Source organism: Chionomys nivalis, chromosome 14 (genome assembly GCF_950005125.1).
Source record: "Chionomys nivalis chromosome 14, mChiNiv1.1, whole genome shotgun sequence".
Classification (NCBI taxonomy): Eukaryota; Metazoa; Chordata; class Mammalia; order Rodentia; family Cricetidae; genus Chionomys; species Chionomys nivalis.
The window spans coordinates 5777458-6043270 of NC_080099.1; the positions used below are offsets into that span (position 1 = coordinate 5777458).

Genomic DNA, 265813 nt, shown 5'->3' on the forward strand with positions numbered 1-265813 from the left:
CTTGAGGTGAGATCAGAAAAGTTCTCCCTCTGTTTATTTTGCTATTTTGGGTTACCTGCCTAGGCCTAGGTACCCTCTCCTCCTATATCCATACTAACTTACTAAAGTATCTTTTTCAAAGAACAGGGTATGACGGTCTACATTTGATCTGTGAGATATGCCCTGATTGGGGGTAGGCTCACTCTTCTAGGAAATTGAGCTCAACCGAAAGGGAGACATTAAACCCTGTCTAGAAAAACCAAAAAAATAAAATAAAATAAAATTCCCAGTCGCATTGTGTCCTCAGGGGATCACAGCACCCCTTTTACATTAGACTAAGATGACTAAGGTTGTCAGTTGTCTAAGGTGGTTCTTTCTGTTTTGTTTTGTTTTTAATTTTAATGTGTTTTGTTTTGATTTTGACATCATTTTTACATGATGCATTTACAGGCTTCTAAGGAGAACCTGAGGTTTTCTCAGCCCAAGCCTCCATGCTAACACATGCATGCTAACACATGCATGCTAACACAGGCATGCTAACACAGGCATGCTAACACAGGCACTAAGGCTTTGAGATTCACAGATCACAGCAGAGACTCAGGATAAAGCAAGCGCCAAGTGCTAGACAGGCTGCTCCCAGTAAGGAGCTGTTTCATGGGCTCTGCTGGGTCCCAATGCCCACTTCTGCCTGGTTTCCCCAGGCCCCTTCTCAGAGATGAACTGCACCCTCCCCCATACTCTTTTGTTCCACAGGTGTCTGCCTTTGTTTCCCTCTGAATAAGAATATGGAGACTAGAGATCTCTATGTTAAGTTTTCCTTTTGCAATGACAGTCATAAAAATCTTAATCCCCCCAAACAAGGATGAAGCCTTGGTTTACTTCAGCATTGCTGTCTCTCCCACAGCTGGGAGAAATGAACCTATCTTCATGAATACTGAGGCCAACTCTCAAAGCTGCTTTTACCAGCTGTAGCAGTATGAATGTAATTGGTCTCCCATAAGCTCACAGGAAGTGGCACTGTTAGGAGGTGTGGCCTTGTTGGAGGAAATGTGTCACCGTGGAGGTGGGCTTTGAGGTCTCATATATGCTCAAGCCATGCCCAGTATCTCAGTTTACTTCCTGCTGCCTGTGGCTCAGGATGTAGCTCCCTCTTCAGCACCATATCTGCTGCACGCCACCACGTCACACCATAATGAGAATGAACTAAACCTCTGAAGATGTACGCCAGCCCAGAATGCTTTTCCTTATAAGAATTGCTATGGTCATGGGGTCTCTTCACAGCAACAGAAACCCTAAGACAGCAGCTGTAGAACACCAGCTCTTTCTGGAAGAGAGTTTCCCATGGGTGTAATGTAGCATTCTGCACCCTTACCTCCATGTTCCCTGATTAAAGGAGGTTGCCAGATACCCTTCCATCAAACTCACAGGTTTGGGAAATTATACTGGATACCCAAATGGTGTTCTTCGACCTTTAATAGAAAATACCATGAAAATGACCCAACAGGATTCTATTTCTCTCTCAAACTGTCGAATAGATGCTGACTTTAACTGACTTCCCTTGCACTTACTCAGGGGCTTTCCATTCGAGACATACCCTGTGCTGAGAATGAAGGAGATGCAGAAACTGGCTGGAACAGCCCCTATTACTCACAGCCTAGGGACTTCATGGCTGTGTGAAGTTCTCACTGGACCTGGGACCCTAACTGAACATCACAGTGTCCACCTGAAAAGCACCCTGGGGTGGGCAGCATAGCTTCTTGCCTTGCCACCAACCACTCCACTCTGACCCACTGGGGAATTGGGATGCCTGTTCCTCCTGCCTCAGGGTCCCAGGTCACAAAGTCCCTTATCAAGGTTACTAGGTGACTCTTCCATGCCCCCGCAAACTCCCAAGTGTCCAGAGTCACAATGGCGTTGATGGGGACCCCCAGGGTGACTCTAGTTACAAGCATTGACTGAGCCCAAGTCTGAAGTCTGGACTAAGTGTGCTCAGAGCTCAGATGTTTTCTTATGACCTGAAAGTGTTTGCCCTGACGCCAGGGGAGCAGCAAGGCAGAAGATGGCATTTGAATCACCATTATACATCAACTCTAGAGAGGGTGATTTTCTGGACGGTTGAACCAGTTACTCCCTTCACGAGTGCTTGAGGCTGTGTGTCCTGTGGTTGGGATTAGGATACTCCCAGGTAAGCTCAGAGGCATGGGCCTTGTGTGTTGTGTACCCTTCATTTAGGAGTCTATCATGGGGTCAGATCCTGGGAGGAAGGCATCAGATTGACCAAGGCCAGAACCTAAAGCTGAGAAAATGAACTCCAAGGAAATTCCTGAATTTGAAATGATATCCAAGATCTGAACATGCAGTGGAAACTGGAAAGACAAACAAACAACAAACAAAAAAACAAAAATAAGATTTACAAGAACAAAGAAAGCGTGAAGTGGCCTGTGAGTATACTTAGCATTCAAAGTGGAGGGCCAAGTTTTCAGATGGTCTGTGGAGTGGGCCACGCACACACCCTTGTTCCTTTCTTCCTTTTGAGTAGGGTCCCAGGGAGGAAATGTTTCTGATCCAGGAGAGGTCCTATCCTCATGGCTGTCCATTTTATCTTCAAAGACCTCGAAAGAATGGTACTCAACTTCATATGGAAAAGCAAAAAACCCAGGATAGCCAAAACAATCCTGTACAATACAAGAACTTCTGGAGGTATCACAATCCCTGACTTCAAACTCTACTACAGGGCTACAGTACTGAAAACAGCCTGGTACTGGCATAAGAACAGACAGGAGGACCAATGGAACTGAATAGAAGACCCAGATATCAATCCACACACCTTCGAACACCTGATCTTTGATAAAGAAGCAAAAAATATCAAATAGAAAAAAGAAAGCATATTTCACAAATGGTGCTGGTATAACTGGATATCAACATGTAGAAAAATGAAAATAGACCCATATCTATTACCATGCCCAAAATTCAAGTCCAAATGGATCAAAGACCTCAACATAAAGCCAGCCACACAGAACCTTGTAGAAGAGAAAGTGGAAAGTACACTTGAACGCATTGGCACAGGGAACCACTTCCTAAATATAACCCCAGCAGCACAGACATTGAGAGAAACAATTAATAAATGGGACCTCCTGAAACTGAAAAGCTTCTGTAAAGCAAAGGACATGGTCAACAAGACAAAATGTCACCCTACAGAATGGGAAAAGATCTTCACTAACCCCACATCAGACAGAGATCTGACCTTCAAAATATATAAAGAACTCAAGAAATTGGACACCAAAAGATCACATAATCTAATTTTTTAAAAAAAAATGGAGTACAGACCTAAATAGAGAACTCTCAACAGAGGAATCTAAAATGGCTGAAAGACACTTAAGGAAATGCTCAACATCCTTAGTCATCAGAGAAATGCAAATCAAAACAACTCTGAGATTCCATCTTACACCTGTAAGAATGGCCAAACTCAAAAACACTGATGACAACTTATGCTGGAGAGGTTGTGGGGAAAGGGGAGCACTTCTGCATTGCTGGTGGGAATGCAAACTGGTACAGCCCCTTTGGATGTCAGTGTGGCAATTTCTCAGAAAATTAGGAAACAACCTTCCTCAAGACCCAGTAATACCACTTTTGGGTATATATCCAAAGGATGCTCAATCATGCCACAAGGACATGTGCTCAACTATGTTCATAGCAGCTTTGTTTCTTATAGCCAGAACCTGGAAACAACCTAAATGCCCCTCAACCAAAGAATGGATAAGGAAAATGTGGTACATTTACACAATGGAGTACTACACAGCAGAAAAAATAACGACAGTTTGAATTTTGCAGGAAAATGATGAAGCTAAAAAACATTATTTTGAGTGAGGTAACCCAGACACAGAAAGACAATTATCACATGTACTCACTTATAGGTTTTTGTTTTGTTTTTTGTTTTTGTTTTTTTTGGTTTTTTCAGACAGGGTTTCTCTGTGGTTTTGGAGCCTGTCCTGGAACTAGCTCTTGTAGACCAGGCTGGTCTCGAACTCCCAGAGATCCGCCTGCCTCTGCCTCCCAAGTGCTGGGATTAAAGGCATACGCCACCACTGCCCGGCTTTATAGGTGTTTTTTAAACATAAAGCAAAGAAAGCCAGCCTACAAACCACAATCCCAGAGAACTTAGACAACAATGAGGACACTAAGAGAGACTTACATAGATCTAATCTACATGGGAAGTATAAAGTAGAAAAAGACAAGATCTCCTGAGTAAATTGGAAGCATGGGGACCTTAGGGGAGTCTTGAAGGGGAGTGGAGAGGCAGGGAGGGGAGCAGAGAAAGATGTAGAGCTCAATAAATATCAATAAAAAAAAGAATCAGTGTAGAAAATGCAAATATACTTCTTACTGGTGCAAATGATTTTTGTTCTTCTCTATACTCCTTGCTACAGTCAGCGACTTTTTTTTTTTTTGCTACACAAATGCCAGTTTTCTGGCTTAAGGAAGATTAATTTTTGCACCATTAAATTATTTTAATTTTTTTCAGGACAAAGAAGGTCTTGCTCAAGATGATATGGGATGTCAATCTCTACTTTATTTCATATTTTTTTAAAAAAAACTTTTCTAATTTAATTTACTCATTAGAGGACATCATGTGTTTATATGAAATACAAAAAAAAGAAAAGAAAAGAAAAAGGAAAAGGAAAAAAAAAACACCAAGCACAAAACATCCAAGAAATCTGGGACACTATGAGAAAACCAGATCTGTAAATAATAGGAACAGAGGAAGGAAAAGAAGTTTGGGTCAAAGGCAGAGAAAATATTTTCATTAAAATCATAGAAGAAGCCGGGCGGTGGTGGTGCATGCCTTTAATCCCAGCACTTGGGAGGCAGAGGCAGGCGGATCTCTGGGAGTTCGAGGCCAGCCTGGTCTACAAGAGCTAGTTCCAGGACAGGCTCCAAAGCTACAGAGAAACCCTGTCTCGAAAACAAAACAAAACAAAAAAAAAGAATAAATAAAAATTAAAAAAAAATAAAATAAAATCATAGAAGAAAATTTCTTTAACCTAAAAAGGAGGTGCCCGTCAGAGTACAAGAAGCATAAAGTACACCAAGTAAACAGGACCAGAAAAGAAATTCTCCTTGACACACAATATCCAAAACACTAAAAGTGTAGACCAAGGAAAGATTAATAAAAATTGGAAGAAAAAAAAGACCAAATAACTGATGTGGGGTTTTCCTCTGTATGCTGTGATTGTCATTAATGAATTAAAAAAACTGCCTTGGCCTGTTGATAGGGCAGAACTTAGGAAGGTGGGGAGGACTGGACTGAATGCTGGGAGAAGGAAGGCAGAGAGATGCCATGTAGCCACCAGAGACAGGTGTGCTGAAACATATAGAGGCAGACCCGTTAGAATAACCCCTGACTTCTCAGTGGAGACTATGAAAGTCAAAAGGGCCTAGACTGATGCTTCACAAACTCTAGGAGACCACAAATGCCAGCCAGACCACTGTATCAAGCAAAATTATCAAACACAATAAATAGAAAAAGAAAAATATTCCACAACAAAACCAAATTTAAGCAGCATCTATGTACAAATCCAGCTCCACAGAAGGCACTAGAAAGAAAACTCCAGTCTGAAGATATTAACCATATCTGAGAAGACACAGGAGTAAGCAATCCCAGTAAATCAAAGGAGGGGAGAAAACCCACACCACGACAGCAAAGCAACAGGAACCAGTGGGCACCGCTCACCAGTGGTCTCAGTTCCCCAAGAAAAAGACGACTAACAGATTGGTTTAGAAGACAGGATCCATCCAATAAACATGCATCAACATCAAGCCATTACCTCAGGGGAAAAGGATGGAGAAGATGTTCCAAGCAAATGGAGTCAAGAAGCTAGCAGGTACAGCCATTTTAATACCCGACGAAATAGTCTTCAAAACAAACCTAATCAGAATAGAAAGAAATACATTACATGCTCATCAAAGGAAAAAAATCTACCAATTCGAAACATCTGTGCACCAAACACGGGGGCCCTCAAGTTCATAAAAGAGAACATTACTGCTGCTAAAATCACACACCGACCCTCACACAGTGACCGTGTAACTCCAGTACCCCACTCTCCCCATAGAAGGCTCATTCAGACAAAAACTAAAACAGAGCTCATTTAGAGCGAGCTAGGGAGAAAGGCCTTAAGAGTTCTTTTCTGGCAGCTATAGCCAGCTGAAGGAAGTGAGAGAAGGTTTTCTTTAAGGGTGTGTCCCATGCTAAGTTGACCGCACTCAGTGAAGGGCCCCACACCCAGCAAATTCAGTGGGCTATAAAGAAGGAAAAAAGAATGTTAAGGATGAGGCTGGATCTTAGGTGAGTCAAGAGGCATAGCATGATGTGAATATAATCAAACCATGCTGCATGCATGTATCAGATTCTCCAAACATTAATTATTTAAAAAGACCTCCCTCCAGTGGAAAGGAAGACAAGAAGATGAAAGGGCTGGACATCCCTGACAAGATGAACCAAGGTTTTCCCGGGGAGACGGGAGCGAAAACACAATTGCTGGGACATTTGAAAAGAAAGGGCAGATGTCAAAGAGGCAGACATCAGAATCAGAAAGAGCAAAGGGACACTTAGGGTCATTTGGAGAGGAAGTAAGAACACTTGAAAGGAATTGGCCTTCTCCAAAGCTTAGCCTGCGAGGGTGGTGCACGTCCTGGGGTCATAATGCGTCCAATAAGCGGTGTCCTGGCCTGGATTTAAGGCCACAGAATGGACCATTGCCAGCCAGCACTGCAGCAGTACACAGTGCACAGTCACAGTACACAGTCACAGTGCACAGTCACAGTGCACAGCGGCAGAAACCAGAAACCCTTTTAATCCTCCTTCATGCTGGACATGAAACAAGGGACAGCTTGTCAGGAAAGTCTGTGTGGGGACCGTGAACATTGCAGGGTGGTTGGGTGGTTGGCTTGGCATTTCTGTTCATGCATTGCAGGCATTTTGGAAGGGTAAAAAGGGCACAGCCAGGAGACCATGGAGTCCCTGTCCAAGGCATGCAGTACCCCTAGGAGAGGAACACTCTGTGGTCCAGAGCGTGGTCAGCATTCCAGGCAGCAAAGACAAGCAACTCAAGCCTGAGTAGGTGGCCAGCACCACCCTAGCCTCTGAGCTGGCTTCCTCCCTGACAGTGCAATGCCTTCCCTACAGAAGGCAGTGGGAAGGACTGGGGAAAGGGTGGGGGATCCCGATGACTCCGAAGTTGTGGCTCCTGGATGCACTCCAGTGAAGCAGTGCCTCCTGTTACTTTGCTTTCAGAAGTCACAGTGCAGGGGAGGAGGATGGGCTGTTAAAGAGATCTGGGGTCTTTCCTTAGAGGGCTTTGTGAAAAATTCCAGGAGGGGACTGTAGGTCTGGGGTCAGTTGGAGGGAGTGTTAGGAGATGACATTTCTTCATGCCTGGATTTCAAACCCAGCTGCACTTGCAGGCCTCAGGACACAATCAGCCTTTCCAGTTTCTCATTCTGTGGTGAACTGGTAGGTCCCGCCATGTAGATGGGGAAGGGAATACTTCTTCCAGAACATTAGGAGGCTGTTGGAGTATGCTGGCTATCCCACACATAGGAGGTTCAAGGGTGAGCTTGCTGAGGCGAGAGTGTGTTGCTCCATGGAACAGGAGTTACTTTCTGATTATGTGGGCCTGGCATTACTGTCTTATCTTCCTGCCGTTCCCAGGGACATACTTACAGGCATGGTGTCCTGGCCTCACTGAAGATGGAACCAGCACTGTTGCATCAATTGTATAACGTGACCTGGTACATTTGCCCTGAAGATTCAGTTAGTTTCTCCCTCTCTGCCAAAGCCTTGGAAAGAAAAGGCAACAGAAATCACACTAAATATTGAAGGAGAAAGTAAATAAGCCATATTGATGATCTCTGACCTCCTGCTGTATTAAGACCCCAGGGGTATTGAGGTCTCAGGCTTAGCTTATGACCCCACTCTGTGTCTAACCAAAAAGAGTCCCTTCGTTTTAAGTTTCTATTGCTGTGATGAAATGCCATGTCCAAGGTAACTCACCAAAGAAAGAATTTAATTTCAGTTTACAGCTTCAGAGCATTAGAACCACAAGGGCAGAGCAAAGGCATGATGGCAGGAAGAGCTGAGAGCTCACATACTTATCGGTTAGTGGGAGGCGGGGGGCATATATGAGAACTGGAAATAACATGGGCTTTTGAAACTTTAAAACCAGCCCCCAAGTTACATAGCTCCTCCAACACACACACACACACACACACACACACACACACACACACACCAGTGCTTCTCCAGGAATTCTGCCAACTGCCAAGTATCCAAATCTATGCGCCTATGAGGGCCATCCCTATTCTAACCAGCACACCCTCTGTGACCAGGTCAGCAGTCAATGCCAGCAATCTTCTGAAATGTTGGGGCATTCAAGTTTGTTCTACAGGCCTAGTATATCTGACAGACATTTTTGAGAAGCAACAAATTTTTAAGGTCTGTCCTACCTTGTCTTGGCAAAGTTTGGCAGTCACTTTCTTTTACACCCTGCTGGTCCAGTTTGGACAGAATACTGTCAGCAATTGAGGCAAGGGAACTTTCTTTGCCTAAATGGCTAACATTTCCCATAAAGAAAGCAAACTCCATAGGGAGGTTTTTAAATGCCTATCATTGCCTCTGTAGATTGGTGCTGTCAGGAACAGATGTGCCTCATTGCCATAAAAAACTTATATTATTAAAACATCTTATATTCTAGAGATCTCTGAAGTGTTCAAAGACCACCTGTCTATCTAAAATATATCTCTGTTTGACCTTGTAAACATACCTAACTTGACTACAAGTTTGATTGTAATAGGTGATGATCTACTAACCTGCATTTCTTTATTATCATAAATAGTTTGTAATAATAACTTTCAAGGACTAGAAATTCACATTACATTGTTAAATGAGCTGTATAGGTGCAATACCTTGAGCAAGAGTAGAAATGTATGTATAGTATGTTCTAACAAAAATAACCTTAAATTTATATCAATGTAAAAAAATCTTAAACGAGTAGAAACATACATATAGTATAACAAAATAACCTCAAATATGTGTCAATATACAAAAATCCATACCAATGTAAAATATTTAAAACTAGTAGTTGTTTTTTTTGTTTAAGAGTAGATTCAATAATCAACCCTTTTTTCCTATCATTTCTATAGCCCTCCTTTTTCTTTTCAGAATAAGAAATAAGAAATCCCTGAATCTAATCTCCTTTGCTCAGCTTTTTTTCTTGACCATTACCAAAAACAACTTGTAATAAACTCCCCTAAACAATGACAAATATCTATAACCCACTGAATGACCAAAAACTTCTCACTCACCTCCTTGTTTTGATAGATCTTGTCTGAACAAAATTAGCAGAGATAAAAAAGAAAATCACTTTATTTAATTGTTCAGCTGAGGACCCCTTCCTGACCCCTAGCCCAACCTCCTCAGGATGATTTTCTCTTTTTTTTAAATTGATTTTTATTGAATTCTACATTTTTCTCTGCTCCCCTCCTTGCCTCTCCCTTCCTTCCTTCAACCCTTCCCCAAGGTCCCCATGTTCCCAATTTACTCAGGAGATCTTGTCTTTTTCTACCTCCCAAGTAGATTAGGTCTATGTATGTCTCTCTTAGTGTCCACATTGTTGTCTAGGTTCTCTGGGATTGTGGTTTGTAGGCTGATTTTCTTTGCTTTATGTTTAAAAACCACCTATGAGTGAGTACATGTGATAATTGTCTTTCTGTGTCTGGGTTACCTCATTCAAAATAATGTTTTCTAGCTTCATCATTTTCCTGTAAAATTCAAGATGTCATTTTTTTCTTTTGTGTAGTACTCCATTGTGTAAATGTACCACATTTTCCTTATCCATTTTTCAGTTGAGGGGCATTTAGGTTGTTTCCAGGTTCTGGCTATGACAAACAAAGTTGCTATGAACATAGTTGAGCACATGTCCTTGCAGCATGATTGAGCATCCTTTGGATATATACCCAAAAGTAGTATTGCTGGGTCTTGAGGAAGGTTGTTTCCTAATTTTATGAGAAATCGCCACACTGACATCCAGAGAGGCTGTACCAGCTTGCATTCCCACCAGCAATGCAGAAGTGTTCCCTTTTCCCCACAACCTCTCCAGCATAAGTTGTCATCAGTGTTTTTGATCTTGGCCATTCTTACAGGTATAAGATGGAATCTCAAAGTTGTTTTGATTTGCATTTCTCTGATGACTAAGGATACTGAACATTTCCTTAAGTGTCTTTCAGCCATTTTAGATTCCTCTGTTGAGAGTTCTCTGTTTAGGTCTGTACTCCATTTTTTTTTTATTGGATTATTTGTTCTTTTTTTCTTTCTTTTTTTTTTTGGTTTTTCGAGACAGGGTTTCTCTGTAGCTCTGGATTATTTGTTCTTTTGATAACCAATTTCTTGAGTTCCTCCACTTTCCTAAACAGCACCACCAATTGGACCAAGCATTCAAATGCCCGAGGCTATAGAGGACCCCTCTCATTCACCCACTGCAAAAGTCACTGATACTGGCATTCCCCTTTCTTGGCTTCCTGATCATCTCAGATGTGAGCAAGCTCCTATGTCAGACCTACATAAGAAACTGTACCTTTTAAGTGTAAGCCAAAACAAATCCTTCCTGCCCTAAGTGTTTCAAAATTCATTTCATTTCTAAATTATAATTAGAACAGAAAATCTTTCTAGAGATGAGATTAAAGTTCAGTGATAGAGAACTTGCCTTGCTTGCCCAGTCTCTGGCTTCAATTCCCAGCACTGAAAGAGAGTGTGGGAAGCGCTTTAAAAAGATTTTGACTGGCCGGGCTGGTGGCGCACACCTTTAATCCTAGCACTTGGGAGGCAGAGGTAGGAAGATCTTTGTGAGTTCTAGGCCAGCCTGGTCTACAAGAGCAAGTTCCAGGACAGGCTCCAAAGCTACAGAGAAATCCTGTCTCGAAAAACTAAAAAAAAAAAAAAAAAAAAAAAAAAAATTAATGCTATGTTTAGAGCTAGCAGGCAGCTAGTGACATCTGAGGGCTGTTGGTGTGGCAATGTTTAAGGGACCTGAGAATAGCCAACCCACGTCTTCGCCAGGAGCAGACCCCGGTGGTCCCATGGGGACTTTTAAAATGCAATACTGGGCAGGGGTGCTTGCCTAGTACGCATGAAGCATGGCATGAAACACATTTCCTTTCTTTTTTCCTGGCAAATCGATCCATACAAGAATTTCTTCTTGTAGGAAGTTGGAGAGATAGCTCAGTGGTTAAGAATATTGACTGCTCTTCTAGGAGACCCAGATTCACCTTCCAGTACCCACAGGTTGTCGCACAACTGTCTATAATAACAGTTCTAGGGCATACGAGGCCTTTCATCTTCTGACTTTCCTAGGAACCAGACATGTGTGGCGCACAAACTTACATGCAGGAAAACACACTTAAGTATAATGTAAAATAAAGTTTACAAAAAGAAGAAAAAGTCAGCCAGTGGTACCTGCCTATAAAGCCAGCATTTGGGAGGCTACGGCAGCAGGAGTCTCAGGCTACATACGGGTCAGCCAAAGCTACATAGCGTGAGCGTATCTACAAGATGTAAATAATCAAAGTCGGACATATAGTTTGGTCTCTTGGTACTGGCGGACAAAGCAGACTCAGGCACCCCTCAAAGCCAACAAACACACCCTCTGCTGCTTTCTCTCCCATTGTGAGTACGAGGGTCCCTTCTTCCTGGGTATTCGTTAGCTATGCAAAGCGTCTTTTGATAAATACGCTTTGGAGGTAACGAACATTTTAACCTACTATCTTTCTAATGCATGTTATAAAAGCAATTTGAGTGGGAATGAAAATTGATGGCTTCTCTTTAAGAGGGCTCATGCTGCTGACCTCTGAGGAGGGCGAGGTGCTTCACTTAATCCCGTAAATGCTCTTCTCTTTCCTGTCCTAGAGGGCTCCGTCCACCGCGCTCTCTGTGTTCAGCCCCGGTGAGATTATTAACACATGCAAACTCCAGTTCCGTAATCCTCGGGGGCAGAAATCTTTAAAGATCCTCTCTGCAGGCACTAAGCATGATTTAAGGTGGAGTGATCATTGGTTGATGTGATTGCCAGGCACAAACTATTCATTCCAGGGTGGACAACTAAAACATGCTGTCTTCAAACTGCAAACGGAAATCGCTCGCGATATATAGATGAAAACGAAACATGGGCTCTTAAGCAGGGCGTTATGAATGCCTGGGATGAATTTGAATTTGAACACAGTAGAACCCTTTCACACTTGAGGGCAACTGAAATGTCAAGTAATTCCCCAAGTATAACACGCAGCTTGTTAGTCCCCCCCCCCCCCAGAGAGTCCTAATGCTCTCTGTGTGAGGGGGCAGATGGAGTTGGAACAAAGGGATGTTGAGAAGAGAAAACTTGCCCAGAAACATATCCTCTCCTGGGGGTCCTGCCCACACTGCTGCCTCAGCAGCAGAGTTCAAGGAAGGCACACGATCAATTCACTAATGAATTTCAGGGGTAATGGGGACTAATGAAGGAGCAAGGTCAGAGACGATGACATATTTAGAATGAGTTCCTAATTAATCATATTGGTAATGATACTGCTCATGGATCAATTTTTAAGAGGCAATTCCATCATTCTGTACCAAGGGGGAAAAAATGAAAGAAAAAAAAACCATCAAGTATTCTCCAAAGAGAAAGCTTACAAGGAGAGACTCCAATATCCCAAATGACTGATGACACACAGAAGAGCTGGGTGTGGTGGCGCACGCCTTTAATCACAGCATTGGAGATGCAGAGGCGGGCAGATCTCTGAGTTCGAGGGCAGCCTGGTCTATAGAGCTAGTTTCTACACAGAGAAACCCTGTCTCAAGAAACCACAAAACAACAACAAAAATACAAAGTAGTAAAATAAACTTTCCTTGTCCATACAACATGATAAACCTCAGCCACAGTGAGAACACTTAGTTTTTGCAAAGACTCTGGAGATGTGTAAATTTACATGCTATTGGTGTGAATAGATGGTGTTCACCACAGAGGAAAGGAACAGAAAAGCAATTTAAAAGAGGAAATTTGATTTGTGGTTGCAGTCAATGGTCTCTTGGAGCCATCACTCGCCCTGTGGAAAGAAGGCAGGACCTGACGGTGGGGAATGTGTGATGGGACAACAGTGAAGCTGCTGACTCATGGTGGCAAGAAAGAGACAGACAGACAGACAGACAGAGAGCAGACGGGTAGACAGGTATGTAGGTAGGTAGATAGATAGATAGATAGATAGATAGATAGATAGATAGATGGATGGATGATAGATGAATGGTAGATGACAGATAGATGAAAGATCAATAGATGACAGATGATAGATAGGTGGATGGATAGATGGACAGACAGAGAATGCATAGACCGCATCCTGAAAAGGAATGCCTATGTCCTAATCCTTTCAACTCCACCTCCTTTAGGAACCATCACCTCCCAAAAAGTTGATTCAGTTACAGACCCATCTATACATTGATTCATTGACGAGGTCAGAGGCCCCATTAACCTTGGAATACAGATACTGTTTCCTTTCTGTTGGAGGTGCCTACATGGGCATGGACTGTATAAGAAAGAAAGCTGCCCATGGGTCTGGAAAGCAAGTCAGTCAGCAGCTTTCCTCCTTGGTTTCTGCTTCAGCTCCAGCCTCTGGAGGTCCTGCCTTGATTTCTTGTCCTGGCTTCCCTTGCTGACCTGTAAGCTGAAAGAAACCCTTTCCTCTTCAAGTTCGTTTTGGTCAGCATTTTCCCACAATAACAGAAGCCGACTAGGAAGTAAAAGGTGTGTTTAGCTGGGTGGTGGTGGCACACACCTTTAATCCCAGCATTTGAGAGGCAGAGGCAGACTGATCTCTGAGTTTGTGGCCAACCTGATGGACAAGATTTAGTTCCAGGATAGGCTCCAAAGCAACAGAGAAACCAGGTTTCAAAAAACAAAACAAAACCAAAAAAAAAAAAAAAAAAAAAAGGTGTGTCCTGTCCTGCACACAATTGTTTGTGCACCATGGAGAACAGAAAGTGTGCCCTGCACACCACTGTCTGTGTACCATGGAGAAGAACAGATGCATCCTAAGAGTCCATGCTTCTCCTGGGTGCAGAGGATCACCTCACCAACCTCACTGCCATTAGTAATGGAAAACTTCTGTCCCTCCCTCCATCCCTTTCTTCCTTCCTTTTTTATTTTTTGGAGCATGGTCTCACTGTAGCTCGGACTAGCCTCAATTCTGTAGTCAAGGATAATCTTGAACTTTGGACCCACCTGCCTATGTCTCCTGACCACCGGGATTTCAGGTGAGCACCATCAAGCCCGGTTGATGTTGGACATAGAGCCGAGGGCGTCATGCATGCTAGGCAAGCACTTATACCCAGATCCATGTTTCCTTTCTCTTTTCTAAAATGCCAGATCTCAAGTAATCCAAACTGGCCTTGAATCACTGCCTAGTGAAATACGGCCTTGAACTCCTGATGCTCCTGCCTTCATCTTCTAAATCCTGAGGTTTATAGATATATGCCACCACTCAGATGAGGTTTTTCTGGTTATAAAAATAAGATACTGTCACCTATTGGGAAAGAGGAAACCCAGCAAAAAGCATGAGGCTGCAAATTAAATAGACTCATGGTCCTGTCTTTGCTTTTCTGTATTTATTCGCTCCCTGAGTCCACACAGCTCTCTACCATTCTAGGGTCAGGGAAACAACAACAACAAACCAAACAAACAAACAAAATCCCCTCTTACTTCGGATAGCCGTTAGAAAAGAAAAGACACATTTGTTTACCTCCTTGTTGTTTATATCTTTGGGGAAGAATTACTTTCCATAATTACTAAGTAACAAGTCAGTAAACACATAAGCATATATAAGCACTCCTTTGCCCTCCACAGGGAGTGCTTTGTAAAGTGGTGGTTGATGAGCTTAGGGATGAAAACTGTCCTTGGGACGCAGTGCATGCTCTTCTAACCCACTGTGAGTCTCTTCCTTATGTGTCTGATTAATGGTATGATGAGGCTTGGTGCTGTCTCAGATCCAGCTACGCAAAAGGACTGCAGCCAATCCAGATGAGGACTCCGTCAGTTCCCCGGAGACCAGACAGCTTCTATAGAGATATATACATCCACAAAATTCAGAGATGAGACATATTATTATTTTTGCCAATGGAAAGAGAAGCAGTGCCAACATAGACAGAGACGTCAGCACAGCCTGTTTACTACATCCTTGCGTTATTACTGTTCACAGTAGCTAAGTTGTAGAATCGCCTATGTGCCCATCAGCAGAAGACTGATGAAGAAAATGTGATATACAACAGTACAGTTGTATTCAATCATAGATAATTTGTATGGTGTACAGTAGGGGTGAGATGGGGTGAATTAAAACAAAGTACAGTGACACACACGCTCCTAGCCCTCTAGAGGCAGAGGCAGGGAGATCTTTCCGAGTTCTAGGTGTGCGTGCGTGTGTGTGTGTGTGTGTGTGTGTGTGTGTGTGTGTGTGTGTGGTTTTAAAATAATAAAGTCCGGGGCTGGAGAGATGGCTCAGAGGTTAAGAGCATTGCCTGCTCTTCCAAGGGTCCTGAGTTCAATCCCCAGCAACCACATGGTGGCTCACAACCATCTGTAATGAGGTCTGGTGCCCTCTTCTGGCCTGCAGGCATACACAGACAGAATACTGTATACATAATAAATAAATAAATATTTAAAAAAAATAAAATAATAAAGTCCTTAAAAAGGGAGTAAAATAATATAAGAGAAAAAAGTCACATAAAGATGGAATACACAGGGCTGGAGAGATGGCTCAGAGGTTGGGAGCATTGCCTGCTCTTCCGAAGGTCCTGAGTTCGATTCCCAGCAACCACATGGTGGCTCACAGCCTCTCTGTAATGAGGTCTGGTGCCCTCTTCTGGCCTGCAGGCATACACACAGACAGAATATTGTATACATAATAAATAAATATTAAAAAAAAAAAGATGGAATACACAGAGAGTCTGGATTCTGTATGTGATTGTGTTGTCTTTAGATTTTTCTGATTGCTAATAAATGACAGCTGCTAAGAAACATTGGATTGTGGAAATTTCTAGATTAAAACAACCTATGTATTTTAAAAATATCTTGGCTTCAAATTGGAAGTCAAAAGGTGTGTTGCTTTGGGAGAGAGGTTATGTTTTTATTTTCACAGGATATGAGAGGCTGTGGATTCACTCTAGGTTAGGAAGGGCAGTTCTTCAAAATTCCCTGCCTCTCAAAAAGTCTGTCAGATATACAAAAATGGATGCCCCAACATTACAGAAGAACTTTGGGTGACTGTCCAGACAGTCAGATGTCCCTGTCCTTAGAGAACATTTTCACCCTTCTGGGATTTTTGAAGGAGTTGAACCCTAGATAATATAAAGTTTTCTTTAGTTACTATAAAAGGTGGATTAAGTATAAATATTTAGACTCACAAAAATAAGATAAATAATAGAGTATTTTCTCTAAATTTTCCAAATACAAATGGACTGGCTATTGTAACTGTAATTCTTATGTAATAACTGTTTTTGCTGTATATAATTTTGCTATGTTAAAATTAAAACCTTTTTTTCTAATTAGACAAAAAGGGAGAAATGTGGAATATTCCATTACACTGTGCGAATATATGTTGCTGTGATTGGTTTAATAGAGTTGACTGAACAATTGCTACATAGAATAAGGTTAGGCGGGAGAATAAGACTAAGGACTGTAGAAAAAAAGAAGGGTGGATCAAAGAAGTAGCTAGCGAGACACAGAGAGGAAATAGGAGGTACAAGATAAAAGAGAGGTAACACCAAGTGGCAGAATGTAGATGAACAGAAATGGATTAATTTATCTTGTAAGAGCTAGTTAGTAATAAGCCTAAGCTATTGGTCAAGCATTTATAACTAATATTGAGTCTCCATGTCTGTTGCTTGGGAACTGACAGGAGGGAATGAAAAGTCTGCCTACCAAATCCAAGGCATAGTGAGATTGGCTACGTTGCTTTCTTGAAGGCAGGTTAAACTTAAACCAGCTGAGTAAATAGCAGGACAGTAGATTAAATTTACAGTCTGTTTTGTTGTTGTTTCTGACAGGGTCTTATTATGTATCCCTGGCCATTCTGAAACTCACTATATAGAGCAGGGTGGCCTTAAACACACAAAGATGTGCCTGTTTTTGCCTCTCAAGTAATGAAATTAAAGGCATGAAGCACACTCCTGGTAAGTACATAGTCTTAAATAATCTCAAGGACATTATTAATTCGACTGCCAGATCTGGAAAATTTCATTCTCCAGCCTGGAAAGACGGCTCAGCAGCCTCAGCACCTCACTAGCTGCTCTTCCATAGGACCCAGGTTTGATTCCCAGCACCTACATGGAGGCTCACAAATATCTGTAATTCTAATTCCAGGGGATCTGACAACCTCTTCTGACCTTTGTGGGCCCCAGTCACACACATGATAAACAAATATGTATATATATACAAGCAAAATATTCATACACATTTAAAAAATCTTCAAAGACATAAAAAATTAGCTGGGGCCGGGCGGTGGTGGCACACGCCTTTAATCCCAGCACTTGGGAGGCAGAGGCAGGCGGTTCTCTGTGAGTTCGAGACCAGCCTGGTCTACAAGAACTAGTTCCAGGACAGGCTCCAAAAACCACAGAGAAACCCTGTCTCGAAAAACCAAAAAAAAAAAAAAAAAAAAAAAAATAGCTGGGCATGTAGAATATGCCTTTAAATCGGGCATTCAGGAGGCAAAGGCAGGTGGATCTCTGTGTTAGAGGCCAGCCTGGTCTACATATCAAAAGGAAAAAGAAAACCCAAAATACAGAAAGATCTTCCTTTTAAAAGGTTCAGTCTCTAAAGGCAAGAGATGTTTTCACACAGCTGCCATTTTGCCCGAGTCCACAGAGTTGCTGAGTGGCTGAGCGGTGCACAGATTACAAACTAGACCTACGGTGAGGACGCAGTCCCTGGCAGCTCTTCTGTTGCTCTGTGAGGCCATTACTGTTCCAACAGTCCCTGTCACTGCGGAGGGCAGAGGCGCAGCTTCCCTAGCCTGTTGTGGCTCTCTACAGTGAGCACCAGTGACTGCTCCCATCCTTCTGTGACTTCCTGCTTACATGGCCTGGGAGAGACAGCCCCTGGGTCTCTGCATCACTTGAGGAACAGCTGCTTGAGCGTTGGCAGTGACGGTCAGAGATTCCTCCTCTTATTATCAGGTTATGTCAGGCTGAGGTCAAGTCTCACATGACCTTCATCCACAGGACCCAAGCTGAGCTCACTCCTTGTTAATGCACAGCCAAGTATTACTCTGATAACATAAAATAGTCTTTGGCATCGAGTCTTCTGTGGATAGAACTAGCCTCTTTTTTTTCCTTACAGCATCCCCAGGCCTCTAACAAGGCCACTGTAGCAATCTCTAGTATTTCCTTCTTCCAGAGCACAAGTCACACCTAGAAGCTTCTGACCAAGAACACTGCTGGATGTAGAGTTCAGCATCCCTTCATCTTGACCTCTGTCCTCCCAAGGCACCTTGGGAAGAAACAGAGAGAGGAATGTTGAAAATCCTTCTGTGTTGTGCTCCAGAGGAAAGCACATCTTTGTCCAGGGTAGCTTTCTGCAACAGAGTCTCACTACGTAGTCCTGCGTGGCCTCCAACTGTGAGACTCACTGAGAACCCTGTCTTTCGAGTACCAAGACTAAAGGCATATACTACCGTGTTCAGCTCGACTCTTATCCATTTGAAAGTCTACAAAACATGAAGTGTCTCCTCTTCTTTCTTAGTCTTCTCCTAGACCTTAAGGAAGGTTATTTAGCCCTGGGTAACTGGTTAGAGTGGAGGCTTGGGAAGAAAGCAAAGGGGCTAAAGAATGCCCAGCATTGGAGAGGGGAGGGAGGACTGAAGGTGTGCTTGTGTGTGCGTGTGTGTGCACGTGCATGTGTGTGTGTGTGTGAGTGTGTGTAGCTCACTCAGTACTGACTCAGTACCTCAGCAGTCACAGCTATAAATGTGTGCTTGAGGCATGCCTCCTCCCTGTCCCCTACCCTTTACCCCACCCCACCCTCATTGAAAGTAGCAATAGAAACCCAAAATAAAACAGCTACCATGTATTTTCAGGAAAAAAAAAAGTGTCTGGGCTAATAGTGTAATTTCATTTTAAGTAAGAAATCTCCGAATTCCTATTGGCTGACTATGTAATTATAACATATTAAGGATCCAAAAGTAGAAGCTACACACTAACTACTGTGCTGTTTAGAAGAGATTCCCAGATAACTTGCTTGTTTGCTTGCCTTTTGAGTTAGGATTTCAAATTGCCCTGGTTGGTCTCAAACTCACCATGTAGCTGAGAATGACCTAGAATCCTTGATCTTTCTGTCTCTACCTTCAGAGTTCTGAGATTATAGGTTTATGCCACCATGACCAGTCTCTGTGGTAGTGAGGATTGAACCCAGGGCCTTGTGTAGCCTAGGCAAATACAGATATTTTTTTTTTGCCTCTTCTTTGTGTATGTGTGTAAGTTGTGGGTGTGTTTGTGTGTACCATGTGTGCACTTGTTATAATGCCAAATGTGTTTAACTGGTCATGAGAGTACACTTGTACTCTGCTTGTTGTCATGGTGATCTGAAGGGCCAGCTCTGGGTCTACCTACTATTTGTCTGTCTCAGGTCTCCATGGAGATAGAGCAAATGCTTTCTTTCTGGGCGGCTGACGTCGGAGGAATCCTGCTGCTTTTGTAGTTTTCTGAGAAACAGTTTTCTGTGAATCAAAGCAAAGACTCAATAATTCTAGAATTACAGAAGCGTCACAACTACAGAGATGGCCAGTGTTTGCTCTGAAGAGATCAGGAAATGGGTGTCAGGGAAGTGAAGTGGCTTAACATGCAAGACTGAGTAACAGCTGGCCACAGGGACCCTGCTTCCTGACTGACTTTTCTGGTGTCGCTGTAGAACTGATCCTAGACCCTCCCGGCTGGAGAGAGTCACCAGTGTTTGCGCACGTGGTAGAGAGCAGGGTAGACTATAAACACTAAAGTCTATTCCCTTTTTTAAAGCCTCAATCAGGACTGGGTTATTCAAAGCTCCCGCTTTGCCATCCACCACTGGAGGTCAGGCCTGGGTAGGAATTGGCAGCTCTGAGATTTCAGCTGCAATGTGTTACCACTAGGTGGCACTATCCTGATCCCCACCCCCACTCTGTCCCTTTTCCAACCTTTCCCTTAACTTCTAACTGTGCCTGATTCAGCCCTGTTATTCTCGGCCTAGCCTACATGTGTAGAAAGCACGGTTTCCGATTGGCTCACATCAAACACACTGACAGGGTCAGTGAGAGAGCTCGGTGGGTAAGACGCTAGCCACAAAAGCTTGGTGACCTCAGGACCATCCTTGGAGCCCACCTGCAGGGAAAAGAAAATGACTCCACACGGTTCTCCTCTGACCTCCACATTTGCACCCAGGTAGAAGTGAAAAACTGTACAGCTGTGTGAGTGTGTGTGTGTGTGTGTGTGTGTGTACTGTGCAGATGCACAGCTGTAACCCCTGGACTCAGGGTGTGGAGGCAGGAGAGTCAGAAGTTCAAGTCATCCCCAGCTATACTGAGAGTTCAAGACCAGTCTGGGTTACCTATCTTGAAAAAAACTATTCGTCAACCTAATTTTAAACGGGCAAAACTAAAAACAGGGACATCAGTGGGAAAGGAAAACCTCCCAGGCTATCACAAATTAAGAGGTCGGCGGTGAGAATTGTGATGAAAACGTGGATGGTACAGAGTGACAGGAAAATTGTGTGTAACAAGCACATGGGGGGGGATGGTAAGAAACCATAGCAACGGGGGGCGGGGCAACTGCAAGACGCTGGGTGGCGTCATCTACAACAGCCCGAACAACAAAACAGCAAAAATAATAATTAGAAAGAGCCTTTTTTTGCAAGAGAAAAAAATTATAGTTACTGGAATACTTACTTCTGTGTTACTATGACCAAAACATCTGGTCATAGAAACAACTCAAGGAAGGAGAAAGATTTCTTTCGTTCTAGTTTTAGGAGCAACATTTCAAGTCCACCACAGGGAAGGAATGGAGGCTGGACAGCTCTGTGGCGGCACGGACCTGCGACAGTGGATGTTCCTGTGGCTGCAGCCGGGAAAGCTGGTCTGACCAGAGCCCGAGCTGGGCTACAGACTTCAGAGGCGTGCCTCCCTCTAGTGGTGACCTACTTCCTCCAGCCAGGCTCTGCCTCAGAAAGGTTCCAGTCACCCAAGATGGTGCCGGCAGCTGGAGACCAAGTGCTCCGACTGGAAACCCGTAGAGAACATTCTAGATATAAAACTGAACTTGTGCAGCACTGAAAGTGAGTGAAATGCAATTTACATAACAGTAAAAAAGTGTCGAAATGTACGCAGCTGGGTGCTCACGGGAGGTGGGAACGATGTTCCGCAGAGCTTTGAGATTCGAACACAGGCGGATGATGGTGACCTAGTCTCTTTCCCTGTTGTTACCATAAAATACTCCGACAAGAGCAACCGGGAGAAAATAAGTAAACAACTCTTTCTAGGCAAAAGGGTTTATTTGGGCTCACAGTTCAAGCCACAGCCGCTCATGTTGGGGAGGTAAGCCAGGGAGAACTTGAAGCAGCTGGTCACATTACAGGGTCTTCAGTCGGAAGAGAGCAATGGGTGCGGGTGTGTCCCAAGTGTAACCATCAGGTTCCACCTACAATTCAGATGATCTTCCCACATCGATGAACACAATCGAGTCAATTCACCCCTGGGCGTGCTCAGAGACATCTCTCCCAGGCGAGTGCTTTGACTCTGAGAATCCTTCTGGGGGGAGGGGGTGTCACCGGGAAGGTGAAACTCTCAGCTCCTCTCCCCACTGTGGGCCCTTCGTATCTACCCAGAAATGAGCAGCAGCATCTTGAGGTTACACTTACTGTGTACACACGGGGCTCCCATCAGCCCTCTCGGAACTGTGCATGCCAGTAGCTTTACGGTGCACCTCGACGGCAGCGTGACCTCTTCTCGGTTCCGCAGTGTGGGAATCGGCAAAACAGAATTCTTTGCGTGTAGGAATGAAAAGGACAGACTGAAACTCCAAAACTCTGCCAGCAGAAGAGAAGAGGCAGCAGGGACAGTAATGGAGGTGAAACCCTGTGTCTCTGGAGACCTCCTGAAGGGAGCGTTAACGGGGTCACAGGCAGGGAAAGCACTGATCAGTTCAGACCAGCGATCATAGCCACCATAGGGAACACCACCATAATAAAGGAGGGCTGTGAGCCTCACAGGTGATTGAAAGCCTGGGTTCCAGCTGTGCTAGGACTAGAACTAGAGTTCCCAACAGACCCACAAGAAGTCTCTCTGGGGAGGATGGAGCAGACAGGTGACTAGGAGAGTTGCCACCCCTAGGAGGCAGCAGTCCAGGGAGGGTCTTGAGGAAGTCAAGATTCTGGGAGGGCTGTCAGCAGGGGAGGAAGCCTAGCTACTGAGAAAACAGGGAGACCCTGAGAGTAAATAAGCAATCGAGAACAATCCTGGGAGCTGGGCGGTGAGACAGTCCCTGCCAGAGCCTGCCGGGATGACACACACGGTACCCCAGGAGGCTGGTTACTCGCAGCTCTCAGATCAAAAGTTCAAGGTCATGGGCAGAGAGCTGACTCACCAGAAGTACGCTACCTAAGTTTGAACTCTAGAACCCACATGATGGAGGTAGAGAATTGACTCCAAGTTGTCCTCTTTTCTCTCCAGGCTTGCTTTAGCATATGCACGCTAGTAGATGCTATGCACAGATCACAGAGTGTCCCACAAACCAACCAGGAGACCGAGTCCTGTATGTAAAAACAAAGAGCCTTTATTCTTGTTCAAGTTCAAACTCAGACTCTGTGAGTCCAATGCACAATTGGAGAGCCCTGAGCTCAGTTGGGGTGGTTTTTTTTCTAATAGCAGAAGTTGGGGTGAGGGATTTCCCAGGGTTCAGAACGCCTGGTTGGCTGACATTTGTCTAGGGGTGTCCCAGTGAAACACGATGGGTGTGTGCTGGCAGATGATCCTATCTACAATGGTTGGAATGTTAGGAATTTCCTTTGGATGGTCTGTTCCTGGGTGGTGCTGGGTGGTCTCAGTTTGTGGCCCTTCTTGGAATCAGGTATTGCTTTAGGGAGAACTACTGAGACTCAGGCTTCTATTGAGCTTGTCCATGGCTGGGTCCCACATGCACACACCTATCACTACCCCCACCCCACTAAATACATGTGCAAGTCATGTTCTCAGTCATTCTTAGCCATTTAGCAAGTTTGTGGCCAGCCTGAGCTACATAAGTTCTTGTCTCAAAAGAGGGAGGGTGAGTACGCCTGTGTCGGTAGAGACAGGCAAATAAGTTGTCACTGGGCATCTTTCCTGCTTCCTGCCTTCCTGGCTCCAGGCTAAGCAGAAGGCGCTGCTGGGCTTGAGTACCCAGGGCTTAGAGAGGAGAGTGGGAGGGTGCCCTAGTGTGCCCCACCTCACCTGTGAGGGGCTATTCCATGGTATCAGGAAGCTGGTGTGGCAGGAAAGATGCATGGTGATGATAAACTTCGTTATAATGAAGAGTAACTCCTGTCTGTGATCGGGCCGGTGAGCAGGCAGGGCCTGGCCCTGCAGGATGCCTGCTGACTCTTAACACCCCCATCCAGCCCACTTCCGGGAGAAAGGGAGTGATGGATGTTTCGCATTAGTGCCTGGAGTCCTTGAGGAGTGACAGGATGGTGGTTCCTTAGTAGTCTGACACCCGGAAAAGTGAAGTGATCGCCTGGGGTGATCCTGCTTCACACGTGTTTTATGTCGTGAAACTATGTTGTTTTTCAGCTTCACAGCCTGTCACTCCCGAATGCTCACATTTCCTGAGATTTGAGGGAATGGAGGTCTGAAGCATCCTTTTTGTCCTACCTGGACAGGTGAACAAACTTGATGGTAGAGAAGCTGAGAGAGGAATTTCACACAGGAGAGTAGCCTCCTACAAACAGGAAAGTATGTCCATGTCTGTTCAGGAGAAAAATCACCAGACTGTCACAGCCGGAAAGTAAAGTAGCTTTCCAAACTGACATGGCCAGACAAGGGCGAGCAGCCAGGAACCTGTGGCAGGGGCCAGTCCGTGCAATGCTCCAGCATGCCACGCGTTTGCTCATGGAACACACGCATTCACCCTGCTTTCAAAATGATAGCTGTCACTGAGGTTCATAATGCGCACTGCCCAGAACGGCTTACAGAAATGGAAACACTAAGATTTATGTCATAATCACACAGAGTAAACCTACATTTGATTTCCCTGAGGTGGGAGGCTAGTCATGGGGTCTGGGAAAACCGTGTCCTCCTATCAGAGGGACAAGTGTAATCATCCCTTCCGAGGAAGGTTTGTGTCCTCTGCCCAGGAGTCAGTTGTTGAGAAGTGTGCAGGGTCAGGGAACACACATGCTGTGCTTCTGTTATAGCCCAGTACTGCTTCCCACCACAGAGAAGTCCTTAGTGATAAAAACGGGAGCATGACTGCATGTGTGCACACTGTCTGCGCATCCCCAGTGTGGGTGGAGAGGAAAGAGTTCATTACTTTTGTCTAAAGGCTAGGTTGGTGCAGAAAAAAAAAATTGTCAAGAACTAAAGAGAGCTCCAGGTTGGAGGTAAAGATAAACATGAAAATTGAAATTGAGCAGAAAATATCAAATATCACATGGAGAAAGCACTGGCCAGGAAATCTGAAGAATGGCTCTGCCGCACATTTTCCATGAACTAGACAAAGGATGTTACTTGACACTTGTAGGTCTCAGCATACTCGTGGATAAAGCCGGGTGACTCACAAGGATCAACGGGTACACTGCAAAATGCCTCCGAATTGGATTTCAGGTCACTGTATCCTTTTGTTAGTAAGATAACATAGATGGGCTTGAGGATATAGCTCAGTCAGTGGAGTGCTTGCCTAGCACACAGAAAGTCCTGAGTTCGATTCCTAGCACCAGGCCAGCAGGGTATGGGGTCTGAACTCCAGCCTTTAGGAGGCAGAGCAGTGTGTGTTAGCAGGGTGTGGGGTCTGTGCTCCAGCCTTTAGGAGGCAGAGCAGTGTGTGTTAGCAGGGTGTGGGGTCTGTGCTCCAGCCTTTAGGAGGCAGAGCAGTGTGTGTTAACAGGGTGTGGGGTCTGTGCTCCAGCCTTTAGGAGGCAGAGCAGTGTGTGTTAGCAGGGTGTGGGGTCTGCATTCCAGCACTGGCACATACTTCTTCCAGCAAGGCCATATCTCCTAAACATACTCAAACAGTGCCACCAATGAGGGCCAAATGTTCTGAACCTATGGGGGACATTCTCATTTAAATCACCACAGACAGTTACATAAAAACACAAGAGGACAAACCAAAATGATTTTATTCAGAATTCCAATGCTTTGCCTGTCCTTTCTTTAGCCGTTTCCAGGGCCAAATCTGTTTTTACTTAAAATTAGAAAAAAAATATTTACATGTTTTGTCTGCATGTATGTCTGAGTACCATGTACATGCCTGATACATGAGACCAGAGAGGGTATCAGAGCCCCTGGACCTGGAGTTCAGTTCTAGACAGTTGCGAGCTGCCATGTCCCCAGGTGTTGGGACTTGAAGCCAAGTGCTCTGGAAGAGCAGCTAGTGCTCTTGGCTGCTCAGCCATCTCTTCAGCAGCTGCTGTCATTTGAATCTTAAGGAAGCTACTATTGTATTTCTGCAAGTTTTCACACGAGAAGCTTTGTAAAACTACACCGGTTCTGTTCAGCGCTCTACTTGCTACAGGAACTAGGCTGAAAATTTAAAAACACACAAACACAGAGACAGACAAATAGACAGGCCACGGGGTCGTCCTTGAGACAAAAATGCCAACTTTATTGTACTCAGGGGCAGCTTATATAGGGCTCTGTCCATGCCCCAGCTCTCTGGATCTTTCAGCTGCAGACCCATCAGAACCCACTCCCCTGCCATCAGGGTCTCGTGCTCAGAGCAGCTGCAGGCTGCTCAGAGTAGAGGAAAACAGTTTTTTGGTTTTTTTTGTTTTTTAAACAAGAAATTCAGGGTCTGGTGGCCCGCAGTCCCCAACAAAGCTTGACTCGCATTCTGTCCCAACATCCTATTAGAGGCGATCGTCAGAGTGCTTGCTTCTCTCTGGTCCTAACAGAAAGGTTTGGGTTTGGGGTTCCAGGGGAACACTGTAGTAGAATATGTTTTTGGATAAACGATCCAAGTGTTACTAACTTCATAGGCAGGTGGACGGCAGCATGATAGGGGCCCTGAGGAGGGTTCAGAACATTAGGAAGAATGAGGGTCCCTTCTCATGTTTCAGAGGGAGAGGTTCTATGTCATGTGATTAATAAGTAGTCCACAGTATGATTGCAGTCAAGCTGCCTCTGATTCCTGGCTGGTAGGGAGAGGGAAGAAGCCTGTTAGCCTGGGGCCTGCATGTATGTGTCTTAGTTTAGGGTTTCTAGTGTTGTGAAGAGACGAGACATCATGAGCAGGGCAACTCTTAAAACAAAAACATTTTATTGGGGTGGCTTGCTTATGGTTTCAGAGGTTCAGTCCACTATCGTCATGGTGGGGAGCAGGCAGACACTGTATTGGAGAAGCAACTGACAGTCCTCCATCTTGCAGGCAACAGCTGATCTCTGACACTGGGAGTAGCTTCCACAGAGAACTCAAAGCCCACCTACACAGTGACACACTTCACCTACTCCAACAAGGCCACACCTCCTGATAGTACCACTCCCTTTGGGGGCCATTTTCTTTTTAAACTACCACAGTAAAATAACTTTTGAAGGCGGGGAGAGCAGGTTCTACAAAAGCATACTAACAGAGGAACTTTACAGAATGGCACATGGCCTTGGCTAACAGTGATGGCCTGCAAGCATGGGATTCTGCCTTTGAAGTCTTACCAGGTGCTTGGGGCACAGGGGAGTCACATGTTGACTGGCAGCCATTCCTGTGATACCCGAAGGCCCCCTCACAGGGGACAAGGTCTATTCTCACTTCCTGCCTCTTTCTCACCCTCCATGTGCTTGAAGACATGAATCGGAATGAAATATCATAGCAAATTCTAATTTGTACGTGGCTGTCATTTTATCTATTTTTTTAAAAAATCATAACTTGGGGGCTGGAGAGGTGGCTTAGTGGTTAACAGCATTGTCTGCTCTTCTGGAGGACCTGGCTTCAATTTCCAGCAACGACTGGGTGGCTCACAGGATATTCTAAAATTTTAAAAGGTTGTGGTACATGTCTTTAATTTCAGTACTCAGGAGGTCAGAGGCAGGTAGATCTCTAACGTCAGGTTGGTCTACATAGTGAAACCCTTTTCCAAAAGCAAACAAGCAAACAAAATTTAAATTAGACATAAACTCTCACTCAATCCTAATTAAAAAGTAAGAAAATAAGACATTTTCGGGACAAATGGAAAAATATGAATGTGGGCTAGATATTGTTAGGAGTTAGCTGTTTTCAAATACATAAAAAATTAACCATGGCTCTGTGACTGCTGAAGAAAATTTCTACGGAATTATTTATGGGTAAGATGCTGCATGCAATTTATTTTAAACAGTTCAACAAAATCTGTAGAAAAAATGATAAGGCAAAAAATATCAAGAACAGTTGGATCAAGGTGTTTATTTTGTTTTCCAAACTTTTTGTATGCTTGGTAACTTGATAATTACAGTTGGAAAAATTGAAATTATTCCTCTTATTGCAATTTGGGAGGCCGAGACAGAAAGATTACTGTAAATTTAAAGCTTGGGCTGCCTGGTGAGAGCCAAGTCACTCAGGGCTAAGTGAGATCTAAGTAAACAAATAGTAAGCAAACAAGCTTTGATTTGAGGACCCTCCCTGGGACTTTAGCCACTTCTACTGGGACTGCCTTTCTATTCTTTAATAAGCTGCTTGTTTTTACCACTAAAGATAATAAATGAATGTCAGAAACTGAAAAAATTTCATTGAAGAAGCACGTTTTAAAAGTAATCAAAATACAAAAGATAGAGAAAACTGAGCCACCAGTTTGAGTGGGTAGGCTAATTGGCTACAAGGATAAAATTAGTTGCAGAAAAATTAAGAACTTAGCTAGAGTGGAGAGACAGGGAATGTGAAAGAGACAAGGTATGAAATAATTTTAGCAAGGCTGTCAAAAATGGATAATTCCTAAAAAGAGGCTGAAATCATATTATTAAAACAATTTCTAAAATCAATTCCTGAGACTAAAGAATTTCTGGGAGCCGGGCGGTGGTGGCGCACGCCTTTAATCCCAGCACTTGGGAGGCAGAGGCAAGCGGATCTCTGTGAGTTCGAGACCAGCCTGGTCTACAAGAGCTAGTTCCGGGACAGGCTCCAAAACCACAGAGAAACCCTGTCTCGAAAAACCAAAAAAAAAAAAAAAAAAAATTTCTGGGAATGTAGGCGGGGAGATACACACACAGGGACCCCATCATGAATCTGCGAGACACCACACACAGCAGTCAGAGAGGAGGAGAGACATTCAGGGAACTAGGGTTGACTTTCCCTGTCTGGATGGGGAGTTGCCCGGCATTTGGAGGTGGTCATCCATGTCTTTCCAGAGGCAGCACAAGCAGGGGGCAGCTGCTCCTATTGAGCCTGTTGGATTCCCAGCCAGAAGAGTGGAACAGCGTTGTTTGTTGAAACCCTGGAGAGATGGCTCAGAGGTTAAGGGCACAGCCTGCTCTTTCAGATGTCTTGAGTTCAATTCCCAGCAACCACGTGATGGCTCACAACCACCTATAATGAGATCTGGTGCCCTCTTCTGGTCTGCAGACATACAAGCAGACAGAACACTGTATCCATAACAATTAATAAAGAGCAAAGACAAAATATTTCAGGGGAGGGGTGTAGTTGAATGTTTTTCTTTCCTGCTCGTGGGTCCCTGTAGCCACTTACAAAATAACCACTCAGAGCCTCAATATCAGTTATAACTGTTTGGGCAATGACTCAGGCATATTACTGACTAGCTCCCACAATTAAATTAATCCATTTCTATTAATCTGTACATTATCACGAGGTTATGGCTTACTGTGATGCTCCAGGATGTTACTCCTTTAGCAGCTACATGGCATCTCCCTAACTCCGATTTTTTACTCTTTGTACCTTTGTTTGGATTTCCCACCTTTCTCTATTCCTTCCTGGCCACTGGCCAAAAACAGCTTTATTCACCAACCAATGAGAGACACATTCACAGCATACAGAAAGATATCCTACATCATCTCCCCTTTTCTGTCTAATTAAAAAGGAAAGTTTTAACTTTAACATTGTAAAATTACATATAACAAAGCAGGTAATAAGCAAGAATTATAATTACAATATTTAGCCTATATCTATATCTATATATATCTATATATATCTATTTTTTGTTTTTTGTTTTTTTTTTGTTTTTCGAGACAGGGTTTCTCTGTGGTTTTGGAGCCTGTCCTGGAACTAGCTCTTGTAGACCAGGCTGGTCTCGAACTCACAGAGATCCGCCTGCCTCTGCCTCCCGAGTGCTGGGATTAAAGGCGTGCGCCACCACCACCCGGCTAGCCTATTTATATTTGGCAAAGTTAAAGAAAATACTTTATCACCTACTTTGCCAATCTAAATGTTTCATATATAATTTATCTTTGATCATAACTGAAGAAAACTATAACTATCTAGACTTCAACTCCATCAAAGACCCTAGAAGTATATAATATTACCTAAGTAAACAGGAAATGCACTGTAAGCAACTTCCAAAAATCTAGAAATGACAGAGATATCTGACTGTCTGAACAGTCACCCAAAGTTTTCCTATAATGTTGGGGCATTCATATTTAGCCCACAGGCCCATAGCATATGGCAGATTTCTCAGTGAAACAGGAAATCTGAAGGACTGTGCTGCCTATTTTGGCAAAATTCATCAGTTGCTTTTTTCTGTGCCCCACAGAATGTCTGGAAGACTCTTCCATGAAGCAGAAATCCTGAAGGACCATCCCATCTTTAAGTATAACAGTCACTTTCTGTAGGTTCTACATGTCATGGTAAGACCATGAGAAAGTCGTCCACTGTGTGTTGTTGAGACCCTTGCTTCCCCTAAGTTTTCCTAACACGAGGTAACTGTTTTCTAGGAGAGATGCAGTGAAGAATCAGCTGTAGAGAACGATGGTAGGGATCCTGCTGCCTGATAATGCACCTAGCACGGCAACTTTACTATGTGAACTGTAGTAACTACACAAAGGAGTAATTGGAGAAGTCCACTTCAGCTCCATTAGAGAGACTGCGTATCATCCAAACCACAGGTTGATCTCTGTGAGTTTGAGACCAGCCTGGTCTACAAGAGCTAGTTCCAGGACAGGCTCCAAAACCACAGAGAAACCCTGTCTCGAAAAACAAAACAAAACAAAAACACAACCAAACCACAGGTTGGTGTGATTGTGACTGTGAGCGAATCTTTTCTGCTTGGACCAAGGAGCCTGGAGCCCAACTTTTAATTCACTTGTATTACTGTATGACTTATTGGGTTGGTATCATACTTACTGTCTCTGATTCCCTCCTTCCCCCCTTTATCATAATTCATTCATTTATTTCTTCACCTTACATACATTTCTTACAAAATTGTTTCAAATCCTTCTTACAACCAAACAGGATATACATTCATATATATGTACAATTCAAGTAGATTCATAAATGCCAAAAAAAATCTTAAAATAAAAAATTAACTTATGTCTATGTGGATTTGTACATGAGTGCACTGCCTTCAGAAGCCAAAAGAGGCTGTTAGATTCTTTGGAGCTGAAGTTATAGATGGTTGTAACCCAAGTCAGAATGTGTGCTGGGAACTGAATTTGGTCCCCTGTAAGAAATGGAAAGACTAGAGGCATTTTCTGTGAAGGACTACTGATTTACTTAAAAACTTGTTAGGTGTCCTATCTACCTACCTACCTACCTACCTACCTACCTACCTACCTACCTACCTACCTACCTATCTATCTATCTATCTATCTATCTATCTATCTATCTATCTATCTATCTATCCTGGAACTAGCTGTGTAGATCAGGCTGGTCTCAAACTCACAGAGATCTGCCTGCCTCTCCATCCTGAGTGCTGGGATTAAAGGCGTGCACTTCAAAAGACTCTTTCCAACTTTTCTAGTCGTAACCAATCTTGTTCTCAAAAATTACTCTGGTACGTTGTTTTAAAAGAATATATTGTTGTTGTGTGGGGCTTGAGTGCGGTGAGAGGGCAGTTCTGAGTCAGTTTCACCTGGGGTTTGGGAACTTGGTTGCTAGGCTTTCCTGAGGAATTCTGTCCCCCAGGAAGCCGTCTCCTTAGTCTAAGATTTTTAAATTCCCATTTTAACATTTGACCAGTTATCTAGCTTTTCTTCAGATCTTACAAATCTTTTGACTTTTTAAACATTTATTCTAGTTTTGTGTCTTTTTCTTTTGTTTTTTGTTTTTCGAGACAGGATTTCTCTGTAGCTTTGGATTCTGTCCTGGAACTAGCTGTGTAGATCAGGCTGACCTCGAACTCAGAGATCCGCCTGCCTCTGCCTTCCAACTGATGGGATTAAAGGTGTTCACCACCACCGCCAGATCTTGTGTCTTTATAGTTCCATCACCCAGGCGCCAATCACTCAGCTTGTAGACTTTTTTTTGGTATGCCTCAGTAAACATGGCATGTATTGATATTTTGTTTGTTTTAACGAATAAAGCTTGCCTGAAGATCAATTCTGAGATCATATAACACAAAATGGTCATTCCTTTCTCTAATCATTCTTTCTTATTTATTTATTTATTTATTTTTATTTATTTATTTATTTATTTATTTACATTTTGACAGAAGGTCTCACTTAAGCCTGGAACTTACCAGATAGCCCGGGTAGGCTTCAACTTTACACTTTTCCATCTCGCTGTCTTAGCCTTCCAACTGTTGGGATTAAAGGTGAGTCACCACATTGTGCCGCTGTGAATGGATCACTGATTGGAGTTAAAGGGGACAACAAAGCCGCCAAAAAGACACATCCGAATGGAGCCTGTGAGTGGTGCATCTCTAAGATAGGCCCGTTACCGGTAGTCCACTGGCATCTCTGTGGGTAGGCTTCCTTCCCTGGCCTTCCGTCACTCCGGAGGTCTGGGCAGGCATGCTTACAAAGGAGTCCCGAGTAGAAAGATGTGCTGGGGCACTTTGCCTGCTCGGGATCAGAGGTGACCGTCAACGTAAGTGAGCACAAGTGAACGTAGGCAAGCGCGTGACAACCAAACCACACTGGGACCCTTTCCATTTCCTGGGATGGGGGGGATGCAGGGGTGAGCGGGTCGGCTGTCCGGGCAGAGTCGGGGGCACCGAAAGGCCTCCGGGGCCGACTGCACACTCAGGCAGCCAGCCTGCAGGCCTCCGAGCCCGGCGGATCGCCGAGCCAGGTGACGCCGCCGCCGCCGCCTGGCAGGCCGCGCATGCGCACAACGGCGCCCCCGCCCCCACTGCCCGCTCCTAACGCCCCCGCCGCGGCCCGCGGGCCATGGAACCCGCCGAGGCCGGCGCGGTCCGAGCTCTGCTGCCCGAGCGTCCGGGCGCCGTAGCCCTGTGAGCCCGGCAGGCTGGGTCCGGCCGCGACCCGCAGCCCGCCCGCTCGCTCGCTCGCTCGCCCGGTGCCGCGCGTGCGCGCCCGCCCGCCGAGGGAGAGCGCGAGTGAGGGGTGGGCCGCCGCGACGATGCCGCGGGGCCGCCCCCCGAAGTCCCGGGATGGTGCGGCGCGCGGCGACTCCGGTAAGGCCCGCGGCGGCCACCGAGTCCCCGGATGGGCGCGGGGTGCGCCGGGAGCGGCGCGGAGGGCGGGCGGCGGCGACTGGCCGGGCGGGCGCAGCGCGGGCGGACGGATACGGGCGCCGCGGCTGGGCCCCTCCGCGCTGGGCCTACTTTCCGGGCCGTGGCGGAGCGGGGGCGGCGGCGCGGGCGGCGGCTTCCTCCTCCTCCTTCTCCCGAGTTCCTGTCGGCTCCCTCCCCGAGCCCCTGTCCTGCGAATCTCCTCACCGCCCTCCCGAGTCCCGATCCTCCAGGCAGTCCCCCGCCCTCCATGCCGCGGGCTCCCCTCCGCTCAGCTCAGCGTCGTGGTCCCCTCAGTCCCCTCCCTCCATGTCTCCCTGTCCCTTCCGCCCGTCCCCTATCGGCCTCGGCCGTCCCCGGCGCAGGCCCGAGGGAGTGCCCGCTCTTCCGGTGTGTCCGGGTTCCGCGTTTCTAAGGAACCCCAGACCGTCGGGGAACCAGGGCCTGGAAGGGGGTCCCGCGGGGAGGTGCACACAGTAGGCTCTCCTGCGCACAGTAGGCCTCGGGGGCAGCATTCCCCTCAGCCGCTTCTGCCTCGCTGGCTGAATTCGTTTGCGATAACTGGGGCCTATTTCTTTTTCGGGAAGAAGTGCACAGTTTTACAGCGGGCGAAGTGATGGGGAAAATGTCACCCACACCGTCGCCTCCCCTCAGCCTGGCGCTTAGTGGGGGCCCCTCCTCCAGCGCGAGGAGGAGGAAACAGGCATCCATTGCCACCGCGTTCTTTTGAGATGGGATGGGGGTCATCGGGTTGAGAGGCGCAGAGCTCAGCTGTAAGAGCCAGGGTTTAGTCTCAGTCTTGGGAACTACCAGCCCCGGAGTCCCAACGTTTGTGGTCCCGAAGCAGCCCTGGGCGGTTTGTGCAGTCAAGCTTGCTGGGAAAGGACCCTGCTTAGGCGCTGGGAAGGCGGTGCCTGTCTGGGACGCAATGGAAGGTGAATCGCCCCAACTTCTATTATGTTTACATAGCCGGTTGCTGCTTAGTGACTCAGGGTTTGACTGTCCTTGGGGATGAGTGCCCCGAGGTTCAAGAGCTGTCATCAGGGAGCCCAGGTGCGGACGCCCACGGTCACATCGGGTCTGGACCTACAAAGGGCTATGCTAAGATGGGTGAGGAGCTGGCATCAGTGCGAGCTTGGGCACAGGACACCCAAACTAGAAGTTACTACAGAGTCAACAGGCGTGTCGATAGGTCAATCTGAACACTGTTTATGCACCACAGCCAGCGATTTCACAGATTTCATACACTGTTGTTTTCATGGACTGCTTGGAGCAATGGTGGCTGTATAGTAATGTTGATGAGATTAACTGCCCAGACTGTTCATCGATGACTGATAGCTCACCGCTTCGGCCTTCGAGTGTGTGTGTGTGTGTGTGCGCGCGCGCGCGCGTGTGCTCCTGTGTTTATGGTGTTTGTTTTGGATAACATGTTTTATGCTAATATTAATGTAAGGTGCAGTGTGAAGAGGGTTAGAGAGAAAGAATGTGAAATTCCCGTTGAGTCAAGGCTGAGAGTTCCTTCCTCTGCGGGCACTACATTTCACCAGATGGTAGCACTGCCCACAAAGGACCAAATCGAAGACTTAATTCTGTTTCTCTTGTTTCTCCAGACATTTCATAACTAAGTCTCTTTAAAAAATTTTAGTTGCATTCTTTTTTATTGTGTGTGATTGTTGGCAAGTGTTTTTTTTTTTTTTTTTTTTTACATACTGCACCGTCTGTCCAGCTCCATAGCTAAGTTTGTAGCTGCTTCCTGAGAACTGGGTTTGCAACCCTCCGCACCTTTCCAAGGACTCCACAGCCCTAAAGGTGGGGCTTTCAAACTGGACTCTGCTGTTCATCTCTGTCAGTCTCTCACTTTTCATGGTGGACGATCTTCTCAAATGTAGTCTTGGGCCACACCCTAGTTAAACTTCACAGGAGGTCAGCTCAGGGTTCTGATTAAACTTCATACCCCCCAAAACCCTTTGGCCTCCGTCTCAGCTCTCTTCACTCTGCCACCAATCATTGCTGCTATCCTTGATGGTGCCAATTTTGACTTTTTTTTTTTGGCATTTGTTCTTTGCTTTTGGCCTTTTTGATTCCCTCTTTTGAGAGACCATCTTTTACTGCGCACCCCAAGTGTTGCAGCTTGTTCAGAGATCTTCCTTAGACTTGTTTGAAGGCAACCTTACAGCAGTCAGGCTCACCATGGTGGTTCTCAAGCTTTGGTGCTTGGAGCCTTGAGGTGCTTTCAGAAGTATGTAAAATAAATGTTTTTATAGTGTTATTAAGGGTATTTGACTTCACTTGGCTAACATTTATGTACTTTAGTTACATGAAAGCAGTTGTGGGTATAACCGAAGCCAGTTTAGCTTGTAGTGGGGTGTACCAGACTGTGACTGTTGGGTCACACATCCAGCCAAACTCTACATCCAGCTTTGCTTTCCTTTTTTTTTTTTTTCTTTTTTTCTGAGACAGGGTTTCTCTGTGAAACAGTCCTAGCTGTCCTGGAGCTCACTCTGTAGACCAGGCTGACCTCGAACTTACAGAGATTTGCCTGCCTCTGCCTCCCGAGTGCTGGGATTGAAGGGGTGCACCACTACCACCTGGCCCAGCTTTACTTTATTAAGTCATACATTAAAAGCTTTGTAAACGAGGCATGGGGGTACATGCCTTTAATCCCAGCAATTGGGCAGTGCAGGTAGTTGCTTTTCCAAGTTCCAGGCCAGTCAGGGATACATAGTTAGACTCTGTCTAAAAAATAATAAAAAAGGATTTGTAAGTAATTTTGTTAAAATATTTTTTATAAAAATTTGTTATGTTAAGGCAGCAAACTGATTCAAAAGAAATTAGGTTTATTTGATGCTTGTGAGTGTTTTGCCTGCATGTATGTACATGCACAACATGCATGCCTGGTACTTGGAGGCACAAGAGCAATAAGTGCTCTTAATTACTGAGCCCTCTCCAGCCTCCTGATTATTTTAAGTTTTGAGAAAGAGTCTCACACTAGGCCAGGCTGACATCTTATGCATAGTTCACATGGGCTCAAATTCATGGTAATCCTCTTGTGTTCACTTCCCAAGTGTTGGGATTAGAAATGGGCCACTTTTGAGAGTTGAGTTATATGATTTCTTAATGAACTGGCAGATGTTCTTTCCATTCTGTAACTAGTAGTAAGAACATGAGAATTTTATTGATAGTTTTCTTTGACATATAAAAACTGATTTCCTACATACAGTATTTACTAGTCTACGTATATGATTATAAATATTTAGAAAGCAGTGGACATATTTAGTTAGCAAAACTTGAGACCTAGCTTTCCCACTTGGGCCTGTGATCTCTGGAGCCAGGTTTCAGACCAGGCCTAAATTACCTTCTATGGAGCAGTCTTCAAATCCAGCCAGAAAGTACTTGGTTACTCCTTTAGCCTCCAGGCCACTATTGCATCAGTGGGCACATCTTGTCTGCATGACCTTGAAATTAGAGCTGGGTTTACCAATGTGCACCTCTGTGGTTCTTGGGATTGAACCCAGGGCCCCATGCATGGTAACTCTCCCAACTGAACTCCTTTCCCAGTTCCCAGATTTGAATTAAAATGGCCTGTAATTTATTTGTCATTCTTGTATAGTTCTGAAGTATTATTTATTTTATGTCCTAATCTCAAAACTTGAGATGTATATACTTTAAAAATTGTAATTATTCAGAAAGTCTTTATTTGACATTTTTGGCAAATTTATGAGCACCTGTACTATATTGTTATATTTTTGGTACTTCTAAAAATACTTTTAAGTTTGAAGTATTATCCCTGTGTGGGAAATCCTTTTGTGCCACTATAATTGACCAAACAAAGGATTGCAGTTTCTCACTATCTGAGAGAACAAGAGTTTTTCTTTTTGACTTACTCTTTCTTTGCAGCAATTTTCAGAGATAAAGAGTTCACAGTTGGAGACTTTTATATTTTTACAGAGTTGAGCCTACTGAGTGGAATAGGAAGCTGATATATTCTTTTTAAAAAAATTATTTATTTTTATTTGCATTGGTGTTTTGCCTGCATTTATTGTGAGTTAGATGTCACATGCTGGCAAAGTTCAAGGAACCTTCGTGTGTGTGTGTGTGTGTTGCCTTAGGAAATTAGTTTTCAGGTATCTAGAAATCCTGCGAAGTATTTTGAATTTTTTTGTCCCATATCTCAGGCATCCCAAGATTTCTCATTTCTAAACTCAAATGTGTCCATTTTTCAAATTCAAGTCTCTTATAAATTTCTGTTTTTAATAATAGCCAAATGAGGGGCCAGAGAGCACTCACTGTTCTTCCAGAGGACCTGGGTTCAATTTCCAGCACCCACATGTCACTTCCCAACCGTTTATAACTCAAGTTCTAGGGGATCTAATGTCCTCTTCTGGCCTCTGAGGGCACCGCATGCCAGAGGTGTGCAAGACGTGCATGCAGGCAAAACATCTATAAATGTAAAATAGCAATATGAAAAATTAAAGTAGCCAAATGATTTAGTTTTGTTTATGTAGTGGACTAACACCTGGTGCTCATTGTTTGTACTTATGAAATTTTATAGATGGAGTTTTGGCGTTGAATGATGATGATCTTGACGATGACTGTCAGATACCAAGCTTCCACAAATGTGAGATCTGTTTGCTGTCTTTTCCAAAAGAGTCTCAGTTTCAGCGTCACATGAGGGAACATGAGCAAAATGACAAGGTGGGTATTTCCAAGAGGACTCCAGAACGAGGGCTCTGAAATTGGAGGTGCTATAGAGTCATGTAAGACAAAATTATAGCTCATTTCATAGTATGTAAACATTTTGCCGTTCTTTTGACACTGTGCTTTAGTGAATGTCTGTATTGAAATTATTTGTGAGCAGACAGAGAAATAAGATTTTTTGATATCTTGGTTTCCTATACGACTGGATTCAGGGTGGTTATTTTGACATGCTTTTTTCCTTAGAGGGTATTTTGCTTTCAAGTTGTCTTTATGGCATTCTTGAGGCTTTACATTCTGTTTAACAGGAGTCAGTACTGTCTTTTGGGGATGACTGGAGGTGAGGATTATACGCAGGACCTTGTGTGTGTTTAGCATATGTTCTGCTATTGAGCTGCTCCTTCTAGCCTTTCATTCCCTGTGTATCCTTTTAAAGAGAGAATTGAACCCTTTTTTTGCTAATCCTTCCAGATATGACATAGTGAAAATAGTTGGGAAGCAGCTTGAAAGTACAGTTGAAAGGGCTGGCTGACTTTCCTTTGCTTAGAGAGTGGGAGCTGGTCTCCTGGAGAGGGGGAGTGAGGCTCAGATTTCGCTGTGATGTGCTGTCTCATGGTGCTGGTGGAAGACATGGCTGTGGTTTCCCAGTCTGAAAGGCTGCAGAGAGATACCAGCCATTGCTTTGCCTTTCTTTTTCCAGGTAAGAGAGAGAATGTTTCCATGTAGAGGGAACTTTGGACTGAGAGAAGCAACTGTTGAAATCTAGAGGAAAATGTCCATGGTTATTTGTTTTTCTAGAAGTGGTTTTGTTTACAGTGAGTGAGTTGTTAGAAGCAGGAGGAAAACCCATCTGCTGGGCTGTATTTCCTCACGGCTCCCAGGGCTACAACCCAATGGATTCATTTCAGTGTCACACAGTAGAAATAGTTTTGGAGTTAGGTAATTAGGCACATGCTTATCTTAACACTAGAGAGGTGGAGGCAGGAGGATTGGGAGTTTGAGGCCAGATAATATAATCAAGAAAAGAAAGTCAGTAGTTTTTCTTTTTCTTTTTTTTTAGTCTATGTTTCTGATGAAAGTCAGTAGTTTTACATGTGATGTTCTGTTTGCAGTCCTTTGAAAATTCTACCAGAAGCCTTGGGAGCCCTGACTGTTCTATAACTCAATCTATAGACCAGGCTGGCCTCAAATTTACAGAGATCTATCTGCTTCTGACTCCTGAGTGCTGGGATTAAAGGTGTGTGCCTCCACACCCGGTACTTATTATTTTAATAACATCTTTGGAAAGGTCGTAACTCAATTCTTCTTTTCTGTCAAATAGCCACACCGTTGTGACCAGTGCCCCCAAACATTTAATGTTGAATTCAACTTGACACTTCATAAGTGTACACACAATGCAGAAGATCCTGTCTGTCCTGTGTGCAACAAGAGGTTTTCCAGAGTGGCCAGTCTCAAAGCACATATTATGCTCCATGAGAAGGAAGAGGTAATGGTTTAATGTGTGTTTGTTGTTAATCATCAGCCTGATTTATAGGGGCCAGCTCTAGAAGCTTCTTTATTTAAAAGTGCCACAGCATCTTTACTTCTGATGCCTCAGTCCTTCCTAGAGCCTGTTACCATTTCAGCTGCCTGTGTTACTATCTCTGCCCACTTTATCCATGGTAAAGATCACAAGTAAGCAAGAAAGACCATTCAGGAGAATATCTGGCCTAATATTCCAGTGTGGAGGGGCAGCATAGTAGAGTATCTTCTGGGTGACCTGAAAAGTAATCTGAAAGGCCAGATTATATAGCCAGGAGGTGGTTGTGGCATGCAAATGTATGATTGTAATTTGCACCAATCACAGCACAGCTTTCAGGTCCACCAATCACAAAGTCTCACATGAAGACCAGTCATAGGCCATGAATTAAACCAATTCAATTCTGCTATGTTACTGGGGCGTGTTACTCACTCTGACCTGCTTGAGAAATGAGCGGGATCATGTAGAATCTTCAAGGCTCATCTCTCCTGGAGTGGTCTTCCCAAGCTGATGCAGTTTGTCTGGAATGATTGTGAGTGGGGCAAGTCTGGAGTAGGAGCTGTGACCTTGCTGAGATGAAGAGCTCCTGCAGTTGGAGCACAGTTTCTTTAAAGCAGCTGCGAAGTGTCCAGACAGTGGTTCATACGATGTTCAGTGGGCAGAGGGGCTGCCCTGCACTAGGCAGCCTGTTCCTCCCAGTTGTCCAGCCAACTCCTTTGAAGGCAGAGACCATCAGAATGCTTACAGCAAAGACATACCTTTCATATTGGCATTCTGCTTTTCTCAGTAGTGAGTTTTGAACCTGCCAAGGAAATGCTCTATCACTGAGCTGTATTCCAACCCATACGTACATTTTGTTTTATTTATTTAATTTTTAATTTTTTAAAACAAGGTTTCCTGAGTTTTCCAGACTGGCCTTGAATTCTCTCTGTAGTCTACACATGCTGTGAACATACAGTACAATCTTTCTTCTTCAGCCTCCTAAGTAGTTGGGATTACGGGCCTGTTCCACTAGGTCTTGACATTAATAATGACCTCTTCTTAGATGTTTAAGTGGATTTAATCCTGTTAAATGCCCTAGGCAGCTTGGGAACCTGTTTTGGAAATGAGAACAGAGTATAGGTGGGGGCAAGTTCACAGATTGTCCAGTGCTGTTCAGAGTCAATGATTGTGAGGCCTCATGGCTGGGTATGTTCATTTGTGCCGCTCAGCAGTAGACAGGGTTGTGGTCTTTGAGTCAGGGACTGTGAAGCACATGCTAAAAACAAGGGATCTGACCTCAGGGTGACGTTAAGAGAATATGATGAACTGTAGTCTGGGCTGTGAGGTGAAACTTAGGCACGTTAATGCTTTGGAGGGTAAGATCATTGGGTGAAGGTTCTTGAAGTTCTGCTGGTACTCTGTGTTTTGGCAAGGCCCCTTTCCAGGGTCACAGTATAGAACAAACATACTTTCCCATGGGCATGCTTCTCTTATTTTTCTTGTTTTGAAATGGGGGCTGATGTATCCTAGACTGACCTGGAAATCCCTGTGTAGTCTGGAGTGACCTAGAACTTCTTTTCTTCCTACCTGTTCTTCTAGAGGAGTGCTGAGAGTCAGGGATGCTGCACCACGTTCTAGAGGAGTGCTGAGAGTCAGGGATGCTGCACCACGTTCTAGAGGAGGAGTGCTGAGAGTCAGGGATGCTGCACCACGTTCTAGAGGAGGAGTGCTGAGAGTCAGGGATGCTGCACCATGTTCTAGAGGAGGAGTGCTGAGAGTCAGGGATGCTGCACCACGTTCTAGAGGAGCGCTGAGAGTCAGGGATGCTGCACCACATCCTAGAGGAGCGCTGAGAGTCAGGGATGCTGCACCACATCCGGTTTATGCATTTGATGAGATCAAAGCCATGGCATCATACAGTTCAGTAGGCAAGCACTTTAGCCAATCTACCTACCTAGACTAGTTATATTTCATCTAACCCCAGCTTCTGTGTAAGACACAGAACAGATTTTTTTGTTGTTGTTGTTGTTCTGGTATTCTTTGTACAATTTAAAATTTATTTTGCTTTTCTCTGAAAGAGGGATGTATAGTCATATTTTCAAAAACTTGCTTTTATTATATTTATTCTTCTACAAATTTCATTCAAGTTCTTTTTCAGGTGGGTTCCAGGTGGAGGTTGCAGTGGTTTACAACTGGTTCCATTGGCTGGGGTCCTTGCTCTGTTGTCATGGGGTCACCAAAACCTTGGGAATGGTGCTCCAAGTGACAAAGGAGTACAGCAGTGAAATGTTACTCCTGGGGCTAGAGAGATGGCTCAGTGACTGGGAGCATGGGCTGCTCTGAGGGAGGATCTGGGTTTGGTTCCTAGCACCCACATGGTAGCTCACAACTGTTGGTAACTTCCAGAAAATTTGAATTCCTCTTTTGGCCTCTTTGAGTGGTGCATGCATGTGGAACATTTACATGCAGACAAAACACTTACATAGATAAAATAAAAATCAATAATTTTTTAAAAATTATTCTTTTAATGTGTGTTTATTGTGTATAAATTGATTTGAAAATAACATAAACACATTTTGATATATGTATTTAGGAAGCATAAGTGACTTTTAGTTTAGGGTTATCTGTGATAGAGGTGGCATTTTTAGAATTTGTAGACTGTTTTCCTCACTGCTCTGCTGAAATTAATAGTCCCAGAGCCCTTAAGGTCAGTACTCTATCAAATTATTCAAGCTAGGGAAGAAAAATAACTGTAGTTTCTAAATATTAAGCACATTTCCTTAAAATTCACATCATCATTAAAGTTAATGTTCTTTATTGAATTTACTCATCTCCCTTGGAGGGTGCTATAGGATGTTTGGAGAATAGCAGGTGCATTCCCCCACTACTTGGCAGACCTAGCAGCTCACAAGGAGGCTGTGCACATTTGTTGATTGCAGTGATGTAGGGTGTGTTCTGTTTATGTAGGGGAGGAACAGTGTTCTATGGGGTGAACTTGGAGTACTTGATGTACTGAACATCATTTTGGAGTCCTTACAGAGACGAGGAGAGCTCGGTCCTGGAATGTTGAGGCTTGGCAGGACAGTGCAGCATATGGAGGTTGGAGAGGCAGATGAGAGAGGAGTCAGTGTTCATTCCGGGAACTCTGAGGCTGCAGAGCAGTCTTAATCTTGTGTACCCTGGCTCTTCAGAGGTGGTATATCATCAGCCAAGTAAAGTGCTGTGTGAAATTTCCCCCATGACTTCTGCTGGCTCCTCAGGAGCATTATAATTCCCCAGGAAAGTCTAGGAGGAGACGTGATACTACTGATGGTGTGGAGGATGCAGAGACTTCCTCAGTTATTTCTGCGGTACTGAGAGGTGGGAGGAAGGTCCTAGCTTCTTTTGAATGGTCAGGTCAGGAGCAGAGAGACAGTGAAGGCATGTGTTGGCTTTGGTTCTGGAGGTGTGCTCCATCTTCCTTTCTTCATCTGAGCAAATTGTATATAAACAGGCGTTTTCACATAGACATTTCTGAGAAATGTATGTGTAATGTCTGTGTAGATTGCTTCCCAGATGTATTCATCTGATCATTCTGTGTAAAAGTGAGAGAGCCAGATGGTGGTGGTGCACATCTTTAATCCCAGTGCTCGGGAAGCAAAGGCAGGTGGATCTCTGTGAGTTCAGGCAAGCCAGGTCTACAGAGGAAGTTCCAGGACAGTCAAGACTACACAGAGAAACCCCATCTCAAAAAACCAAAAAGAAAAAAAAAGTTAGATAAAAGGTGGTGGGTATGAGCCAGAGCAAGAGAATAAGAGTCGTGGAGTTGTTCCAAGCATGTGTGATGCTCTGGGTTCAACCCCCAATACTAAATAAAGAGGGTGCTGTGGCATAGGCCTGTAATCCTAGCACCTACCCAGGGGCAGATCAAGGAAGATGAGAAGCTCAAGGTCATCCTTGGAACATAGTGAGTTTGAGGCTAGCTGGGATTATATGAAACTGTGATCATATCACAGTCGAAGAAAAATGACCTTTCGTGATTTGGAACTAACAGTTTATGCTCATTGATGGGGTACTTTCTGTGTCTGGACAGTTTGCCAGGGTCACAACAAAAATAAATGCTGCATATGAAGCTGCACGTATGTTCATGGATTGGAGTTGTCCTAATCCGGCACTTGCCATCTGCAGAAGTACTCATCACCGTCATGTTATTTTTGTCAACTCTGTATCATTTAACTTCGCTTTGTCCTCTTCTTCTGTGGGGTTGGAAATGAGCATACCAGGGTTCATGTAGTCTATCACATGTGATAAACTCAGAACCAGCTCCCCAGTGGCTAGTCCACTCTGTCCAGCTGGAATGGACTGGAATAACTGCCTTCTGCAGCTACATTAAAAAAATAAAACAAAAAACCAGCACCCCACAAGACCCTCATTAAACTGATCATTGTGGCGCACACCTTTAATCTCACCATTTGGGAGGTAGAGGCAGGCAGATCTCGTGAGTTTGAAGCTAGCCTGGCCTGCTTAGTGAGTTCCAGACCAGCCAGAACTACAGAATGAAACCCTGTCTAACAAAAACCAAAATCCCAAACTAAAGCAAAAACCCTCATTAAGCAGATGAAATGAATTCATTAAAAAAAAAAAAAAAAATATATATATATATATATATATATATATATATATATATATATATAATAGTTTATATATATATAAACTATTCAAGTCCTAAAGAAGACTGGAGAACTTTGACGATACTGGTTTGGGCACAGGGTAAGTCCTGTGTGTCCCCTACTTACAGCAGTCTAGCTGCCCGTGTGAGCTTTTCAGCCCGTAGTCGTAACTCAGTGGACAATGAGGCATTTCCATTGACAAATAATCACCTACTTATGTGTTTGGTGGTGTTCTATAGATTATAATCTCACCTAGAATTCCTTCCTGACCTTTATGTGTTGAAGTCTTTCTATTTCTCTGAAGTTTTCATGGAACACATGGACCATTTGGCAAATGTCCTTTTGGTGTAGAATCCAGTTTGTCTGAGAATTGTGGTTTTCATTTTATCCTTTACTTGTAGAAATGATTTTTATGCATTTCAGTTTGAACACAATATGCATTTTTGAGAGGCAAATGTGACATATGTTTCAGAGGAAGGTGTCATTTGTGGGCTGATGTTCAAAGTGGCACCAGTTCTTTTAAGGAGCAGTGGCTTGGAAATGTTCCTTTTCCAGAACCTCATTTGCTCTGAGTGTGGGGATGAGTTCACGCTGCACAGCCAACTGGCCATACACATGGAGGAGCACCGACAGGAGCTGGCAAACAACCGAGTCCACACCTGCAAGGCCTGTAAGATGGAGTTCGAGACGACGCCCGAGCTGAAGGAACACATGAAGGCTCACTGTAAAGCTAGGTATGGTCATTCCCAGACTAGCACAGTGAAAACCATGTAGGATCCAGAAAACTGGCCTACTTTGCTGTGATTGACTCAAGTTTTTGGTGTTGTAGGAAGAAACACAGCAACTATGAGCACACAGCAGATTTGTCCTGGTCTTTTAACACTGTTGACATGTTCAATAGAAGTCTAGTTTCCTCACTGCTGTTTGGATACATACATATACTCTTGGCCACACTTAACATTTTTTCAGGTTCTTAGCTATTCTAACTTATATTGTTTCTTTACCTTTTTTTTTTAATTTTAGCATTTATTTTTTGACACTTTGATACATGTGTATTTTGATCATATTCACCTTTCCTTTCTTTCCTACTTCATCTATGCAATTCTTTCTGACACTTCTCATTCCTACTGTCATGATTTTATTTTTAATGGTCACTGGATTTAGTTAGGGTTGCTTGCACGAGCACAATTGTGGGATTATTTTCTGGATCATGAACAGTTTACAAGTAGCTGTGCTCTTGAAGCAAACGCAGCCATTAATAGCCAGTAGCTCCTCAGCTAGGGCTAAGGCCGTGAAAGTTGATTGATTGGTTCAATGCTGTACAGCTCCTGTGTAGGTTAGAGCTGATTGGTTCAATGCTGTACAACTCCTGTGTAGGTTAGAGCAGCTCCTGAGTTCACGAGTGCAGTGGCCACGCCTTGGCTAAGAGGCGTGGCTCACAGCCTCCTCTTCATCCTCTGACTCTAATTCTTACTCCTCCTCCCCCTCCAGTGTGTCCTTAGCCTTGGAGTGGGGAGGAAGGTTTGTTTATTAATAGACAAGAAGTAAAGGAGGGTGTCCTGGCTGCCTTGCTTCCTTTTTCCTGCTGGTGGTGTTGTCACTTTCACTGAGCTGACTTCTTTTGTTGTTTTTTGTTTGTGTTTGTGTTTGTTTGTTGTTATTGTTGTTGTTTGTTTTAAAGATAGGGTCTCATTTTGTAGCCCGTGTTGGACTTACAGAGATCAACCTCCTAAGTACAAGGATAATAGTTATATGCCTCCATGCCTGTCACCAAGTTGATTTCGACAGGCTACTATAAAGGACAGTGTCAGCAATTGTTTAGCAGTAATGGTTTCAATTTAGCTTGCCACCATGTCAAACTATAATGGTTAGAGAATGTCTGTTCTTTTTATCAAGAAGTGTTGGAAATCTATAAACACTGGGCAGCATGTAATATGCTCCCAGGGCTGTTTAGACAGGGGAACTAGTAGGTTCCTGTCTCTTATCTTTCACTTTCATTTTTCCTGTTGTTGACTAATATCCCCATTATTTTAGTGTCTGGCTTGTTTATGATTTTTTTTTTTTTTTTTTGATTTTTCGCGACAGGGTTTCTCCGTAGCTTTTGGTTCCTGTCCTGGAACTAGTTCTTGTAGACCAGGCTGGCCTCGAACTCCCAGAGATCCACCTGCCTCTGCCTCCCGAGTGCTGGGATTAAAGGCGTGCGCCAGCACTGCCCGGCTTGTTTCTGATTTTTGAGTGCTGGGATTAAAGGCGTGCGCCAGCACTGCCCGGCTTGTTTCTGATTTTTGAGACGGGTTTTGCTGCGTAGTCCAGGGTGACCTTAAACAATCATCCTCTTACCTTTACATCCTGAGTGCATTGCTATGTCAGTTTTATATAAAAATACAATGTGGTTTGGGAATGTAGCTCAGTTGGTAGAGTGCTTGCCTCCCATGCACAAGGTTCTGGATCAATCCCTAGCACTATGGAAACCAGGCATGATCTTGCATATGAATCTAAGCAGTAGGAAGGTGGAGGCAGGACACCAGGAGTGTTTTTATTCTCTCTCTACATGTGTGTCTGTATCCATGTGTATAAAATGCATGCTTCCTACATACATTGGGTCCTGGAGCTGATTGGAAATGTTTGGGTGGTTGCTTTTCTCCTAGAGAGTCTTAGCAGGAGGGCATCAGGGTGCCAGGAAGCTGTATGTTCTATATGTAGGCAATGCTCTCCTACAGATAACATTACTGCAGTAGTTTTGGTGGCTGGAAGGTGACATGTTTGAGAGTAAAACCAACAGCTTTTGAAGATGGTTTTGTAGAATCCTGAGTGAGGTCTTAAGATTTAAACCTAAGGAATTTCCATTCCTTGACATGGAAAGGAATAGCTTGAAATGGCACAGGGTCCACAGGGTCTTTTTTATGTGTGTGTGTGTGTGTGTGCGTGCAAGAGATTTAGAGTGGGGAGAGGGAGAGTCAAAGAGTGAAAGGCAGTCTTGGAGGGGGACATGACAGAGGCAGACAGACAGACAGGAAAACAAGAGGAGCAAGACAGGGGATTGTGATGGACAGGCACTTTTAAGGGGTGTGCATGTCATAACTGACGGTGGGAAGGTATCTGGTGGCAGGTGATGATGTAACTCCTTGGAGGCTGAGGCAGGGGTCTAGAGTTCTTTCTGATGTTTGGCTGTTGTTGCCAGTCAGACAGTTTCCAGGGAGGTCAAGTAAAGAGTCAGTTGTCTAGCTGTGTGGTGAGAGGTGGACATTTGTCAGCATGCAGGTTCTATTGAGCACAGAAAGCTGTAGGAGAGCATGTCGATGTAGAACTCGTATAATGCATGGGCCTCCCCTCCGTGCTGACTAAACCAACAAACCATGCTTTACAAGATTCCTTCTGCCTTTGCTTCCCAATCCCTGCGAGCAAACCAAGCTTCTATTTTTACCAGAAATGGGCAAAAATGAATTTATACCACTCAACTCATAGATGTGTACTTTTGTGTTTGTATGTTGGGCAGACAGATGTTTGACTTATCATTAAAGCATATTGTGATGACCCTCCAGCTAAACTCTGTGGCAGTCTTTCACCTAGAAACGTGATGTACGGAGGACTCAATGTTTTCCCATATGTCGTACCAGGGCATCAGGTACAAGAACTTACAATCGGAACATTGACAGAAGCGGCTTCACGTACTCGTGTCCACACTGTGGAAAGACATTTCAGAAGCCCAGTCAGTTAACGCGACATATAAGGATACACACAGGTATGGAAAACATTTGCTTTCAGATGGTTTATTATGTGATTCGAAGGAAGTGTGCTCACTGCTAATTCAACTTGCAGTCTCACTCTAGCTTTTGTGTTCTTTGCTATATAACCTCGGTGTGGTTAGCTAATTTTCTGATTTCATTCTCTCTGTTTGTCATGTAGTTACCCTAGATTATAAATGAAAAAATTTTGGAATAGTGTTTGGGTTGAGTGAGCTCTAGTCAGTTGGAGTTGACATGGTTGTTACTTGTGTAGCACCTGGGTTACTTAGATCTGCAGAGGTAAAGGCAGCACAGGGTCTCTGTGTGTGACAATTTGGCTTTAATGATACATACTACAAAACATTAAGGTAACTGGCATGGCGCTACAGACCTGTAATCCTGCCGCTCAGGAGGCTGAGGCAGGAAGATCAGGGCTTTGGAGTCATCTCAGCTATAGAGTTCCAGGCCAACCCAGTCTATAGTGTAAGACCCTGCCTCACAAACCATCAATGAACCAATTAAACAGCATTAAAGTAAAAAAAGCCTTATTTCTCTGTATATTATCTTGCCTGTTAGACTTGCTTGAGTATTTGAAATGAATACAATATTCACAGCTGAATATTCTTTGCCATTTTGTGTAAGATAATTTATGCTCTTATGAATAATGCACGTGCTCTGTAGAGAATGATGAAGGAAATGGTAAATATGTACATGTTAAAGATTAAAATAATAACCACCCGTGCTTTGCGATTTTTTTCTGATCTGATTTGTATTCCATTAGTAGTGACAAAGCAGTATGAGCTTGCAGCTGATTGGTTGGCTGCTTTGACCAGTTCGGATTATGCTTTGTTGCTTTGTCTCTTTTTTTGGTGTTTTGATGTAATGTCTTATGTACTGTATTGCAGAATCACTCAGATAATTTCTTAGCTCATTTATATGCCAGTATAAAGTTGATATTTTTAGAGCATTGTTCTATAGTTCTTAAATCAAGAGAAGAAAAAAAGTACTGTCTTTAAAATGTTGGCATAGGAGCTAGTTCAAGGACAGGCTCCAAAGCTACAGAGAAACCTTGTCTCAAAAAAAAAAAAAAAAAAAAAAAAAATGTGGGCATAGTTGAATTGGTAGAGTACTTGTCTACCGTGCATGTAGTCCTGGGTTCAGTTCCTGATACTACACAAACTAGGTGTGCTGGTATATACTTGCTTGTAATCCCAGCATTTGGGAGGTGGAGGCAGGAGGATCAAAAGTTCAAGGTCAGCCAGGCACGGTTTTGCACACCTTTAATACCAACACTTTGGAGGCAGACGACCTGTGTGAATTCAAGGCTAGCTTTGTTTACATAGGGAATTCTAGACCAGAAGGGGATACACAATGAGATCTTGTCTCAAAAAGGGTAAAGAAAAGTTTAAGGTCATAGTTAACTATATAGTGAGTTTGAGGTCATTCTGGGATACATGAAACCCTGTATCTAAAAGAAAATGTGATAAAATGTTGAGTTTTAGAGTGTTAAATTCTAGCTTATCTTCCTCTAATAAAAAGATAGCTTGAAGGTTGTTGGATCCCTTAAAGTAGAAAAATGCAAAGAAAACAGTACTTACACTGCTTTCTTAGTATACCTGTAACAGTTTGATGTCTTCCCCTTGAGATTTTTTTTCTGCACATCCATAAATACATGCATCAGAGTAGCATGTCCCCTGGACACAATGCTGTACACACTGTCATGTGATTTTGGGAATTTGCCATATGTGCTCTTCTTGACATTGAGCTTTTGATCACATATAGTTTTTCTGGCTGGCCTCTTGAGTGCATGGAATGTTGGGGAAGGTGGTTTGCCTAGTCCTCAGCATCTTCTTACTAGCCTGCAAGGCTCGACCACAGGTAGGCTATCAAAGATGCTCTTAAGTAGAAGAAGGCTCGTGTGTTCTCTGCTTGGTCTTTTGAGTGGGTGTACCTCATGTGATGTGATGATGTGATGTGTGGTCTTCTGAGGGGCTACTGCTTGAGTGTATGAACCCCATCCAAGAAAGGAGAGATGCATTTCAGCTAATACCATTAGAACAGAAAAGATGCCATTCCCAGGACCCATGGTTCTTATTGAGCATCCTACTATCTGTCCCTCCCAGTGATACCTCTTCTCTAAGATCACTTGCATCTCCATCTCACTAATTTACTTCACCCTGAGGTCGGTTCAGAGAAGTAGGGATCTATCTGCTCACATATTTCCCAAGGGATGGAATTTTAGTGAGACAAGACTTTGAACTAGTTTGTAGTTAGATTTTAACTATATAATTTTTCATTGATCAGTGAATGAGTACCTATAGAATGATAATGCATGTGCGTACTGAAATGAGAGCTGTGAACAGAACAGCTGAAAACCCTTCTTTCTTGGCACATGTATTAGAAGTAGAACAGTAAGTGAACTGTCAGAAGTGCCTGACTACAGATCATATGGAGGGAGGTAAGCAGAGAAGGAGAACAAGGATTACAGGATAGACATGAGGGATTTTGAAATCACCTGGAATTGGTTAAAAGTCATTCTTGGAGGTAATACTGTGGCAGTGACAGAAGAACCACGAGGGAGCCAGCTGTGTGGGTTCTCAGGGAGATGGACAGGCATAGGTGACAGGCCTTCAGTGGACCTGTGTTCTGTGCTGAGGCAAGAGAAGGTTCAGTAGAGAGCAGGTAGTGGGAAGGGACGACTTAGCTGAGTGGGGTTGAGAAGCTTGGGAGGCATCAAGCAAGCCCAACTTTCTGTGATCTCATTTAGAAAGGGTCCTTCTGTTGAGTTGAGAGCAGCCTATACAAGGTCTGGTGGAAGCAGCAGGGCTGGCCCGAGGTGACGAGGATGGATGGGGCTGTGCCCTGCCGTAGGCAGTAGTTTGGACAGGGAGCAGGGCTGACCTGGGAGTAAGCAGGTTGAGAGAAAGCAAGAACTGCTGTGGGGTTCATTTGGGGTATGGAAAGGTTTGTTTAGGACAGGGTGAAGTTTAAGAGATACCTGATACCTGTGTATATGAATTTCGGGTCCCTGGGAGCAGTTTGGCTGACAGGATAGTTTGTGTACCTTGTGTCTTTCTCTTACCCAAAAATATGCTCACCTAGTGATTCTTTTTCTTTCTGGTAGGTGAAAGGCCATTCAAATGCAGCGAGTGTGGAAAAGCTTTTAACCAGAAAGGGGCACTACAGACCCACATGATCAAGCACACAGGAGAAAAGCCACATGCCTGTGCCTTTTGTCCTGCTGCCTTTTCTCAGAAGGGGAACCTGCAGTCCCATGTGCAGAGGGTCCACTCAGAGGTGAGCATGGCGTTTGGGCTCTGTGCACTGTCTCAGAGTGTTAGATGTCTCTTGAATTAATGACTAGCCTGAGAAGTATGTTACAGTTTTGAAAAATGAAGATTGAGCTGTGTACAGTACCCTATTTTAGCAAAAATACTTTGCTGGGAACATACTGTTTTTGTTGTTCTTGACAGGTCTTGCTATGTGGCTTTGGCTGGTGTGGTACTCAGAATGTAGCTCAGGCTGACATTGCATTCATAGCAAGCACTTCAGCTTCCTGAGTGTTGGAATTGTGTGCACCACTGTTCCAGGCACTTTTGGGCTTATTATATGTGGAGAAATACAAAATCTTACCTTGCCCTCTTACTTTTAATGAGTATTTTAAAATGGTAATATCTTTGATAAATGTGATCTATAACCATGATCATCTATTTCAGCAGCAGACACTATCAAGTGTAAGAAGAGAAAGACAAGAAGTAAAACAGAAAGCACTGACCTTGCTGTAGACAGAGTAGGGCTGGCCCTCGGCCCCGAGGCACACTTTACACGGACCTAGCTGTATGTTCTTCCCGTGCTACATGAGTCAGCTCAGATGACTGCCGTTGGCTGTTGTCTACAGGTCCTGCTTAACTGTAGAGCCTCTGGAAGCATTTGCATTAAGTTTGTTTTTAGGACCAGTGTGTCTATTAGTTAGAGTGTCTTAGTTATGGCCTAGTTATAGAATATAAAGGAATATTTACTTAACACAAATGTTTACATCATGAATCAGTTTATTGTGGGGAATATTATTTTAAGGTGTGTGACTTGTTTATGCTGTATTTGTTTAACTCTGTGAAGCTGTGTTGCTGTGCTTTTCTTAAATATCTGGTGGTCCTAATAAAGAGATGAATGGCCAGTAGCGATGCAGGAGCAAGGATAGGCGGAGCTTGCAGGAGTATAAATAGAAGGAGAACCAAGGAAGAAGAGGAGTGAGAGAACAAGGAGAGGAGGATATCAGGGGCCAGCTACCCAGCCAGTCACAGAGTAAGAAGTAAAGAAAGGTATATAGAAATAGAGAAAGATAAAAGCCCAGAGGCAAAAGGTAGGTGGAATAATTTAAGAAAAACTGGCAGGAAACAAGTCAAGCTGTTTCCAAGGCTGGGCATTCATAACTAAGAATAAGCCTTCTTGTGTGATTTATTTGGGAGCTGGGTGGCAGGTCCTCCAAAACTCCAAAAGAGTAGATCAACACACAGCAGTTTATTGTACAGCAAAAACTATCATTAAGAGCAAATATGTATCTTTAAAGTTTTTCATAGAATTAATCCCTAAGTACCACTTTAGTGACTGGGGAGCTAAAGCAATGTAGTAGAAATTGATTGACTGACATATACTCTCAGCACTCAGGAGGCTGAGGCAGGAAGGTTGTGCGTTTGAGGACAGTGTGGGCTAATTAGCAAAAGTTTGTCTCAGTAATGACAGTAGAAACCAAAAATAAACCGAACAGAAGCTCCCTTATTAAGAACAAAGCTAGGCCTTAGGGGATGTGATTGCTTTATAAGCATGAAGACTTGAGTTTAGTTTCCAGAATCCACACGGGGTAAAAAAAAAAAAAAAAGATGGGTGGTGGTGGCGCACGCCTTTAATCCCAGCACTCGGGAGGCAGAGGCAGGCGGATCTCTGTGAGTTCGGGGCCAGCCTGGTCTAAAAGAGCTAGTTCCAGAATAGGCTCCAAAGCCACAGAGAAACCCTGTCTCAAAAACAAAAACAAGCAAAAAAACAAAAAAAGAAAGCCAGGCATGATGGATATATGTAATCCCAGTACTGTGGAGCTAGGGACAGCTTGCTGGCCAGCCAGCCTAGCTGAATCTGCAAATTCTAGACCATTGGGAAGTTTCTTTTCCAAAACAAAGTAGATGACTCCTACCCTAGGTTGCCCTTTAGCTATCACATGCAGATAACACACACACACACACACACACACACACGGGGTGGGGGGGTTAGATCTAATTTGTTAAAATTAAAAAAATACTTAAGATTTAGAATTCTATTTTCACTAAATTATTTTTCTCTTAAGTCATGAAATAGTGATAAGGTACTGACACTGTAATTTGGTCAAGTCATTCTTGTGAGTTGCCTTTGAGTAGAGTTGATCACTGAAGAATAGTTGTGTATTTATGTAGCACATATTTCAGAAATACCTTTCTGGGACCCTAGGGTGGTCCTCTGAGACACTTGCTAAGACTCCATGTTAGGAGAACCCCTGCAGTGTGTACAGTGGGGGCATCGTGTGACTTGTCTTGTGATGAGAGACTTGAAAGGGCCTTTAAAGAGGCACGTTAAAGTATTATCCAATCCTGTGAGACGTCCATAGCCTTAAATGCGGTTCTTTTTTTTTTTTCTTTTTTGAGACCGGTTCTTCCTATGCAATTTCAGGCTGATGTCAAACTCACAGAGATCCACCTGCCTCTGCCTCTCCCAAGTGCTGGGATTAAAGGTGTATGTCATCATAGCTGGTTTAAATTTGATTCTTAGGAGGTACTGCAAATAGGTTAGAGGTGACTTGTGTACTTTCAAGCCTTCCTCGTAACCATGACGGCAACTAAGGTTAGGTTGGAATAATAGAGAATATTTGGGTACAGTCTCTATTCATGGATGTTCTTGCTCATTTTAATTAATTGTAGTCTGTTTCTGGCTTAGTTGTAGTTATAAAAAATAATCATGGATGCATGTTGAATTTGGTGAGGAATTTACCGATTTTAGCCACCCTTGCATACCTGTGCTAGGCCCCAGAAGCTCACTATGCAGAGCTCCCAACTGTACCCAGCCTTCGCTGGGGAGCATGTTTAGCAGTCTAAGAAGTCGGGGACATATGATGACATTTTGATGTTTAAACTATGATAACAGAAAAGTTTGTTTCCTCATTCTTAGCCTCTTTTTCATTTAGAGAAACACTGAAATTTCAATTGATATTAAACTAGTAATATTGATTAAGTAGTTGTATCATTGATTCTTAAGCTAATTTAAAACAAACAGAATACCCATTGCTAGAGCTGTGTATTATCTCATGCTGATGGAGGGCTAAATTTTCTTTGCTATCACTTAAATATGCTCATCTATTGACTAAAGATTAAAAAAAAAAACTACTTTTTCTTTTTTTTTTTTTAAAGGTAAAAAACGGGCCCACTTATAACTGTACAGAATGTAGCTGCATCTTTAAAAGTTTAGGTAGCTTAAATACTCACATCAGCAAGATGCATATGGGTGGACCCTCCAACTCCACAGGTTCTACAGAGACTGCACATGTTATAACGGTAAGCTTAATAATTTAATTTAAATTTAAACAACAAAAGCCTCAAATCTCATTTTAAATATGAACTTTTGAATTACCAAAAAGTATGGTTAAAGTTTTGTACATAAGGTGCTACTTTTTTTTTTTTTTTTAAATAAAATTTATCTGTCTAAAGTTCAGGGTGATGATACATAATCTTGATTTATGGCTTATCATTTAAACCTTTAAAACAGAAAAAAATTAATAGTAATTTATAGAATTCAGTTATTGCAGTCAATGCTGATGATGACTATTAAATATTATCTTTAAGAGTTAATCCACTTTGTAGCTAATGTTTCTCATTTTCTCATGTGGAAGTAATAATTTCTCCTAGGTCTTTTAGGATACCAAATTCTGCTTCCTAGTACATGTATTTAGAAATGGAATGACTCTAAGTCATTCTCAAACATATTACCCACAAAAACACAATCCCACACAAATGCACACATGGACACACACACATTTTTGTGTGTTTTTTCCTAGGATTTTTTAACAGCTTTAGTCATAACTTCTACCATACTTTATCAGTTGATAATAAATTCCAAAATCTAAGCCTAGGATGTGGTATTATTAAAGTTGACAACACAGTACAGAAGAATTTTCATGAATGCTCATGCGTGGGTACATGGTGGTAGGGTCTTTGCTTCCTTTATTCAGTGTTGGCTGGTAACTGGGTTACACATAGTGTCCCTTTGCTCTATTTTTTTCTTTCTCATAGTTTAGTAGTTATGAATGATGTCCACAGTTTATTTTTAGAGTGCTATAAAGCTTTATAAACAGGAATAATTGAGTAATTATAAAATCATAAAAATTCTATTTTTGGATTTATGATTTTTACAAAATGAATATTTTAGTGTGTCAGTAACCAAATAATAGTTTCACCATTTCCTTTTTCAGTATGTAATTCTAAAGGTGGTTATACACAATAATCTGGATAATAATTTGTGTGTGGTGTGTGTGTAAGAGAGAGAGAGAGAGAGAGCGAGCACATAAGAGAGAGAGCTGCATCCATAACAGGATTGTCTCTACTGAAGTGAGGCACTCGCTTCAGAAAGCCACTCCTGCTGCAGCTGATCTGCTTCTGTTGTCCCCTTCTATCCTTCACAACTCTCACCGTCTCTGGCTGCTTGTGTCTCAGAAGACAAAGTTACCGCACCTTTCCATGCACAGCTGGAGAAGGCTTTCTTTGTAATGCATGTGACCAAGTGTATGCATCAGAGTTCTTTAGAGGAACAGAACTTACAGAATGAATTCCATCCATCCTTCCGTCCATGTATCTATGTGTGTATGTGTGTGTTTGTGTGTGTGTGTATGTCTGTCTGTCTGTCTATCTATCTATCTATCTATCTATCTATCTATCTATCTATCTATCTATCCATCCATCCATCCATCCATCCATCCATCCATCCATCCATCCATCTAATTATATGCCACCTCCAGGGGAATTTATTAGAATCGCTTACAGGCTATGGTCCAGCTAGTCGAACAGTGGCTGTCTACCAACAGAAGGTCCAAGAATGCAGTAGCTGTTCAGGCCAAAGGCCGATGTCTCAGCTGATCTTCAGTATACCCCAGAATCTCAGAGAATAAACTCTAATGCCAGTGAAGGACTTTACTTGCAGAGAGTGTGAAGACAGCAGGCAAAGAGAGCCAGCTTCCTTCTTCCGTGTTCTTATATAGACTGTCCACAGAAGGGGTGGCCCATGTTTAAGATGGATTTTCCCAACTCGAAATATTTAATTGTGAAAAAAAACCCTCTTTGGGTTTCAGTATCAGATGCAATAATCAGTGGCCACCACACCAAGGAACCTGTTTGTTTTTTCTTAAGTTTTAATTTTTTTTGTTTGACAGGTCATTTTCACTCCCTCCTCTACTAGAACTCTTCTCAACAAGTTGCCTTTCTACCTTTATGTTTTCTTTCTGTGGATAACCAGTGAGGTTAATTTGAGGCTCTTGCCTGAGCATGGGTATGAGCTAATTTACTGGAGCAAGTGCAATTATCAATGGCTATACCACTAATAAGACAACAATCCTTCCTTCTGTGAATTGCTAGTATTCCCCCAGAGAGGAACCTCTGACCCCCCTATGCAGAATGAGATGAGGAATCCAATCTTGTGTCCATCTTGTACAGATAACCACAGCTCCAGTGAGTTTATGAGTGGGAAGGCTATGTCAGTGTCATCTTTTGGGCTATATATTTCCCCATCCTCTGGCTCATATTCTTTCCATCCCCTCTTCCTTGGGAACCAGTTCTTCAGTGTGGTGTTAGAGCACAGAAGACTTTAGTTTGAGGGACTAAAAGACCATTGAAAGCTTCCTGAGTCTCATTTGATAGTTTGTTATTTTTATTTTGGTAGAGTCAGCCCCCCCCCCTTTTTTTTTTAAAAAAAAACTATCCATCTGTCTGTCTGTCTATCTATCTACTATCTGTCTGTCTGTCATCCATTGTCTGAAGGTAAGTTCTTTGTGGTTCTATGGAGGATGGCAGTGGGTTTTTTTTTGTTTTTGTTTTTTTACAATTTTTATAGCACTTTACGAATACTAAGTATTTGTAACTAAAAAGTAAGTACAGTGACCTCCCAGTATTCTTCTTACTACCAGTTGCTCTTGTTGCTAGTGAGCACCATGTGTTGCTGTGGTACACTTGCTGTAATTGATTGAGTACTTTGGATATATTGCTCCTGTGTAGCTACCTTTGATCATGTGCATTCTGTAGGTGTAGGTAAGTATGTCCACCTCTGCAGGACTAGACTGAGAACTTGCACTACCCCAGCTGCCTTTGGACTTTGCATTTCTGTTCCTGAGTTCTGACAGGAATTAGGCTATATTTTCCAGTATGTCTTAGCTATAGTATCTCAGAAGTGCGTTGAAACGTTTTGACCACATCGATTTCCCTCCCTTTCTTTGCCACTGTCTTTCCTTAACATTGTGCTTTTTTAAAACATTCACTCTTTTTTGGTGGATAATGGGAAGATGAGCATTGATATCATCTCCCACTCCCATGAGAACTTCTAGATGGTTGGAGAAGGGTTTATTGAGTGCATTCTTTTAAGAGCCAACATTTGCACTGCACAGAGATCACTGAGGAATTGCATCTCAGTTTTTGGGAAGCAGTAGCTTTTGATGCCATTAGAGAGGATGTTCCCTTAATAGTAGTTTGTGTTTTAACTTGGAAGTTGCATTTTTAATGAAAATGTTGCTGTGTTCCAGGCCACGATCTTTCAGACTTTGCCTCTGCAGCAGGTGGAAGCCCAGGTCTCATCAGGTCTCTAGTCAGCAGAATTCTCAGACAGTGACTGATGTCATTCAGCAGCTTCTGGAACTGTCTGAGCCGGGGCCAGTGGAGGCACAGCAGTCCCCACAGTCTGGGCGACAACTGAGTGTGACAGTGGGCATCACCAGGACATCCTCCAGGTGAAGCATGCTTACCTGCTGGGCAAGGCGTTTACATTTGGGTTCTCAGAGATCAGGGTTTATTACTGAACAGTGGAGATGCAAGGAGGCTGGTTTAAAAATGTGGCTACATTGAAAATGATGGCAGTAAAACAAAATATGTCTGTGTCATCACCAACAGGAAGTGCTGAGTTCTAAACAGTTCCGATAATCTGTACATTTAAGAAAATGGAAACTTTTTTTTTATTCCGTAAATGAACTAACTGGGTAGATTCTTTAAAGCTTTTCCTGTGTCCATCCCTGTTGAGAGAGGTGAGAAGTGTTTCATTCTACCTAAGATGCAGGTATACTGTATAGAAGAAGTTCTAGGCATGTATAGTGTAGAGACACAATGTTGGCTTTGTGTAGTTAGTGTGTGAATGAATGACCCCCAGCACCTCTGGGAAATGAGGAGGAAGGAAGTTGATTGTACTTGCTTAGTTCTCCCAGCTCTGGGCAGAGTGCGGCATTCACAGATGCTTCACCTCCAGAGAGGCGCCGTAGGGTAAGTTGGTCAGGGTGTCAGGAACTCTGGTTGTGCCTTACAGGTAGACTTGTGACCCAAGTATGTTCTGAGCTAAGACTTCTGAATGTTAATTAATGACTTTTGAGCCCATAAATTTAAGAAATATAACTACTTACATTATGTTTTGGGTGGGGTAAGATGTAGACTATTAGAAGGGGTGTTGCAGTCTCCAATAGTAAACCATTTCTTGGAATTGTAGAGCTTTTTTCTTAGAGAGGAGTTAGAGTTCTGTGGGTAAGACTATGGCATCTTGGGATAGCTTTCGGTAGGCACATTTGGGCTGTCGGCTTTTCTAACCTTATAGTTTTGTTCTGTCTCAGCAAGCCTTAGAAAACAGTGGGCTGTCTTCACTTCCAGTTGCAGCACCTCCCAGCGACTGCAGCCATGCTCAGACGTCCACAGTGTCTCCTCAGAGTCCACATGCCTCTAGCGTCTCTGCTGAGCAAGCCGATTCCATGGATGCAGAGCAGGAAAAGGGACAGGAAAGTCCTGAGAAGACGGATAAGAAAGAGAAGAAGATTATGAAGAAGAAATCACCGTTTCTACCTGGTAATTTGCTGTATACTTTTCCTTTCCAATACTGTGATGGTGTTATCCTTGTGTTAGTGAATGTGTCTCCCATTTTTCTGAAGTGGCATCTTCATGGCATGTTCTGAATCTTCACTATAGTTGACTGGTGTTGCAAAGTAAAAGGTGATACCACAGCATGTCTTGTGTCCTCCTTGATTCAGAAGGCTACTCCTATGCCTAGTTACAAGGCTAGATTTCAGAGGGTGTCTTTTGTAGCTAAAAGTATTTTCTGTCCCCCTGGTTCCCCTGGACTGGCTTTTCTCTGCCCGCCTGTTCCCAAAACCACTGATAAAATAACTACTCTGAGCCGGGTGATGGTGGTGCATGCCTTTAATTTCAGTACTCGGGAGGCAGAGACAGGCGGATCTCTGTGAGTTCGAGGCCAGCCTGATCTACAAGAACTAGTTCCAGGACAGGCTTCAAAGCTACAGAGAAATCCTGTCCCCAAAAACCACTCTGAGGCTTAATATTAATTATATACTCTTTGGCCTATTAGCTCTTAGGCTTCTTATTAACAAGCTCTTATATCTTAAATTAACCAATTTCTATTATTATATATTTTACCATGAGGCTCATGGTTTGTTACCTCACATCTTGCTTCTTGGACAGCTACATGGTTTCTTCCTGACTCTGCCCTCTTTCTCCCAGCATTCAGTTTAGTTTTCCTACCTAGCTTTATTCTGCCCTGCCATAGGCCAAAGCAATTTTTTTATTAACCAATGGTAATAAAATCTTCACAGCATAGAAAGGGGAATTCCACATTACTCTGTTTTCTTGCTGTTCCATCTGGGTGCTTCTAACAACTCTACATCTATTGCTCCTTCAGTTCTGGATCTGGCTGCCCTTTGCCTGTGACTCCCTTGTCCCACAGCCTCCTGGAAGGCTGCTCATTCTTGCTGGGTGCTACTACTCAACAGTTTCCAGACCTTCCACCTGACCCGCCAGTCTGTCTTACTCCATGCCACCCTTTCCCGCTCTTCCAGGTCTTCCAACCCTGGCCCTCCATGTCCTCAGGCTTTCTTGCACTGTTGTAGACATCCCTTACTAGACATCCCTTACTTTACAGTTGGATGCCTGCTGTCCCAGCCTTGCTTTTAGGGACTTTTCTGCACGGAGAATGTCTTTCTCTTTACCCTTCCAGTCCCTGTAAAACTCCGTCTCTCAAGACTGTCTTCAGTGTGATGCCTGCATGGACTCTTGATTGAACTCTTTCTGATCCCATCTTGTACAGCGTACACTGGATGGTACGATGCCTGCTGGCGATTGTTGGGAGGGTCTCTTGCTGCACTGCATCCCTCTAGCCTGGAGTGTGCTTTGCTCACTTGACTCCTCCGGGTTGCCTGTTGCTTTTTCACAGCAGCGGGTATTCACAGACCTCTTTATATGACTGTAGGTCTTGGGCAACATGGCCATCTCTGTGGGCATATCTTTCCTATAAAGAAAATTCTTTCTCATCAGTGACCTGTGAATGGGGAACCCTGGTTCCTCATTCAACGCAACATTGCAACACCATTCTTTTGTTCCCTTTGAGCTGGTCACTTGCTCCCTGTGACAGAAATAGGATGGTGAAATGAAGAATCCAAGTTTCATGGTCTATAAAGGAAAAAGGAAAGGATAAAACATTTTTGTGTGTATATGCTTCTTATGAACAGATGCAAATTCAGAGCCCATGGTGTGAAACCTTTGAGTTATCATGGTTCTTGTCTAGTTGTTGTGCTAAATTAGAGACAGTCTCGGATCTTCCTGCAGACCGCTGACTGAGGAATAGTCTGTGTGGGCTTGTGCACAGTGCTGTGACTGAGGTTCTGAGAGAAGCAGCTCAATCCGGGAAGGATTGTTTTGTGTCTGATCATGTTGGGGAAAGTGAGGTAGCTGGTGTCATTGCATCTTCCTGTCAGGAGGCAGAGATACGTTCTGGTGCTCAGCTCACCTTCTTTCCTCATTCAGCCTGGGACCCCAGTCTGTGCAGCTTTTCCACCCACATTCCCCACATTCAAGGTGGGTCTTTCTTTCTCCGTTAGATGCCTCTAGAGACAGTCACAGGTATAGGTGGGATTCTTTACCCAGTTAACTTAATGATGAGAATTAACTCAAATAGTATCTTTTATACCAGTGAACATGGTTTTCTACCTATTGATGTCTTAGATTCTAAAGATCTTGTAAATTTTCTGTTGGACTTCCTCTTTTATCTTACTCTTTTTGGGGGGCATGAATTGTCTTTAAATTGCTTTTCCTGTTTTTTGTTGGTATATGGAAAAGTGATTGCGTGTTTTGTTGTTGTTGTTGTTGTTGTTGTTTTTTATTGATTGTGAATCCAGCAGCTTTTAATAACTTTTTATTATGGCAGTTTGTTTCTAAACTTTGTGTTTTCTATGTAGACAATTTTTTAGATTGTTTGTTTATTTAGTGTGTGTGTGTGTGTGTGTGTGTGTGTGTGTGTGTGTAGGTCTGAGGATTACTAGCTGAAGTTCCTCCTTTCTTCATGTGGGTTCCAAGGATTGAACTCAGGTCAGACCTGGTGGTAAGTGCCTTTATCCACTGAACCATTTTACTGACCCTTTTTAAACTTTTGATTATGTATCTGTGTGTTTGCTGGGGGTGGGGGTTATGTGCATGTTAGTGCAAGTGCCAAGGGAGGCTAGAGGTGTCCTGTCTCTTTGAAATGGAGGTACAAGTGTTGTGAGCCATTGATGTGGGTCCTGGGCCTCTGTAAGAGCAGTGTGTAGTTAACTACTGAACCATCTCTCCAGCTCCCACGTAGACATCTTTTGTTTTTTCCCTTGAGAGAGGGTTTTTTTCTGTGTAGTCTTGACTGTCCTGGATCTCGCTCTGTAGACCAGGCTGGCCTAGAACTCATAGAGATATGCTTGCCTCTGCTTCCCAAGTGCTGGATTAAAGGCGTGTACCACCACCTCCTGGCCCCATGTAGGCATTTTTACCATGTAAAAGTAGTGGCAGTTTTGCAGTTCTTTTTTGTTTGTTACATGTTATCCATGTATAGCCAGGAGCTGGTCTGGAACTTATTGTTTAGCCCAGACTGCTCTCTAACTTGCTTCTGACTCTCAAATGGTAGGACTACAGGCATTTACCACTGTATTTGAGCTAATTCTTTTTGTTCTTTTGTTTGTTTTTGTTGTTGTTCCTGTTTTTGAGACAGGGTCCCTGCATATAGGTTGCTTTTAGGTGAAGGTAAGTACTGGGATTGCAGGTGTGCTCTATCATCTCCGACTAGTGCTTCTGTCCTTACTATATGGATTTGTCCTCACATGGAGTTATATAGACGTCATGACAGAAGTTTGCTACCTTCTCAGTTTGAAGGGAATGATTTTAAAGCTTTATGATTGAATCAGATTTAGGAAATGCTCTTCTGTGCTTGTTTTGCCAAATATGTTCATTGTAATAGTATTGAGTGTTACCAGCACCCTTCCTTTTTCTTCATTGTAATCGTATTGAGTGTTACCAGCACCTTTTCCTTTTCTTCATTGTAACCATATTGAGTGTTACCAGCACCTTTTCCTTTTCTTCATTGTAACCATATTGTCACCAGCGCCCTTCCTTTTTCTTCATTGTAATCCTATTGAGTGTTACCAGCACCCTTCCTTTTTCTTCATTGTAACCATGTTGAGTGTCACCAGCGCCCTTTCTTTTTCTTTATTTTGTGATAGTATTGTATTATGCTTACTACAGAGTGTGGTATATTGTAATCGGTTTATTAATGTGAAACAAGTAATGTTCCCTATGCTCTTGCTCTGAAGGCAAAGAAACAGGGACTGATGGAGCCAGACATGCTAGGCACTGAACTCCCTTGTCTCACCCAAGCCTCTTATTTATTTATTTTTTAAAAAATAACACATTGCTGGATTTGGCTGGCCTTGTTATTTTAGATTTTATTATAATTTATATGTGTACATCTGTTGGTAAAAAGAACTGTATTGCCCCTACTTTTAAATCAGCTTTTTATGTCATTCCATTGTGGGATACTTGTTCATAATGAAATAGCTTAAAGAATTGTGATTGATATTTACAAAGGGCTGGTTTTGACACTTAGATATATTCTGCCGTTTTGTGCTTACACACATAAAAATGAAACTTTTCACTTTATTTAATTTCATTTTTATATAACATTTCTATAACATTTTCCAGTGTTACGTTTTTTATATCACAACTGCCTTAAAATTCCAGTAAGGCAATTGAAGTATTAGGATTGTTCTGCCTTGTTTCTTCATGCAGAACAGAATCAGTGAGCAAGAAACTCCTTCGTTTGTTGATTGCTCCACTTAGTAGAAATTATCCACAGTTTATAGATGATTCCAAATGAATACTTGGCAGTAAGCCTGAAACAGTGTCCAGAATCCCAGCGTTCTTGACCTGAGGGAGACACAGGGACATTAGTCCTTACGCCCTGTTTCCCTGGAAGCAGAGCTGGGAGTAATTTTTTGAAACTCTATCCTGAACTGCGGACATATTTCACAACATTGTAAGTTATCGGTAGAGCATCTTTACATTATGCCATCATCCTTGCTGCGGGTGCTTTGCATAGCTGAGGCCGTGTCTCTGCATAGCTTTACAAGCCACCTTTAGTTGTGTCCTCGAGGCGGAGGTTTATTGTAAAGGTGCCAGCGAGCACTCAGGGTGATGTACGTGTGAGCAGATCTCCCAGGTCCATCTGTTGCTCTCCAGAGTTTCTGCCAACTGTGAGGAGATGGCCTTTGGACATGAACATTCAGCTTCTCTTTGGATGACCCTAATCAGGTCTATGGCATTCTCTGCTGCACAGTGGACCACCAGAAGTGATGGAGGGAACACAGAATAATGTCTTTGTAGTACCTGTTCCTCCAGCACTAGTCACACCCAGCTCTGCACAGCCTGCAGTACCTGTTCTTGCAGCACTAGTCACACCCAGCTCTGCAAAGCCTGCAGTACCTGTTCCTGCAGCACTTGTCAGACACAGCTCTACACAGCCTGCAGTACCTGTTCCTGCAGCACTTGTCAGACACAGCTCTACACAGCCTGCAGTACCTGTTCCTGCAGCGCTAGTCACACACAGCTCTACACAGCCTGCAGTACCTGTTCCTGCAGCGCTAGTCACATACAGCTCTACACAGCCTGCAGTACCTGTTCCTGCAGCGCTAGTCACATACAGCTCTACACAGCCTGCAGTACCTGTTCCTGCAGCACTTGTCAGACACAGCTCTACACAGCCTGCAGTACCTGTTCCTGCAGCGCTAGTCACACACAGCTCTACACAGCTTGCAGTACCTGTTCCTGCAGCGCTAGTCACATACAGCTCTACGCAGCCTGCAGTACCTGTTCCTGCAGCGCTAGTCACACCCAGCTCTACACTGAACCGAGGACTGAGCATCTATTGTCATCAGGATACCTGTGTCCTATGGCCTTGCTGATGGTTAAGAAGGAGCTCCTGGCTCTTCTTCAGTCTTTGTACATGTGGCTGATGAGGTGGTAGAGATGGAACTTCCTACCATAGGTAAATGTGCTGAAGAGTTTTATATAAACTTGACACAAGCTAAAGTCATTGGAGAAGAAGAAATCTCAGTTAAGAGAATGCCTCCTGACTGGAGAGATGGCTCAGCCATTAAAGGCTAGGCTCACAACCAAAAATATAAGAAAATGCCTTCCGTAAGATCCAGCTGTAGGCAAGTCTGTGGACAGTTTCTTAATTAGTGATTGATCGGGGAGGGCCCAGCCCATTGTGGGTGGTGCCATCCCTGGGCTGCTGCCCCGCCCCCTGGGTTCTAGAAGAAAACAGACTGAGCAAGCTGTGAGGAACAAGTCAGCTAACAGCACCCCTCCATGTCCTCTGCATCAGCTTCTGCTTCCAGGTTCCTGCTCTGACTTCCTTCAGTGATGAATAGTGTGGGCTGTGGAAGTGTGAGTCAAATAAACTCTTTCTTCCCAAGTTGCCGTGGTCATGGTGTTCCAAAGCAGCAATAGAGACCCTGACTAAAATAGTCGGTGTCTGGTGTTGAAGGAGCACATTAACTCCATTTCTAAGAATATCTTTCTTTCTTTCTTTAAATATTTTGAAAGTTTAAAGTATGTGTGTATCTGTGTATGGGTATGTGTACATGGGAGCAGGTGCCAGTGGAAGCCTGAAGAGAGTGTCTGAGCCCCTGGAGTTCCAGGCATTTTTGTGAGCTACCTGACAGGACTGCGGGGAGCTGAGCGCTGAGCGCTGGAAAAGCAGTGTGTTCAGAGCCTGTCTGAGCCCCACTGAACATGTCTTTGTGAATTGTGCCTGAGACTTGCCAAGAGCTCCTGGAGCAGTCCCAGGAGATTTTAGAAGAGCCATCTTGTGTGGTCTGCCTGCTCTTGGGGGCTTTCCTGGGTCATCTGGCATATTTAATAGCCTGGTTGAGAAGACTGCTAGAGATGCCATCTTCATCTTGTGTCAGCATCAAGTTTCTAACAGAATTGAAATCTTAGTATCTCCCACTTGTCTTATACACATCCCACTGTCTGTAACTAGCACCCCGCTGTCTCACTGAGATGGACAGGTAACCACCACCTGCCTCACACAGAGAAGACTCTAGTAGTTTGTCTTCAGGTGAGGGTGCACTCCCGGGTTTCCTGAGAGTGGATAAATCTGGAAACCAGATAGTGTCTCTGCTGAGGCTGATCTCAGAATGCTGTCGATGCTCATGGGATATGTTGAGGTTCAACTCTGAAGATTTCCATATCTAGCAAGAATTAATTTTTAAATTAAATTTTTTATTTTCAGTTTTATATATGTGTATTTGTATGAATATATGTTGTGTGTAGGGGTACCTGTAGAGGCCAGAAGAGGGCAACTCCCCTGGAGCCAGAATTACAGGTGGTTGTGAGCTGCCTGGTGGGGATGCTGGGAATCGAACTCAGGTCCTTTGCAAGAAAAGGAAGCTCTCTTAACCACTGAGTTATCTCTCCAACTCTTCTAACATATTTGCTGTTAAGAAACTGACTATGATACTACCAAAGCCTGGTTGTAGTCTTTGAAGTACCATCCATTGGATCATCCTCTGGAAACTCTGCCCTATAAGGTACTGCACACACATGGAGCAGGCTCACTATTACAATTCAGCTGCCACTAATCATGAAGTCTGTTACTGAGACCTGTAGGACTGAGATCTCGGCAAGCAGTAGCAGGCAGCAATATCTAAAGCATAAGTAGGCCAATTTTAACACTGATATCAGCTATTTCTTATATTCCACAAACATGGCTTCATCTTCAGCATTATTTGAAAGGTGAATTGTTCTCATTGGTTTTTCATGGTAGCCAATGTGGTTGTGTCACCAGTGGCTTTTTGCCAATAAAGCTGCTTTGAAATACCAAGATCCCAGTCAAGAACTGCCTCATGTTAAGAGCAGGCTCATCATCAGTTAGTCACTGCAACGCCAGGACCCCTTTTGTTTCAGCAGCTCCAAGTGTGTCTTAAGCACTCTTGATATCCAGGCACATCAGTGAATCCAGCTGACGGTTGGTGACTGTCCTGCACTTGTGAGCCTGAAATATTTGGCCAGGAAGGCGACATCTTTCTGGTGAGTGCTGGCACACCCAACACACTGGAGTACTTCATTCAAAGGCTGTCAGTAGAGTCCAGTTATATTTTCAGGCAAACCGTCACATGCCTATTCCGTAGGACCTCTGTTGTTTTTAATGTGTTCTCTGGTCTGTACCTGAGCGCATGCTTGCCAGCTGTCTGGAAGAACCCCTCGATGCTCTGCGTAGGTCCAGCATTTTCTCTGTGGTAGTGAATCTTGGTGGTCAGCTTAGTTGGATCTGGAGTTGGACCTCTCTGGGTGTGTCTTTGAGAGTGTTTCCAGTGAGGATTACCTAGAGGTGAGGCCCATTGCATGCGGGTGGCACCGTCCCATAGGCCAGGTGAGGTAAGAGCAGGAAAGGGAGAAAGCCCTGATTTGCACAGTCATCCTCGACATGAGCCGTCTGTTCTGCTTTGCCTTCCTCACCATGGTGGACTGACGCTGCTGAAACTACGGGGTAAATAAATGGTTTATGTCAGGCATTTTGTTGTAGTGCTGAGAAGGTTAACTAACACACTATCGTCATCTTCTTTCTTTTTTTTCTTTGCTTTTCTTCCTTTTGTTTTTTGAGACAAGAGTTTCTCTGTGTTATGGTCTTGTCCTGGAACTTGCTTAGTAGACTGGGCTGGCCTTGAACTCACAGAGATACTCAGCCTCTGCCTCGCAAGTGCTGGAATTAAAGGTGCGTACCACCACTCCATACTGTTTTAATTTGTGATGGAAGTTTCCTCATTATAAAAAGTGTGCTTCTGACACCACAGAAAGCTCAGGCTCCTTTCCTGTCCCTCTATGATCTCACCCCTCTTGCACTCCCAGGGGCTGACCAACAGGGAGGGTCCACCTTGTCATTTTGTCTCCCTTTTTGCTTTCTGGTATGGTTGCTGCTAATATTAGAGTCGGCGTTGTCTGGACCATGTTCCCATGTGTTGACGAGTGAGGAAAACAGAAAAGTCTTGGTATCCAGTGCCTGGCTCAGGGTACAGCCAGAAGAGAGGAACTTAGTTGTTGGAGATGTTCTTCAGCACTCTGTCCTTGGAGTTAGTCACACACCAGGACCCGTCTTAGCCCTTCACAGCTTTACTGCACAGCCTTGCCCTCCTGGAGAGAGTGGTCGCATCAGGGGCTTTCTTGATTCCTTTGGAGCTTGGTGTAGTATTTGACATGGGAAGTTGGGAAAACAGGAGAACAAACTTCTTTGAGGTAGCTGTACTCAGGCCCCAGGGCGACAGGGGGCTTCATCTGAACCTCAGGTCCCATGGATCCTGGTCTATTAGTTAACACTTAACATGCCAACTTTCTTATCTACAAATGGGGTGAGTGATGAAACAGACAGAAGAGAAATGTGAGAAAGTCTGTGTTCCACGTGTGGATGGTGCCAAACACAGGGATAACAGCACTTAGTGAGTACGTGTGCTAATATTAGAGTCGGCGTTGTCTGGACCATGTTCCCATGGTCTATAAAGGAGGATTGGTCATATCACACCTCAGAAGATGCAAATGACGTATAAAGGTGGAAAAGCCGTTCTCTTCCTTTCATGAACAAAGGTGCAATTATGTCTTTTGCTTTTTGGGTTACTTTTACTACCAGATAAAAATTTCTTAGTTTTTTATTTTTTTCAAAGTGCCTGAATAGAATTTAGTGTTATGGCTGTTTCTCCGTTTCTATGACTGGCCACTGGCCACCAGATGGACGTGGTTGTTTGTCCTGCACTCACACAGCATCGCAGCAGGGTTTGTAGTTCTCTTCCCACTCATGCCGATTTGTCCTCAGCTTTCACAGAAACATTCCATCAACTTTTTTTGTTAATGTTAATTTTTATTTTTTTGTGTGAACATTCTTAAAAGGGTTCAGTTTTAAATAATTTCAGTCTTAACAAAGGTTTAGAGCACCAAGGATTCTCAATACCATTCATTCAAGTTCTCCAGGGCTACATCCTCTCACTGTAAATACTTTGATGCACATTTCTAAAAGTAAAAGATGTCTTCCTGTGTAACTGTATGTAACAGTTGCTGAACATCAGGAAATTACGTTTCACTGATGATGTTGCCCAATTTGCACAGCATATTCAGAGTTCATGCTGGTCAGTAAGGTGCATGGCACAAGAGAAGAACACGTACATTCTGTTGTCACTTCTGCTTCTAAGACAGGGTCTTGTTTTAGGGGAAGAGCCACTCGTTTGTCCCGGCTGCCTGGCTAGCTTAGCCCTGAAATAACCACATAGAAACTGTATTAATTAAATCTCTGCTTGGACCATTAGCTCTAGCTTCTTATTGGCTAACTCTTACATCTTAATTTAACCCATTTCTATTAATCTGTATATTACCACAAGCTCGTGGCAAAGTTCTGGCATGTCTATTTCTGGTGGCGGATTCATGGCATCTCTCTGACTCCGCCTTCAACCTCCCAACATTCAGTTCCATCTTCTCCGCCTACCTAAGTTCCAGCCTATCAACAGCCAGTTTCTTTATTCATTAATGGTAATTACAGCACACAGAAGCGACGCCCACATCAGGGTCTCCTGTAAACCTTGTAGCTTTGAACTCTGTAGCTGAACCTGACCCCAAACATCTGATCCTCCTCATCTCCACCTCCCTAGTGTCGAGATTACAGGCATGTACCTCCACAGTTGGCTATTTTGTGCATAACTTTGAAATTTTGATGTATTTTTACTAGGTTGAATGGACTTATTTGGAATGCCCATTTCTTAACTGTATTGTAAAGAGATTGTTTCTGAATTTTGGGACTGACAGGCCAAAATGGTACCTTACTGTATTTTGAATTTCTATTTTCTCTTAATGAACAAGGGTGAGAGCACCACTCTGTGGGTTAAGGAGCACCTCCATTTTTATGTTGGATTAATTTTTGCTTTATTCTTGTATTTTTGTATTTTTATTCTTAATTCTTGTACTTTAAAAACTATAGTATTTTTGTATCTTTTTGTGGCACACATTCTTCAGCCTTTTTTGTCTGCATGGGAGAAATGTTTTGTGTATATGAAGCTATGTTTTTCAAACATCTTCTGCATTTTGGGCTTTGTGACATTTATACTTCAACAATGTGACAGAAACATGGCTTTCTCTTTTAAAATTTTAGATTTTTATTTGTGTGTATTAGTGGTGCCTGCGTGCTTGTGGGGATCAGAGAATTAGAGGAGTTGGCTCTTTTCCACTGTGCGAGTCCTGGGGGTTGAATTTGAGGTTGTTTGGCTTAGCCACAGGTACTTGTTCCTAGCGAGCCTTCTCCCTGGCTCAGAGCTGCCTCCTTTGCCTAGTGCTCTCCTACCCCTGCAAACCACTCTTCTGTCCCAACACATGTAAGTTGGTTCTTTTTACTTTCAGAGTAAAATCCACCCTCCAGGTGTAGCTGGGTGTTTTGCAGACTGTTCTAGTCTCCTGCTTGGCCATTTCATTCTATATTGATAAGGTATATTCATCTTGGCTTTAGACTTGTTTGTAAAAGCTAACACTAGATGTTGAGTTTTCGAAAATTAACTTTGATCTTGAAGAATGTGATCACTCCCCTAAATGTGTGAATATATTGAGGAGGAAAGCGCTATCAGGTAGGAAAGCTTACCTCACTAATGCAGAATTGGAAATCTGGATTCAGTTTTTCTTTTTTCCAAACATAAACATATTATATTTGAGACAGCCTCTGTACTGTCAGTTTGCAATCCCTGTTAGATCTATTCCTAGAAATAATAAATTATAGCTTGCCAGTTTTATATTTTGTCCTCTTATATACTTAAGTACTTATTTTTCATTTCTAGAAACTCAGTCTGATGTCTAGGGCGACTTCCCAGCTCTAACAATAGCTGTCGTAGTTCCGTTACTACTTCTCTCCCTTACTCGCGCCCCCATTTTCTTCTCTATCAGAATTATTCTTGCCGAGAATATTATTAGAAAAAATATCTTTATTCCTTTGGCATAAATGGAAAATTTTCTGTATTTTGTGACCATAAAGAGGAGATGAGAGATTTTCTTTTTTCCTATACAGACAGACTGCAGCTAATTTAAGTTGAAATTTCATTTACCTGACAAAAGTGTATTCTTTATGTGAATTATCTTGTTACTGCTATGGATGCTTATTTGATTTCACAGGTAAATCTGATTGAAAATATTAAAAAAGAGGGCTAGAGAGATGGCTCAGTGGGTTAAAGTGTGTATTGCTCTTTCAGAGGACACAAGTTCAGTTCCCAACACCCACATGCCTGTATTGCAGCTGCATGAGACCTGACAAACTCTTAAGGCCTCTGGGCACTGAACTTTCATATATATCTTCCTGCCTCTAAAACATACACACACACACACACACAATTAGAATAAAATATTTTCAAAAAGAAAATGCTAGAAGTAAAATGATTGTGTTTTAGTTCAAGTTCTTGATCTTAATAAATCATTTATTTCCATACATTGTCATTTTTTTCCTCCTAGTTTTGGTGTATAAATTCCCCAGATTTACACATGCTGTGTGTGTTTTTGCCTTAACCATTAGTTCCCTATTTTTGCATTAGAGCTTGCCATTTCCATTTTATTTGTATGAGTTTATGTTTGTGGTTTAAGATGCTAAATAAAAATCAAGCATCTTTCTGTAAGGTTTCTCTCCTGTTTGCCAGTTCCTGAATAACTACTTTGAGGCTTAATAGTAGTTAGAAACTATTTGGCCTATTAGCTCAGGCTTATTAATAGCTAGCTCTTACTACTTAAATTAAGCCATTTCTGTTATTTTATATTTTACCTTAAAGCTCATGGCTTATTACCTCACATTTTGCTTCTCTGGTAGCTGCTGACGTCTCCCAGACTCCGCCTTCTGTCTCCCTGTCTCTCTGTTTAGATTTTCTGCCTAGCTATATTGTGCCCTGCCATAGGCCAAAATAGCTTCTTTATTAACCAGTGATAATAAACATATTCACAGCCTACAGAGGGCCGTCCCAAATCATCTTCTTTTCTGTTCTTGTCCTTCAAGTTGATCGTGGAGTTATTTTTAAATGAATATTTATTAGTTGAGGGTTTCATACAATGTGTTCATCCCCTTCCCTAACTCTACCCCAAACTGCCCCTCCCATTTTCTACCCAGCAGACTTTGTGTCTTTTTTTCTTTAAATATTATTTAAAGAAAACTGTCTTCCCCTCTCCCAGCAGCTGACAGTTGCTAATAGCTCCGTGGCCAGTGGGTAGGATTTCCTGCCTAATTTCCATTCCCGCACCCGGGTTTAGTCTGCTCTGGGCTCATCCTTGTTTTGTGCAGGCTGTTGTAGCTGCTGGCGTCTGTGCACAGCTCTGTTGTGTCAGAGCACACGGTTCCTTACCGTAGCCCACCACCTCTTACACTACTTCCTCCCCTCTTCCTTGGTGATCCTTGAGTCTGCAGGGGTGCAGTTCCATTTAGGGATGAGCATTCTTTGGGCTCTTGCTCTGCAGTATCATGGAGTCATTGGAGCACACCTGCTTTCCTTCTATCCAGATGGAACTCCATGCTGTGAGCCCTGATTTACATGCTACTGTGTGTCCAATTAGCCGCCTTAAGTGGGGCGTTGCGAATTGCTTCCTCATGGAATTTTAGGGCTTCCTTCAAGATTATTATCCTTGATAATGTCCATAATGCAAGACTTTCATTTTTCTGTGATGGATCGTGGGTCTTTGACAGAATGCTTATAGCTTTCCATTGACGCAGTGAGCTGCCTCAGCAGGCCTCTCCTGGAAGGATGGGACACTGTGAGACCTTGTCTGGACTATTCCCTTTGCCTTGTCACTGCAGGCTCCATTCGTGAGGAGAACGGGGTACGGTGGCATGTGTGTCCCTACTGCACAAAGGAGTTCCGGAAGCCCAGTGACCTTGTGCGCCACATCCGCATCCACACCCACGAGAAGCCCTTCAAGTGTCCACAGTGTTTCCGGGCCTTTGCCGTGAAGAGCACACTGACTGCTCACATCAAAACTCACACTGGCATCAAGGCCTTCAAGTGCCAGTACTGCATGAAGAGCTTTTCCACCTCAGGGAGCCTCAAGGTGCACATCCGCCTCCACACAGGTGTGCACATGCTGGTTGGGGCGCAGGAAGTGCAGTGGTGGAACTCTCCAAGGTCTTTCTTCCCTCCTGTCTTCCCATTGATCCTCATCGAAACAAGGATATGGTGGGAGAGTGATTAGAAAAGTAGTGTTTATAAATGAACACATTTGCAATGGGTGACCAGACTTTAGCTTTAGACACATCAAACCTTTGTAAGGAACAGACATGTATTCCACAATCTCAGGAGACCTGCAGGCCTTAACCGGGGCTCCATATGTTTGTAAGCAGCCATGAAGTATACAGTTCTAATTGAAGCATTTTTATTGTCTCCTACTCCAAGTTTCATATTCCCTGGCACTCATCCCAGGGCCCCTGTGCTGCGAGGATGGAGGAGCCTGGGGAAACGAAGACTGGCTTTCTTCCTTATAGTCTCGTCCAGGGAATCTTCACTCCCATTTACTAGTACAATTATGAGAGGAAACTGCTTTTGTAGAGGGAATGTCTTGCCTTACCATTACTACCTAAAGACAGTTACCTTTCTCTGCTTTCTTACAAGAGAGCAGTTGTTGTCTTAACATGGTGTGTGTCCTCTCAGCTGCCTCCCATGAGGAGGGTTGGAGAGACGGGGCTCTCTGGTACAGTTTGGACTTCTTCAGGATGACTTGTTATTTGAATGTGCATGTTTTACAGCTTAAGGATCTGTCCTTAAGATAGCATATGTATTTTCTTACTTGAAAAGCTATTGTATGGCCTAATATCTATAATAGTACTAATTAAAAGCAAGAAGTAAATAACTGATTCATAAAACACATGAAACCCTGAATGTGGAACAGCACGTAGTCAAGTCTGAAGTATTTTGTGTGAACAGTTTTTGTTGTTATTGACATGTAATTCCTTGAAACAATCCTAAAATGTTCTTTTGTTTTATTAGGAGTTAGACCTTTTGCTTGTCCTCACTGTGATAAAAAATTCCGAACCTCAGGCCATAGGAAGACTCATATAGCTTCTCACTTTAAACACACGGAACTGCGGAAGATGAGGCACCAGCGCAAGCCTGCGAAGGTTCGGGTGGGCAAGACCAATGTTCCTGTCCCCGATATTCCTTTGCAAGAACCAATTCTCATAACGGACTTGGGTAAGATGGATCATGGAGTGCTTTGGCTGATAAGATGCTCTTCCTTTGGGGCCTTGTGCAGGATGTGTATAAACTACGGTAATGTGCAGGAAAACACGCATAGTATTGGTGACGTCTTCACTAGAAATTGCTTTGTTGGGCTAGTATGTTTCACAGTCAAGATTAAAATCTTAAAATCCTGCTCAGAATGCAGTTCTTGTTCTAGATAAGTAGTATGAAAGGAAACGTAGTTCTCTGAGAGCTCTAATTAAGGAGGTACTTCCACCCTTAAGACCCATGAAGGCAGAGAGGGATTTTTAATGCAGAAGACCCAGTGCAAATTGTTACTTGTATCTTTGGATTTCCATGTAGTATGTAGATTCCTGTTCTGGCTGTTCAGTCTGTATGCTGGAAAGAAAAGGAAGTTTGTTTATTATCACTGATAGTATAATTAAGACATGATATGACTTTATTAGCCAGCCACACACTCCCTTGTCTGGGAAGGACCTTCTTTCTCACAGAAGGCACCGGACAGCTCTCCAGGACCTCTTTCTCTCCTTTCCCTTTTTATCAGTTTCTTCCATGTATGCAGCAACCACAGCTCATTACCATCTTTCATTTACCTCCAGTTCCTACTGAGCCCCTTTCCCTCCCAACCAGCCCTCTTCTACTTCTGTGTCTTTATTCTCTGCAGACATTATGCAGGAAGTCACCTGTTGTTTATCTCTGTGCTCATAACCGCAGCGCACATGCCGTACCCAGAAGCCGTGTTTCACAGCAGCTCTCCCCATCTTCCAGGTCTTGTTTCCCCACCTACCTCTTCCACGACGGTCTCTGGATCTTGTATGGGGTGGTATAGATGTTACACTTTTGGCTGAGGTCCAGAAAGTCAGTTATTCGCATCATTTTGACCAGTTTTGAGTCTCTGTATTAACCGTTGCAGATCCTAATTCCATTCATGAGGGCTCCACCGCAATGACTAGTTAGTTGCTCATCTCATGAACTCCCCCTGCTCATTGCTGCCACACTGTAGTTAGATTTCAGTCTAAGATTTCCATGGGAGGTGCAAGCATTTGGACTATAGCACTCATTAAGTTTTACAGGTAGATTTACATTTTATGCAGTCTCCATATTAAATAATTTTCCTATTCAAAGTAATCTAACCTGAGCAAACATAATACCAAATATACTGTGACTTAGTATGACAAGAGTTAAGGGGTGTCTGGAATTAAATCTTAGGTTGATGTAAGTTATAGCCTAACAAGGGGACGATCAATATAGCCATTATCTCTCTTTAAAAACTTACAATTCTTAAAATTATATGTGCTTATGTGTATCTTATGGAACATATACATGTGAGTGCAGGGACCCCCAGAGGGCCTAGAGCTGGAGTTACAGGTGGTTGTAAGCCACCTGGTGTAGGAACTAGGAACTCAGTTTGAGTTTTTTACAATTTTGTTATGTCCTTGTAACTGCTGAGCCACCTCTCTAAGCCTGATTATGACATAAGAATATGTAACAGAACGGTTGAGAAAAGAAACATTCAAATTCCGAAATATCAGGAGAAAGATCAGTTTAAACACAGTGCATTTCTTTCTTTGTTCCCCCTTTGGAGACAGGGTGCCCTCTGTATCAGGCTGTGGATAACCTTAAACTTGCCACCCAAGAGCTGGGGCTGTGAGCTTTTATGGTCATTCACAGATCACATGGCATAAGGGGCTGAACCCAGAGCCCTGCATCTGCTCAGTAAGCACTCTACCTTGAACTGCATCCTCAGCCTCATAAGAAGTTTCTTATAGTGATGTCATCTTTTATATTTAAATATGTACTCTTAAAAACATGCATAAAATATGTCACATTCTAAGGTATAGAAAAACAAATAAATTATGAGAAATTAGTATGTGCTATAATCTTTGATTACAGTTAAATGAAAACATAATTTAAAAGCTGTCTAAAATTTATTGATGAAAGAAAGACTTAAAACAAGTCACCTATTACAAATGGGAATAAACATAAACATAGTGTATGGACTAAAACTGTCCTCAGGAAAGTAAGGCTTTTGAGTCCTTGTTAAAAATAAGAATGAAATACATAGTATTTTTCTTTGAAGATCAGATGACAGAATGGAAAAAGTAGCAGGAAGTTATTAGTGTGTAAAATAATTTAATAGAAAGTAGTGATTTTATAAAACTTTAAAAAATTAATAGTGAAGTAGATTGTATGACTTGTCCCCAACGAACTAAAGGGAAAATGAGAAAACCTATAGGGAATGAAAAAAAAGCAATGAATATAAATACAAATGAGATTAAAAAGTGTTTGCAGGTATTCTACAACTAGTTGAAAAAGCATTTGAAGCATTTGAAAAGTTAAGTGAAATGGCTGTTTTCCTGGTGAGTATCCTCATCAGTATTGTTAAGAAATGGAGACTGCAGATACCACAAATGACAGGCAATAGAAGCACATCTCCAGCACATTCCACTCTTCTGTGAGTCTGGTAAGCTTTGTGGGAAGTGTAATTGTCTCATTAGATTGTTTCTGAGATAGAAATCAGTTTACATGTTCTGTACTAGCATGGAGGAGTTGGGTTTATTCCATAGTTTACAAAACAATAGACTCTAATATTTTCTTTTCAGGTTACAAATCAGATTAAATAACTTCGGATTTCTTTGTTTTTTGAGACAGGGCTCTATCTATCTTATCTATCTATCTACTATCGACTATCTATCTATCTATCTATCTATCTATCTATCTATCTATCTATCTATCTATCTATCTATCTATAGCCCTGGCTATACTTGAACTTGCTCTGTAGACGAGGCAGTACTTTGGGTTTCCTGACTTCAAGTTTGTGAATCTCTTATTCTACAGAACTTTTCTGAGGTTAAAGTGGAACATTTTGTTCTTTATCTTCACAGATGTAATAGATGGGATTTTTCTTTAATCTAGACTGAGGTGTTGTATGGAGGCCCCTTGTTTGTTCCCGGCTGCTCAGCCCTAAAATTAACTACATAGAAACTGTATTAATTAAATCACTGCTTGGCCCATTAGTGCTAACTTCTTATTGGCTAACTCTTACATATTAATTTAACTCATTTCTATTAATCTGTGTATTGCCACGTGGCTGTGGCTTACTGGGTAAAGTTTTGGCCCATTAGCGCTAGCTTCTTATTGGCTAACTCTTACATATTAATTTAACTCATTTCTATTAATCTGTGTATTGCCACGTGGCTGTGGCTTACTGGGTAAAGTTTCGGTTTCTGTCTTCAGCGGGGCTACATGGCTTCTCTCTGATTCTGCCTTCTTTCTCACAGCATTCAGTTTAGTTTTTCCCACCTAGCTCTGTTCTGCCCTGCCCTGCTATGGGCTCAACAGTTTCTTTATTAGCCAATGGTATTCACAGCATACCACATACTGAGATACTTGAGGGAAACAGTTCTTAGTTATAGTGTTAGCTGCACACTGTAGACTATTGTGACCCTTTTTTATTCTTCCTCAATGGATGTGAGTATGTTAGGCAGAGTTGGCTCTTTGGAGGCTCTAGAGAAATTTTGGCTGTGGCGATCATTTCTGATACAAACAGGACAGGGAGGATTTTGGAAGGACATTGTTACTGTTATGTGACCTGTTTAGGAGGTAGATGGGCTATTTAGGTCAGTCTGATTACATTCAGTATAATGTTTTATACCCAAATTGTTACCTTAGCAGTATTAGAATACATTAATATACTGTAGCCAAAATTCCACCTCTTACTGAGGGAAGTTGTTTGCTGGTAAAGAACCATATGGTCAAATATTTTTCAGAACTTTTAGAGCTGTGTGAAAACTTAAATTCATTCCCCAGACCTCTCAATACTGCCTTCCCCTATTTTGATAGACTTAAAACCTGGGGTCTAGGGCAGTTGTTAACTTTGCTTTGGGCCATGTGGCTGACTTGACTTAGAACTTGGATATTATGATTTCAAGGCTGGGCTCATGTGTCACTTGAAGCTCATGTCCTTTCTGTATCCACTGCGACTGGACCCTGGTTCAAGAGCAGTTGTACGTTGGTACAAAGCTCTCTCGGGCTTCGCTCAGTTGAGCTAAGTTATGGTTTATAGCACTGGGGGTAGCTTCTCCGTTATACTCTAAATGCTTTGCTTTGAAGTTAGGATCTAGGTTTTAAGTAGAATAACAAACAGACTAAGTATTGGCGTCAGGACTAATCTCAACATAGGTTGAGATTTCCTCCCCAAAGTGATTTGAAACAAATGTTTTGAATCAAGTATTTTACACAGATGTAGTTAAAAAAAAAAATTGGGGGAAGGAGAGGACTAAAGTTTGAAGACAAATTCATTTATTTTTTATGTTTACTGAATACATACAACCTCAAGGTAATTTTATATAGTAATTTTAATATCTCTGCCATTTGTGACCTGTCACAAGAGAACAGATATGGAATTTTCCACTTTCATTTTAGTGTTCAAAATGCTAGGGTTATGAAACATTTCATACTTCAGATTAGGGATCCTCAACCTGTGTTCTTAACTACAGTTACAGATTCTGTGTATGTGATTGTGTGTGTATGTGTGTGTGTGTATATATATAAGCGTAATGTGTAGGTGTATGAAATAAAACTTGCATCTCAGCATATTTATATGATATCTGTATTAATTGTCATGTATGAAATATTTTTTGAAATTTATGCCCTGGCAATGCTGAAGCATGCATGAGTAGCCCATATATGGTGGTTCTGTTGAACTTGTCCATTTTGGATTTCGTGGTCTGAGCTGATGAGGACGACTGGCCAGGTCAATTGTTATGTATACTGTTTTAAAAATAGCATCATGTTATGGTGGTTGATTTTTCAAATTTATGTTTTTTGTCTTAGTCATTGTTAACTATACTAAACACATGTTTATCTGTTTTATATCAAGATTTATGGTAGTGTGTTATGTGAGATAGATATTTTTCCACACCCTGTCATTTTTCAGTATTTAAACAATGTTACTATGTGCAATAGTTGGATTCCAGGTGTTTTCCCCTAAGCTCTCTAACAAGGCAATAATTTTCTTTGTTTTTAATAGAAGAGATTTTAAGGAATTTACAGTCACTTGTAGCTTGCTCTTGACTTACATTAAGTAAAATTTATTTATACCCATCTTTGAGATTAGTAGTTTCCTAAAGCACCAGAGATCTAATAGAAATGACTGATAGAGTCAGCACAGTAGGACTTGATGTGTGTTTTATTTATCCTCATTTCTTGTTTAAAGATTGAGAGCTTATAATTAGCCTTGTTTTGATAGACCTTGTCTGAACAAAATGAACAGAGATAAAAATGAGAATCATTTTATTTAATTGTTCAGTGGAGGACCCCTCCCTGCCACCTAGCCCAATGTCCTCAGGATGGTTTTCTTTCTTTCTTTCTTTCTTTCTTTCTTTCTTTCTTTCTTTCTTTCTTTCTTTCTTTCTTTCTTTCTTTTTCTTTCTTTCTTTTTCTTTTTCTTTTTCTTGTTTTTATTGAGCTCTACATTTTTCTCTGCTCCCCTCCCTGCCTCTTCCCTCCCTCCTTCAACCCTTCCCCAAGGGAAGGAACAATGTTATGTCTTAAAAGGTGCATAATTGCTTTGTAGAAGTTAGTGGCATTGCTGTAGGGTGAAGATGGGTTGGAGGGTAGAGTGTTGGCAAGTGTGTGCTTAATCTTGACATCCGGAGGAACAGTTCAGTCTTCCTCCTAATGTTTCAGATAACTATTCAGTTACTGAAGCTTGAGAACTAAGTTTATGCTGAATTGTGTGTGTAGCCCCAAGGCACTATCACTTTGTGTTTGTTGATGATCAAACCAAGGAAATCCTTTATTTAATAAAAGCGTGTAAATCTTGAAATTCATAGGTCAATAATCTACAAATTTTAATTTATTTATTTTCCTTTATGTGTATATTTTGCCTACATACATGTAGATGTACCACATGTGTGCCTGTTCAATCTCTGGAACTGGGTTTGGAGATGATTGTGAAGTACTGTGTGGTTTCTGGGAACTGAACCCAGGTCCTCTGCAAGAGCAACAATGTCTTATCAACCATAGATACTTCTCTTCAGCCCATAGCTAATTATCTTGCCATTCACAAATATCCCTTTAATATAAAACTTTGGAGAAAACACTGACATCTACAGAACAATATTTCATGTTGGAAGTATTTATGTTTTGAGTTCATTATTGTACTATGCCACTATTCATACTGAATACAGAGAGATTTAAAAACCTGACAAAAGTTTTGGATGGACGTATGTAAATTTCATGTCAGTATATGTCTATATTAAAAGTAAATGTAGAAAGCCATTAAATAATGGCTCTGGAATCCAGTACATATTTATAATAATATACACATTCTTCAGTGCCAGAAAATAGCAGTTGATAACTATTTCACCATAGGCATTGGAATGCCGTGGTTAAGTAGATGACGTAATTAATATGCCTTTGCTGTGACCGTGGAGTCTGTAGCACATCAGGGGTCTTGTCTCTATCTTAAAGCAGACGCCTTTGGCCTGTTAGTAGTAACACTGACAGTGAATTATTCCCACTTTTCTTTGGATTTATAGGTCTTATCCAGCCCATTCCAAAAAACCAATTTTTCCAAAATTATTTTAATAATAATTTTGGTAATGAAGCAGATAGACCCTACAAATGTTTTTACTGCCATCGAGCATACAAAAAGTCTTGTCATCTTAAACAGCACATCAGGTAAGTCGGAGGGGAGGTGGAGATTGAGTACAAGTCCAGAGAGTCTGTGATCTGCTGACGAAGTATTTAGGATGGTATTGCTAGCTTATGGTTAAAATGTTTTGTTTGACAAAAAAAATACTAATTTGTGATTTTTTAAATTCTTGAATATTTTCATTCAAATATTTTAGATATTGTCCCTGAGTTTTATTTTTATTCCAGTTATATTTAATGTTTGCAATTTCTAGCATGTTTTATTTTAATTAGAATGTGTAGATGCTCTCACCAGAGCTAACGTCAGTGAACAGTTTTCTGAAAACAGAGCTAGCGGAAGGTTCATGCTCACTCCAGTGTGTGCAGCTCGGTGTCTCTGGCAGGTCACTTAGCTGAGTCTCAGTCTTGCTCACTTAGAAAACATAGAGAGTGAGATCTTTTCTGCATACCTTTAGAAGAGTGAAGATCTCTGAGTATATACGTGTTATAAATGGGTAATAAATGTATTAAGGTTTTTTCCTACGTTTTTAGATCACATACTGGTGAAAAACCTTTCAAATGTTCGCAGTGTGGCAGAGGCTTCGTCTCTGCAGGAGTGCTCAAAGCACATGTTCGGACACACACTGGACTGAAGTCTTTCAAGTGTCTGATCTGCAATGGAGCCTTTACCACGGGTGGCAGCTTACGGCGACACATGGGCATACACAACGACCTCCGCCCATACATGTGTCCCTATTGCCAGAAAACATTTAAGACTTCACTAAACTGCAAAAAACACATGAAAACCCATAGGTAGGTATAATGCTGATGTACCTGCTATTCAAGTATCTTCATAATTCCCAGATGGGGTGGGAAGCAGTTAAGAAGTAGTTGTCTTTGATGCCTGTATTGTTATTTCTAACTGGGAGTGATATTGGGTCGAGAAGTTTGGCTGTCTTTGCTTAGGGATCTATGAGAACCATAGATGGTAGCATGAATTTATGTATGTATTTTTAAAAAAAATTTTTTGAGCCAGGTGTGATGGCTCATGCCTGTAATCTAAGAACATGAGAGGCTGAGGGAGAAAGTATTGTTGTCAATTCATGACCAGACCGGGCTAGAGAGTGAGACCCTGTCTCCAACAAATAAAGAAACCAAACCAACTATAATGCATGTGTGCGTGGACACACACACACACACACACGGACCAGGCAGTGGTGGCACATGCTTTTAATCCCAGAACTCGGGAGGCAGAGGTAGGAGAGTCTCTGTGAGTTCGAGATCAGCCTGGTCTTGAGCGAGTTCCGGGATTGGCTTCATAGCTACTGGGAAATTCTGTCTCAAAAATAGAAAAGGAAAAGGAAAAGAAAAAGAGAAAACAGGATCTCATTGTGTAGCTCAGGATGGCCTCGAAGTCCTGATTGCTGGGATTACACATATGGATACCACCATACCCAGTTAACATTTTTACTTTTAATACTAAGGCAGTCTAATAGGCTAAATGCCTTACTGTAAACTGTCTTTTAGAGCTGGTCGTCAGAGGCTAGCCCTAACAATAGATGGTGAAGATTTTTAAAAAGAAGCCAACTTCACTCAAAAGCCTTCGTATTAGGAATTCAACAAGGGGTTAATTCATTGAACAAATCAGATCCTCCTAATCTAGTCATTTCCCAAGAGTCTCACTTCTGGGCACTGCTATATATGGTAGACGAAGTTCTCAGAACATGACTTGAGATATCCATACATGATACCATACCACAAAACCTGTCTGCCCTGGACCAAGAGTCAACAGCTTGCAGGATTGCTTTTAAAGGAGTGGGGTTTGTTTTGAGACCTTGGTTCACTCTGTAATGCAGGATGACTTTGAACTCACAGCAGTTTTCTGGTATCAGCCTCCTAAATGCTGAAATTACAGGTGTCCATTATTGTTTTGGCTTTTTAAACTTCAAGATATTGTTGCATGTGCTGTCCTACCTGTCTCTTCTTGTCTTCAAGTCCTGTGATTGCCGACAGCAACTGATAGTAATAGGGTTTCCTTTTAGAAGTATAAAGTAGTTAGCTATAGTCACACCATTACTTCAAAATGAAGTAATTGAAGAATAAAAATGCTATTTTAGCGAATGGCATCTTTCACAGATGTTATCTATGCTGTTGATAGTGTCTGCTTTATGAATTGTTGCTGCTTTCCCAAAGATACGAACTAGCCCAGCAGCTCCAGCAACATGAGGAGTCCTCCATAGACGACAGCACAGTGGACCAGCAGAGCATGCAAGTGTCAGCTCCCATGCCTGTGGAGATTGAAAGTGCGGAACTGCAGCAGACCCCAGAGACCGTGGCAGCAGACCCTGAAGCTATACTCGAACTGGGGCCCCAGCATGTGGTAGGCGCAGAAGATGCGGAACTTGGACAGCAATTGGCAGATGAGCCTTTGGAAGCTGACGAAGGTAACGCTTGAGGATCTTCAGCTTCTCTGATGATCCCAGTGGTCTTGTGGTCCTTGGACTCAGTGTAATCCCTGTTGTCTTCTCTTTGGTGCTGGGGCTAATAAACAGAACTGTGTACAGGCTAAGCATCTATCTCTGAGCTACATTAGCTGTCCTACTTGCCTTCTTAAAGTCACAATTTGTGCTAAGTATGTATATGCTAAGTATGAAGCTGTGATATTTGATATTATCTTAACTGATAATAATTAGCTTATTTTAGGGATTTGGTGATTTTTGTTCTTGTTTTTTTCTGATGTGGCACAGGGTTGTTGTCTGTTGTAAATACAAAACAATCTGACTTCTTGGTGGCAAATTTTTAAATTACTTGAAATTTTAGGCTTACAGAAAAACTTACTGTCCACATTTTGTTGTAAGTTCTTCTGATTTGTACTAAACAAATATGTCAGCATGACCTTCTGTGTGCCTGTCTCTGTGCCCATATTAAACATATTCATGGCTTATAGAAAGAGGACCTTTTATGCAGGTTTTTATAAACTTCTTTTGATATATTGTCAACATTTTTTTCTTTTAGCTTTGCTCATTATTAATCTGTGACAAGGATTCCATGTAGACTCCCAGACTAGTGAGGCGGGTGACCGTCCCCGGGCACAGTGAGGCGGGTTCCTGGTAGAGAATATAAAGCAGCATGTTGCTTTGTTTCATTGGCAGTGCTGGTCATTGCCAATGGTCCATGTGCTCATTGCCACCGAGTCTGCATCCCAACAAGCTTTTATCTTACCAGTCTTGCTGATAGACAGTTGCTGACTGATTTATGATTTTGTTCTGTGACTGTCCTAAAATTTTTAGTCTGTTAGCAGGAATGTACATGTTTTATCCCCTATGATGCCTGAGTTTTACATAATTACGAAGTATAGCTGAACTTTAGAATGTTTCATTATATATATAACTTTTTAGAACAATATTACCTTCCTCTGTATTTCTAAAATGAGAGGACTAATTTTTGAAAACTCACTAGAATACTTTTAGATGGGTCAGCAGATGGTTAATGACTTTAGACAGTGTGCACTTCTTTCTCTTTGCCCTTAGATGGCTTTACAGCTCCCCAGGATGCTCTCCCAGAACACATGGACCAGTTTGAAGAGCAAACTACTCCACAGCAGTCTTTTGAGTCTGCAGGACTCTCACAAGGTCAGTGTGAATTTCAGTGAGCCTGCAAACCAGCTGGCCTCTGCTGGGTTTAGTTTGCAAATTTGTAAAACTTTATGATTTAAACCGATAATTGTAATCATTTATTTTTTTAGATAATGCTTTATAATCTCATCTCCTAAAAAAATGACTTGCATCCATTATATGAAGGGTTTCCATCTCAGAGAAGGTGATGGGTTGGAGTAAAGATCTGGTGGGAACTGGTATTCAAAGCTGGAGTATAAAGCCTGCCTAGTACCAGACAACTTAGAGCTGCTAGAACATCACTCTGATCTTGACTGTCATTCAGGAAGCAGAAATGCCTAAACGTCTTTTCTTCATCAATTGATTTTTACCTTTGGTATGATTGACATGTGCTGTAGAGCTCCTGTACCTCATGTCTTTCAGGTTTCACAGTCACTGACACATACAGTCAGCAGACTCCATTCCCAGCTGTGCAGCAGCTGCAGGATTCTAGCACACTTGAGTCCCAGGCCTTGTCAACGAGTTTCCACCAGCAAAACTTACTGCAGGTCCCAAGCTCCGATGCCATCGATGTGGTGAGTATGTGCAGAAGAGCCGAGCAGCTCCTTATCCAGCAGATTTCTCTCTGTCTCTGCTGTAGTCATTTCGAATGCATGTGCTTACTGTGGCATACTTACATCCCGGGTTAGTACAGGGGATGCATCACATGCAGCACACAGAACCATCTTTTTTCTGAAAGCATTTTAACTGTACTTTGTCTGATTGACACTGGGTAGCTTTGCCATTTTGATTAAGCCAGGAATTTACTAGTATGTTGTATAAGAAGCTGAAGAATATTACTTTAAGCACAAAATGTATTTTTTCTTGTAGAATCATAAGTGTTAGAAGGAAAATAAAATTCATTCTGATATGTTAAAAATAAATACAATATAAAACATTTCTTTTTTTTTTTTGGTTTTTCGAGACAGGGTTTCTCTGTGGCTTTGGAGCCTGTCCTGGAACTAGCTCTGTAGACCAGGCTGGTCTCGAACTCACAGAGATCCGCCTGCCTCTGCCTCCCGAGTGCTGGGATTAAAGGCGTGCGCCACCATCGCCCAGCTAAAACATTATTTCTTTAAGTAATAGGTTTCCTTATAACATTTTCAATTATAATTAAATTTTTCCTCTTAGAGACCCTGATATGTTTGTTTGATTTTTTTTTTCTTTTGCAAGTTTTTAAGTAGTGTTTAAAATGTCAGACAAAGCCGGGCGGTGGTGGCTCACGCCTTTAATCCCAGCACTCGGGAGGCAGAGGCAGGCGGATCTCTGGGAGTTCGAGGCCAGCCTGGTCTACATGAGCTAGTTCCAGGACAGGAACCAAAAGCTATGGAGAACCCTGTCTCGAAAATCAAAAAAAAAAAAAAAAAAAAAAAAAGTCAGACAAATTCAATAGTTACCTCCTTAAAAATCTACCAGTGTTAGTAGTAAGCATGAAAAATCAGAGCATTTTGGGTTTTTTAGCAAGGATGTGGAGAGCATGCGTGGCTGAGCTTTACTGCACATCCCCCTGAATAGACTTTTGTCTACTTAGTGCAGGTGATGTAGCAAGATGGTACTTTGTCTAATTTGGTCATGGACATTGTGTGAACAAGTAAGAAAAAAATCTTGCTTCCACTGTCTTTTCAAGAGTGTTTATAGTCTACCCTTTAGTTATCCAGGTACTCTGAAGTCTCGTTTGCTCTCTGTCCAGTGTGAATAGGTTGTATTTTGAAGTCAGAAAGCATTGACTAGGCTGGGTGTCGTGCTGCTGAGCTGCTGTGAGCTCTAGTCCTTATGTCAGAGTAGGGGTCAGGGTCACTGCTCTTTGGTCCTGTCTCTGAGAGGTAGAGGTGACTTCTTGTCCCTTAGGCTCTTGAGACCAGAAAGAGTCTCACTCTTCTCAGAAAGTAGCGAATTTCTTCACACCACTGTGTTACTTTCTACTGCTCCAACAGTATACTTCAGGGAACTAACTTAGAAACAGGAAAGAGTTTATTTTGCTTCACAATTTCAGAAATTTTAGTTTATGGATTATTGGCTCTGTTGCTTTGGGGCCTGTGGCATGGCAGAATGTCATCCTGGGGACATATGTGGTGGAGAGAAATGCTTACCTTGTGGCATTGGAAGAAAGTTGGGGGTTTCAATTTCCCCTATAAGGGCATGCCCTCAATAGCAATATTCTCCAAGTGGGTCCACCCCACAAAGGTTCTGCCAGTTCCCAATAGTGTCACAGAATAGCAGTCAGGATATTGTAGGATGTCTAGGAGCTAGTCTTCACAGGTGGTAGAGTCAAGCTGATGAAAGAGTAGTCTCTTATTAAGATAAATCATGTATGTATAAACTTTGCCCTGAAGTGAGTTATTAATCAGGCCTGAGGGTCACATCTATAATCCTAACACTTGAGAGGCTGAGCTAGAATGATCATAAGTTGATCAAGTTTGACAAGTTAATCAACTCCAAATCCTTGGCTAACTAGACTTGGACTCTGCCTCAAATAATCTATAAATAAATACTTTAACAGAAAGTAAATACAATGCTGGGCATGGTGGTACGCGCCTTTAATCCCAACACTCAGGAGGCAGAGGCAGGTGAATCTCTGTGAATTCAAGGCCAGCCTGATCTATAAAACGAGTTCCAGAACAGTCAGGGCTGTTACACAGAGAAACCCTGTCTTGAAAAAAAAAAAAAAAAAAAGAAGAGAAAAAAGGAAAACAAGAAACATTCTTAATCATATCTATGGCGAAAAAACGTACACTTTCTCTGTTTCAGACTACTACCATGGACTACTTGTGGTCTTTTTTCTTTGGAAACTGTAGTATGAGCATTTATATCTTTGTTCATATTGAGTTGTCCTATGCTTATTATAGTCATTGTTCTTGCTTTATATTTCTGATCATTTTAGGCAACTCGTTTGCTTCCAGAGTCATCTCAAGAGGATCTAGACCTACAGCCACAGCGTCCACAGTTCCTGGAGGACAGCGAGGAGCAGAGCAGGCGCTCTTACAGGTGATCACTGCTCAGATCCAGCTCCCAGGCTGAGTGCTGACTGCGCACCTGCAGTGGTCAAGTGCTCTGCAGCTGTTTTCCCAGACTGAAGTAGGTTTCACCACCTTTATCATTTATAAAGGAGCCAGGAGGTTGTTCATGTTGTGCTTGAGTAACGACTAAATCAAATACGGTCACCTGGTGAGTTATAGCGTTTATCAATTTAAAAATAATACATTTAAGATTACAAAAAAGCTTGATCATTAATTGTCGTTGCCTCTATTTTGTACTGCCTGCTCTGTGCCCTGGGTGTGGAACAGTGCTATGGTTTGTCTAAGAAACTGACCACTTGGTGAGCGTGCTAAAGCTGCTTTGTTCCCCTCTGTTGCTAGGTATCTGGCTGCTCAGCAGTCATGCTCTGAGTGAACAGGGTCTGAGTTTTCTGTGTTTTGTTTCTAGATGTGACTATTGCAACAAGGGCTTCAAGAAGTCCAGCCACTTGAAGCAGCATGTGCGCTCACACACGGGGGAGAAACCCTACAAGTGCAAGCTTTGTGGGCGTGGTTTTGTTTCCTCTGGCGTCCTCAAGTCTCATGAGAAGACACATACAGGTTACTGTCTGTTCCCTGTAGAAAAGTCCTATAGACTAAATGATCTTTAGTGTCTTATTATTTCACTTCGTACAGTGCTTTGTTCAGGGTTCATTTGTGTGATAGCATGTTTTAGTACTATGGTTCTTTTTACAGTCTGTAATACTGCATTAGACAGATAAGTCAAGCTTAATTTACCTATTTATTAGTTTTACTATTTGACTTCTGTGAACAATTCTATGTAGACATGACTTTATTTCTCCATCAAGAAACACAATTGCTGGGTCATAGGAATAACCCTTTTTAGGGTTGGATATGGTTCTGGGATGGTGATTATTGGGGAACACTTGCTTAGCATGTGTTCAAAACACTGCAAAAGCAAGCCCACCTGTAAACTTTCAAGCTCAATCAAACTTTTCCAGGCAACCATTTTCCATTTTGCCAGAAAATGTATGAAGGTCTTGATTCTTCCTCATCCCATCAATGCATTGTTTTGTGTTTCTCTTGATGTCACCATACTTGAGTGGGAAGCATTCACTTGTTGGGGGTGTGGTTTATGTATCTTGAGTGGCTCATGGTGTTGAGTTTGTTACTGTGTACTTGTTGAGAATTGTCTGTTCTAATGATTCTCTCATTTTAAAGTTAGGTTATTTGTTTTATTATCATCAATTTGGTAAAGAGTTAAAAATAGAGCCTGAACATTAGATCTTTCAGATATATACTTTATGATTAAATTACAGTTATCTGTTGAACATATTCTGTTTAATATATTACACATATTTAGCTTCAGTATGTATTCTGTGTAACGCTTTATTTGAAAATGATGGTGCACCACTTACAAATGCACAGAGGAAGAAAAGTCAGTGAATGTGTCTCTGGCTGACTAAGGGGTGATTTTAAGAGCTGTTGAAAAGTTGGTTGTGGGATTAGTGGTACATAGGAAGAACTGTTCTGGGGGCAGAGATAGCCCGTCCGTTGAGGGAAGGCAGGATCAGTCTAGGTGCTTTTGAGTCTCTGTTCTGTCAGACAGGGTCTGCAGCACTGAACTTCATTAGAAGTGAGGCCATGGAAAGGCTTCACAGTCCTTCCTGGGTCTGACTAATATGCTGTGGCTGCAGCTCCAAGATGGATTCAGAGAAGCATTTTGAGGGTCCTGTCTACAAACAAGCCCCAGCTGAGATGTCAAAGGTGGGGAGAGTGTAGTCTTGGCTTGTTGTGGGCATTAGTAGAGATCTGGTAAGACGTGCTCTGCCATTGTTCGTGTCTCTGACGGTATCCAGTCAAAACCCTGAACTGTGAGCAGAATAAACTCCTCGTGTTACTTGTTTGTTCTGAATGCCTACGATTCCGGGATAATGAAGTGGCACGTTCCCTGCCTGCTTTGTCTGTTGATACAGGAGTGAAGGCCTTCAGCTGCAGCATCTGCAGTGCCTCCTTCACCACCAATGGCAGCCTCACGCGGCACATGGCCACACACATGAGCTTGAAGCCTTACAAGTGTCCGTTCTGTGAAGAGGGCTTTCGCACAGCAATTCACTGTAACAAGCACATGAAGAGACACCAGGCAGTCTCATCTGCACCCTCAACAGCTGCAGACACAGAGGGAGGAGGTAGTTTCTGTTTTGGATTGAAAGTTTACTGGTCAAATGCCAATTTAGTTATAAGTTACAAATTGATTTGAATACTGCAGTCTTACAAATTAAGCTTAGTAGTACCTTGACTTTTTAATTTAAGAATGTGTTATTGAGTGGACATGGTATGTGTATGTGGGTGTATGTGGGTGTATGTGCCAGGCCACATATGACAGAGGACAGCTTTGTGGAGTTGATTCTCTCTCCTTCCACCTTCACATGGGTCCTGGAAATTGAGCTTAGGTTGCCAGGCTTGTGCAGCATGTACTTTTACCTGCATCTGAGAAGCCCTGAATTAATATAACTACAGTTTATGTCTCTCTATAGTTTATTTTCTGAATATGAAAGTCCACATGCCCTTTGAGAAAAAAAATCCAGAGACTCACAATGAATTTGTTCAGCTTTCTCGGTCACCATGCACTGACGTGGCTTTTGATTCAGCATGTGCCCTTGCAGCTGCACTCAGCATGCACGTGGGTGGAGTTCATTCTAACTTGTGATGCTGCACTGTACTTTATAATGTCCAGAGCTTTCTGTATTTGACATAGTGAGCACAGATGTGTACAGATGCATCCCTGTAGTTGTGTTTATTATGATGTGCTGTAGATGAATGCAGAGCTAAGTTTGATTCCCCCCTGGCCAGAGCTATGCTCAGTGTCAGATTGCATTACTTCATTTAATTCACATTCGGCACTGTGTGGTTGGAGAGACCAATCTTATTTCCTACCAAACATTACTCAAGTTAATTTGCCCAAATCCTAAACCTTAAGTTTATGACTCTGCTGCTCTGTTTATTGGCTGGCTTCCTTTTAGTAAATTCCACAAGTGAGGTTGGTGTTAGAATGTGCATGTTTTAATTTCACAAGTGATACCAGCACACAGCAGTGTCATGTTTAGTGAGTGTAGTTATCATAGAGCCATGTAGTGTGTGTGTGTCTCATTTTTGTTGTGTTAATAGCTGGTACTGTTACTGAACAGTGGTGCTCAGTGTCATGCCCATGCCACTTAAGGTCTTTAGGTCAGTACTCAGAGATGAGATATGCGGAGGAAGTCTTTGCTTTCTTCTTAGTTGATTATCCCCCTCATTTGCTTGTGGTCATCTACCCCTGAGGTTGTGAGTCAGACCCTAGGATTTGAGAGTAGTGTAGATTTGTCTTACAGTTTGGAAAGTGAGTCTTTACAGTTTGCCTAAACCACCTTAATTGCAAACGTCTTGACTTCAGTGTTGCAAAGCAGTTTTTCAGTCAGCTTCATCAGCAGACAGTTCTTAGGACTTGGGCTTCTGGCCGTCTGTGTTTAAGAAGTAGTTCCATATGTAGTGCTTTGGTGTGCCTTTGTCTCCAGTAGTTACATTCTGCCATGAGAGCCGAGGAATCATGAAAAGCTACTCAGTTTTCCTTCCTGCGAAGTATCAGACACTACTCAAATCCTGTAGGCTAGCGTGAATAATGTTGCAGGCCAGTCACATGTTCCTTCTTAGCAGTTAAGAAAGCAAAGATACTGGTAACTGAAGAGATGGCTCAGAGGGTAATAGCACTGGCTGCTCTCCAGAGGTCCTGAGTTCAATTCCCAGCAACCACATGGTGGCTCACAACCGTCTGTAATGAGATCTGGTGTCCTCTTCTGGCCTGCAGGCAGAACACTGTATACATAATAAATAAGTAAATCTTTTTTTTTTTTTTAAAAGAAAGCATAGATGCCATTAAGACAATATTATAATTGATATGTGGGTTCCTTTTAGGACTTTGTCATACTGCACTAATATTTACAGACACTGATGAGTCTTCTTGTTTTTGAGTCTTCTTGTTTTCTTCTCTTACCTGTGGTTTACTCTGCCCCACCAGTGTTTGTGAATGGCTTTTAATTCCTTCACATTGGGAATGGTTAGCCATTTGGCTTTACTTGAGCTGTCTTCTATTTTTACTATGTATTTTGCTTAATTTTGTTGTCTTTTCCTCACTTTTGACTTTTTCTATGTGGATCTATATATATCTTGGTTATTTGAAAAATTTTAACACAATCATCTCCATATTTCACTGTCAAGTGTTGGTGGGGGCCACTAGCTATTACATTTTCCTAAAGCTTTCAGAGTTTACAAGTGTATTAGGAAATTTTTATTTGTGGTATTTTCTTTTTATAGAACTTTTCTGAGTAGATATTGAATTTCTGGGCTCTGTCTTCCATGACTGATCCCCTTTCAGCCCGTCTCCTTCCTGTCTGTCCCATCTTTTCTTGCCCATTTTGTTCTAGAGCATCAGTCAGTGGTTTCTCACACCTCCCCTAGTTCTGCTTGTGTTGGATTTAAGTGTTTCATCCCTGAGCCCCTGGCCACAGTCCTATTCTCCCATTTTCATAGCAGTTTATCCTTGTAACAAGGGAATGTGTGCGTGTATGCATTTTAAGTTTGTAGTCATTCTCATCAAACTGAGGGTTCTTTGCTAGTTTGTTCACCTCTGACTTTTGAGCATCTGGCTTTATTCACCTAGTAATCAATTGTGTCCCATGGTACTATGTGAATATCTACAAATCCTGGTGGATCTGCGGACTTGGGTGGTTTTTAAGCTTCTGGGTCTGTAAGCTGGCAGAAGCTGGCCTTCAACCACTGCAGATTCCTGGGCCCTCCTTCACTTGTCTTCCTTCTCCCTGGTCATACAAGTCCCCATTAGCCCCAATTGGAAAAGCAGCTGTTTGCTGTCTGAAATGTGGCTTAATTAAATCATTAATACTAACCTTACATGCTTCCCCTTCATTTTCTCATGTTAATGGGGAGTTTGAACCCTTTCCCCATGCGTTTAATAGACACATGTGTGGAGGATGAGGAAGAAAATTGTGACAGAAGTGCATCAAGAAAGCCGCGCCCTGAGGTCATCACTTTCACAGACGAGGAAACAGCCCAGCTGGCCAAAATTCAGCCCCAGGAGAGTGCTACAGTGTCTGAGAAGGTCCTGGTGCAGTCAGCTGCAGAGAAGGACCGCATCAGTGAGATGAAGGATAAGCAAGCAGAGCTTGAGGCTGAACCCAAGCATGCCAACTGCTGCACATACTGTCCTAAGAGCTTCAAGAAGCCCAGCGACCTGGTGAGGTGAGGATGCTGTCACTTGTATACAGAGCCTTGCAGACTTGAAAGTGGACTCTGATGCTTTTCACTCCGGTATGGGAAGTTTTATATGGAGTATGTTGTTACAAACCTGCATCGACTTGGTAGTGAGCTCGTGTAGAATGGTGGTGAATGACTTTGTTGCTTACGCATCTTCCTGTATGATTGTGATAGAAGCAGAAAATTAACCAGCTTAATTGCAGAACATAGAGTGCCAGACTGTGCAGGTATAGAAGACTGGCAGATAACTTCTTACAGAGGGCTGCTAGTCAGAGTGAAAGCACAGAGCAAACTAGAGACCGCCAGATGTCATAGGTCAAGCCGCTAACTGATGACTGATGTGCATATATAGCAGAGTGGTTAAGAACTTGGTAAGAGTTCTAGGGCCGTGTAGAGGACAAAAGCAAGCCATATCTAGTTGTTGCCATCTAGTCTGCAGTCATGACACAAAGCTTGGCTCTAGGAGATCATAGAGCCAGCAGGTGAGGTGCACAGAGCACCTTAATGAACAGGAGATCATAGAGCCAGCAGGTGAGGCTCACAGAGCACCTTAATAAACAGTAGATCATAGAGCCAGCAGGTGAGGCTCACAGAGCACCTTAATAAACAGTAGATCATAGAGCCAGCAGGTGAGGCTCACAGAGCACCTTAATAAACAGGAGATCATAGAGCCAGCAGGTAAGGTGCATAGAGCACCTTAATGAACAGCAGAGCTATAAAGACTGCAGTTAGTGCACCATGTGGAGACTGCACTTGCTGTTATACAGTGAAGTTTAGACGTTTTATTTGGCCAAATTTAATCAGAAATACTAGCTTATGATTTTTATTTATATGGTTATAAGTTTATGAAGTTGTTTATAAATATGTATATAGTTAAAAATAAAATTTCTTAATTAGAAATGTTTCTTTAATAGGCATGTTAGAATCCATACTGGAGAGAAGCCATATAAGTGTGATGAATGTGGGAAGAGCTTTACTGTGAAGTCCACGCTAGATTGCCACGTGAAGACTCACACGGGTGAGTAGGGCCCCTCAGCACTGCAGATTCCTTGGGCTGTGTGTGAATGTTTTCTACATAAATGCTTCTAAATTGCAGAGAACTCAAAATTAGGAACTATGAAAAAATAGATTAAAAAGTTTTTTTTTTTTTTTTATTCCTGATGTAAGGAAAATAAAACTGTTAAAGGGAGAATCTCATCAAGGGGAAAATGGTGTCTTGTTTCCTTGGCTTTTTTCTTTACCTGACTTGAGGATATGAAAATTAGTTGCTTTAAAAGCACAAATCTTTGCTCCTTAAAGTCTCCTGTTAGAAGAGTGATTCTCAACCTGTGGGTTGTTGACCCCTTTGGGGGTCAAATGGCCCTTTCACAGGGGCTGCCTAAGATTATTAGAAAACAGAGATATTTACATTATAATTCATAACAGAAGCATCATTACAGTTATGAAGTCTTAATGAAAAGAGTTTTAAAGTTAGGGGTCAGCACCATTTAAGGAACTATATTAAAGGGTTGCAGTGTTAGGAAGGTTGAGAACTGCTGAACTAGAAGGCCTCTTCCCTGAGCCGTAGACATCTTGCATGGACATGAGGCTAGTAGTCGCATAGCCCCCAACTCCATTGAGATTTTATTTGTATTAAGACATAACTAGCCAGTAGTATGTTTGGCATGTTGAGACACAGGAACTCTTCAGTGAATGTCAGACATCATTACTGTGGACCACTGGGGAGCATTGGTTATGAGTTTGAACAAGTAAGTACAAACAGAATTTCATATGCTTATGTTGATGTGAAGTTATGTGATTCTTTCCTGATGGATTATTATTGACAGCTAAAGAGGGATAAACTTATTTATTAAGACTTTATCATATGCAGTTGTTTCATCAGGTTCCCAGTGTCTCATGTTTTGCTATGAACTTGCTGAGGGTGGAGAGGCTTACTTTGCTCAGCTCAGAAGACCCAGGTCCAGTACACTGTTCATATGCTAGGTACCCAGTTGTTCCTCTAGATCAGCATAGCTGTTCCAGGCTATATGGGGTTGGAGTTCAGCTTAGGCTATGTAGGCAAAAAAAACTGTTTCCCCCTTTGGAATGACAAGGTGACTTTTGGAGACCCCAGAGCCATATAGGATCACAGACTTACTAATGCCACTTTGAATCTGCTTGATCATCCCTGGTAAAGGGTGGCACTTACTTCCTGGGTTTCTGATCCTGAGCTCTTCTAGGGCAGTTGTTGTCAGTGGCATTTGTACCTTGGTGGCTTTTATTATGCAGATGATGATGAGAAAAACCAGAACAAGATACATGACACTGGACACAGGGCCTCTGGGCTCAGGATGGTATTCCCCACGCATACTCTTCCAAGTCAGCTGCTATCTGTGATGGCATTTCTCTTTCCAGTAGACCCTGAGATCTTAAATAACCTCTGTATAGAAATAAAAATGACTCAGGGATACGTCTTCTAATGAAAGTAAATCAAATGTTTCAGTCAAGATTCTATGGAATGTAGTGATTTCAGAGTCTCAGAGGGTTGATTGTAGATTGGGGACAGGAAGATTTCTGCAGTTTCCTGTGTTGTCATAGCATCCTTGGTTGAGAGCCTGAAGTACTTTGGTCCATGAACCCAGCACCGTATGTTTGTGCTGCCTAGTAGAAGGTTTCTGTGAGCTCGGGCTGATTCTTGCTGGTGTTCTTGTAGGCCAGAAGCTGTTCAGCTGTCATGTCTGCAGCAATGCCTTCTCCACAAAAGGAAGTCTGAAGGTGCACATGCGCCTGCACACAGGGGCAAAGCCTTTCAAGTGCCCTCACTGTGAGCTGCGCTTCCGTACTTCTGGGAGGAGGAAGACTCATATGCAGTTTCATTACAAATCAGATCCTAAGAAAGCCAGGAAGCCTGTGACCCGAAGCTCATCAGAGAGTCTGCAACCTGTGAGCCTCCTCAACTCCCCTTCCAACGACCCCAATGTGTTCATCATGAACAACTCTGTTCTAACAGGGCAGTTTGATCAGAATATGCTTCAGCAAGGGCTGGTGGGTCAAGCTATCCTTCCTGCCTCTGTTTCAGGTAAGAAACCAACATATGTCCCTCTCATCTGTCCCCAAAGCAAGGCAGTTGTGCAAGCCTTTCCTTTAAAAGGCAGTGTTACTGTATCTGCTTTAAACACTTTATTACTTTGCTCAGCTTTTGATTCAGTGAGTCTCAGCACACTTCCTCCTGCTTGGTGTTCTCCTAGATTAGTCCAGTATCTGATTTCCACATCTCACCCCTTAAACTAGTGAAGTCGTCCATTGGCATTGGTCACACACTGCTTAAACAGCATCACATTACAGCAGGTGGATTTATGTGCACTTACACGTAAGTGCACAGTGCCTGCAAGCTGTTTGATGTCCTGTAGTCTTTTCCTTCTCTGTCTTTCCATTTGGGATATGAAAGCCACTCAGTGGCTGCTGCTGTGTTTGCCAGTAGGACAGTCAGTCGTCTCTCTCAGCCTGTTTTCTGGAGTCTGGAATGGGAAGATTATTTATTCCCCAGGAGCTTTTTTGTCACAAGGCAGATGATATGTCTGTAGTATAAATATCTGTAGTCCTTAACTAGATATATTACCAAAACATGTAAAACTTTTGTGTTCTAAAATCCTTATGGAAAAAGTGAGTTCTTTTACATTTATGTTGTTAAATGTTGTTATGTTACATTTATTTTGTTTCTCATTTTCTGACTAGCTGGTGGGGACTTGACAGTGTCTCTGACTGATGGGAGTTTGGCCACTCTGGAAGGTATCCAATTACAGCTGGCTGCTAATTTGGTTGGACCAAATGTTCAGATTTCTGGAATTGATACCTCCAGCATCAACAATATCACTCTGCAGGTACCATTGTTTTCTTTTTTTTTTTTTTAATCTATTTATTTATTATGTATACAGTATTCTGTCTGCATGTATGCCTGCAGGCCAGAAGAGGGCACCAGATCTCATTACAGATGGTTGTGAGCCACCATGTGGTTGCTGGGAACTGAACTCAGGACCTTTGGAAGGGCAGGAAGTGCTCTTAACCACAGAGCCATCTCTCCAGCCCCTGTTTTCTGTGCTTTAACTTTGTCTGAATCACATGCAGCACAAAATTCTCACTTACATATACATGTGTTGCTTTATAGATTGACCCGAGCATTCTGCAGCAAACACTACAGCAGGGCAACCTGCTTGCTCAGCCAATGACAGCAGAGCCTGGCACTGGCTCACAGAACAACTCTCTTCAGACATCAGACAGCACTGTCCCAGCCAGTGTTGTCATCCAGCCCATCTCAGGCCTGTCCTTACAGCCCACAGTGACATCTGCCAATCTGACCATTGGCCCACTCTCTGAGCAGGACTCCGTGCTGACCACCAGCAGCAGCGGTAAGAGCCCACTGCTCTTTATTGTAGAAACTGGGATTTTGTTTTGTTCCTCATGGTAACACAGTTGTTAGGTTGATATGTTGTCACTTTTCATCTCTTTTAAAGCTCACCAAAGAAATAAAAACCCTACAGTTTTCTTAGTTTCAGTGTTGTTAGTTCTGCATATGTCCATTTTATTGTTCGTAGAATTATTTTTCTCAAACTGGTTTCTTGTTTTATCATTTCACTTAGCTCCTCTTTCTTCCTTGTGCCCTCTCTCTTTCTCTTTCTCCTCTTCTCTTTCTTTATGGTACTGGAGAATCAAACATAGGGCTTTGTGAATTCTAGAGCAAGTTTTATCTTATTAGATAAAGTAATTAGAAGTGACTGATAACTTATTCTAAGTCTTTGAATTTTAAAAATAATCTTTAAGATGCTTTTCATAGAAACCAGGAGAAATGTGTTTCATTAGAGCTCAGTGTTATTTGCTTTGTGATGATGATCAGGGACACAGGACCTCACTCAAGTGATGAATTCACAAGGCCTTGTATCCACTTCGACGGGCCCCCACGAGATCACCCTGACCATCAACAACTCAAGTCTCAGCCAGGTCCTTGCCCAGGCTGCTGGCCCCACTGCCACATCATCCTCGGGCTCTCCGCAGGAGATCACGCTGACAATCTCTGGTTAGTAAGTTCACATTGTAGATGTCTTTTGGCTTACAGCTTAAGGCCATCTTGTTCGTGTCTCTCTGCAGCACTCAGACATAAAGACATCACATTTTATTGTGTGAAAGCTTCAAGTCTAATGAAGTCTAGTGTCAGAAACAAACATGTGTTTCTTACCCGACTTCCTGTTTCTGTAGTGCTGACTGTGGAATTAATGTTTAGAGTTGGCCACTTTTGCCATATGTCTTTGCTTAGCAGACACCAGTGTGAGGAACTTCCTGACTGCTGCTCCTGTTCTATACACTGAAGAAACATCACTCATCTGAGCTGTGTACAAGAAACCGTAAAAACCTTCCATGGTCTCCTCTACTCTTGTATCTTTAGAACACTACTAAGATTATGTAGAAAGTTTTAGATATGTTAGAGCATCGAATTTGGTAATAAAGAGCACTTGACATCACCAAATCACCCAAAATGTTATTCACTGGTCTGAGGTATCCCTTGCTGTCCCTCCCTGATCCTCAGAGTCACTCTCACAGTATGCTCTTGCCTGTGTAGTATGGGCTGGTGTGCTTTGGCCACACGATTCCTTGCTCTGCAGTCTTCATTCCTTCATGTAAACTAAGTCTTTTTTTTTTTTTTTTTTTTTTAAAAAAAAAATGGAAGCCAAGGTCTTGCCCAGGCCTGTCTCAAACTCATTGCGTAGCCAAGAATGATGCTGAATCTCTGAGTCTCCTTCCTTTGCCTCCTCAGTACTAGAATTATAAGCATGTGTCACTGTGCCTGGTGTATTAGTTATTTTCATTGCTGTGATAAACGCCAGGACCAAGGCAGCTTCTACATGGAAGAGTTTATTTGGGTTTATGCTTCCGGATGCAGAGCTCATAATGGCAGGTGAGGCATGGTAGGTAGCAAGCAGCAGCATTAGAAAAAAGTTGAGAGATCACATCTCAGCTGCACAACGAAAGCAGAAGAGTGAACTGGAAATAGGGTAAGGCTGTAAACTCAGAGCTTGCCCCCAGTGGCCTACTTCCTCCAGCAGAAGGTGCTCAGGCTTCCTAGGCAGCCCCACCAGTTGGGGAATAGGTGTTGGCTACAGGAGCCTGTGGAGGCGTTTCTCATTCAAGCCACCACGCCCAGTGTCAAGGCTAGGGGTTAAGTCTGGCACTGTGTGAGTACATGCTGGCAGGCAGCTGCATCCCTAGCCCATATGTTATTTTTGAATTAATAAATTTATAGCACTTGCTCTCATGTGACAGTGCATTTAAAACTCATAACCACCTTACAGTTATACTGTAAGAACAGTTATAAAGTAAGAGCATTTTTATCAGAATTCCAGGTAGAAGTTTTGTTTTTCAGGAGGGTCTTACTTTCAGATGTATTTGTACTTTTGAATGACATGCTGTGACTTTTACCTGCTGCAGGACAACACATATTATTAACATTGGGTTTTGTATGGTTCACTAACTCTTCCATTTTTTGGCGTGTTCTCAGTGTTGGATATCTGTTAGGTCTTATCAAAAACATCTGCCGAATTCTTACATATAGCTTAGAAACTAAGTTCTTCACTTTTGTATTTCCTGTTTTTCTATACTTGGCCATATTCTTATGCTATTGCTATGGGTATAATAAAAGGGTAGCTGTATATGACATTAAGTATTTATTTATTTTACTTAAAGGGTTTGTTGTATTATTGTTGGCTGGTTATTCAGGCAGAGCATTGTGTGTCACTTGTTGAAAGCATTTGATGCCATATACAAGTTGTCACTTGGTTTGTGTGATACACAGGATGGTATGTGGTATGAATGTAGTGTTATTTAAGTCATGTAGATTTATAAGAGTGTATAAGTCCTAACATTTGGAGACAAAAACTAAAACATTGTATAAAAATGAAGGATGGTCCTTCTCTCCAAACTGAACTTGTCCATACCCAGCATTTGACCTCTGGCTAGATGCTTGCAGCCAGTTGTTAATGGAAAGTGACGTCTAGTGAGACTCAGTAACATGGCATGGATTGGAGTACTCTCCCTGGGTTCTTTAAACGACTGGCTGGTAACAGCAATGCTTTCTCTTTATTTTTCCCATATTTGTGTTTATAATGCTTGGCTGTACTTGTCTGTCTGGAGTGCCCAGGGAGTAGGTCGTAGTTCAGAACTGCAGTACAGTATCTTCATCCTCTGATGCTCTTTTCCTTAAACCTTACCTCACTCACTCCTGATATTACAGCAGAGTTCCAAGGCATCTTGTCTTTTTCAAGTCTTCCAAAGCATGTATGTGGTTTTCATGGACGCTTCAGTAGATGTTTTTATTGTGTTGTGCATCATCTAGGTAAATAGCGCATGTCCCTTATAGGAATATGTCGCCGATGCTAATGCATGCTGGCAAGCAGTTGGAATACACTGGAGGGGAAGCTGTCAACACTGGATGTTCAGCATTGGCTAAGCCTGGAAGCTTGTTGTGTGGAAGTCGACCAAGGAAGGTTCTGTTAGTATTTAGTGATGTCCCTTATCCACATGTAAACATGTTTTAACTGCATCTGGTTGTGAACTACATTTGGAAGTGTTTTCAGTTCAGTGAAAGTGTTTTTCAAAAAGAAATGTGGTTTTAAGATCCTAAATAAAGTAGGATTCTCAAGTAGTTTAAAAAGTATGGACAAGCCGGGCGGTGGTGGCGCACACCTTTAATCCCAGCACTCGGGAGGCAGAGGCAGGTGGATCTCTGGGAGTTCGAGGCCAGCCTGGTCTACAAGAGCTAGTTCCGGGACAGGCACCAAAGCTACAGAGAAACCTTGTCTCGGAAAAAAACCAAAAAAAAGTATGAACAAATACTTCCATTGAGTAAAATATAGGTCATATATTTATTAATGTTACAAAATATTATTAAAAAGCAAAAGTTTACCATCTGGGGGTGGTGGCGCATGCCCTGAGTCCCACACTTGGGAGCCAGAGGAAGGCAGATCTTTTGAGTTCCAGGATGGCCTGGGCTACACAGAGAAACTGTCTTAAAACAAAACAAATGAACATAATAAATATAACATACAAACAGAAAAAACAAAACATAAACAAACAGAAAACTCCAAAAGCTTTGAGGATAGTACTGTATGTTGAGCACATTTATTAAAGAGTAAATTGGAACTTTATTTTGAGATCTATTTCTATGGGGGTTTAGACCTTACTAATCTCAATTGGTTTGGGTATAGTGAACTAAGTGAAGGATAAGTCTGTTATTGGGACCTGTGACCAGTGGCCGGCCAGTCTGTAGATGATTTTTTATGCAACTCTGCTGTATTACATTAGTTAGGCACTCAGCCATGGATTCAGCTGTGGCAGACATCATAAAATACAGGTAAAGACCTCACATTTAATAAATGAAGGAACTAGACTACAGTCAGAGACAGCTCATTTGTTTCCCAACTGCTCAGACCTGAGTAACTATATTAATTATAATACTGTTTGGCCAATAGCTTAGGTATATTTATACCTATCTCTTATATATTAAATTAATCCATTTCTGTTTATCTGTAGGCTATGGCCTACTGGTAAGGTTCTGGCAGCAGCATCTTTTTTCTTCGTCATCTACATGGCATCTCCTTGATTCTGCTTACTCTCTGTATATCTCTGTTCGGATTTCCTGCCTGGCTCAATTGTGCCCTGCCATAGGCTGAAGCAGCTTTATTCATTAACCAATAAAAGGAACACATATACAGAAGGCCCTCCTACATCACAAGACTGTCTTTTAGGACTGGGCGTTGTGACTCGTGCCTGTTTTTGTAGTACTCTGGAGACATAATGCACTATGCTAGAAAGAAGTAAACATATTTTTTCTTTCCACAATTTCAGAATTTTTAAAATAGCAGTAAATACACAAGGTTTAGCCATTTCAGTGACAGCACTTTGTCATATAGTCCTGTCATAGATGAGTGGCGGGTCTTTCATTCCAATCTTAATTTCTAATATTTTCATATCACAAAGCATACAGTAAATGTTTCTATATATGTGGTTTACAGAATGAATACAAGCTAATAAAGAGTCTGCAGAGTTCCAGTTCAAGAGGTTTCAGAAGTGGGCTGAGGAAAAATATTGATAAGATACCAAACCAGAACTGTCCAGGAGGGAGCTGCTAGGGTCGTGGTTTGAGAGTGAGGTTGTTCCAGGTGTGAGGTAAAAGGCTGAATCAGGGTTTGAGAACAAATACAGTGGGTTCAGGTCCAGATACGGACGGTTGAGCAGATGAACAGGCAGGCAGTTGAGTAAACCAACTTCAGCAATGGGGCCGTCTTAGGATTACTGTTGCTGTGATGAATCAGTATGGCCAAATCACCTTGGGGAGGAAAGGTTTATTCAGTTCACATCACAGTTTGTTATCAGAAGAAGTCAGGACAGGAACTCAAACATGATAGGATCTTGGAGGCAGGAGCTGATGCAGAAGCCATCAAGGGGTGTTGCTTACTGCCTTGCTTCCCAGGGCTTGCTCAGCCTGTTTTCTTATAGGACATAGGACCACCAACCCAGGGATGGCCCCACCCACAATGGACTGGGTCGTCCCCTGTCAATCACTAATTAAGAAAATGCTTTGCAGGCTTGTTTCTGATTGAAGAGTTTTTCTCAAATGGTGACTCTAATTTGTGTCAAGTTGCCATAAAAGTGTCCAGTGCAGGTACCATGCCAACCTGAAAGTCCCGGTGCAGTTGAGGAGTCCTCTCCTTGTTGATCCTTGACATATGCACTAAGTATCAAATGGTAGATTGCTGTGAGACCATGCCTTTATAGCATTAGATATCCATGACTTTATGGGGCTCTGTGAGAGAGTTATACCCTTTCCTTGGTTTGTTGTGTCCCCCAAGTTTGATTTTATTTATAGAGTAGCTCCCTGTCTACCCCCAGGAATAAGTCATTGATAGTCTGTGCTGGTCCCTTACAGTTGGCGCAGTTTCTGGTCCACTCAGGGCTGCAGCCCTCCTCAAGGGGGAGTCAGAAGCTGCCTGTGATTTGGGTGCTGCTCAGCTGGGAACAACTGTTTTATACAGTGTGGCTTATCTTAGAGCACACACAGCCTCATCTCAGCACTGAAGAGGGTCAGGAGTTCTAGGTCAGCAAGAGCTCTATGTCTTGACCCTCTTTCCAAAGGAGGGGGTGAGTAAGACGTCCTTCAAAGCACAAAGAACACATTAGCTTCAGGTTTTGTCGTGTGATGTATCATCTCATAAGTATTCGTGCTCTGTGTATAGTTCTGTGAGGACAGAAGTCTATCCTGCTTTTTAATTTTGTTCTGGGCCGTGACTACTTTCTCAGCCCTAGATGACAGACTAACAAAACTGAAGAAGGCTTTCTGAGGGTTTCTGTCTGTGTTGCATAAAGTCAGGCTCGGCCAGACGTGGTGGATACACCTTTAGTCTTAGCACTTGGGAGGCAAAGGCAGGCAGATCTCTGAGTTCAAGGTCAGCCTGGTCTGCAGACAAGTTCCAGGACAGTCAGGACCACAAAGTGAAAACTTGTCTCAAAAAAGCAAACAAACAAATGGCTTGGGAGTTCATATGTACCTAGTTTTCTTACCTTAGAGAGATTTCCTTCATTTGTTAACTTCGTTTTCCACATCTATATATCAAATGAGGAGAAAGTAGTCTTGGTGTGTTTTTGTATGGAAAGATAGAGTCTTTGTTACAGTATTCTCCTGCAGAGAAGCAAGCCTGAGGAGTGTGTCAGGAAGCACTGGCTCCATGGGTTCACAACCAAAGGCCTAGCTTTGAGACCAGTGGGGCTTTGTCCTAGACTTTTTCAGTCCGCTTTGCCTAAAGTGTAATATGATACTCACTGGGCGTTTTATGGCTGTAGGGCTACACTAAGGGTATGCGAGCGCAGCAGGGTTACTATGACACTGTTGAAACTACAGTAGTGTCATGTAGTTGCTAGGATATTGTAGTGACATTTCATTTGTTTTTAATAAATAAAACTTGTCTAAAGATCAGAGAGTAAAACAGCCCCACTGTTTAGCCTTACAGAACAGGCAGCAGTGGCACACCTTTAATCCCAGTAGCCACACTAGTTGCCATAGAAACTGGGCTGTAGTGATGCACGCCTTTAATCCCAGCTCTAGAGAAGAATATAAAATGGGAGGAGACAGCTCACAAACACAGTCTCAGTCTGAGATACCAGGATGCAGCATCGCCATTTCAGACTGATGTCAAGGTAAGAGGCAGTAGCTGGCTGTTTTGAACCCCAGTATCTGTCTCTGGGTTTTTATTAATCATGTTCAGGATACTGAGGACAGGGACGCAGTAAGTTGAGCATATGTGCACTGACTGATTAATTGGCTCCCCATCCCATTGTTTTAAGAGGCCCCTTACTACATCTTCTGTATTCATTCAAAATACGTTATCTGCCAGTTGTTTATTATCTACTGTGTGGCAAAATTGTATGAAATCTGCGAGTATTTGCCTGAACAGGGTAGTTGTGGCTCACCCATATTCCAGAATGTGTTGAAGAATTCGTGAGTCTGTTGTGTGTCTGTCGTTTTAGCGCATGACGGTATTGAGAGTACACCATATTGTAATCGTAATAAAGTAAAATAAGACTTTATTGAGTTGTGCCCTGGAGGAACAGCGGTTTCAGAAAAATAAGTCTAGCCCTTATTTAAGTACTAGACTCACTTGTACCTTCTTGAGGTTAACATGATAATGAAGAACTGTTTGTAACACACCCCAGCCTTGTGTCTAGGAAAATCTCTGTTTTCCTGCTGTAGCTTTGTGTTCTTTTCAGTTCTACTGGGGTAGCTCTTGGCGGTGTCTGTCTCTGTGAAAAGTGACCTGATTGAGAATGCCGTGGAGGATTCTTCATTTGCGTTGAGTATCAACTGTGGCATTACCTGAAGCTGTTCCCTGAACAAGTGGACTTTCATTTTTCTCTTTAGATTTGCTGTCCTGTTGGAACTTTCTGATGTGTGGTCATCACTAGGAAGTGAGGTGCATTTTACTTGTGGGTGGGAGAGGCCCTTTGGGTCTGTGACCTCAGCAGGCAGGTGAGGCTGAGTTCTGGGCCATCCAGTAGCAGTGAGTAGTGTCAGCTTCACTTTACTCATTTTAAGAATGACTTGAGATGGGACTCTGAGAAACAGGCTTCTGTCCAGTTACCCTGTGACACTGCTCCTCGTAGTGTTAGTGCATGAGCCAGGACTTGTGGAGGTAGCACACGGAGCCCTGCTGGTGGTGGTCTGTAATTTAGCGCTGATGCGTAAGCCGCCTCCACAGAACTGTACTTCTGTCTGGTGCATTAGCAATGTGCACGATGTGAGCAGGGGGGAGGGAGCCCCAGTGGCTGCTTCCGTGCGCACAATCCTAGCCTCCTAATGGTTGTACTGCTTTTGAAGGTTCCAGGTCTGTGCAGCACATTATGGGACTCCACGAGTGTGGATCTATGGAGGCCTTGTATTTGGAGAACTCCACTTACAAGTAAGTAGCCTGGCTTTCCTGTTGGCCCCTGACTCTTAGGCGAGGCTCTTGTTTGTTGTCACACAGGTCACAGAGGTATTGGCAGGAGCCTTTTTTTTTTTTTTTTTAAATACCTTCCAAGGTCATAGTTTTATGAGCTCAGCTTCTTCAGTATTGCTTTAGGTCCTCAGTGCCTGCCACCGGCCTGGTCCAGGATAATGAGCATATGTGTGTAGGTTAGGGGTTCAGGGTTGTGAGAACAAAGCATGTAGACCTGGCTGTGTATGTGTGTTCAATTCTGATGCCCTTGCAGGACACAGATGATCCTGTTCTAGTGCATCTCAGTTGCCAGGAGGGCATAGGAGTGTGTTTCCAGAAGGAAAGGCTTGTCTGGTTTTGCTTATTCTGCTTTGGCTATCTTCCTTGTCTTAGCATTGGCTGCTCAGTAAAACATTTGAAGGTTTTGTTGCATCAAAAGAAAATGAAGATGTCATGTTGAATATGTTACTACTATAAGAATTGTGTGAGCTTTCTTTTGACAGCCTGCATTTCAGAATAAGTAGACCTTTAGGAGGCATGTGAGGAGATAGCCGAGTCAGGTTTAGCCACTGAACTCGGTATCTAGTTGTCTCACTTTCGTCAGTGCTCTGTGGTCTTACTGAGTTTTCTTTCTATGGTGTTAGCACTGACTAGGGCCAGAGGCCTATCTTCCCTCTTCAGTTTTTTTCTCTATCAGGCATGTCTAACTTGCAAAGGTGGCACTGGAGAACTTTAAATGCAGACCGACACAGAATTGTAAATTGACTTAAAACATGATTTTTACCCCCTTTTTGTGACTTGATTGCATGGTTCTCAAGCATGAACTTTGTAGATGATGCTGCTGTTTCAAAGAGTCAAAAGGTTGGACACACCTGCCAGATTGTGTGGGAGAAATGGAGTACGTGCAAGTACGTGCTTAGATGTGCTTGTATGTGCTTAGACACCAAAAAAGGCCTCTGTCATCCGAGTGCATCAAAGGCAATCTATGATTTCCTGTTGTGGTACACAGTGGTGGTGCCAAAGGTTTCAGACTCTCTTCCCAGGCCCTAGGAGAGTGTTTCCTCAACTTTCTACTGATTACTTATTTTACTTCTTTTTTAGAACTTAATCCTACAAGTGGGAGTCTTCCTTCAACAACACCGATGTCACCATCAGCCATTTCAACCCAGAACCTGGTTATGTCTTCATCAGGTGTGGGTGGTGATGCCAGTGTCACGCTGACCCTGGCTGATACTCAGGGCATGTTGTCTGGAGGTCTGGACACAGTTACATTGAATATCACCTCTCAGGTGAGTGTTCTACAGAGAGAACTTCTGGGACCCTTTGAGAAGGCTTCATGAATTTGTTCTTAGTACATAGCTTTCTCACTGAGTAGTATATTAATTGTCAAGAGGTGAAATTATTTTTATAACGTTCTTTCTTATAACATTGAGTAGAACTTAGATTGACTTGTCTATACCTAATAATAATCAGTTGCTATCTTATTAACTTTTCTATTGCCATAACCAAGGCAGCTCAAAAGCACTTTGAGGGCTTGCTTACAGTTTCAGTTAGTCTGTCATGGTCGGGAATTGTCAGCAGGCAGGCAGGCATGGCACTAGAGCAGTAACTAAGAGCTTCCATCTTGATCCATAGGCAGCAGACAGAGAGAGAGAGAGCATGGGACTGGCCTATGCTTTTGAAACCTCAAATCCCATCCCCTAGTGATATACTTTTTCCAACAAGGTCACACCTCCTAATCCTTCCTAAACAGTTCACCAATTGGGAAGCAAACCTTCAAATATATTAACTTGGCTGTGGGGCCCTTTCTTATTCAAGAAAGTGGCCATCCATTGGTGTCCAGCCCCACTTAGCTCCTGTGCCAGTACCCCAGCTTTGTCACATGGCATCCGTGGTCAGGAAGAGAGAGATGAAAGCTGGTTTATCTTGCTGTCTTGTTTTTATTCAGTCCAGTGGGATGTATTGCCCACATTCAGGGTGGATCTTCCCTCTTAAGTACCTCAGACTAGACATTTTTTTCATAGACATGTTCAGAGGTTTGCTAGGTGACTCTAGATGCGGCTGACAATTAGCACTGCCCTGACCTCATCTACAGTCTCTGCAGCCATTGCTCTCTCTGCAGGCGTGTCTGTTCTGTGTATTCCATTTCTTCATACATCATGTGGAGCTTTGTGAATGGGTTTCCAGGGCTCACCCATGTCATACGGCATATAGTATCTACTTCATACTTTTCATTGCCGAATATATTCCTTTGTGTGTGGGGGTCACAGTAGTACTTCCTTGTATGAGTACCCCTTATTCCGTCTGCATATCCAGCAGTTGGTAAGAGTGGAGCAGTTCCATATTCAGGCTGCTGTGAACTAGCCCCTCTGTGCTGAGACGTCCTGCCAGCTGTCAGATGAACCTTAGTGTCATCTCTTTTACTGTTTGCTTTCCAAAGTGATTATGCTATAAAAGGCCTTTATTTTAATTACATTTTATTTATTTATTGTGTGTGTGTGTGTTTGGGCATGTGTGTACCCCAGCATTCATCTGGAGGTCAGAAAACTTATCTCCTTCCGCCATGTAGGTCTTGAGGATAAAACTTAGGCCGTTAGACTTGGCAGCTGATATAATATTACCCACTGAACCATATTGCCAACTCCTAATGATCTTTTAAAAAGTCTGTGTGGTTTGATAATGTGACAACTTCTAAAATGATAATAATCTTTTACCAGGGCCAGCAATTCCCAGCATTACTCACGGATCCCTCTCTCTCAGGCCAGAGTGGAGCAGGCTCACCACAAGTCATATTAGTGAGCCACACTCCACAGTCCTCTTCGGCTGCTGGTGAAGAAATAGCTTACCAGGTATGGCGCCTGCGTTACTCACTCAATGTCAGAAGGAACAGTGAGAGGCCCATGTGGGATGCCTTAGTCAATGAAGAGTACCCTGTCAGACCCAGAGCAGAGGTGCTGAACACTGTGGGTCTCATGGCCAGGGCAGGTGACAACTCCCAGACCTGGGTCAGTGATAGGTGTGGCTTAGAACTACCATCTTAGATGTGGCCAACAGCAATGTCATATACTTGCAAATCATTATTTGCTGCCTGTTTCCTGCTCAGTCTTCTTGTGGCTTTTTACTTGTATTTATTAGTTCATTTTGTATATTTTCTTGAAGCACTTGTTGGTTCTTTTATTTCTTCCTTTACATTTGATATGCATTTTACCTGCATATGTCTAGGTAAGACATTTTTCTTGTTTAATTGGTCTTTTTCTTAAAGTGTATGTTTTAGGACCTATACTTGTCGTAATGATATTCTGAACATAGGAAAGTCTACAAACATTTTCTAACACTTGGCTGAGCCGGAACCAGAATAAGTGATTGGTAATCTCTGGATTTGGGGGAGCTTTAACCTTTATATTCTTCAGAAATGAGGCATAACTAGTTTACCAGTTTTTTAGCAGCACAAGGTTTTTTTTTTTTTTTCATGAGATTGGATGCTAGCAACACCAAGAAGTTTCCCAGTCTTGTCTTCAGAGACCAGAGCTTGTAGCTGTATCTCAGGGTGTATAACTAATTCATTGTGTAGAAGGGTACAGAGTAGAGGCAGCAGAGAGGGGTGTTGGGGGAGCTCGCATCCAGCACTCAGGCATAGCTGTGCACCACAGTGCAGTGTCCCAGGAAGTCCGATAGTCCCTGCAGTGGTGCCAGGACAATCCTGTCCAAGTCGTGGGTTGGGTAGGTAGATATGGAGTACCCCTGTTGCTAACTTAGCTACCAGTTGCATCCACCCCAGGTTAACAAGATGGAGGGAAGTCCAGGTCCCCAGGATAACAGAACAATGTATCCACTGTCAATTTCAAGTTAGCGAGCTGCCTGGCATGGTCAAGTATGTCGTTGGCAGAGTGCACTTATCTAGAAGGAAGCCCCCAGGGCTTAGAAGTTATGTCCCAGGAGCCCTTTAAGGTGGAGTTTTAGCACCCGGTCCTTGACTGTCCACCATGAACTTGATATTAGGGAAAGCAGTGACTCCTTGATCATGAGTTCAGCTTCCAGTCTGTTTGTCTGGTCCCTTGAGTTTCTAAGCTCCTTATTTGGGGCCAGTCCCGCTACCCACTTCTTGTTTTATATGACTAGTAATCTACCGTCCTGTAATTTGTGCCTTTCTTTAGCATCCAGTTTTTTTTTTTGTTTTTTTTTAAGATTTATTTATTCACTATGTACACAGTGATTCTGTTTGCATGTATGCCTGCAGGCCAGAAGAGGGCACCAGATCTTGTTACAGATGGTTGTGAGCCACCATGTGGTTGCTGGGAATTGAACTCAGGACCTCTGGAACAGCAGGCAGTGCTCTTAACCTCTGAGCCATCACTCCAGCTCCTAGCATCCAGTTTTATAGACCTCCAAAGCCACAGCGCATTCCTATATTAAAATTCGCTTGAAGTTTTTCTACTTCATTTGAGTGGTAGGTAGTAATGAAGTGAACTAAATAACAAAAGCTTGATCTAGCTTGTGATTATGTTTTTCAGATTTCAAAATGTTAAATACAAAAGTGGGGAGGGGACATTGATTCGCATAAGTGAGCAGTTAGTATGGGACGGTCTCATAGGCGTTTGCCACCATCAGTGTTTGAGCCTTATCCATACTTTCAGGCCGCTAGGCCCTGAGTTCAGTCTGTCTGGCTCTGTTTCCCACCAAGCCTTTAGCAGGAGACTGAAAGTGATGAGGAACTTGGGTTTTTTTCCTTGACCAATGTGTACCTACTGTGCCACCATATTCTAGCTGGAGAGCTCTGAGAAGCCCCACGCTGGCATGAGCTCCGCTTTTCTCACCCGTAGATGGTAGTGGCAGTGTGAGGAGGTCCAGGTCCTAGCAGAGCACATACTGAGCTGGTAAAACTGCTACAAGGACTAACAGGTGGGGTCTTGCTCTTCCCTGGCCAAATCCAAATTGGAATGACATGACGAATGCTCTCCTGCGTCTGTGTGTCTCTAGCACATACTGCCTCCTTTCATGGTGCTGGCTGAAGACTGGGCAGTCGAGGTTTTCTGATGGGAGCCTACCCTGCTGCCATTGGCACCTTTTGTTCACTCATGCCACTTCCTGTGGAGGTAAAGCTTGCTGCTGTGTCTGAGGCTGACTTTGCTCCAGGACACTTCTGTGTAATTCAGTGTAGCTCCACTGTGTCTGTCACCATAGCAGATGGGGAACTGAGATGTAGGGTAGCCTTGAATGATGAAAATACACTGATGAGAGCCAAAGCTGCCTAGGAATCCAGGTTTTCCCAATAACAAGACACTACACTGTTTGAGTAGAACAGGTTTAGACATTTGTGTTGTTGGCTTTCCTGTTCATCGAGTCCACTGGCTCCAGTGGAAACTTTAGAGAGAGGTTAGGCTATTGAAAGGAATAAATGAGGTAGGGCGGATATCAGCATCTTGTGAGTAAAATGTTCAGATCAACATCCTGCATTTCCATTGCTGAGGGAGCAGGTGTCTGTTCTAGTCACAGGCTTTGTTGATTGCCAATTCTTTCCCTCCCTCCCTCCCTCCCTCCCTCCCTCCCTCCCTCCCTCCCTCCCTTTTTTCTTAAGACTCATTTTGTTTGTGAATATTTTGCCTCCATCCGTGTATCATGTGCTGGCGGTGTCTGCAAAGGCAAGAAGAGGGCATCAGACATTAGACCCTGGAGCTGTAATTGCAGGCCATCGTTAGCTACCATGTGGAGCTGGGGCTCAGCCTGGGTCCTTTAGCAAGAATATCACGTGCTCTTAATTGCCAAGCAACTTTCGTGTCGTTTTTTTTACCCCCATAGTCTTTTATCAACTATTACAGAACAACATTGGTAATCATTTATTCCAGGGCTTTATAAACCTTTTTTATTCACATGTTCTGTGACTGCCTTAACATGTATTTGTGTATTTTTCACTGACACACACATGTACACACATATACATATACACACACGCTCATTTTCTCTTTGATTTGAGTATTTTAAAATGAGATCTTTGCAGTATCTTCTGCTTTTTTCTGTTTTGTTCTTTTTAATTTTTTGTATCCACTCTTGAATATTCCAGTATTTTGAAGAAAATATTCAGCAAACCAGGTAAAAATGTTGGCAATCACATAATTTTTTAATAATTGCTTCATTAGATTATTACTTATTTCTAAAGCTGAGGTCGCCTGTTTCTGAGGGACATGCAGTTAGCCTTCTGCTTTATTTGCTGTTCTTGGAAGTTCTGGTGGAATCCCATGAAATTGACTTGAAAACCAACTCATTAGTTGCAATCCACAGTTTAGGTAAAATAACTTAGCTCAAACAACACTAATGAAACACCATTGATTTAGTTTAGTGCAGTATGTGGGGCTCCAAACCACAGCAGTTTTATACATTTGTATTTTACACGTGTGTGTCTTGTGTGTGCATGTATGTGTGTAGGCACATGGGGTGGAAAACAGAGACAATTTGGAGAAATTCGATCTCTCTTTCCAACATGTGAGTGCAAGGTCATTAGACTTGGAGATAGGCATCTTTATCAGCTGAACCATCTAGCTGCTCCAAACTGGGGCATTTTAAAGCAATGTCTGATATTTTACATGCCAGAACCTTTCATATATGCCTTATCTGGTCTTTCCCAGCCCCATTGGTGGCTCTGTGGTCCCTCATTCTTGTTCCACTGTGGTTAAGCCTGCAGCTTGTGTGGCCAGGAGAGAAGTTTGGTAGCTGCTCTAATCTGGTGGGTATATCCCCATGCTCCCTCATTGGCCAGGAACTTAAGTATCCTAGTGATCCCAAGGCAACTGTATTTTCTGGCCTTACAGAATTTCTAAGTTTTTCCTGGAATAAGTTGGCCAGCTGTGTTCATATTAGGCAAGGCAGCAATTTTCTTTCCTACCTGGCAGTTGCAGACCACACTTTTGTAGTAACCTAGAACTCCTAACTCTCTCCAGGTGACTGATGTCTCTGCCCAGCTGACCTCTACCAGCCAGCCTGAAAAGGAGGGCCCTTTACACCAGTGCCTGGACTGTGAGCGTGCCTTCTCAACAGCTGCGGTGCTCATGCACCACAGCAAGGAGGTGCACGGGAAGGAGCGCATCCATGGCTGCCAGGTCTGCAGGAAGGCCTTCAAGCGTGCCACACACCTAAAGGTACACCCTGGGGACAGCGGGCAGCCCACATTTATGGGGATCCACAATATTTCTCACGAAAGTAAATGCTGAGCGACACAACTCTCTCTATTCTAGAAACAGTGATGTGAGTGTGCATACCTGGTTATAGGCAGGATAGGCCTTTGTTGAGTGCCTGTGAGTAGATTACACATTCGTGTACAATTCAACATCAATTCTAATGTAAATTAAAGTCACACCATCCTCTCATGACTCACTCATCAGACTGACAGAAGTGTGAAAGCTGCTGGCATGTTTGAGACCATGGGAAAGCTGACTTATGGTTGTTGGATCTGCAGTGTGTCACAGCGTACCTTGAGGAACACAGGGTGACTAACAGAACTCTATGTTTACCTGCAGCCTTGCAGGGACCCCGTTGGCTACACAGGATGGTACATAGGGTTCCTCACCTTGTAGGCCACTGTAGCAAGGTGGTAGATAAAGGATGGGCATCCCTAGGGAGGGCCTTACATATATGTAGGAAGGATGCAGAACTCTGGGAGGTAATTTCAGGGTAGAGTCCCAATCCTGTCCACTTAGTGAGGAGATAAAGTCTCATTTATATAGCCTTGGCTAACCTGGAGCTATGTAGACCAGGTTGACTTCGAACTCTTGGAGATCCACCTGTGTCTGCCTCTCTCAAGTGCTGGAATTAAAGGTGTGTGCCATCATACCCAACCTTCCCTTTTTCCTTTAAAGGGAACCCTGTGGAGCAGGGTAGGGGGAAGGAGAGCGGCAGACACCAGCAAATCCGCAGTGGAGAGCCTGACAGGTGCTGCCTGAGCAGGTGGCCACAGTCGGCCACCTCACAAAGCTAGTGTGTGACGGAAACAAGGCTGTGACCTAACTGAAAAACTGTCCAACCAATCCCAATGGGGATGGCCTTCAGAACACCGAGAATCCTCGAAACTGTCAAGGCTCTCTGAGCCAGGAGAGGCTGAGAACCAGTTGTGGCCAAGAGAGTATATGAAAACACGGCAGCTTAGCATGTACCTTGGGCCTGGTCAGCTCTCCTGTCGGGGAAGAACTAGGTGTCTGTTCAAGCTGACAATAGTGTGTCAATATTCTGAACCACAATAGTGTCTCATGCCAGGATAAAAGGTAGGGATGGGGAATCTGTGGCTGTGAGGTGTTGTGTGGATAGGTAGTTACATGGTGTCTCCCTGTACTTTCCCCTACTTTCCAGTAATTACATCTAGCCCTGTCCTAAAAGCAGTCAAGCAGTATCAGCCACATACGTAAGGAGGCCTACTGTGACCCTGGGCTGTACGTTCCTGGAGAGGCTCCAGCAGCACCACGTCTGCAGATGGCCTGAAACTGCTTCCCTTTCTATGCATGCCCGAGCTCAAGCTCATTGTCCTCTTGTAACTGGGACACTCCGCTGCTCTCTTCTCACCTGCCTTACCATGGGGAGCTGGCTCACTGTAGATGTGTTCTCTGGCCTTCACTCTGTAGGCCTGGGGTATGCTTCCTTCCTTTCATCTAAGTCAAAGCTGCACTAACCAGTGTTTACAATCCTCTCCCATGACTACAGACCAAGTAGGAGAGGAGAGGAACCAGATTAGAGAGGGTAGATACACACTTAAAATCTCTAATCTGCTTTTTTGAGGGTCACTGGCAAGGTTTACTCTGAGAGGTCCCTGTGGTGGGATGAAGTCTCCTCTCAGCCCACACATAGCCAGTCCTTCATGGTCATCTCCAGGAGGGATCTCTTCTCTGTCCATGTTCTTGTGCGTTGAGGCTGAGATATGAGCTGCCCCAAGCCCATTTACCTAACATGAGGGCTCACACACCACTTACATCTCCTTCCCAGACCTCGCCCTCCTGGAGACTGCTCGTCCTCACCCCATTCTCATCTCCTCCTGCTGATGCCCTCAAACCTCTGTGCTTTACCACGGAAGCTCCAGGAGAGCATGTGGACCATATCTGAGGCTGTAAAAGAAGTTATCGAGAGACAGCAGTCGCATGTCTTTAACCCCAGCACTCGGGAGGCAGAGGCAGGCGGATCTCTGTGAGTTCGAGGCCAGCCTGGTCTACAGAGCTAGTGCCAGGACAGGCTTCAAAACTACTGAAAAACCCTGTCTCGAAAAACTACAAAAAAAAAAAAAAAAAAACAAAACAAAGAGGAGAGAGAGAGACAGCAGCCATCCCCAGACAGGGCACAGGAGGTGCTAGTTAGCCCTCTCTTTGTCCCACTAAACAAGTTACCCTTGGCATAGGGTTGATTTTATTTTCTGATGGCTTGGAAGAATTGATCATTTGATGGTAGTAATTAAGAACTCTGTAATAGGGAGGGCTAGGAGTGGACAGTGAGAGCACTGCTGTCCTTCCCTGACTCTGCTCCTTATACATGCCTTCCAAGGGCCGTCCCCCACCCTGCCTCCAGTCTGTTCTGTCCACCTGTCTGCCCGCTACACACTCCAGTACATATGCAGGAGCTCCCAGCGGAAAGCCCTCCTGCAAGTGTAGCAGACTCTCCCTGCTGTAATGAGAGAACGCGGTTGTCCCTGCACCAGCTTCAAATAGCGGCTCTGTTACTGTGCGCACCACTAATGCTGTGCCACTGCCCTCTGGAAATGGGTTATAGAGTTACAGCATGGTCCTTCCCAAATAGTGGATTATCTGCTCTCCTGAGTATCAAGTGCCTGGGGTTTGTTGCAGAAATAGATGACTTCATCCTCTGAAGGCATGGTATTCACACAGCTGTACACAAAGTGTGCCTCTAATGAAGGAGGGAAGTATCAGCTCCAGGTGTTGAGAGTAAGCACAACACAGTGGCAAAGTTACTGCTGGAGTCTTACGCTCTGCAGCCTGTCCTAAACTCTTCCTGACCTTAGCATCTCATGTTCTGTTTGTCCTGTGACCCATCTCAGGCCGTCTGGGTGGAGTAGTGTTCGTCATGAACCTGTGGTGCAGGTGCAGTGTTCCTTCTCTCTGAATTCTGCTTCAGGGCACAGGGCACTTTAAAGACTTCCCTCCCTCTAGCAGGGTAATTGTGTGCTTTACAAAACTTTGAAAGTAACCTCATTGCCAGCCTCAGGCACAGAGCACAGTGGCTGTCTTATTTCTGAGAAAGTCAGATCACACAGATCTAAAGTCACTGGCAGGTGAGTCACACCCATACAAAGTACAGTTATCTGATGCTGTCAGAGATGTGGGATGCACCGCATAGTGTCGTTATGTAATTGGTAGAGTACCCAGAGCCACAGGTGTTCTGTGAGAGTTACTGAGAGACTCTGTCGGCTGCCTGTGGGCCTTGACTTCCAGGTGAACTTACGGAATGTGGGAACAGAGAGGATCAGCAGGCTCTTCACTGGAGTGCACTGTGTGAAGGTCACAGTCTCCCTGAGCTGTCACTGCAACCTGAGGAGGGAAATATTGTCCCTTGTGTGGACTTGGAGCTGCCAAGGCCATGGCTCCTCACCCCCATGCTGCTGCGATAGGCTCCAGGTCCAGAAATTCCAGTCAGAGATCACCGTGGGGAGGCTATTGGGTTTGCATGAAGATTCCTTTCTGTTATTTCAGATCTCTCAGGTTCCAGTAGGGCCTAACATGTGCTGGTTTCTGTGTGTTCTGCCAGGAGCACATGCTGACACACCAGGCTGGTCCTTCGCTCAGCTCTCAGAAGCCCAGGGCATTCAAATGTGACACCTGCGAGAAGGCGTTTGCCAAACCCAGCCAGCTGGAGCGGCACAGCCGCATTCACACAGGTAGAGCCACGGGGTGTGCTGTTGTTGGCTGAAGAGTCCTGGGTGAGCAGGAGTGAAGCATAGATACCTGTGGGGTGTGAGACATTCTTTACAAACAAGGTCCGCGTGTTCTACTTTGCCCTAATTTTTAATCGCCTTACCACCTTAACTTTTTCACTTGAGATTGGCGTCCTCACTGTGACCTTGGGGAGTAGGAGCGATTTCATGGCGCGGCCTCTTCCCTCCATTGGTTAGGAAGATGGAGGGCTCCTCTCCAGCTCTCTAGGCTGGTTGCTTTGATCTTTCTGCTCCCTGCTGACTCTGCACTCTGCTGTATCTACTGTCTACATCTGCTTGAGCCTCTTCAGAGGAAGACCAGTCCAGAAACAAGCTCTCCTGGCCTGGATGTTTGTAATTTCCTTGCTGAGGAGGCAGACTGGAGAACACTGTGGCTCACTGTCCAGCCAGCCTAGCCTCCAGTCTAGTTTCAGACTTACTGAGACTCGTTCTCAAAAAGCAATAAAGAAGCTGGACATAGTGGAGCACACCTTTAATCCAGTACTGGTAGGCAGAGGCAGGCAGATCTGTCTAAGTTCGAGACCAGCCTGGTCTAGATAGTAAGTTCCAAGCCAACAGGATTACTCTGTCCTAAAAAACAATCAGAAAAACAAAATCGACAGCTCCTGAGGAATGACCCTGGAGTTGTCCTGACACCCCAACCCACCCCAAGCTGGTGTGCCCGGCCACATACAGACGCACAGATATATACACATAATTGATAACATGCTTCTATTTGATCATGGGTTTGTTTTTTGTTGTTGTTGTTGTTGTTGTTTTTGTTTTTTCCTTTTTCAAGACAGGGTTTTTCTGTGTAATAGTCCTGACTGTCCTGGAACTCACTCTGTAGACCAGGCTGGCTTTGAACTCAAAACTCAGAGATCCTCCTCTTTCTGCCTCCTGAGTGCTAGGATTAAGGGCAAGTACCACCGCTGCCCAGTTAAAATTATGTTCTTGTTTCTGAGTTTTTCCACTTTTTTCCTCTGTAGTGAGGCACTGTGCTAATAGTACTGTATCCTCTATAGCTATGGGTGGTGAATTGAACTTTAAACTACATTTTAAAGATTTTTTTTTTTTTTTTTTTTTTTTTTTGGCCAGGAAAACATTGAACTTGATGGTGGCTGCCTCATGCCCTCTGGCTCTAGTATGCTTTGATGGCACATAATTATGTCACATTGTCATTGTGGGTAGACTTACTGGCTTGACTGAGAGGGACTTGAGCCCTTAGCACACATGTCATTGTGGAGTAGAGCCAGTGAGATGGCTTTTCAGTTTTGGGATTCACTTAGAAGACTGAGATAAAGCCTCATTTGTTGCGCATGGTCACAAGGGAGAAGAAACAGGACCAGCTCAGAATACAGTCAGGACAGTCATGGATCCCTAGTGTTCAGGGACAGTCTGGGAGGCCTTCTGGGGAAGGGTCCTGATACTGCAGCAAGAGGCTGCTACACAGAGCAGGTGGGAAGAACTTGTAGGCAAAGGGGAGTGGCTGTACCCCACCCCTAGGCCTCCAAAATGGGGGATTGTTCCCAGGAAGCAGGACCACCATGCTTGTGAAGGGAGGCACTGAGGTCTGGTGGGCATTCATCTGTGCAGCTCCCAGCGGATGTCGTGCTTGGCAGCTTCCTCAGCTTCTACGTTCACCTGAAGGCCACCCAGTAGTAGCATTTTATAGATTATAGAAAAGCATACTTTAAATAGTGTTGATATTCTAATGTTCAGATGTCTTTCTCTTGGATCACATAAAATGTATTAGAACATTTTGTTTAAATCATGTGTTCTATCTCTGGGTGTTTCTATGATCTGGGTACTCACTGAATAGGTTTCGTTTTGTCTCAATATGGAGTGTCTTTGTCAGCATCCTGCTAATCACTCTGGTGGTGGTCGCGGGAGGGATGTCACTGAGTCTTTCTCAGCATGAAACAGTCTGGACTGAGGGACAGCATATGCTACGCTAAAATGCGCAGTCTCAAGAACGACACTGACTGCAGCTCGCCCTTTGCGCACAGGGGAGCGGCCGTTCCACTGCACTCTCTGTGAGAAGGCCTTCAACCAGAAGAGCGCGCTGCAGGTGCACATGAAGAAGCACACTGGCGAGCGGCCCTACCGGTGTGACTACTGTGTCATGGGCTTCACACAGAAGAGCAACATGAAACTGCACATGAAGCGAGCGCACAGCTTTGTGGGTAAGAAGGCTAAGTTACTGCGTGTTTCCCATGTTACGTTCACACATTTTACAGTGGCCATGCACCATAGCTAGTGCAAGGACTGCAGTTTATAGAAGAGGCCCTGAGCAAGGAGCTGGGAAGAGGCTGAGCAGGGTGGGAAGCCTGTGCTGTGTCTGCTTCCCATCCCCTTGCCCTCCCTTCCTTTTTTCCTCTTCTTTGTTATTCCTTCTCTTTCTCCCTGCTTCTCTTCTTTCTCCTGAAACAGAACTCAGCTATATAACTCAGGTTAGCCTCAAGCTCTTGAGTCTTTCTCCTTAGCCTCCTGAGTACTAGGATTTCGGTCTCTAACCACCACACCCATCTTCAGACAGTGCTTTCTAAAGGGAAATCAGTGCCGAGCAGTGTGAACAGCATGACTATCTGTTTTTATAGTCTCCCTTTTCCTTTCTGGAAAGTGCAGGTCAGAGGCCGCTTTAGTGTCGGGAGGCAGCATCAGCCTGGAGTCTACAGCCTGGAATGGATAGGCCTGCACTCTGTTTTGAGCACCACTGCCTCCATTCTGTCTCCGTAGTCCAGGCCACACAAGCCATGCCTTCTCTGTGGTTTGCAAGTGTTGATGCCGTGGGAATTGGGCTCTAGGGCGAGGACTGTTGCCTGTCCTGCTTGAGGTCCAGACCATAGTAGCATGGCAGGAGCATTTTTATTTAACAGACTAAATCATTAAGGTCCTGGAAAGCAGGAGTATGAAATATTAAAGACTGGGGTGGACAGTGAGTTTTACAACTTGTATTTAAAGTTTATTTAGTTGTAGGATGGTAGGTTTTGTTAGTGAGCATAGATAACCTTCATGTGGTCACTGGGGTTATGTAGACACCTCTGGGGCACCCAAGGGGTAGAACTGGATAGTGTATGGAGGGAAGGTCACTGTTGCCAGCAATTTCTGCATGTTGTTAAAGAAGTTGTCTGTGTTGTGAATGTTATTAGTTGCTTGTCACTGCCCCCAGGGTATGAATGCCCACATTGCAGAGGCTGTAGCCCCGAGGGTGTGAGTGCCCACATCGCAGAGGCTGTAGCCCCCAGGGTGTGAGTGCCCACATCGCAGAGGCTGTAGCCCCCAGGGTGTGAGTGCCCACATCGCAGAGGCTGTGACTAACAAATTTCACCTAGAGTTCAGCACTTGCTTATATGCATGAGGCCTAGGGTTCCAACCCCAGAATTACAATTGAAAAATGGTTTCCCTGGCCCAGACTATTTCATTTCACTGAGATGGGAAGCAAAACAAGCTAGAAATTTCCTTCCTCTGGTTCCCATATACTCTTGTCTAACTGTGCATGCTAGCCTGCTTCTGAGATCTGAGGCTAACTTTTTCTTTGTTTCTGTAGGAACCTTGCAGGCAACTGCTGTGGTCCAGGAACAGGACGGGGAAGAGCTAAGGACCCTTCACTTAGAGGAAGTGGTGCAGGAGGCAGCGGGCGAGTGGCAGACCCTAACCAATGTGTTCTGATGCTATGGAAGAAGGCTAAGCGCATCCATGAAGTTACATTTGTGAAGATTAGATCACTCAGAGTTTCTGTTTTAAAACTTCAAGTGTTAAAAAACTACAATAGTTTTTTTTAAGCTAAATTATTTGAAGAATCATTGCCATTCAAAGACTGACAGAAAAAAACTGGGAAATGTACAACTGCACTGTTTTCATTTGTCTACAGATCACAGAACCTGGGCACTGCCGTGGTCACTCTCACCTGTTCGTGGCTGTGTATGTCCTTAGCAAGTGACCTGGATCTGAATATCCTTGCAGTGAGATTTGTGTTAGCAAAAGACAATATGGAAAATCACACGTATGATATTGCATGAAATTCAGAAGCGGTGCCATTACACACGGATGTTTTTCCACTTTTTACTCTGCGTTTTGCTAATTAGTAACCGTCAGTTCTTTTTAGCCCACTCTTACGTTAATATAACTGATGCCTTGAGAGATGGCTGGACCCGTTCTCTCTCCATCACTGATACCTAATCCCTAGTTAGAAGAACACAAGATCTGGCAATAGCAGGGCCACAGAGAAGATCTGACCTGCAGGCGAGGACCAGCTGTTCACATGGATGTCCACATGCTTGCTGCATGGGTCTGTCCAGTCACATGTATTTGATCACTGCAGAAGCACAAGCCATACCCTGTGAGCAGGAAATGACAGAGTTCTCTCTTAGGCGACAGGAAGCTGTTCCTCTCCACCTCAGTATATTTATCTGCATTTTAAGGCTAAGGACTTATAAAAATCCTGCGACTTTCCTCCTCATGCATACCGGAGGTGTGTTTTCATTTCAGGGAATCCTCCCGTGTCATCAGCAGTGCCACACGAGACACGTCCCAAACCAAACCCTCCTGCGCTGGCTGAGTGCGCCTCAGCATTCCAAAGACAGTAGGTCCCTCACCGCATATCAACTCCCTGGAAACTATTTATATGTTCTATATGTGAATACCTGTGTACATAGACAGATACATGGGCCTCCATGTGGCTGAGAAGTCTATTTTGTAAATAGAAGCACTAGTCCACGTCGCAGAGCGCATCGGAGGCCACTCCCTGGTGCACCTCAGACCAGTGTCGTGTTTATTCTGTTAATAAATGCATATCTTCTTCGTTGTAACATAAAGCTGGGCTCTATTTTTTTTTCTGAAAAAAAAAGTTGCCTTTATTTTCTCTCATTGCCTCATTGGTTTCCGAAGAGAGCAGTTTTATTATAAATATTACGTGGTGGACTTGTTCACTAAGAGTCCTGGAGAGAGACATTTCACTGTTATTTTAAAAGGGCATCTTTTGATTTTGTTCATTTTGTCATCTGTATATAAATAATATTGACAGTGACATAAAAACTTTTGTTATGTGAAAATATTTAAGTCAGAGAACTGTTAAATATTATTACTTTTTTTCCAAACTGATTTGTGTATTGTATATTTTTTTAAGAAGAAAAAAGCCTTACTTGACTTCTTGTGATACTGGACTTAAAGCCCCAAGGCTCCCTGAATGTCAGTGTGTACACCGGCTGAGGTCGTGTTTCCAGAGTAATTGTAATTGCGAGAGTTCTAAAGTCTCTGCTACTAATGCACTTTTTCTTTCATTTTTTATTAAAGTGTTTTAGAAATATTAATTTTAGTGAACAGATATCCCCCAAATTGAAATTATTGGATTTAAAATGTTTTGTTCTTGCTGGGTTATTTATTTTCCTTTCAGCATTAAATGTCATCTCAGGACGTCCGTGCAGAGGTCGGCTACTTCCTGGTTGTGTGGTGAATGCAGGCGCTGACTGTGGCCGTCAGTTGTATAAGTGAGACTTCACTGGGTGAATCTGCAGCCTGCTTTTGTTTTGGTTAAAGAAAAGAAAATCTACCAGGAATCAATTATTTTTTGTATTTTCTCAGTTTACCAGCAAACAAACATGGCATGTATGTGTTTTGATTTCCTTCCTTACCGTCAACGCTGCTTCTTTGCCAACATTCCTTGAAAATAACAAGGTTTTGAGAAGATAACTCACTTGAATATTTTGGTTTACAGGTTGATCTCTGTATTTTAATGTTTGGAATATTGTTATAGGAAAGTGATTCCTCATGTATAACCAGGGTTTGGAGGATAGAGAACTGTATTTTTAGAACTCTCTCTATATATCATATCTGTTTTGAGATAACTAAATGCAAAATGACATTAGGAAATGTGATGTATGTGTTTTGTTTTGTTTTTAAATCATGTTTTAGAATCACTAGGTGGGTGGGGAATAAATTTCAGGTAATTTTTAGCAGAAAAGAAAACTGTAATGAGTTTTCTTTTCACCTGTGTGAAGCCCAGAGAATGCGTTTCCTCTTGGTGTCTCCCTGAAGCACGTCGAGCTGACAGTCGGATATGGCCTTAACAGAAAGTCCTGTGTCTGGTGCAGCCCTGCAGGTGCCGCCTGCTCCTTCAGTACAGGGGCCCGTTGGTCCCTAGAGGAGGCTCCAGGCTGGCAGAAGAACAGCAAAGCCTATCCCTGAAGGCATGATGCTGCTAATCACGAGTACAGCTGAGGAGGTCAAGGGACCAGGAGAACCCGGCATGGACAGATCCTTCAGAAGGTCATAGGGCAAAGTGGACACGCGATGTGAGCAGAAATGCTTCTCATCCCCAGAAATCCCTCCTGGGTTCCTTGTCAGTGCTCTAGGGCAGCAGGGAGGTGAGCGGCGTGCACCAGAAAATGCGTGTTGGTTTTATGCTCTCCACACCGTTTTTAAAGTTCCTCTGGATTTTAGAGGGTAGATTTGGTTCTTCCTGTGCGCTGTGTCTTTGGAGAAACACTAAGCCTCACGTTCCAACCTAAATGGCACCACACAGATGTAAGGAGCGTTGGATAAGGAAGTGTGTCTCTGTAGGCCTATTCCCTACAGAATATCTCATGTGTTGGGATATCTCATGACTCCTTGCATAAGGGCTTCCTCCACAGCCTATTTCAAAAATCCATACTTTGCTCTTCCACCAGCCCCACACTTTGAGTGACCCCAGGGCCTGGTGCTGCTGTCTCATGAACCTTATCCATGGTGACATTGGTCCACAGTCTATTTCTTTTCTGCCCGTGATTTATATTCATGTGATGTGGACAACGTGGATGTAAATTAGAGGAAAGTCTCAAGTGAGCTATGGTTGCAAACACTTGTCATCTCTACACTTGCGAAATGGAGACAAGAAGATCAAAGTCAGTCTCTATTACATAGCAAGTTTTAGGTCAGCCTGGGCTGCTTGAGACCCTGTCTCACAAAACAAAACCAAAAGCCAAGAGAAGTAAAATTTCAAAATAGCTACCCACAATCGCCCAGTTTAGTGTCACATATTCTGTTTGTTTTGTGTTTTACTTTATCCCAGTGAAACAACTTGAAATCTGGTTGCTTGCTGTCTAAACACGGGCTGTTTGCCCTCTTTGCTATCTAAAAATTAGAGCAATGAAGTCCGTGGGGAGCTGGATGCCTGCACCACACACCCTAGCAGTGTGATGGCTGCCCCTGGCTGCCCATGTCCCAGGCCCCTCACGGTTAGGCGAACATGTGTTCCATTTCACACCCTACTGCCCAGGCGCTGTGCTCATATTTTGTATGGACTACATGGTATAGATTTGTTAGTGTGACAGGGGCTACAGACAGTAATCAAAAAAATCGTGCTATTTAATCTTTTCTATGTGTGATGCTTACGGCATGAAGACTTTTGTACTGAGAATCAAGATCTGTATATTTGACAAGCTCTAAAACGCCATAGTGATTGTTCTTCAGCACCACTAAGAAAATTGAAAGTTAATTTTTTAATTTACAGAAAAGTTCTCTTTTTATCTTCAGATTTGTCTCATGGTCTATTTATACATTGGATGATATTTATTTAATCCAGTTTTGTATTAGAAATGGATAGCTATGCCAAAAGCCACTGTGCTGGCTTTTAAAAACAATAAAACAATAGTTTTTGTATTATTTTAAAACTCCTGTGTATTTACTTCTTGTGGCCTGGGGTGAGTGGTAACCACATGCCCAGTGTGTTCTAGGGGCACGAAGTTGACCAGGCTTCCTTCTGGGGCACACTCTGTTCCCTTGTCATGTAAAGGTGTGTTGAAACGTGACGTAGGCAGAATGGAAGCGATTGAGAGCTGTGGTATGAGGGACTGGCCCAGAGTGCTGACGACTAGCCCTTTAGTGCATATGGCGGTGTTTTTCCCTCACTTTTCCAGGCTGCGTAGAACCTATATAGTTCTTACTCCTGCTTAAGTAACAAGTTAAGAATGCCTGTTTGGGGCCCAGCAAACATGGTTTGGGTCAGCAGAAGGGACAGATGGGGGATGGGGAGGAAAGGTTCTGAGCAGCATCATGCTATCTGTCGGCGGAAGGTTTAGCCCTGCGTGCTGTAGGCTTGTGACAGAGCTCCTACCGCTGCGGAGTGCAGCTGCTTGAAGTACCTTTCCTTGTGGAAGGTGACCCCAGGGCTGCTTGTCTAAAGGCCTCCTGTGGAGTGGTACAAAAGCTTTATGGGCTTAGATGCTCATGCATGTCCTGTCCAGCCCCTGGCTGTGTTTCTGCCCTTGGATAAAAAGACCTGGAGGTTTTCCAGGCCTCCGCTGCTGCTCCATGGCTACCAATCCAGGGAGGAAAAGTGTTGCTTGCCCTGGCTCTGAGCCACCTTCTCCAGGGTGGGTGGGTTGGGCCTCGGAAGGTAGAGGCAGTGAAAGGCTGGTTTCCCAGCCGTGAGAACAGAACCAGGGATCAAGTTGGGCTCCATGGCCAGGTCTCTCTGTGGGCAGCTTCCCTGGCTCACTCTTGCCCTCTGGGAATTGTGGTAGTGGTGTTGATGCTCGGACTGTCCCCTATTTCAGTCCTAGGAGGTCTCTTGGCTTTATTGGGCTGGGAAGTAGCTGTAGCTGCTGTGAGAATATTGTCTGAATGTAGGCAGACAGAACTGGCTTAGCCCACAATGAAGCTTTCCACAAATGTACCAAGTATCAAATGTCTGCTAGGAAAGGCTCCAGCATGCAGTGCATGGCAAGGTCCTTCTGCTGTCAGACACACTGCCCCATGTCATTCTGGACTGATCAAGAGAGGGCTTCTTGCTAATTCATGCAGTCTTTTGACCCTAGGCCACAAAGCTCTATAGAGGGGTGTGAGAGATTTTACACTCAACTCTAGTCCCAAGCGTGCAGTGATCAGCCGTTTCTATACAGTCTTTTGTTTTTGAAACTGCTTCAGAAACAGCAGGTCAAAGACTCTCCACACAGAGATCTTGTCTGTGAGTGGCTTCCCATCCTTGGATTCCATCAACCACAGAAGAAAATGGATTTAAGTGTGGCACCTGGACTGAAGCTGTAGGCTGTTCTCACCTGTTCCCTGAACGCTGCTGCACTGTGGCAGCCATGCATGCAGCACTCCCGTGTGTGGTGTAGCAGGTAACCCGGAGATGAGTGTGGGCGCACCAGAGGGCGTGTGATTGTTATATGCAAAGGTACTGTTCTCCATAACTGGAGTGTTCTCAGATCTGGCTACATACGGGTGGTGTATAGGGCTACAGACAGCAGTTCCCTGACAGTTAGGTCTGCCTGTCCTCTCCCACACCCACTTGTCCCCTGTTGGTGTGGCTTGAGCTCCTCCCTGCTGTGTTTTATTTAGGTGACCGTAGCTGGCTGCCTTTAGTGAAATGTTCAAACAACCCCACTGTTGCTGTATTCATGAGACAGGGATGAGGGAGCATGGATTGGGCAGGTGTTAAGAACCATTCAAATAATTATTAGTATCAGTGATGAGTTCTTAAATTTGTAAACCAAGACTGCTTGTTGGTTTTCAGCTGCCCAGACCTGAATAGTCATGCAGAAACTATATTAATTACAACACTGTTTGGCTGATGGCTCAGGCATATTTCTAGCTAGCTCTTACATCCTAAATTAACCCATTTCTATTATTTTATATTTTACCACGAGGCTGGTGGTTTACCAGTAAGGTTCTAGCATCTTCCTCCTTTGGCAGCTACATGGCGTCTGTCTGACTCTGCCTGCTCTTTATATATCTCTGTTCGTATTTCCCACCTTGTTGGAAGCTGCAGACCCTCAGACCTGAACTCTCTATGACCTCTTGCCTGCTGGAGTAAACAACTTGTGTTTCTATACTTAGTGCTCTGAGCACAGAACCCTCATGAGTTCCTGATAACAAGGAAGTGGTTTCTGGTGGGTTTGCAGTGGAAAATCCCCAGAGCTAGGGCTTGGCCATTAGTCAAGGAGAGCACTATACAAGCTGTCTGGGAACACAATAAAATTGGCATTCTTGCTTCAAGAGTGACCCACATCTCTGTGTTCTTTAACCCTCAGACGCTTACCCAACCATAGTTCCAGGTGGTACAGGCACCACAGGTGGAGGCCCTGCTGGGATGGGGAACTGAAGACACCTCTGAGGGACACTCTCCAGAAGACTGGCCAGCAGGTAAGGTGAATTGTAAGGATGGGTGCCGGTACTACTGAAAAAGCAGGGTACCGGGATTAAAAGAAAAACAGTGGAAGAATTTGTGGAAACCCTAGGTAGGGTTAGTCCATGGTTTCTACAGGCTGGCACCTTGAACATCCCCGACTGGAAACACGTTAAGGAAGACGTACAAAAGGAACTGAGGGAAAAAGGACTGGAATCCTTTCCCATTGCCATGTTTTCCCTATAGAGGCTGGTTAAAGAGTCTATGCTTGCTGAAAATTGTAGCATCAAGGAACTTTTTAAGGAAGGCATTAGGACACTGGAGGATGTCCAAGACAGAGAATCCCTGGCGTCATGCAAAGGAGATCCAGAGGGAGAAGAGCTGAAGGAGCCTGAGGAGGCTCAGAGCTCAGATAGCAGTGATTCCAAGTCATCTCTCGGGATTGGGTCTGTTCTCTTGCCTTGCCGCAGGAGAAAGACAAAGCAGCTGCCCCTCTGGCTAGTGAGAGGGAGGTAGAGGAGTTGGGGAGACAATTGGCAGAACTTCAGTCAGAAATATCCAGGTGTTCCCTGTTATTGAAACTGTGGGTCCTCAGGGGATAGACAGAGGCTACATCTGCAGTTTCAGTTTAAGGATGTAAGACAGCTTAGAGGCCATAACCGCTTGTGGGCCGCATGTTCCCTTTACCGCTGCCTTGGTGGAATCCTACATGGATCAAAATTTGAGTCCTAGTGATTGGATGCAGCTTTGTAGGGCGGTACTTAGTGGAGGAGATTATTTGATTTGGAGGTCTGATTATCAAGAAAATTGTAGAGACGGCCAGAAGGAACACTGCTACAGGGAACCGGAATAGAAGTGTGGACATGCTCACCGGCGCTGGACTGGACACTGCTTAATCAGAAAGTCATGTATGACCCTGGGGTGTATGCTCAGATTGCCACCACTGCCTTAAGAGCCTGGAAAGCCTTGTCTGACAAGGCTGCTAGGGTCAGTTACCTAAGGTGCTGCAGGGGCCGTCTGAGCCTTATTCAGATTCTGTGAATCTGCTCTCACAGTTAGCTGGAGGATTTTCCCTGATGTTGATGCCGCCATGCCAGTTATCAAACAAGCCTTTGAGAATGCCACCAAGTATTGTCAGGAGGTTATTCATCCTCACCGGCAACAAGGAGGGCTGAATGATTACATCAGACTGTGTAAGGACATTGACCAAGCCCATATCACTGGGGCTGTGATGGCCATTACGGCTCTGCAGCGTCATGGTCTTGGGGCGCAGCCCAGGCCCTGCTTTAACTGTGGACAAATTGGGCATTTAAAAAAAAAAAAAAACAATGTCCCAAACCGCCCCGGAGACCTGTCTTGACAACCAGGTGGAGCCTCAGGTAGGAAGCAGCCTGGTTTGTGCCCCCGTTGTAGGAAAGGACATCATTGGTCTAATGAATGTCAGTCTAAGACGGACGCTGATGTCATCTGCTCTCTGGTCAGTTGGGAAACGGGAGGAGGGGCCCACCCCAAGCCCCACAGCAAGTTTATGGGGCACTACAGACTTCTTCCATGACATTCATTCCTCAGAAAAGGGTACCATTGACAAGCTGGTCCTGGAAACCAAAGGGAGCGCAGGATTGAACTCCTGTACCGCCATCCAAGTGGTTTTAATACCACAAATGGGTGTTCAAGTCCTTCCCATGAGAGTGATTGGTCCCATCCCGACTGGATCGGTAGGCTTGGTGCTGGTAGAAGTAGTACTGCAAGTGCACTTAGCCGCGAATCCACGGTCCAGCCCTTGGTGTTTGAGACAGCATCTCACCCTAGCTTAGAACTTTCTGTGTAACCTTGGCTGGCTTCAAACTCATTGCAATCCTTCTGCCTCCACCTTTCAAGTGCCAGGATTATAAACATGAGCTCCTATGCCTGACCTGGATGTAAGGGCAGACTCCTGATTGCAGAGCCCAGGGGCCTGAACGTTGAGCGCTGCGTTCATCATCTCCAAGTTCCCTGTACTTGGGTCCTTGTGATGGAGCAGCATGCCTGCAAGAAACAGACTGCAGTGTTCTTGACCCACAGCAAGCTTTCCGTCCTACAACTCACAGATGTGATGGCAATTCATAGCCTATCTTGGAAAGCTCAGAAATGAGTCAGTAGCTCTTTCAAAAGCAACATGAAATGGGATTTGGGGCAATCCTTCAGAAAAAGAAGTCTTGCAACCAAAAGCAACTGCAAGAAAAAAAAAAACCACCAAAAACAAGAAGGGGAGGGAGAGAAAGAGAAGAGAGGAGGATGGGAGGGATGAATCAAAACTTAATGTCATATCTGTCAGGGATGATGTAAATGACCTACTCTTCTTCAGGGTGTTTCCTAGCGCAATAACTTTGGAAATGGTCCCCAAAGTGACCGAAAGTTCTTTTCCTTGTGTGCCGTGGATCACAGTCCCATGTCACCTCTACTCCATCCACTTGTTTATTGATGCAAGGCCTCCTCAACATGACCCTTGAGAGGTTCCCTAAGGTCAGTGTGAGGCAACCCTATGCTCCTGACTGAAGGGCAATACTCCGTCCTGTGATGAGACTGTGTTCTACATGGACCCGTGTCTACAAACCAGAAAGCAAAGTGAGATATCTGTGCAAAGACCATTGCAAGTTTATTATTTTATTTCGATATTCAAGAACATTGGGTGCCCCCATCCAGCCATTCTACAGCGTGTGTTGTCTGGATGAAGCCATGAGTAAAGGCGTCTGGTCATGTTGGAGGGCAAGTGCTCCTGTGAAACGATCTGGAGGGTTTACTTCTGGAATTTTCTTCCCTGCTTTTTCTCTTACCCTCTTGCTATTGAGGCTATGTATTAATAGATGTTATCTTAAACCCACACGATACTCAGAATTAGAACAGATTAACAAATCTCGCGTTGGTCTACATCAACCAACACCTTCCTTCTAAGGATGAAGGGGCCAGTGTGGGGCTCTTTGGAAGGTCTATAAAAGACACAATAAATCAAAAGACATAGTCAGTAGGTTAGAGGACTGGGGAGGTGTCCATGGACATTAGGAAAGTGGGATTCTGAGCTCTCATCCCTGAAGGCTTGCCCAGGCCAGCCTGCATCCAGGGTAGGGACTCAGTGACAAGCACACTCCTAAATCAACTATGAATGAGTGGTTTCTAGGAGGCAGGGGAAGGTTACTTTTTCTCTGAGGTTAGTGTGTACCGATGGGCACTGCCACGGCGAGTTACTGCTGGCCATCCTAATGTGAGTGGTGGCCAGAGGGACACCACGAGGCCACCAGAGAACTCCTGCATTCCCACTGCGAGATGCGCCATGTCCCTGGACTCTCCCTGGGCTCTGAGAGGAAATGGGGTTCTTAAAAGCACCTGCCCTGAGGGGCCACTGAGGAGAGATGGTGACGTTCGGGGGCCACACATGACATCTCCAGCATGTTTCCCTAAGTCCCCATTTCCTGTTGGGGCCATTGCCCAGCCCGCTTGCCCTTTTCCTTCCCTCTGCCACGCTCAAAATCAGCTGGTGGGGTGGAGGGAACAGCTGGCCTGGAAGCGTCCCCAGGGGCACCCCACTCTGGACTCCCACTGCTGCCCAGCCTGCGCTCACATACCACAAGCCCCCGGTGTATAAGCCACTCCAAGACTGGCTGATCCTGTTAGGAAAAACAAAGCTCTTTAGGGGAAAGAAAACAAAGGAAGCCTGGACCACACAGTCCCCTGCGCCACGCTCTCTGGCTCCTTGGCGGTGTGCCTGTCTATCTGCAGTGCCCACGGAAGTTGGAGGGGTGCGCCTCACCGTGAAAAGAAAGTCTGAGGATGGAGTAGGGGTGAACTTGGAAGGATTTCCGTGTACTTGGACCTCCGGAGTCAACCAAAGTACACGAGGGGTGAGGGAGGCAGGGCAGGGAAGACCCCTGAGGACACTCAATCTTCAAATGAAAAGGAACAGTTTTAACGTGGGCCTGGCCCCACCACGTGCGTGGCTCCACGGGATTAGGAGTGGGGCTGCTCTAACTAGCTAACTGGTGCAGATAGAATTAAACGTTTAAGGCAGTTAAATTAAGAAGCCGAGGGCAGGATTCAGGAAGGCTGAGCAGACAGGACTTTCAGCGTCTCGCCATGGGAGATCCGGAGCGGCTGTCTCTTCCTCCCTGGGAAAAGGAAAAGATGAGAGTTAGGCAAGAGTCCATGTGGCCTGTGGGATGTCACTCGCCCTCCACAGTGCCGGTTCTGCGGTTGTCCAGTCATAAGCCATCCAGCCAGGCCTCAGATGGTTTATACGGGAGTCTTCTTTTCGGAAACTCAGTTGGCTGAGCACCTGTCTCCGACAGAGGCCCGAGCACCCGATTTCCATCTTGGACTTGGAGCCGACCCTGAGTACACTCTTCTTTTATACATGAGTCAAAAGCTCAGAGAAGCAGAGTCATTTGCCCAGTGTCAGCCAGCAGAGGGGACTGAGGGCTAGAGCCAGCAAGGTGGTACCTTTGCCTCCATGTTCTGTTACGCTTTTTTGTCTCTTGGGCCACTTGGTCTGTCTTTACTGGGCCTTAGGCCCCGTAAATGACACATCTGTGCTCACCAGGTAAAGGTCACCTTGGACTTGTTCCTGAAGACAGGAAGTTTCAGCATGTACCTTTGCCCCCATGAGACCCCATAACCTCACAGGAACACTGCAAGAGGCAAAGGCCCCTTGACACACCTGGATATAAGGCATGGGCCCCAGACACAGGGAGACCCACTGATTCTCTCCAGCCAGGTGTCAGCTGCCACCGTGAACTGGCAAATCTGAGCCTCTCCCTCAGAGCTGGCTGCTAAAAATGGGAGGTGGGGGGGCAAGCATGAAGCAGTGACAGCAGTGGTGTTAAGAGCCAGGGAGCCCTTTGAGCCTGCTTCCAGCCAGTCACACAGCCTGTCAGCCCACCTTGAGCTATGTAAGACATCTTAATATAATCACGTGTGCTGCAGATGATCAGACTTCCTTGGTCTACACAGATGAAAGCAATTTACAAGGCTGGTTACAGAAAGAAGTCTAGGGAAGCTGCCGGACTCATTTATAAATGCGAGTCTCACACACTCATGCTGCCAGCACACAAGGAGCATACGCACCTGCGTGGAGCTGCGGGGACAGTTCCACTTCGTGGGTGCCATCTCTTGGGAATCACCCATGGCCGTGCGCTGTACCTCAGAGCAGGGCCGGGTCTCCTGAGTGCAGCCACTGAGCAGGCCAGCCCTCCTAAGTCACCAGGTCGATCCTGTCACACTCCCAGTGTCTCCCACTCTTGGAACCCGGCTGAAGTGACCATTTATACAGAGAATGAACCTGTGTCTCCCAGGTGAGCGTGGTTGCCAAACCAGCTGCTAGCATCTGGAGCAGGAGTCTGGGGAACCTAAGTCCAGGTTGGCTTTGAGGTTATTCAGTGCAGATGACTTTCTGGCTGAGTTTAGAGGTCACTGGAGAAAATACCGTCCTGTACCTGCTCTTTAACCTTCATTTAACCTTTTTTTTTTTTTTTTTTTTTTGATTTCGAGACAGGGTTTCTCTGTAGCTTTTGGTTCCTGTCCTGGAACTAGCTCTTGTAGACCAGGCTGGCCTCGAACTCACAGAGATCCGCCTGCCTCTGCCTCCCAAGTGCTGGAATTAAAGGCGTGCGCCACCACCGCCCGGCTTCATTTAACCTTTTATTTGGATGCTTGGGATAGAATTTATTTATCCTCTTACTTCCTCTACTCTGGGGACTGGGAAATGCCTAGGCTTTCCTGACACAGAAAGTAGGTGGTTGCTTGCGTTCTGTTCCCATCGCAAGTGTGGGACTTTCTTTCTAATTTTCCTTAGCCACGTGGGTCTCATTGCACATTAAAACACACAGTCCATAGGTCCTGCCGTGGACTGGCTCAGATACTCACCTGCTTAGTGAGGACTCAGAAGCCTGTGCCTGCCCTGTACGCGCTGACCTCGGACACACCCTAGTAAATACGTGCAAAGCATGACTTGGAATTAACTAAGTGAGCTTGTGTTACAGACCCAAGCAGTCACAAACTGAATTCCTGCTGTGGTGGTTCTCTCGGGAAACAGACAGCTCAGATCAGAACCTTTGCACATCACATTGTCAGCCAGGGTTTGACAGATGGTCTGAGAATGGAGGTCATGTCCCACACTTATCAGATGCAAAGACACTAGAGTCGAAAGTACGAGAAGCCTTTCCCCCAGATATGCAGCCTCCTCGGTCACAAAACATGAGATGTGAAATGAGAATCCAGGAGGGCATCTCCAACCCACCACCAAGGCCAGTCTCTGGGGACAGCACATTTGGTGCAGATGCTGCAGCCTGTGAGTCAGTTCTGGTCCTTGAACCACCAGCCACCTCTACCTGGATACAGGAATATTAATTCCTGCTACAGGAATATTAATGTTTCACCCTAGGAAGGAGACGGGTATGGTGGGCTTCCACCTCAGTGGGGCCTCTGGCTCCCAGGCCTCTGTGTTCCCTCTGTTCATCTTTGCATCAGAAAAGAAACTGGCTGAGGGAGCAGAGAATAACTGTGACTGAGTGTCTGCAGGCTGCCTCTGTGACATCGGAGCACAGAGATGATGGAGTAAGAGCGGATGGTAGCTTGGATGCTACACTAAGAACCAAGGGGACTTCTCAGACAGCGGCTCTTAGTGACAGGGCTGACGGGGACTACGGACCCGGGGATAACACATGCCTCAGAGCCTTAAGTGAGCATGGGAAGCCACCTCCAACAGCTGCTAGAAGAGACATTAATTTGTCTCACCCTGCTCCCCTCCAGACTAGAGGCTCTGTGATGTAGACTCATAATTGGGAACTTGGCCATGTCACCAGATTCCCGGACCTTTATAAATATCAGTTTCTTCTCTATCACCCAGCCCAGAGACTCTGTAGCAGATGCTGCTTTTCCTCACCTCTGCTGAGGCATACGACCATTACTCTGACACCTGAATGCAGGCCTCATCTGCCATTGTGTCCCTGGAACACCCTCAATCAGGATCAGACTCAAGGGTCTCCATCTTGGGGCTCCTTCTCTCCTCCTGGCCCAGCATGTCAAAGGCAGCTCCGCTGGTCGCCTCCTTCTCCTAGAACCCTCTGAGGTCTTCTCCAGACATCCCTTTACTTTTAATGCTTCTCCTAGATGTATGCTGGCTCATCTTTTGTAACTTAGCCAAGTGTCATATCCCCGCTCTAGAGATACAATATCCCCTCCCATGTTTCCCAAGGCACCTCAGTCTCTTCTACAGAATGTCTTGCCTTGGCCGCTGAGTTCCAGGGCACCTGAATTGGTTTCTCGGATTTGAGAGGTCTTGGCCCTGGCCAGCTCTCCAGATCTCTGCCTCCTAGGAAGGCAGCCCTGGCCCAGAGTATCCTGGTCTTCCTGACAGTAGTCATCTTGACCACAGGAGACACGAAGTGCCAGAGATTAGTTGAAAGGGGTAGTTTCATCAGCTTGTTTCTTTTTGTGTTGTTTTCTCGAGACAGTGCTTCTCTTTAGCTTTGGAGCCTGTCCTGGAACTAGCCCTTGTAGACTAGGCTGGTCTCGAACTCACAGAGATCTGTAGGGACATAGCCCCACCCATTGGGGGCGTGTTCGCCTCGGGCTAATGTTTACGGATAAATCTGCCGGGCGTGAGCCCAGCAGCCCTTTTCTTTTGCTCCGCTTTTCCAGTACTCCGCGGGAACCTGTGGTCCTGTAAGTCTATTTCCTTATTAAAGCTGTATATATCTATATAATCTGTCTGCATTCATTTGCGCCACCACAGAGATCTGCCTGCCTCTGCCTCCTGAGAGCTGGGATTAAAGGTGAGTGCCACCACCACTCGACTCATCAGGGGACACTTGGGACGTGGTTCAGAGTCAAAGCCTGGTCTGGGCGCCCATGTTCCTGCAGGATAGACTTCACCCTGTGGGTTCCCTGGGGAGGACACAGGACGCCTCTGAGCTTCAACCTTCCCTTCCAGGTAGCCTTTTTACAACTACACAGGGAGATTCTCTGCACAAGGCTAGCACTGCTTTGTAGATCAGCTCCTTGGCTCGATGCCTGCCAGGACCTTCACCACCACCTCAGCAGATATGGTGTAAGTGGGTACATCTGCCCCTCGTCTCTCAGAACAGTCAGGAGCTGAGGCCACAGACTAACCAACAATGGTTCTGGCATCTATCCCTGGGTCTGTATGATTCTGGTATCTATGCAGCCCCTTCCTGGGTCTTCCTGGGTCCCTGGAGTGGTTTTAGTGAGCCTTCCTCAGTGTGTGTGGGGCTCTTATCAGTCATTTCCACATACAGGTGTTGCTCATTCCTACCTAGGCCCTTGGTGGGGGACCCAGGTTAGTGGTCCCCCTGACTTTGACCTCTAGAGAGAGAAGAGGCACCTTATGGGCTCAGTGTGAGGCCTGGGGAAACGCCTGCGCATCACACAGCGGCATCCTTTAAAAGGCTCCTGGCTCCACATTAATTTCCTAGGAAACCAAGAAGAAGGCAGAGCTATGTTGGCTAAGAACAAGAGAGGGCAAGTCATGGGTGGAGGAGGTGACTGAACCTTTGGCTAAGCTTAGCTGAAGATTCTGGAATTCATCTTACTTTAATACTCATCCTGACCCCTGGCATCACTCTGTCTGGGGTCACGGTTTTGCCTGGAGGAGTGGGGCACAGTGAACCCAGAGTGTGGTTCCAGGCCCCCACTTCCCACAGAGGTGCCCAGGTGTTTCCCCACGGTAGAAGTGTTACATTACCAGCTTAAAGATTTTGGAAAGCGTGCCCTGGGCGTCGTAGGCCCCCTTGAATCCCTTGTGAGCCGATTTATAGTCGGAAGCTCTGCCTCCGTAGCCAAATCCTGGCTTCTGCCCCTCGGCCCCCTGCAAGAAAAGACCAGAGCTCAGTGTCCCGCTCACAGCTGCCACCAGGGCCTACCCAGGAGGACATGAACCACCAGGTGGCACTGGTGAGTCACTCAGGAGCCTGAGCACCAGGGAGCTCCGTTGGGGAGGGGCTGAAGAAGTGCCTGTCCCCAAATCCTTCAGGGGACATAGCTGGAGAACAGAGGGCCTGACCAGGTGGTGCTGTGTGTTCTGAGGCACAAACACCCAATTTTACAGGCAGTTGCGGAACTCCATCCAGGCCACAAAGGTGCTGGAGTCCAGGGGCCAGGAGGGTCACCCTGTGCCTGGCGCTTAAGTTTGTGTCTGCTAGTCTTACACAGGTTAAATTCTGCTTACCCGTGTTCTGCTGCTTCTGTGGCCTGGGAGAAGGAGGAATCTCTGGACTCTGTGAGATTTACCTTCCCTACAGTAAAAGACTGATTTCCCAATCTCAGGTCCAGGGCAGCCTCTCTAGGATGGCCTTAGTGACACCTAGATTCAGGCTCCTATTTGGGATGCTGACCTGTGCAGGAAGCAAGCTGTACCTGGTAGCGGCTCCTCCCCATTTTGAGGTGGGTGACCTCAGGCTGGTGTGGGAGCCTCTGTGAGCCCAGATTCCTGCACAGCGGGGTTAGTGCCTGCTCTTTCATTCACAGGATGGACAGTCCTAAGTGCCCACCTTCGCACGTGGGTCCTATGGAACTGGCCACTAAAGAGGACAGGCACCCCTTCCTGCCTCTCACTCTGTGGAGATGGTCACCCCCTGTGGGATGCAGTAGTGGACAGTGATGACGGACATACAAGACTCTCTGGGTCCCAGCTCGAGAAACGATAGCAGCCTTCTGGGTAGGTCTTCACCCAGCTCCAGTGTTCAGTCCCGGAGATTGATCGGGAAGACTCTGCCTGCCTTGCAGAATTCTGCCTCAAGGGCAGGACTCAAGACTTTGCCTTGGGTCTTGACCAGATGAAATGGCGACCCAGCTGTTGTGGCTAACATGGTAACTGCTAACAGCTCAGCATCAGAAGCAGCCCTGGGCCTCAGCGTACTAGCCTTGCTGATCCAAAGAAGTGCTTTAGGCGAGAAGGATCTTGAGATGCCATCCAGCTACCCACCATCTTAGATGTGCTGTGGCCGGGGTCAAAAAGACCCCAGGCACTTCCAGGTAGGCTGGCTTGGGGCAGGATGGAAGTTAGGACCCAGGCCGTATGACCTAACATTGACCCCTATTCCCGCTACTTATGTAAATTGTGCTCACTTGCCTTTAATCCCAGCACTCAGGAGGCAGAGACAGGTGGATCTCTGTGAGTTCAAGGCCAGTTTCCCCTACAAGAGCTGGCTTCAGGACAGTTAGGGCTGTTATACAGAGAAATCCTGTCTCAAAAACAAAACAATAATTCCCTCTCTTTAGCTTGTATTTGGAACAGATAGTGGCGCCCCCTGGCTGCCAGGGGTCTGTTCTGGTTTCAGGTGGTCTGATGAGGTAAGGGATGGGGACTAGTGGAAAGTCTAAGCTGGGCCCTTGGGTCCAGCCAGAGCCACTTGGGCATCCTGAACTCCTGCAAGCCACATGGAAAGGCTGTGGCATTTGGGGAGTGTAGCACCAAACACACAGGCAGCTAAGAGGCAGGCACACAGGTTTCTCTGGGTGAATGCTGAGTCCCTTTGTTCCAGAGTACGGCTTTTCCCCCAAACCAAGAGCCTCTGAGACTTGAATTCAGCTAAACTTTCATATCAGTAATGTGGACTGTCCCAGACACTTACATCTCGGAAAGCCTAGACATTACCAGGGTACACACAACAGAGACATGAGCAAGCCAGATGGAGTTCCTGAAAACACCAGACAAGAGGGCCATCCTGGAGACAATGAAAACCAGGAAGAACATTGGACAAGGAGAGACCTAAGGGATCCTGGAGAGACCAAAACTAGAGAACGCAGAGATACCTGTTCGCCAGTGGGTCAAAGGGCCTCCCCAGAACCAGGATGAAGTGTCCTCCTCCCACCCAGTCTTTGCCATGGCAACCCACACCTAGAGAATCAAGACATGAACAGCAGTAGCTAAAGTAAGAATCCTGGGAAGAATCAGACGTCACCTTCAACATCATTTTTGTCTCTTGATGGCACAGACAGTTAAAAACAAAAAGAGGTTATGAATGGATCTAGGTAGACGCCTACCTCGTCATCAGTTTTGAAGATTTACCTTGTGAGAAAAAGAATCAGGTCCAACATGCATTTACACAGAATGTTCCAGTGAGCAGTTCACTGCTCAGTGTGAGAAAGTGCTGGAATGAGGCGGGCACCAGTCTCCTGTCTTTTGAGTAACCCTTCCTCCTGCACACCTCCCTCTCTTTATTTTATTTTTATTTATTTATTTATTTATTTTGAGACAGAGCAACTCTGAGGCCCCTGCCATATAGGCTCACTTTGATCTTTCAGGAGTCCTCCTGCCTCCGCCGACTGAGTACTGGCCTTACAGCTGTGTGCCCCACGCTCTGCTGCCCATCTTCTTCCTACTGTTGTTTCTACCCCACCTCTTTCTTCTGTCTCCCTCTCTCATTCTCGTCTCTCTGTCTCTCCCCCTTCAACCATTCTCTTGTATATTGTTTGGCTGGCACAGATGGCCTTTGTACCCACTGTTCATAGACAAAAACCTTTCACCCCACCCCCTCTGGCTAACAGGCTGGTGTTTGTGTATCTGTGTAGCTCTGAGAATTAAGCTGCTTACAAGGATAAGAGCCGTATCTAGTATCTGCTTGCAGCTGGCGTCAATATATTTGGTTAGGATTTATCAGTAAGCATTTTAAATCAGCATAGACATCAAGTGTTGCTAATATTTAGAAGCCAAGCCATTCAAACAATTAAAATCTTCATGGAAACTTTGCTCGTTTTTCTTAAAATCTGAAACCCCGAAGGAATCTTTCTTGGCAGTTTTTTACCTCCGTGTTAGGCACTTCTAACACACAAACAAAACTCCAAATCTCCTGCACTAACAGGGAAAGGGGTATTAGAAACTAAACAATAGGATTTAGCATCTCTTCCTTTGGATCTGCAGTACTGTCTTAAGGGGTGGCCAGCATCTTTCTGTGTTTGGTCTGTTGGGCTCTTTTTCCCCAACATGGCCACTGGAGAGAAATTAGGGATTTTCTACAGTGTGATATAGTCCTTCTTCCCTGAGAAAGCACCCAGAACCCTTGTTGGAAGGAGGTACGGGGCTGGTGGGGCTTGGATCTCAGCCTGGCAGCAATCCATACTGAAAGGCTTCGTCCCTGCCCTGGAACAGAAAACAGCCTGTCAACTGCGGTTGGTGAGCTGGGCTGGCTAGGAAAGAGAAGGCAAGTGTTAAGGTTCTGAAAGAACTTAGAGGTCAGTGGGCTATGCAGGCTGCAGAGGAGGAGGAAGCAGAGGAAATGCGGTCATCACCTACCCAGCTAAATCTGCTGAGGGACAGGCCTCTCCCCTGTGGGGAAGAGAAAGAAACAGTGACGATGTCGTGAGGATCACCCAGGGCAAAGTCCTGAAACCAACAGCAACACCAAATGGCATGCCTCCCCCGTAGGACCAGGCTCCCTCAGTGCACCAGATCCAGGGTTGGCAGGACCACCTGCAGCTCCAAGACCGGCATGTGGTGGATCCTGGCTCAGTGAACAGTGTAGTGATGCACTGGCCTTGTATAGCTGGAGACCGGCCGCTGCTGCATCCCACTGGGAAACTCTGGGGTGGATTTAGGGAGCCCTGAGCCCAGTTCCATTCAGAACACAGTTTTAATTTCAGGGTAATCTTCTGCATTGGCTGGCAGTGGATCAGAACATATAAGGTCTTACCTTTCCTTGGGATGGAGGTGGTGTGCGCGGTGTCACCTGGAAGACAGAGAGGTGTGGGCTGCAGTGACTCACCCTCCTGGAGGCAGTCCCACTCTTTTTCAGAGGGTCCCTCTAGTTCACGTCTACAGACATGGCTCCAGTCTATTGGGCATCAGAAGCTAACACACGCCTCTGTATCATGCCCTGCTTGGGGCTGGACATGCTGCACCCACTGATATCTCCAACATGATGCCTCATTTTAAAGTGTCTCTGTGTGTGCTTGTCCATGTGCATGCAGGGGCCCATGGAGGCCATGGCGGTGGCGCTGGAGTTATAGGCAGTTATGAGCCACCCAACATGGATGTTAGGGATTGAACTCAGATCCTTTGCGAGGGCAGGGTGCTGGTTAGTTTTATGTCAACTTGATAGAGTCATTTATGTCTCAAGATAGAGTCATTTATGTCACAAGAGCGACTCTCAATTGAGAAAATCCCTCCATAAGATTTGCCTGTAAGCACATCTGTAGTCCATTTTCTTAATTAATTGTGATGTGGGAAGGCCCAGGCTATTGTGGGTGGGGCCATCCCTGGGGAGGTGGTCCTGGGGTGCGTAAGAAAGCAGGCTGAGCACGTCCGTCAACAGCACTCTTTCACGGCTTCTGCTTCAGCTTCTGCCTCTAGGTTCTTGCTCTGACTTCCTTGCATGATGGACTGTGGTACAGAAGTGTAAGCGAAAGAAACCCTTTCCTCCCTAAGTTGCCTTTGGCCGTGGTGTTTTATCACAGCAGTGGAGAACAAACCTAAGACAGGGCGGATGCTATCTTAATTAGTGCGCCATCTACCCAGGTCCTCAGCGTTAGTTTTTCATAAAGCTTTATTGTGGTGGTTTGGATGAGAATGACCCCATAGGCTCATATGTGAGTGCTTCACATATATGTGAACAGTTGATGGAAATGTTTGGGAAGGATTAGTAGATGTGGCCTTGTTGGAAAAGGTGTGTCACTGGGTTGGGTCATTCCCACTTATTGCTCTATCTATCTATCTATCTATCTATCTATCTATCTATCTATCTATTATCTATCATCTATTATCTATCAATCTATCTATCATCTATTATCTATCTATTATCTAGCAATCATCTATCTATTATCTATCTATCATCTACCTATCATCCATCTATCTATTTCTATCTCCCCCTCCCTACCTCTCTGCTTCTGGTTATGTCTCAAGATGTGATCTCTCAGCTACTGCCCCAGCACCTTGCCTGCCTGCCTGATACCATGCTCCCTGACATGATGGTCATCAACTCACCCTCTGACCTATAAGCTCAGAATAAACTCCTTCTTTTATAAATTGCCTTGGTCATAGTGTCTTATCATAACAATAGAAAGCTAACTCAGACATTTGTTTTGTAGAGGAGTTTATATTTGCACAGAAATTGCAATGAAATCACACATTTCCCCTACACCCATAGGGCAGCCCACCCAGTTGCTTACTTTCTGCTATTTAGCATGAGCATTAATGTGACAGATTATAACTGATAAACAAACACTGGGGCATTGTTATCATCGCTATCAGTTGGATAACATCACCCTATGTGCTGTGCATCCTATGTGTATAGACACATGCCCTGCATCCTATGTGTATAGACACTATGTGCTGTGCCTCCTATGTGTATAGACACATGCCCTGCATCCTATGTGTATAGACACTATGTGCTGTGCCTCCTATGTGTATAGACACTATGTGCTGTGCATCCTATGTGTATAGGCACTATGTGCTGTGCCTCCTATGTGTATAGACACTATGTGCTGTGCATCCTATGTGTATAGACACATGCCCTGCATCCTATGTGTATAGACACATGCCCTGCGTCCTATATTCCATGTCACACAGAGCAGTCGTGCTGGCCTCACACACCCTGCATTTCTTTGCTCACCAGTCATCCTGGGCAAGGCCTATTCATTGTCTCTTCTCAGGGTTACAAGGCCTATATTTCTACTTAGCATCAACTAGCTGCCTTGTTTCAGGAAAATTGAATTCTTATTAGAATACATGGTTTGTTTCATGCCCCATACAGCTAAGAGTGCCCTTTGGGACTTGGAATCCTTGTAACCAAGTTCCTACTAAGGGTGGTGTCTCTCAGGTCAGCTGCACCCTGAGAAGGATCCCAGGAAGTCACGGGTGAGCTAAGGACTGTTTTGGATCCAGCAACCTTCCTTTGATGCTTTCCGGGTCCCCTTGTACATGGTCACTTACAATGTTCTTGAAGAAGTGGACTACTGGGTTTTCATCTTGGGTCCGGCCGTGCTGCGACTTCTGGGGCAGGGAGCCATAGTGGGTAGTTCTTGTGTGTGAATCCTGAAAGAGAGAAGCAAGCAACTTAGGATGACGAGGACATAACCGGGCCAGGTCCGTCCTGAGGAAGGTGGGCTTCCTCTCTGTGCTTCCCCATGATGGGGAAGATGCTGGTGTGTCGCCGGACATCCGAGTTAGGCATGGCGCTTAGGTGGAGGATACGTGGCGGTGCAACCGCGGCTTGCCAGGTGGCTGCCCTCTGTCTCTGAAGCCATCACGGGCAGAGGTAATCTGTTCATTAGCTTTGGAGCAGGGCGTCATGGGCCAGCCTCTGCCTCAGGTCACCAGGTTCTGAGTCTGCAGGTGTGTGACTGACACTTTCCAACCTCGAGTAAGACGGAAGTAAAGACTGATACCTGCTGTGAGTGTCCATCTGACCCGAGAGTTCATAGTCCACAGAACCGGAAGGTTCTGGGTCAGTGGATAGAGCCAGTGAGACCCTAGCAAGCCCAGCGGCAGTGACGGAGCACAACCTCGGCCAGGAGGTGGAAGCGACCCTGCTTTTGCCTGCTGCTGTCCTCCTGGCTGCCACTCAGTGCTCAGCCCAGTGAACATGCGCAGTGACACAGGAAGAGTCTCCACCCAGCCAGGTGCCCTCGGGCAGAAGCCAGCAGAGAGACTTCGCCACACTACAGTTCCCAGAAAATAATAGTTCAGGAGGAGACCACACATGTTGCCCCGTCTCTCCCTCTGCGGTTCCCAGCTTAATTGCAGAATCACCCTTGGGCCTGGAGGAACCTCTCCCAGCCAGCAGCAAGACTACAACAGGGGGGATGTGTGGGGCCTGTCTGCAAGAGGTCACAGCTAGGCAGTCCGGTCCCCAGCAGCATCCTGTCTCTCTGTGTGTGGGTTGGGAGAGCCCTCTTGAGCTGTTTGCCACCAGAAAGTCAAGAACTGCTTCTCTGGAGCTTATGAGGGTGTGGGAGATGGGTGCGACTCCCTGGGTGATAACTAGAGTTGCCAAACGCCCAGCATTTCTCTGTGCCTGTTATGTCGTGAACCTCACTGTGAGGAACTGAACAGTGAGCACAGCTTCACCTTCTGTGTCGTGTGCCCTGAGGGCACGGACACATGTCTACTCCACAACCTTCGTGATAAATAGCAGCAGACAGAACACTGTAGCTAAATGTGGTCTTATCCTTCCAGTCACCTTGACCTTGTTCACCCACTCCTGCCGTCGACAGACACAGTCCGTGCCCTCCCTCTCCCCTCCCTCTCTTACACAAAGACCAAAGTTCACTGCTTCCTGCTGACCAGCTGACCACGTACTGAACCTTCTTACTCTTCAAGGTCATGCTCTGCATTCCCAGCCCACCTCCAGCTGGCATTTGCTAAATGGTCTTCCTCTCCCCTCCCGTTGTTCCCACCCTGACAGCCAGCTCACACCCTGCAGAACTCTTAAGCTTCATTCCTTTTCGCAACACATGTGTCCAGTGACCTGCTGTGGAGACAGGATGCCATTCGCTCTTCCGTGGCTGCTGTGAGGGGCCTGAGCTTCCCAGGCGACCTGACAACCCCTTAGAGCTATGAAAGCTGGGGTCAGGCTGTCCATGATAAAGCAGGGAGTGGACCGCGCAAGAGTCATCCGCTATAGGTGACTGCTGTGTGGCTTCACAGATCTCTGATCTCTTTTAATTTGGGACCTAACCATGAATCAATCTATATGCTAGGGGTCATGCATATGGCTAGCATATACACCAAGAAGAAACAGTGACCAGGATGCTGACTTGAGCTTTTGGATCTACCCTGTCCCACAGATAATTTCAGCAGCAATGCAATTATATTATTATATATATAATTGCTATATTATATCTGAAGATTTTTTTGAATCAAAAGATATTTAGGCAACCATATTTCTATATAATAGTAGCAAACACTTAAACACAAACTCAAAATTTAAATGCCAGTGACAGAAAAGAACCTGACGAAGCATTTACAGAATTTGGCCTGAGCTGTATCACAGCAGTAGAATACTTTCCTACCAAGGCCCTGGGATCAGCCCCTGAATAGCGCCATATAGGGACTCGTTAGTCTAGAAACTATAAAAGAGACCAGAGAAGAGTTAAGTAGAGAGACATTTTATATTCATGGATTGGAAAACCCAAACAGTAGAGATGTCAGGACTATCTACCTATTTAATACAACCGCCAGTAGGATTACTGACAAACTAATCTTGACCTAAATGGGAATGCAAAAGAATCCAAATAGCTAAACCACTGAAAAAATATAGAAGCTACCCAAATCACATCGTTTTATTTTTGAGATTTATTACATAGTTTATAGTAATCAAGCAAGGTTTCTTAGACACGACATCAAAAGCTGATTCATCAAGAAAATAGGTAAAACCAGACCCCGTGAAAGCTCAACACTGTTTGCATGAAACCCTCTCAGGAGCCTGAACAGACAAATGACAGACTGAAAGAATGCATTTGCAAATCACATATGAGAAAAAGAATTAAACACAAAATATTTTTTTTAAACACTAAATCTTCAAAACTCAGCAGTAAGAAAATAAATTGATTAAAAACTCAACAAAACACTTCAAGAAGCATTTCACCAAAGATGTGTGGAAACCAGCTGAGACATGAACAACAACTGCTCAATACCAACAACCACCAAGAACATGTAACCAGGGGCATGAGATGTGACGACCCACCTGTTCAGATAGCCAAGAAAAAATACCGACAATACCAAGTGTTGACTGGTACAGGGAGCAACTGGAACTGCCATGCATTGCCATAGGAATATGAAACTAGCACAGTCACTGGGAAAAACAACTCGGCAGTTTCTTGCAGCAACAACAGCTGCACGTTGACTGGATGGCCCTGCAATCCCATCTCAAGCTTGGAAGGATGAAAGAGAAATACTGTAGTTTTGAAAGTGATTTTTAAGTGAATGTACTGATCACTAATCATTTGAAGGAAAATAATTTAGATCTTAAATGAAGAACTTATACTCACCCAAAGCCTGTATGTGAAGGTCTGTAGAACATTTTCATCCCTGCAAACTATAAACAACTCAAGTATTCTTCATCAAGAGAATGAACACACTGAGGTGTGCTCATCAATGCAATGCTAATTAGCAATAGAACAAACAATATTTTGAAACACAAAATAAAACCAAGGCATCTTTAAGTCATGCTGACTGACAGGATCCATTCAGAAAGATTTTACTTGTATCATCTTTTTCTGTGACCGCCCCGAAAAGCCTATCCTGTGGTGAGGGAGGCTAGAGCAGGGGTTAGGAGACGAGAGAAAGGGAGCTTTGATTACTCAAGGAAGAGGGGACGGTCTTAGGTTGATATGCCTTTGTGGTAGTAGCTACACAAGTTTATCAATCTGTTAAAACATATAGAGCTCTATACAAAGCAAGTCCATTTTGCTGTATGTTAGTTTAGAAAATAAAACAAGGCCATTTAACAGCATGCTTGGAGCCATCATACTGTTCTGTGAGTTTTCCCACCAGAACCTCCGTGGGGAGGCAGCCTGAACCTCAGCTTCCACCCTGGAGCTTTCCTTACAGGTCACTCTTGCTTAGTCAGAACGGTCTCCCCTCCACCTATGCGACCGCCTCCCGACCCAGGCAGCACCTTTTAGCTGTCAAGTATTGCCACGTTGGATTATCCTTTTTGGTTTTCCACACCTCATGCCTTCATGTAGGTTTTACTCTTTCATCAGAAAAAGACGGATCTGTGTGGGTCCCAGGGTACTGTTGGATTATCATGACAGCACTCAGCAGCTAGAAAGAAGAAGGAGTGCAGGAGCAAAATCCTCCTCCTACCACAGTGTGCAGAAAGAGCTAGTCACAGGAGCAGGAGCACCCTCCAGGGCCGCATGTCAGAACCCTAGAAGCCCTTGGCAGGTGCTGGGTAGACAAGGCCCTGGCTTCCTCATGTGCGGCATGGTCCTGAAGCACAGTTGGAAAGGACACAAAGGGTGGCGGTTCTTCAGTGATGTCACGCCTTGGGACATACCCCAATCTAGACCTGGCTTTGTGGTGAGTACAGCAAAAGCCAAGAGGCCACCTCAGTTGCCATAGTAGCAACATCCTGGGCTGGGCAAGAGGCTGCATGGGCCAGGCCAGGGCTGCATCTGAGTTCTTCAAATATGCAGGACACAGGGTTGCATTTTAGCCATTCTAAATATACAGTTCAGTAGCAACTATACATCCACCATCACTCAGCCCATGCAACCCTTCCTTCTTTAGCAGAATCTGTCCTAGGTAAGCCCTGGCCTTTCTCTCTCAGGCCTCCAGGACCACGGCTCTACTTTTAGACTCCACAAAGATACAGATATTTCCTCCCGGTCTGTGGCTTGTCTGTACACACTGCTAACATTGAGCTTTGATGGGGTCTAATTTGCCTATTTTCTTGATGAATCGGTTTTAATGTCAGGTCTAGGAAACCCTTTTCTACTCCGGTCAAGAAGATTGTTTCCTATATTTTTGTTTAAGATTTTAGAATTTTCCAGCATCCGTAGAGATTTATGATTCAGTTTCAGGTGACTTTTGCATAAGATGAGGGTGGAGTTGAGGTACGTTTTGTTGGTGGTGGTGTTTGGCGGTGCGTGTCCAATTGTCCCAAGAAGATCTTCATTCTTCTGTTGAGTTGTTCCTGAATCTTTGTCAAAATACAATTCATTATACGTAACCCCCCCCCCCCCACGGGACTCACTCTATATTCCGTGTAGCAATATTCCAGATTTTCCAAGTGTCTGCCCAAGAGCACTGGTGATGGGCAAGGTCAGCGACAATCTGGTGAGCTGGCATCTTTGGGAGAAAGGACTTTGGTCTCTTAGTTCATTATGGGCTATACATGCAATTATTCTCCGGCAGGGAACTGCTTTGCTGTGTTCACGAAGTCTAAGTGAGGAGCCCATACTGAACGCTTTATTGTTGTTCCCCAAGGCTGCAATCTCTGTCTGTGCCCAGCCTGTCTCCAGCAGCACATCTTCCTTGTGGGTTCCCAACAGGCATTGTAACAAAGTCACCACCAGTAAGAAGGGCCACAGGGCCAAGGCCAGTGTTGGCTGGCCAATGACTCCGGGAATCTGAGTGGGTTGGGGGTCTTGCCACCTGGCCCATCTGAGCACCATGGTTGTGTTTGGAGCTGAACATTTGGAACAAGCGAGGGCCAGCAAAGCTAGTCTTGTTTTTAAAACTAAAAAATTCCATTGTATGAACAGCGGTGCTGTGCGTCCTTACAAGTAGGCAATGGATAATTGGTGCCCTGCTGTGAGACAGGTAGACTTTGCACGGCAAATGCTTTTAAATGGCGTCTTACTGCACACTGTCTTCTCTTAGTCTGTTTTTTTTCTTTTTTCTTGGTATTATATCAAGAACCTAATTTTGTGTCAATTCAGCTTTGCACCATGCTAACAAGGAAACACAACAACAAACCTTTTGAGTCAAAATGACGGTGAATTGTTCTGGAGCTGTGGAAGGGACCCCCAGCCAACCAGGTCATTGATCTTTGAGCTTCATGCTTCCCCTATTAGATGGTGAAAAATGACAATTTCCCTCAGCTGGAAATGGTGACCATCACCAGCAGGGGGCACTCAGCCTCTTCTCTCTCTCTCTCTCTCTCTCTCTCTCTCTCTCTCTCTCTCTCTCTCTCTGAAGAGGGCAGGAAACGGGTTTTTGGGGTTTTTCCAGCTTCCTGTAGGAACCCTAAACTTGGACGGTCTATCAGGGGGTCAACGGCCATCAGACTGGCTGGCTGCTTGTTTCCCTGAAGAGAGGCTGCTCCCTGAAAACAGCATGAGAACACCCTCGCTCTGCAGATCACTACAGGTCACGAGTGACTCTCGGTCACGGCAGCCATTACATAAGGAAGCGGGGCCTTGGCTTTAACGGTCAGGGGAAATAAAGATCCCAATTTCTGGCCTGAGAAATGCCCCCGCCCGAACCCCTTGCCTGGAAGCATGACCTGCCGCATCCAGGATCTGGGGCTGTGCTTTCTCCCTTCTCCTGTGGCCACACAGATTCGTGTAAACACCGAAAATCGCTCACATTTACACAGGGCATGGCTATGTCTCTCACGGTCCTGAACCCAAACCATCACCCATCACCCTTGCTCTGCTCGACTTCGTTTGTACCGTGAAACCGAGGGGTCCAAGGACCTTCCTTTTGAGGCCCTTCAGGAGCCCAGGCCCTGCAGCAAACCTGGCGGAGTGGGCCTAGAGATGCGGGAGGATCTGCTATCCGCAGCAGGCACAGGAGGCTGCTGACTTGTCGTCCAGCCAAAAGGGGAGATGTGGAAGAAGAAGAGAGTTTAACATCACGGTTTACCTAGTTGTTTCAAAGTTTGCAGATTTATATCAAGTTCTGAAGCTGTGGGCCAGAAAGAAATTGTTTATATCTGAGGGGGGAAAACCTGAGTATTGTAGATGGATGGAGCCCATTGGGTCCGGGAAATCAGTTCCTAATTAAGTTGGATTTTCAAATAAGATCTCAGTTAAGGTTAATGGCAGGAGCATTTCCCATCATTATCATAGGAATGGTTTCATTTCCATGTAATTAAAATGTAGGACCCTGTTAGTTTCTGTCGAAGGAAAAACTAGTCCTCAACACCAGCAGTTAGGGACATTCTATTCTGCCCTCGGAGGCAGAATCAAACCAAGTCACCTTCTGATACATGTTTTTTTCTTTCCTTTGAGTTTAGTTTTAAGCCATGGCCCCGCACTGGCTGGGCAAACGCTCTGCTACCTGACCTCACAGAAAGCTGCAAACAGCCACGTGGTGGCGTCAGGACACCGCAGTCCACAGAGCTCTCATTAGTGCATCCCAGAGTGAGGGAGGAACTCAATTAACATTTAACTGTTTTTAATTGAACTCTGAGGCCGGGACCTTGGAGGCTGCTCTGTGAGGCCTGCGGGGAGCTTGTGGCTTTGAGAAAACGTTTTCGCCCCTGTGTAAGTGAGTGTCAGCACTCCCACAGCTGACACCCACAGAGCCTTTCTCCGGCAGGACAGGACTGGCCTCTGCTGTCTCTCCATGCCCTGGAAATCTTGGGAACAGCTCTCCTCCTTAACGCTGTCTCCGATGGTCATAGTTGTTTTATACTTGGTAGTCAGTGGCAGGGCTCAACAGCCAACTTATCTGTGATCCATTTAGATGTCAGGGGCATGGATTTGAAATAAGGGACATGGGCAACCAACATGTTTGACAAAAGTCTCAGATGGTGATAGAAAAATTCTGCCTACAGCGGGAGGCCATCTTTCTCCTTTCTGACTCCCCGTACCCCGACTGCGCCAAGACATCTTGGCACATGTGTGTCCTTCTCACGGCTGGTTGGCCCCAGTTCTAGCCTCGTTCACATTCACAGAAGAAGCCAGAATGCCGTTTGTGGTCAAATTGCTTCTAATGTATTTCTGGAGAGAGTGTTCTCTCTTATTTACCCTTAGCAAAATTCATGTATTTTAAATTCTGGGGTCTAGGGGTGATGAGCAAGCAGTCTTCCCTTTTTTGGGTCTTTGCCTGGCTCCAGAACACATGTGTTCCACGTCACTGACGCTGTGACTCATGAAAGAGAGCCCTTTTCTTCACAGAAAGCAGGCAGCATCCACGTGACTTTTCTCACTTTCTGGACAGGTATGGATAGACTTCCTGTGTGGGTGGAAACTTTAGGATGTCTTCTGTCTTCACTGTCCTGCATTTCCCCTCAACTCACTGCGAGGCGGGGATGCTATCTGCTGTGGGGACAAGTGAAGACCACCAGTGTCCATCCTTGTGTCCCTGGTGGAAGAATGATGCTTGCCACACATTCCACGGTCTGGTTCCTAATATGGAGAGTTTGACCTTCAGCCAATCGTGAAGTGAAAGCTTCTTTGATAGGGCTGCAAAGCGGGGGAGGGGCAGCCGCTGCAATGTTGGGGGGGGACCGGCTCCCTCGTGTTGCTCCAGGACATGGAGAACAAAGATATTGTGACCTTCTCTGGCAACTTTGCCCTTTTCTTTGGCGGTGTAAGGATTAGCGGCAGAATCTTCTGGACTTCTTACCTCCTGGGATGTGCACCAGAAAGACGGACAGAAAGCCCAGGCGGTCCCATGCACTTCTGGGATTAATTGGGTGCTCTCTAGGCCGGGGATTTTCAGGCTTCAGCGGGGCCCAGTTCTGATGCTTGCTTCCAGGCTTCTCCTGGCCAGTGGCTCCCCGCAAAAGGAGCAACGGTGGCAGGCCAAGGGCTCTGTGGGAGCTGCAGGCTGTTAGCGACCTGACTGCTCTGCCTCTCCTCCTCCAGTAGGTCAGCAGCTTGGTGGTACCTTGCCCCAGCGTCCTTTAGTTCCTGAGGCTTTGATTCTGCTTCTTTTTAAATACGGTAGGAAGTGGAATGAGCCTTGATACTTCCATTTCTTCACTGCTTCCAGGAACCCACTGTTCTTGAGATCCCATCATATCCAAAGCATACCATTAAATCCAAATACCAAACAGAAGTCACACTAGCAGTATAAGCCAAACACTGATGATACAGAGCTGTTTTCTTTGGGGACAAGGTCATGCTATGTAGCCCTGGCTGGGCTTTAACATGTGACGGCCCTTTCCTCCGCTAGTGCTGGGACTGTAGGATGTACCTGGTTTGCGACTTTGAAACTTTGTGTCCGTTTGCACAATGTATGGGTCTGGGGAGGTTTCTTTGGAAAGATAGTGAAACAAAGACAGACTTTTCAGAGAACCAAGGCTTTGAGCTCAAACCAGGCATGGGGATTGCACACACATCCCTGTGCTAGATGGCTGGACTTCAGGCAGAGAGTTGGCCTCCTGTCCTGGCCAACAGTTGCTCCAAAGACAGACTGAGGACCTACTCCCATGTGCGGCCACAAAACCCATCCATATCTACCCAGAGCCATGTGTGGGGCAATGAGGAGGAAGTCAGATTCTTGGAACAGCAAGGCAGGCTCCCAGTGCGTGGGAATCCCTCTGTGAGGGCAGCACCTGGACCTGCAGGCTACACTTCCTGGGGTGGAGGACGATCTAAGGAGCCTGGTGCCTGCTGAGGCTCTGCCTCCACCTCAGGAGGATTGAGATCCCTCATCTGATGTGAACCTCTCCTGAAGACAGAAGACCAATGGGCTGGGAGTCTTCAGACAATATCTGTAGTGTGTTCCAATTAAATCACACTCTCAATTTAACAGCCGAGGAAACCACACTCAAGAGCAGAAACACAGTGCCCGAAGGCTGTAGCAGCACAGGGTGGATGGAGTCCCTGGAGTCTGCAGGTCCAGCATGCCCTCTGAGGTGACCTTGAGTCCTTTAGAACAGGTTGGAACTGGAGTACACAGAGGGCAGACTGCCCATGGCATGACCAGGAAGTCTGCTCTGAGAACACACATCTTTCTCACTTGTTCAGCACCAAGTCCTCTCTAGACAGATAACGGGCTTCTCTCTGGTCACAGCCGCTTCCCAAGTGAGCAAGCCTAGCTCTGAGAAGACTGTAGCCCAGGGACATTCCTCTGCAGACTGGCTGGTAGAACGAGACCTAACCCTCAGGTCTTTGATTCTTGCTTTATGACCAAAGATTGCAGAATCCCAGAGCTGGTGGGTTGGATGCAGTGCGGGCCTTTTGGGAAACCTGGGCCGTGCATGGTGATGGCTGGATGGTGCCCTGCCAGGCTGGCAAGGAGAGGCTAAAATGCCTCCCAAATAAGCCGAGACAAAGCACCTGGTGGTGTGGACAGTAGAGTTGGCCCTTTCTGTCCACCGTTCCCCCAGGGTTCTTGCCAAGCCCCACATACAGGCAATGAGAGGGGGTCCTCATGGATAGGCGGTCCTTAGCTCCTGCCTCATTTTGTTCATTGTGTTCCCCTTTAATAGAACATACTACTGCCTGCTGCCAGGCCATGCCAGGCCATGCCGACCATCCACAAGGCAGGAACGGAGGAAGGGAGAGGAAGGCTGCCCAGATGGGGTATGCAAGACCTGTCTATGCATTTCTGGGGAGCTGTTTGTCCCTTTGAGGTCCACATTCTTTCCCACGCTGGAATTTTTGCTTTTCTCAAATGCTCTCCTATTTATCTCTTTCTGCTCCTTCCCACTTGTCCCTCAAGCTCCAAAGAACAAGCATGGCCAGCCCCAAGAAAATGCCTGAGTCTCTTGGAACTGAAAAATGCATAGCGGGGAGTCTGGCACTTGAGGAGGCCATAGCGGTGCTGGGACCAACTGGGTGTGACCTCCTTCACAGAAGGTGGGTTTTTGTTACAGGGCCTGCAGGTGTGTTAGGAGAGCGAGAGGCAGGGTGGGAGAGGAACACATAATATAGTGGCATGCGTGTATACCTGTCTCTCCACTGACACAAGCAGAGGTGCCTTCTTAGCAGAGTACGTGGGATGTGTCCTGGCTACAAAGCCAGGAAGAAGCGTTCACAGCTACTAGCAGTGCTCACCCGTGTCCTCTGAGCTTTCGACTTGCAAGAGAAAAAGTCAGCAGCTCCCGATGAGGCCTCCACCTAGCGCCTTTATCTCCTTAGCAAGTCACAGAATCCTGAATGACAAGAGTCAAGAGTCTATCTGAAACCTTGAGAGGGGCCAGCCCTGGCTGGGCTTTCCCTGTGGCTGAGGCTAATCCGTATCTGTGACTCATTACCACCTTTCTTAACATAATGTAGACAACCTCAGTGCTGGAGGACGACATCACCCACGTGAGAGAGCAGACAATCCTTAGGAAAGTCCCGTGGGTTTGCAACCGAGAGGGAAAATCCTGGGCTGTTAGACAGACACTGGCCTCTGTGCTTACCTGCCATGGGGACAGACCCAGAACCATGACTGTGCTTTCCCTGGTGTATCAGGGAGGCCGGGGTAACTTCCACGCACGGGTTCTGGAACAGTTCTCTGTTGCCTGGTAGAATACATCAGGGTCTTGCCTCTAGATTTGGCTTACATCTGTTTTCCCTCACACAGTAGACATGGAAATATGATATATAGCACCTAATAACTCCTGTCTGCTTTACCTTGACCCTAATGTTTGTTCAAACCAGTCTTCAAATTCCGTTTGAATGAAAATGGGAACCCACAGATAACAGATGCAAAGAACCTCACATTGGGAACCTGTAGCATGTTTTAGCATCATGTAGCCATAACACGTCCACAAGAGACTGGACTCTGTGACCATGCAAGGATGTCATTCACAGCTGGCCTGCGGCCTGATTTTCAAGGAGAAAAAGCCAATATTCTCTTAATAGTTCCCAGCTGGGGAAACCCTGGGGTTCTGGTTAGAATCTCCACTCTACTCAGGGTCTGCTTCCTAGAGCAGCATCTCAAGTCCAGGGGAGGACGGGGTAGACAGTGTCGGCATTGTTCACAATGATCAAGGTATCCTACGGCTCGGTTCAGTCATCCAGCCCTGGGTACCAGGTGCCTCTCACGCCTTTGGATGAGGCGCCTGGCATTGTTACAGGATTTACAGCTGCCACACTGGCTGCAGGCTAGGTTCTGAAGCGGTGGGGCCAGGCGCTTGCTGGGCAGGTGCTGTCTGTTGCCTGAGACCTCTGCCCGTGTAGGCAAGTCAAGTGGATGCAGGCCCCAGCAGAACCATAAAGATAAACTCTGGAAGTACAGTGGGCCCTCACAAACTACTCGGGGAAGAGTCGCGACAGCTCTCAAAGCTAGGCACAGCTGAAACCAAGCAGGACTCGGCCACACCAGCGTGGTCGCCCACAAGTGACTCAGTTTCCATTTGGGGTCCATTCTGGCTCAACAGTCATTTGAGTTCAAGCCTGCCTGCTCTGCCTGCTCCAGGATCCTTGAGGGCTGGGAGAAAGTTCTGATTAGGCCCATGGGAACGAGCATTTTTGCCCATGAGAGAGAACACATTATCTATTTAGATACAGACTGTTGAATGCCAGCCAAAGGCACATCCAGTTAGAAAAAAAAAATGTAAAACTTGTTTGCTGCTAGCAGGACTCGCAGGATAGGTAGGGAGGCTGCTTACTTCTCTCTCAAGGACAGTGTGGGGAGGTGGTTAACTGATTATACTGTTCTTTGATCTGTTTTTCGCCTGAAATTAGTATATACGCTGGCTGAGAAATAAACTCGAGGCTGTGCAGAGTAAGCTGACAGTGCCCTGAATCTATCCTGGTTTTCTGTCTCAATTTCTCTCAACCTGCCACCTCTTCAGCCTCAGCGCCCCCTCCCAGGTACCCCCAGCTGACGCTGTCGGAGCGGCTCCAACACACCAGGCACTGCGCACAGGCCTCGTTCCCGTCATCATGAACCGTCTGTCCCAGGGAGTCCAAAGCCCTTGACTATGGACACCTTTCCTGCTGCCTGCCTTGATCACAGTGAGCCCCCTCTCTGGCTTACATTTAATAGGTGGTAGAATTGTATGGTCACCGACCCTTTGGCATCTTCCCTCCTGATAGGTGCTCGATGGAGCAGAGAGAAAAAGGGAATATTCTAGTGGTTAGGTCTCTGAGACGTTGTTTCCAAACCGTTCACCTTTTGTCTTTGACAAAGGCAGCTGACAAGGTTCAGATGGTGTGTGCGTCTTTGTGAAACAGTCACTGACAGACACACAATGTGTGTGGTGACGCTGAGCTTGCATGAGGAACAGTCCCAACCATGGCTGACTGAAGGAGCCCCCTCTTGTTGCTACCTTCCCCAGCTGTGTCCAAAGTATGTGAGTGTCCATACTGGGAAATGAGGGCGGATCTCAGTCACGCTCTCTGTGACATACTCAGAGGGACAGATATCAGGGAACTGGACTTAAGAAAGACACGCGCCATTTGAGTTTAACTCAGCTGATATTTGTGGAATGCTTGATATCTGATAGAAGCTTGCTTTCCAAGTAGTTAGGGAACACAGGCAGGCAATGACCTGGTTCAGGCTGGTCCTTCTAGGCCAGTGCTCTTGGTGACTCTTCAGCCTGTGTGGCATTACAGAAGGCCATATCACAGGTCCACAGCTTGTTCCCATGGCCTTCTCCATTATGATGACCTGACAGCTGTACCATGTCTGGTTGGTTCTTTGAGATTTTTGCACCACAGACTCAAAGACAGACTCTCTACTTCCTACATGTTTTTGTTGTTGTTATTGTTTTGAATTTTTTCCTTGCTGTATCCCTTCAGGGCCTCACAGATGCCTTGAAGACCTCTTGGATCCAGGGACACAGTAAGATCCTGAAGGAGCTGTCTGTCCTAACTCCTGTGACTCTTTCAAGGAGCATTTTCACACACAGGTGACCCTTGGCTGGAGAGACGGTGACCGCAGCTTACCTTGTACATGTTGCACAGCACAGGACGGCTGTGGGCCAGAGGGCTCCGGCTCTGCTTTAGCCAGGGTACCTGCCGAGGAGGACAGAGTGGGCTGGGTAAGTCCAGTGTGGGCACTGCCTGCAGAGCCCCGCGGTCCTCCGACAATCTCTAGGACCTGTGCGGCTGACCTCCAGCAGGCTAAGGAACGTTTGCTTGTCTGGTGTGGTGAAAGGTTTTGGAAGCCTACCATTGAATTGCAAGGGAATGGCCTCATTTCACACTGAGTTTTATTTGCAGGCCTTTATTCTCTAGGGGCAAATGCAGTAGTTTGTGCTGGATTTCCAAATAGGACTCAGACGTGAATGGCATTCTCTAACTTTTTCAAGGTTTCTCCAGAGTTCCAGATGACTTCAAGACCTGCAGTGTTCGGGGTCATGCTTGCGGTTACATGGAGTGACACTCTCTGCCTACCTTCTTTGTTGGTGAAGCTCAGGGACTCAGGGACACCACTCTTTCCCTGGCAAGAGTCTCAACTCTACTGCTATAAGTTTTGTGGCATGGGATTTATTCCTGATTCAGAGTATCCTAATTTAGAGTGTTAGTTATGAGAGAGTATGTTGACCTCAAGGAAAGCCAAGCGAGCTTCAAAGAACGGAATCAGAGGGCCCAAGTAAATGGCCCGCCAGAGGCATCTTTGTCCTTTTGACTGTCATGGTAAAATAACCAGGAGGGAGGGGGTGAAAAAGAAATGATGGGAAGTGAGAGAAATGGAGGGGGGAGAGGAAGGGAAGGGGAGAATGAGGGAGGGCTGCTTAGAGTGGTCAGTCAAGAGAGAACGTCCATCCAGTAGGTTCCAGACTCTTGCTCTGGGGCAGGTGAATGGTCTTGTCAGTGATGGGCAGGAGCGGAGTTGTGCCGGAAGGTGACTGTAGTGTGTGACTCACTAGTTCCCCTAGGACCACTGAAAATCAACACACCAGGGTTCCAAGAGGAACATCTGCGGTGGGCTGTGCTCAGTGGCATGTCTCACGAGCAAGAGTCCTCACCCATATCAGAGGGGCCACTTCTATTCTAGCAAGAGTTTTGGTGACTTAAATCCTCTCCATCAGGAGCTGAAGAATGAGAAACTCCAGTATGAACGCTGGAGTAAACCTTCTGGGGGAAGCCTGGGTAGGCTTCTGTTTGAGAAAACTTGATTATCCCCAGAGTGACATCTCAACTGAGAAAGGGAGGGTGTCTGAGCAAACCCAGGCTACACACATGGACAAAAGGAGATAGAGAAGCCCGTTAGGGTCTTCTTTGTAGAACGGGACAGCTTTCCCAATGAAAGTCACTGTGAGCTCCCCACACCCACAAAGGTCTGACATCTATACACAAAGTGGGCAGATGGCTCTAGGCAAACCATGGCTCTGAGAAAGTGTGACCTGGTGATACTCACAGAAGTGTAATCTGTACCCTGACATCACTGCTCCCATACAAGGTTAGACAAAGGATAACAAACCCTTTTCTTGCTGTGCAGATTCACAAGGGTTTGAGCTTCGAGTCAGGGTAGGTGCAGGCTGACAAGAAAACGTCTTCAATTGGGAAGCAAGTACTTCCGAGCCTAAGGTGTCCCTGCAGCTTGGAAGGGGTGGTGTGTGTGTGTGTGTGTGTGTGCACTCATGCGCACGTGAAGAACGCCCCATAGAAACAATCACATGTAGGGGGCTTCCCTGGGACACTTCATTTTCTCTGAGCTGCTGCTCTCTGCTTTTCCTGTTCCTAAACAAACAAACAACTTCAAGATAAAATACAAAGCCATGGTTTGATGGGATCGTCCAGCAACTCTTAGATACTAAGCCAGTATCTTGGCGTCACCATGACTTTCACCATCAGCTCAAAGAGCGATTATTTTCCGTACAACGATCTAGTTCTTCAGATGCCAGGCTGCACTCTCCACCAACCACTCAGAACTGCTCGCCACCATCTGGCTAATCCTTTTTTAACCGAAAGAAATACCAACGATTGGGAAATCATCCCTTAAAGTGGACGTGGGTAGGAGGAGGTGAGAGTCAAGATCAGGGTCCCCGGGGAGGAAGTCACACAGGTCACCTTCTAAATTGCTTATTGTCTTTGCTTTTATCTCTCATCTATCCGGTGTCAGGTTTATCCAGCATTACTCTCTAGAGGAGCCTGGCCCTACCTCTGGCTTCAACTGCAGGAGTCCTACGGCTTTGAACCTCCCTGGGGAGCCCAGCAGGGCTGTCCTGATGTGTTCACTCAGTGTGATGGCTAACACTGATTGCCAACCTCACAGGAGCTAGACTCACCAGGAGACAGGCCACAGGGTTCAGAAGGGATTACCTTGATTGATAAGACCTGCCTTCACGTACCATGCACTGGGCTGGGATTCTGGACTTAATAAAAAGAACTCCAGTTGAGCAGCAGCCTCCATCTCCCTGACTCCTGTCTGGGGATACAGTGTCACCAGTTGCCTCAATCCAGCTCCTGCCGCTATGGTGAGCCAAATGTGAGCTGGAATAAGCCTGCCCTTCCACATGTTGCTTTGTGGAGGATTTTACAGCAAAGAGGAAAGTTAGATCCTCAGTAACGGTGGGCTTTCCTGGTTTGGCCCCTTTTGAGCTCTCACATCCCTTCCATCCTCAGGACACTCCGTTAAGCACTGCAGGCAGTGACAGTGACTACGGGAAGGGAAAGAGTTAGCTACCACGCTGCCACGGCGAGAGTACCGGGGACCGTGCCATTGTCAGAGGTAACAGAGTTTGAGTGCCCAGACTTACCTGTGGGCATTTCTCAAGGCCGTGGAGATGCCAGTCACACAAAGCCATTAACAAAATAAAAATACAACTTAAAAAGTCCATATGCAATTAGTACACCATCTTTGGTCTGTTAAGATGTTTAATGAGAGCATACAGAGGCAGAGATGTACATTACGCGGAAGTTTACAGCAAAATCAAATCGCAATACAACCACCTAAGGGTATCACCATTAAACACAAACATGATTTACAAATATCCCACTTTTACAGAAGGCGCTATGCCCGCCAAACTCCAGGATGACTGCCACCCAGTTAAGTAGCCATGGATGGTGGTGGCAGTCAAGGCGGCAGACAGGCAGAGTTAGACACTAGGGACCAATAACTGACCAAGGTGCGGCTACTCATTAAAACAATTTATATAAGAAATCTCAAAAACCTTGAACACAGATGCTTTCACAGGCAGACTTTCTCTAAAACGCCTCTGAAAAACTACTGCCAAGTGGGTGGGAGGCAGGGAGGGGCATGGCGGTCCCTAGTGGCTTATGAGGAAGTTTTGCTTCTGCCTGGACCCCCGAGTGCTCTATTCGCAGGTAGCAATGACAAACACACTCTCTCTGACAGTGGCTCTACTGGAATTCTGGGAGGATCATGTGGGTACTCCCACCGTGTCCTTCATGTGACCATGCATGGCACCTTTCCACACGGTGGCAAGGGTATCTGCAACCTTCGGACGCCAAAGTTAACAGTGAAGACTAAAGTTACTGGAGAATGGAGATACGTTTAATACAACATTAGAATGCGGTAGAAAGAGTTAAGGAACAGACACTGGCCAATTCACAAGATGGATTACACCCAGCAGTACTTAGTCCTGGCCTGTCAAAACGAGGGGCGGAGCAGCCATCTGCAGACTAAATGACGAAAGGCCTACACTGGCAGGTTAGAAATGGAGATTGCATATTAAATAAATAGATAATAAAAATATAGACGTGGAGCCAGTAGTAAGGTGGCTTAGCTTAGACCGTCCTCTCCCTGTTGGAAGAATGTGTTGTAATAGGAGCGGCGGGGCTGCGTCCCCGGCACCCAGCCGCCCGCATTGGTTAGCTTATTCCCCGAAATAATTACACGGAAACTGTATTCTTTTAATCACTGCCTGGCCCATTAGCTCCAGCCTCTTATTGGCTAGCTCTTACATATTGATCTAACCCATTTCTAATATTCTGTGTAGTACCACGAGCTGGCTTACCAGGAAAGATCTTAACCTGCGTCTGTCTGGAGTGGGAGAATCATGGCGACTCCCTTACTCGGCTTCTTTCTCCCAGTATCCTGTCTGTTTACTCCACCCACCTAAGGGCTGGCCTATAAATGGGCCTAGGCAGTTTCTTTATTATTTAACCAATGACCTTCCTCCATCAAGAATGGAAGATGAACTGCTACCTTCTTGTGTGTGTGTATGTATCTAGATGCAGTGTCGCATGATCAGCTTAGGTCCTCTGTGAGAGGCTTTCTTTGAATGGGAAGGGATCTTTCTATGATTTGCGTTCCAAGACAGCGGCTGGTGCGCCTGGGACTGCCCTAGGACTGGGGGCTGGTGGGCTCGGCAGTAGGTGAGAGGAAAAGGGGTTGTTCTCTTCCTCAAAGTCACCTACCTCCTCACACTCTCATTAGGCCCGGGCATCCTATTGGCTGGGAGACCTGTTCCTCAGAGGCCAGGGCACAGCCTCCCTTTCTTCCCAGCACAAAAGAGAATGTTCTCCATCAATGGACTTTTCACCATGGGTCTCGGAAGAATATGCCTTCTCAGGGCATTCTTCATGAGCTTTCTTTGAATGTCAGCCCGGCAAACACACAAAGGCTGGGTGTTGTCCCCGCATTCTGTGAGCCGGGGGTGGTGGCTCTGCATGGCACGGAGGCACCACGTGCCTGGGGAGGGAGGATGCAGGAGGCAACAGGACCAGAAGCCCTTTTGCAGGGTAAAGGAGGGTGTTCAGAGTCTCCTAGATTCCTTCTGGAGAACTGGCAGGCTATAGTTGTGTCTGCAAGTGGTGGGCCTGTGGTCCTACCTAAGCACCCTGCATGTGAATTAGACCCCTGTCTCAGAATGACAGTGATAGCTAGCTAGTCTTTGGGCTTTTTTCTTTGCAGCTTCCTCAGGGACCTTTGTAGCCTAGAAAAACGAGCCCCCCCATCTACAAACATCAAAATACAAATAGAAACCCGTACTCCAGAAGCTGGCCCCAGCTGCTAGGGTGATTGTGATTCATAGCTCGGTGTAGAGGGAGCTAAATTTCCATCTCTGACATTAGAGAGCCAAGCATCACATTGAAATAGGCTTGGACACAGTGACCAGGCCCTTGCTGTGTGTGCCTGGGCAGCAGGTTTTCAGCAGAAGAAGGTGCCTCTGGCTCCATCTGGGACAAGCTTCAGGAGGGTACAGGGGAAGGCCAACACAGACAAACTCTATGGAAATGCCATAACCCTATTTTTGTATGTGAGTTAAAAAAAAAAAAAACCAAACTAACAAACAATAAGAAAATAAGGATCACATATACAAACATCAAGGGACCTTTTATGTACAAAGGTTGTTCATTTAAAAACTTTTTCATATTCGGAATGCACAGCAATGGTGCAGAGAATTGACACATTAAGTTTAAAAAATCCCAATTATTTAAAATTTATATATATATGTATATATATATATCTCCAGTGAAATGCTTTCTCTCCCCCAGGATCCTTGATGATCTAAGAGAAACTATCTGTGAATATTAGGACTGCTCTGAGCCTTTACTGTCTCCTGTGAAACATTTGACAGGCATGTGCTTTTAAAACAGTACACATCTGTACATTCTGGGAGGGCCATGGTGCTACCCACGGACATGCTATGGTGGTGCAGCTTGAACCACAACCACAAAGCTGGTTCTAGACTCTGTGCCCTCCCTCCAGCTGGTTCACTTTTCCTGCACAGCATAAAAACATGTTCTTGTCTCCTCAGCTGCACAGACCAGGTTAAGGGTTCTAGGCTGGTGAGGCTGTGTGTGTGTGTGTGTGTGTGTGTGTCTGTGTGTGGGGGTCTTGGTTTCACAGATAGGCCTCAGGGGACAGACATCTGGACCCTCTAGAACCGACATGCCTTGAGAAGAACACTTGAAAAGCCACACTAATGTAAGTTAAAAACAAGCCCCAGGATTGATGTATCAGGCTGAGAGCCCTGCCAATGACCGAGAGCAATGTCTAGTACAGGCTGCAAAGGAGCCACGTGCACCTGGACTCTGTCATCTGGTCAGACACACCGAGGGTTAATGACAAACAAGTTGTGGTGACATCCTAACAAGGACCAAACGGCCGCTGAGAGGCCGAGGGGCTCTGGTGGCCACGAAGAGCTCAGCTCTAGCAGTTCACAGTCACTCTCAAGCGTGTGCCTGTGACCACAGCATTTCAGGAAACCTGTGCTGCCAACAGCCCCAGAGCCATGGAGAGGCTTCCATCCCACACTTTAGTCCGGAACCGCTTGAGTTCTGCAAGGCTCTTAGTCACAAATCACAGGCTGCTCAAAAACCAGGGCTTGTCTTGAACGTTCCCACCCACACTCCTCCCCAGAGTTGCCCAGCCGTCCAACAGAGTTAGAGAAAATGCCACACACTTGTAGGGTAATAGCCACCTGTCACTAGCTGCTAGACAAACCCGAACCACAGGCTAAGGCATCCCTCCCCAGGTGTTGCTCTTGGAAACTGAACTATTTCTACCTTTTATCTTCTGATACAGTTTTTGTTTTCATCCACAGAACATTTGCTTTTGAAACATCAGGAAGCACAGTTTATATTTAAATTAATGGAATCACAAAATAATAAAGCTTTGACTCATGAACATTCGTTAATTCCTCCAACCCGCCCCCAACAAACTACTTAAGACCAAGGGGAAAGTTGCCCAGAGGTGGAGGGTTTGCTCTGCAGATCTCCATCTCCTCAATGGACCATTGCTTCACAGTGGTGAGAAGTTAGCGGCCTGAACCAGCAGGAAATGAGCACAAATCAGGACTGAAACCAGAAGCACTGTGCAGAGGCAGAATCAGCAGAAGCCCCAGGCAGAGGCCACACACACCTAAGACAGGTACTCTCACTGTCACATCCAGGGCGCCCCAAAATTCAGGTGCAGAAGACCCTTGCATTCCTGAGTGACACCCCAATCGCTGGCCCTTGTGACAAAGGGAACAGAACAAGTAGAAATAGGCTAAGTGGTGGCCAAGGCCACTCCATTGTCTGGCTAGGACCAGTATCTCAGACACAGGGACATGTGCCCAGTTCATTTGCCCACCTCTCCTTCCTTTCTGCCGTTAACCCCACGGCTCCTCTACTCCTCGGAGCTCACCTTGCCGGAGCCCCGCTTGGGCGCGCCCCTGTCACCACTAAAGAAGCGCCCGATGGAGTCAAGGATGCCCGTGTCTCTGTGCCTTGGGAGGAAGCCATGCCTGGCATGGTCCATGGTACTTGCTGTGGCCAGGTACTTGGATCGCTGTGAGGGTCTCTTCTGTGATGCCATCACATCCAGGCCTTCGGAAGCTGCTGTGGAGTCTTCTTGGATGGTCTGGAGCTCGTCGGACTCGGAGGGCCTGTCTTTGAAGGTGTTGTCCTCCCTTCCTGGGGCATCTCGGGAAAAGAGGCGGATCAAGTGGGGGCGGCTCCCTGGGTCAGCTGGGTGGGCACCCTGCCAGTTATTCTTTGGGTCGGCTGTGTGCTTGGAGTCTGTCACCGCCGTGTCCTCGGCCGAGGCCCCATTGTTTTGGATCGCATCTGCCTCCCCTGCAACAACAATGCGATATGAATGTGGGCCTGTGCACGGCCTCCCGAGGGACAAAGCCGCTTTCTTCCTGGGGTCTTGAGCTAGCTGTCTCCTATAAAACCCGAGATAAGTGATGGCTCCAGGAGCCCCACAGCACTTTGGATTGCCTCAACTGGAGGGAGCTAGCCTGGATTGAGCTTGCTTGTTATAGGAGACTCAGGGGTCATTTTAACGACCTCATCTAAAGAACACCCCCCCCCCGGGGGTGGGGATGGCCTGAGTACCCATAGCAATCATGCCAAAACTTCTCCCGAGTTACTCCCTGCACCAGATAGCTCTGTGGTGTCAGTACCTTCTATCTACTGTCTAAGTTAAGGCAACTGATGATGTACGAGCCCCAAATGTTGAAACCGTTGTTTGACAAAAGGTGGTTTTAGTGTTCTCAGTAGAGAATAGACTCCTCACATCTTCCTGCAGCTCATATCTAGGGAAGCAGGTCACTGGGGCCTTCCTCTCTCCCAGATTCCACAGGAGGCCTCTGGCCCCGGGAGCTGCTTACCCAGGCACGAAATCTATTCTTCTCTCAAGTTACAGTGTTGGGTTTAAATGACTGTCTCTTAGCTTCCTCTGCTAGGTCTCACACTCACCTGTAGAAATTTGGCTTAGCTACACTTTCCTAACACTCATCTACCCACTCCCTACCCATCCTTTATCGACTCTCCCTCCCATCTACCCATCAGCCAGCCCCCTTATCCAGAGTTCGGGATGTGCAGACCCCCCTCACGACAGTGGTGGTGGCTAGGCCAGGCTCAGGGGACAGGCAGTGCCAAGGATCTGCCAGGTTTATACTCCAGGGAGGCAGAGAGAAGGAAGAGGCCCAGAGGGCTGAAACAAGGAGGCTGTGGATGGGGACACTGTTTTGCTGAAGGTGTTTTCTGGTGACTGCGTCAGGGTATCATAAGCACCACGTTTCCATGACTCATCAGAGCCACCCACAGGACCTGGACACTGCCGCTGGCAGCTCTGGTACAGCACAGAGAAGTTGGAGCCTGCTCATCAAGAAACACGTGTGACCCCAGGGGGTCATGTCACATCCTACAGCAAGCTCATGGCACACCTCTGCAATGCCATTTGCTTGGTGGTTTGTCCTTGTGGTATTGGGGAGGTTGTCCCTGAGATTCCCTGTCTGGTGAGGCTAGAGATTCCATATTCCCAGAAAGGAAGGTGTTCACAGTCGGTTTGGGAGCACTGAGTACCATTTTCTAGGAGGGGAGGCTGCACGTGAGCACTCCTGATATGACATCTCCCCGTCCACCTCACAGGGCCCAGATGGCCAGCAGAACTTCCAGAGATAGATGGCCTCAGGCCTGCTGAAGGGCCAACAGCCTTGATGAACAGTCCCTGGGAGAGTCTTCGTTTGCAATGAGATGCAATGGCTAATAATCATTATCGACTTGACAGAATCGCCCCAGACAACTAGAATCACCCAGGAGACAACTGGAATCACCCAGGAGACAACTGGAATCACCTAGGAGACAATTAGAATCACCCAGGAGATGACTGGAATTATCCAGGAGACTACTGGAATCACCCAGGATATGACTGGAATCACCTAGGAGATGAGCCTGTGGACGTGTGTGTAAGAGAGTCTCTATATGGGGATTAATTGCAGCAGGAAGACCCACTCTAGATGTGGGTGGCATCATTGCACTGGCGAGGGGCTTGGAATGAGTACACAGGAGAAAGCAAGCCAAGCAGCTGTCTCTCTGCTTCCTGACTGTATGCAATGTGACCACTCGGCTCACTCTTACTGCCGGCTACGATGCACGCTACCTTCACAGTGTGGGCCAGAATAAACCTGCTCTTCCTTAAGCTGCCTTGGGCAGGTATTTTGTCCTGGCAACAAAAGACCTAACTAACCACTGTAGAAGGCAATGTGGGATGCACCAGAGCATGACATGAATTGTGGATGGATTGCACTTCCTAAGAAAATACTCTCTGCCTTCACACTCGTTAAGATCTGGGTGTTGGTACCCAAGGCAAATGTGAAGCAGGCACTCCGGGGTGGGATACCCCATCTGAGCAGCTGCTCTCTGGGGCCAGCATAGCTGATGCAGGATCCGCACTAGTCACATATAGACTTGGTGAGGGGTAGACTCGTGTGTGCACGCACGCACTCACAGAGGCAGAGAGAGAACACTATCAGAGGTGCAGTCCGGCACTTCTGCTTCCCCACCCATGCTTTGTGTAGGACCCACGCAGAAGGACCCACCCTCTGCTGCTAGAGCTGCTCACAGGGCCAGGATAACACTGTGCTGGTCACCTGGTTTCATTGTTCCACATGATGGAGAAAAAAAATGGAACATACATAAAATGTCTCCTGGTTGGAAACATCAGAAGGCTTCTGACTCCAGTGTGCCTCTCTTATTTCTTAGTGTGTGACTGTCCTGAGGTTTCCAGGGTGAAGTGAAATGACCAAGCATTCCACAGCTGTCTGAGCTCATGGAGGCTCCTCTGATCAGATACGGGATGGCCACATGGACGACAGGTCGGTGGGGTCTGGGACAGCTGATAAGGGGTCTGAGGCAGGTGGTGCCCTTGGTTGCACATAGTAAAAGAAGTTTGCATAAATACAGCACCCATATTGCGAAGGCTTCCAAATCCAGAAAATCACAGGGTCTAGAAACTGACCCACAAATAACATGATCTCCATCTCAAAGTTCTTAACTGGGGCCCTACTCCAAAGCTGAGCCACAACCCCATGTTGCAGTCTAAATATTTGCTGGTGACGAAGGGCCAGGCAAACTCTGGGAACCAGGATGGCTACGGTCTCATCCAGGCCTCTATTGGATGACACGTGTCGTCATGATGGGTGCTGTGGGAACGGGTCACTCAGTTTAGGGTGACTGAGAACAGAACAAGACCAAGTGGGTGGAGATGCCCGCTGGCACCCTTCTTTCATGACCACTGGCTCGTCGTGAATAACAAGGAACATGGCTATTTCTAGCAGTACTTAAGCTCCGTCACCATACAGTGTTTGAAACACTCTGCAGGGTGCTTTGGAGAGGTGGTGTTTGCAGGGCTGCAGCGCTGCCTTACAGGTGGAGAGGGCGGCAGGAGCACCTAGGAGCCTGGTTCTGGAGCTGAAGCTATAAATTCTGTAGCTGACAGAAACGCATGCCAATGAGGAGCGAAGACAAGAGCTATGCTGTGAGGAATTAAAGGCATTAACAAAACACAAGAGCATCTGAATGCTAATATTTTTACAACAGTTGGGCTTTGTGTCCTTGAATACAGTTATTTGTGAGATGCAGAAAGGCCTCTGTGTCCCCAAAGTGGCTCCTCCCTTCCTGACAGAAGTGTGGTAGGGAGTCTAAACCTGTAGCTTGCAGCCCTGCGAGGGGCCCGAGCACAGTTCAGCGTGCTCAGGAACATTGCCTCGCTCAAACTGAAACCAGAGATGCTTTCCATTCAGACTCCATTTACAGAACGATGCGTGTCACTCTTAGGGACACGCCCAGATCTGATCTTACCAAAACGGGCACGGAGAGTAGTGCTAAAATCTCTCCAATCTTACGGCTATGAAAAGCCTGGAAAGCTCCGGTGGGGAGACAGCCCGGCCTTCTGGGAGGTGAAGGGGTACACCTTTGAGCAGTCCGGGGTACCAGGGAGTTTAAAATGGCTTTTAGAGCTCAGAAACTCCCAGGGCCTTGACATTTGGAGTGACATTTACTATTTAAAGATCTCTGAAGTCACAGCTCCAGGAGGCTCATCTTCTGCTGACCTGGCCAGCCAAAGGGCACCGTGGCCCAGGCTACGAACTAACTCCCCCTTCAGAGCTTCCTGGTGCCCACTGAGTCCTCCTTCAGGATCTTTCTGTGTGGCTACAGCTGCCAATCTCCTTCTCCTCCCCTTCATCTCCCTTCATTTTTCCTTCGTGTCTGACCTCCTCCTCCTCTTCTTCATCCTTCCCCCACACCCTGTGTTGGGGTTTTTTGCTCTGTTGCTGTTGCTAACTCTGTATCATCAGGTTCTCGTCACCGGAGTCCATCATATGCTACAACATCAGCGTGGCAACACTAGGCTGCATCCTTTCATGCGCCTTTTCGACTCTGTACCCTTCATACAGAGGGCAGCTTCCTCTACTCGTTTTTCTCTTACTCCCCAACAGGGCACCCCATGGACCATGTGTGAGTGCTGGCTCAGAATCCTTGTACCGAAGCCCGCTGTGGTAGCCCTCCGCGTCACATTTTCAAACTGACCACTCTTGTCTGGATGCGACTCCTCTTTGTGGTTAGTGAGCACTTTAGGGCCTGCCTTTTCCTTTGCTTGGCTTCACATTGCTTCCCTGGCTATTTTGTGATTATCCCTATATCCATAATAATAATAATAATAATAAACCTTATGTAGGTGTTCATGTTGTGGGCATGTGTGCATGTGTGCCACAGCATGTGTGTAGGTGTGGGTCCATGTGTGTCACAGCCTATGTGTGGGCGTGGGAACATGTGCGTCACAGCCTGTGTGTGAGCATGGGAACATGTATGTCACAGCATGTGTGTGGACATGGAAACATGTATGTCACAGTCTGTGTGTGAGCGTGGGTCCATGTTGTCACAGCCTGTGTGTGGGCGTGGGTGCATGTTGTCACAGCCTGTGTGTGGAGATAGGAGATAATCACAGATGTTGGTTCTCACACTCTATGTCCAGACAGGATCTTTTGGTCACTGCTGTCCATATGAGGCTAGTTGTGTTCTGGGAATTCTCCTGTCTTCACCTCCGTCCCTCTCCCCTGGGGCAATACATGTTACTACAGGTTACATTCATGCTACCAGGTCAGGCTTTACCAGTGGACTCTGGGGTTCTGAACTCAAGCCCCAGATACTTGCACAGCAAGCAGGCACCTTGTCTACTAAGCCATCCCCCAACTCCATGTCCTTTATTTTTGAGACTTTCTCTGTGTAGCTCTAGACTGGCCTTGAGTTCATGCTATTCCTGTTCCAGCTTTCTGGGTGCTGGGATTAGATGCGCATCCTCACATCCAGCTAACGAGTCATTTTTAGGTGTGAATTTCTCTTAAATTTGCTTTTGAAATCAGCGTCCATTATGGAATCCTTTGTGACTAGGTGTGGAAGGCTTTGTAGCAAGAATCAATCACCTGGTTCTGAGGTACCAAGATAATGGATTTAGCATGACGCTTTACCATGGAAAACAAACCATCGCATGGTCCTGGGGTTTGACAAGTCCTCTGCCCACGTGTGCTAGGGGATCTGTGCATGCAAAGCAGAACACAGGGGTAACAGAGAACAGATATCATTAAATCACCCTGCTCTGCTTCTGGGGTCCGCAGAGGCCCACAGGCGTAGCCTCTGAAGCTGACCTTGTCCTCCTGCCCGCAGCTGTCCTCGGTAAGTCACTGGCCGAGCTGGGCGGCAGCGCATTTCTACTCGCAAATGGGACGGCAGCAGTGCCAGTCTCGTCTGTCGTGTAGACAATGGCAGTCTAGCGTGAGGGTCTCACTCAGTGTCATCTTTAGCTCAAGCTACTGTCCCCAGGAGTCAGAGATTGGTGCTAAGCATTTCTTCTGCTGCAGTGTATCGCACCCACGGAAACCCTGTCCCACAAACAGCTCCACGCTTTCCAGCACACCCTGCACGTCCTTCCAGTTGTCTCCTCAGGGCCTCCAGTCTGGACACCTTCCTGAGGAAATGTGAGGCTTTAAAAAGTGCGCACATAAGCATGAGGTGCTGGGTTCCCAGGGGGAGTTCAAAAGCTAGGGGTGTGGCAGGTGAGTCTGCATTTCCTTTCCGTCGTTTCTGGACATGCTGAAGCTGCTGCATGGTTCCATGCACAGACACTCACTTGCAGGAAACCTGACAGACAGACACGCTTGTAGGAAACCTGCACAGACAGACACGCTTGTAGGAAACTTGCACAGACAGACATGTTTGTAGGAAACCTGCACAGACAGACACGCTTGCAGAAAACCTGCACAGACATGCTTGCAGGAATCCTGGGATGTAGGCAATGCCGGTATGGGAGACCACACCAAAGCCCTCGGACAGGATCAGCCACCTTCAGAGCTCAGAGCCTTTGCACAGCCGGGGCTACTTCAGTTGGTTAAGTACACCTCAGCATCACAATCAACAGCTGGATTCCATTAGCTGGGCATGCTTGACGATTCCCAACCCCCCACGAAGTGATTTTGACATCTAGCCAATGGTCACTTCTGGAAATATTGCCCCAAATACATCCATCTATCTAAACATGCCAGAGCAGGCCACTTTCAGGATGGCTCAGACCAGACCCTAGCTGCAAACTCAAGATCAGAGAGACCATTACTGTGCAATCTGCAACACGGAGAGAGTGTCATCTGATAGAGATTTAAAAACAAAACAAAACAAACAAACAAACAAACAAAAACTCCTCTTTTAAAGCGTGTGGCCTCCTTTCATATTTCTGGTCAGGTGAACAACTAAAGATTCCCGCTGTAGGATGCACATTTTCATACAGGCCTGTTTCTAGCTTTCTCTTCCACGATGCTTTATCATCACAACACAGACTCTGCACATCAGCCCCTCCCCCACTCCTGTCCTTGACTGTGGCTGCTTGGTCCTGGCAGAAGAAATTTTGAGATCCCAGCATTTTTCTTTATACGCAAGAAACACTTGGGAGATAGAGGTGATGGTGGTGGGGTACAAGGCACTGGTGTGGAAGATACGGAACACCGATGATGCCACGACAACTTCCCCCGGGCTCCTCCTAATGCTCAATTGTTTGCTCCAATTTGTGGGAATTTTAGCTACAGCAGCTGTACAGATAAGCGGATAAATCTGGAGACTGCCAGGCTGGCAAGCTTGAGGGAGGCTGCCCAGACTCTGTAACCAAGAGGACGTGTGGCTCAGAGGCTCCCTATTTAGTGTCCATGGGTGGGTGAGTGGGTGTTGGCTGTAAAAGGAGTCTGCAGGTGATTTTCTGGGGTGCTGACCTGCAGATTCCGGCCACTCTGAATATATGAGTCTAGCTGACCTGGGTAGGAGAGTTCTTCTGCTGTGCTCTCAAATACTCTCCACGGGAGAAGCAGGGAGGTCTGGGGCCAGGGAAAAGTTAAGTCCCCAGTCACTGGCATCTAGCCCTTGATGGAAACCATGAACTACGTGGTTTGGGGCAAGCTGCAGGCACACAGGTACATATAGCCCTGCTCCCACCTGGAGAAGAGGGGAATGAGGATGGATACCTACAGGACTCTGACCACTTGACCTTCTTGAGAAGCAGCCCTGGCCTGCAGAGGAGCTATGGAATCTGGAAGTGTGGGCCAGGCTGGAGAGGACCTTCCTTGTTTATGGAATAATTCTGCCACTGGCAGGCTGTGCTCAGGGTCACCTGAGAGGGCATAGGAAACAAAAAGGCCCATGGTGTGGCCTGTGGACTAGCTATGACAGAAATTCTGCATCTATGAAAGGCATGTGGCTCCCCGCCAGGCTGCCTGGGGCGATGGCTTTAAGCACTTCCACAAATGGATCTTGTCAACCCACCCATCACACACCAATGCCTCTTTTGTGTGCCCGGAACATATAGTTTTTATGTACTCTAAATAGCTCACTCAGGGACTCTCCCACATCAAGAAAGGGGTCACAATAACTGGAGCGCCTCAGGCTAGGGCTGGACTATACTCCTTGGGGCCTACCCACATACTTGGCCAGTCTGAGTCTTGCTGAGTGAGAGTTTCCTGTGCCCAGTGAAGGCAATGGCCCACCATCCAGCTGCCTTATTGCAGCCTGTGTAGACATGAGAGATAAAAGGAACCCCATAGTCATAGTTTCTTCTCCTAACACAAGCTCCAAGGATGCTATAGCTCTGTAGTGACAAATAGACCTAGAGTAGTGCTCATCCCAGATCGCAGCATCCCAGGAAGCCTGCAGCTGAAGGTGATTCCTGGATCCCCAGCCCAGACCGCAGCATTCTAGGAAGCCCACAGCCGAAGGTGATTCCTGGATCTTGCCAGCATTACAGAGCCAGTTCTCAGCACACATAAGCTGAGTTCAACTGAATGTGAACACACGGTCCAGAGGTCTGGAATAAGACAGAACTGACCCTGGTTCTACTACCTTCAGCACATGATTTCACGGTTTTATGGCTTGGTTACCTTGTATGCCTGAGATCACCTCAGATGTATGCCTATGTATCATCTGAGGATTCCGGGCTCCCTCATAGTCTTGTTTTGACAAGACCTTACGGCATAAACATTCTTAATACATTCTTAGCCCTGGAGCAGATAAATGCTCTATCCATCAATGTATATCTACCCCATCTACCATTTATCTATTCTACCCATATGTTCATTTATTTGTCCATCCATCCATCCATCCATTCATCCATCCATCCATCCATCCATCCACCATCCATCTGCCATCCATCCACCATCCATCCATCCATCCATCCATCCATCCATCCACCATCCATTCTTCCATCCATCTGCCACCCACCTATCCATTCCCCATCATCCATCCATCAATCTCTCCATCCATCCATCCATCCATCCATCCATCCATCCATCCATCCGCCATCCATTCATCTGCAATCCATCCATCCGCCATCCATTCATCTGCCATCCATCTATCCATTCCCCATCATCCATCCATCCATCCATCTGCCATCCATCCATCCACCATCCATCCATCCATCCATCATACATTCACTATCTCCCCCTTATCTATCCATCCACCCACCCCACTCACCTATCTATCCACCTACTATCTACTCTATCCCATGGTTCATCTGTTATCCGGTAATCTATTCATTTACCCATTATCCAACCTCCCCATCCATTCATTCACTTGCCCACTGCCTATCTCTACACTTTCCACCCTGGCCCACCATGCGACCACTTTCTTTAGGCCATCATTTTTTTTTCCTCTTCAAGTGTCATTGATTTTCACCCCCAATCTACCAGAGATTCTGGTTTCTAGTTCCACAAGAAAACTGAGCCCTGGATTGTGTGGCCTCAGGAGAGCATCCAGACTTAGATGGCACTAACTTCACCCTCAGCTTCCCAGGGCTCCAAAGGTCCTTTTGTCTCCAGTGTCCTACTCAAGACCCATCACCGCTATCCCTATAGCCACTGTCACCATAAATAAAAGTATAACCCAAGCTCACACGCTTCCTGTGCTGCCTTCTTCGCTGAACTGAAGAGACTCCCTGTGCCAGGCTCCATGTACTCCACCTCCCCCATAACGGCATTGTTTGGTTTCCTTAGGGAAACAGATCCAATGTGTACCTCTTCATCCACCTTTCTTGAGGTGTAAAGTGCTTTCCTACGATGACAGCACCCCCAGACATCAACGTGACTTTGGGTCTGAGAAGCTGTAATCAAGTCAAGAGCAACCCTTGCAACCAAGGAAGAGACTTGGCATTAACAGATGTAATTAGAGCCCCACATGGCGAGCACTGCTCCGGAATTCCTTCAGAGTGCTGTGGGCTCTAATACTTTGCTTCCTTTTGTCTTCCTCCCTGTTCTGGGGTTGAAAACTACGGCCTCCTATGCATGACAAGTGTTCAGCCACTGGGCTATGTCTCAGCCCTCTTTTCATTTTGTATTTTGAGACAAGTTGTGCTTTTATTATATTTACATGTTATATTTCCTTAATATGTTTAGGCTGGCTTTGAACTCACTTGGCAGTGTAGGTAAGCCTTGAGCCTACCTCAACCATCTTCCTTCCTCAGCCGCCTGAACAGCTGGGATTACAGGTGTGTGCCTCCAGACTCAGCCCTGACAGACTTTTGTGCCAGAAAACAACCCCTCAATCCATTGTGTTGGTGGAGGATTTGCTACAACAGGCTCCTTCCAAGGGTTGCAGCGTTTGTCCTGAAGATAAAGCGCCAGTTTTCTGTAAATGTAGGGAAGACAAGAGCAGCAGGCTGGGACCCAGCCATGTGTCTTCAGGTCCTGCCCACTTGCCAGTCACACAGGTCTGTCGACTCGTTATCAGGGAGGGCCACATTCTGTAGGGAAACGGATGTCTAGGTGTGTGACCAGGCTTTTGAAGCATGGAGGTGCCTGGAAGAGATGCTTTGAAGGCAAGTGTAGCATCGCTACCCACTCTGTGAGTTGAGGTCACTCCATGGGAACTGGCTCCATGGCTCTCTGGGGGCATACAGTGGACGTGAGCAGGGACTGGAGCCAGATTCTGAATTGTACTGGTGTAACCAGGCTTCAGATCTTGTATTGGAGAAGCCCTTTTATCCTCCGTCTTGCAGACACTTGACCACTGGGAGGGTGTACTTGAGTCAGGCAGGTAACAGGTCTGGGAGGGGTGCCTTGAGTCTGGAGCACACTGGCCATTGTGGAGAAGCTCGTGATTTGACACCACACTGCCTGCAAGAGCAGGCTATTTCCATACAGTCTCAGAGTCTCAGTTGGGAGGTACAGGGCCATCGACACTGCAACCCCAAGACACGCTGTGATGGAGTGCTAAAAGCTGTTCTTGCGGATAACAGCTTCAGTCAGTTAACAACTTGCTACAGCTACTTAGAAGACCATTCCACGCACTACTCAAGGGCCTATCACAGCTGCAATTGGTTGGCATGGAAACGGAGAAGGCTCTGTGCCAGAAATCTCAGGCTAATGGGGTTGGGAACATTGCCTTAGTGTGAAGGAAAAGAACTGGGTTGTCAAGGGACAGGCAAGGGGCAAGCTGTGAATCAGCATTGCCAAACTGAAAGAGCCTGGTCCAGAAGAGCAGGGGCAAATGCTACAGCAGAGAGCTTTCTGCAAATCTTCACACATGCTCTGTGTTGTAGCATGTGAGCATGGGGAGCCATGTGTTTCCAGGCCAGGTAGCCTGCTCACTGGCAGGCAGAAAGCAGAACATCGGCCCATTCCTATCATCAGCCCCGTCATTTTGCTCTCCTCTTCCTTCCCTTCCTGGTGCCTGGGAGTTGGTAAAAAGGAACCAGGATCTGTGACTGTGCCTGTCCAGCTCTTCTAGTGCCTGTCTAGATCCAGGCATGGAACCTTTTCTGTGTACTGAAGTCTGTGCACAGCTTCGTATATGTATGTTAGCATGTGTGTGCGTGTGCGCACACATCAAATGCTTAGCAAAGAGCCTTTCTACAACTGCTTACATGGTGCTGCTGATGCTAGGCTTCTGTGGCATATTTCTGGAGCATAAGAAACTGCACGGCTGAAGTCCTCTCCTTTGCATGTAACACCGAGCAGACCAGTCAGTCAGTAGAGGCTCCCGGTGATGGGCACACTGTCCTGTACCACACCTGGCCCTCCCTTGTGTTTGCCGAGCTTGGAAACCAAGAGCACAAACTGACATGCTCACACATTCTTGTTTGGTCTTCTTAAATGACTAAACAAGATAAAAAGTATTTTGTGACTCATGAAAAGCACACAGCACACAGTGTTTAGCACTTAGACACAGGAGTGTGTTGGGCCAGTCACAACTGTTCCATGACACAATTGTCTGCTGTGGTCGCACTCCAGTGGCAGAGTCAAACAAGGTCCAGGATGGGGATACCGTCACTGTTCGCCGTCTCCAGGCACAGGATGGTGGCGTTTCTGTCTATAGGATCAGCAGAAGCTGGAGGACAGTTCGGCCCTAAGATACGTGTGATGTTTAGGTGTAAGAAGCCAAGAGAAGCCATTAGCACGGTTCGCACTTTGTGGCCTTAGGGTAGAGATTAGCCGGTTGAGTGTTTGCCTAGCACGCATGATCTCATAGCCCAGACATGGTGGCACACTGCTGTAATCATAGCACTTGGAGCTGGAGGCAAGAGGATTGGAAATTCAAAGTTATCCTTGACTGCATAAGGAGTCTTAGGTCAGACTAAGCTGTATGAGATACTGTCTCAAAATAAAAAAAAGGAAAGAAACAAAAAAGGAAAAGAAAAACAAGAAGAGGAAAGAAAGAAAAAGAAAGACATTTGGTGGCCTAAAAAGTAAGGCGGTTTTAAAGATATATTTGATTTTGATTTTAGTAGTTAAATTAATGATAATTGTTTTCAAATCAGAAGATGAAGGTCTGTGCTCTGGGATAACTCACACTTAATTCCTGTCCTCAGGGCCACTGGAGAACCTTAGAAGGGCCCAGGGTCAGTGGGGAGGTGGAGTACCTCCCAAACCTGGGGAGGGGGGGAAGAGTGAGAGGGTGCTGTGAGAGGGGAGGGTGGCAGGCAGAACCTGACCGAGCTGTGAGACACAAGAGCCCTTAGAGCCCTTTTCACAATACCTGGGCTTATGTTTATACCAAAGACTTTTCTCTAACAGCTTCTCAAAGTGAAGCACAAATGGTGAATAAACATAAAAAATGCTTGGTGTTCTTAGCCATCAGGGAAATGCAAATCAAAACTGCTTTGCCAGACTAGCCAGCATCAAGAATACAAGCAGCAGCAAACGCTGATGCTGATGAGGGAGAGAGGACGCTTTGTGCACTGCTGGTGGAGATGAAAAGCAGTCCAGTCGCCATGGAAATCAGTGTGGAGGGTCCTTCAAACTGAAAATAGAACAGCTTACGATCTGGTGTGCCAGTTCTGGGCATGCATTCTTGAACACAATGTGCCATATGATCAAGTATACCATACGGGCAAACATACTTGAAGACATCATGTGATCCAGTATGCCACTCCTGGGTATGCACACTTGAAGACAATGCACCACAGAGGAACTTGTGCGCTCATGTTTACAGACTCACTATTCCCAGTAACCAGCTTATGGCAGAGGAATGGCTGAAGAAAATGTGGTATATATGCACAATGGAATTTTAGTCATTAAATAGAATGAAATTACATTGTTTGCTGGAAAATAGATACAAATGATGATTATACTAGTCAAAATAAATCAGACAAGAAAGACAGATACTGAATGTTTTTCTCATTTGTAGTCTCTCTACACATACATGTTTATGAATATGTATACATACTATAAATGATATGAACGTATAAGGAAGACCAGTGAGAGGGAGGGAGGGCTTGGGGGATGAATGCGGATGAAGTGAAGAGCACGCTTGAAAAGAAATTGTCTTTATGAAACCCAGAACCATGTACAATGAATACACATCAAGGGGAGAGACAGAGAGAGGAAGAGAGAGGGGGAAGAGGAAAAGGGAAGTGGGGGGGACTGACCCAGACAAAAAAAGAGAAAGGGAAGCCAATAGAGAAAGGAGAGAGGAAGGGGGGAGAGACAGGAGAAAGAGCAGAGAGAAAAAGGAGGGAGAGAAAGGAGACAGAGGAGGAGAGGAGGAAGGAGAGGAGAGGAGAGAGAGAAAGAGAGAGAGAGGCGAGAGGAATGAGGGGGGAGAGAGGAAGGAGGGAGGAAGGGGGGAGAGACAGGAGAAAGAGCAGACAGAAAAAGGAGGGAGAGAGAAAGGAGACAGAGGAGGAGAGGAGGAAGGAGAGGAGAGAGAGAGAAAGAGAGAGAGAGGAAAAAAGAGAGAGGAGAGAGGAAGGAGGGGGAGAGAGAGGAGGAAGAATGGAGAGAGAGAGAGAGAGAGAGAGAGAGAGAGAGAGAGAGAGAGAGAAGAGAGGAGAGATCTAACATAAAGAGAAAGAGAAGCCCCTAGCCCACCAGAGAGCCTTGAGACTGGACATGGTGGTCACTCTGTGGGCTTCTCTATGGCTTTTGCTATGTACATATCTAGTATCCCCACCAGTGTCCAGATCACTGGGAGGAGCAGGATGCTGGTGCCTCTTCCTGCCTTTCATCCAAGGGTTGCCTTCTAGAAACTGTGATCTTGTATCCCAAAGGCTCCGGTACTGACCGTTGGGGTACCTGGCCTTCACTGGATGGCGACGGGGTAGCGGCAATTGAATCAGCAGGATTGGCCTCCCTGCTTACTTTCTACGGAACGGAACAGAGGGGTACTCAACCATCCAACTTCTTAAAACAGCCATACTATTTTGTACATAGCCAGGGAGCGTTTTTTTTTTTTTTTTTTTTTTTTTTTTTTTTTTTTTTTTTTTTTTTTTTTTTGTAAATATGACAGAAACAGAAAGGATCTGAACTCTCAAGGAATGTGGGCTCATAACATAAAACAAAATGGAGGTCTCTAGGACGGTGCATTTCTGAGTTATTTTTAGGTCACTCTGGGGACAGTAGCAGATCTGTGTGCAGCACTTACTGTGCCTGGATACCACAGGGACAATGGTGTCAAATGTCTGGCACAGCACAGCCATCAGGCCCCTTACAATGCCTGCCTTTCAGTGTTCACGAGCCACCATCAAGGGAGTGCCCCATGGTACCATCTCTGTGCCAGCTGGTGTTAGCCCCTGCTGGGCTTTCAGGGTAAAAATAGTCCCTTCAAGTGAGAGCAGAGTTGGTGCAAGTTTTGAAAACCTTTGGGCAATAGGACAGGTCTTTTCCAGATTAGAAAGCCAGGCAATTATTGGGATACTGAGAGAGTGGTAAGAAAACTGGCCTCAGGCAAGGCTGGTCTGATCTTTTTCTGCTGAAGTCCCAGGTGCAGACTGTGTCCATGCAAGAAGGTGTGTGTGTGTGTGTGTGTGTGTGTGTGTGTGTGTGTCGGTGTATATGTGTATGTGGTGTGTGCATGTGTGTGTGTGTCGGTGTACATGTGTATGTGGTGTGTGTGTGTACCTATGTGTGTAAGTGCTTTTGTCTTTGCATTCCTGGACATCATTCTGCAAACACTTCTTTGCTTTTGAGATAGGGTCTCCCACTGGACCGGCTGCTCATGGATTCTGCTAGGTTGTCTGGTCAGCAAGTCCTAGGGATTCACCGGTTTCCACCTTTCAGGCTTGAGCCACCATTCCTGGCTTTTTCTGTGGGTGCTGAGATCTGTACTCAGGTCCTCGGATGCTAGTGTAGCAGGTACCTTCCCCGTTGAGTCACCTCCCTTGTCCTGGAACGCATCCTAACTGCTAACAGGTTTTGTTTGATCTTCTGTTAGACATTCCGAGGCAACTTCCCCATCATTCCCATTCATCTACCATTCTATGGGCAAATGGAAACCATCCGCAATCTTCGGCAAATGGAAGTAAAGACACCTTAACTTCCACACCCCAGTGATGCTTGCAAGGAGCCATTTTCATTGTGTGTGAGCCTCGAATAAGTTGATAGCCATACAGGAAATGAACACAGGTAGAGAGATTCAATGTCTCTAGGCTATGGAGATGAATCCACTTGAGAGCTTTCCACCACTGAAGTCGGACTGGCTGCCACAATTCTTTCTGTGGTATTTTCTGGTGTTATCAGAAACATCAGATGCTACCTCCTGTGTGCCTGTGTCTCTCTCCCGGGGCCAGGTCACTGTGGCAGTGAACGTTGTGATGAGGATTGCTCATTTCTTGTCTTGCTTTCACAACACCTATACTAAAATAAGACTATGCCTCCCTCTCCCTGGTGGCTTGGCAGCGAGTCCAGAGCCCAGGCTGGGGCGGTGTTGTGACAGCTCCGGTCAGTGTCATGATTCTAATGCAGGACTCCCGTGGGCCAGAAAAATTCCTTCTCCTTGAATCTCTGCACATGCCCAGAAGCATGGTACAGGAGCAACTAGGAAGTGGCTTACTGGGGATAAGGCTCTCATCTTGAGGATGCTCTGTGCATTGGAACGGATCAGGTTATTGCCCTGTGTGCTTGGTGGCATGGCTCAGTGTGCTGCCTGACATTGATCTCTGTAGGTATTAGTTTATTCCAAGCTTCTCAGGAGGTCCCAGAACAGACTGAGAACAGTGTGTAGAACAGCCTGGAGCGTGTGCACATCCACAGATTACCACAGGCACCCAGGCAGGGACATCACACAGCAGCTCTGCGTGGCCCCATTAGAACTTGTCTCAGCACCTCTCCCGGACTATTTTCTGACCGACTCCTTCACTGGGCCTGGGTCTCTGCCCACACGTGAGCCTGCATTCCATATGCTCAGCTCTGCTGCTCGTCTTTCCTGCCTCGAGGCCTGCAATGCCGTTCTCTCCGTGATGTGAGTCCCTTCTGCTGCCACCCACCACACCATCTGTGTGCGGTCCCCTGGGCCGACACATTCAGAGACAGTGCCATTGTCATTTCTGACCTCTTGCCGAGAGCTCCTCTGAGGAAGTCTGCTCCACAAGCCCGACAACTGCAGTAGGGTAGAGTGCCTACAGCTGCGGCCCCTCCCAGGCTTCCTCCTTTGCCTTTGCCTGGCTCTTGGAACAACTTCTTGGTTGTTTGGCTGCCCTGATTCTTCACACAGGGGTCCCTGCTCTGAGTTCCTGCCAGGAGAGTCACGGACCTGACTATGGGGTCAGTCTGCACTAGCTCACAGTGATGACCGGAGACCAGATTCCTAAAACAGTGTTCCAGAGACTTTAACCATCACCCTGGTGCACCCTGAATGCCTGGAGCTCACCTAAGCCAGCAAGGTCTGCATGCAGAAACTTTATCTTCTGTGGGCCAGGCTGCCATATCTGAAGCTGCCATTTCTCTCTCCTCAGCATTCATTTGGGCCAAAGCCTGTGCAGGCTTCTGGAGGCAGAGTTCAACTGTGGAAGGCGCTCTCAGGACCCCTGTCATGTGGTCCCCTGTCATCTCCCCATCTCCCCACTGCTCACTCCCTGAGGATGGTTTCAGTTCGCAGCTGTGGGATTAGGGCAGGTCAGACCCTTCACACTGTGCTGTGGGACGGATGGGATGGTGGTGACATTCTTAGCCCCTGAATTTTAAATGCTGTTTCACAGTCTCTGGAACCCAGGCCCTCTCTTACTATGGACCATTCTTCCTTCCAGCTCAAGGAGAGGTTTCTGGATGATGCAGAACTGCTGGATCTAGCACAGGCTACTGGCTGAGACATCCATATGTAAACAGATAAGTGGAATCCCCTGACCTTTGGGAGACAGAAGACCTCTGACCTCAAGAAGCACCCTGGGGCTCCTTCAGCTGCCTGCCGCAGCTCCACACCCTTTGAGGAACTTCGGAAAATGGGGTTTAACAGCCACCTGATTGCAAAGGGCAGATAGGCAAGTAAAAGTGGGGATGAATCATTCCTGCCCCTCAGAGTTCAGCATGATAGGCAAACCTCACTGTCAGAGATCTGCCAGAGAGCCCAGAAAACCTGCACGAAGCCCCACAAGCAAGGCTCATGGGCGCATGACTCATGGCAGCCAGGGTGGAAACACAGCCAATGTCTCTGCACTCGTGGGTATCCAGCTGCAGAACAGGAAACTCTTCAGTCAAGCAAAGGAAGAGAGCATGGATGACCCCCAGGACAGCATCCCACCTGAAGACCACGGTCACGGAAGACCACACATGCGCACACCTTTTACCCAGTCGTGCAGAGCATGCAGATTTCCCAATGCAGAAGGCAGCTTCGAGCCTGCAGTGTCTGAAGCTGGGGCGGGGAGATGGACAGAGACTGTACATGGTTCAAGCACTCCCGTGGGGGAAATAGAGTGCTCTAAAAATAAGAGCGATTACGTTCCCATTCCACGGCGTTGTTGCTCCTGCTGACCATTTCAACAAGCAGGAAATAAATAAGAATGTGAAAGAGGATGCATGTCAACAGGGCCAACTTGAAGAACCACAGGCATCCTTAATAGTTTAAATATGCCCGAGACTCTGTATCCTTTGAACGTCCAGTGTGCCACGCACCCACCGCACAGTAAAGAGATCAGACTTCCGCATCTTCAGGAGAAAGTTCTGTGACCAGATTGCCACTGACCCCAAATTACACCTCATCAACAGTCATCAACTGAAAAGCTACAAACAGATTAGCGTTCTGAACTCTGGCTACTGGCCAGTCCTGGGAAGAGCCAGGCAGATGGGCGGCTTCAGGGAAAGCAAATGCTCTGTTGTCCCCCAGGCCTTCTGTTCTTTGATTTCGCTCCCTAAGGTACCTCCACCTTGAAGCCCTAAAAACCTGCTTGTTTCTACAGTAGTGCCCTGGGGGAGTTCTGAGGGTTACTCAGAGACTTCAAAACAGGAACGTTGTAACAGGAAGTGGTTAGATTCGTGATCAATCAAGGCGGCAGAGGTGGGAAGAATGGCTGGCTGGAAGAGGGAGAGCCCTAAAACCTGGCTAACAGATGGTTCCTGCCTTGTGGACATTGTCATCTCCGTTTTACAGCAATAAAACCAGAGGATTCTGGGGTCAGCAGTAAAACATCCAGTTTGTATTTATTCAGTGGAGCCAGAATCTGAAGCCAGGAGAAAGACAACCTCTGTGCGGGAGGAGCAGGGGAGGGGAATGATGGCTGCCGCAAACAAGCCATCCTAGACGTATCTGAAGGATGAATGCACTTGGTTTCAGAACAGTGAAAGGAAATCTTTCCTCAGCATATGATGAAGATGAAGCTGCCTGAGCAGCTCAGTTGCTGCATTCTTTCACCAGCCTCTATCACTTCACTAGAAAAGCCATTTGTGCTGTGTGTCCACCTGTGTGTGTGTCCCTATGGAAACCAGGGGGAAACTGGTCCTCAGTCTTTGAAACAGTCTTTCGCTGGCCTAGAGGTCACCAGTAGGCTGGCCTTGTTAGCCAGGGAGCCCCAGGGAGCCCCAGGGACCCACGTGTCTTTCCTTCCCCGACACTGAGATTACAAGTCTGTACCACTGTTTACAGCATGTGTTCTGGGGATGGCCCTGTGGGACCCATGCAAGTCCTTTGCCATCTTAGCCTTCTTCCAAGACCCCGGTTTCACTTTTACCCCCACTCTTACACAGTTAGTTGAAAGGTCCCTGAGGTGTTTCAAGAGAGTGAAGACGGGCCTCGGTGTTTTAAAGCAATACTCTGCCTCTTTGCAGATGCTCTGCTTGGACGAACGTGAGAGAGAACTGCGGCTGTACGTCTGTCCTTAGGGGTCACGGCTGCCAGTCCCATGCAGTTGACTTTGCGTTCACCACTGGGTAACTAGTAACCGCCCGAAACTCCCCAGTGAAGTCTGGGGATGCTCTGGAAACAGGTGCTGCTTAGTTTGGGGCTAGGAGTAAGTTCACCACTGCTGATGTTTTTCAAAGGGCAACAAACCAAACGGTAAATTTTGTAGGGATTTTCCGGGCATTCTGGGCAGCATCACTCTCACATCCTTGCATCTCTTGACTGCAAGAAGCTTCTGGCGCAACTATCCTGACCATCTCCTGCAAAATCCCCCAACTAGTGGATTACTGACTCACTGGGAAGCGGGACTAAAACACTCCTGCCCTGATCCTTCCCACATAGAAAGTTTCAAGATCCTTCTGCCGTTAGCTACTCATGAACCACAGGAGAGGAGCCACAGTGGAGCCTCCTCCCCAGTGCCACTATTGCAGCTGACCTTCCCAGGGCCAGTTAAAGGAAAATGTCAGTACGGACAAGTGACCTCTTTCCAGCATGGTCTCCAGGCCCTGAGCGCAAGTGTCGTGCTGACAGCCAGTGGGGCTGGAGGTGGGAGTGTGTGTCAGTGTGGGACCTGGACTCTCTTCAGGACGTCATCACTAATAGGATTTCCTTGGAGGGAAAAGCCATTATGGCTTTATTTTATTAAGACCATCATTTCAAACACCCCCAGGATCCTGGGAAGTGTTCCCCACTCTTGTTGTAGCAACAAAGCAGGTCTGGGAGGGGATCCCTGCTACATGCTTACATTGCCTACAGTATGCTTGGATCTGAATGAAGACGCCAGGAAAAATGAAGGCAACGTAAAGGTGTGTTCTGCTCATTTTGATGAATTTCAATGAAAAGTTTTTAGTTAGAAGAAAGCTTTCCAAAAGATAAACACAATCCCCCAAGCTAGGGAGAAAGATGGAGTCCTTCCTTAGTTGCATTCTAGTTGGTTTCCTGGCACCTGGACAGTGACTGTGAACAACCGTGGTCAGGGCAGAAGGAGCCACGCCACGGTCTATTCTGATTCTAGGGACCATAAGACACAGCAAGTTACTCAGGCTTCACTTGCTGGTAGAGACCCCAGCATCTCCAACTGTCCTTTCCATCCATCATAGTGGGCTCTGTAGAAACGGATGTCTGACAGTCTGCCTGCCACTGTGAACATCTGCCTGGCTCAGTTAACATCAAATAGTTAACAAGAGGTCACCTGCTGTGGTGCCCAGTCACCTTCTCAGCATATTTGAGTGAGACAGGATGTGCCATGGGTCATGCCAAGGCTGACTCAGTTGCTAAGTGATTGGAGCTGTCTCCAGGGTTCGTGTATAGGGCAGGAAGGTTGGGGGTAATAATTATCAACAGCTTTCCAAATATGCCACAATTTACCCAAAGCAGGATAGGTGATTTAAGAGAAACATGGGAGCTCCAGAGGGTAGGGTGATGGGCTCTGGGGTGAAACAGGAAGGAGGGAATGGGAGGGGAGCAAGGAACACTCTCCGAATCCCCAGATGGCAAGGCACAGGCTTTCCTTCTTGACACTTCATCTCTAACACGTGTACAATGTTGACATGGAAGTGCCCTTGAGAGAAGCGACACCTGCTTCCTTTTGGGAAACCAGGGACATCTTAGCCCTCATGCTGGGGGCGGCCTGCACACAGAGTGTTTGTACGGGGAAGTTAACCGGAAAAGCGCTCTCCCCTGCTTCACCAAGAAGGACCTTCCTGCACGTGCCAAGTCCACAGGAGACCTTAGGTCCTTAACAAATTCAGACAAGGGCGGGACAAAATGACGCTCCTTCACTGGCGGAGACACATGGGGGTGTTTTCCAATTGCGATCTGACCCAAGATGCTGAAGATACTCAAAGGGATCATGGTGGATACAAGATGTCTCCGATGGGCCCGTGACCAGGGAAGACTCTCGGCTTCCTGGGCTGCCTGCAGGGCACATTGCTCCCCAACTGGCCAAAGCCCATCACATCTGCTATTTGTGACTCGGGAGACTGTGTTCCCTCTTTGTTCTCACTATCTGCTCGCTGTCCTATTGTGGCTCTGCTGACCCTAAGTGACTCTGAGGCACTCCTAAGGTGGGGCTCTCCGGGAGCAGGCTGTCTGAGCCTTCCAGGCACCGGTAGCTATGGCTGTTCTGTGGGAGTCAGCCTGCTCGGAGCTCTCCTCCTCCTCCTCCTGCCAGAAATGCCATTGCTAGGCTACGGCTACCATAACCACCCTGTTCTGGGGAATTTCAGCACCCTGTGAGAAGTGCTTTAACAAATGGGGAAAGGGCAGCGTCCCTGGACACTTTCATGCAAACACTTCCTGTTCTACATGTGAGCTCCCACCACAGAGGCAGCTCACCCTTGGTGGAAGGGGTCCTACACACACACACATACACACACACCACACCACACACACACACCTCTATGCACAAGCTGCACACACGTACGTGCCCTTATGCACATGCCAAATACACATATACACTGGTGTGTACTCATCATACATGTACACACACCGTACATGTACACACCACACATGTACAAACAATAGCTCAGGCCCTAAGAAGTAGAGAATGGGGAATTTGGAGTCCTTCAGAGGTCTGCAGAAACTGTGCCCAAGGGAGGAGATGTCTGGGAGAGGAGGTGTCAGAGGACAGAGGGGAGCAGAAAGCAGAGGGTATAGCTGTGCCCTCCCATCATGCTCTCAGTATTGAAAAAGTTGTTCCTTAGCTGGGTACAGTGGCACACGCCTTTAATTCCAGCACTCGGGAAATAGGAGGAGGGCTGGTTTCTGTGAGTTTGAGGCCAGCCTGGTCTATATAGTGGGTTCCAGGATGCCCAGGGCTACAGAGAAATCTCATTAAAAAGACAAAAAACAAAACAAAAAACAAACCAAAACAACAGCAGAAGTAAAAAAAAACAAAAAAACAACCAAATAAACAACAACAACAACAACAAAAACAGAAAGCAAAAGCTGCCTGTAAGACCCATACCTTCTTCTGGGATTTAGTAGTGAACAGACGGACAAAAGCTTCCTATCTTCTATGGTCTCACCTTATATCAGGCAGGGACCAAGCAATAACTAAATACATTAGACAGTGACCACCTGGGGTGGGGGACAGCACCTACTCTCTGTGCCCTTCTTCTTGGTACCTTATATGGAGGAGGGACTGCCTGACACTTCTGGTCAGAGACCTGGAAGGAAGCGATGAATGCCATCTTGCTTGGTACTAGAGCCTCCAAGATGACCTGCCATCCCTTCTCTCTTTCTTCTGCCCTCCGAGCCAAAACACAAAAGCAGCTGGGGTTTTCAGTCTCTAAGATTTAGGAGTTCATATGACAGGTTGGTGTGGCTCAGTCATCTCAGTCCAAGACAGGTCACTGAGAAGGGAACACTGAGCAGAGACTTGCAGGGGGTCCGTCCCCTCACAGATGACAGAGAAAGTGTTAAGGAGTTCTTATACAGCGCCCTCTATGGGTGTGCTTACACGCATTCAGGCATGTGGACCCTTAGGCCACTTTTTGCAGCTTAGCTTCAAAGCAGGCCTGGCTACTGCTTGAACTGGAGGCACCCACATTGCCGAATGTAAAAGCTATAGAGTCGTGGAGATGTTTGAAAAAAAAGTCCAGGAGGACAGACAATGCGTGCCAGGGTCAGAATCTCCATGGGAGGTCCCCTGAAAGCACAAGCCACAAAAATGTGAGGGTGAACTGAAAGACACAAAGGAGACCCCAGGAAGTCAGAGGTGCCCAGAAGGATGGCGAGTCTTCTGAGAAAGAGCACAGGCAATAAACCCAGGAGAGAGGCCAGTGGGGCTGCAACTGGCAAGGACATAGGGGTGGGGGTGCCCACACCCATCAGTCACGTGGCTGCTGGGCACAGTTCACTTGTCCTGTTGAGACTGCACTTCTAACCTGGGAAGTGGAGCTGGGACGGGAGCACTGACTAGATACTGAGAGAAGAATTCTGGCTCTTGCCTCATGGATATCTGTATTCAGAAGCAGGAGCCATGTTTGCTCATCACTTGCCCTGTGTGCGCCGCTGGGTTCCCATGCTGCTGTGGCCTGACCCTTCCTTGCTATTTCCTAGTGCTTCTTTTTGTAATGGGGATGGGGAGTGGGGTGGGATTTAATTGAGCTATTTAAGAACAGAAGAAATATTATCATCTAAGGGATTAAATTGTGAACGAGCCTTACATCAACTGAAGTCACTGGAGGGCAAAGGTCATGGGAATCTCTTAAAAGATTAAAGTCCGGGTCACAAGCTCAAAGGGCTATAGGGCTGAGCAGGTCACTCTGATGAGACCTGGGATACCAGGCAAATGCAGTTACATCAGAAACCAGCTATTTCCTAGTATCTAATGATTCCAGAGAGACTGGGATTCTACACTCTCAAATGTGACCACATAGGAGAACAAGCGTTTTTTAAACTGGTACTAATCAGGAACACCAGAGCCATGTAAAATGTCAGTGGTAAAAAAGGTCAGCACACAAAGTTGAACAAGAGATAGTTCTGTCAGGTGGTTGGAGTAAACTCTAACCCTTCAATTAATTTAAAGTCCTTAATTTTAATTCATGAAGCAAGTATATATATATATATATATATATATATATATGAATAAAATAAATACAATAGTATTTTTTATTTTAGAATGAAAATCCTAGATCTAGGGTACACATTCACTCAGGTCCTGGGAAGTTCTGGGCAAGACCATTCTGCCACCAAGACTCCACTTAGTTAAAATAGCACTTGCTCAAAAGCAAGAGCTCAGCTAGGACAGGTGAAGGCCACACCCATGCAAGAAGAAAGGCTTCGAACCTGCACATGCGGCTCGATTGGTCCTCGCTAAGCAGGGAAATTAAGTAGCTATGTGAAGTAAGCCGGCGTGGGGTGTGGGGCCGTGCTGGGGACTCCATCTTAGAAATGAGTGTGGAAGAATAGCCCGGCTCTGTCAGCTGGACAGGAGAGACTTCTCACCTCCCGTCCCGCCCTTTCAGCGAGAGCTCTGGGTGAGGAATGGTCCCTCTCTTCCCAGCAGGCTTTGCGAAGCCTTTCTGGCTTCTGCGCATGTTCTCGTTGAGGTGGTCTCGACAACAGAATGCCGGCCTGATACATGAAAAGCAGCAACAGCAAAAACCACCTTTGCTTTGCATGTGTCAAGCTGGGTTAAAACGTCCCCTTCCACTCTCCCCTGACCCCCTTGGCTCCACCCTAGAATATTGCAGGCACATCCGAAGTGCTCAAAGGGGACTTAACGGCTGGTGTGGTATATGTAGATGGATCTGGACTCGCGTCACACTGAGACAGAGCTACAGCATTGCAAGCCTCATTCACAGCATTCTTCATAAATGACATTTTTGCTAGGACATTCTGGGTATCGGTGACAAATGAGGAACTAGCACCAAAAGTTGTTTTAGTTCATCCTGGCTTGTGAACCACCCACAAAGGGCCCTTATTCCTAGTTACGGTTGATGGAGATCAGCAGAAACGTTAACGAACCCGTAACTGGCATAAACATGGCTGACCCTTAGGTTTGTCTGTGAGCAGAGTCTTACTGCCTCGACCTCCTGAGTACTGGGGTTACAGGGTGTTCCAAAGCATCCAGATCGTCTACCTGTTCTCTCACTGACCCCCTCAGAGTTGGGATGGAAAGGGGCCGCTCTTTAACAGAGGAAAACAGAAACACCTGGGTAGAGTGTGAGCCATCAGTGAGTCAGATGAAGCCTCTTTGTCCCCTACTATCTCTAGATGACATTCTCTTATCCTCTTCCTGAAACTCATCATCCATTCCTAGTAGGGCAGGGAGATCAGAGGGTTTCAGCTTCTGGGAGCACTGACTACCGACCTTTGGGTTTTTCCCAGCGTGGGGACCTGCATCCCTGTGCCATGAGACACCCATCCATGCCCTCACTCAGCAAGGTCCAGTTCTGTCTGTGAGTCAGATCAGCTCTGTTGACTGAAGACAAAGGCTTTGGCTGGCGGTTATCTCAACAAAGAAACCACTTGACATGACATTTGGTGGACAGTGTCCACCATGTAACTGTCATCTCTGATAAAAATCTAAGTGGGAGAATTCTCAGGCTTCATTCCACACAACTTGGCATCATTGAAAATATGTAAAACTGTAATTATAAGAATAATACGACTGAATGGTACATCCCAGGAGGATGAAACTGGGGAATTAAAGTGAGTTCTTGGGTAATAGAATAAGATCTTATCTCAAAAACCAAATAAATGAGGCTAGAAAGATGGTTCAGTGGTTAGCAACAATTGCTGCTCTTGTAGAAGACCTGAGTTTGCTTCCCAGCGCTCACATAGCGGCTCACAACCGTCCATAACTCCAGTTCCAGCAGAGCTTAGGTCCTCTGACCTCCTCAGGCACCAGGCATGTGCATGGTACAAATACACACATACACACAAACACCCAGATGCCTAAAATAAATAAAACCAAAAGTCATTAAAAACCTAAATGAATACATCCTGCCTGGGCACACGAGGACAGTTCACTGTTTACAGGGTGTGCTGACCTCACCTCACATCTGAGGAATCTAAGAAGCAAAGGGGTAAAATTCACACAGCTCTGCCATATCCTGTCTGACACAAGGCATCCGACTGCCCGTGCAGGTGGCCAAATCTCACCCATAGCGGGGACACTGTCACAGCAGTTATGTTACCATAGCTGCATCTTCACGTGACCTAGACTTCAGAGTCTTTGGTTGCCTGTTGCATCCTATGCGCCGCCTGACTGCAGACTGATTCAGGCTACAGGAAGCAGACAGGTGCATGTAAGCATCTCTCACAAATATGGTTTCTTTCAACACTGAACCCAGGCTGGTCCATCTCCATCATTTGAGGATTTGCCCTCAGCTGTGCTTATCTCTAAGGACAGCAGTGGAAGGAAGGTGTGACCCTACGATTAAGCTATCCTTGCCCACACCACCTGTCAAGCTTGGGCAGCTTGGGCACATGCCAGGTGGTGCCTCAGCCCGGGACAGTCTAAAAGGAACCAGTCACTCCTGCAGAGCCGTGGCGCCCTCTCCTGGTAGCTGCTATACATTGCTAGAGTAAACTCTGGAGGTTGGAACTGCTCCTCCGGGGGAGGGCCTGTCCAGTAGCAGCCCCGTAATACACACATACAGACAAACACCCAGACACCTAAAATAAATAAAACAAAAAATCATTAAAAACCTAAATGAACATATTGAGAGCTCTGTAAGGAAGCAGGTGGGGCATGCTGTCTTCCTTCTCCATGGCCTCCAAATGACAGGATGGTATGTGACGTGTGTGTGGGTGTGTGGCTCAATAAAGTTTACAAACCGGCCTGTTGAAAAATAGCCTGGTTCCTCAAATTGGGGACAACATGGTTCCCTAGGCTACTGTGCCCTGCAGCACTTCCTTCCTCCTGGGTAGCCAGGCAACCAGGCCCGAGTGTAACCACAATGCTGTCAGAGGAAGGGGCAGAGAGAGTTAGTGCTGTGCCTGCTGGGATACTCCCTTGAGACCAAAGCAATCTCCCGGTGGTACATTACCAGTTAGCATAAAGTCTCAGACTCACGCACTACTGCTTAACCAAGGATTGCCTCTGGCCTGGAAAAGCCGCAGAGGAAATGCCTGGATTCAGTTGACTGACTTACTGTGGGACTTAGAGCCATCAGGTGTAGCATGCGTGCCTCGTCAACCCTGCCTGTGAACTTCTTTACAGTATCCAGTTCATCCCGTCCAGGAGTTCTTTCTTAATGGAAATAGTACCCCCTACCATGATGTCCAGTATCCTAAATATGTGTCCTGCAATAATGTGTTGCTAGAGGAGACAGGTTTTATTATATTCTACATTTTTTTAACTTGTCCTTCTGATGCAAAAAATGAAATGATCTCTGAGAGCATGCAGATGCCCTTAGCAGGGCTGCTGTCGACTTGATGTTCATAAAATACAAGAGATGTCAAGGGAGCTTGCTTTCCTGAGCCTACAGGACAGCTAGGGAAGTCCTTATGAAGTGGAGGGGGCTGGATTCACTGGGAACCACGTCTGTGCTACCAGCAGCTTATAAAGATTTCTCCTATAAGGAATGGCTCAATTGGTCACAGTCAATACTAAGTCCGATAACCTGAATTAGATTCTTGGGACACACATGTCAGAAAAGAGAATCAACTTCCAAAAGTTGCCCTCCTGTGACCTCTATCAGGACACACACACACACACCACAACAAAAACAATTACTTCAAACAAACAGACAAAAAAACCCAGTCAAGGTCATTTGAGCTTTCCTCTCCCATCTGCCATTTTTCGTTTGTCCTGGAACTTCTGCGGCTGCCAGAGAAGGGCCAGGAGGCAAGGTTACTGAGCTCCAGGGCAGAGGCTCAGCAGCTCACTCAGGACTGCTGAGTGCCCAGGGTTCACAAGCCCTCCCAGCCGGCTTGACTCAGTGCTGTGAATCTAGGACGTCCGCAGGCAGAGTTCCTCAGCCAGGACCAGAATGAGCCTGCATGCGTGAGGGTGACTCAGGTCCTGCTGCAGCCTGCAGTGCCAGAGCTGTGAACTGTCTTCACGTCACAGGCGCGAGCGCATTCCTGGCCCAGGTCCTGGGAGCACCTGATTTATTGTGGAGAGACCTGCAACTTCTGCATTGCCATTGGCTTCATCTTCCAGCCAGGAAGCTGTCTCCTGGGACACTTACAGCTTCAGGAACCAGAGCATTTACATAAGTCACGGAGGGGACTCACAAGGCCTTTTATGTGATATAGTTCATGTGTTACACACATTTTCCACATAATGGTAAAGTCAGGGTTCCTATGATCACAAATGAACTAAAAAAGCAATTAACTAGACGTAGGAGCACAGCTCAGTGGTAAAGCACTCACCTAGCATGTATCAACTCCTGAACTCCACCCCAGGACAGTAAAACACCCCAACTAATACTCAAGATGACACTTGCCTAAACAGTATGTAAACCCAGGATGTGCATACATTGCCTTTTCTTTGGTGCCTCTGATAAGCGTCTGTGAGCCTTAGTTCTGAGTCCACACTTGGAAAACATAAGCAAGAAACCATGGTTTCTACCCAGTGTCTACCACACAGGCAGACTCTGTGCCCTGTACCATGCCTTGTCCTGAATACTTTAAATTGTGCACCTTGCTGTCATATACTGCCTTCTACTCTTACTTCTGACCAGGCCCCAGGAGCTACTAAAATATGAACACCCCACTTTCTAAAGACAGAAACGAAAAATTCCAAGAAGATTCCTGTGGAAATGGACACAGCCAAGAAAATTGTAGAACCTCTCCCCTGCTGGCCCCCCCTCCCCTGCTGGCCCCCACCTCCCCTGCTGGCCTCCACCTGCCCCGCATCCTTCACAGCCACAGTTTTCAGTCTTACGGTCACACTGTTTCCAGAGGATTTTCAACCACAGGTGTTCTCTCAAGAAGGAAAAGCAGAGAAGGAATAAATTTTGAAGAAACCAAGTTAACCAAAATGAACAATAACAAAACCCCAGGGTAGATGGCACTGCCCCGTGGGAGAGGTATGAAGAAAGGCCTTTGCATAAGTAAGGCGAGGCCAGGTTAGGGAGTGTCCAAGGGTGGCTGGCCTTGAGGGACTGAGACCTAGGCTTTGCGACTCGGGTTATGTTTCCTGCAGTGGCAGAACCTGGCTGCTGCTTCCTCTTGGGACAGTGGGCTCTTACCACTCTCAACCACACTTGTCTTCTCCTATCTCCCTAAGGGAAAGAAAGAAGCCACCAGTGCCCCTGAGAACAGGCCAACTGTGGGAGCCCATGTTGGAGAAAAGTCATGGAAAAGATAGCTCAACCACATTCCACAAAAATCAGATGAGGGTGTTTGTTCCTCTGAGAAGTAGGAAGGAAGAGAAAACCCGCATGCAGGACAGTGTGTATTCATGAGGCAACAGGAAGGTAGCATTTTGTAGACCACAGTTATTCCCAACAACAGCCAAGTCACCGTGTGCAGCCAGCCCAAGGACAGCAGTGCCCGACTTTGGCAAGCTTACTTCCTCCTCAGCATTGTTATGACATTGTGGGGCCTGCTGATGGCAAGAGACTGACAGAGAGAGAGAGAGACAGAGAGAGAGAGACACTTAGGGGTACAGAGAGCAAACATGAACACAAAACAGAACCCTGGGTCCCATGGGAAAGGGTCTGCAGGAGGGCAGTAAGGAGGCCTGTTTGCTGTACCACTGCACAGATGTTTAAAAATGAAGATGGGGGTTGGGGATATAATCCGCTGGGTAAATGACTTGCTGCATAAAGGTGAGAACCTGAGTTTGATCCCTAGAATCCGTGTAAACCCCCATGCAACAGGGCACATCTGTAATTGCAGTACCAAGAGAAGGGGATGGAGGTGGTGTTGACCATCAGACGTTCATAGACCAGTTATCCTGGGCTATGCAGTGAACAAGCTCTTCTTGTTTCTATTCAAGGTGGGGGTGAGATTGTCCTCTGACTGGCACATATGCCCTGTGTCACATGCAAGCGTGTATTCACAGATGGGAATATACATACATACAGGAAAACCAAACAAAACAAAACCAGAAACAGCAAGAAAAACAAAAATCTAAAGAGAAGGATGGGGATTCCCCAGTGAGAATGTGTGTGCTCACAGTCCAAGCACGAGAAGGGGCTGTCCCCTCTACATACCAAACACATCACTGTCTTCTGATGCTGTCTGAGAAAGTTTGCCCACGCTTCTCTTTTCTTCAAACTCTCCTCGGTGACTTTCACCATCCTGAAAAAACAACACACCAACAAACACAGTTAGATGCATACAGATATATTTTTGGCAGCAAAATGATCTTAATGTACTGTCTTCATGTGGAAGACCTGGCTCAGCTCAGGGTTAGAGATTCAGGCGAGATAACTCAGGGTCATTTCTCTGCCTAATCACACACATGTGCACTGGGTCCAAGTGGACAGTTTCACATGACAGGGTGCCAGCCTCAGCCTGGATGGAATACAGTAGCCAGGCAGGCAATTCCTATCTGCAGACAGGTTGCCGGTGTGGGCACTCTTAGATTTCAAATGGCTTACAGAGCTTTGAATTCTAGGTAAGGCTAATTAGAAGCTTATCAGGACTCCGGGACAGTACCAATGCTAACACTCGGCGATGCCTTGTGTTCCTGTGAGGTAGGAAGGAGACCACTGTGGGAGGGTTGGGATGCTCCTGTCTAGGAGCCCTGGTACTCCAGGGATGATGGGATGTTGGGGGAGGGGAGGACAGTTTCCCTACCTGCTCTTTGGGATTCTGTTGATTCTCTTGATGCAAGCACGGATATAAGATTTATTATATTAATTGATTTTATTTTGCATGTGTCTGTGTGGGTGGGTATACATGTATATGTGTGCGGGTTCAGAGGTCACCTTTGGGTGTCCTTTCTCGGGAACCATCTACCTCATTCTTTGAGACAGTGTCTCTCACTGGCTGGAAGCCTCCAGATTAGGCTAGCCATGTCTCTACCACTGTCTCCACCTTTTCCAGCACTGAGATGCACTGTTACTTGCTTTTCATCATTATTATTATTTTGAGACTGAGTTTTGCTATACAGCCATGGCTAGTCTGGAATTTGTAGGCAGGTCTTAAACCTGTGGCCATTTTCTCACCTCTGCCTCCCAAACACCAGACAATAGAAGTTCACCCCCATGCTTGGCTTTTGAACTTCTATCTTTGACTTTAACTGTTTAGCATGTAATCACAACGATGGCCCTGTTGGGAGGTCCTGGAGACCCTTCTGCTCATTCCCATATGGCACCTTTAATCCTAACTGGTGCTGGACCAACTCTGCGGGATGCCTCACAGTCACAGCACCTGTGGGCAGGGAAGCTCCTGTGGGCAGGGACGCTCCTGCGGCTGAGAGAACAGGCTGCTTCCACTCCAGACCCAGCATCATGGATGTCTATGCCCCTGTGTGGTCGTCGTCTGCCCTCCTGTACTCCAGATTACTTCACAGCGCTGCTTCCCAGGTCTGCGCCTCCTTTCCTAGGAGCCTTCAGCCAGTTTTTTTTTTTTTTTTTTTTTTTTTTGTTGGTTCTTTCCTCGCAGGGATGGGATCAGGCAGTAGGCAGCAATTGAGATAACAAATCCCGTGGTCAGATGCTGCATGTATACGGACTTGTGTATTAGCCACGCTACTCTGAGCACATACCATGCCTCAGTGTCTTTATCTATAAAAGAACAGAAATGCTTACATTGCTTGGCATGGTGTTTATAAATAAGAATTAGCAGACGTCATCCACACAAAGTGCTTAGAATTTGCCTGGCACAAAGAAACTGTTGCTCTGTTAAACGAGAGATGGAGAAGAGGTGGCCGTCTCCCTGGCACATAAGCCCCTGGTGTCTGTTGCTGCTTTCAGCTCAGCTTCATGTTTCTTGAGCTTGGTGGGAGAAGGGGTGGGGAGTGTGATGTTGTTGCCTCGCTCCCCTTTCTCCATCGTCTCTTCCCTTGCCCCAGCAGTGTTCAGTGTGTGTGAGCTGAATCACGGAGGCCAGAGAGCAGGTCCAAGAACTGCTCCCGCCTCCCAAAGGCCACCCAACTCATGTACCCCAGCTTCAGAAGGCACGGACTGCTGCCTAGAGAAGCCAACTAGACTGTAGAAGCAGACATGGGGCTCCAACATCCTTGGCTGTGTCTGAGTGACTGCTGGTCAATCAACTGATATTTCCTGTCCCTGGAACTTCCCACCCTACCCACAAGACCTCTTGGTAGTGGGAGCAGAAGTTGGTGCATGCAATGAAGACGGGTTTGTCACATGCATGTGTGAACCTAAAGTCAGATTCAGACCTGCAGTGCTCTGTTGGTGATGACAGGAACGTGCATGTGCTCTGAGACGCGGTGACACCTGCAGGGTGGCAGGATGCTAACAGTCACAGCAGTCAGGTGGCTCATTTGCGGAGGACCTAACTACAGCATCTGGCCATGGATGAGATGGATGAGAGCCACGGCCAAGGCTCTGGACGCTCACAGGATGTATTACATCAAGGGTAAAGCACACCTGCGACCTCCCCACAGCAACTATCCCACAACTGATGCTGTCTATGTGGTTAACCTACATTCTCGACACCATGGTGACTGCTGGGGCTGGCGCTAGCAGACACACCAAGCTTCCTACCGGTGAGTCTCATCCATTATATTTCCTGCTTCACTTGGTAACGATAACAAGTCTTCCTTCTTTTTTGTTTTTCAGCAAACTTTATTCCTAGGGTCTTTGGCATCTGTTACTCCCCCAAGTTCTCCCCAGCTGCTAAACTTCACTCCCTTCTATGCGTTTCATGTACTTGAAAAATGTTTGTTTATGTTCTAACTTTTGGTGTCTGGGACTCTGATGTTGCGGGGAAGTGGGCCTACACTGGTGAGTGTGTCCTTGTCACGGGGAAAGCCTGTGACCATGCATTTGACCATGCGGTGGTGACACAGACACAAGCCAGGAAGACAATGGTGCCACCTGGAGCCAGGTGAGGCAGGGAGCCATTCCCTGGCCTTTCAGAACAGCCAGCGAGGGCCTTAACCCTGTAAGATCAGTCTGGTGGGTACGTCTATGATTTCTGTGACTGTTGTTGAGCCCACAGGAAGCTAACCCATCCTCAGTCAGCCTCCGACAAATGCTGGCACACAGCCAAAGATGGTGGAGAGAGAAGAGGTGAGTCTGGGCACTAAAGAGTTTCTACACTCCTAACATATCACGAGTCAGCAAGCAGCACCATTTTCTCTGTGAGGAAAACACGAAAAAGAGACCTCAATGAACTTTGACCTTTAAATGCCAGGCAGCAGCTTCCCATGGGCTCCGAGTGGGGCTGGCATGAGGCCTAGGAGGAGGGACCAGTACTCTAAGCCTCATCTCCATCCTCCACTTTGTCCTCTCCAGACCTGCTGTCCACCGTTGGTCTTCATGAGACCCCAGGCAAGGAATAAAGGAGGAGGAGCTACAGCCGCCACAGTGGAGGGATCCAGGTGTGACTCGGGACCCGTCACCTGGTCACACGCTCCTCGGTAATCAGTGTCCAGACACGTGTGACACACCCACCACAGAGGAGTGTCACCTGCCATTCCACGATGACATGTAGTTGGTATAGCTACTAGCATACCACGTAGGGGCACACACAGATACACATGTCTGCGTGCGAACATTCACACACGTGCTCACCCACAGTGTTCCAAGGTACAGTCACTGCATTTTTGGAGGATTAATGGTCGCATGGTGACAAACTTGTGGGGAATGGTCAGATGACATGTTTATACACACTCTGTAAAGTTCTGGAAGGTAGCTGAAGAGACTCTGGGAGGGGAGGAGGCTCCAATGTTCTGACTCAGCTGGAGAACCCTCATGAGAGTGACGATGTCGAGACATGTCACAGAGTGGCGCACTGAAGAGCTGGTTGTGCGTAGAACTCTGAGCCATGGCCACCACAGACTAACTTAGAAAGGACATGAAAGAATGGGTTGTGAGAGTTTTGAGCCTCTTAAAACACAAAGGGTCAATAAGGAGCAGGTTTTGGACACAAGTGAACCCCTCACCTGCCATCTAGGATGCCCAAGACTTTGGCTGCCCTGAGGCATCTCTGTCTGATACCTAAGCCTCAAAGCAACCGCTAGCATTCAAGGCAGGGGTGCTCACTTAGAGACCCCAGAGGCTGGCAGAGGAATACACCCCTGCAGTCATCAGGGCAGACAAGTCTGGCTTGTGTGTGTGTCCTGACGGCAGCGTCACTTCATGTAGAAACAAACACTAGGGGGCTGGAGATGTGGCTCAGTGGGCTGGTGTACAGGGAACCCTGAGTTTGATCCCCAGTGCCACACAGACAGGGTGTGGTGGTGTGCGCTGCAATCTCAGACAGAGAAGGTACAGGCTGGGGGGGGGGGTGTCAAAGATTCAAGGCTGTCCTTGGCCACAGACACAGTGAGTTCAGGGTCACATGACATTCAGTCTGTAAACAAACAACGTCTAAATAAATGTGTCTAAAATTTGCTTTCACGGCAGGAGGGGGAATAAACATTAAAGTATTTGAGACTGTTTATCAGAGGTTATGAGATTGGCAACCTTCCTCTCTACATGTGGGATAAAGAGGATGGGGGTAATCTCTTACAAGTATCCATAAGCAGAGACCCATCTCCCGGCCCTGGGGTAGAGGGCACACGTATCTTCTTTGCAGAACAGTAACAAAGCGTCCCCCTCTTGCTCCCTCTGTTTAGCAGGTTCTGGTTTGCAGGTCCTGCTACTCCCTCTCCAGTGGTCACTTAGTACCATGGCTGGAACTAGGAGTGGCCACAGTCCTCAAGCACACGCTCATCTCAGGCCTCGTGGCTCCTGGTCTGGCCTCGTGGCTCCTGGTCTGGCCTCGTGGCTGAGAGCTGGCAACTCTGACGTGTGCTCAGCCACAGGGCTGTGGGATCTGGGCTGTGCCAGGGCAGCCTGCCATGGCCTTCCCAGAAAGGCAAGTCTGTGAGTCGACAAGTGAGTCAGAGGCCCAGGGCCATGGCTGAAACCTGCAGAGCAGCAGCTCTGGAACGCAGTGCCTGAGGAGGGTACATGTGCTGCAGCCCTGGAGGAAATCTGCTGTTCCTGACCTCTAGGCCTGGCTTTGGTGGAGGGAGCAGAAGAGAGGTTCCAAAGTGACCAGGAAAGCCCATAGGGTCTCACAGGCAAAGGCCCTGGGCTGCTTAGCTGAGACCAGATGTCACCAAAGACCCGCCATGCTGGGGCCCTGAGGTGGAAGGGCTGCTGAGCTGAGCTGCTGTGGGTAAGCCTATGACAATGCTGGGAAGTGAGGTGTCAATCATTATGGCAGAGTCAGGCAGGGCAGGCTAAGGCCACATTCCTACACACCGGGCTGGACAGAGTTTAGTGTCCACTGTGAGCACCTGGGTCAGAGACCAGAAAGCCGAAGCTGAGGCACCGCTCCCTTCCAGGACACACAGAGGTTCAGGGGAGTCCGTCTCTTTCTGGCCTCTGCCTTCCCCCTTCACACAGCAGAATCCACATGGGGACCCCACTGGGCCTCAGTTGCTCTAGATTTCAAGAGGAAGTAGCTCCTTAAGCCCCACCTGACACAGGTAGGTGAAGCACCTCCCACAGCCCACCTGTGCAGCACACACATGCCTGCTGGGCTAGTATGTGATGGGGAGATCCCTCAACACACTTTAAAATTTAAATCTGGCCACAAACTGGCAGAAATCACTAAAGACTGAAGGATCAGGGCCAGAGAAGGTCCTGTGCCTGGAGGCCAAAGCTCTAGAGGAAAGGAAGGTCGAATTCGCTGTTCAGCCTCCCTCCCTTCTCTCTTTCTGGGATACAGGGTTGGTCTCAAACATAGCGTATAGTTGAGGATGACCTAGAACTCTCGACGCTCCTAACTCTGTAAAATGCCAAGATTACAAGCTTGTGCTGTCACGGCAGATTTTACTTTTCCTAAAGCAGACTCTGTTCTTATCCCGGCTCTACGCTGAGTTAGGATAAACAGCAAAGGTACCGACAAAGGGGCTGGTGAGTGAGTTCAGGTGTTTGGTTCCTGGATCCCAGCATCGAAGTGGGGATGTGGATCCTGAAAACTGCCTCTAAGCTCTACTTCTGTGTCACAGCACTATGCACACATGTGCACGCTCCCCCCATAATAAAGACAAACAAACAAACAAAGTTTTAAAAAGACACTGGTCTACACCAACAGTTTGGCCAGGGGTTAGGCCCCTCCCCCTCAGGCAGGAGTTGAGTCTAGAGTCACCCTCACATGGCCCTCCCTGGGCCAGGGTGCACACATCAGGCACAGGTGACATTTTGGGTGGAGCAGCTCTGCTATGGGACCGGAGAGGCTCAGCAGCTGTGTCCGTCCTCTGCCCTCCACTTGCCTGTGGCTCCTTCAGTCATCACAATTAGGGGAAAATATTCCTGAGGGGACCCACCTCTGTCAAGGAGCTCAGTCTAGAAAAAGACGTACAGACAGTGAAATATATTCATTTTCTAATTCGCTTGGTGGTAGGTAGTGTTCCTGAAGTGACAAAAATTCTACTCTTGAAAGAATCTGAGAGGAGTCAGATGCCAACATCAGAGACTGGTTGGGGGTAAGAGGGGACTTTAGTTACTAAGACAGAAAGGGCACCTGGGTGAGGTTCTTAATCTGAAAACCAGGAGCATTGGAACTAAAAACAAAATAAATTCTGTGAAAGACAGAAGGCAAAAAGGGCAAACAAGCTGGATACTGGGGGCACAACTGTGGTCCTAGTGTTGGGAGTGGAGACAAGGGATCCCTAGGGCTCGCTGGCCGCCAGCATGGCCTGCTTGGTGAGTTCCAGGTGAGTTAGAGATGCTGTCTGAAAAAATCAGTAGGCTTGCGGCTGTCCTCTGAACTTTACATGTACACGTGCACAAGTCTACATGCAACTGCTCATGTGTATACACACACACACACACACACACACACACACTACAAGAAAGTGAAAGCCAATGTATAAAATGGGAGAGAATATTTGGAAATCTTTTATCTAATGTGGATTAAGCATCTAGATTATAACAAACTTCCACAAGTCAACAATACAAGGAAGTCTAATTTAAAAAGATGATGGTGGGTGTTTTCTCAAAGAAGGTAATGTATCTGGCTATGAAAAGATGCTCAATACCATTATCCCTGTGTAATTCACGTCAAAGTCACAGTGAGACTCTGTCACACACAACAGCATGGCTGTGGTTATGTGAAACTGTACCCCCAGACCCAGCTGGTAGACATGTCAGATGGGACTTCAGACTCAGCTGTAGGCGGGGATGGGGACCTCAGACTCAGCTGTGGGTGGGGATGGAGACCCTCAGACTCAGCTGTGGGTGGGGATGGGGCCCCTCAGACCCAGACGGTGGACATGTCAGAATGAACCTCAGTTGTGGGTGGGGATGGGGTGGGGATGGGGCCCCTCAGACCCAGCTGGTAGACATGTCAGAATGGACCTCAACTGTGAACAGGGATGGTAGGACCCTCAGATCCGTCTCTTGTGCATGTCAGATGATGGAGCTGCTGTGGAATGGTTTTACAGTTTCTCAAAAAGTTAAACATAGGTGAACAATGAGTTAGCAACTCTATTCCTAGATGTATTCTTGACAGAAATGAACCGTAAGTCTATCTAAACACACATAATTAGTCACAGAAGCATTAACGACAATAATTTGACAGAGGAAGCATCTCATATACCCAGAAACCCATGAGCAGACAATTAAAGCATAAGATGTCTCAACAATGGAACCTCAGTTAGCGAGGAGGGGGGGAGAGGGGAGAGGGGATAGCAGGACAAACCTTCAGAATGTAACGCTTTGGGAAAGAAGCTGCACACAAAGATAATCCATCCATGTGATCTACTATGATGGGGAAATGTAGAGGCAGAGGACCAGTGGCCTCTGAGGGGTAGGGTGGGTGACAGTCGAGGGGCAGATGTGATTTGTGTGAGTCAGTGCTCTAAAATGGGGTGCAGTGATGGCGGCATGCACAGCTGTGGATACCTTCGAGTGCACTGGACATTTCCAGTCTGTAGTGTGTGATCAACATCTTAGTAAAGGTGTTAAACACCCATGAACATACACACAGACAGACAGACACCCTGAGAGGACCGGCTTACAGCTCAGTGGTGAGCATTTGTCTAGCATAAGAGGACCCCGACTCCACCCCCAGCACTTGTCCAGGGTCTGTTTGCAGGTTTGCGTGAAATAAGAGCTTTAGTGTACTGTGTCCCCGGCAAAGCAGTCTGGCTTCATGCAGCTCTGAAGCTACAACCTGTAGAGACACCTTAGCTGAGTCCTCTGACATCCGAGCTTAAAGCACAGAGGTCGGGCGATCTCTTTGGGGCACGGTTAAGTGTGCAGAGGTCTTTGAATGATGAATGCAAAGGAACGCGCTGGGGATTTTGTGTAAGCGCCGGCTTGGTGAAGTCACAGCAGGATAAACATTACTCAGCGTGGCACTGAAACTGCTTATTGAGGTCCGTTGCGCAACTGGACAAACTGGCTTCTATTTTAGGAGCACAGATACCTGGCTGTTTATTCCTGAAGGCTGCTGCCGCCTCAGCTGGCCCAGTGCGTGGGAAGGATGGTCCCTTCAGAAGGGGAGGAGAGACGGATGTATCAGCTCAGCCTGGAGATGTCAACTGCAGTTTGATGCTCAGTCAATTTTGTGACTGGTGTGAGCTTAAAAGGAACTCAGCACTAAGTGATTTAAGTCAGTCTCGGAAAGACAGATGCCACATGCCTTCTCCCTTTTGTGGGCCCTGGATTTTATGCAGATACACGGAATCATATGGACAGCATGAGACAGAAGCAAGACTGTCTAGGGTGTTGAGGGGATGAACAGAAGTGGGGGTGTGAGATAGCAGAGGATGGAGGGGCACAGCAGGGATTTGCTTAGAATACTTTATATACTTGAATGATAATGGCCTTATAGAAGCCAGAATGGTAATTAAAAAAATAACTCACAGAAGGACACTTATTCAGTTAAAAAGTAGCCTGCATTCTAGGATAGAATAAAGTGATGAAAACCTCCAATCTCTTTCTGAAGGAAAATGCCGCACAAGACTGTCTTGGCCCACTTCCTTTACAGCCGCCCTCTATGCTGCTGAGTGGACTCTTATTTAATCCTTCAAGTCAAGGCCTACCTCTGCTTTAAACAACAGCACCAATATATCAGGAGTACAAATGTCTTTCTGAATAGACATTGATCTCCAATATATGGGCTCTCCCAGGCATCCCCTATCAGGCAAGCTCGTGTGGGCAAACCCAGTAGAGTCAATGTGGGCATCACTGAACTTCCAGATCCTTGGAAAGGTAAAAATAAAAGCTGCTTAGGAAGAAATAGGTTTGAATGTGTCAATACAGCAAGGTTAAGAACAGAGACAGAGAGGAGAGACAGACAGACTTCGCCCTTGCAGCTGCACTCCGCTCCTTTGCCTCAAAGAACCACACCCAGGTTGGGAAATGGACTTTCCATTTTATCCCAGCATCCTTCAAAGCCATCCCTGTGACCCTGCGGCCTCAAAGTGAGTTGTGGGAACAGCGAGCCGACGTTAGCTTGCTGGGAGGGCTGGGGAAACACACCAGGCTGGCGCCGCATCCACACAACCCCCCGGCAGAACAAATCACTTGAGTTTTGGAAAGGAATGGACTATAGGTCGAGAATTTTCTGCACACAGCAAGGAGCTGCCGATCACCAAGATCAGCTGGGCCAGCTCCTTACTCACAGCCATCTGAGCACAGCATTCTTTGCAAACATGCACTCCGAGAGAGCTGCCCGTGCCCCAGATATTTCTTGGTTCACAGGTACTGATAAAAAAAAAAAAAAAATCAAACCACAATGTGGTTACCAGAAGATCCAAGTTGTGAAGGCCTTATGAAAAATCTTCTAGAGCTTTCTGCTCATCCACACAGGTCACATGACAACCCAGGAAGCATGCACATGGGGTTTCCTGAGCTGGTCGTGAAGTGAGACTTGTAAGCACTGAGAGAATCGTGGCTTTAGAACATCAGTCAGCCTCCTCGTTTGGTTTAACCCTAGGTACTGCATACTCAGGAGTGAGATACAGAAAACTGGCTTTCTCAAGGCTGGGCTGGGCTGTCCCTGCTCAGGGTGCTGAGGTATGATGAACCAGCAGTGAGTCAGAAAGGGCCCACTTGGAGAAGGACTTGTCAAAAGTAGCTCCAAACTCTATACTGTTTCCTTTTGAAATATCCCAAATAATCTACTTTAAAAGCCAAAATCAACCTCCAATTATTTTATGTTATTTGAAAATCTTAGATATAAATGCTACCTCAATCACTATGTCCTTTTGCTAAATAAAAAATAAAGAGGGGGTTATGACTGCTGCAAGCAAGGGGGAAAGGCATGTAACACCCAAAACCGTGACACTGAACCTTCTCCCAGGACAGGAGGAGGGGATGAGGAACTCTACACCTTTCTACACCACTGAGTGTATGGGAGGGTCTCCTCCATCCTGGGATGGACCCAGCATGAAGTCACTGAAGTTCCATATGCTGAGTTACCACTACTCAGGGAGACAAGAGGGCTCACAGCACAGGCCAAAAGCCCAAGCAGCAGCAATAAGCTTTGGGGACCAGACCCCAGCTCTGGGGGATGAGGCCGAGCCAGCTCAGAGTGTGTTCTTCTCTCCTCATGGGGAATGCCAAGGAGGAAAAATCCTCTCAACACTTCCTAATATCGCTTCTCCTCCACCCCCGTTCACCTACACAGTTTTCCTGTCACATGATTCAGCACAGTTACGAACTGGTACAGGGTGAATAATCTCTGTGGCAAGGATCCTAAACCACCACGGGCTGCCTGCAGGGCTGGAGCCGGCCTTGTTTATTTACTAAGGTGTGTTTGGTTGCTTAGGATTACGGAGTACAATTAGGAGACATTAAGAAATGAGGCCTCTGCTGCAAGCCCCAGAGCCAGAAGTACAAAGCTGAACTTTCTCCATAACTACCCGATGATTACATTTTGAAAGTGCGATTCTTAGATTAATGCAGGCGTCAAGTTGCAATCGGGAAGTTGGTTTGAACCATCCAGCTGCAGAACTGAGAAGTGAGACTGAGAAGCTGCTCCTGCAGTGGACAGAGAGAGGGTCAGGATCGGCATCTGAGAGGGGGAGTCCTGCCAGGCCATATCTAGACGCAATCATACCCTCAATATAAATACACACACAGACACACACACATAGCACACACATGCACATATAGCACACATACACACAACAATACAGCACACACATATACAAATAGCATGTATGCACACAGCGTTCATGTTTGTACACATATGCATGTATATACTACATATATATAGCATACATCACAAATATACACATATAGTACAGAGCATACATACACACAGGTAGACACATGTTCCACATATACACACCCATGTTCACACCATCACATATGTATACAATGCATGTCGCCTCTCACTCACCCCCACCATCACATGTACATATTTACAAACAAGAGACCCTTTTTTTCACACGTGTATTCTGTCATATTAAAATTTTTGCTCCTGAGACAGGAGAGATAATGGCTCAGGGGTTGAGACTGCATGCTACATGCAGCAGACCAAAATTCAGGTCCCAGCACCCACACCAGGTGGCTTGTCATTCCAGCTCCAGGGGATCCCAGACCTTTGCCCTCTGGCACCTGTTCTCATGTGCACACACAAGGATACACACTACTAAAACAATAAAAATTATCTTTAAAAAGTCCCTCCTGTTTCCGAAGCTTTACAAACCAGATTCCTAGCAGAGAAAAATGTCTTATAAAAGGCGTGTTCTGCACTCCCAGAGTCTGAAGGAAGCATGTCCTCAAAGGTACGGTGACATCTCTGGACTTTCTTGGCATGGAATAATCAATGATGCCCAGTGAGGTTCGCGCGCAAGGGGATAGGAGAGTAGGCCAATTGTCATGGAAACAGCTTGTGTTCAATCACATCCCTCTCATCCTGTGACCTCTGAAGGGGGCAATGAATATGCTTCCACAGTGGGTAGGCCAAGCTCTGCCTTCCTGACCTGGCATGGTGGCACTTTTTGGGGGGTCACCAAGGGCTGTGAGTGACACCTGCTCTGCCCTGTGGCCTTGCTGCTGTCAGTCAAGTGTGAGCCCCAGTTTGAATGGGAAACCATCTGACTTAAGTCCCTCACAAACTTAATTACCCTGCTCTGAGTGGGGCACCCCATCTCTAATGACAGTTGTATCTTTGACATCTGGCCTCTTATCAGGGCTCCTGCAGGTGAGCATGGAGGACCCTCAGAGCTCTGGGCTCTGGCTTCCTGGATACCAGCCAGTTTCGTTTGTACTCCTAGGCTCCCTGTGTCTAACTCTGGGAAGGCACAGAGGAGGTCAGAGCACACCTTGCTGTTTATGCTGCTTCCACGTCTACTACGGCTTCACATTTAATAGCCAGTGCCAAATGGACCATTTATATTTAACAACTGCTGCATCCTGAAAGCTTTGTGACAGAAGCTTACAGTGACACAGTTTCTAATAAAAGCAAACTATGAAGTCAACTAGCCAATCAACTAACACAAACCAACCCAAATCCAACCAATAGACTAACGAGTAAATCAAGAAACCAATCAACCAAAACTAGTCAGCTAAGTAACCAACCAATAAAGCCAATCAATTAACTAACTAACCAAAACTAGCCAGTTTACTTCCCTGGGCTCCGAGTGGCCTAGGGCTTTCTCAGCTTCAACCCTCTAATGTCCGTGACCCAAGCTGGAGTCCAGAGCTTTCCTGGACATTGATGTCACCCCAAGACTCACAGACTTGGCTCTGCTGAGTGTTGATTGCACAGGGCGAACTCAGAGAGAAAGTGTGAGAAGGGTCAGAGGTCCCTAATGGCCAGCTGGAGACAATGTTTGCTTGTTGGGTCCAGAACCCAGAGGACTGCAAAGCCTGGGGTTGTTTTCAGACCCGTGATTGGGTTGTGGCTTCAGCTCCACTGTGCTTGAGGTGGATTTATAACCAGAGGCATCGTTCTCCATAGGGGTGTGGAGGCCTTGGATATGTTTGCTAATTACACACCATGTTGATAATTACATCCTCTTTGATGAGACCTGTGGTCGGCCTTGGTTCACAAAGGTGTCTGTGTCCCCAGTTCTCACACAAGCAGAACACCTGCTGTAGATCTGAATGCTGGAGTCAACCCCGTGGTCCTTCTCTGAGTGTGAGGCTGTGAGAGAAACCTTTGCTCTAACTGACCACAGAGGAAAAGCACCTGGGATTCTACCCGCCCAGGGAAAAGTAAAATTCCCCAGTGGGTTGGTTCGGTGTCCACCAAGTGCACACAGCCTTCTCAACACACTGTGGGTGTGAGTCTGGAAGGGGGCCTTGCGTTGACCCTTCCTGCTCCCCTTCTGTGATGGATATGGGTATGGACAAGTGAAGAATGAAGTTGGGAAGCAAATCAGCCTGGCCTGGCAGTTCTAGAGTGTCAGGCTTCTGTCCCTTTCCCCAGCATCCTCTGGGCACTGAGGATAGAGTCCCTGCTCTCGTCACACTGTCTTCAGGTGTTACTCACTGCCATCGGGGCACAGCAGCTCTTGGAACACCAGACAGCTTGGCTAGTTGCCATTCGAGTAGCCGTCCAGCAAGACGTGACTGGACACCAGCTGGACTGACAAACATGGCTGCTCTGCCTGGACTGAACATCTGTGGGGAGGAGCGAAGACTCCAGAGCCATGGTGAGCCAAGCTGGTTTGAAGCTAGCCACCTCTCATTCCCGAGGCAAGTGCGAGGGAAGGAACAGAACTTTCCGGAAAGCTATAGACCTGACAGCACACTACATGGGTGATGCTTACTGCATGGTGTGATGCTCCATCTAGAGTGGCCTCGAGGAACAGCCCAAACACCCCTTGCAGCTGGGGCGCCAGCATTCTCGTGGAAACAGATTTTTCCCTGTCAGAGTGAAAGACTCTCTTTTCATCTCATCGGAAAGCTTGGTGTTGCTCCAACAACTCTGCCTATATTTGCAAACAAGTGTCTCATATCTCGGAATGTCACTTTAATATCAGTCTCAGGGAGAGAGAGTGGAGTTGGAACAATGATTAAGTATGTAAATTATTTGTGAAAGTGGGGTTACTCTAGGGGAAGGACCAAACCCCTCTTCATCCAAAAGCCAATGTTAGAGAATTCTAATGCCCAACAAAAGTTCCAGAACAGTCTTTCATGTGGGTGGGAAAGGAGGTCACAGAGAAAGCTGGGGGAGGACCCAAAGGGCTCCAAAGGCCAGAACTTCCCAGTGACTCCCCTGCACCATCAGAAGAAAACTGATGAACTCTGTTGAGGTGGACAGAATACTCTGAGCTCTGGTGGTGGTGGTGGTGTCTCCTCAAAGACTATGGTCAGGGTGGCCAAGTGTCAGAGGTGCCCTAAGGGACTTGTACTGTCCTGCCTGGCCCACAGCCTCTTCTTCTCTCTCACCCTCCTTCATCTATGGACTGCCCTAGCGATGAATCTGTTCTCAGTACTTCACAGGGTGGCAACTCCTCTCTGTAGGACGCTGATCTAAGGAACAATGGCACCTACGTTTCCGTGCCTCTGGGAAGCAGCCAACCTTTGGGATGTCACTCAGGTTGTCTTCTCAGTAGCAAAGTCACCCTCACCCCCATGTGCTGAGGGACAATGACTTCCTCCACCCAAGTACTCTGGAAAAAAAATGGAGATTCCAGGGGTGTGAAGAAGCTAGCCTATCTCTCAACAACAGCAACCCTTAAAATGGACCCAGGTCCCCAGCAGCCTCTATGACAAGTGTCATGATGATCAAATAGAGTTAGGATCTTTAAGGACATGGGATCTCCCTGTGTAGGAAGTTGGCATATAGTTGAGTCACAGAACCCATGGCCTCCAACATTCTGAAGAGGTTTGTGGGAAAGGATGCTACTATGAATACCAAAGCCTCTTCTTTTTTCGGACGGTATCTTAGCAGGTTTGGACCAATCCTCAGATCTGCAAAAGTGCCTATCTCTTCCCTAAGGTCTAAGGCTCTTTCAGGCTCGCTCTGATGTCTTCCCTAAGGTCTGAAGCTCTTTTAGGCTTGCTCTGATGTCTTTCCTAAGGTCTGAGGATCTTTCGGGCTTGCTCTGATGTCTTTCCTAAGGTCTGAGGATCTTTCGGGCTTGCTCTGATGTCTTCCCTAAGGTCCGAGGATCTTTCAGGCTCACTCTGACATCCTGTTCTGCAGCGTTGCTCTAGTTTCCTTTCTGATGATGCAATAAAAATTTGGACTGGGCTGGAGAGATGGCTCAGCGGTTAAGAGCATTGCCTGTTCTTCCAAAGGTCCTGAGTTCAATTCCCAGCAACCACATGGTGACTCACAACCATCTGTAATGAGGACTGGTGTCCTCTTCTGGCCTGCAGGCATACATGCAAAACAGAATATTGTATACATAATAAATAAATAAATATAAAAAACCATTTGAACCATAATGCAAGTTCATGTTGACTTTCAGGTGACAATCCACCAGTGAGGAAAACCAGGGAAGGAACTCAAGAGGAGACTTAAGCAAAAACCCTGGAGGAATGCTACTTACTGGACTGCTTACCAGTTCATGCTCAACTAGCTTTCTTATATACTGCATGATCACCTGCCTAGGGATGGCGCTGCCCATAGCGGGCTGGGGCCTCATACATCAGTCGTTAGTTAAGATGATCCATCACAAGCATGACCACAGGCCATCGGATCAAGGCAATTCCTCAGCTGAGGTCCCCTTCCATATGTCACATATGACAGTGGGAGCTAACCAGCACCACTGTCCTTTTGTATCCCATCATGCCTTCAAATGCAGTGGATGTCAGAATCCCCCTGGACCTCATTAGGCAGTGAGGAGCTTTGAGGATGGATCAGGTGTACCCTGTGTCACTGTTGTACTGCTCAGAGTATACCTCCTTCATGGTCCTCAGGTAGCTGTAGCCCAATGTCATCAGAGTCCAGCAGTGTTGAACACACACTCAGGATGCATGACAGAACGTATGAATGAACTAATCCAACTCCTCCCTCCTCCCCCAGTAGACATCTGGACTTTGAAGGAGTGGTAGCCACTTAGAAATTATGAGTTCCATGTTGTGCTAGAGGAGCCTGCCCTGTGGGTCAGGCCAGTTTTTGAGGTGTCTTGTGTGATAGAGCCTGCACTGTGATAGGGTCTTTCTGGAGAGAGACAGGATGATAGACTGGGCTGTGCTGTGGCATCTTCCCAGGGGAGGGCACAAATACTGAGGCCAAATGCCAAGCTAGCCTAGGGGTTTTCTTCCCTAACCTCTCAACTACTCAGTCCTTACCAGAACTTACCAAATAGTACATAGGTTGAGAACTGAATTGTCTACCCCCCAAATCCATCCACCGAAATATTAACCGCCAGCACCTCAGAAAACAACTGTTTAAAGATGGGCCTGTCAGAGAGGAGACCCAGTTAAGCTTCGGTTTCTAGTGTAGGCCTTGCTCCAACATGAGAAGGGGAAGTTCAGACATAATTACATACAGGGGGCCATGGGAGACACATGGAGAAGGTGGAGCTTACAAGGCCTGACAGGAGACCCAGCCTGCGGATTTCTGGACCCTAGACATCTGCCCTAAGACCTGTGAGAAAGAAAATGATTGAGGGGTTAGCCTTCTCTAATACCAGGGACAGCTGAGCTGGGGCATCTCTGGCAGGAGGCTGCTTTTAGCTCCTGGGACCAGTCCACCCCAGTAGGCTTTCAGGGGTGTGACTCACCCAACTGCTTCCAGAGTGTATCCCCTAAACTAGCCAGGGCAGTTGGAGTCATCTCCTTCCCTGGTTTTTCAAATTGCTAGAGCATAGATGGAAACTGGGCATAGGGCAGACAGATTGGTAAACATTTGGCAAACGCAGCTGTTGACGACGGAAGACACAGAAGGTGGGAACTTCCCCATTTCTGAAAGCAGGAATGGCACTTGGAGGAACTGACACCCAGTCTGGGAGACTGCCTTACTGTGTCACTGTGACTCAGGAGCCCAGGTCCCAGCCCCCTAACCAGTGTTCTCTGTTCCCCTATGGGACTCTAGAACCCTCTTCTCCAGCTGAATGGCAATCTCAGGAAGGGCCTTGTCCATATCACATCATGGCACATTTGATCTTCCCCTAGCTTCCTAGAGGTCTTCCTCAGTAGGAGAAGCCATGATGATATCCCTAGGCTGTATTTCCCTCTGAGAAAACTTGGCTTGGTAGACTTGAGCATGGGGCACAGAAAAAAAGAAGCCAAGAACCCTGGCTTTCTTCCCCATGACCGACGATGCCTGGAGTGTTTAAGAGAAGGGGCTCGGTGTAGCACAGAAGTGATGGACAGGGTTTTATCTGCCACACATACCCGAGGACTTGCTGCACTGGGGTACACAGTGAGTCATCACAGTGGAGTCACTGAGGGAGGGAGTCTCTTAAGTGGCCGGTCAGAGACAAACTGACATGACTATTGGCATCTGGATGTGTGGCTGAAGGTGTAAGGAGGGGCAGGGAAGAGCTGTTGGGTTGTCCCTGCATCTCAGAGTGGAAGGAGGGGAACTCTTCAAGGGACAGAGGGGCCTGGAGTTCCCTGGGCCAGTCCCAGTTCATGGTACCAGATCAGTAGTGGATGATGAATGGGGGTGAGTTCTTCCTTCAGGGCCTTCCCTACGTTAGAGCACAGCTCAGGACCCTTGGCTGCAGAGGGCCTTTTCCTTGGACTCCGTAGAGCAACAAAAAGCCAATGTTCAATCGGAAAAGAACTCTTACATATGAAAATACATATGGGAACTGTAGTTTTAAGGCTCTGTTTTTTAAGTCATCAGAACTTTAAGGACTGTAAAAGAAGCCTAAGAAAGGCTTCACTTTGACTCAGCCATCTTCCTTTGACAGACTGAAGCAAATTTAAGGCGTACGGTGTTGTTTCACAGTGTCAGACAACAGGAAGGAGACGTAGCATCTTCTTGAAGCTGGGATTTCAAATCAGTCATTCTGAGAGGTGGTTATCTCTGGCTGTGACAGTCTGGCACTGTGTGAGCAGTCTTTCCACTTTCAATTTCGGTGAGAGTAGATCCTAATCTAGCCGGCTTAGCCAAAGTGTGTTCCTTAACCCTGCCAGAGTCCAGCATTGCAGGCAACCATAGCCACAGATCCGGTGAGCTTGCTAACTGTGTTATAGTAATAAGCTACTTTATTTGACTCAATATTGATTGACTAGTCATTTACATATTGATAAACTGGTAGTGGAGAAACTTGAGAATCCTGTTTGGAACTTCCAGGTGACATGCCGGCAGGGAGAGAAAGCACAGACCTTCTCATTTCCTTTCTGGGGGTGATCTCAGAAAATCTTGTGTTATTGCCCCCTCGAGTGACTTAGAAATGGAGCTCAAGCTGGAGCCATACAGACATGTCTTACCTTACCGTTCATTGTTATTAAATAAATGCTACTCAGGCTACAGGACAGGAACAGTGGATATTTGAAATGTGCTCCTATTTGTCCCGAGTGGTAGGGCATATTGTTTTATGTTGGGCCTAAGACTGATGAAAAAGTGTTTGCTCAGTTTCCCTTCCCCTGTGAACTATGTGGTGGGGGTGGGTGGGCTCGGAAAACTGTGACAAGTGGACGTTTGTGGTAGCTTTGATGAGAATGTCCCCAAGGCACAGGTGTTTGGATACTTGGTATCCATTGGTGGTGCCATCTGGGGAGGTTTAGGAGGTGAGGCCTTGCTGGAGGAGGTGTGGCATTGGAATTGGGCTTTGAGACTTTAAAAGAGCCACACCATTTCCAGTTCATTCTCTACTTGGTGCTTGTGGTCCAAGATGTGAACTCCTGGCACCCAGTTCCTGCTCACACACCTGTTGCTTGCAGCCGTACTTCCCCACCAGGGTGGATTCTTAACCCTCTAGAACTATAGTCAAACAAACCCTTCCTTCTGCAAGTTGCTTGGTCATGATGTTCTATCAGAACAATAAAGATGTAGCTAAGAGTATATTTCCTTGGACTCTTGAGTGATGAGTGAACAGAAATTGAGGCAATTGTACTCTGTGGCCACTCGGGGTCTGTGTGACAATCTTGAGTGGGGAGAGACTCAGAAAGTACCAGGGACAGCACTGGTCAGACTCCACCAGGAAAGTCCATGAAGGGAACACCACTGTGGAGAGGAAGTTGGTGTGCCCAACTCTGTCTGGCTGGAGGGAAGGGATGGTTTCTAATTTTTTTTTCTGTCTTGCTTCTCTGTGCTTTCCAAACATTCTGTGACATGCTGTAGAAGGCGTGGGGGAAGGGATGGAACTGAAAACCAGTACCCATGAGAGTGGCTGGGCTGCAGTCTGCTGGTGTGAGCTTCCGAAGGGAGAGGGGACAGCCTCAATTCTGGCACAAACATGGGCCATACCCGTGTGGGATATGTGGTGGAGGCAGGAGCCTCGTACCTCACGTCTGCGTGTGGGCTGCTGGGCGACCCAGAGACATATAGCCAGGGCAGAGCGAGGCGTGGGAGGGGACTGGGAGAGGTGCAGTTGTTTCCATGGGGGAAGGCCCCACCTACCCACATTTCCAACAGCCGAGCTCAGAAGGCAGATGTCTGAGTTAGCACCAGACAGAGGAAACAGCCCAACTACAGTCCCTTTGCCCACACCCAGGACTCAGGTTTAGCTTCCCAACCCAACATCAGGGCCTTCCTCTACAGAACAGGCAGGCGCTGTATGTACGCTAACACAGGGAATGGGGGTCGTCACTGACCGCGGACAGGTCTCAATGGTCACAATTTCAGCACAGGAGTTAAGGCGAGAGTGGAACTTGGGAATACTGCTTACAAATAAGGAATGTTGAATGACAAGAGCATATTTTCAAGAAAGCGTAGACCCTGCAATCTCTGTTCTGTGAACATTTGAGCTGAGGGTAAGTCCGATGACTCACAGGCAGAGCCTTCTCCTCTTTCCCATCTCTCTCTCTCTCACACATTACCCCTCCCACTTTCTGTGCAACTGCACCCCCCCCCCATTTTCTTTTCAGGCCACGATGTACCCACTGACAGGATAAATGAATCATAGCATCTATAACAATAGCAAGGACCCTGCCTCCGCCCAGCCGTTCAGGAACCATTCTTGTTAAAACTGCACTTTATCTTTGGATGGCCCAAAGCCACTGGACAGGAGGGGCGGCCTCTGCCGGTCCTACCTTACTGGCCTTTTCAGCAGTCAACTCTCGCTTTCCAGAATGGTTTCCCATAGTGGTTCAGCGGTATCCTCAAGAACTGAAAGAGAAGAGAAGGTGTCAGCTGGAAGGTTAACATGGCTGGATTTTTCATAGTGTTCTTTAACCAGAGAAAAATCCCATGATCCACAGCAGTCGTTGAGAATTCAAGATACATATCAATGTTGTCAACAAAAGCTGAGCTGGGATCTCACGGGAAGATCTAGAAAACAAAATGACACCAACTGTCCAACTCTGCCCCGTGACCAACATCTGAGCGTATGATCATCTACAGAGAAGTCTGGCCACTCAAAAAACCCTGCTGACTATTCAAACGCAAGGCACATACCCAGAGCTCCAACTCATATCAGAGTGGACCGTGGAGTGGGATGGGGGTAAGGAGGAGTGGGGAGGGGGTGGGGAAATGAGCTGAGATGAAGGACAGATGTTCATGCTTTCTCCTCGAGAGTTGGGATGATCAGGATGATCAAAGATGGCAAGGCCAGAGAGAGGCTGTTTCTTGTACAAGTATCCGAAGAATGTGCAGGATTTGCAGGGAAGATAAAGTTGGATAAGGACAAGCATGCCCTTCTCATTCTCAATTTTCTAACCCTAGCCTTAGCAGGAAACATATACTTATTCCTTTCCAAAGGATGCACAGGCTGAAGAGTTTGGTCAAGACCATTCCCTATAAAACCATTCCTGGCCATGAGTACTCCCCCAGCAGAGTGCCACTTATCCGGTCTGTGACCTGATTCTTCCAGGAAATCAGTTAAGGGTTACTTAAAGATATGAGTGCTCAAGTGCCTGCTCCCCTGCCAGATCCAGGAAAGGTGACCCAAGGAGTCAAGTAGCATGGACTTTCAAAGGAAGAATGAAACATCACAAGGCACAGCCTGAGCAAAAGGCACACTTGCTCTTGAAAACTAGCTGCTGACAGGAAGTGAGGTGCCGACAACCGACTTCCTTCTCCCCCTCACCTGGGGGCCGCTGGCAACTAAAGAAGACTAACCTTGAGTGGTAGCATGTGATGTAACCTTGGAACTTGGAATGTGGAGGCAGGAGCGTCAGCAGTTCAAGGCTGTCCTCAGCTATATAGCTAGTTCAAAGCCAGAATGAGTTTCAACTAGCTATATAGTTCATATGGGTCAGAAGAATTTCTTTCTCAATTGTATAAAAACAAAAAAGAAAATCCAGAACTCACAAAAACAAACAAAAACAAAAAGAAAAAGGGAAGGAAGTGGGAAAGGAGAGGAAGGGTCAAGGAAGGACAAAAAGAGAAAAGAAGCAGAAGCTGACACCATCACAAGCTGGGGTCAGGTCTCTTCTCAGTGGTCCCCCAGCCTGCGTTAACATTGTGATGGAGTCACTAGGCTGGAGTTCCAGCGGTTGCACCCTCTAACGGGAGCTGTCGTCTGACCTTTGCAGAAGGAGAGAACAGGGCAGAGTCCCAAACTCAGTAGCTTTCCCTTGGTTGAACGGTGTGGCACTCCCCCGTTCTTTAATCCATGTAGACACACCACATCAGGGATCTGGTGTTAACTGTGTGGTTTCCTGTCTGGGTCTAATGGGACAGTACCTGAAACATGGCTGTCCCCTGTCTCTGCTCTTCCACCTATATCACTGATCTCTGTGAGTCCCTTTACGGAATAAAGCTCAACCGTACAGCTGAACGCAGCACCGAGAACTTCTGCTGCAGTTCTGTCTACAGGGCAGCAGTCACCTCTGAGCACAGGACCCACAAGTGTGGTTCTAACACAGCCAAGTGCAAAGGAGAAGCCACTCCTACTTTCTTCTGTTGGAGACTTGAATGGCCCTTTCACAGGGGTCACACGTCAGACACCCTGCATATCAGTATTTACATCATGATTCACAACAGTAGCAGAATTATAGGTATGAAGTCGCAACAAAAATAATTTTATGGTTGGTGGTCACCACAACATGAGGAACTGTATTAAAGGGTTACAGCATTAGGAAGGTTGAGAACCACTGGTGTCTATGGAAGTTAGCAGCTCCAAGTGGCTCTGAGAGCTTTTAAAGGGTTCACTTGATGCCACTTTAGTGAAGGTGGCCACTGTGCTGAAGAAATGAAACTTGTGGTCTTGGTAATGATTACCAATAAGGGAAGAATCAGGTGACTTCTGTATCTGGTGTGTGTGGTCTTGTAGGAAGAGGCCACTTGTTTGTTTCCTGGCTGCCCAAAAACCGAAATAATCACACAGAAACCATATTATTTAAATCACTGCTTGGCCATGCTCTAGCTAACTCTTATATCTTAATTTAACCCATTTCTATTAATCTGTGTATTGCCACATGGCTGTGGCTTACCAGCGGTGTCTGTCTCCAGTGGGGTACATGGCTTCTCTCTGACTCTGCCCTTCTTTCTCCCAGCATTCAGTTTCATCTTCCCTGCCTACCTAAGTTCTGTCCTGCTATAGGTCCAAAGAAGTTTCTTTATTCATTAATGGTAATCACAGCACACAGAGGGGACTCCCACACCATGGTCTCTGAAATGCAAGGGTGCCTTGACGGGTGATTTCAGCATTCAAGTCTAGTCTAGCAGTAGTCTTGATTTAAACTGGGAACATTTAACTGAAGTAGTCCTCTCACTGGAAAATGGAGGTCTGAGGGTTTGAGGTACTTAAAATGGATGGAGAAGAAAGATATGAAAAAGTGAATCTTCCATTTCCTAGGGTCTGACCCAAGCATGCGTACTATCTGTACACTGTCAACCGTGAGTCTAGGAATACATGCTGTTATTCTGAACTTTGACCTCTAATTCTATGTAATTAAAAAAAAAAGTAATGTCAAAAATATAAATATAAAATAACAACACAACAGACACATCTGGACTACTTTTCTACTTAGGAGCTAGGCTGGGTCTATTCATCACTAAACAGCAACTTTCGTTAGCATTGCCAGGCTCTCCTGAACAGACCCAGGCACAGAAAAGCTTACGGGGCTGTCTGCCTAAGCCACATGACACAACCACCCCAGCTGGCCTCATCTTAAACCACCCGGGGTCCTCACTCCTGGTCTCTGTCCATCAGTTATCCTCATTTTCTCATCCTGTCACTTTCCCCCACCCCAACTGGGGTCAGCTAAACCTAATTAAGATGCTTCCTTCTTCCAAAGGCAAACCTCCAAGATTTGTCCCAAAGTGGAACTGTGTGGCCACCTGCGTATTCTGGACAAAGGAGAACCACTTTGGCACAGGCCCTTTAAGCTAAGCTGTTGTCCCACCAAGCTAAGGCTCCATCATTGTGAGACTCCAGCTGATACCTGGGATGATGATGGGACCAATATGCCATGATCCTATTCTGCCAGACACAAATGCTACCGAAATAACAAAATCACAAAACAGGCTTTTCAATAAACTTAATTATAGCTAGGAGCAGTAACAAACATACTCCGGAGACTGAGGGAGGCTTCTAAGAGCCCGAGGTTAGCCTAGGCTACCTGGTAAGTTCCAGGACAGCCAGGGTTGTGTTGTAAGAGCTTATCTTTCAAACAACAACAGTAATAAATAAACAGGTTAGATTAGACTAGCCTTCCATGCATAACATATGAAATGGTAGGCGGAGACAAGTGACATAAAGTGACCGCAGGTGTCTGATAGCCTCCTGAGGCGGGCATGTGTGATAACAAAGAAGCCTGCAGGCCCTTTGTTTTCTTGTCTGGATGACAGGCAGCCTAAGTCCCTTGACTGCCTTTAGGCCCTGCTTAGCTACTAAAGCCTGCAGCAGGCTCCTCGCTGTGAATTTGAACAGCTGCTGCCACAGGGCTGCTGGGAAGAGCTGACTGTGTCTGCAGCCAGCCTTCTGTGAGGCTCAGTTTTGCAGTGAATGTAATTACTGGAGTAAGAGAAAACCGTGGGGAAAGCGTAGACTCTTCAGGAAGCCTGGTGGATGCTCAGACTGCCCTTGGATAACTAAGGACATTCATTCTACACAGAGGACAGGGATAAATGGGATGTCCAGATGCCATGGAGACTGGGACATTCTACCCCACTCAGCTTTTCAGCCTCAGGACTTTGGGTGGTCTTGGGTGGTGTTTATACTAAGATTGTCTCCTGTGCCAAGGGGAATCTGAAACAAACCTTTGGGAACAAGTCTCCCCAGTGTGGTAGGAGACAGTCCAGTCTCAACTGGACTGTCTCTTTGCTCCCCAAACAGCTACACATCTGAACTCTCTCTGGAGGAACAAGCAGGAGGGGAGTCACTGGCCAGTCTGTAGGAGGCATTAATGACTCGGGTGCCTGATTCCTCAGTATTTCCCCAGCTGTATTTTGCAAGGCTTTCTAAAGGACAGACAGGAAAGAGAGACCCCATCTTGATTGAGCCTTCAGGTGGGTATCCTTGGATGTGGCGCCACTCTTTTGAGCCTCAGACTCCTATGCCATTAAAGTGATCCAAGCTTCCTTCCTGAAAAACCTGGGAGCTGTAGGGGTGATCAGGCTGGAGTTAGGGTAAGGGTGTATGAGGGGTAGAATGCTCATGTCTGTCTCCTGTGCTCAGGCCTAGTCTCCTGGGTAGAATGGTGCCCAGCTGAAGGGTGAGTATCTCCTTTCTGCATTTAGCATATTGCTGGGGCTGAGACATGGCTTTTCAGCCTCAAGTACCTCCACTTGAACTGCCATGGCCAAGGGAAGGGCGAAGGGCAGAAATTCTGGTGCAATGAGAAGCCCTGACATTACATAATATAATTAGGGAGGAAGCAGACCCCACTGCTACAGTGAAGGGAAGAGCAGGGGGCAGTGCGCTGGGTGCCATGAATGGGGGAGCTGAGGAAAGAGAGGGGGGCGAACAACAGTCTAATGTCCGAGAGACCTTAGGGTCTTATAAAAATGTGAGTAGATCTGTTTCTGAAATGACTCTGAATGCAGTTGATCAACCATTCTGCTTCCATCTTAGACTTAGAAGCCATCTTATAGTAAAGACAAACTAGGTTCATTCCTGTTTAGGATTAAATCTATTTCTCAAGGATTGGGCTATGCCCCACCTGTAACTTTAACTACAAATTATTCTGCACTGTCCCAGGAAACGGCGACCATGACTTTGTTTCCAAAGATTATTACGACATCTTATTATGACCTCCTTGTCATAACTACCTTGTTATGACCACCTTGCAACCATGTCTTCATTTCAGGCATTTGCTATCCCCTGTTTGGAAACCCCCTACCCCTGAACTATAAAATCCCGTTTCTTACCCATGTCTAATGCTGATCTCTTGAACCCTGCCTTTAGGGAGAGACAGCTTGTACATGAAAGAAAAGATTTGCTTTAATTAATTGCTTGTCTTAATTAATTTGGTCATGATTTGGGTTGGTCTTTCTCCTCACAGCTGTGGGATTAACACAGTAGTAACTGGCAAAGGGGACTCTATGAAAATCTCAGTAAACAGATTCATTATAAGAGACGACCTCATTGAAATCAGTTCTAGACAGGTAGTCAGCAGACTGGTCCTCTACACCATCTTGTCCCTCCTCCCAAAAGCTGCTCTAATGTAAGAAGTGGTCATTCCTGCTGTCCAAAGAGCAAATATGCAATGGCCAGGAGCTACTTGTGTGTATTGTACACTGTCCATTGCATGGCAAGGTTTGTTAATATTCTGTAGTGCATACTCACACACGCGGCAAGAGATGCACAGATGTCCTGCACATTGCTGTATTATTTCACAGATTCCAAGTGTTTTTAGCACTTTTTAAAAAAATCACATGCTGTTGATTGCACAATGTGTTTCTCTTTTTTTCTTTCTGAATTCATGTTCAAGAAAGCAGCCCTAAAATAGGTGTTTCCATGGAGCTATTGGGATTATTTTTGCCACAATTTGCTTCATCCTTCATATTGCTGTAAACCTTTGGAATTGGGAAATCTTGCGGAACTGGTCCTGCCAGCTCTGTTCCCAGGGCCGAGGAAGTCACATGTAGGAAAGGAAGAGTGCGGTCATCTCTCTAGTTACATCAGGCTTTTGAGAGGTTTGCATATCTCTGCCGATGGCAGGCCAAGAAGGTGTGTAACTGAAGCTGGACAGCCAGTCTGAGGCTTAGCAGGTCGAATCCATCACATCGTTTCATTTTGCTTATGCTAAATTCCCTGAGCACCTGTCTTTCTTCCTGTAGATAAAGGGTCAACGAGCCGTGACTCATGCGGCTGAAATTTCTGAATCTTCCTGGCTCAAGTCTTTGTTTCGCTTCCACACTTTCTCACTGCTGCGGCCAAGCTGAGAATTTGGAATGGAGACCTCTGGCCTAAGATACCATCAGTCTGTCTCTACAGAAAGGAGTTTCCCCATCTGTCATGCAGAAGAGAGCACTCTTGGGTTTCCCAAGAAAGTTGCTTTTATGGATGTTTTGAAAGAACAGATCCTGGAGCCAGGGAGACAGCTTAGTGGGTAAAAGGCACTGGCCACTGAGCTGGGGGATCTGAGTTCCATCCCTGGGAGCCACATTGTAGAGGAAGAGAACCAGTTCCGGATAGCTGCCCTCTGATTTCCACCTGTGTGCATGCATGCACACACAACTCACACACACACAATAAATACATGAATAATAACTATATTAGCTCTTGCTATGCATGCACGGAAAGGACCTTCTCCCGGTTCATACCCTTTACTTATTATTTGAGACAAAGAACCTGTAATTGTCTGCCAACACAGCAACCCAAGTATAGACCAGACATTGTGTCTGGACTAATGGGGCAGCTTCTCTGCTGATATCTCCCATAGTGCGCCTGCCCTCCTGCAGATAAAGTAAGCCCCACCCAGAATGTGGAGATGGATAGCTACCCGGGGGGAGCAAGTGGCTCAGTGTCCTTGACTTGTAAAGAAAAATGGTAGAAACCTAACAGAGCAGGGTGCCCACATGGGCGACCTCAGAGGGAACAGATGCTGAGTGACGGGCTTGTTCCTCAGTGTCCCTGTCATTTCTGAGTCTGCTTGCTCTGTCTTTATCTCTTTCCTTCTCTGTGTCTCATCCCTTCCTCTTCCTCACTTTCTTCTTTATCAGCACTTATGAAATCATTGCTCTATCATCAACATTCTTGTAACACTCTGTGCGTGGAACATGGTAAATAGCTAACAGCATCACCAAGACGACATCTAAACACCACTGTGTGCAAGCGTGCACACAGAGATATACACAAACACAGACATACGGTCACACTCAGACACACATATACATAGATATACATTCCTACATATACACAGATATACACACAAATATACACTCATATATACACATACAAAAGGAAATACACTCATACACACATACAGTCACACATATACTATGCCCATACATACACAGACACACACTCATGACCAAAAATGGATTAACTCACAGCTGCAGGAGGGGAACTTCAAAAGGTAAACTTACTTTAACCAGGGAAGTGACAGCTGGCTATTTGCCTAAGAGCCTCCCCCATCCAGTCCTGTACACACACCGCACCTTAGGCTGTGTGAGGGTCAGAAAATGGCATCCATTAAGGGCTAAGTGGTCCCGTGTTCCTGTCCCAGCCCTTCCCTTTGTTAGGCTCCCTAGAGAGGGAGCTGATTCTACATCATTAGGAACAGCTGGCTCTTTTCTCCCTACATCTTCCTCTTTACTGATTCTATCTCTGTCTGTTTGGACTGGAGATTGCTCCCTATTGAGTAGCAGCAGATGGGCCAGGTCCTATGCCTGCCTCTCTGGCTGGTTCCAGCTCTTCATCATCCTGTACAGGGGCAGGCCTAGTCTGTCTGTCTGTCTGTCTGTCTGTCTGTCTGTCTGTCTGTCTGCATGCACATGGATCCAAGGTGTTTCCTATGTGGTTCCCTCATATCCTTGGCCCATATCCTCCCACCTGAGAGTTCTGTCTCAGTGATGGCTTCTCTTCCAGGTTCTAGCAGGGATTTCTGCTTTGGAGTGTCAGGGTATGAACAACTCCATCTGCTCATGGCTAGCCTGTCTTTGAGACCTGTTAGGTTTAAGTACATCTACAGCACAGAACACTATCTGAAGGTCACAGAAGTTCATTTTAGAGGAAGGTTCCAGAGCTGCAGGCCAGTAGAAACTGTTGGAAATGTGTTTTCATTTCATTCCTTGAGTTGACCACTTAAGAGCATTGGAACCATGGCCAGAGTGAGGCAGCAGGCTTCTGGTCCTGAGGCTGCAGGCTTGCTCTCAGGACATCCTCTGCAGTGCAGCAGCTCATTAGAGACCAAGAGCAGCTCTCTGCTCAGGCTGGGTCAGCTCGAGGGCCAGGTGCACGCAAATGTGCAAGTGTGGGTGCATGTTCATATCTGTGTGTGCAGGTCAGAGGTCGACTTCAGACATCATTCCTCAGGCACTATGCACTTGATTTTGGAGAGTGGGTCTCTTACTAGGACCTGCAGCTCACTGCAGGCTAGTCTGACGCTTCAATGAGCCCCAGGGATCTGCCTGTTTCTACCTCCTCAGCACTGGGATCATACCTGTGAGTTCTAGAGATGGAATTCTGGTCTTCACGACTGCATGGCAAGCCCTTCACTTCCTGAGCCACCCCTACAGACTCCAACTTGAGATTTCTGTAACTATATATCCACAAATGTGTGGTTAGAAAGGATGCTTGGCTCTGGCCGCTTTAATGGGAAGATATGGAGCTCTCCAGGAGAAAATAACAGGGTCACCAGGAAGCTGCTAGGTCTGTGAGACCAGACAAGCTTGGGCAGCACACCCCTGGGGGCCTGCTCATCTGAGCAGGGAAGGGCGACTCACTGGGTGTCTGTTATGCTCCCTTCCTCTTTGACCCATGCCACTGCTGGTGGCTCCTAAGTCATGTTTGTCTGAGTCGGTCATAAGGAGGAGCTGTCCCACCCTGCCAGCTTCCGTGAGGCTGGGTGACAGGTATGCTTTGCATCCCAGGCATGCGCCACACAGTTGCCCCACCCAGGTTGGGAAGGGGCTGGAGAGGAAGCACCCGAGGCTCTAGGAACAGACATGCCAGGGCAGCACCCTCTGGTCTCACCTTCCCTGGCTTACTCTGGAGACTTGGCACCGATTTCTCCTTATCTGTAAAGACCCAGATGGCACACTCTACTTCTTGGTGGTGCTGTGGAGTTCTGGTAATGTTTGCAGGCACAGGGATGTAGGGCCCTAGCTGGGGCTCTCTCCTCCATGCCAGCCCCAACTTTACCTTCGGGCATCTCTCTTCCCAAATGGTGGGTAGTCACACCATTGCTGTGACTACAGGCACAGGTTCAACATGACTTGGGCACAGCAGGGCACAGCAGGGTAATTACAGGGGCCACACACACCCTGGGCATGGTGAACCAATAACACCCAATAGAGCTGTGTTTGTCTGTGGTCTCAGCTCTGCTCTAATCTACCCTCCTCAACATTAGCACCAAGGCCCTAGGATGCTTTGTGAGAGGGAGCCAAATGGGGGGCCCACGCACTGGTCACAGTTTTGAGGAAACCTCAGGAGAGCTATAGTGCGAGCCATGATGAATCCAAACTTGCCTTTTCTGAATCCAGACAACTGCATCCCAGGGCTGTTGATTTAAATCTCCTGATTCTAATCAGAGGAAGGAATGCCACTCTGTGACGTCACCAGAGTCTCCTGGGAGACCTGGCCCGGAGCCCCTCTCCTAATGGGTGCCATGTCTTCACAAGTGCATGTAGCATTTTACTGAGTGACTCCCCTCCAGAATTCTCTGGAAGTTTCCTGAACCTCCAGATCATAATCAAGGGAAAGAATGCTATAAAAAGTCATCAAACCCCACTGTGACCTTGGAGAAGAAATGGCTTGGCCTGTTTCCAAAGAGTCAGTCAAGAAGGCTTGCAACTGACTTGTGAGCTAGTCTTCCTAAGACGTGATGGAATGATAAAGATATTGCAGGTGAGACAGCTCAGAGGGTAAAGAGCTGACCACGTGCGCATGAGACTCTGAGTTTGCAGCCCCAGAACCCACTTAGAAGATGGGGTGTGGTGCTGCGTACCTACAGTCCCAGTACTGGGAAGGCAAAGATGGGAGTGCTCACTGGTCTAGCTCAATCAGTGAGCTTCATGCTCCAAACCTGTGGTGAACAGAGATTGAGGAAGGCACTCACTGATGGGCTCTGGTCTCCACACATGGACACACAAACACGCATATGCATGCATGTATACATATATACATACAGACATACATACGTAGACAAAAGAATGCAGCAAGTGTCAGTGGCATTTAAAGGAAAGGAAAAGGCAGTAAGATATGAGTCAGAGAACTCTGGGTGGACCTCAGCTTGACCTCACTTACCGTGCGCTGGGCTGGCTGAACTCCCAGAAAGGCGCTTTCTTATGCAACCTTCTCTTTAGGCATGGAAATGCGTGAAGTTTAGTGGCACCGAGTGGCAGAAGTCCACATATCGGTCTCAGGCAGAGCTGGGCAGAAGTGTTGCGTATTGTGCAGCCCAGTTGGGGGGCACCACTTCTGACTGCTGTGCAGTCTGCTGCCTTTGGAGGTTTTGTTTGAGTTCACAGTCAGACCAGATGACTTGCCTTACAAATACAAAGACAGTGGATTGGAGTCCTAGACTAAGGAAAGGAGCTTGGTGAACCGAGGGGCTGCGTCTCCTGCCCTTCACACCAGCTCACAGCACGCTTTCCTTTCCGCGAAAAATCACCACAAGATGTCAACAAAAAGGGAGACATTTTGTTTTCTGAAAATGGATTTTATGTGTACGAGCGTTTGCTTACACGAATGTTTGTGTACCATGTGTGTGCCTGGTGCCATGGATCTGAGCTTCTTGAGTGCTTTCTCTGTGTGAGGTTTAAATAATGTCTTTGGGCCCCAAAGTGAGGATATTTTAGAAGGCTGTGCTGAATGTCAGGAGACTGAAGTTTTATGATCTTAACGCCCTAATGAAATCAAGAGGAAGAAGAAATGCCTTTCATAGCAACGGAAACGGCCTGAAAAATGCAAGCATCGCGGCAGGGTGAAGAATTGTCAGTCCTGTGGCTTTCATAGACGGTGATTATGTCTCTCTCCAAACTACAAAGCCTGTACATGCTTTTTGATACCAGTCGTGTGTGTGTGTGTGTGTACATGCACGCATGTTCTAAAGACAACAGAATCTACTTAAAGGGGTATGTGACAGAGCAGGAGAAAATGTTCTAGAAATAAAGGCCTGAATTCTTCCTGTGCTTGTCTCTGGTAAGCTCCTGGTCTCTCTGAGTGTGGTCCAATTTTATTCTCAGAACATGGGGAATGGGCTAGGGAGGCTCAGCTCCCAGTGCCTACACAGTGCTGTGATTTCCATAGGGATAGGTGCGAACTTGCTGAGATCGCTCATGGATGGGGTATCTTTAGAAACATAGCATTTCCTGAGGAGGTGTCAGCAAAGCTGTCTGCATGGTGTCAGCTGCTAGCACCAGATTCATGAGGCTGGAGGCCAAGTACAAGGTGAGAGACAGCAACACTCAATGTCATAGTGTCCACCCAGTGATCAGTGATAGAGACAGCAGAGGGAGGAGAGAGGGGAGGGGAGGCCTAACACATACATGCTCACACTCACACACACACACATACACACATATACACACATACACACACTCACACACATACATACTCACACACATATACACATACACACACATATATATACATGTACATATATACACATACACACACATATATATACACACATATACATATTAACACACATATACACACACACATACACACTCTCTTACACACACACTCATACATGCATAATACAGAACACTAGAAGAGAGAACAAAGTGTGCTTGCTTCCCTGCCCGTCACTATGAGGCCTGCCTGCTCCCTTGCCAGGTTGCCCTGAGCAATGGCATGTCAGAATGGAGAGCAGAGAAGACCCGGGGAACCTAGGAAGCAATGTTATGCTTGCTCCACTTAACCTTGAGTGCTCCAGTGAGTGCTCCCGGCCAGGATCTGCCACCACAGACCCTTGCAAACACTTAGCCTCAGGAGTCTCTCAGTCAGAGCCTGGGTGCCACCCACTCTGACAACACCCAGGGCCTTTGCCCCTGCTCACTTCATTGGGAGGACAAGGTGGGTTCTAGATTTATTCTCTGAGGTTTCCTCAGTACTTAGGACAGTGATAGTCGTCCATAGTAGGGGCTCAGTGCAGGGAAGGAGAAGAAGGGCAAGGGAAATTCTAAAGACATTTTCTCCTATCCCAGACCAGGAAAATGGACACACATACACACACACACACACACACACACACACAGAGAGAGAGAGAGAGAGAGAGAGAGAGAGAGAGAGAGAGAGAGAGAGAGAGAGACTACATGTTTCACGGGTCTTAGACAATTCCTTGAGTTGTGGCATGGCATTAGACCTAAACAATGTGTAGGTAAGAGGGGTTGGGTGTGAAGACCAGAGTCTGCATACTAGAGAACCAGGAGTTTGGTACTGTGAGGACTAGGGTCTGGGTACTGTGAGGACTAGGGTCTGGGTACTGTGAGAACTAGGGTCTGGGTACTGTGAGAACTAGGGTCTTGGTACTGTGAGGACCAGAGGCAAGTGCCATAAGGACCAGGGACTCCAGGGGCAACCTTACACAGCAGGAGAGAGAGCAAGAGCTGAGGGTTGGAGATCCATCTGTTGCAGGGACTCTTTTTTAAGCAGGTGCACCCCAGCACATACCCTGTTCTTAGGAGAGACCCCTCAGGAAACAAGACTTGTCACGGAGGTACCAGTACGAAGGAGATATGCTCCAGGTATCTTCAAGGCAGACAAACCTGCCTTCCCTCCAGACATTGGGCTGACAATCTTAAATGCCAGAACCCACTGAGGCAGAGGAGGAGGAGGGAGAGGAGGAAGACAGGAAGAAGCAGGAGGCTGACATCTCAGATGTGCTAACTGGTGGTCACTGTCAGAATCAGGCTTAGACCTTTCATACAGGGCTACAAGGAGATCCCGCATCTCCACAGATGCAACTGTGCCTTCCAAAAGAGATCACTTGTAATTTAACCTGCCTGACTCTGCAAAGTCACAGTCCCGGTGTCCCAGGCAACACATGTTAATTCACCCACAGTTGTGGGGGGAAGGATGAGTCTATGAATGAATCCCTTTTCCACTCCTTGTATAGGGAACACACAACCTTGAGTCTCCAGGCAGACTTTGTTAAAGCAGAACCACTCAAAACTGGGTCAGTCTGCAGGGCATCTCGTGCAGCTGTGACCAGTGACATGTGATCACTTTCACAAGGGCGCAGGCTGTGATGTGGGGCAAGGTGCAGCCTGCAGCTGCCACAGTGCAGAGGCCTCAGCTGGGTGCTGTTTCTCTCTCTTCCACGAAGCCTACCGGCACTGCTGGTCTGAGGTGCATTCTCCCGCCATTCTGTCCCTGGATCTGCCTTGGGCAGGCGGCTATCCCTCCTGATGGTTCAGGGTACAGTTTGACTATAGAAGGGCGGGAACTCACTGCACGACTGTTCTGTGTTTCACTCTCAGCAGAATGTCAGTGAGTTCTAGCAACTCTCCACCACCTCATCAGAGGCTCAGAGGCCAGACCTTGCTGCTCTGAAGGCCCTGTATGCTACATGAGCTACAGCTTTGGGGATTTTAAGTCTTTGCTCGATTTATTTGGATGCAACCCCACGTGAGGACAGGAGCTCTGTGTTAGGAAATGGTGTGCCTTGCACTGAACGCCTCGCAGTGGCAGTGTGAGGACGACTCCAGAGGCAGTGACTACTCCCCAGAGAAGGCTGGGCAGATGCTGGGGCTTGGGGGGCAGATCTTCATGCTTCAGGGTCCCCCCCCACATTGAGACAACCAATACTTAATTTAGTTCAATAGAAAGAGATCAGATGTAAACCCCTGAATGTAGAAAAGCAGGTTAAGTCTTGCAAACTCTACCTGTGTGGGGAGGACCCAATGAAGTCCTGGAGACTGGGGCTCAGTGAGGTACCAAGGTATGTAGTATGTATGTATGTATGTATGTATGTATGTATGTATGTATTATCCATCTCCTTGTCATCAGTCAATCTTTTCTATCTTCTTTCTTTTCCTCTTCTTTTCTTTCTACCTACCTTCCTACGAATCCTTTTACTATCTATCCATCCTTCTCCATCTATGTATCCATCATCTATCTACCTGTCTGTCTGCCTGTCTACTTGTATCTACCTATCATCTATCTTTCTATCTAATTCAGTTATTTGCTATCAGGCCCTTTACTGATCTCTGCACTTCTGTGTTCTACCTCCCCTTCTATAACGATTCCCAGCATGCAGTCTGTAAGCAAAAAGGGCTGGCTTATAGCATCTGCTTTGAGTCTTTCTCTCCGCAGCAATAGGTCTGGACACATGAAGACGATAATATGATTAAGACTATCATCTCCCCTTATCAAACAATGTACAGTGACATATGGCACAGCATATGCACCATGCCTGCTTCTGAATAGGGTGTGTAATCTTGCTGTTTCTAGGGCAACAACTTTGGCTATGGTTCACATCACACTTCAGAATACTCCAAGGCTATTACGTCACCAGACATCTGAAGGAATCGGAATAAAACCAGCCAACACATATCGCCTGCTTCTGAAAACATACACTCCATTCATCCCCCAACATACATGCACATACCTTCCCCCACACTCATCCACACTACTTACCTCACCAATGCATGCATATATGCACATCCCCAACTTTTCCCCTCCCACACCCATGCACACCCTACATTCTGTCTCTATCCAACACACATACACGCTGTCCCTATTCACCACAACATACACACATGTGTGTGCACGCACATGCACACACACACATGTAAATGTGCACACAAGAGAAGCCTAGTGGTAGCACAAGCGTGTAATACCAGCGTTTGAGAGTTGGAGTTAGGAGAATCAGGAGGTCAAGGTCATCCTTGTCTTCATAGTGTGTTTGAGGCCAGCCTAGGCTACATGAGAGTCAGTCATCACACACACACACACACACACACACACACACACACACACACACGACCACCATCACCACCACAAAAACCCAAGATAACAACAAAAAGGAAGTCTAACTCCTAAAATACGTGAGAATCATTTTTTATTTCTTTCCCTATGTTATTGGCTTCCTTAATTATTGATTTAATTTGTCTGGTCTTTTAAGGCAACATTATAATAAACCATGTCTTAAGGCTTCATCTGGCTTCTAGAGGCAGAAAGGAGGTTTAGATGCCTGGTTTCTGCACAGGGCAGGCTTTTCCTGGCCATCCACTATAGGATTAGATCAGTAGTAGCAAAGCCTGCTTGCTTATGGAGCAGACAGTAGGACTCTGTTGGCATAGCTGTCGCAGTGACTAAAACATACAGACTATTCCAGAATGCAAGCACAGGATGAAGCGCTTTGTCCTTTATAACAACAAGGTGTGTATGTGGTGGACAGCCGCAGTTCTCGCTGCCTTTTGAGGGACAGTGTCTCATGTATCACAGGCTGGCCTTGACAGCGCCAGGTAGCAGAATATAACCTTGAACTTCTGATCCTCGTGCCTCCCCCTGCTGCTGTACAAATGTGTACAGTACATGCGGTGCTAGGGAGAGAACCTTGTGAAATAACCACCCTCTGACTGAGCTTCACTCCCAGCCTTGAGAGCCGCCATTTTAGGGCAGCCTAGAAACAGGGAAAAGGATGCCATCACGTCTCCACCAGGGATGAGCTAGGAATCCAGCAGGAGTCGTGAGGACGTCCACACAGAGACTCTGGGGGGACAAGAGAGCGGAGGATAACAGAACTGGGAAGAAAATGGAGGGGGACAGAGGATGCTACAGTTTATCCTCAGTTACTGTCTGCTGAGAGCCAGACCTGTGGCCTAGGCCTGCTATGAATTTCCAGGCCCCTGAGAAGCCAGGCAGCCATCTCTTCTGCCATGTGCAGCAGCCCTTCTCATTCAGACACTGAACATACTGCAGGGCGCTCAGCAAATTTTAGAAACATAGTGAGGAGTTTCTAAAATCCCTAAGAAAACCACAGTCACTTGAAGTCAAGGGCTCCATCTCGTTTCTCTTGGTGCAGCCTGAGATACACTGCACAGTGTCTTGTGCTGAGAAGACAGCAGAACTTCCATAAAGGAGCTGTGTCTCTGTTGTGCGGGAGAAACCCACAGCATACCTTTATAAGTTCTAGCTAGCAAGTTTACTTAGACCTCTAGCGTATGAAGAGTCAAAGGAGGCGAGTATCCACAGGACGCTCCATGAGAAACAGCCACGCAGGGGTAGAAAGGAGATACGACTAAGAATGGATAGAGAATTAGACATAAATGACCAAAATGTAAATATGCTGTTAACATAAAACTTTATCAACAACTCCGTGAGTTCTTATTACAAAAATTCAGCTTGATAGGGATGTGCACAAGGAGTCCTGAGGACGATTGTGTGTTTGTGTGTTTGTGTGCATGTGCAAATGTATTCAGACGAGCCGAGCAGAGCTAGATGTGTGGGTCCTCACTGTTCATTTCCTCTGCCTCCTGAGCGCTGGAATTAAAGGCATGCAACCACCTGGCTTATTTTGTTTCATGTGGTAGCCCTGGCTAGCCTTGAACTTACGTAGAAGAGGCTGGCCTATAATTCAGAGAGATTCACCTATTTCACCTCCTGAGTGCTGGCATTAGGACCATCGTTACCATGCCTGGCTAAATGACTTAGAGTGGAAAGAAAGAACAAAATACCACATGTGTAGATGTTATCATGATCTAGTAGAATATCCCAACAAACCTATGAAAACCGCAGAAAGTGAACCAAAATACATCTTTTACTTACCAAGAACATTCAGCCAAGTGGCAGGACACACACTTAACACGTGAAAATCACTCACAGTTCTAGATATCAAAGAAACACTGAAGTTCAAAACATGTTGACACTTAAAAGTGACACAAGGAAAAATAAATATTCAAATGTCCTGAAGAAAAAAACTGGTGAAGAAAAACCTGATGGAAGAAGCAAATGGCCTGTGAAACCAGGGGCCACCTATGATCTTCTGTGGGAACCCTCAACACAGTGAAACTATTCACTCTTGTCCACCGGTGCAGATGTGTGCTCGTGAAATGCCACCAGGGCTTTGTGTGTGTGAAGAAGACACTCTAAAATTTATTTGGAGAGCCTGAGAATCTGGAATATCCAACATGAGTTTACTTTTTTTAAAAAAAAAATTATTTTATGTATGAGTGTTTTGCCTGTATGTTTGTATGTGCACTGTGTGTGTGTTGCCCACGGAGGTCAGAAGCATCACATGGGTACTGGGAACTGAACCTGGGTCCTCTGCAAGACAAGGAACAAATACTCTTAATTGCTGAGCCAGTGTTTCAGTCCTCTCTCCATCAACATGTTTTTTTATAAAGGAGGAAAAGGAGGTGGTGGGGCAAGAAGAGAAGGAGAAAGAGGAGGAATAAAAGGAGAAGAAAGAAGACAGGCGGAGGAAGTGGAAGAGCTGTCTCTGCGGGACTCAAACTCACACATTGAGTCAGTGATGGAGACATCCTGGTCCTAATGGAGGCGCAGCCACACTGCTCTGTGGAGCAGAGTCCATCAAAACAATAACGAACAAACAAACAAAAAAAAACAAAACACGTGGAAATGATTTTTGACAGTGGCAAAAGCAATTCGATGAACTGCATTTCCTAAAGTCTTTTATCAAACCCCAAAAGTATTTTAACAAAAAGCCCCAATCTAAATTTCATACTTTACACAAAAGTTACTGAGAATGGATCACAGGCTGAAGTGTGGAAAAGTGGGAACAAAGACGAAAAACAAAACAGCAGAAGGAGTTTTCAGGACTTTAGATGAAGAATTCTTGAGTTTTCTTCCTTTTTCTTTTTGTTTGTTTTTTGAGATGGGTCTCACTATGTAGCTCTCCTAGCCTGGAATTCACTCTGTAGACCAGGCTGGCCTTGAACTCACAGAGATCCACCTGCCTCTGTATTCCAATTCTGATGAATGAAGAATTCTTAAGACTTTACACCAAACCAAACAAAAATCAAACCACCCCAAAACAACAACAAAAAAGTCACCCCCCCCAAAAAAACCCAAAACAACCAACCAAATAGATAGATAGGTAGATAGATAGATAGACCCAAAACAAATAAGCAAAAACCCCAAATCCACAATCCATTAGAGGGAAATGAACACCTTGAGATGCATCAAAATAATTAATTAAAACCAACTTTTTTCTCTGAACACTCTCACAGAGCAGATGAAAACACAGGCTAAACTGTCGGGAAGGAGCCTGAAGACGGGGGCTCTAGAGACCAGAAGAATGAGCAAAAGTAAGTTTTAATAAAAACTACTGACCCAATTCAAAAGTGAAAGAAAGAAACAGGTAGCCTTTTTGCCGGGGAGGACTTGCAGATGGCAAATGTGTACACGCAATCTTTCACACCGTTAAACCCACCATGATCTGTCCCCCATGCTACGTCAGAACAGCAAACCAAAACCAAAACTAGAGACAATCCTGAAAGCGTGTGCCATTGGGGTCCCTCAGGCAGTGCCGGGGGGAAGGCAGCGTGTTGCTGCTCCCTGGAAATGAGACACCAATTCCTTATAAAATTGAATGGGTGTTCGCCACAACCTGCAGCAACTGCACTTTTAGGTGTTTATCCCAGAGATCCGAAAACTAGCTCCACACAAGTGATAGTGGACGTTCATCGCAGCTTTGTGTGCAGTAACTCCATTTAGAAAGGGCCCAAGCACCTTTTCCAGGACGCTTGGAGAGCAAACAGTGGAGCTCCCACTTCACACAGGGCACAGCAACAGCACAGAATAAACCGTAGCCTATGCGCTCAACCAACCGTGTGAACCGAGGAAAAATGCACGGCACAGGAGGGGGCGCGTGGATGCATTTGTACAGAGATGACAGCACCAGAGAGACCCAGGGACAGGATGCTGGTGGCGGGGAGGAGGATGAAGGAAGTTGACTACAGCTGTGAAGGGTAGCATGAGGCATGCTGAGACAGCAGTGGGGCTCATCCTTGATTGTGTTAGCAGTCAGGTGATTCTACAGGGTGACATCACATAAATCTACACACACAAACACACACACAGATATTAAGACACACAGAGACACACTCAAACTTACAGATACAGTCAGATGCATTAACACAGAGACAGGCACAGGGATGTCGGCGTGGAAACTGTTAATGGTTGGTATCACGGTTAAATTCCTGGTTACAGTGCTGTGCTGTAGTCTGAAGGATGTTATTGGGGAGACTAACTGAAGGGCACATGTGCACGTGAGCTCTGTGCTATTATTTTTCTTCCTCTCCCTTCTCTTCTCCCCCCTCCTTCCCTCTCCTCTCTCTCCCTTCCCTCCTTCTTTCTTTTTTTCTCTTCCTTCCTCCCTCCCTCCCTTCCTTCTTTTTCCGTCTTCCTTCCTCCCTCCATCCCGCCTCCCTTCCTTCCTCTCTTCTCCTCCCACTTTTCCTGACAGAATCTCCCTGTATATATAGTCAGGGTGGCACACACTCACCATCCTCCTGAGTGCTGTAATCACACCTACGTATCCCACCCTCAACTCTCTACATGATATCTTGTAATTGCAACAAGACTACTATTATCCCCAAACAGAAAATTTGAGCAGATTGTTTCAATGAACATCCGTGGTCATATTCATCATCCCAGAAGTTCCCTCGAAGGTTGGGTTAGGGTTGTGCTTAGGGGGCTAGGGTTGGGCTTGGGGATAAGGTTAGGGATCGATTGTACATATTCTTCAGGTAAAGTGTTTATTTCTTGCTAACACCCCCACTCAAAAATGTGAGTTCTCCTTTCTCTACCTCTTCGTACAACGCAGAGTCAGGGTTTGAGAATTCTCACTAGTATAAGGAATGTGAAACCGTATCTTATCATCACTTTATTTTTTTTCTCACTGATTAGCTGCAGGTTGAAATTCTTTTCCTATCTTATTGATCCATTTTGGGTTTACCTCTTAGAACTTAGAGAGAGTTCAGTCACACATTTTAACTCCATATGTCCCAGAGACTGAGCTGACTCCATTCTTCCCACATCTTTTTTGTTTGTTTTGAGACGGGGTTTCATGTCTCAAGTTCTGATGGCCTGAAACTCTCTCCATGGCAGAGGCTGACCTTGAATTTTTCATCTTTCTGCCATTGTCATCTTCCAATTGGGGGCAGGGGGGTGGCAGGCAGGTACCACGCTGCCAGATTTCACGAGATGCTGGAGTTCTGGATGTTGAACCCAGGGCCTTGTGCGTGCTAAGTAAGTACTCTGCCAATTGAGCTACAACTCAGCCGTCCAGTTTCTGTCTGTCTGTCTGTCTGTCTGTCTGTCTGTCTGTTTCTCTCTCTCTAAAGAACTTTCAGAATCATGGGGCCCCATCTTTAAACTTCCTGAATGGAGACTCGTGCTGGCTTCAGAATATGCTACTTGTTTTCAGGAGTCAGCAGAAGCCATGACAGACGATGGCCCCCATGCTCAGCAGCCCAGGGTGCCTCCAAGAGTCCAGCTACCTCCTTGCCAACCTGTTCTAAGTGGATCAGGCTCCCACCTCTGCTGGAGCAGCTTCCTCCAAACTGGTTAAATCAGATTGCTAACAAGCATCTTCTGCTGACATTGTTTCTTGGCTGAAGTCTACCCAGCAGAGAGTTTAACAGAGAGTTAAAGACTTCCTGTGGACAGCAAAGGAGGCTAGGGCAGGGACATCAACTAAGATGGGTGTTTCTATGGTCAGGTCACCTGGGGGCTGGAAAGTGGATGTTTTCATAGGCACGATCACTCACCAGTGGTGGACTTAAAATTTATGTGTGGTATGTGTATGCTGTAAGTGCTGGTGCCCTCAGAGGCCAGAAGATGGTGTCAGATTCCCAGGAGCTGGAGTTACAGGCAGTTGTGAGCCAACAGCTGTGGGTGCTGGGAACTGAACTAGGGCCCTACAAGGGCCGTAGAGTATCTTTAATCACTGAACCATCTCTCCAGCCTCTAATGGTGGACATTTAAGAAGAAAGGAGGGGCACCTTTAAGTGGTGACGAGGGACCAAATGGGGCCAAGTGGTAATTTCGCAGAGGCATCTCACTTCCCCTCTCTGTGCCCTGAGAGGCAACTAACAGGGTAATGATGGGAAATGAAGCTCTCCCCGGACAGTGACGACTGAAATACAGTGGTTATCAGTTTTTGGCAGGGAGCCTGGTGTTTGGTGGATGGTCAATCAATGCCACCTGCTATTGGGGAGGCACAGGCAGCCGCTGACATTTAAGAGAACCTGGAGAGGGGCTGGTGAGATGACTCAGTGGGTGAAAGCCCTTGTCGTGGTCACCGGGGCTAAAGACCTGAGTTTGGCCCCTGGAACCTACACGGTGGAAGGTGCAACTTATCCTCTGATCCCTACCTGTATTCATGCACATATACACATAGATAAATAAGTAAATAGAATCTAAAAATTAGAAACAAAAATTAAGACCCTAAAGAGGAAACTTAGAATCAAACAGAAAAAGCTTTGGCACTCCAAAATCCAAGCTAAATCTGAACATCCTTGAAAGATGGGGCTATGTTCTTTTTCTGTGTTCACACATCTCTTTTTAACCACATACCACTTCCACCAAGAACCAACACTCCATATCTAGACAGACATTAAAAGCGGATTTGAACACACTAGTTTTTTTTTAAATCTCAAGTTGATAAAAAGCAGGCATTTCAGAATAATTACATCCTTAGGCGTTGCCTCTCATATTCGTGATTATTTTAAACTGTATTTTCTCTTTCGGGTGTCTGTATATCCCACTGAGAATCTGAGGATGTTTACACAAGCTGGGCTGCTGTGCACCTGCGGGGTGGTTATCCCTCACTCTGGACTGGGATCATCTCTTCTCAGGATGCCATCCCCTAGAGCAGGTGCCCACACCAATCCCAGAAGAGCCGGCGGAGTAAGCTCTATTTGGGAGAGTCATGGGTCTCTTACCTAGACATACCCTCCAAAGCCACGAGTCTTAACAAGACCTCCCTAAGGTTTTCTTCCTCTAAAAAAGTCATTCTAGTTGTGCGTCCTGTGTCCAGTGCAGGCAGAGGCGATGCCTGCCTGATGTTTGATGTCTCCTACCCTACAGACTCTCACCCCCAGCTCCAAGACTCCCCCCAACTGCACAGATCCACGCTTGTGTGCTGGGTGGATCAGCAGCTATCCTGCTGGCAGGCAGCAAAGAGTCCGAACTGATTCCTCAGGGAACCGCAAGACCTTTTTCAAGCCTTGCTCCACCTCCCAAATCAGGGGACTAAAGGAGCACCTCGAAATCCCAAGCGGCTTACGCCCTTGCCCTAAAAACCAGAAGCAGAACACGAGGACTGCCCCCCCCCCGCCCCCGGGGGAAAACTGGGACCCAGCGCTTCAGCAGGACCAAGAGTTCAAGTTATGGCGGGAAGACCGAGCCAGCTGGACAGAGGCCAGCAGGTGGCCGCAGGTGGGCAGGGTGGGTGGGGGTCTGCGTGCGCCACCGAAAGGGCCTAGGAGCCAGAGACAGGCCCCGAGAAGGCGGAAGCTTGGGCAAGTGCCTGTCGCCGCCCTCTGCTCAAAGAGAAACTGCTTCTCCTTGTGGGGAGGGGCAGGGCAGGGATCTTAGGAGGGGCAGCAGGTGTGTGATTAGCAGGCGCTGCAGGCTTAGATGGACCCCTGCTGTGCCCTCGGAGCCGCTCAAGACCCCTCTCTCACGCTGGGGGCGGTCTCTCTCGACCGAGGTCACCTCCCACCCCTAAACTCCTCCCCCCACCATTTCTAGGCCGCGCGAGTTTCAGCGACCCCGGGGTCTCCAGGCTTGGCTGGAAACTACCCGGGGATAACCGTCAGGCCTCCAGTCCCCACCGCTGTGGACCTGAGTCTACACCCGCGTCCACCACTTTCCAAGAAAGATAGGGGCTGCCGCCGTGGTATCGGTCCGAGAAGTCGCCAAGCTGCCACCTGCGGGGCCACCTGCTTCTCTGGTCAGGTGTGACCCGGGCGCTCCTGGCCTGGGAGAGGGACCAGAGCTCTGGTGCCAGTACCAAGCGACCTCTCCGTCGCCTCTCTGGGAGTCAGGCTTGGGGCTGGGGTCTCCCGCTCTGAGGGGCGCCGAGACAAAGGCTCCAGGGCCGCCCCGCTCGTCCCTGATAATCATCACTCACCAGTGTTGGCTGCGGCTCGGAGGCCAAGGGAGCCCGGCAGGAGGAACCCGCCGCTGCGTTCGGGGTCGCTGGGCCGCGGGTCCTGCGTTTCGGGGTCGCGAGACGCGGGCCGCCTGGGCCAGAGGCTCGTCCTCGCTGGCGCTCAGCGGCGGTGACTGACAGCGGCTGCTCTGGGGACGGGCACGCACCCCGCTCCCGCCCCGCCTCACTCCGTCTGCTGGCAGGTAAACGCGCGCCACTGGAAGGGCGGGGGACACGCGGGGACCCAAGGGCAGGGCAACCCTCCGAGTGGCGGGGCGGGGCTTTGCTCGTCACCGCCCTACGCTCCTCTCTGCACCGCTGTTTTCTGAACTTCCCTGCTTTGGAAACCTGGAGAGTAGGAGCTCTCAGCTCCCAATTGAGGTCTAAATGGCATTGCCCACCATGCACCATGGGTTACCTGGATCTCTGGTACCTGTTCCTGATGAAGAGGTCAGTAGCACCAGGGGTGGATGTCTGAGTTCTGGGCCTGAAGATGGAGCTGAGACCACAGGTGCTGGCTGGTCCAGGACCAGGATGCCTGTTGTCAGGAAGACTCCAACAAGGAAGCGTCCCCTTTCTTCTACTCTGGAACCTTTTGTGCTTACTTGAACACAGGTCCCGTGCTGTCACGTGGATCTTTTGACTCCATCAGCCTGACTATGGGTAGGTGGGAGGAACTAGTGGATAGGGACCACACCAAGTCTCTATTTCTTATCTAGTTCTAGAAAAACCCTACTAGAGAATCAATCAGACAACCTAAGGACACACCCATACATGCAAAGAACAGAGGACAGGAAGTCTCAGCTGGCTCCTAAGGGAGTTTCACATTCTCCTGGAAGGTGGAGGATCTAGCGACTATGTCCAAATGCCAGTCTTCTGAAGGCAAATACTTTCCCAGCAGTCTAGAGACACCCAACTGGTCCTCACCTAGGAACTAATGGCCACCCAGTGCTCATGACTGGTCAGGCCACCCTTGGTGCGCAGGCCATCAGAGAATGTTGGAACTTTGGGTCCCATCCCAGGCATCAAAGCTAAATGCCAGCAGCCAGATGTGTCCTAGAATTCTTGCCCTGCAGATGTCAGTAAATCTGGGAGCTGCTAGCCATGGTGGGAACAACAGCCTCATGTCCTCCGGGGCTTCTTTTGATTCCCAGGGACAGCAGGCTTCCCTCCTGGTTGCAGGCTGGCCAGACCTTCTAAAAGGATTTGTGAAATGTTGCCTGCATTGTTTGTGGGGATACAATGCTTGTGTAGATAGGTGTTGTGGAATATTACTTTTGGCAAAGATGTGTTACATTATTGTATTTATTTAGCTATGTAATGATGTGTTACATTTGTTTATACTGTATTTGTTTAACTATGTAACAATGTGTTACATTTATTTATGCTGTATTTTCAACTATGTAATGATGTCTTACATTTGTTTATGTTACATTTGTTTAACTATGTTTAAAGATGTGGTGTTTTACCTGCCTAAGGCACCTGATTGGTCTAATAAAAAGCTGAATGGCCAATAGCTAGTAGAGGGATAGGTGGGGTTGGTGGGCAGAAAGACTAAGAGGAGGAATCTAGGCCTGAGAGAGAAGAGAATAAGGTATATAAAAAAAGAGGGGGCGGTGGTGGCGCACGCCTTTAATCCCAGCACTCGGGAGGCAGAGGCAGGCGGATCTCTGTGAGTTCGAGACCAGCCTGGTCTACAAGAGCTAGTTCCAGGACAGGCTCCAAAACCACAGAGAAACCCCGTCTCGAAAAAACCAAAAAAAAAAAAGAGGGAGGCACCTGGGGCCAGCCAGCCAGGCAGCCACCAGCCAGCCAGACCCGGAGTAAGACATAGAGAATGAAAGAAAGGGAAAAAGCCCTGAGACAAAATGTAGATGAATAGAAACAGGTTAAATTAAGTTCTCAGAGCTAGTGGGACAAGCCATAAAATAAGGCTAATTACTAACATTCCTAATTAATAATAAGGCTCTGTATCATGATTTGGGAGTTGGTTGGTGGTCCAAAAGAAAGTCTGCTACAGATAGGCAGCCAGACCCTTAAACTCCATGAAGACTTTTCAAGAAAGACATGAGTGTGGAGTAAGCTCTTTAATAGGGCTGTTGATCACTATTTGAGGGTCGTGTTTAACAACTTCCCTCCTTGATGGCTAGGGAAAGGAGAAAAGACCCAAGGACTAGGGGATATAAAGCAAGTCTCACCATGGAGTCAACTCTTACCCAAAGACTGTAGCCCTTAGCAAGATGACTGAGATTCGACCCTTTGAGCTAGACCGGAAAGTCACCTTTTGACAAGTGGTGACGATGCCTCTTGTTGGCTTTGGCATATTTAAGAACCCATGGTGCAGTTGCCTCCTTCTCTCACTAAACTTCAGGCTGCCAGAGGGTAGAGTGCACAGGCCTGTCAGCATCTTGCACCTCACTAGGCAGCAAAGGCTTCTGCATGCCACTTGCCCCTAGCATCTGCTTGCTGAGTCAGACTCCAAATGCACCAAAGTAAAGTAAGACAAAAATTAGGGCTGGGGAAAGTTTTCTGGGTTAGAATGCTTGCTGACCTCCCTACTCATCTAAGAGCTAGGTATGACCACAGGTGCCTATAATCCCAACGGGGGGGGGGAGGAGACAGGAGGGTCTTCAGAGTTCTCCGACAAGCCAGATTAGTTAAAACATGGAGTACCTCAAGCCGCAGCAATACTATTTTTGGGTATATACCCAAAGGATGCTCAATCATACTACAAGGACATGTGCTCAACCATGTTCATAACAGCATTATTTGTCACAGCCAGAACCTGGAAACAACCTGAATGCCCCTCAACTGAAGAATGTATAAAGAAAATGTGGTACATCTATACAATGGAGTACTACACAGCGGAAAAAAATGAAATCTTGAAATTTGCAGGCAAATGGATAGATCTAGAAAACATCATATTGAGTAACCCAGACCCAAAAAGACTATAATATATACTCACTCATTAGTGGCTTTTAGACAAGAAGTAAAGAAAAACCAGCTTACAGTTCACAATCCCAGAGAATCTGGATAACAAAGAGGACCCTAATAGAGACATACATGGATCTAATCTACATGGGAAGTAGAAAAAGGCAAGATCTCCTGAGTAAACTGGGAGTGTGGATATCATGGGAGAGGGTAGAAGGAAGTGGGGGAGGAAGAGAGGAGAGTGGAGAAAAATATATAGCTCAATAAAAACAAACAAAAACAACAAAAATAAACATCAAGTTTCTGGTTCAGTGAGAGACTCAGTCTCAAGGGAATAAGTGGAAAGCAATAGAGGAAGACACCTGGTGTCCTCTTCTGGCCTACATATTCACCTCTCAACATGCACATGAAAATATACACGCCACACATGTACACGAAAGTGTACACACCACACATGTACACAGAAATGCACACACCACAATGTACATGGAAATGGACACACCACACATGTACATGGAAATGCACACATCACAATGTACGTGGAAATGGACACTCCACACATGTACATGGAAATGTACACACCACACATGTACATGGAAATGCACACACCACACATGTACATGGAAATACACACACCATATCTGTACATGGAAATGTGCACACCACACCTGTACACAGAAACCTGATCTAAATATTTCTCAGGATGCATGCCTTTTGAATTTTCTGTTTTCTTTCCAGAATTGCATCCATAATTCTGTTTCGATTATGAAAGGACTAGATTTCAGTTTCACCTCTGCTGTGATTTGCAGCTGGAAGTCTTCATGAAGCCGAGACTGGACTTGGGCCTGGGCTATTGTCTCATCTCGTGTTCTACGGAGCGACTAAGTGTGATCCAACATGCTCACAGACTTCAAGAGCATTAGGTGAGTGACTTGCAGAAAGCTCAGCCTAAGAAATCCGGATGTGAACAAGGAAAGGCTTGGGGTGTAGCCCCAAGCCACAGGCTTACCTGACTCTGTTGCTTTACTTCTTGTAAATTAGGGCAGGGGCATCTGGCTGAGAGCAAACAGTTCTTACTATCAATTTGTTATTATTTTATAAACTTTTACGAAGTATGAACCACATATTTTCATTCAGCTATAGCGTCACAGTTTTGTTGATAAAATGAAAAGCATCTAGTTTCCCACGGACTTGAGCTCTCCATGACCTGCAGACACCCATGGACTAGTCTATGTCTGTGCTTTCCCCGGTTGCTGGGCTGTGGTTGGTAAGCATTAGTCCATTTATTTTCCTGGATTTTCCAGTGGGAGGCCTGACTGTGTCTGGTAGTTTTCAGGATGCCTCTGTAATCCTCTGGGCCTCTTTGTACTCACAGTGGTCACTTTAATCCGGAGGTGGTGTGGTAATTTGTTTCTCCGACACCAACACCTCTCGTCTCAGTGTGTCTTCCTCCTGTGTGACTTTGGCACTCATGCTGTGGGTGTGCAGTGCTCTGGGTGTGCAGCGTCTGTCTCCACCCCTTCAACCTTGGAGAAGCTTTGTGATTTCTTCCCCCAACAGACCATTCTCTGCATTTGAGACAAACATTCTACCGCGAGTGTCCTCAGTGTAAAAGGCTGGGTCACGGTAATGCCACCAAGGTTGCCCCGTCTCAGTTGAGTTGTTCTGCTTGGTACCTGCTTAGTAAAGAAAACAACAAAGCAACTTTCACTAAGCATGAAAGCAAGGTGTTTCTCTTGAGGAACATGAAGTGCTCTAGTTTAGGCAAACAGGGAAGGGGCACACATGCCCAGAGAACAGTGTGTGTACCACAGAGCAGAGCCCCAGATTCCCAGGAGCCTGCTGAGGGGTGGTAAGCAGTGTGGGAATTGGCCAGATGGAGGAAAGGGGACATGTGCACATAGGGAGCTTGTTAGAAACAGGTAGGTCAAAGGGATGAGCCTGCCGCTAAGACCCGGGGACCACAACAAAACAGTCATGTCACAGCTGATGTTTGGCTAGCCCCTGATGGCCCTTCGTGGGATTAACTCACTCCAGGAAGCTGTCAGTTGGAGGAGAAGCCTGGGCTTTGGGGTCAGCAAGGCACTTAGGATCAGCCAGCTGGTCCAGGGCAGAGCCTAGGGGCCATGCAGAGACCCTATTTAGGCCAGCTTGGCGGCCCTGGGAAAGTCTGGGGCTGGAGACAGGATCTCCCCAAATCCCACACAGGTGAGGCAGCTCTGAACTCATGGCAACCCTCAGTATAGTTTCTGGGCATCTCATGAATGGCGGGAGGCATCCTATACAGGTGTACGACCATCTCTATATTTGATTCAGCATGAAGAACAGCACAGAAGGGTTACCCCAGTGACCCAGCATAGTCTGGGGGCCCTAAAGGAGCTCTTCTCTCCCTTTAGAAGAAACTGGGAAAAGTAAATCTTCCAAGTAAATCTCCTAAACCCATTGTCAACTCACAGCAACCTGCCTGTACAAGGGCCCATTGCTCCCTGGCCTGAGTTCCGTGTCCTCTCTTTGCATCTGGGGACAGCTTTACCTTTGTGAAGCATGTCAGGGTACCTGAACTGTGTGGCTGTGTGACTTGCAAGGGAAGGTCTATGTCTCTCTGCGTGGCAGTGTAAGTCAACTCCTTCCTTATCACATGGCTGGGCTCTTTCCACAGCCCAGGCTGACCGACTCTGAGGTCATGGTGGGGCTTGTTTGTTCTGGCAGTTATTCAAACATGCCTAGCTTCAGAACTCTGGGCTGGCAGTAGGAACATTACCTAAGCTCACCTTGTTATAATCTGTGGGCTCATGCGCCCTCTGGAGGACAAGTGTGTCAATTCAGGCTACTTATGTCCCGTAAAAGGCTGGAAGCAGGTTGCAGTATCAGTTTGGAGGACAGTTCAAGTTTAAAGTCAGGGTCCAGGGCAGAGGGCGCTCAGGAAACTCTAATGATCAGCCAGCACTGGATGGGACTTCATTGTTTTCCCTCATTGGCCCCCGTGTGTCTTGTGTGTCTCTGTGCTCTTGGAAGCAGATTAGCGAAGAAAGCCCATCAACGAACCAATCGAACGAAGAACCGACTGGAGAATGAGATTGGTTCCTCCCTCTCCACGCATTTGCAAGCATCTTCTTGGGACAAGCATTCCATCTTATTTCTCTAAACTCCAAGGGAAAAAAGAATGAGGTTATATGACATTCAGAAAACGCCATTAGTCTTCAGGGTACATGTTTGGGTGTATTTTATAAAACACATTGGCACTAATTATAAGCCCACAACTAGATTATTCAAATCAAATGGTAGCCAGGAGTGTGTGAGAGTGTGCATACACATGGTTCCAGAAGCAGTCTAGGCCTCAGATGTGCTAGGCAAGTTCTCTACCACTGACTTACACCCCATGCCAAAGACCTGGAGATTTTTTTAGCTTTTACCTGTATCACCCTTAAGAATCTGGAGGAAGAGAAGGACACCAGATGTTTGACTCTGACATTCCTGTTTCTGGGAGTGAAGGTTCACATAGTAAACTGTTCCCATGGCACGAGAAAGATTCAGTCTGGGTTAAGAAATTACACTCTGCTTGTCTGTCCAAAGAGTTACCAAAAATAAGTGAGAAGTATCAAACCTGCACACTATGTAACTGACCTTGTCTCAATGGTAACGCAGTATGGTTGGGTTTGTGCAATAACAGTCTTCCTTTCCCCAGATTTCTTCTTCTCTCACATAATACATCCTGACCACAGTTTCCCCTCCCTCCTCTCCTCCCAGTCCCCCACCCAATTCCCCAGATCCACTCCTCCGTTTTCCCTTCAGAAAGGAGCAGGCCTCCCAGGGATATCAGCCCGACACTGTAGCAGGTTGCAATAAGACTAGGCGTAAGTCCTTATATCAGGGCTACGTGAGGCAACCCAGTAGTAGAAAAGGGTCCCAAGAGCAGGCAGAAGAGTCACAGGCACCCCTCTCCCACTGTTGGGAGTCCCACAGAATATCAAGCTGCGTAACCATAACATATACAGAGGACCTAGCACAGACCCAGGCAGGCTCCATCATGGTTGCTCCTGTCTCTGTGAGCCCCTATGAGCCCTGCTTAGTTGATCTGTGGACCGTGTTCCCTTGCTGTTTTCAACTCCTCTTGCTCTACAACCCTTCCTCCTCCTATCCCATGGGGTTCCCCAATCTCTGGGGGGGATCCAATGGAGATCTCCAGCTTGGGTTCTCTCTCCACCTATGTTTGACTGTGTGTCTCTGCTGGAGGAAGCCTCTCGTGACAATTGCTTCCCCAGATATGTTTATGCAGGACTGGTATTAAACCTAGGGTCTTGTGTGTGGCAGGCAAACACTCTACCATTTAGATATCTCCCCCTTGCTCGTCTCACTTTGTACTTGTTGGTGTGCATGTGCATGTGTAGGTCAAAGGGTCACTACACAGTGCCACTGTCTATTTTTCTGTTTTTCTGGACAGGTCTTCTCACTTGTCGAGGACTCCCTAGCATGCGAGGTTGGCCAGTGAGCCCAGGAACCCAGCTGGCTCCTCTTCCTCAGTGGATTACAAACATGTATGACCACGCTTGAGGCCTTTACATTGATTTCAGGGATTGAAGGTGGGTTCTTGTGCTTTTAAACAAGCACTTTACTGACTGAGCCATCTCTTCTGGCCCCTCCACCCCCACTTTTGACTTTTTATTTTGAGATAGTCTTATTCTGTAGCCCAGATTCGGCATAATCTTGTTTCAATCCTCCTGCCTCATTCTCTGTGCATGGGGAGTATAGTCCAAGTAACAATATATGAGAGGCTGAATTACAGGGTAGATTTGCGTGTGTGTGTGTGTGTGTGCTATTTTTCCTGAGGACTCTGTATAGAAGACCTTTGGGTAGTAAGCAGACTGTGGCTATCAGATGTATGACCTATAGTGGGTCCAGGACAAGAGTCCCCATGAATCATAGGTCATGTCTGGAGATGCAAGGACCACACTTCAAAGAAGCCTGATAGGCAAGGAAGGAAAAAATTTAAAAATGGTCTTTTGTTGCAGGATATAGGATCACACTGTGAATCCTGAGATTGTGTTATTTACTGGAAAAACCTGTTTCTAGTTGTGGTGTGGCTCATTCCTAGCACACACCTTTAATCCAAAAACTTTTTACTTAAATATTGAAAACAAGGTTAAATAAAATCAACCATAGATTAAGAGGTGGAGCAAGCAACCAGTTGACGGAAAAAAAAAACCATGAAGAGTAAAAGGGAGTCAAGAGGATAGATAGAGAGGTGCACAGGAAGTAAAGGGGAGGGACTTTTAGTCTGAGGAGTTTTGTGTGGTGCCTGCACCACCTGGAACCACGATCGGGCACGGATCTGAGGACTAGGAAACACACAGAGACAGAGGTCACTCTTGAAACAAGAATGCCAATTTTATTGCGTTCCAGGGCAGCTTATGCAGTGCTCTCCTTGATTAGTGGCCACACCCTAGCTCTCAGGATTTTCTACTGAAAATCCATCTGAATCCACTTCCTTGTTATCAGGAACTCGTGCGGTTCCGTTCCGTGCTCAGAGCAGCTGTAAGCATAGGAAAACAAGTTGTTTACTCCAGCAGGCAAGGGGTCTTAGAAAGTTCAGGGACTGAGGGATTGCAGCTCCTAACAGTTTTGATTGAAACGACATAGTAGAAAACTCTCTTTCTGGGACATCAGTGGAAGAGGAAGGTCAACCAGGTGCTTTCTTGGCCTCTCTGAGCTAGTAGGTTTTCACCCCAGCGGCTGGCTTCTGAGTCTTTATTGGTCTTTATAGACACCTGGATGAGCACTAGGTGACCTCCTCAGATGAAGGTCAGATGCACTGGCTGGGAAAACTCATGTTGTGGAATGAATCGATGATGCTACCCAAGGTTATTTAACCATTGCACAGACTTCCTTAATGAATAGTGTTTAACACAAATGGCTAAGCCCAGAGCTGCCTTCTCCCTGCCCTTAAACCGTGGTGCAATTTGACTCCTAACATTTTAGCTGCGGGTACATATGCAAATGTTAAGATGTATTTTTCATTTGTTTCTCACACTTTATGAACATTAAGGAGATAATTGCCTTCTGGGTAGTAACTTGGATGCTCTTTAAAAAATATATTTGCTGAATCCCAGAAATGAAGCCCTAGCTGGAGCCTCTGGCTCAGTCCCTGATTCTCGGGACCTAATGGACTCCCTGTGCTAATGTGTGCACTGGGTTTCTTCAAATGCCAAGCTATCCCTTCCTGGCAGAGTTGTAATCCATTTTCTTCTGACTATTATGAAAAATATGGACAAGAGCAAAATTTCAAATGTTGTTTTACAAAAATTATTTAATCATCTCTGGCCCGTGGTGGGAATTCATATGCAATGGCCCATTGATGTATGTCTTTACAGAGCTACCCTGGTATTTGCAGTCTTTGCCCGTTTCATGAAAACTTTACCGTGTTCGTCTGAGTGATGGACAGTTTCATGTCAGGCAGAGTGCAGCAAAAGTTGCCTCAGAAGACGGCAGAAGAGGGTTTGAGCTTGGTGGGGTTTGAGTCTGCTTCCCCCACCTTCAGGATGACAGCACTTTACCACCACCAACTGGAGATGGATATTCCAACACTGTGACATTATTGCTTCATTTGAGATCCGAATTTCATGAGGAATGATCCTGCCCAGGGCAGGATAGAGGATGCAGGCTCCATTAGCCATTTCCATTTTGGAGAAATCACTTTAGATCATCCCTGAAGCCCTTTCATGGGATGCGGGGAAAAGGGTCAGGGCAGCAAGCTCTGGTGTGGTGTTGGCCTGGAGGCAGGTTTCACGTGGGGACCAGGACCTCTGCACACTTCTCTCCAACCTTCTGTGTTTTAGACTGGCCTGTCCTCCAGTGTCTTCCATAATGAAAAAGCTAAAGGTTTAGTATCATTGATAGATACTTAAGTGCTAATCAATCTGTTAGCAGTGAACGGAGCAAGACTGAGCCAGGGAGAGGGTTATAGGAGAAGGGTCCTCTGGGCTAAACAGCCCCTATTATTATCAGATTATCTGTGCCTGCTGCGGGACGCCAGCCTGATTGGGCTCGTGGACTGTTAATATTTGAAGGGATGTGATGAGGCCTGGACCCTCACTTGAAATTCCAGCCCCTCTTCCAATCCATTTGTGTGCAGTTCTGCCCTAATTTCATATGGCCTCATGGTCCTAGGGTCTGAGGGATGCTCGAGTATATAAACTGGGGGAGGTTAACAGAGAGAGGGGACTTCTAGAGAAATGGCTATGAGGAAGATATCACCTAGGCTGGGTGAAAACTTTCCATTGTGGCTGATTTGAGATCACCCAAGTTGTTCCTGGTGACCCCTCACCCATGCTCTGTAAGTAAAACCAACAAATGTGTTTGTGCCCCAGAAGGCACTTTGGTGGATTCATTCTTTGGTTCATCCCCAAAGAAGGGATTCTCGAGACAGGTGGGGATGTGGGTTCTCATCCACCAGGGCTCTACACGGTGTTATAACTATCATGGAAAAGTACTGAAGCATAAGCCTGCTTCTGGATGCCCCAGTGTTGCTGATGCTGCAGGACACCATGGTCTAGTGGACCTGGGTCTCCCCTGTGGTCTCCTGATTTCTGACATATGAAGGGCTCTGGTGTATAAAGAGCCTTTTAAAGACAGAAGCACACCCAGGCCACAGCAGAGGAAAATGGAGATCTAGGGTCGGAGAGAATGCCAGCACCAAAGACAGAGAAGCAGCTGGCCCAAGGCTCTTTGGAGTAGAGGGAGCTGTCTCCTTCACAGGGGGAGACAGCAGACATGCTGTCTGTGACATCTGCTCCCTAGAAGACAGATGCATATCTGTCAGGGCCAGGTCAGAAATTTGATGTGATTGACTTCAGGGTTCTCCTCACCAGCAAAAGCCTCACTTAGGCTGAGGGTTCAGGAGACCCATTATACATAGTGGGGTGTAGCACTAATAATAAAAACCCAGATAGATATTGGGGTTCAAGTTGAAAGTCAGAAAAGCAGCCAAACCATTAAAAAACTCTTACTTACTGAAATCTTCAGACTGAAAAGAGCAAGTTCCTGTCTCATTCTGCCTTATATTCATCTCTAGTGTTGGTATTAAAGGCGTGCACCACCACCGCCCAGCCTCTATGGCTAACTAGTGTGGCTGCTGGGATTAAAGGTGTGTGCCACCACTGCCAAGAATCTATGGCTGACTACTGTGGCTATCTTTGTACTCTTCTCTTCAGGCAAGCTTTATTGATTAAAACACAAATAAAATATCACTATAGTGGGTGACTCTAAAATGTAAGGGGTGGGAGCTGGAGAGATGACTTTGTAATGACAAGTACTTTCTGCTCTTCCAAAGGACCCAAGTTCCATTCCCAGCATCCACTTTTGACAACCCATTACCACCTGGGGCTCTGGGGGAATGGAAGCCTTCTGACTCTCTCTCTCTCTCTCTCTCTCTCTCTCTCTCTCTCTCTCTCTCTCTCTCTCTCTCATACACACCACACACACACACACACACACACGCGCACGCAAAACTGAATGTCTTTGCTTTCTTCCACCTGCGCTCTCGTGAGATAGTCTAAGGAGAGACACGTGTGCCCCTCCAGTTGACTCTCACTATTGAGACAATAATCCCCAAGGAATTTTCCTAAAAGTCTCCTGCTGGGAGAAGAAAACGCCTTAAACTTCCAGTCAGCCAGAGGAGAAATTCGCCTTCAGCAGGGATTTCATCAAGTTCTAACTCTGGTTCAACTAGCTTGCAGGAGAGACAGGAGCCAAGACAATGAAGGGCCAGGGATGCTGGGCCACTCCTTGGTCAGGACTACTTGTCTACACAGCCCTTGCACTGTGTTTAAACTCAGACCTCTTGTCAGGACCCTGAAGATGGGCTTGGGAAGTGGGTGTTGGGGAGGAATCCCCGTGTCTCCCTTTTCTAATGTGGCCATACGAAGTACAACTTTCTCTGCTTTTCATGTTACTTTGTCTTGCCGGAGCTTCTGTACTGTTGAGAGTCTGTGATTCCCTAGGGGGTCACACATCTTGCACCCCCACATCTCCTGGTTTAAAACAGCCTGACTGGCCTTCAGCTGCAGCTGCTCTCCTCTGTGTTTTGTTCTGTGGTTTCTCTGCCTGTGCCTTTGGTTGGCAGCAGCCTGGTGTGGATGCCCTGGTGGACGTCTCTGCTGCTGAGAGCACCGCTCCTCCTCTAAAGGGAAGTTGTGTGTGCAACTGTGTGCAACTGATGCTGCTTTCTTTGCATTTTTCTTGCTGCATATGCAGCGCCCTATCTAGCTTGTTACCCTCCCATGCCCAGATCTCCCTTAAGGCCTGTCGGAGGTCCTTTATTTTAGGAATATTCAGCCTTTGCCACCTGCTGAAGTCACTTTGTTTTTGGTACGTGTCAGTTTCCCAGTCAGGCAGACTGCTCACCACCACTTACTTTCTCTTTGGTAATTCCAGCTGTGTGAGGAGGCCCCTCCTCCTCCAGGCAGAGCACAGACTGCGCTTACTGCTGCCCCCTGCTGCCCACTGCTCTTCATTGTTGCTACACTAATGCTGAAAGCCTGGTATTACAACAGCTACTACATGACTGGTGTTAAGTCCAAAAGGAACTTGGGGCAAATGGCTATCTCTGGTGTCTATTACCAAAGTGATGTGGGATATCCTTCTGTGGATGAGCTGCCCTTTCTCTTTATCAAGAGGTTTTTCCTTTTCAACTGAATCTTGATTAATTTTGATGGTACCCACAGAAGGATATCCCACATCACCAAAGTGTATGCTGGGCTCCAGGCTCTCTTGTGTCACAAGTACTTGTTACAAGTCCAAGCTGGCATCCTGGCTCTTCTCACCCCCAGCCCTAAACTTCTCCAGCTCATGGGCTTACCTCCCTTGAGCCTCTCATTTCCTTGTAACCCTGCTCTTTTGGCTTTCATGGTCTCCTTTGCCTGCACTCTCTTGTCTTCCCTTCTTGCTCCACAGTCTCTTCTCATGGCCAAGTCCAATCTGCTGGCCATGTTCAGTATACTACTTTCTCTGCTCTGGATTCTTACAGATGCCTCTGGCTGTACTTTCTTATCTACAATAAAAACCACCCCCACAACTACACCTTGGAGTGGTTCTGTCAGTTTATGTTCCTAGGACTCTGGTGGTTAAGGTCAGAGCAACGTGCATTGGCTCTGAGTTCCCAGAGTCTGAAACACTGCCCTATAAAGCCTGGAACAGCAGCCTCCAGCTCTCAGGGCTCAGCACCAAGGGCCCAGGGCTGCCAGCTCTGAAGAGCTTCTCTTTGCCTGCTCACATTCACCATCAGGAACTGCCAAGGCCTTCAGCAGCAGGATGGTGACAACAGGACGGGGCTGTGCTTCGGGTTCCACATTTCCTCTACCCAGAAAAGATGAACACTTGTCTGACCCTTGTTTTGGGGACCCGGTAGTATGATTTCATCCCTGTGCTCCAGACAGCCTGAGGCCTCTGGAGAGCCCTGTTTGTAACCAAGCTAGCACTCAGTGCAGTGTTCCTGGGGCTTCTGCTCTGACCATGGCACAGCAACCTCTGTGGATGGATGGGTGTTTCGTGCAGCCTCACACAAAGTATTCCAGCCGATCTTGCTGTGTTCTCCTCTTTGATTGCCTGTGCTCACTCCCATGTTTCATGACCACTGGACTGGTTATAGGTTATAACTCGGAAGGGCCTCATGTATCATCATGTGAGCACATGTCTTACCGTGTGAACATGTTTGCATTATAGATGGTGCGGCCACATTAGTTACAAAGCTTCTCGTTGAGGGTCTGGGCTATGCTCTTTGCTTCCACAGAGGGAAGCCAATGGATTAGAGGATCTGTGGTGGCAGAGAGTGCTCAGGCTGGCAGCAGAGCTGGCATCTCACCCTCTGGCTCCATCCCTGCCAGTCAAGCCCTCCCCAGAGGTTCCAAAACCTATCAAGACCACCACCATCAGGGAATCAAGTGTTCAAATACACAGTCTCACAGGGAACATTTCGCATTCAAACAACAAAGGACAAAGTAAATTTTCAAACAAGGTCAGTGACCCCGTGTTCCGGGGTAGAGGGCAGGAGTAGGATTCGGCTTCCAGGGAGCTTTTGTGTCAATAGATGAACATTAAACATTTACATATTTTGGTATTTGAGCATAATTTTGTATTTCTAAGACAAGCATACAATGGTGTATTTCCTAAGAGCTTCATTTTCAATAATCTAATAGCTAGAGCTCTTCTATGTTTTCTCAGATAATATATAGGTTATTTAGTAGAAATGCTTTCAGGAGGTGCTGACATAATTGCCACCCTGCATTTCCCTTGTTCACATCCCACAGTGAACAGGAAGACGCCGAGGTGCCTTTGCATGTGAGTGCTGACTATAGCTTTTCCTCTGTGCATAATATCCAGAATGCCACCCCCCCTGAATCAAGCAATATTTTAATCAAATGAGTACTTTGAGGTACAGGTATTCCCAGTCAATATTTTTTGCTTGGTTGCAGCCACGCACAATGGTATTAAAAATGATATATACCAGTATTGTCTCTTGTGGTGAGGAGACACTCTTTAGAAACATAAAGTCCTGATGATGTTTTGACTTGGAAGTTATCCTGGGATGCTCAACCCTCTCCAAAACTGATAATTCAGGTTTTGTGGGGTCATGATTATAAACAGAAATCTTAAATGTAGAAGTAATTTTTTGGGGGGGTTACATAACTGTTAACTAAGAGATTAGAAATGAGAAATTATAATTTTCTAAAGAGTTTATTTTAGCATGTGTGAGTGTGTCTATGTGCAAATGTGTGTCTGAGTGTGTGTATGTGTGAAAGAAAGGGTTCTTTGTGAAAGTGTATGGCTCTCTAGCAGGTAGAGGTGATGCAGAGCCCTGGTCCCTCTGTGAGACTTCAGGGGCTCTGTCTCACTAGCAGGCAAATAACCGTCTGCACTGACCATCCCTGTAGGACCTACCATGGCTCAGGACAGACACCGAGCCTTTGGCTCTGAGTGAGAACACAGACTCTTGGAATCTGTCATGGAGAGTTAAAAAGCTTCAGTGTGTCCTGGAGAGGGTGGGTGACTGTTCAGAACCATACAGGCAGGGATTCAGAGGATACGTTCAGGCATCAGCAGCCCTGGGAATGAAACCTGGCAACAACAAGCTTCTGTCCTTGTCCTAGGAAGAGAGGAGGATGGCAGAGGCTGCAGACAGAAGCAGGGTTGGCAGTTCAGATGCTGCCCTGTCAGACTTTACACTGTGTCCCTCAGGAGGTGCTGTTGCCCCAGGTGAAGTCGCTGTTGACATGTTATGGCTGTGTTGTCACTCGCTGCAGAGCCGCAGGTTTGTTCTCAGCCCTGAAGCTCTGAGTGGGATCACATAGTGTGACAAGGGGATGACCGGGTCCTGGAGGATGACTGACAGTTCAGCAGGAAATGGCCTGTGGTCCAGCAAGTCAGTTAACCACTTTACTGTGCATCAGGCCCCAGGTCTTCTGGGCACAAAGGTCTCATCTGCAGTATTAGGATGGGACGTCTCTGAAGATGGTTCTCCAAGAGTGATGTGAGTTGTTGCCATAGCAACTTAACATAGAATGTTTAAAGGAAGCCAAAGTGGACAGCGGCTACAGAGTGGCTCTATCCACACAGGCCTGTCTTGAAAATCAACATATTTCACCCCAATGACATTTTTATTCCAATTAAACTAAAAATAGGCCCACTTGGAGAGATGACTCAATGGTTGCTCTTTCAGAGGGCACAGACTTGGTTCTCAGAATCTTCAGGGTGACATGTCTATAACTTCAGGGAGACTAACACCCTCTTTTGGTTTTTGTGAGCACTGCATGAACATGGTACACAGACATACATGTAGTCAAAACGTCCATACACATGAAAAATAAAAGGTCCCCTTTGCACCTTTTTTTTTTTCTTTTTTCTTTTATTGGATTTTCGAGAGAGGGTTTCTCCATAGCTTTTGGTTCCTGTCCTGGAACTAGCTCTTGTAGACCAGGCTGGCCTCGAACTCCCAGAGATCTGCCTGCCTCTGCCTCCCGAGTGCTGGGATTAAAGGCGTGCGCCACCACCGCCCGGCTCCCTTCGCACCTTTTAACCTATAAATAAGAGAACATGAAAGTGTTCAGATCACAGGGTTTCACAGTAACTTCACGAGACAATGGAAATAATAATAGTGTGTATTAGCTGCAGTGTAATTATATATCACACTCACAATAGAAAATGCATATAATTAATAGAAATAATAACCATATTAATAATAATAGTGACAGCCATGATCTCTTTGTAATTAGACAGGCATGCATTGCTGTTTGTTTATGATGAGAAAGCCAAGATTCAGGGAGCCAACTATTATGGTCAAGTTCATGTGACTAGTTATAGTCTGGACTCTACTGTTTAAAATTTAAGCTTAGGCTCCCCCTGCGTAAGAGACCCATGAGCATTTAAGTGAGCAAACGAGGCTAGCATCCCTTCGTGGGAGCTGGGGGTGTTCGCAAAGAATGGAACGCTCTTAGTTCCACAGACTCATTGCTCAGGGATGATCCCAGACCTTGGAGCTCCACTGTAGCTTGGTTTGAGGTAGGTGGGGGAAACACCCTGAATATGCCAGTCACCATAGCCCCTGCTGCTAAGTCCTCTCTCTGTGACTTCTCATGGCGATTCTGCACCAGTGCCTTGTCTTTCCCAGAGGCCCATCTGGAGTACAACCAGAAAGTTCTATTCCCTTTAAATCTCTCCTGAGTTCTGGGTGTGCGGCTGCCATCATAAAACACCAGGTCTTATCAGGGTGGTGGCGGCAACACACCTTTAATCCTAGCACTTGGGAGTCAGAGACAGGTGAATCTCTGTGAGTTTGAGGCCAGCCTGGTCTACAAGAGCTAGTTCCAGGACAGACCCCAAAGCTACAGAGAAACCATGTCTTGGAAAACCAAACAAACAATAAACAAATGAAATAAAACAAATAAACAAACAAAAATTCCCAGATCTTTTATGGGTTTGCAAAGCAAAGCGTTTCAATCCTGAGGCAAATGAATCCTCTCTGTTCTGGAACCCCAGCGATGTAGAACAGCTCCTACAGGCACAGTACACTGCCTATAGACCCTGTCTCCTGCTCTTGCAGGGGTGGTGCTGGGTCATGCAGTCTAGCAACTGGCTCTCCCTAGACACTGTGGTATGAGGCTATAGAGACAATATGCCACCAAGTAGGTGTGACTGTGGCACTAAAACTTTTTGTGCAGATATGGAAACCTAAATTTTAGGTACCTTAAAATGTCATTCAGCTTTTAATTTTTTTCCCAACATAATATTTTTATTAATTATTTTGGAATTTCATACAACATACTCCAATCACACTTGCTTCTCATTTCTCCCAGGTCCACCTTCCCACCTTTTCCCCCTCCCTCAGAAAAAAACCCCAAATCCAATTTATGTTGCTCATAGACTCACTGGAGTATGGTCAAACTCCCAGTGGCTTAAAGAAAATGGAGACCTTCCATACCTCCCTGCCAGAAGCCACCAACCGTAAAGAGCTACACTTAGCATCTTTAGCCTAATTTTAAGGACTCTCTTCAATAGATTCCTGCCTGGACTGCTTTTTTTTTGGGGGGGGGGTTGTCACAGAAGCCTTCAATGTCTCTCATTTTCAGTTATGAGTCTGCAATCATCGATACCATTGCAAAAGAAGCTTCCTTGCCCATAACAGTTGGTAGCAGCCTGGATCATGGACTTCCACATGGTTTCCAGTGGTAACAGGTACTATGGCCATTAACATGGTCTCTGTTGGCAGCATGCACGATGGACATCAACCTGGCCTCTAGCAGCAACAAGGACCGCAGTCATTAACACAGCCTCTAATGGGAGCAAGGACCACAGAAGTCTTTTGAGAACATTTAATCCAGAAAATGAACTGTTCTTCATCTCAGATGTCTTGTTGTTGCTCTGACTCTGAGGGCAGGACCTGTGAGAGTTCCAGGCTTCTGTGCAGCACCCTGCCCTGGTCTCCAGCAGCCCTGGTACCCTGGGCACAGCCATTATGTTTGCAGCCAGTGGGCAGTCCCAAGACTTCATGCTTCCTTCCTCCCAGTAGGACGAGCAGCGTGAGCAGCAGCTGGAGCTCTATGTCACTGGCCGGGCCTGTTGGCTAAGCCACAGCACCCTGGTGGTCTGAGAATTGGCCCTACTCAGCAGCAACAAGGTCCTTTTCTGTTTTTACCCAGTCATTTAAAGTGAAATTAGGTAGTGAGCTGTCTAAATCAAGCTGTAGCTAGGGTCAACATGGGTCACAGTTTGCCAATACCTGTATCATTGATAGTTGAACAGTGTGCATAAGTACATGTGTGCTTGTATGTTTCTGGGCCTAGGTCTTTATCGTAGGACATCAGGACCTCTAATTGTGTATGTGTGTATGTGTGTTTCTTGGCAGATTTTTAATAGGCTCTTTCTATAGAGAGTGCAGCATTATGGATTTTGTGATTGCTCAAGCCTCTTACTGATTTTTATTATTTTATTTGTGTGTGTTCATGTGTGTGTAGGTACATGAATGTATGCAGTTTCACGTGGGTGTGTGTGTGTGTGTATATGCATGTGTGTATGTGTCTCTCTGTGCATGTAGACCAGATGGACACTTGCATGTCATTCCTCAGGCACCAGTCATCCAGCATTCTTTTTTTAGACAGAGCTCTTACTAGCCTGGAATTCACCGAGTAGGCGGGGTTTTCTGACCAATCATCTCCATAGATCCTCCTCTCTCTATCTCTCCAGTGCTGGGATTAAACATATGTAATAGTTAGGGTTTCTATTGCTTTGAACAGATGTCAAGACCATGACAGCTCTTATAAAGGAATGCATTTAATGGGGACTGGCTTACAGTTTATAGAGATTTAGTCCATTATTGTCAAGACAGGAAGCATGGTGGCATGCAGGCAGACGTGGTGCTAGAGCGGGAGCTGAGAGTTCGGCATCATGATTGACAGGCAGTAGGTAGAAAGAGAGCCAATGGGCCTGGTGTGGGCATGTGAACCCTCATTGTGTTTGGCACGTAGATGTTAAGAATTGCAATGTTGTCTTGGTGGATTTTCCTTTGATAAATATGTGATATCCTTCCCTATCTCTTCCGATTAATTTTGATTTGAATTCTATTTTGTCAGATATTAAAATAGTTATACCAGCTTTTTTGTTATGTTCATTTTTTTGGAATGTCCTTTTCCATCCTTTTCCTCTTAGGTGATATCTATCTTTGATGTTAAAGTGTGGTTTTTGGATGCAGCAGAAGAATGGACCCCTGTTTTTGCAGCTATTCTGTTGGTCTGTGTCTTTTTATTGGAGAATTGAGACCATTGATAGTGGGGTGCTAAGGGGTAGAGTAAGTAGACAGGTTGGTGGTAATATACTGCGGAAATAACAGCCCCAGGGGAAGGTGAGAATGTCTTTGAGTCAAAATGTGAGAGCCAGCAGACGTCAACCCATGGCAATCTGGATGAGGATTGTTCTGAGCCTTTGGATGTAAGATGGACTCCTCTGGTGGGATCAGACAAAATATGAAACAGAGGATAGACAGAAGCTTGGGGCGGGGGGAGGTGAGGAAAAGGGCAGAGAGTATTGTGTAGTCCTGGGCTGTTGACAGAGATTTCTGTTCCACCCGGCCCTGCAGCCATTCAGTTCCAAAGAAATACACAGAGGTCTACATTAATTATAAACTGGTTGGTCTAGTAGTTCAGGCTTCTTATTAACTCTTTTTTACACCTTCCATCAACCCATAATTCTTTTCTGTGTTAGCCACGTGGCTTGGTACCTTTTATCAGCAAGGCATTCTCAGCTTGCTTTCTCTGTGTCTGACTTCCTCTGTGTCTGGATGATGACTGCAAACTGACTGTTTCCTCTTCCCAGAATTCTCCTGTTCTTGTCACCCTCCTGCCTAGCTACTGGCCAGTCAGCATTTTATTAAAATATAAGTAATAAAACTCTTTACAGGGTACAAGACCATTGTCCCACAACGCTGGGCTACATGTACTGAGATAAGAAAGATGTCTTCTAGGTGCAATGAATGAGTGTTTGAAGGAGGGAGTTAGTAGGCAGTCATCAGGAGTGGTCTGAACGGCACTTGGAGAATACATTGTATAAAGAATGTTGCAGAAGAGTAACAGGAAGCTGTGCCAGCTGTTAAGAAGGCTGGCAGATTTCTCTGCCCTGTGGGAGGTCCAAGGACCACCCACCTCCATCCAGGTCTATTAAGGTGAACATCCAAACTACCTGGGCTCCCACAAAGCCATTATGTGTAATAGGATCAAGAACCCATTGCCATTGTTCTTCAGTTCTCAGTAGTCCTCATTGTCCATTATGTCCTGCTTGCTCTTTGGGCTGAGGAGGGAGGAAGACTTGATTGGGGGAGGGGGAGGGAATGGGAGGTGGTGGCGGGGAAGAGGCAGAAATCTTTAATAATTAAATAAATTAATTAATAAAAAAAAAAGAAGGCTGGCAGACCAGAGGGTCCCAGGTATAGTGTTAGGTACCCTTTACTCCCTAGAAAGATGCTGAGTTAACCAGGAAGGTTGCTTACCTGGTAGAGTGTTTGCTTTGTATGGTTCCTTTAAGAAGGAATGGTCAATACATCCATGGTGGGCCCTTCCTCAAACATTGTGTTACTTCTTGTTGCTTAGCAGTAGGAGCCTGCAGCTATGACTTGTTCACATGGCATGGACCAGGGATTGGAGCCAGAGGCAAGTGTCCTCATCTAATGGCCTGCTTCCTCCAGCCATGCGTCAGTTCCCTGAAGTTTCATACCCTTTAAAATAGTGCCACAAGCTGAGACCAAGGATTCAAAGCATAAGCCTGGGGTAACAATTCTGGATTCAAAGCACAGTAGCTACCATCCTGCTTCCTTCCGAAGCACAGTGCTTCAGGGGATCTTTGTATGACACAGAGCCTTGAGACAGAATGTGCCCTGAAAAGTTATGGCTTGTTAAGTCAACTTGGGCTGTCTCGTTTAACTGAAAGTTTATGGAGGTGAGCAACAGCAAGAGCTATTGTGAGTTATGCTGACATACGGACAGCTGTATGCACTGTAACCGTCGGCTCTTTGATACCAATGAAGCTAATTTCTATCTCCTAATCTTTTAAAAGTTATTTAAATTCTTAGTTGTTAGAGAATTTTATACAATACATTTTGATCCTATTCAAGATTTGGAAAGCATTTTCTCATTATCTTCCATTTAAACTGTCTATGAAGCTCATTGTTTCTGGACACCATAATCAGATGCTTGAGCACCATCTCTCCATCTCTTCCCCTGACCGTTGCTTTCTGTGAAACCATGACAACAGCCTGGGTCATGGTACTTCTTACAAGGCCACAGCCAAGTGCTTATGCTCTTGATTGCTGAAGTGCTTCCTCTCACTGAGGTCTCTGCAGCTCTTATTTATAGTGTAGATTGGCAAGGAAATTGATACTAGATCTATGGAGCCTGTCATTTATTAGCCTATTCATTTTAACTAAAGTGTTATAATTTTTAAAAGTCCTTACTCGCTACGGACGGTGGAAAGAAACCACAACACTTAGGTGCCTGGATTGGCACCACCCAGTCTTCAATGCCAGTTGCTTCCGTCATTCTCCGCCTTGGCCTGCTTCTTGTTTGTTGCTTGTTTATTCGTTTGTTTGTTTTGGGACAGGGTCTCTTCCTTGCTGGGAAGTTACCAAGTAGGTTAGGTTGACTGGAGAGAGAACCGCAGGAATCTGTCTGTCCCTGCTTTCCTGGCACTGGACTATAGCACACACCATTATGCCTGATTTTTAAAAATATTTTCTGGGAGCTGAACCCAGGGACTCATGCCAGTTTTTCCAAATGAGCTTTCAAATAACAATTTTAAAAATCAGACATTCCAACCCAATGCAATTCAAAAATAATGATTTGATGTTGTCCAAGATGTGCTAGTAGAAAAATATTAAAAGTTTTTCTCTGTAATTAAAAACCGTGATTTTGTAAGAGGAGAAAGCTCTATGTGATACTAAGAGCCACTGTGATTCATAATAAAAAGGTCTCGAATCTGAGGGGAAGGATTCCAGACAGGGTTCTTTGGTGTTGCTTTTTGTGAGCGTGTGCGCAGTGCGAAGGGAATCATGCTGTGTTCAGAGGCCACGGTAAAGTCCTGGATGTAGCATGGGTGAGCCCTCATAGAAACAATGTGGACTCATTTCTCCGCTGATTTTTAGCCAGTTTTGGTTATTGTGAAAACAGGAACCTTTTACTACTGCCCTGTTTTTCTTGACCCCCTACATTCAGTTATGACTCCTTATGGGCATGTGACCCACAGTGTGAGAATCTGAGCTCTAGGTCATTCTCTCAAAGACCAGAGGACGTGGCCACCGACGTGACCTGAAGGTGCTCCACCTCTGAACTGTGCCACCAGCCTGCAGTTTAAGTTTAATAAATGCGTTTATTACTCCTTCATTTTCAATCTTAAAATGTATACATGTGAGTGATCTTGAACAGTGTGTGATATTTCCTTAGTTATACTTCATATCACAACCTAAGCAGAAAAATGCTAAGGACAAGAACAAGCAGAACGTCTTTGCTTATGGGCTTCACTGTTGTATGATATTTTGTTTGTGTTCTGACAAATAAAGCTTGCCTGGAGATCAGAGGGCAGAGCTAGTCCAGGCAGTGGTGGCACACACCTTTAATCCCAGCATTAGGGGAGGAAGCAGAAAGATCAGGAGTTCAAGGTCACCCTGGGCTACGTGAGATTGAACCAGTCTAAAAGAGACACAGTCAGTGATGGTGGCTCACACCTTAGATCCATGCACTTGGGATCTCATGCCTTAATCCCAGCACTAGGGAGGGAGAGACAGGAATATAAAGTGGGTGGAGACAGGATCTAGCCCCATTCAGGCTGAGTATTTGTAGAGACTGGAGCCCTCCCACCCCCATTCGGGCTGAGATTTCATAGAGGTAAGAAGGCTGGTGGTTGCTGCTCGGCTTCTCGGGTCTTTCAGCTTTCACCCGAATATCTGACTCTTGGTTTTCATTGATGAAGACTAATTAGATTCACACTTCACCTCACCTCGGGCAGGCGGGCCAGGCATCAAACTTGCTCCGTCATCGTTTGTCTTTCCAGCTTCCCTGGAGCTTTCTCATGAAGCCAAGGTGCAGAGCCATGTGTCATGGACCACAGCTCCAAAAGAGCACTGAAGGGGAGGAGAAGCGGTAATAACTGCCCGACCCCAAATCTCATTACTGTCAACCCAGGGGAATACTACAAATTACAAATGAAATTCACAAATGACATTTCAAAGATATCTTCTTAACCCAATTTAAGTGCATGCCATTGTGATTAGCTACATACGCCCATGAATATAGATCTAATTATTGTAGCTAGACAAATTAAAATGTTTCTGGAGGCAGCAATCTTTTCTTCCTTCCTTCCTGGGACAGACAAGAAGGTTGGTCCTGTAGGAAGCAAGGCCTGACACTGAGCCATTAAGCGGAAGGGCCTGACAAACCTTCCTGTTCTTGTCATTTCTGATGAACTTTGTTTTGATTCATTGAATGTTCATCTCTGAAGCAGCAATTCAAAAGTTGAGATTCCCTTTCGGGAAGTGTTATGACCACATTGTCTTTCCTATGCTCTAACTAAGATGTTATCCCACGGCAAGAAAAAATTTAAGAGATCTGAACGGTTCTGCCGAGGTTCTAGAAACCATCATACATTTCCAAGACTTTTGGTGGGTAATTTACATGTTTATTTAAAAATTTAAACAGTCGGTGGGTTGGCTGTATCTTTGAAGTATATCAGAACTCAAATAGTAACCAGTTGCAAAGATTCAAATCTGCAATTCTAGCCATCAGGGGGCTGAGGCAGGAGGATCATGAGTGTGAGGTCAGTCTGAGTACCATGGTAAAATTCTCCTTCAGGAAAGCCCTCCTCTTCAAGCTTTTGAAAGGCAGGCTGGGGCTGTGAGGTGACTCAGTGGTAGCTGTGTTTGCCTCTAAAGCCTGACGACATGGGTGCACATGGTGGAAGGAAAGGACCAATTCTCTCAAGTTGTCCTCTGACCACACTTGTGCCCTGGCATAGGAACCCCTCCTCCCCCAAACCCCCAATACGTGCACACAAAAGACAAATAAATAAATAGAAACAGGCAGATCTCTGTGAGTTCTGGGTCAGCAGTGTTACATAATTGAAGATACCTTCAAAAATAGGTAAGTTAATAAATACAGCAAATGTGATAAATTTAAGAACCGTATAGAAACATATCAGGAGTCCCTAGTTCACTTAGGATTCAGTCCTGTGTTCTGTGTTTCTTTCCCTTGGGGGGTCTTTTCACCTGTTCTTTATTCAAGTGTGTCGTCTTTTGTACTGGCTGGTGGTGTGTGTGAACTTGACACAAGCTGGAGCCATCAGAGAGGAGGAGCCTCAGTTGAGGAAATGCCTCCATGAGATCCAGCTGTAAGGAAGGCATTTTCTCAATTAGTGATCACTGTGGGAGGGCCCAGACCATGGTGGGTGGTGCCACCCCTAGGATGTTGGTCCCGGGTTCTATAAGAAAGTAGGCTGAGCAATTCAGAAGAAGCAAGCCAGTAAGCAGCTCCCCTCCATGGCCTCTGCATCAACTTCTACCTCCAGGATCCTGCCCTGTTTGAGTTCCTGGCCTGACTTCCTTCAGTGATGGACAGGTGTAAGCCAAATAAACCCTTTCCTCCCCAACTCGCTCTTTGGTCATAGCATTTCATCAAGCAGTAGAACCCTAAGACCCCTTCCTCAGCATTTGTTGAATAAAAGAAATAAAACAATAAATAAATAAAATAAAACAATCTTGGGACAACCATGAGGAGCAACTATGAGAAAGGTGCACAAGCCAAAGTGATAGTTTAAAGACTTTATCTTAAAAGTATGTGTATGTTCACAAGTCAGTGTGGGTATGTGCACGGGAGTGCAGTGTACAAGTCAGTATGGTCACGTGCATGTGAGTATTGGATCCTCCTAGAGCTGGAGTTAACAAGTGGTGATGAGTCACCTGACATGGGTTCAAGGAGCAAAACTCTGGTCTTCATATGAACACCCAGGGCTCCTAGCTACTGAGCCAGCTCTCCAGCCATGATGATGGCTTTTGATTGTCAATTTGATACGTGTAGAATCACGGAGGAAGGCTTCTCAGTGAGGTATTGTTTGGATGAGGTTGGCCTGTGGGTCCATCTGTAGGTGGATGGTTTGATTATGTTGGTAGATGTAGGCAGAGTCCATTCATTGTGGGCAGCGCCATCCCCTAGGTTTGGGTCATGGTTGTATAGGAGTGAAGAAAGTGAGCTGGTTGGTAAGCAAACACACTCTCATTTGCTGTATCCTCTTGATTGTGGCTATCAGGACTTAACTGCTTCAAGCTCCTGTGACCTCAACCTCCCGACTACGATAGACTATAATTTGGGGCTGTGAGATAAAATGCCCTCCTCGTCCCCTACATTGTCTTTACACAGGGTGTTTAACACAGTGACACAAGTGACATTAGTACTCTTAGGCTTGACTTTGCTCAGGGATTGGAGTTTGTTGTATCCTTTCTGTCTCTGTAGAATCCTGACGTCATTCTCTCTGGTCATACAAGGAGCCAATCATTTGCCATTGCTTTCATGCTTGCCCCTCAGATGCCTGGGAAGGTTAAAGTAAAGAAGCAAGGGAACATCAGAGCCAGAAGCATACAGCCAACTATGGCATCATGTTTCCTGCTAGGCAAGACACGTCCCTATGAATGCCAATGGTCTGGTTAATAATAACTGTGTTTTCTAGATATGTCACAAATATTTACACAATAATTTCTTCTTTTCTACTTTTATTAGTTATTTTGAGAATGGGACTCACTCTGTAGCTTGGGCTGCCCTCAAATTTGTGAAACTTGTGATCCTTTGGCCTGCAGCTCTCAAGTGCTGGGATTACAGCTGTTTGCCTCCAGCTCTCAATGCTGGATTACAACTATTTGCTTCCCAGCTTCTTCCTCCTCCTTATTTAAACCAATTTTCTCATGCAGGATAGCTTTTCCTTTTTAGAAATCATTATCTCTTAGAATTCAACAGTCTTGTTATAATAATATTTTATTTCATTGTGTTGTAATTAAAATATTTGCTGAAAAATATCCTTGTGCTACTCCAAATGGTAATATAAAAATCCTTTGGACAAGATTGATGTGGCTGCTCAAACTGGGAATCTCAACACTTGGGATGCTACAGTCCATGTGTTGATGGGAGTTTAAAGCCACTCTGTGACATAGGGAAAACAAGGCCTACCTTGGCTACAAAATGGGATCCTACCTCAAACAAAACAAAAGCAAATAGTCAAAAGACCAAACAAACAGAAAATTTAAAACAAAAACCCAACCAACCAACCAAAAACAAACAAACAACCCCCCCCCCAAAAAACCCCAAAAAACAAAACCGAACTATAAAGGGCTTTGGGCAAAAACCCTGCCTCCTCACCTCAGCTGTTGCTCCTGGAAGCACAGCTGAGACCTCCTACTTTTCATTCTTGTGGAAGGTTCTTGAGCTCCAAATCACATATCTACACCAACATAAAAGAATTGCAGCTTCAGAGAATATCTGCTAACTCTCTGATTGACAGGTGAACATTTGACTTTTGTAGACCTCCTGGCCTATGTTTGATCATGTTTCTTTACCAACTTGAAATATTCATTCCTGTCTTATGCTTCATCACTCCTGCATTGCTTAACTGAGATATCGTTAATGTGGGGTAAAGTCAGCCCTGTAAAGACCATAGTTCAATGGTTCTTGTTTACTCAGTCTGTAAACATGACTATTCTCTTGTTCACACTGGGAAGAAATTCTCCATGGACCATTCCCTCCTTTCCCTCCTGTTGGCCCTGGAAGTCACCAAGTCCCTTTCTGTCTCTGTGGAACATACAGTTTATGGTCTTCTGTGCCTGGTTCACCCAGGGCACAGCCTTGTAGCAGGAGTCAGCTTTTCTGCTTTGAACTGCCAAACAGTACTCCATTTTGTGGGTGCATCATATTTTGTTTATCTTTTTACCAGTTAATAAACACTGTTTTCTATTATGGGAATTTTGAACAATGTCGCTGTGAATATTAATGTGTAAGAGTTGTGTGGACATAAGCTTTCAGTTCTCAGTTTTATGGGCGTAGAGTTGCTGGGTCATATGGAAATTATACCTTTAACTTGTAAATTAACCTTCAAAAAGGTGGCATCAAATTCCCAGCATCATATGGCTGTTGCGATTCCTCCACATCCTAATCCCCACTGAGGGGGTTAATAGCAGCTATCCACGTGTGAGATGCTGGATCTCAGCAAGGTTTGATTGTCCAAGATGCTGAGCTTAGCTTTCTGCCATTATCAGCTATTTGCAAATTTTTCTTTAGAGAATTCTCCTCTTGTAGCCTTTGCCTACTTCAGAAACTGGTTGTCTTTTTACTAGGCTATTGGGAGAGCTCCTTATAAACTGTTGGTTCTCAGGTTGCTGGGATAGAGTTGTACGTAGTTTCTCCCATCCTCTAAGCTGTCTCTTCTTTTTCTGGTGAATGTAAGGGGACTTTCGGGGAGGTGGAGTTTGCCTTGTTGGTTGTGTTGGTCTCACAGCTGCATTCTTTTATAAAGCTCACAGAGTTCCAGGCTTTAAAAGGTGGCTGTTTTGTATGTATATTATTGTGCAATAAACCCAACATTGAAACAATAAAATGAAAAAGAGAAGAATATATATTTCTTGATTTCTGTTTTCTTTTCTATACAAACTCAGTCACTCTTCACTCAGAAATAAGTTGTGTGCTTTGTCAGTCATAATGGAAGACCCAGCACCAACTGTTATTTCTTTCCCATAATCCATTAGTTGACTCAATCAATTCAACAAGTCAGAGGGACCACTGCATACTTTCCCAGAGCCGGGGTCCCATGCAGTGCCTGGGATCCACAGGTCACTTTGGCCTACTATGGTCTTTCACACATGATCATAGTCTCATGGGTGTGAAGGGAGGGAAGCTGTAAGGAGGCTGAGGGTCTTTGTGGATATAGCTAACATTTGGAGATTGTTTGCCTGAATTCCATCCATCCACCCACTCATCCACTCATCCATCCACCCACCCACTCTCTATCCACCCACTCAATTACACATTTATCCAACCATTCATTCACTCATCTATGCATCCACCCACTCACCAACTCATCCATCCCTCTACCCAATCACTCATTCACCCATCCACCCACTCACCAACTCATCCATCCCTCTACCCAATCACTCATTCACCCATCCACCCACTCACCAACTCATCTATCCCTCCACTTGTCCACCTAGCCATCTACCCACCTATCCCTCAAATTATTCAAACTAAGAAATTATGTGGTGCATTGATAATAAAACCAAGTAGGGAAGTGTGTGTATGTGTGTGTGTGTGTGTGTGTCCTGGTAGAGGTGTAACTGAGAAGGGACCTCCCACTCTGAAAGTGATTGGCTTCATGGACTTCACACAGACTTAATAAAAAGGGAAAAAGAAAAAAATCCAACTGATTTCTAGAGTTCACTCTTGTTTGTTTTCTGGTCAGTGCCATGACCCAACTCGCTCCTATTGCCCTGCCTCCCCCCACGATGGACTGTGTTATTGATGGACGCTAAGCTATGAGCCAAACAAGCTTCTCTTCCGGTACGTTTGCTTGCTTGTTCACTTATTCATTATTTGCTTACTTTTAACCTTCAGTCATATTCACAGCAGTAAGAAAAATAACCAACGAGCAGTTGTTTCCCATTTTAAAAATCATAATATTAAGAATTTCAGATTCTAAAAGAGCAACGCTACCTTCTACCTTACAAAGCTGTGGTTGAAAAATTCTCAGCCAAAGTACACTAATTTGCGAATTTCCCCATAGCACACAGACGTTTGACAGATAGCCTTAATGGTACATCTTTGTGCATGCCATTGACTTGACCCTTATGATTAGCTGCTGCAATTGTGGTGACATCAGATAGGACTAATCATGGGGCTTTGGGGATGTTTTAAATTTTGACTTGCAGAAATATTAATTCATTTTTCTCCCTCACTGGTTTATGAGTTTCTACAGGCTTATTATTATTTTTTTTTGACAAATATAACTCTTTTTTTCTTGGCTGGTCTGTTAAGGGACAGCGTGTTATGCTATTTGTCTTCATAAACAATGTTCTGGGATAATGGTTGTGGGAAGTGCCTTTGTCTCCTCCCCAATTTCTATGGGAACATCTTCCGTGAGGTCTGCTCTTACAGTATGGTGTTGTTTCTTTGTCTTAGATATGAGTTAAACACACACACACACACACACACACACATTAAGGAAAATAATTGAGGATTATATCAGAACTCAGAAATGGGAACTTCTGGTCAGATTATTTTGCTACAATCATAAGTAGGGATTTATTCTTAATATATATTTTAATATTACCCATTATATCATCTTTATTGACGTAACAAATTAGATTCAGCAATTTCTTTTTCTTAAACTGCTATTGGATTATTATGATCAGCCCAAGTTATTACAGTTGCCAGTATGTGTTTATCAAAATTGTTGAGTGAATCATTATTTTATTCAATGCTGGGTTTATTTCCTAGCTATCCAGCTTCTGCTGCAGTCTCCCTGTACAGCGGGGAGAGTTGTTGGCTTCAATGCTGTTTCTGTTGGGTTGTGGCAGCAGGATCAACACTGTAATTTAGATGCTGCTGTGTTTAGCCCTCTCAACAGTGAAGATGCAGTAGATAAAACAAGCGTAGGGGATTTTATCCAGGTTCTGCAGGGATGGAGACAGCCAAGAGGCACAGGCATCATGCCCACCTGTTGACTGCCAGCAGGGATGTTGGAAGCAAATAGGCTTCTGACTGCTGGGTCAGGGTGGTGTACAGGACACCAGTGAGTTCCTTCCCCTCAGAATATTTTCCACCACAGGCTTAAAATTTTGTCAGACTAATGCATTCCCGTGAGTTCCTGCTTGTCTTTTTCTTGCAAAAGAACTACGTGTCTTCAGGGTTTCGTGGAATATACCAGTCTCCTATGTGCACTGTGGACAGCACAGTATCTTTTATAGGAGGAGTGCCCTTCTGTAACTCCCTCAGCTCGCATTGGAAGAAAGGAAGCAAATCACACATTCTCAGGTTTGAAGTCTTGATTGCAGCCTTCCCTGTGATTGATGACCACCCAAGAGAGCAGAGCAACCACTCACTAATCCTGGAAATGCTGACCTTGGGGCAGTCTCCATGTTTTCTTAATGGAAGGCCTTAGAAACCTTATTCTAGGCATAGAGATGCTTCCTTTGATCTGAGCATGTACAATGTGCATCATGCATCCTTCCTGTTTCTTTGGAAGCTTCAACCAGTCTTCTCTTTTGAGGGCTGCTTTTCATCAGACATCGAATGATGTAGTTCTGTTTGACCATGTGCCAGCTGTTACCTCTGTTGCTCTTGCATGTCACCAGTGCATCTAAGGCCTTTGGATGACCTCTTCCCACTGGGCTGATTGTTCTGGGGTGATACTGTGTAGGGGTGTCGGCTTCTTACGCTGGATGTGTAGCTGTTCTCTCTTTACTCATTGGAAGATCCTCGGTGTCTATGGATATGATGAAGCCTGACCTTTGACCCCATACATGTGGAGGTCTGCCTTTGAGCAGATCTCATGATCATTCGCAGTGGGACCCCTCTTTCTGGTCTACTTTGCCTCATTTATTTTCCGAATATTTGACATCACCTGTGAGTGGTGATGAGCAATGGAATTTAAAGGGTGCAAGTGATGTGCAAGACAGGTGTCTTTCGCAAGGTGCTGTCCAGCTCTTAGGCAACGGGAAGCACCCTCTAGATTTCTACTTTGTTCTGCCTGCCTTCCATGAGGAAGTACTGGGATTTGTGAAGACAGCCAACTTTATTTCCTTGTTTCCTCCCCTACTTGCCTCGATGCTTTGAGGCAATTTAATGAAGTATTTGTGGCCACCTTTGTGACCTTCCATATCCACCTTTGTCTCTTTTCCTTCCTTCAAGGTTTGGATATTATTTGGGATGCCAGTCTTTCTCCTTTTTTGATATTTGTGGCAATTCAGGAGAAACATGCTTTCTTTACCACTGAGAGTACCAGCCCTGTGCTAAAAGCAGCATGGAATGTCAAAATTAGTCACATTTATCCAACTCAGCTGTTACAGCAGACTCTCTTCTGCAGTAATGGTGCTCTGTGGCCCATGCTATCCACAGCTTGGTAAAACCCAGGGAAAAGAGACAAAGAGAGATGAAGACAAATAGAGGAGAGAGAAGATGAGGCATTGTGGTTCAAAACCACAAAGGGTCACCGGGGAAGGCTTTGATAAGAGAACTCTTTCAGAATTACTAACAAGCCATGAAGAAGGGCACTAAAAAAGAAATCCCACACTAGCTCAGAACTGAGTATAATAAAAGATTATTTATTTAGGGGTAGACTCACAGATCACAATCCTCTGCTCAAACAGGGAACAGCAACCCAATCCAGCAGCTGGGAAAGAGGTCTGATGCGCACTATACATCGGCATATAGAGTATAAGAGGCCAAACCCAAGTGGGCGGGTAACTTAAAGGCTTCTGGTAGTAGGAAATCCTATAGCACCTCCCCCTTTTGTTTAAACAAGAAAGTTCTAAGCCTAATACAAAGTTATATACAATAAGAACAAATATCAGGTATAAAAATTAGAATTATAACCAGCATAAGCAATATCAAGCAAGAAACATGTAATAAATGTTTCAATAATTATCCTATCCTAATGAGTTTAAGTCTTATATAATAAATAACTTGGCCAAGTCATGAGAGGAAAGTAACTACAAATATCTAGTCTTCAAGCCCAATGAAGACCTGAGAAGGGAAGTAATATTACTTGAGTAAGCAGGAAGTGCAATCAAGCAACTTCCAAAATGTACAATAAATGACAGAGACAACTGACTACTTGTGCAATCACCCAAAGTCTCATTTGCAACATTGGAGCAACAAACTTTGGCTAAGGCCTAGAGTAACTGACAGACAATTTTCAGAGGTAGGAAATTTTTCAAAACTTGTCTTGGAAAGATTTGACAGTCTTTTTTCTTGTATCCTGCTTGTCCTGTATGGACATCATGTATTTTGTCAGTGGCCAATGCATGGGCAGTTCGTTGCCCAAAGGCCAGTTTTGCCAAGAAGAAAACAAGTTCCAAGTGAAGTGTCTTCGGTGCTCAATATTCTCTTGGGAATAGATCAGTGCTGCCAGGAGCAATCATGTCTCATGTCAACAGAACCCTAAGCTATTTAAATGCCATATTCTACAGCTCTTTGAAGTGGTTGAAGATTAACTATCTATGTGTAATAAAATCTCTATGTATCTAAAGGACCTGATTAACCTAACTATAAGTATGACAAACATGGATGACTATTGACCTATGATTCTCAATAACTATATAACTTAAAGACTA

At 45.9% G+C, this 265813-nt stretch overlaps 2 protein-coding genes across 6 annotated transcripts; one reads left to right on the forward strand and one right to left on the reverse strand.

The window, feature by feature from the left end:
* The first annotated feature begins 32476 nt into the window (after positions 1-32476).
* Positions 32477-122725, forward strand: Znf236 (zinc finger protein 236). Its single transcript, XM_057788731.1, is given in 33 exon segments — positions 32477-32747; positions 37357-37499; positions 38821-38985; positions 44205-44383; positions 47267-47391; positions 50499-50671; positions 53803-53946; positions 57174-57227; positions 57229-57358; positions 57361-57377; positions 58242-58470; positions 71786-72058; positions 72969-73172; positions 79727-79868; positions 80373-80633; positions 82014-82264; positions 83351-83452; positions 83858-84009; positions 86355-86458; positions 86897-87048; positions 88425-88637; positions 91458-91740; positions 92670-92773; positions 94448-94813; positions 95470-95615; positions 95900-96140; positions 96626-96805; positions 105351-105538; positions 106967-107098; positions 111182-111379; positions 114978-115107; positions 117153-117329; positions 118694-122725. Coding segments are annotated over 33 exon segments (5535 nt in total). The 5' UTR covers positions 32477-32692; the 3' UTR covers positions 118816-122725.
* Positions 122726-127861: 5136 nt separating this feature from the next.
* Mbp (myelin basic protein) lies at positions 127862-233699 on the reverse strand. Of its 5 annotated transcripts, XM_057788557.1 has the most exons (10): positions 233479-233695; positions 210400-210475; positions 190408-190495; positions 160569-160999; positions 153470-153538; positions 140166-140267; positions 137929-137964; positions 137532-137564; positions 133983-134105; positions 127862-129390 (listed from the first exon to the last, which is right to left on the reverse strand). In XM_057788557.1, the coding sequence occupies exons 2-10, from the start codon at positions 210448-210450 to the stop codon at positions 129346-129348; spliced, it is 978 nt and encodes a 325-aa protein (XP_057644540.1). In that variant the 5' UTR covers positions 210451-210475; positions 233479-233695; the 3' UTR covers positions 127862-129345. The 5 variants fall into 5 exon arrangements, with proteins under 5 accessions (XP_057644540.1, XP_057644541.1, XP_057644544.1 ...); XM_057788558.1 differs by lacking the exon at positions 137532-137564 and having other exon boundaries at positions 233479-233699; XM_057788561.1 differs by lacking the exon at positions 133983-134105 and having other exon boundaries at positions 233479-233693.
* Between the last annotated feature and the right edge of the window lie 32114 nt (positions 233700-265813).

Coding starts and splice junctions, on each gene's coding strand:
- Mbp (XM_057788557.1), bottom strand. CDS start 210,450: ATGGGAAACCATTCTGGAAAGCGAGAGTTGACTGCTGAAAAGGCCAGT. Junction 190,496..210,399: donor CTGCTGAAAAGGCCAGTAAG/GTAGGACCGGCA, acceptor TTGTTTTTTCAG/GATGGTGAAAGTCACCGAGG. Junction 153,539..160,568: donor CCAAGCGGGGCTCCGGCAAG/GTGAGCTCCGAG, acceptor CCTCCTCGGCAG/GTACCCTGGCTAAAGCAGAG.